Genomic DNA, 288358 nt, shown 5'->3' on the forward strand with positions numbered 1-288358 from the left:
ATCCCAAAAGGGGCGTGGCACAAATCAGGGTGGTGACCTAAAAGGGGGTGGAGCCCCAAATGGAGGCGGTGGCCCAAATCGGAGTGGTGACACAGAGGGAGGCGAAGTCCCAAAAGGGGATAGTGGCCCAAAAAGGGGAGGAGCATCCTGATGTAAAATGGGTGGTGCAGATGAATTGTTGCCAGCGGCAAATGTTCTATAGGTGTCCAGTCTGCCTGGTGAACTACCCACCCGGCAAGAGGCTATGGGGGTGTGCCATGCAGGTGAACGAGGAGGAAATGTGTGGACTGGTCAATTCTGGGACCCTGGTGACTCTAGTGCCCCAGGGATTTGTAATATCCAATAGGAAGGTCGGGGTCACTTGCGTTCATGGGAGCACTAGGGACTATCCAGTGGCCAGGGTGATCCTTGAGACGATCTGGGACAGTACCGGACAGGATGTCGCTATAGTCCCAAATTTATGTTGTCCGGTAGTCATAGGCCAGGACTCTGGGCTGTTCTCTAACTTGTGGGAGAGGGGAGCAGCTCTACAGCAGGAGGATGGAGGGCTCTTGGCTGTGGGGGCTGCGTACATAAAGGCAATAACATCTTCCAAACGTGACGGGTCAGACGTTGGTGTGACCAGAGGGAAGGACACCTTTGCACCACTTACGGACATGATGACACCTGACGGGTACCACAGTGTGAATGATAGTGACAGAGCTCCACAAGGTGAAGACAGGTTGACACTGGTAGGCAAACCAGAATGTGTGAACGTTGGTGGTGGGGAAACTCCGGGAGTGGGGTCCAACATCATTAGAAAGGGTGACTGCTGCGTACTCCTTGACCGATCAGGTGGTAGTGGCTCCCATTACAACGGTGATGACACTGACAAGGAGTGCAGTAAGACTGACTCAGGGCTAAGTGGCCAGACGTCCTCCCATTGCCGGAGGGGTAAAAGCCGGAAAGGGGCTGAAGCAACAGCATCCTCAGGGAAGTGGGAGCAAGAAGAGAAGATCTCCAATTTGACTGCCATCACCCCACGACTAGAGGGTCAATTTAACAAACTGACCCAGGAGATGGACACTTGGGAAGAGCGAGTTGACAGTTTTCGCCGGGTAGAGACGCACATACGAGACTTGGAGCAAGGGCGCAAGAGATGTGTCAACAGCTAGCGAAGGAATGTCTAAAGGTGGCGAGTATGGAAGTCGCAAACTCCGTGCAGTTGGTGTGGCTGCGGCACCTAGAGTCCGAGCTCTCGGCAGTCAAAGCCCTGAGACAAACGGCTGAGCACCGAGTGGAGGAGCTCGAGAAAGAAGTCTTCGAGCTCAGAGGTCACCTGTCAACGTGGCAAAGCATGAACAACACCCTAAGGGAAGATGTGGAAGTGCTCAGAAGAGCAGTAAGAGGTCTTCTGCAGGAGAAAAAGTTGGTGGTCAAAGACGTACAGCAGCCGTGTGCGAGTGATAACAAGGCAGAGCTGCAAATGCCCATCTTGGCAAGGTGTCCTGAAGAAGGTAAATCTCAGGAAGCGTGTGAGCTAAGTGCTGATCAAGACAGTCACCCTGTCGTGGCAGATGTCTTGAGGGAAGTGTCCGAGGTAAACCAGGAGCCGTCAACCCATGAAGAGAGTGAACCCTCGATCTTCAAATGCGTGACTGACGTACCCGAAGACGTGCAAAAAGCCTGTACCGGTGAGGGTGTGCATGAGGCTTTTAACCCACCCAGGGCAGTGGGTCTGAACGCCCAGGATAAAGCCTGCATGTGTCTGTGTGAAATAGGACCTCGATGAGGTCATAGCCATGTGATCCACCGGTGGGCGTGGCTACGGTCCATATAAGGTGACCAGGGTAGGTCACAGGGGGAGAATGCCTGGATCTGATTGGTCCATGTGGAAGGTCCCGGAAGGCCACGTGTGAGAGCAGCATCTGTGACAGACTGCGTTTGGGGAGCCACTGTCCGGCTGTGGTTCTGGAACTGTAATGCGGTCTAGTGAATAAGGGACTGTCCGGAACGGTGAGCCCAGTGCGGTCACTCCCCTGAGAGAAAGGACTAACAACAAGTCGGTATCTGGAGCAGGAGCTCCAAGAGGTAACCCGGACAGGGTGAATTAACTGAGAGACCATTGAGTCTGAGTGCTGGACAAAGCACAGTCTGTGTGAACACAGGGCTACGGGAGCGGAGCTCCACTATGAGCATTTGTTTGGTCTGCTGCCATGGTTTATGCCGTATACAATAAACCGTATGGACTGTGTTATGTGAAAAGTCTGTGCCGGACCTGGTTTATCTGCCGCCAAGTGAGTGTCCCCCAATACACTCAGTGAGCGCTACCTTACAGGATGCATCGTGCATGTATATATTTGTATAGTTGCCACATAGTGTATTTGTGCAACTGTACATTAATGTACAGTGCACTATTTTAATATTTTTTGTGGTACATATTGGGGGTTTGTGGACCTCTCCAGAGCTCAGCACCCTTATCCACTCATATAAGGTTTAAGTTGCGAGCTATATCTGGTCTCCTTTTCACTTCCCATTCAGATGAGGCCTGGTTTGGCACATAGAGAGATGTGACAATAGGCGCAGCTTAACATGGTTGGATGGCTTTTACACTCTTTGATTAAAAAAAAAACCGCTAAGTACCTTGCATTTTTAACGTTTACAGCAATTTTGGATTTCACGTATTCACTAATTGCAGTATGCTGACGCACTGTGTATGTATATCTTTGTATATACTAAAGGTGTGCAGGCCCTATTTTTTTCATTATTATCAATGTTTGGCTGTTGACTTGTTTTCACTGCTTCAAGAAGTTCTAGACGCAGGTGTGCTGTCAATGCTATTTACATTGGTGAGAGCAGGACTCTGACAGTTTTCCGGTGAAAACAGGTTGTAAGCCTGGCATACAATTGCAAGTTTTCTGATGTGTTCTCACCACCGCTACTCAGTTGCCCGGACCTGCTGTGACCGCTAAATGTGGTAACTTGCGGTGACAGAGGGGACATTTCAGCTCAGCGCATAATTCTGGCCTGAAATAAATTGGCGCATGTCTTCCCCCACAGCTGTGAATTGCGCTCGACAGGTAGGGTGCAAATTTTACAAATGATGCGGCCACAGAAGAGGACATAAGGTCAGTCAGTGTATGCCATATTTACTGTATATGTCGTGCTTTGACACTTAAATGCTAAATAATAAAAAATTTATAACAAATAGATTTTACTATAGTTAATTTAATGATCATCAATCAGATCCATTTCCAAAGGCAGTATAATTCTTGGGTTAGTCAAGATTAAATTATCGGCATTTAACCTCAAACGGTGGAGCTCACTTTAATCCCTTCATATCCTGCAGTCTAAAGGTACTGTCACACTTAGCGATGTACCAGCGATCCCGACCAGCGATATGACGCGGTCAGGATCGCTGGTACATCGCTAAGTGGTTGCTAGTGAGCTGCCACACAGGCAGATCTCACCAGCGACATCACAGGGGTCGCTACTTACCTGTCAGACGAGGCGATCCTGACGTCCTCCCGCCCGCGTCCACGCGTCGCTCGTCGTCACAGCAGGAAGCCCAGCAGGAAGCTGACGACGAGAAACGGTCCAGGACGTTCTCGCGCGATCAGCGATAACCAGCGGGGGAGCGGTCGGAGGTATCAGACATAGCGATATCACTAGCAATATCGCTATAATGTCACAAAAACCAGTGACGTGATAGCGATATTGCTAGCAATATCGCTTAGTGTGACAGGCCCTTTAAGGATCCTGAAAGCTGTCAGAACCCTGTTTGGTTCCTCTCCCCAAGGGAAACAATGAGGACCTACGAGTAAAACCATTAATCAGGACCTTCGCTTTCGGGGAATGATACAAGACTGCAATCTTTCTTCTGAAGCTTTGTCCAAAGCCAAATTGTTGAAGGACCTTCTCAAGGTAGGCCCTTTTTTTGACCAAATCAAATGCCTTAGCAGCAGCCAAAGTTGCCAAGGCCCAATCTTCCTGTCCTTTCCAACCCAACTGTGTAGTTACCTACACTAATCTTATTGGATGTAGAAAGTCCCAGAATAAATCGGCACTGGAAAGGGTAAGCATTTCCCTGATTTACTTTTTTAGTCTATTAGCTAGAATTTATCAAAATTTTATCATCTAAATTTAAAAAGGATATGGTCTATACAATCTTCGGGAGGTTTATTTTGTTTTAGTATTACCACAATTTTGGCATTTGGGAAAAAAGCCTTTATCTAGTGTGGAATTATATAGTTTAAGAAGATGAGGGGCCAGTTGGTCCAAATATCTTAGACTTACAGAGAGTCCATCTGGTCCTGGTGACTTACCTAGTGCCATACCAAAGGGCCCCTTACATTATCTCTTCTTCAGTAATGGGTGTCTCTAGGACCACAGCACTCTCCTCTCCAAGGATCTTGAGATTTATACCATCCAGATATTCCTGTAAAGTCTGCTCCGAGTATTCAGCGCGAGTAGAGTACAGATTCTGATAGATGTTAGAAAACAGACAGAATCTCACAAGAATCAGACACTAACCTTCCCCCACCAGGACCATTAACCCAAAGGCGTTATTATGATTAACTATATGTGCTAGCAGACCCGCCAGTGTGCTTGCCAAGTTCAAAAAAGAAAGAATGGTCTGGTAAAGAATAGATGGGGGCGAGTCCACAATGTCAGCTGGGTACTTAGGGGACAATATGGCACTGACAGGAGGAGGCCTCAATTGCATGGGCCACTGGATCTAAGCAGGCATTTCTACCAGACTCTGAGGTTGAGTAAAGAGGTCAGAAGGGATGAGTACCAGTCCCTACACAGTGGGAAGGAGTTTTAAAAGGGTTATAAGGCTATAGCTTGAAGTAAAGCAGGAGCTACTGTGAGTTGTTTCTGTCTCCCTTGGCCGGTAGGCCCCCGTGGTGCATACTACATTTTGATAACTTTTATTGCATTTTAGAGGTGTGACTATTCAAAAAAAAAAAATTGATAGTTTTGCCATTTTTTTCTCACACCATTTACTGTGTAGGTTAAACTATTTTATATTCTTATTGTTCTGCCTCTTTCCAGAAACAAAAATATTGAATATTCATATATTTATCATGTATTCTTTATCTGAGGAAAAGTGGGTGATTTAAATGTTTTTCTTTTTTCTTTTTTAAAAACTTTCATATTTTACATTACATTTTATTGTTTTTAGTCCCCATGAGGAATTTGAACCTGCGAGTCTTTTATTACTTGCTCTATATACAATACTATAGTATTGCAGTATAGTACAGATCACAGTCTCGCATGAAGCCCACCCTGTGGATTAATTTTTCAGGAGTAGCAGCTGCATTGGCACTCCAGTCACAATACCAGGTTGTGAAAAATGATGGTTACAGCACAGGGATGTTGGGGATTAAATGCTGCCATCAGTGATTGACAGTAACATGCAAGTGGTTAAACAGCAGCGATTGGAGCAAGAGTCAATTATTGATGGTGCTGACAGTAGAAGACAGTGTTAGGCGTCGGGTTCCGGGCACTGCACAGCGGGAATCCTGAGCCTTGCCATCGACAGTCTCCCATACCCCTCCGGCCGCAGTGGAGTCTGCTCAGCAGACTCCACGATCCCGGCTTTCTGCCCACACCAGCATTGTGGGTTCGGTTGCTGCTGCCACCTCTGGTCCAGTTATGGCAATGCAACCTGGCCAGCAGCAAAAGACTCCAGAGTCTAAATCCTTCCTTCGGTCCACTGAGCATGCTCATGAGACGATCTCTCATTGGGGATCGGGAGTCACATGTTCAGGTCCTTCTCCAGTTGATTGATCCTTCTGGAGAATCAGGAAGGTCCCAGAAGGGCACGGCTATAAAAGGTTCGCATGGCCGCCCCACCATGCGCTATGATAGACTCTGAGGCTGTAGTACTTAGTGTATGTGTGATGATGGATTAATGAGCCTGGTGACTAACGCATTATAATTACCCCTCCTTGGATATTACGCATGTGTTAGGATTAGGAATTTGAGTCAACACAGCAGCTGACACTGCATAGTGCCGCAGTGTTCCTCATTGTCTTCCTCTTGTGCTTGGGCGTCGGCCAGTACAGGCCTTCTGGACCACCACTACCGCAGTGTCCGCTTAAGTAACGCTGTGCGCCTCAGGAGCGCTTTCCAGCTGTTGATAGGCTAGTTAGTGGCGTCCGTCAGGGCGGACAGTGCACCCGTACTAAGCGGTGGTTCACACTACCATGACCTGTGACGCTAACAGGTTGCGGTTGTTCGCCAGCTGGCATGCGCCTCGTGAAATAACGGGTTAGTGTTTTCCCACCGGTGTCCGGCTCTCTCCTACAAGCCTTCTCTCCATTGTTTTAGCTGCAGTTGGTCACCTCTGCACGGTGGGCCCTGGGCTGCGAACGCACCTTATATATTATTTCATTTTTATTATTTGGTGCGTTCCGCCAGCCCGAAACAGACTCACCTCCTGAGTTCGATCCACACAACCCGCTTCAAGATGTTTACATTCATTATAGAGCATGAAGGGGTTAAGACCATTTACGATCGGTACACTGACTTGGGTAAGTGCTAGCCTGTACAAAAGATTGTGCGGCTGAAAGCTAAATACTCAGCTATCAATCTTGGCTTTTCCTCATTAAACAGCTACATACAGACAGCACATGGATGAAATCCGAATGCTATCCATTTTTTCTTTTTTACTACAGGCCTTTTATTTGGATTGGTGAGTTTGTGCTGGAACTTAGATCAAAGTATGACATGTAAAAGTAGGAATTAGTCCTACTGGTAATGGTATTTCCAGGAGTCCATCATGACAGCACCACCAGGAGGTTGTCCTTCTTATCCTTGATAGGGACAGGAACACAGAAGAGGTTAAATAGAAAATCACTGAAGGGGTTGGTGGGGAGGGTCTAAGTACCACACCAGGATGGATGCAACGCAATTTTATTGAACCTCCTACCACACATGTTACATCACATATTAGATAGGAAATTCAAGGGAGGGTATATAAGGGGTGCTGTCATGATTGACTCCTGGAAATACCATTACTGGTAGGACTAATTCCTACTTTCCAGGACGTCCCTCCTGACAGCACCACCAGGAGAATTACCAAATTACTCCAACGAGGGCGGGATTATAGCCTGGAGGACTTTCCTCCCAAAGGCTGTCTGAGCATTTGCCATAACATTTAATATATAATGTTTGCAAAAGGTATTAAATCTAGACCAGGTTGCAGCTTTGCATATTTGGTCCAAAGATGTTCCCGCACTCTCTGCCCATGAGGCAGAAACTGCTCTTAGAGAATGGGCTAAAAGGTTTTCTGGCAGAGTCTCTCCCGCTAACATATAAGCTGCACTGATCGTTGACTTCAACCATCTAGCCAGGGTAGCTTTCAATGCCTTCTTCCCTGTTTTTGCCTGCCATCTGGATGAAGAGGTTAGAGTCTACTCTCCAGTCTTTTGTAACATCTAAGTATTGGCGGACAGCTCTTTTAACGTCCAAGATGTGGAGAGCGCGTTCTCTCTCTCTCTGTTGTAATTCTGGCAGAAAGCTGGTAGTACAATTTCTTGACTCCTGTGGAAGTCTGTAACCACTTTGGGAAGAAAGGCTGGATTTACTTTTAAAACGATGCAGTCCTCCTGGATCTTCAAATATGGATGCTCTAGAGAGGGCCTGAATCTCCCCTATGCGTCTAGCAGTAGTTATTGCCACTCGAAATAGTGTTGTAAACGTCATTGATCTTAAGGGGGCCTGCTCTAGTGGCTAATATGGCTCTTTGCGTAGCTTGTTTAGGACCAAGCTAAGATCCCAAGGTGGTATCGAGCTACGAATTGTGGGTCTCATCTGCTGAGTGGCTTTTATGAACCTCACTACCCAGGGATGATTGGCTAGAGGGAAGTCGAAGTATGAGCCCAAGGCTGACACCTGTACTTTCAGCATACTTGGCATTAGTCCTTTGTCAAAGCCCACTTGTTGAAAATCGAGAATCTGCGGGATATCTGGACCCCGGATGACTGATACTGGCCCCTTACATTGAGAACAGAATGTTTTCCAGATCTTTTGGTATATAGATGAGGTTACCGGCTCTACTGTTCTGCATAGTAAATATTACTAAGTTAGAGAGTCCTTTTGATTTTAGGATCTCCACCTCAGAATCCAGGCCGATAGTTGTAGCATTTCCGGTTTCTGATGAACTAAGGGTCCCCGAGTTAACAGGTCGCGTCTCGCTACTAATAGTATTGGGTCTTCCCGTGCCATCCATCTTAGTAAGGAGAACCAGCTTCTTTTGGGCCAGTAAGGAATGATCAATATTACAGATCTGCTTTCCTGGATCTTTCTTATGACCCTTGATATAAGAGGGAGCGGTGGGAAAGCGTAAGCGAGTTCCATGTTCCATTCCTGAGCTAAAGCGTCTACTCCTGTTGGGTTGTCTGCTGGACAGAGCGAAAAGAATTCCTTTGTTTTTGAATTTCTTCTGGCGAATAAGTCGATCTCTGGTGTTCCCCAGTGTTGGGATAGCTGTGTGAAGACCTCCTCGCTTAGTGACCACTCTGAAGATTGGATCTTCTCTCTGCTCATGAAGTCGGCTACCTGATTTCTGGAACCTTTCAGGTGGACTGCCGTAACTGAGGTTATTGTCCGTTCTACCAAGGAAAAGATCTCGTGCAGTAGGTCCTGAAGGTGACGGTATCTGGGGCCTCCCTGATGTTGAAGGAAGGCAACTGTAGTCGAGTTGTCAAGATTCTGACCCTTCAGTTCTTCTTGGCATGTTTTTAGCGACTCCCAGACTGCCCTGAGCTCTCTGTAATTCGAAGACCGATTGCATACTGATGTGCCCCATGTCCCCTGGAGGTATCGACCTTCCATGTGAGCCCCCAGCCTCTGAGACTGGCATCGGTAGTGATGTTTGTGCATGGTAACAGTCTCCAGGGTCTTCCTTTTCTGAGGTTTTGTGTGTTTGTCCACCAGGAAAGGGACTGCTTCCCTTCCTCGGAGAGTCTTATGTTCTTGTCTAGCGATGTTTTTCTGCCATCCCAGGTCGCCAAAACTTCTCTTTGTAGGACTCTGAGTGGAACTGGCTCCATTGTACATTGGAGATGCATCAAGTCATGAGACCCAGGACTCTCATTGCTTTCCTTATGGAGATGTACTTGCGTCTCTAGACCCACTGGACCTCTTGTGTGATTGCCTGCTGTTTGTGCAGGGGAAGGAAGGAACATTCTTTCCCCGAGTTCAGTATGACCCTGAGAAACATCTCTCTTTCTGGTCTTAGGCTGGACTTCTTGCAATTTATTACCCATCCTAGGCTCTGTAGGACCGATATGGTGGAAGTAAGGTATTGCTCCATTTGTTGTGGAGAGTCCACCACTAGCAGCAGGTCGTCTAAGTACGGTATGATAAGAGTATTTCTTTCCTTTAGATGGGCCATGATCTCGGCTATGAGTTTTGTAAAGATCCGGGGCGCCGAGGCAAGTCCGATTGGCAAGCAACGGAACTGGTAATGTTGTATTTTCCCGTGATCTTTTATTGCGAACCTGAGAAATTTTTGGTGAGATAAGTGAATGGGCACATGATAATAGGCACTTTTTAGGTCTAGGGTGCACATGACTGAGTCCTTTATTATTAATGGTATGACTGCTTTTAGAGATTCCATCTTGAATCTTTTGTAGGTCACCCACTGATTTAACGGCTTTAGATGTATTATGGTCCGGTATTCTGAATAATGTCAAGTAGTGACCTTGAAATCTCTGAGCCTGGGGAACTTGGGTTATGGCTCCTATCTCAATCAGGTCCTGTATGTCCTTTAACAGTCTTTGGTGGGTCACCTGGGACTGGGTCACGCAGTATCTCCTGGGTGGTCGCTTGGTGAATTCGATTTTGTATCCTTCTGCGACTGTATTCCGAACCCATGGGTTCTGGGTAATTTCCTTCCAGGTGTTTTGGAAGTAACGGAGTCTCCCTCCTATCTTCCTGGCATCATTCCCTGGAAGGTCTTGCTTTGTTCTCCTGAGAACTTCTCCCCCTTCCTCCCTTCGGGTAGCTCCACCTACTGGACTTTTCCTTTCCCCTATAGTCCTGTCTGGGATGGGAGCGGGTCCTCCGAAAAAAGCGTTCGTTTAGGTTTTTCTTCCGGAAGGCCTTTTTTGTCGGAAGCTTTCTCAAGTAGCTCATCTAATACGGGCCCGAAGACGTGGAGTCAGGAGACGGGTATAGAGCATAGTTTGTTTTTCGACTGAGTGTCTCCCGTCCAGGATCTCAGCCACAGCGCCCGCCTTGCTGCATTAGATAAGGCATTATTTCTTGCGGCAAAATGGAATGATTCCGCCGAGGCGTCCGCCATGAAGTCGGTAGCCATTTTCAGGAGAGGTAGTGATTTTAGGATCTCCTCTCTGGGGGTTTTGTCTCTGATCTGATCCTCTAGCTCCCCCACCCATAGGCGCATTGATCTGGCTACCGAGGTGGCTGCTATGTTAGCCTTCATAATGGCTGCCGAAGCTTCCCAGGCTTTCTTGAGGAGGTCCTTTGATCTCTTATCTATCGGATCTTTAAGCCAGACGAATCCTCAAAGGGGATAGCTGTGGCTCTGGCTACCGGTATGTCGATCTTCGGAACGGTCTCCCATACTTTTGTCTCTTCTTGATCAAAAGGAAGACAGTACCTGAAGTCTTTTGGGACTATCAGTTTCTTCCAATATCATCACTGTTATGTGTTTATTAACAGGAAATACTGTATTTCTACGGGCTCTCAGCCATCTGAACATTTCGTCTTGGGTTGTTCGTGGTTCTGTAGAATCTTCTACCTTCATTGTATCCCGGACTGCCTGTAGGAGTATGTCTATCTTCCGCGGAAGAGAGGTATCTCTTCCTTTCTTCCGGACGTGCTGCAGAGGAACCTTAGCTGGAGTCAGGATCAGAGTAGTCTGACACCTCTCCTTCCTCCGAACTCTGTTCCAGCTACCATCTGGGCCTCTTAGGGCACGGGGATTGTGCCGGTACCAGTGCTGCCACTGTGGACTGCACCTCCTCTCGTATTATCGATCTCATATTGTCCAGGAGAGAGGACTGTTCCTGTCCTGATATACAGTCCTCACATAATTTTTTGGTATGTCCTGACCGGAGCTTGGCCGAGCATAGGGGGCATTTGCTAGGTTTTTTCCTGGTTGTCGAGGTGGATTGCTTATGTGCCTCTTTAGTCTGCAAAATATATGGGAAAGCGGGTCCTGTGTGTCTGTCTCTGGAGACTGTAAGGGACCCTACTACCCCCTTACTCACATGGTCCGGATCTGGCTCTAGGGACTGGATGTCTGGACGGCTACCACCTTCCATCTCTACTGAGTCAGTGTACCGTCCGTCAGTGTGTCTTAAGTAGTCACCTTATCCGGCTTCAAGACATCTGATTCGTCCTCCTTCCGAGCCCAGCTGCTGTTAATCATGTGGCTGCCTGCTGCGCAACTCTCGCTGCACGGATCTGTGCCCTTGCTGATGCCCCTCAATGTCCAGGGCATCAGGATCCATGCGACGCCGGCCCTGTTGGGTTCCTTCTGCCCAGGCCACGTCGCGCTGGGCGCCGCCATGTTTTCTGGCCCCGCCCCGGAAGTCACCGGCGCGCCCTCTGAAGATGCGGAAATCTGGGACCCGAGGCGCAGGCATCCTGCAGCCAGGGACAGCAGCTGCTGTGGCGCCGAGCCCTCTGAGGGGATGCACACCGACGGGGAGCAGCCAGCTCGACCCCAGCACTGAGGGACCTCCAGCGGTCTCAGCGCTGCTGCGGCGGGGATCGCCGCCTGAAATCTGTGAGGGTACCGCTCCCAGCAGCTCCTGCCACCGGGACTGATCTTCACAGGTACACGCACCACTGCGCTCCTCTGTGTCTTGTCCCTGATAGGGACAGGAAAAACACTGAAGGGGTTGGTGGGGAGGGGCTATTTAACCTCTTCTGTGTTCCTGTCCCTATCAAGGATAAGGACAACCTCCTGGTGGTGCTGTCAGGAGGGACGTCCTGGAAAAGCCACTTTGGAAGCCAATTGGAATTGGTCCGTGATATACAAGTAAAAATAACCAAACTGATGTGTGACAGAGTCCTAAGTGGGATTGTGGTGACTGTTTTAACAAATATGTGTGAGGGTTCTAAGAGGCACGCGAAAGTGGACCCTCTGGGTTGTGGCTCCAGAGCCCCCGAGTGCGAGCGGACCTGGTGATAACCACCCCCTATACAGGGAGTGTTGGGGGCAGGCCTAAGGGAGATGGGACCACGACAGCGGGAGCCAAAGGGACGACTTACGGCAGCACGGGAAAGCAGAGGAGGAAGGCCGCCGTGAAGCCGGAGTGTAGGTGTGTACCGACAGGTACCAAAAGCGGATGACCACGGGAGGCACAGGGCAGGCTGGGGGCTGATGCTGAAAAAGGACAAAAATGAGACAAGGGAGCACAGGAGTGACAGGTACTCGCAGAGACACGGGGCTGATGGACAGAGTCAGAGTACAGGAGCTGACAGGCAGGGTCAGAGTACAGGAGCCTGAGGACAAGGAGCGACGCGGAGCAGGAAGCCAGCGCCACCGCACAAGATGAACAGGCATCTTACCGGAGGAGACGCCGAGGAGAAATACCTGGTGGGTGCCATGATGGGGCGGAGCCACCGGGTCATGGCCTCCCAGGAGGCTCAGCGGCAAGGCGCGAGCTACTGCGCATGTGCGAACCCCCGACGTGCCGCTACCCTGAGAAGGCAGACGGGAAGTGGCGCGGGGCCATGTCGGGAGCGTGCCGGGATGAGAGAGCGGCCGGGCAAGAAGATGGGTGAGCTGCCCAAGTAGGGTTCCAACTAATAAAACATGCAAAAAGCTACTTAGTGTCAGGATCCTGTCAGCGCCGGCGTGCAGCCTCCGCTGAGTAGGGACTCACCCGCACTGTAGGGGGGCCCGGGGGCAGGTACAGCCAGAAAGTACAGATACACAGGACCTGTGGACGCTGAAGTTTAGCAAGCAGTCACAGGACCTACGGTCATATGACTGCAAGGGGACGGGGCTTAGAGTCCTGCTTTCAGAGATGGCAGGACACTATACAGAAATACTCAGTCAGGCAAAACGGAGGTCATACGCAGAGATAGCAGTGAAGTACCAGGGATGAGACAGAACGGATAGTCAAGGCCAAGCAGAAGTCAAAACCAAACAGACATAGAAGGTACCAAGCAGAATCCAAAGCAATATCCAGAGAACAGACAGTCGTACACAGAGAATCAAGCAACCAGAACACAGCACAAACACACTCAGGGGTCACCACACAATGCCAAGGGCGAAAGTATAACTGACGGGGATGGGAGCGTCCTGAGGCTATAAGAAGCCTCTCCCAGAACCAGGGAGAGGCCCCAATCATAGCCCCAGGTGTGCAGGTAAGCCTGCACTGGGATCACAATCTTTAACCCCAGAAATGCCAGTCATCAGCACTGGTTCCAGACATTAACCCCACGTGTGCGAGTCAAACCCGCACTGAGATCATGACACTTAGCACTCAAAAGGATTGCAGTGAACAACAAGGGTTTGTTTATTCGGTAATATTTATAATTGATGTTTCGGTCCTAACACTTGGACCTTCATCAGAACTGATTACCACCAGAGAGGGGAGGACACTGCTGCTGTATGCGACGCACATCACTTGGGAATGGCGCTCTCAGAAAGCGCAAAGTATGTTTTTTGCATATTTAACAAATAAGTCATTAAGTCAGTTTTGACCTTTATGCTAATTTTGTGCTTTTGGTATCTTTTATGTTCCATTTAAACCCTGTAAACTGCTCATCTTGTTATTTCTGGTGTGTTCATCTGAGGAAGAGGGACTGCTATTATTTTAGACTTAAAAAATGTTTTATTATATTTTATCAAGAAGAGCTAGTTCCTGTTTTATCTAGTTTTGGCATTTGCCTGCTCCTTCTTGTCTAAGTAGGACGGTCATGGGAACCTAGGTTACAATGGAACACAACACTACAATTATATCACCAAGTCAACAAGCACTAACACAAAGTTGTTTTATGTGATAAAATGCAGAGCTACAATTCACTCCCTCTGCCCCAAAAAGTAGGTTTTAAATAAACTAACAATGTACGGTAATATATTTTATTATAACAAAAGATAGTCCTAGAAATGCAACAAACGCTAATCAACTACATACAAATTATCTTATTACTTTTTCTCTTCCTTCTTTAATAACTAACAAGGGTAATCAAGTATATGTTCAATCCTATTCTTAGCCATCTGGGAATATGAATTTAAAGTTAGAAATAACTTCAGTTGTAGTGTATATGAAATTGTGACCATGTGCAACAAGCATGCAAAAGCAGATTTAACACCTCTATGGCTGTAGATTTTGACTGACTAGTTCCATGACATACATTAACAGGCAAATATCAATAATGTTTTTTTCAGTGTAAAAAGGAAGAAAACATCACATTTCACGCAGCCTAGTTAACGTGAGACGAAGGCTTGTTTAGTACTTGATACACACCTGTCCCAGGTATCCCGGGTCCACTTACTTCCCCCGGGGGTCGCTGCTCTTTGCTGTGCTCCGCATAAGGTTTTGCAAGTTGCATGGAGTAGATCAATTACATTATCTTCCTAGACCTATTTAAAGCCCATTTAGACACACACCTGTGTCTTAGGATTAAGACTCCAGTGTTCGATGCTTGGTTTGCGCCACTACCTGTGTTTTAAACTTGCATTCATCCCTGCTGGGTTCCACTGCATCCATCCTGCTGCTCCTGAAATTCCAGTGTGTGCCAAGTTCTCACTGCACACTTGCCTTCCTGCTTACTGCATTAAAGCCCGGGGTATGTGTAGCCACCCAGACCTAAGCCTTAAAGGATCCACTTCATCTGGCCAGTCTAACAACAGTAATATTCTTTAGCCCATGTTCACATACATAAGTAAATATAATGCATTTTGTTTCTTTATCCTCAATGACAGCAAGAAATCAAGACCAAGTATCCATGAAATAAAAGGGGTTTATTTAACTTACAAAGGTAGACTCTACAATGATTCTTTCCTTTCTATACATACTTTATACCTTTACATAATCTTCGAGGAAGGCAAAGTTATAAGAGAAAGGTGCATGAAATGCCAATATATTTTACAGTACAACACACACACAAAACTGCATTAAAAATAATAGGACAACTTGGAGGATGACACGTAGTACACAGACGGCAAGTAGTCCTGGGTAGCTTATTAACATTGTGTTTACAACAGATAAATTACATCAAGAAAAGACGACACTGCTTAGTATTATACAAGCCAACAATATTCAACTCTGCATAGTTATACATATGCTGTGGAATAAATTAGTTTATATCGCTTTCCACTATTCAATATCTGGCCACGGGAAGCCTGACATTCATTTTAAAATGTGTTGCAGTGATGTCTATCAGAGCAGTGCTCACAAGATCCTGTTCGGTCCAGCTCTCTGCCCGACAGATGGGCATCAGGCAGAGTGTAATCATGTGTGTGCACAAACCCTAAAAATGCATAAAAAATAATAATAAAAACTAAGCATGAACGCAGAGAACCATGATCACGTTCACTACAATCGACACGTAGGTTTCAATGAATGAACGACTTAAAGCCAAGCGTTTCGTACGGACAAGTGGTAATGTGCAAAGTAAAGTACACGGTAAAAACAGCAGTTAAATTATGTGCAAATTACAATGTTTAATACCCATAAAATAAATAAAGCAATACAAAATAATAAAAAGATACCCAACCAAGGATAAGAATGATTACCCGCTCTTCTTGCCCTAGACAGCTATGAATGAATTTTAGGCAAATTTCTTTACTAGTTGTCTTGGTTGTTGTATCTGAATGTGACGGTAAACACATACATTACCTTCATTTAGAATGGATATTTGAGGAGAACATACACATGCTTTCTGAAAAATACAAGTGTCTGGAAGGAAATGTCTGGGGAATGTGTAAACAGCTGAAAAAGTTAAGAAAATGAAACAATTTCTGAAATGTTACTTTCTACACGGACCTCAGGGACAAAGTCAAAGACCTACTTTTTTGGTGGCGTTTGCTCAGTCTACGGTCTGTGTATATGTTATTTGGCTCCGGTAACTCTCCTGCGGTGTAAAGTGGATTTATGCTTGCAGGCATTTATGACTAAAACCATGTAAACTCAAAAGACCACTGCATCCCCTTTTGGTCCTTTGTCTATCCCTCATGTAATCAATCTGCAACCCATAATGTTTACAGCAATTTATGGTGTGCTGATTTAACTCTAAAGTAAACTATAGCATCTCAACAAGGAGTGTGAACGATGCTAAAAAGTTCAGCAGTACTTGCACTCGTGCCCTAAGCTCACCAGAGAAATCCTCATGTCCTCGGTTTTGCAGATCTATATGGCAGGCATGCATATCCATGTTGTTCAGCAGCACAGAACCTGGCTCTTAATATGAATAACCTTGTATGTATCTTCCCTAAGCAGCTTCTAACTTCACAGTTTCTAAATCTTCCTACATGTTTTGCATCAGTGGATCAACATTTGGAGGAGCAGACAGGCTTAAATGTTAAAGTGGCTAGAGAATATCGAAAATGCCTGACTGGGTCTTCAATGCAGTAGGCAACATCCTCATTTTCAGAGTGCCATCCGCTCCACAGGAGAAGATTCGCTTTTTCTCTCCCACTTCAATCTGCATGACACCTGCCCCAATATTCCGAAATATTGACTGTTTCGCGTGCTCGTTCTTAAAAGAATGAAGTAGACCATGGCCTGTTAACTTCCATACCTGCATCAAACAGAGCAAAAATAACCATCACGAATTACACAACTAGATGGACATATGTGGGCACATCTCTGTACCTTACCTTCATGTTACCCTCAGCTGAGCCAGTGACAAAACATTCTTCAGAAATATCCAGAGAAAGAGCTTTCACCGCTGAGTCGTGGGCCTGGAAGGTGTGAAGGAGTTGTCTTTGCCTAATGTCAAAGATACAGATGTAGCCTTTCCTGCCACCGGTTATCAAGAGCTGCTGTTTTGGTGCATACTGAAGAACGGTAGCTCCGTTTTCATGACAGTTGAAAGCTAAAGAGATAAAAAAAATAAAATCTTAAAATAAAAATCAGACAAAATTACATATACCTTCTTTTTCACTGATACTATATGAACTTATGCAGTTTATTTTACAAAACAAAACTGCCTGGAAGATGGAGGACCAGTATTAACTAGAAGTCACGATGTAGCAAAGTTCTGGTTTGATAAAAGGGAGAGTTTCTAGTTTCAACAGGTTTCATAGTAATAAAAAAATAAATTATGGGAGTCAAAAGGGTTGTCCCATAAACACCAATGTATTCACAGCATAGGTGATATGATCACCGGTGGTCTGGCCTTCAGGAACCCCACTAATCACAACAACAAGGGTCTGAAAATCAATTGTGAGTTGAGTGGAGACGACCATGTGCCACCACAAATTGACATAAGTACTACTCTATTTATACAGGGGACTTTGGACACCTGCACTAAAGCTCAATGGGGGTCTCAGCAGCTGGACCCAAAGCAATATAATTATTGTCAATTATATGCATGTGATAAATGTTGTTTATGAAAAATACATTTAAAAGGAAGTGGTCATCAGATTTCTTATTAAATTATAGGCAACATGTTATAAGCCTCATAATTAGGATCCCATTGTTCAGTTCTATGTGCCCCTGCAGGCAGGTACACTGCGAAAACAATGATGTTATACACCGCTCTCCCGGTATGGTAATCAGTGCCGAGCGGTGTGACGTGCATGTACAGACAAAATTTAGCACCTGCTGTGAAGCTTGCCAACTCAGCCACTCTACATTTCATTGAAGGGACTAGGGTACAGAGCTTGCAGCAGGCACGGCGGTTGATCTGTACACACCGGATGACGCGGTGTACCAAGCAAGGTGTATAAAGATCATTTTTAGCAGTTTGTCAGGCTGCAGGGGAACATGGAATAGATCAATAGGATCCTAATTATAAGGCACATAACACACTTGCAGCGGATAAGCAAACATTATGACAGGTTCACTTTAAGCATTTCTGTAATTCTGAATGTTCACTGTGCAGATTGCAACAGAGATACAGCAGTAATAAGTTATGGCAAGACAAGGCTCTGTGCAAATAGCTAGTTCTTATTGTTTAGGCTGTGTGCACACACAGCGTTTTTTTTAGCGGATTTGCCAATAAATCCGCTATAAAAATGCTAACAATAAGCTTCCCATTCATTTCTATGCATTTTTCAATTTTTGTGCATATTGATGCGCTTTTTACCATGAAAAAAACGCTTTGCGGTAAAAAAAACGCAGCATGCTCATTAATTTTGCGGATTTTTCCTCATTTCTGGCTATTTCTATGGGTCTGGAACCGTGCGTAAAAAAAACGCATAAAAACCGCGCGTTTTTGTGCAGAAAAATACGCGCGGTTTCTGGGAAGGGAGTCCGGTTTTTAAGCAGAAATTTTCTGCTACGTGTGCACTTAGCCTTAGGGTCACCATCACACCAGGCTGCAATACCCATATGACGTAGCTCCAGCCAGTATGGCTGAGCCAGATGCATGATGATGACCATCAGGGAGCAATAATGACTCATGACAGTAAGGCCTGTTTCACATTTGCGCTTTATAGCGCTGCGACGGCCTGCGCACGGCCGCCGCTAAGCCCCGCCCCCTGCCCGCCCCATCTGGTCATCGCCGCCTACTAGCGCACATGGGCGCTTGCGATCTACGCACCCTATCCTTAGCATAGGGTGCGCAGATCGTGTGCTGGCCATGCGCTAGCAGGATTTTGCCGTGCGCTGCGCACTTCCGAAGGTGCGCCGTACGCGGCGAAATGCAACATGCTACGTTCGGCGCACACGGCGCACCTTCAAAAGTGCGCAGCGCACGGCAAAATCCTGCCAGCGCACGATCTGCGCACCCTATGCTAAAGATAGGGTGCACAGATCGCAAGCGCCCATGTGCGCTAGTAGGCAGCGATGACCAGATGGGGCGGGCAGGGAGCCGGCAGGGGGCGGGGCTTAGCGGCGGCCGTGCGCAGGCCGTCGCAGCGCTATAAAGCGCAAATATGAAACCGGCCTAAGACTGATGAATGAGTGGAACAGGCTGCCACAAGAGGTGGCGAGTTCGCCTCCAATGGAAGTCTTCAAACAGCGGCTGGACAGACATCTGTCTGAGATGGTTTAGTGAATCCTGCTTTGAGCAGGGGGTTGGACACGATGACCCTTGAGGTCCCTTCCAACTCTACCATTCTATGAACAGCCACAATAGCATTTACACCAATACAGTATCCTTATCCCAAGGGGTAGGAATAACGAAGTCTACTTTGAATTTCCAATTAAGTAACAGTATCCCAAATTTAAGAAGACAAATAGCAAAACGAATCAAGAAGTGCGGCACCCATACAGTGTAACCAGTAACAAGGTCATATCGGCTACTGTAAAGGTTCCTGGACAGCATTTAGGAACATAAAGCTGCACCGACATAAGATTGCTATGCACATGGCATTGCCCAGAAAAAAAGAACCAATTATACGTGCTGTTCCGTCTTACACAATGGTTATAAGGCATGGGGCTGAAGAAGGCTATCTTCCTCCTCCTTCCCTGTCTGCAAAAGGACACTAGGTTTTTATTTTATATCGGGTAAGTCTGCAATATATAGAACTGTTGTCATATACGAAAATAGAGAAGTAGTTATTTCTTACCATGAACCAGACTGTTACTTGATGATATTAATGTGTCCCACAAACAAACATTTCTGAGCAAAAAAAAAAAAGTTAAATATAAGTTGTCATGATAGAAGGAAAAAATAAACAGAGGAAAGAAATAAAATACAGGTAATGGGGATCAGTTTCAGAATGAAAGGTAGTTTTTATTGCATAATGTTTTATTTGTAAAGTTAGATCTGACTTACTGCTGGTAACACGGACCGTTATGGAGAATGGAAATGGTTACTTAGTTATCATTCCACTCATTTTCCACTTTAAGGCCACAGTGACAGAGCACAGCAGGATCTAGATGAGCATTGTATCTAGAGTCTGTGCCATTGTCCCAGTTACCAAGAGGGGAATTCTACAGGTTAGTGCCCTTCAAATTTACCCATGAACTCAATTTAAAGACATACTGATTAGGGATTTAGACTGTGAGCCCCATCGGGGACAGCGATGATAATGTGTGCAAACTGTAAAGCGCTGCGGAGTGTGATAAAGCTATACAAAAAAAATTATTATTACTACTAATTTAATATAGACATGAAACAATCTTACTTGTATAGCGTTACAAGCATGGGCTGAATACATTAGAGAAACAGATCATCACATTGCGAACATAATTATAGAGTGTAAAAGTATTTATCACAAACATCTTGCTACAAAATACAGAATTCTATATGTAATGTCGAGCAGAGAAATCCTCAGTAGTCATGAATATGAAACTGGGCTGTCAAATTATTTCCTTATTCAACTACTGGATTCAAATGTGCCATAGAAAAAAATACACCAAATACAATTCAGAAAGCAGGTAATACTACAAGAGTGTGTAGCTGGGGAGGAGACACAATGGAGAATAATACTCAATATCAAAATGGCTAGAAATAATTACTGGGTGAAATTGAGGACTAGTTATATAAATGTGAAGTTTTTTTTTTTTTTTTTACACGTGGCTGTTTTCCATCATGTGGCTATTTACCGTTTTTTTTGTGTACGAAAACCAATAGGTAAAGGAAAAATGTTCACACGTTTCACATGTTTAGCATTTGTCAAAAAGTATAAGCTTAATACTTGGAAGGGGTTCTCTAAAAATAAGAAAAAAATAAAAAAAGTGTAAAGGAAATGTAATTATAAATTTCTCAAACTCTGTTCATTATCAAATCACACTTGTTTTGTCGATGGACATGATCACCATAGAATTAAGATGGCTGCCAAGAAACCTGTCCTATGTTAATAAGATAGATGCCTGTGAGCATGTGCCGTAGGGAACGCCACCCCATCTTTTCATGTGTATGAAGATGTGCAGCAACACTGGAGATACCAGGACTGCTGAGGTAAGAAGAGGCTGCTCACACTGCTGCCCACCCTGTGTTTCTGATCTAATACTATATATATCAGAGTGCTGAGGTAAGAAGAGGCCACTCACTCTACAGTCCTCTGTTTCTGATCTTATACTGAAGATACCAGGACTGCTGAGGTATAGAAAGGCTGCTCACACTGTTCTTCATCCTCTCTTTCTGATCAAATACTGGATATACCAGGGTGCTGAGGGAAGAAGAGGCTGCTCATACTGTTGTCCACCCTGTATATCTGATCTAATGATGGCGATACCAAAGGTGTTGAGGTAAGCAGAGGATGATCACACAGGTGCTCACCCTATTTCTGATCTAAAACTGGAGATACCTGAACTGCTTAGGTAAGAAGCGTTCTCTCACACTGTTGTCCATTCTGTGTTTCTGACCTATTACTGGAGATTAAATACTACTCCTTACTCATGGTAAAGGAAGAAAATATGAAGAGATCCATAAAATAGTTTTTTTTATTTAATTATAGATTAAAGAACAACCATAATCATATTAAAAAAGCAGAACACATTTTAATACACAATGTAATGTTTATTATGTATGCACTATGATTATATTTATTAATAATTATGTTGTAATTTTGGGTTTTAGTCATGCACTGTTTAATTTATATGATGAATTATGTTCATTATGATTACTATTGCTTATTATATATTTATTTCATTATATATGCACACTTTACCTATGATGCAATTTTTGGTATGTATTGTGATTAACACTTGTCGTCAATTTGTCTTTTATGTGATGTAGTATATTATTTCATCTACATGTATATGGGGTATTTTCAAGTAATATTTATAATATACTTTAATATCGCTCACACGAGTTCCTCATACAAAGACACGTCCTGAGTATCATTTATTAGTTATCTGTGGCATTGTGCAGAGCGCATGCGCTGCCTGATGCGTCGGTGGTTCACATGACGACGGCGTCTCACTGTGTCCGACACGTCGGGCTCACCCGGCAGTGTTCGGTCACATGACGCCTGCAGCATTGTGTCTTCCAGGTCGCGCTGGCGGCGCATGCGCCGTCATGTCTCATGCCCGGAATTAACTTTACTATCAATAACTATTAGCTGAGCTATTAACTAACCCCCTGACGAAGGAGACCTATTCCAAAACGTGCATCGGGGCGTGTCATAACGGCACACCGCATCACACATTTGGCTTAACAGGTAATCCCGTCCTCTATTTTGCATTTGGCTTTTTTTTTTTTCAGCCTGAATTGTTCACATTGCACATTTACTTATAGTGATTATTATCCACAATTGCACATTATAGCACTATTGTACTTTAGTATCAAAGGTTTTTATATTTCAATATTAAGTTGATTTTTTGCAACATGGTCCCATATATGTATTGCGGTATTGTGCCTTCTTAGTTTATGCACTTGCATGTTGTGCCAATTCTTAATAAAGGCAACGTTTTACAATTTATGAATATTTGCATTTTTTATTTATTTTATTTCATTTTATATTTCGCACCCTGCCTGTTTCCACTTCCACCAATCTCTGAGTTTATAGTTTTATTTATTATCTATGGTTGTGTATACAGTATATATATATATATATATGTGTGTATATCATTATATCTCTCTATCTATCTAGGGGCTTATCTATTTAATATTAGTATTCGTTTTTTATACACTTTTATGCACTTATTAATAATTTAAGAATTAATGTGCGTGCCCTTTTTGGTATCTTTACTATATTTTATTATAAAATGCTCCATTATAGAAATCTGATGGGAGTGGGATGTATATAAGGTTCCATGTTTGGAAAGCAGATTAGATTCTGGACCGTGAAGAAGGCGGGTTCTACCGCTGAAACGCGTAGTCCTATCTGCACGACTTTCCTGCGTTATTGCTGTTTTGAACTGCTTGGACCATTGCATTTTAATGGATTTATGAATAAAAAGAAAAAATTTTTTAACAGCATCCTGGATTGCTCACGTTATTGTTGGACTTTGATTTGTCGTTGTGTGTATATATATATATATATATATATATATATATGCACTAATCACTATTAATATTTATCACTTGCACTTTATGGCACCATTTTTTATATGCCTCCATTTTTAATTTTTTTTAATTTTTATTATTCATTTTTTATCCATTTAGTATTATACCCATTTATATACATCCTGTGCTCATTAGAAAAGAATTCTATCCTGTATTTTGTTATAATATCGCAGTCAGTTCTTATTTAAGCATGCGCGGTGTTGTCTTATATTTATATTAATTTACATGATTAATTTCTTTCATTATTATTCATTTTTTCATGCCCTCGCTCATAGATATTTTTGCTTATCATAATAATATTTAGAAAAGGATTATAACTGTTTTTTATGTACAATTCAGTTATGTAGTCGGTCCCGCTGAATCGCTATATAATCTTTCAGCTATTTGATTGTTTGCTGCATAATTACTTGGGATACTGGATTTTTTCAGTCCTTAAATGGTTATCTACCCACATGAATTTATCTTAGGTTGGATTTATTGGATCCCCTTATATATAACCCTAATGAAGTTACCTATCCCCATATACTTACCATAGGTTGGATTTGTATTCACTAATAGAGGTATTTGGTTCCCCTATCCATATGATTATATATATTTACTAGTACTTACCTTAGGTTGGAATTATTTGATTCATTCCCTTTTATTAATAGTCATAATTCTTTATATCAATTAATCTCTGAATATTTATTGCACTGCACTTTATTATAGAGATTTGGTATATTTATGATTAATTATGTACCAACTATAATATTGGGAATATATCTATATCTTTATATTGTAATACCTATAAGGGGATATTGCTGTGATTGCTTACCGATCCTGTTTTTGAGGTGTTCTGCGTTTTTAATATGATTCTTTAAATAAAAATAATTATTTTATGGATCTCTTCATGTTTTCTTCCTTTACCATGAGTAAGGAGTAGTATTTAGTGTTGATGGGAAGTGCCATAGCTTAATATAGTTGAACTTTATATTGTTGGTCTATTACTGGAGATACCAGGACTCCTGAGGTAAGAAGAGGCTGCTCACACTGCTGTCCATCCTGTGTTTCTGATCGAATACTGGAGGTAAAAGGAGTGCCGAGATAAGATGAGGCCTCTCACACTGCCGTACATTTTGTGTCTGTGATCTAACACTGGAAATACCAGGACAGCTGTGATAAGAAGAGGCTGCTGACACTGGTGCTTGCCACGTGTGTTTCTGATCAAATGCTGGATATATCAGGACTGTTGAGGCAAGAAAAGACTGCTTACACTGCTGCCCACCCTCTCTTTCTGACCTAATACTGGATATACCAGGGGTGCTGAGGTAAGAAGAGGAGGCTGCTCACACTGCTGTCAACTCTGTGTATCTGATCTAATACTGGATATAACATGACTGATGAAGGAAGACGAGGCTGCTGACACTGGTGTCCACACTGTTTTTCTGATTTAATACTGTGATTTCAGGAAAACTGAGGTAAGAAGAGTCTGCTCACACTGCTGTCCCGACTTTCAGGATGCTGAGGGGTTTTTTACCTGTGTAGTTATCTGCAATCTGATAATTTTCTTACTGCACATGCTCATAGGCACTTGTACAATGAACATTGTATCAAAGGTTTCTATTGGTGTAACAAGACAGTGACCATATTAATCCTGAAGGCTATTTTTCCTGTATGAGTCATGAGCCACTGCTAAATTCTCTGGCGGTGGGAGGAGGGAGCAGCTGGGTCCGGAGTTAAAGAGGGGAATGATAAATACAGGGAACAGAGACTTCCTGTTTCTATATACAGCAGAAAAATATAAGAATTTACTGAATAGAAAGGCACATTAAGAGAAAACAAACTTTGATCGGAGTGCTTCCTAAAGAAATTCCATACATCATACCTGTTATCATTGGATTGTCCTGATGTAGCAACCAAGCTTGATGAGGTAATAAATGCAAAGTCACTTGTGGTTTTCGTATGACACTGCCAACTCTGAAAATAACAGATTAACGATACACAAGAAAGTGACTTCATTTAGGAGTATTGCATTTTTCATGATATAAGCTTAAATCCAACACATTCTAGGGATCATATAGCCCCCAAATAAAAAATAGAAGCAGAATTGTAGCTTTTTCTTTTTGCTCATTAATGCCTCCTTCCTTTGGTAGCAAAGAAAACTGTAAGGTGTCCTGAAAAAACAAGCCCTTAGAAAACCAGTTCAATAAATAAATATTGTGCAAATTTTTGTTCAAAATTAATAAAATAGTAAAACAAAAATTTTACATCCGTAGAATAAATCTCAGTTCAACTTCATAAAAAACAAACGTAACAATAACAAAAAAACCGAAACACTATTATTATGGGTATATATGTACACTAATGGTACCGGTTAAAAAATAAAAGTTGTAAAAAAACAAACAAACCAAGCACTCATACAACTATGTTGACAGAAGATTTAAAATATAATGGCTCTCAGAACGCATTAAAGAATTGTGCATTTAAGGCCCGAAATAGGTGTGCACTTAAAAAGTTCGCCCACTACTAAAGGCTCCGTCTCACATAACGAGATCGTTGGCGAGATCGCTGAAACGTCACAGATTTTGTGACGCAACAGCGACCTCGCCAGCGATCTCGCTACGTGTGACACACAGCGGCGACCGGCCCCCCCTGCTGGATATCGCTGATCGTGCTCGAATGACCTAGGCCATTTTAGGATTGTTGGCGTCCCGCTGGCCAGCATGCATCGCTGTGTTTGACGCCGACAAGCGACCTTGTTGGCGACGTAGAACTCAGGGACGCAGGCGGGAGTAGTCAGAATAGCTGCTGTGTGACAAGGTCCCAACGACCACGAGGTCGTTATAAGGATCGCCGGATTTTTGCTGCGTCGTTGAATAGCTCTGCCTGTTTGACAGCTAAGGCTAGTTTCACACTAGCGCTTTTGAGCCCCCTGCCGCGCCTCCGCCGGTAGCTCCGCCTACCGGCGCATGACGCTGCATGCGTCCTGTGTCCCCTATCTTTATCACTGGGCAGTATGCGTTTGGCGGCGCATGCGCCTTTTTGACGGTGCGCTGAGCGCAACCAAACTGCAGCAGGTTGCGTTTGGCGCAGGTCGGCGCACCGTCAAAAGGACGCATATGCCGCCAAACGCATACTGCGCACGGCCTGCGCCCCCAGTGATAAAGATAGGGGACGCAGGACGCATGCAGCGTCATGCGCCGGTAGGCGGAGCTACCGGCGGAGGCGCGGCAGGGGGCGGGGCTTAGCGGCCGTACTAGCCGTACTAGCGACCATGTAGTGACGTACCAGCGATCATTACCAGGTCGCACCATTTTCTAGATGTCCCATCCACTATGATGTAACATCTGGCCGCTGCGGGTTTGACTCTGCATAAATATGCGGCGCAAAACCCGCAGCAGTTCCTGATCGTGGAAACGTACCCTTAGCGGCTTTTTCCTGTGTTGGACAAGGCCTATTTATGCATCCCAACCTCAGGCGGGGGCATTATTTATTACGCATCATATCTATTTTTCTCACATTATCCATGCCACTTATCAGCCCACTTACCCCGTATGCCGTCCCCATTAGCGCACACCTATCACCAGGTGTCAAACTAAATTTACTTTGTTCTGCAATGACTATGTTTATTAAATTTTGCTTCGCTTTCCCTCTGTATGCTTCAGCTTCTGTTGCACATGTTACATTTTCTTAAACTTAATAAATCTTAGATAAAAAAAAATTGTATTTCACATTTTTTTTCTAAAGTTGTCCTAATAATACAATATTAAACAGAAGTCTCAGTTGATTATTATTTTTATCTATTTCCATAATCCTAGAATAAATTCTAATTTCTGCTTAGTAATTGGACTCCATTGTTATGCAGGGTAAAGCCGATCCCGGATGTTGGAGTGGGATACTGAGGGTATACCCCAGCCGACATGCTCAGTTATTGGGGTTGTTAGACTGCAATGGAAATCACATAGGTAGGATTAAAAAAGCTGTGCTAACATTCTATATATGCAACCCAAACCACATCATGAAAACGCAAGTTTCAGGATTCATTTCCATCCAGAAGTTTCTGAGCACCATCTGGTTAAATCAGCCCATTAACAAGACATAGCACTTTGCAATCAGGGAACTTTACAGAAAAAAACATCAAAAATGCCTGATTACTTTGAGTTTTAAAGAAAAGGTAACTTAATTCCACAAAATACACAACTGGATCTGCAAAAATAGCAACAGAGTAATTTGAAGGTTTGCTGGAAGCACATGATTATAATTGAATTCAACATCTTCAATGCGAATACATATTCCAACCGGTTATAATGAAAAGTTTAATCCGGTTATCATTCCGCCTGCAGCTGTACACAGAAAAATTACCTTCATGGAAGAAATATGCCGTTTCTGTCTATAGTTTAGCAATTATCAGATACGATACCATGGATGTAAACCACATCAGCTTGTGGATGCAGCCTTAGATAAAAGTTTACTCTGTTCACTTTGGTGCTGAAAGCCACGAATACAATAATAATAATAATAAAGAAGAAGAAAAAAAAAAACAGAATCTGATATTATTTGAAAAAAATAAAAATCGTCAGCAGTTTTGGCCAACTGCACTTTCATCGTCAAGTGTAACCTTGACATTGTTTTGATGGCAGTCAAAGTGATAAAACAGATGGAAATGAACATTACAAAGATACAAGTATGTGCCATCTGTAGACTACACATGCTCACTCTCATAAGTATATGGCAGGAAGGACTCAGCCATTTGAAACTTTAGATTTAAAAAAACCCCACACAAGTTAAGGGGATGCAAGACATAAGTAAAGACCACATGTTGACTATATGGCAATACATTGCTAATGGCCAGCTGTAAGAGGGAAAAACTCTGAAAAGTCAATTTTGATACCCAAGGCATAATCACACGGTGTTTAGCAGTGTTGCCTTGCATCGCTGGGGTCCTGGGCGTGTCGCACGGCCAAGCCGTGAATCAGGATAGTCAAGGAGTCCAAGGGCAGAAGCCAGGAGGGTATGTCATAAATGGAAGGAAGAGACAAAAGCGTAGTCAGGTAATGTTCTGAGGTCAGAGTCAGGGCTGTGGAGTCGGAGTCGTGGAGTTGGTGCTCATTTTGGTGGAGTCAGAGTCGGTATAAAATGGACCGACTCCTAAAATATATAATAAATTTGGTACAGTAGTTCAATGCAGAATATGCTGAATATTTTTTCATAGGAATTTGGGAAAGTTATGAAATGTCCTATAAATGGCTGTTCTATTCCTGATCTAAGGCTACATTCACACACAGCGTTTTTCCTCCATTTTTTGAGGATGCGTTTTTCAGCTGCAAAAGCAGATCAGCTTTTTAAAAAACCGCATCACCTGAAAGGTTTTTGAGCTCATAGATAATGTTTTGAATAGCAAAAGCAGATTAGAAAAACGCCACGCAAACTGACATGCTCATTCAGCCCAAAAATGGATCCTCACAAAACAATGTGTCTGAAAGTCATATCTTGAAGCCCATTGACTTTGCTGGGATGCCCAGAGTCACTGCATTTTACTTGTATGCTGCAGTGCTCCCATCCTGCACCGGCTCCAGACTGCAGGGGGCAATCTCCCCCCTCCTCTGTCCTGTCTTCTGCCATCTTCACCAGAGAGATGAGGGGGAGGGGTGCCTGCCCTGCACAGGATACGATTCCTGGGCCCAGAGCTGGAGAAAGTGAGAAAGTTGTGCATACGCTGCAGCTGGCAATAAGAGAGTCTGCAAGAGGGACATGCTGGAAATCTGATTGGAAAAGTGAGGAAATTGGTTATTGCCACCAGAACCCCTAAAATTGATTCCATCTTGAAGAGACGTGCTGGGAAAGGGGCAATTGTCGATCAAGCCACTCGATGGGGCAGCACTTATTTAATGATTGAGCGATTGCTTGAACTAAAACCGTTTCGTATAGATATGGCGAACCCTCAGGTCAATGGACACAGGTGGCTGAATTGAAGGAATTGCTTAATCACCCATTTACCGTGACTAAAAAATTACAAGCTGAGGATTTAACTCCTGGCATTTTCATAAGGGAGTGGAAGAACTTGCTATTTTGCCTGTCCCAAACAGGAGGTTTAATTGCAGATGGCATTTCTGCTTCAATGAAACGGAGAGAGACACAGCTATTGGAAAATAAAATTTTTCTTGCAGCTGTTTATGTGGACCCAAGTCATCGTATACTGCTTGATGATCAACAGCTTTCTAAAGGAAAAGAAGCTCTGACTGAGGTAGCAGTTAGGATGAGTGGCCTACAGGAGGACTCCCAGGCGCAAGAGGACTTGGGTCCTGACAGTGCTACTGCTGCCATATCTTCATCCTCATCAGACGAGGAGTTTGACTTTAACAAGTATTTGGAGACTTCCGGTTCCGGCGCCCGCATGTGAGGAGGAGATCTCCCAGCGCTCTCCAATCCCCTGCCAAAAGGCAGCAAAAATACCGAAACCAGACCCCCGACATACCTGAAACAGGTGGAGGAGAGTGCCCGGATTCAGCACACCGCCTCATGGACAGATACGTCCTCAGGAACGGCGGTAAGGAGACACCACAGAACCGGGGGAAGGAGACACACGTGTCTCTCAAAAAAAAAAATGGCGCCGACGTCGGCCTCAGCAGCGGCTGCAAAACAGCCAGTGAAGAAAGCGGGGCAAGGAGGAGAGAGAGGCGGAGGGGGAACACTGCATAGAGCGAGAGAAATGACTGCAGGGGACCCCACCGGGACCCATAGCACCCCCAAGACATACAATACCCCTGAGGTACAGAGCACCCCTGAAGCATTCAGTGACCTGGAGGCGCGCCATACTCCTGAGACACACAGCCCCCCTGAGACACAGGTGCCTAATATTGACTATAAAAAACTGGCTGAAGAAGTGGCGGGGCACTTGCTGCCAGAGATAGCACCCAGACTTAAAGAATATATTAGCTCTGCCCTACATGACATGCAGAAACAATTAAACGAAACAGCTGAACAAGTGACCGCAGCGGAGACACATATCTCAACACTGGAGGACGATGTATATGATGACCATGCAACAATATCCAGACTGTCGAAGGAAAATCTGATCTTGAGGGACAGAATCGATGATCTGGAAAACAGATCCAGACGGAGCAACATCAGGATCATAGGAATCTCTGAAAAATTCCCCATAAAAGACTTATGTGAAAACATGATCCCTGAGGCATTGGGGGTTGAAGCAGGCAGGAGAATCGAGCGAGTACACCGCATTGGTCCCCCTAAAACCCCGACCAAATAGGGCAACCAGACAAGAACCAGGCAGATCATCACAAAATATTTGGACTTTACAGATAAAAATGACATCATTTAGTCCTACAGGAGACTCAGACGTCCCCTTGAAATCAAGGGAGAAAAGGTGCTCTTATTCAAGGATTTTTCTGCTGAGGTGACCAGACAACGCAGAGCTTTTAGTGTAATATGCTCAGAAATGCACAAAAAAAATATTCGGTTCCAATTGAGATACCCAGCAACCCTCTACATTAGGCATCAAGACGGCTCTTCACACTCGTTTTTGAATCCCAAAGAGGCAGAGAAATACCTCAAAAACTTGAGAGGTGATCATACCGGGGAGCTGAGACCACAAAAAACTGCAAGCAATCCCAGGAACCAGCATAATGACTGACCGATGCAAGTGGAGGACAGGAGACCGAGACTAACCTCTGAATTACTGAGAGCTCTGGGACAATCTAAAATTCCGGGGAAAACCAGAGAATCCACCCGGCAGGATCATATCAGAAGATGAACCTAAAATGTTGTCCCTACGGTCAGGGACTGTGACATAAGGGGGAGGGGGAAAAGGAGGGGGAAAAGGGAAAAAAGGAAAAAAACAAACAAACAAGTATTTGGATGACATGGAGCAGGCAAAGCGTTGCCGCAAGGAAAAAGATTTCACTCCGTCTCCTATAGCAAGAAGATTGACCATATTTCAGCAAAATGTTTCACTTGATCTCAAAGAAATAGAAAAATTCAAGCGCTCATCAAACCTGACTGTGCATGAGGCAATTCCTTTATACCAGGAAATTGTTAGAGATGTTGCCCATGTGGTTACGGCTTTGCCTCCAACCCAAGTTAGTGCAGAGAGGTTGCTCTCTGAATTATTAGGTCAGATTTGAGGTCATCTATGAAGGAGGATCTGATGGAGGCAATTCTATTTCTTAGAACAAATTCATAGACTGCACAAATGCTATTTAGTATCTTTTTGTTGAAAACTGGTTTTTGCCACTTACATAGTTTATTACATATTATATATATATACACATATACAATATATAAATATATATATAAATATATATATATATAAATATATAAATATAAATATATATATATATATATATACACATATATATACATATACATATATATACATATACATATACACTCACTGGCCACTTTATTAGGTACACCTGTCCAACTGTGTGTTAAGACTTAATTTCTAATCAGCCAATCACATGGCGGCAACTCAGTGCATTTAGGCATGTAGACATGGTCAAGACAATCTCCTGCAGTTCAAACCGAGCATCAGTATGGGGAAGAAAGGTGATTTGAGTGCCTTTGAACCTGGCATGATTGTTGGTGCCAGAAGGGCTGGTCTGAGAATTTCAGAAACTGCTGATCTACTGGGATTTTCACGCACAACCATCTCTAGGGTTTACAGAGAATGGTCCGAAAAAGAAAAAAAATCCAGTGAGCGGCAGTTCTGTGGCCGGAAATGCCATGTTGATGCCAGAGGTCAGAGGAGAATGGGCAGACTGGTTCGAGCTGATAGAAAGGCAACAGTGACTCAAATTGCCACCCGTTACAACCAAGGTAGGCAGAAGAGCATCTCTGAACGCACAGTGCGTCGAACTTTGAGGCAGATGGGCTACAGCAGCAGAAGACCACACTGGGTACCACTCCTCTCAGCTAAGAACAGGAAACTGAGGCTACAATTTGCACAAGCTCATCGAAATTGGACAGTAGAAGATTGGAAAAACGTTGCCTGGTCTGATGAGTCTCGATTTCTGCTGCGACATTCGGATGGTAGGGTCAGAATTTGGCGTAAACAACATGAAAGCATGGATCCATCCTGCCTTGTATCAACGGTTCAGGCTGGTGGTGGTGGTGTCATGGTGTGGGGAATTTTTTCTGGGCACTCTTTGGGCCCCTTGGTACCAATTGAGCATCGTTGCAACGCCACAGCCTACCTGAGTATTGTTGCTGACCATGTCCATCCCTTTATGACCACAATGTACCCAACATCTGATGGCTACTTTCAGCAGGATAATGCGCCATGTCATAAAGCTCGAATCATCTCAGATTGGTTTCTTGAACATGACAATGAGTTCACTGTACTCAAATGGCCTCCTCAGTCACCAGATCTCAATCCAATAGAGCATCTTTGGGATGTGGTGGAACGGGAGATTCGCATCAGGGATGTGCAGCCGACAAATCTGCGCCAACTGTGTGATGCCATCATGTCAATATGGTCCAAAATCTCTGAGGAATGCTTCCAGCACCTTGTTGAATCTCTGCCACGAAGAATTGAGGCAGTTCTGAAGGCAAAAGGGGGTCCAACCCCTTACTAGCATGGTGTACCTAATAAAGTGGCCAGTGAGTGTATACACATACATATATACATACAATATATATTATATATATGGTTTTAGGAAGTTTTGCCCCAGCAGTTCGCCCCCAGGTACACTTCGCCCCCGAACATTTCGCCCCCAGGCTGTTTCGCCCCCGCACATTTCTCCCCCAGCAGTTTGCCCCCGGATGTTTCGTCACCAGCAGTTCGCCCCCGGATGTTTCGCCCCCAGCAGTTCGCCCCCGGATGTTTCACCCCCAGCAGTTCACCCCCGGATGTTTCGCCCCCAGCAGTTCGCCCCCGAACATTTCGCCCCCAGCATTTCGCCCCCAGGTTGTTTCGCCCCCACACATTTCACCCCCAGCAGTTCGCCCCCGGATGTTTTGCCCCCGGATGTTTCGCCCCCAGCAGTTCACCCCCGGATGTTTCGCCCCCAGCAGTTCGCCCCCGGATGTTTCGCCCCTAGCAGTTCGCCCCCAGATGTTTCGCCCCCAGCAGTTCGCCCCCTGCTTTTTGTCCCCAGATGTTTCGGCCCCAAATTAGGCAGGGAATTTCGGCCTTGTGTTTTAGCCCTAAGACCGCTTTCACAGTAGCCACTTTCCCAAGTACTAAGCACTGGAAAATCGCTAAGAAGATTGCCAATTTTGAATATACTAGATGGTGGCCCGATTCTAACGTATCGGGTATTCTAAAAGGCACAGCCACGTGGTATGTTGCACAGGTTATGTAGTATATTGGACAGTCCACGTAGTACATTGCACAGGCGATGTAGTATATAGGACAGCCGACGTAGTATTTTGGACAGCGCGCGTAGTAAATTGCACAGCGCACGTAGTAAATTGCACAGTTCACGTAGTAAATTGCACAGCGCACGTAGTATATTGGCCAGCCAACATAGTATTTTGCACTGGTCATGTAGTATATTGCACTGTCCACGTAGTCTAGGAATGTGGGCACTATATTCGTGTTTAAAAAAAAAAAAATAATAAAGATATACTCACCTCAGCCACGGGCCCTGAAGTCCTCGCGCCTCTCTGCAGTGCTGGCGGTGGCTTCCAGTCTGAGCGTAGGACCTGCGATGACGTCGCGGTCACATGACTGTGACATCATCGCAGGTCCTGGACGCATAGCATCGTTCGGACCGGAAGGCACGGCGTGCATCGGAGAGAGGCGCGGAGGACAGCACGAAGTTGGAGGGGGTGAGAATAACTTTTTTTTTTTTAATTATTATTTTTAACATTACATCTTTTCACCATTGATGCTGCATAGGCACCATCAATAGCGAAAAGTTGGTCACACAGGGTTAATAGCAGCGTTAACGGAGTGCGGTACACCGCGATCCGTTAACGCTGGCATTAACCCTGTGTGAGCGGTCAGAGGTGAGTGCAGGGCAGTGAAGCAGCGGTCATTTTTATGGCAGACTGTGACCGTCGCTGATTGGTCGTGGGCGTTTTGCCACAACCAATCAGCGACTTGGATTTACATGACAGACAGACGCCGTGACCAATGAATATACGAATAAAACGTTACAGACAGAAAGACGAAAGTGACCCTTAGACAATTATATAGTAGATAAGTCAATGGCTAGAAAAGCGAGGTGTTGTTTACAGCCAGCTCTTTTTATTTTATTACAGGAGCTATTTTTGAGCACTTAGCGTTCATCAATAGCCTGTATCTTATGGGTCATTACCGAGAGCGCTCACAAAAGCGCTCTGAAAAATGCCAGTAAAGCACGTGCTTTGGAGTTCTAAAACAGTGGCAGCATAAGGGTGCTTTCAAACTTCCGCTACATATGCACTACAGGCCGCCCGTTCGCTTCTGTAATGCCACATTCCGCTAACCTGCAGCGGAACGAAAAGAAGAAAATGCTCTTCTTTTTGTTCTGACACTGATAGCGGAATGCGGCATTACGAAAGCGAACGGACGGCTGCAGGTCGCGGAACCCAGCCGTTCACTTCTATGGGCAATGCAAGCGGAATGCCAGCATTGCCCCGGGGTCAGCTGGATGTCAGATCCAGAGCGGATCGACCTCTGGCGGCCACAAACACAAGTGTGAAACCACTCTAAATTTACAGTGTGCAAGAGGCCTAAAATCTAAACAATTTTGAACTTTTACCTGACCCAGCACTGACCTGCTTTGTTGCAAGTTTTGTTGCAGATGTAACAAGTAGCAGGTCCCATGTTACATTAGACTGCCACAAAAAATCAGCCAGCTTCCACAGCAATTCACTTTCTACAACTATGAATTCAGTTCTGTCCAAACGTGGAAGGAGGAAGTTGGTCCATGAGAATCACTTATTTTCCAAACGAACCGCAGATGATGTCCATTCCATCTGGGTATGTGAAAAACGGTCGACTTGCAAGGGTTGTGTTTGGACCAATGAAGAATCTGGCGAAGTTGTGAAAGTAGTCAATCTTCACAATCACGCAGCACAAGCTGCAAGACCTGAAGCAATCCGACTTGTTAATGAGGCTCTGACCAGGGCAAGGACAACACAGGAGACACCACAACAGATTCTCACAGATGTCGTTTCAGGAGCCCATTCTAATGTTGCAGCACTTCTCCCAAGGAAAGCATCACTGAAGAGGACAATACGATTAGCAACTTGGCAATATCCCAAGGTTACCTCAAACCCTTGATCAACTTGTTATCCCCCTGGAGTTCCAGGAGATCAGAGTTCCTTCTGCATGACTCTGGTAAGCTACTTAACCATTTAACATTGTATTAAAACAATTCCATTATGCATAATTATTGCAAAGTTTATTTTGCACAAATGTGAAAAATGCTACACAATAAGGTGCTGATATAAAATACTATGTGATTTTTGCCTTCAAGGGAAACTTTGAGGGTAATATAATGTAGTGAGGCCTACTGATTCCAACTAGTGTTGGCCGATCACTGGAAAGAATGGATCTGAATTAATTCCAATCTTTCGGTATGATCAGCCCGATCTGATCCTATCTCCAGAGCTAGATATATAGATAGATATATATATATATATATATATATATATATATATATATATATATATATATATATATATATATATATATATATATAGATATATATACACACACACACACACACACACACACACACACTGTACGACCGAACAGTGTGTGTGTATATATATGTATATATGTGGGTGGGTGATGGTGGTCTGGCACTTTTGGAACTTTGAAATGCAATAAAGGATTTGTATAGGACTTCAGGAGCGCGGAGGTCTTTCTTCATGGATGCATGTTAAGTACGGGCAGAAGCCAACCCCTGCTCTAGCAGCACACTGAGTCCTCAGCAACAATCTCAGTTGAGACACTCTTCTTCCAGCTTTCTTGCATATATATAATGGCCCCAAGCTGCGCTGTTAAAAAATAAACAAACCCAGTTATTCAACTCTCTCTCCGGTGTCCAGCGCTGTCTCCGGCGGTGCAGGGAATTCCGAAATCCCAACGCTATGCATTCTGGGTTGTGCATCACCACCTCTGCACATGTGCCGGGCTGTTCTGTGACGTGATGTGGTGCTTTCCCAGGACCGTCTAGTGAGCGTTCCTGGGATCACTCTCCACTGTAGTTATAGTACAGCAGGCACAGAGGCGGCGATGCGCCACCCGGATTTCGGGATTCCCTGCACTGCTGGGCTAGGAGCCGGAGCCAGTACTGGACCCTGGAGAAAGAGGTGAGTAACTGGGTTTGTTTGTTTTTTTTTAACAGGGCAGCCTGGAGCCATTTACTAAAGCTAAATATGCACACACGCTGTACACCCGTATAGTGTGTGTGTGTATATATATATATATATATATATATATATATATATATATATATATATATATATATATATATATATATATATATACACACACACACACACTGTTCGGGAGTGTATGCCCGGACAGTGTTTTCAGATTACGGAGGATTCCGATTTCTAATTCGGATCATCATCATGATCTGGCTACAAATCGGATCGTAATTTAAAATAACGATCAGCCTGAAAATCGTAATAAATTACGATCTTCAGTGATCGGACCGGCCAACACTAATTCCAAATATGCAGCATTGTACTGGCCATACCTATCCTGGATGCTGCCCCGGAGTTCAGCCTCGCCTGTCTGAGGCATGCACGGGCTGAACTGCCATCGCCGGCTGATTCCTCGGCTCTCGTAGTTCAGTCCTGCAGATCCGTGGACATGTCGGGCTAAACTCCGGAGCACAGGTGAGATACGCCAGGATTTGTTGCAGATGCGTTTTGCCTGCTGCTTCCAAGCACTTTTTAAGCACTTTGCAAGCGCTTTGGCAAAACGCTTCTGCAAATAGGGGACGTGGTCAAGCTCTGCTATGGGCGTGGCCATGCCCTGCTATGGCCTAAACCGAGCGTATTTGGCATGGTTTGCAGGGATTTTTTGGGAGGTTTCCTTCTTGCCCATTCCCATTCCTTCCGGGATCCGCCGGAAAATAGCTTTGAAGCTATTTTCCGGTGGGGCGTTTTCCGGCCCCGGCAGGAATCCGCCCGTAACCCACACCATAGACATGAAAGGGCGGGTTTCAGGCAGGAAACACAGCACAGAATACGCCTGTAAATCCAGCTTGTCTGGATAAAGCCCGAGGCTTCGTGCCCACTGACGGAAGGGGATTGCGGAGCGGCATCTCCGCAGAGGCTGTAATTGCGGTAGCAATTGCAGATCCCACAGGAATCTATTTGTGCCTGCAATTGTGGCCACTATTGTGGTACCCTAATTCTGTATCAAAATCTTCACTTAACTCTATGGATTTAGGTGCAGGTTTTAGTGCAGGATTTCAGCCCCTTGTCTGAATGGCTGGAATTTTGTTTGTATAATGGCAGCATACATTGACATGCTGCACTGCATGTTTTTTTTTTGTAAACAAAATTTTTTCATCAGCATGTGGATGGGATTTACACATTAATGCTGCATATGACTCCAGCCTAATGGACCATTCAGTTATGCCTTAGGCCAAAAGCACACTGGTGATTTTACTGGCGTTTTTTGCGTCCTGCACAATCCTCTCAATGAGACAGCATAGGCAGCGCGGACGTCACGAATGTCCGCGCTGCCCACCCGACGACTAGTGCGCCCATCCGCCTGAATGGAACGCCTCATTCAGGCGGGCGGGCGGCCCGCCCAGTCGTTCATTCAGACGTCCAGCCGCACGCCGCGTCTGGATGCGGCTGTCAACTAGATGGCCGTTCAGCATGGCGGCGATCGGCCGTGCTGAACGGCCGTCTAGTTGAAGGGTCTAAAGGTACCCTAAAAATGTAACCTATTTCAAGTTTGGAAGTCATTTTAATTTTTAACAAAAATATATAATTTTCCACTGGGACAATATATGTTGTAAAAAACTATTGGTTGGCCCCTTCACACTAGATTTTGCTTCAGTTTTTTTTATTATGAAATCAGAAAATCTGGAGAAAAATGTGAGTATTTAATGTGAGATATGAACAGAGGCTTCTGATTAGGATATTTTTTTTGTGAATTTATCCCAAAACTCTGTCTGATGCTTGTTACACTTTTTCTGTTATTTCCTCTACTAATACTTTCATTTTAAATTAGGAAATGGACACAGCCGTATGTTGATATTTGGAACCAGAGACAATCTCCATCTACTGGCACAAAGTAGAGTGGTTTGCTGATGGCATGTTTTTCACTACACCAGCCTTGTTTAAGCAACTTTACACAATCCATGTAGTCCACAGCGGCCTTGTTGTTCCTGTAGTGTACACCTTGCTGACAGACAAGAGCCGTTCTACATACCAGAGGTTGCTGCAAGAGCTGAAGAACTTGCAGCCTGGACTGCAGCCAGACAACCTGATGTTGGATTTTGAACTAGCTGCAATACAGGCATTTGAAAGTGAATTCCCCAACCTTCTGAAGACTGGTTGCTTTTTCCACCTATCACAGTCGGTTTGGCGTAAAGTTCAAAATGAAGGACTCAAGATGCAATACCAAGGTGACCATGAATTTGCCCGTTGGATACGCATGATACCTGCCCTGGCCTTTCTACCACCACAGAATGTTGTGCAATCATTTGAAGAATTGGTGGAAGATCCTGACTTTCCACAAGAAGCAATACCTATTGCCAACTATTGTGAAGACAGCTATATCGGTCGAATGAATCGCAGAGGACGTCAAGCACCTTTTGTTTCCAGTTCAATTCTGGAATGTGTATGAACGAACATTGAATGATCAACAGCGAACAAATAATGATGTCGAAGGATGGCACCGTAGCTTTCGAGAAACATGTGGTACTCTTTTCCAAAATATATACCGGTTCATTAACTGTCTGAAACATCAGCAAGAGCTCCATAGTTTTGAAATTATTCAGATAATAGCAGGAAATCCCATCACTGCAAGAAACAAAAAGTATGCTGCAATTTCAGCAAGGGTTAAACGTATCGTGCAAGATTTCAATAATAGACGCTTGATGGATTATCTGAGAGGAATTGCCTACAGCTTTGATTTTTAGTTCGTGGTCACATATTGTATGTTTTGAGAGCAGTGTTTTTAGCTGTAAAATAATTCAAGCATTATAACCTGTAATTTGTATTTTCTCTTTTTCTCTAATCCTTCCCCTCTATACCTTTTTATGTTTCTTGTTAAAACAGTTTTGATATATACGGTTAAAGCATAACTCTACAAAAAACATGTTATGTTATAGTACCTGTGCCCATGATATTCATTTCCAAAGGACACCTTCCAGCAGCTTCACTTCTGTGTGAAAAGTTTCATCCAAGTTAAAGCTCCATGTGCTGCAGGATTTCAGTGGTTGCTAAGGAGGTTGTTTCTCCTTAGTAGCAGTACTTGTGGATGGATTCTAGAGGGCGTGGCTGCACAGGAGCATGCAGCTAACAATATATTCCCTATGATGTATAAAGGGCTGCTGGTTTACAGCCCTCTGCAAAGCCCCCCCTATGTGTTCAGTCCTGTAACGGCTTTACACAGGCAGGGGGGAGCCCTCCTCTTGTCCAGGACATAGCACATGAGCGGAGGGTGAAGGGGAGCTTTGCAGAGGGCTGTGAACAAGCAGCCCTGAATGTATCATAGGGAGCCAGAATCCGTTCTGCTCCCAAGGGGGCACGACCTCCTTAGTAACCAATGAAATCCTACTATTTTCCTGTCTGTTTGTAAAATTACTCATCTAGAAAACAAAGTTTGAGAATAAAAAAAACTAATTTGATCAGAATTCTATATCTTAGACTCATATGGTGTATTATTAGTGATAAGCAAACCTGCCAATGTTCAGTTCAGGCAGGTCTTTCCCGGATGCGAAAGATCCAGGAGCAAATTGCTAGAGGCAAAACATCCAGGGATGAACTGCTGGGGGCGAAACATCTGGGGGCGAAACATCCAGGGGCGAAACATCCGGGGGCAAACTGCTGGGGGCGAAACATCCGGGGGCGAACTGCTGGGGGCGAAACATCCGGGGGCGAACTGCTGGGGGCGAAACATCCGGGGGCGAACTGCTGGGGGCGAAACATCCGGGGGCGAAACTGCTGGGGGCGAAACTGCTGGGGGCGAAACATCCGGGGGCGAACTGCTGGGGGCGAAACATCCGGGGGCGAACTGCTGGGGGCGAAACATCCGGGGGCGAAACATCCGGGGGCTAACTGCTGGGGGCTAACTGCTGGGGGTGAAATGTGCGGGGGCGAAACAACCTGGGGGCGAAATGTTCGGGGGCGAAGTGTACCTGGGGGCGAACTGCTGGGGGCGAAACTTCAACTCTATATATATATATATATATATATATATATATATATATATATATATATATATATATGTAATCGATATTACATAGTGTATTACATATTTACAATTTATTACTTTTGTGTTCTAAAGTTGTATTCCAATAAATATATATTATGTTCTATCTAAATATCTTGATTATTGTATCATAAAAATGATTAAATGTCTGATGTTCACATTGTACTACAATAAATTTTTCACTTAAATATAAGCAATATATGTGGAAGTCGGAGTTGGAGTCGGTATAAGGGAAATTGAGGAGTCGGAGTCACAGGTTTGGCTTACCGACTCCACAGCCCTGGTCAAAGTACCAGGAGGATAGTGGATCAGAGCAGAAGGAGTTAAGCAGACAGATGGTCAGAATGAGGTCCAAGGTCAGGTAACAAAAGATCAACATACAGAACAGTTGACATGAATCTGTGCTGCACTTTATGTACATGCTCAGTAGTGAACAGTGCTGCGGAGTCGTAGTTGAGATGAATCTGTGCTGAACTTTATGTACATGCTCAGTAGTGACCAGTGCTGTGGAGTTGGAGTCAAGGAAATTGAGGAGTCAGAGGTTTGGCTTACTGGCTCTACAGCCCTGGGTGACACGTGAGTTTAAAGCACCATTCCAACATTTTTTTTATTTTAGCACTGAAGTGGTGTTTTTAATCTAATTTCTTTGACCCTGGTACTATATTTACCAGTTGCCGTCTTCATCTTTTCTTGGTGCCGTTCCGGTCTCACGGCACCAACTTGTGACCTCAAGTTCTGGCTAACCAGAAGTCAGAGGTAACCGTCACAATCTCTCAGTGTAAGTCTCTGAGGGTCTCGTCCTGGCTGTCATGGACTTCCATTGAGTTGTGACTTCCAGATCGCTCAGTATTCACTGAAGAGATCTAGCAGGTCACAAACTGTTGGAGATCAACTGGAGTGGATAATTATATAAAGATAATGGCTGATAAGTATACAACTATGGACAGGGAACTTTAGAAGCACCACTCTATTGCTGCAGAAAAACAGATGGAGTGGTGCCTTAAAACTCACTCTATATGAGAGCTAGTGTCGGGCACATTTGTAGTGACAGATATCTAATGACAGAGATCAAACTGATATTTCTCTCCATGCATGCGTGAGGATTAGAAATCAGATTGGAGCTCAGCAACTCAGCAAATAATTCTATAAGAAGGTCACAGGCATGTCACTAATGCAGTATTCCAATAAAAGAGTTCCCTTCCATACAACCAATGTCTTCACCTACAAAAAAATAGTGCAGATGAATTCCCAGCAGAATCCAATCACAAGTTTCACTTGGTACTATGGTCACTCTCATTCGAATATATGGATGACCTCTTATAAGCTTGCTCTACTAATGGTGGCCATCGATATCAGTTTTGCACACTGTCTCACAGAAACGATACAATAGCAGACACTCAACGTTCAATAATATCATTTTCTTTATTAGCATAAATCCATAATAGCAGTAAAACCAGGTCAAGCGAATTTAGCAGGATATGCAGCAGCAAATGGCCATTTTGCATTTCTTGATGTTTCTACAGAAACTTCTAGAAACAATCAATGCCGATGCGTCTGGATAATTTCACTTTACAAGGTTTACTACTTTAATGGATTTTTAGAAATAATGAAGATGATATTATTGTATGTAGGGAGCGCTGCCTTTTCTATCCTTTGTGGGACTGAATTCCTACTAATGAAGCAAAAAATATTTTTTCTGAACACAGCTTTCTGTCTGCACCTAAACATCATAATATAACTGAAAATATCAAACCAATCAGACACTGATTTTATTGAAAACACCACAAAGCCTAGTAAATGACACAATGCTGGAATCAGTAGTTCATCATGCTACTTTCAGCTTACATAACAAAAATTTGTTGACCGGTAAAAGTGTATCCCTAGTACACAGTACACTTATCCCTTAAGGTGGAATGGCCTCACACTGGGATCTTGTTAGCACCTTTGAATTTTTGTGATATTCCTCCTTCTCGCACCTTCTCTCTTCGCAGCAAGCACTTTTAACACTGTGTGTGCGTGCGCTTACAGTATGTGCCAGGAAATATGCCAGTGCATACATTAAACAGACCCAAAGGCCCCATCACCACATTGAGGCCAAAAACTTGTCCCTCTGATGGTGCACATTGGCTAGGCGGATGGCAATATTATCGCTACAGCATGATGAACATGTGATATCACACCAGGCCAGCCAATCAAAAGAAGAGCCTGCTAGCAGGCAGGAGGAGAATCGGCGGACTCCCGTCCAATGGTCACCAGACACTAGGTTCTGTGATTTGACTTGCATCATCTCTAATCATTATGGAAACCTTGGATGCACACGAGGTTAAAACAGCCCATTTCGTCAATCTCATTAGATGAGCGTAAAAGAACAAAAAAAACAAAACATATAGTCTGAATATGGACAAAATACAGAGACGACTAATGTCCTAGTAGACACTGCATTCAGATCAAGCATCCAGTGGGCTAAACGTGATGCGATGTCTACATGATCATTGTGCGTTCTGTCCCCATTCAGACTATGCTTTTTTTGAGTTGCATTCATGCTCTTATTATTAGCTTATCCAGACCAAGGTTTTGTGCAGGTCTCTTAAGCTGGAGTCACACATAACAACTTACCAGCGATCCCGACAACGATATCAACGTGTCAGGATCGCTGGTAAGTTGCTCTGTGATCGCTGGCGAGCTGTCAAACAGACAGCTTCACCAGCGATCAGCACAGCGATGCCGAGCGCCCGGCATCGCTGTGTTCGTTAGCGCTGATGCCATATTCATGTCAAAAATAGAATTAAAATAAAAAATATTGTGATTCTCACCTTCTGGCGTCCCGCGCAGTCTTCCCGCCTCTCTCGACGCTCCGGTCCCGGTAATCCTTTGCGAGAATTACCGCGATGACGTCCGTTCTCGCGGGATCGCGAAGTCTCGCGGTCATTCTTGCAAAGGATTACTGGGACCGGGAGCGTGGAGAGAGGCGGGAAGACAGTGCGGGACGCCGGAAGGTGAGAATAACAATTTTTTTTTTTTTTTATTATTATTTTACAGCTGATCGCTGGTCTCCCGCCTGTCACACGCAGTGATGTGTGCTGGCCAGCGGGAGATCAGTGACGAAAAATATGTCCAGAGGTTTCCTGCAGCGATCAGCGATACCGGCAGGGGGGCCGGTCGCTGATCGCTGTCACACACAGCGATCTCGCTGGTGAGATCGCTGTTGTGTCACAAAAGTTGTGACTCAGCAGCGATCTCGCTAGCGAGATTGCTATGTGTGACGGGGCCCTTACTCTGAACTTGGCAGATGCATCAAGTAGTTTACACAAATTTTTTGGCAGAAAACTAATTATTATTATTATTTATTTATATAGCGCCATTAATTCCATGGTGCTGTACATGAGAAGGGGGTTACATACAAAGTTATAGCTATCATTAACAGTAAACAAATTTACGATGATAAGACTGGTACAGAGGGGAGAGGACCCTGTCCTTGAGGACTTACATTCTATGGGATAGTGGGGAAGACAGAAGGTCTAGTTGAAATGTTGCAAAATATTCGTGCAACTCATTGTTCATACAAAAAATGCGACGTTTAGCAGTTTAATGCCAACATCTAACTGGTCATCATCATGAATTTGGCACATTTTACTCCAGCAAACGCTTCAAGAATGGCATACAAAAAGCCAGTCCTGATGAATTGGGTTTGAACCTGCTCCACAAAGGCCAAGTCTTAAAGTGTTCCCTGCCAAGAATTTACCTAGCGATACATAGTCAGCAGTTATCCAGAACTATATTGAAACAAAATTCATGTTTCAATCCCATGCGAATTATAGCTTTGCAGGTGCACTGATTTCCATATTAGTGTACTTGCGGTCCTCAGCTCCCCTTCTAGTCGGCGCCAAACCGCTTCTTTATTGATACTGGAGAGCAGAGATGACATTGTGCAGGAGAGTCTCTGTCTCCACTACTACGTCCCCCAGTGCATCTACTAGGCTAATTTGCATGGGATTAAAATATGAATGTCGGAGCAACGTAGGCCCACAGAATGACTGAGTAAGTATTGTTGGAAAGGCATTTCCTTGCCCTACCTTGCAGTACCTCAGCTTCCTAAGTACAATCTTACACTACTCTAAGTATTATTATTTTATACCGCCATTTGTTCCATGGAGCTTTACAGGTGAGGAGGGGTATACATAATACATACAAGTACAGTAATCTTAAACAATACAAGTCACGACTGGTACAGGAGGCGAAAGGACCCTGCCAGCGAGGGCTCACAATCTACAAGAACAGTCTTTATGTGTATCATGCTTAATGTTACATGTTTTGCCCCTTGGAATTTTAGATTTGTTTTTTAGCATTATCCTGTAGCTCTAGTCTAAGTATTTATCTAGGTAATTCATTACTCTTTCAGACACCCTGTATCAATAATATTGATGAGCCACAGTCTAAAACTTGGGGCAACAGTGAGTTACTAAATCCAAAGCAATTAGCCCTTTTGCATCAACCACCTTATTAGAAAATTGGTTCACTATATCAGTAATATGTACTGGCATAGAGAAAATTACATTGCCTTCTCTTGTGGTAGATTGAGAACCAGAGGTTACAGGCTCGTTAAAACAAATGTAGGATGGGAAAAAGTCCATCAGCAGTGTGGCTGAACACATATACTGTTGGATAAACATAATAAACAGTATTGCGCCAAAGGGATTTCTTTATTCACTTTACATCAATGTTTAAGTGCATATGGACAAAATATTTTGTAGCTGAGGTCCAGGATTATACATGTAATTACCCAAATGACATAAAGGGATTATTTAATTCAAATAAAAAAAATAAATGAAAACTTATGAAGATAAAGTAGGAGTTTGAGTATTTTGGCCCTTAGTCCTCATTCAGACTTCCATGATTTTTTCATCAGTGATTTTCTTGCATGAAAAAATAAATTTTGTCACTGGGGGTGTGCACTACTTCACTCGAATGAGGTTAACCAACCATAAGCAGGCAGTTTAGGGGAGAAACACCAAGTTTACTTAACGGTAGCCGGTTTTTCCGGAGCCCATGATGGCACACATGAGAGAGGGGATCCGCCCAGCCAGGACAGGAACCCTACTGAAGATAAAAGGCGCGGTACCTCTCCCTCGCTTCAGTTGGTTTACAGAGCATGAGAGGCCCCCCGGGTTAGTACACATGGTAAAACTATCACCACATTATATCTAACTAAAAAAAACACCCAAACTATAGTGCACACCAAAGGAGTGATAAGGGGGGGAATATACAGGTGCCGTCATGGGCTCCGGAAAAACTAGCTACCGGTAAGTACCCTTGGTGTTTTCCCGTCTCCCATGACGGCACACATGAGAGAGACTTTTGTAGAATAAGACACCTTAGGGAGGGACCACCGCTTGCAGCACCCTTCTACCAAAGGTTAGGTCAGTAGAGGAAGACAGATCAAGTCGGTAGTGCTTAAAAAAGCTCGAAGGTGAGGACCAAGTAGCGGCTTTATAAATTTGTTCAATTGATACCTCAGCCTTCTCTGCCCAGGAGGTAGCCACGGCTCTGGTGGAGTGAGTCTTGATGCCTTCTGGAACTGGAGCGCCACTTGCAGAGTAGGATAACATAATGGCCTCCCTGATCCATCTGGCAATGGTACTCTTAGCTACCTCATGCCCTTTTCTACTACCCTGAAAGGCTACAAAAAGGGACTGATCTTTCCTCCACTGACTAGTTATTGATATATACTGTAATATGGCCCTCCTTACATCTAATGTATGGAACTTTTGCTCCCCAGGGTTTCTAGGATTATTACAGAAAGATGGCAAGGAGATTTCTTGAGTCCTATGAAACTTCTGGACTACCTTAGGGACGTAGGCCGGGTCTGGTCTTAGAACCAATCAATCATCCAAGATCTGCGTATATGGAGGGCATATATTGTAGATAGAGCTTGCAGGTCGCTCACTCTACGGGCCGATGTTAAGGCTACCAGTAACACAGTTTTAAGTGTGAGTAGTTTTGGCGACAGCTCTAATAATGGTTCAATGGGATCCTTGGTTAAAGCCTCTAAGACTAGGTTGAGGTCCCAGGGTGGCATCTTTGGGATAATGACCGGCCTAGACCTGCCACAAGATTTTATGAATAGGGACACCCACCTATTGGCTGCTAGGTTGCAGTTATATAGGGCCCCCAGAGCTGAGACTTGGACTTTGAGGGTGTTAGTGGCTAACCCAAGTTGCAGCCCCGACTGTAGGAATTCTAGAATAGGTCCCACTGGAGCTACCCCCAGGAAGTCTAGGAACTTTTTCCATGCTCTACCGTAGATTTGGGATGTTATAGGTTTCCTACTTTTCAACAGGGTGGAGACTAACCCTGGAGAGAATCCCTGGCGACTCAGTAGCGCCCTCTCAAATTTCAGGCTGCTAGATGGAAGCCCTTCACCTGAGAGTGGACCACTGGTCCCTGGGAAAGCAGGTCTGGAACCTCCGGTAGTATCCATGGATCTGTCACTGACATGAGTCTCAGAAGGGAGAACCAAAGCCTCCTCGGCCAAAATGGAGATATAAGAATTATTCTCGCTCGATCCTCCCTGATTTTCCAGACCACTAACGGGATCATTGTTATCGGGGGGCATACATAGGCCAGGATAAACTTCCAGGGTATTTGTAGGGCATCTACTGCGAAGGGGTTTTCTCTTGGATTTAGTGAGCAGAACTTCCTGACCTTTCTGTTGCGTGCGGTGGCGAACAGGTCTATTTCTGGTTTGCCCCAGGCTTGAACTATTTGTTGGAAGACATGGGGGTTTAGGGACCATTCCCCGTCTTAGGTGCCTGCGACTCAGGAAGTCTGCCTGTGTATTTTCTACCCCCTTTATATGCAGTGCTGTGATATTTCCATGAGGCCTCGAGATCTCGTTCCTCCCTGGTGGTTGATGTAGGCTACCACTGCCTGATTGTCTGTCATGACTCGAGTGTGGCGGCCCTGAAGCAAGGGGAGAAAATGCTTCACGGCTTTTACTTTTGAACCGTGATCTTTTTCTAGCGAGGACCAGGTTCCCTGTATTGAGTGGGATCTTAGGTGTGCTCCCCATCCCGTGGCACTCGCATCCGTTGTGATGATGTCGTCGACTGGTTTTTGCCATGGAACACCTCCTGTTAGATGCTTTTCTACAGTCCACCAGAGCAGGGAATCTCTTACAGCCACTGAGAGACATAGTTCGCCCTCTAAATGCCCTTTCAATTGTTTCTGTGCTAACAGAACCTCCCACTGTAGTTGTCTTAAGTGGTACTGTTTTGCCGCTAGACTTCCTCAACCCCTAGGTGATCAAACAGAAAAAATGGAACCCTGATACCATAAGGGTGACATTCACGTGGATCACTCACCACCGCTGTCACTCAGGGGTACCGATCTCGGAGGCTCCTCAGATGCGCTCGTGATGTTTCTTCTGGACGTCTCAGAGTCCTGCCGGTCGCGTTTACGACTGCCGCTCCCACTTGAGCGGCTGCTCCTGGTATGCTGGCGGCTCGGCCTGGCATCTGGCGAGAGCTCTTGCTGCCGCTGCTGCTCATCCTGCCCCACTTCCATTTTGAAGCTTTGGGCATAAGTGCGTCTTCTGTGGTCATCCCCCTTATAAGGGGGATCCACTGCACTCTCCGCCTCCTCCGGTTACCTCCACAGCCCCCCCCCGCCATGCCGTCGGGATCTTCCTTTACCGGCCGGCGTTTTCCTGATGGGCGCCGCCATCTTGGATTTCGGCGCTGCCTCCCGACATCACACGGGCACGCCCCTTCCTAGCGAGCCCTGCGTGCGACGTCAGAGGGGCGCAACCTGGAAGCGTCCGCTCCTGTATTCATGGCGGAGGGGGGAGGGCGGCGCGGCAGCCACGGCAGAGCCCCAGGACACCGGGCCGTGCTGCTCCTACGCCCGCTCAGACGCTGAGCCCCCGGGGGACCCGCGGACGGCGCTTCCCCCTCCCGACGCACAGCGCCCAGGACCCCGCCTGTTCTTCCACGCCGGCACGGGAGAAGGGCAGGTACGTGTGACCGCTGTCTTCAGCACATGGGTCCCTGTCAGGACAGGAAACCCAACTGAAGCGAGGGAGAGGTACCGCCCTTTTATCTTCAGTAGGGTTCCTGTCCTGGCTGGGCGGATCCCCTCTCTCATGTGTGCCATCATGGGAGACGGGAAAAAGAACATACCCTCCTCTCCTCAATGATCTTTGCAGCTACTCTGTAGAGATACAGCAGAGCTGAGCTACGTATCAATACAAATACTTCCAGATCCTGTCTCACAGCAGTCAGCTCTCACCCTTCCCTCACGCTGACTGCCATGAGATATGTATCCTTCCAGATCCTAACTCAGCTGTCTCTCTACACAGTAGCTGCAAAGATAAGGAAGGAAAGCAAGCAGAGTTCCTTGCTCCACTACAAGACACTGCCTGTGTATGATTGGTCAAGCTCATGCAGTAGAAGTAGTACACGCCCCCAGAGACAAATCTCTGGTAACACCTAGTTGAACTATAACAAATTATAGACTAAACTTTACAAGCTAATATCTCTGCATCAGGGAGGAGAAATTAAAAAATAAAAACAATGTTTTACTAAGCACTGTAGCCTCCTAGAGGCTAGTTTAACATACTCAAACTGGTGAAAGGTCCTTTAAAAAAAAAATACTGAAAAAAGCATATAGATCAAATTTGTAAAAATAATGTACATTCATAAATGGTCTGTGATATTTTGTAGATAAGTGAAATCCTTGGTATGACCATGAGAACATTTTACATTAGTCACTTAGTCAACCTTTGAGGTAATCAATTAGTCATATATGGCCTGCAATTTTATCTGCACAACTTTATTACTAGGACACAAAGAGCTTAAACCTAATCCTAAAAATACAATAATTGCAGAGAAATTAAGTTAAAATATTTTACTAAAATCCTCAATAATGTTTACTTAGATATTATTCACAGGAAAAAAAAGATACTTTCTCTCTCATAATAAACTGATACACTAAATTATTACTTCTCTTCTTAGAGACTTACCAAGTAAGGTTTGGGGTTGGAGACAGTCTGATTAACTTGCCAAATGCTCAAGAACCCTTCTCCATCAGCAACACCACACTGTAAATTACACAAATACATTACATGAAAATGGTACTGAGCTGACCTACTCATCGAAGGATTCACCAAATCAACTGCATCATTAACTGAGTATACCTTATTGCCTTGGGAATTAAAATACAATCTTGTAACCCGGGCATTTCCTGCTTGGCGGAAACAAATAAGCTGTTGGGGCCGATTCCACTCAAACATGCGAACACTGCCATCTTGAGCTCCAGTAAGATCTGACGTGAAGTAATTAAAAAAAAGGAGTAAAAATTGTGTAAAAATGTTTTTGGAACCAATAGAGTCTCAGTTTGCTACTTACAGTACTGGTGGACTGGGTGCGATGCCATTCGTTTCACATTATTTAGGTTCCTTTTTATCAGCTTTAAGAAAATTGAAAATAAGAAAAATATTTATCAATACATTATAAAAGGCCTATTAACTATACAATATGTAATATAAATTACCATTACTTTATGAGTCTATTACACTATGTATATCTGATTATTGTTTTCTCTGAAATTTACAATGGATTGGAGTGTATAATGGTATTTGGTAATTGTTCCGTCTGGTACATGTTTAATGGATTGCTACAAGCATACTAGGAAAAAAGTGTAATTAACCTTTTAATGTCTTTTTGCCTTAATTACCATCAATATTTTAGCACTGAATTATAAAATCTACAGTATATGATGTAGATCCAAAAGGGCTAGTTTTTTCAGAACTACACATCAATTTAATGGAGCAATTAACTTTTATTTTTGTGCTAAGTTTGTAGAGGAACAAGGTGAAATAAATGTAAAAAAATCCAATTTGTATAGCTTTTCTTTGCTGAATAATAAAAATAATGTATAGAAAAAACAAAAGCATTAAATTGTTACTAGAACTATATCCTCCATGTTGTGCCAACTGTCATACAACTATTTTGTTTCTGCTCTTTTTAATTAATCTATAAAAAAATAAGTTTTTAACAAAAAAAAGTCTGTTTTCTTCCGCGTATTAAACTTCAATAAACTGAAAAGTGTTGTCCACTACCCGGACAACCCCTACTCAATTACTCAATTTCTATGTACCCCTTTATAAAATATTAAAAGCTATACTTACCTCCATTGCGAACGCTGTTCCAGAAATGTCGGCACTCTCTTTCCCTGGGCTTGTGAGACATTTTGTTGTATCACACAAGCCCTGCAGCCAATCAGTGGCTGCTTCATTTTCCCCTCCTTCGGACAAATCAAACACTGCGTTCAGGCACCCGCTCATTGACCCCATCAGGGTTTGCAATCGAACCCTTGCAAAACAGGATTCAGTTGTGTGCGCCGACAGGGCCATTATCTACCATGGTGTTAGGTAAAGCGAACAGTCGCTCTGCAGTGCATTATTTTCAGGCATATACGCCTATTGGAGACGGACAGTAAGAGAGTCTACTACGTCTGGGTGTCATCTTCTAGTAGGCGTACATACCCGAAAATGATGCACGACAAGAGCACACGTTCGCTCTGCCGGCACCATTATAGCCTAAGGCCGTGTCGGTGCATATGCCCGAATCATGTTTTGCAGAGGGTTTGAACCCAAGCCCTGATGGGGTCAAACAAACGGGTGCCTGAACGCAATGTGAAAACACCCTAAAAGCTAATGCTGCTTTCTCACTTCCTCTGGATGTGTGAAGGAGAGGAGAGTGCGCCACTTACTGGCTGCAGGGCTCATGTGACATTTATTGGACATAAAAACAGAAAGCCGCACTAATGCTGAGGCAATGCGTTTCGAACTGAAGTAGTTCTTTTTCAAAGGTTTGAAAAAGAACTACTTCAGTTCAAAATGCATTGCCTCAGCACTGGTGCGGCTTGTCCGCTACTTTGCTTTTATGTCCAATAAATTTTTCTAAAAATTTGGAAGCTGAATTGAAAATTTTTTTATTGGACTTCTGTACGTGAAACTACACGGAATTCGTGCTTCCATGCACCACTAAGCCAAGGCAGGTGAGCTGGTTTATTCATTTTTTCTGCTCATGTGACATAATGCCAGGCAAGCCCCGGAAGAGCCAGTGATAACACCGCTGGAAAGGTGCTGGAACCGAAGGTTAGTACAGTTGTTATTTTATAAGGGGATACATGGAAGTCGAGTAGGAGTTGTCCGAGTAGTGGACAACACCTTTAATTTTATCTCTTCTCTATCGTACTTTGGTAATTGAAGTTGCAATTGTTTGACAACTATTAAAAAGATTTGAAAATGTATTGTCTGTCTGCCAAAAGCAGTTTTAAAAGTTGCTTTTTTTTTTTCTTCAACCAAAGCCGTATGCAGTCCTTCCTTCATCTTTTCCACTTGGAGTGAATCAACTCTTGGCTTTGGCTATACACTGCCAATAACTATATGAGAAATGGTCATGGCAGACCTGGAGTCCTTTGATATTACCAGTTGGCACGGAAACATATTTGAGTCCCGCAATCAACTTGAGAACTGCGTATAAACTAACCGAGGAGCCTCTGCTAAGCTTCTAAGATGCTGCCATTGTTGATTTTGACCACGGCATCAAAGTGATTTGAAGGGCAGGATCAGCTATTTGTTTAGTAGCCTGGCTGTCAATCATCTATGGACTCCTATTGTTGATTGGAAAGGCCCATCTTTTGAGTCCATGATCTTGATACTTTGTGATATAAACAATCCATAAAAAAATACCAATTGTATGCGCTTACCCTTTGCCTAATTAATATATGTATATTCTCAGACCCATATACAGTACTGTGCAAACATCTTATGCAGGTGTGGAGAAAATGATGCAAAGTAAGAATCCTTTCAAAACTAGAAGTGTTAATAGTTTATTTGTATAACTTAACAAAATTCAAAGTGAATGATCAAAAGAGAAATGTAAATCAAAACAGTATCAATTCTTCTAGTTACACTTGCACACAGTCAAGGATTTTCTAGGATTACAGGCAAATGTATGAGTAACCAAGTATATCCAACAGGTGATAATGATCATCATTGTCACATGTAGCTTGAAACAGTCATTAACTGAAACAGAAACCGTTGTGTAGGAGACTTAAAACTGGGCGTGGAATAGCCAAACTCTGCTATAAAAGTGAGGCTATAGGAGACAGTTTCATATCACAGGTCACACAGCCATTGCTAAAAGGTTTGTGACACAAATTTTTTTTTTTTACAAAGATTGTGGCTTCTGTGTTTTTAAATCTTTTATAGTTGCTGGAATCCAGTTATAAAAACGACATATTTCATGCTGGACTTGAAGAGGAGGCATGCTGGAGTCAGACGCTCCTGATTCATTAAGACGCGCACACCTCTTAATGAATCTGGCACATCTGAAAGAGTGACATGCATGGACTGGAATAAAATTTGTGGAGGAAGAAATGCAGACACTCATCATGAATTTAAATTGATGAGCGGGGTTGTCACGTCCTTGTGCCACCCCAGCAATACCCAATTTGCCTGAGCAGGGAAAAATGGTGCGACATCGTCAAAAGTCACTAAATTTAGAACAGCCTCGCACTGCGCCAAAAGATTGAGACTTTAAAAGTGTTTTGCCCCCAAAATTCTGTAGTGAAAGATGTGATGAATCAAGCTCCAATTTTTACAGTGACATTTATTTTTCAAAATCTCCACAATTAGCCCTGGCACACTGCATACTGGCTCCTGACTGATGGTAACTCATTGTTGGCTGATCAGTGCTTGGAATTTATCACAATTTCTGTGTTTTTGTTTATCCACTTTTTGAGGATTGACAACAGGTTCTCAATCAGATTGACATTCGGGGAGTTTTCTGGCCATGGATCCAAAATGTCAATATTTTGTTCACTGAGCCACTTAGTTACCACTTTTGCCTCGTGATACGGTGCTCCATCTCACTGGAAAAAAACAAACACTGTTCATCACCAGATTGTTCCTGGATGATTGGGAGAAGTTGCTTATGGAGGATGTTTATATAGAATCCTTTATTCATGGCAGTGTTCTTAGGCAAAATTGTGAATGAGCTCACGCCCTTGGATGAAACCCCCCCACCATGAATGATCTCAGGATGCTTTACTATTGGCATGGCACATGACTCATGATATTGCTCACCCGTTCATCTCAGGACAATCATTCTTCCAGATATTCCAAACAGTCTGAAGGCGGCTTCATCAGAGAAAATGGCTTTATCCCGGTCCCCTGCAGTTCAATCCCTTAATTTCTTGCAAAATTATTTAGTTGGGTTTTAAGAGGTACTGTTCTTTTAAAAGAAGCACCAAAAATGGACAACATTGAGTACCGTAAACACAGTGGTCGGCTGTGGAAACTTTGTACAGCAGAAAAGAGACAAATGATACCATATATACTCGTGTATAAGCCGAGATTTTCAGCACATTTTTTGTGCTGAAAATACCCCCTTGGCTTATACGCGAGTCATTGTGCAGAAACCAAAGGGGGAGGGGAGCGGCAGCAGGAGCCAGTGGCTGGGACATCATACTCACCCTCCTGTGCAATCGCTGAACGTCCCCTGCATCCTCCGTTTACCCAGAGCTGGCAGCTACTTCCTGTGTTGAGCAGTCACATAGTACCGCTCATTAAGGTCATGAATATGGACGCAACTCCACTCCCATAGGCGTGGTGTCCATATTCATGACCTTAATGAGCGGTACCACGTGACCGCTCAACACAGGAAGAAGCTGCCAGCCCTGGGTAAATGGAGGATGCAGGGGATGTTCAGCGATTGCACAGGAGGGCGAGTATGACAGAGGAGGACGGGAGGAGCACGGAGCAAAACGGGGGAGCACAGAGCAGGATGGGAGAGCACAGAGCAGGACGGGGGGGAGAACAGAGCAGGACGGGGGGGAGCACAGAGCAGGACGGGGGAGCACAGAGCAGGACGGGGGAGCACAGAGCAGGACGGGGGAGCACAGAGCAGGACGGGGGAGCACGGAGCACGATGGGGGAGCACAGAGCAGGACAGGGGGAGCACGGAGCACGATGGGGGAGCACGGAGCAGGACAGGGGGAGCACGGAGCAGGACGGGGGAGCACGGAGCAGGACGGGGGAGCACGGAGCAGGACGGGGGAGCACGGAGCAGGACGGGGGAGCACGGAGCACGATGGGGGAGCACAGAGCAGGACAGGGGGAGCACGGAGCACGATGGGGGAGCACGGAGCAGGACAGGGGGAGCACGGAGCACGATGGGGGAGCATGGAGCACGATGGGGGAGCATGGAGCAAGACAGGGGGAGCACAGAGCAGGAAGGGGGAGAACGGAGGAGGACGGGGGGAGCACAGAGCAGGATAAGGGAGCAGCACAGAGGAGAATGGAGCAGGACAGGGGGGGGAACACTGAGGAGGAAAGGGGTGCACTGAGGATCATGGAGGAGGATGGGGGAGCGGGGGAGGATGGGGAGCAGAACCATACATAGAAGGATGGGAAGGGGGAGTCGAGCCATGCATACTGAGGGGGGAGAGCCACACAGAGCAGGACAGGGATGAGGGAACAATGCATACCCGGCTAATACTAAAGTCAATAAGCTTACCCAGTTTTCCGTGGCAAAATTAGGGGCCTCGGCTTGCACTCGGGTCGGCTTATACTCGAGTATATACGGTAACTACTTTCCTTTGAAATCAGAGGATGTCCAGCAGGGCCATCAGCTTTGAAGTGGAAGAATCTAGCATGATCCAGTTACACCCATATACTGTTAGCAGAAATCTGGCCAAAAGTGGTCTTCATAGCCAAAAAGTCGAACCTTTGACATGTAAACGAGACCAAATGACTCAACTATGTACAAGAACATAGGAACTGGGGAGCAGAAAAATGGTAGCAGGAGACCTAGACTGAGGAATCAAAATGTAAAATATGTAAATAATAATAATGTCTGTAACCAACAGTGAAGCATGGTGGAGGGTTGTAAGTCTGGGGCTGCATTTCAGCAAACGGATGTGGAGATTTAGTCAGGATTAATGGTGTCCTCAATCCTGAGAAACAAGCAGATACCTATCCATCATGCAGTACAACCATGGAAAAGACTGATTGGCACAAATATGATCTGCAGCAGGACAAGCAGCTCTGATCTCATGTGAAATTGCATGACGTGATAGTTAGATTAGCACAAGCCAACATCCACAGAGGTTCTGTGGTTAGTAACCAAGATGTGCAAGTGTACCTAAAAGAATTGATACCATTTTCAAGGTAAAGGGTGGTTACACCAAATATTGCTTCATTTTGATTTCTCTTTCCTTCATCCATTTTAGTTTGTTGATTGATAAAAAAAAACCTAAACATTAATGCTTCTTTGAAAGTATTCTTGCTTACCTTCCTCACACTTTTGAACACTACTGTAAAAATAGAGCAACATCATATTTATTAAATATTTTACATTTATATATATGTAAACTGCAAAATGTCCCTACAATGCCAGCTCCAGTGCTCGTCTGTCCACTCCCGAGCCAAGGCATGGATGAAGACTGCATCTGTGCCAGGTGGAAAGGAGTCCCACCTGACTGGTGAATGGCTGTAGTAGACCCTCTGAAATCAAGGTCATCAGAACTATGGAGAGAAAAAAATAGTGCAATCGTTAGATTTTTATTTTTAAACTGTTTTCCTTTATGAACACATGTTGTTTGGATATCGCTATCACAATTTATAATGGATTCTCAGCAAGTACCAGTGAGGTAGACTTTTATGTAGCTCGCCAGGACTTGCTGTGAAACCCCAGACTAAATCAGTGAGTTATATAAACAATAAGAGAGTGTGAGAGCGTCTGACCTTTTAGATTCTCTGTCATATTCCTCTCCAATCCATATATAAGGCTGAGCAGCCAAAAGACTTGACACGTCCAGCTCTTGCACATCATGTGTAGAAGCCAGCACAATTTCATTGTTGTTGGCCTTAAAAAGAAAAAAAAAAAAATTACTGTATATACTCGTGTATAAGACGAGATTTTCAGACCATTTTTTTGGGCTGAAAGTCCCCCTCTCGTCTTATACACGAGTCATATACCTGGGGGTCGGCGAAGGAGGGGGAGCGGGGGTGTGAGATCATACTGACCCCCCGGCGCCGTCTCTGCAGCCCCCCAGCTTCTCCATTGTCTCCCTTCCCTGCCTTCAGCGGTCACGTGGTACCACTTATTAAACTAATGAATATGCGCATATTCATGAGTTTCATGAGCGGTATCACGTGACCACTGAAGGCAGGAAGGGAGACAGTGGAGAAGCGACGCTGCAGAGACCGCGCCAGGATGGGCGAGTACAGCGATATTCACCTGTCCCCCGGTCCATCTCTGCTCACGCTGTCTGCTGCTTCCTGTGTCCGTGACGTTTAGCCAGCAGGGGGCGTGGTGACGTGGTTAGTGCGCGCCGCGCCCTCTGCTGGCTGAACAGGCACTGACAGAGGACGCGCAGACAGTGGTGAGCAGTGATGGACCAGGGAAAAGGTGAATATCTCAGGTGCTGGGTCCTGAGCAGGAGAGGCGAGTATGGCATTTTTTTTGCAGCATATGGGGGCATAATATATGGGGGAATAGTCTATGGAGCAGCATATGGGGGGCATATTCTATGGAGCAGCATATGGGGGGCATAATCTATGGAGCAGCATATGGGGGGCATAATCTATGGAGCAGCATATGGGGGGCATAATCTATGGAGCAGCATATGGGGGGCATAATCTATGGAGCAGCATATGGGGGGCATATTCTATGGAGCAGCATATGGGGGGCATATTCTATGGAGCAGCATATGGGGGCATAGTCTATGGAGCAACATATGGGGGGAATAGTCTATAGAGCAGCATATGGGGGCATAATCTAAGGAGCAGCATATGGGGGCATATTCTATGGAGCAGCATATGAGGACATAATCTATGGGGCAGCATATGGGGGCATAATCTATGAGGCAGCATATGGAGGCATATTCTATGGGGCAGCATATGGGGGCATATTCTATGGGGCAGCATATGGGGGCATAATCTATGGGGCAGCATATGGGGGCATATTCTATGGGGCAGCATATGGGGGCATAATCTATGGAGCAGCATATGGGTGCATATTGTATGGGGCATATTCTATGGAGCAGCATATGGGGGCATAGTCTATGGAGCAGCATATGGGGGGGCAAAGTCTATGGAGCAGCATATGGGGGCATAGTCTATGGAGCAGCATATGGGGGCATATTCTATGGAGCAGCATATAGGGGCATATTCTATGGAGCAGCATATGGGGGCATATTCTATGGGGCAGCATATGGGGGCATAATCTATGGGGCAGCATATGGGTGCATATTCTATGGAGCAGCATATGGGGGCATATTCTATGGGGCAGCATATGGGGGCATATTCTATGGAGCAGCATATGGGGGCATATTCTATTGAGCATCATATGGGGCATAATCTATGGAGCATCATATGGGGCATAATCTATGGAGCATCATATGGGGCATAATCTATGGAGCATCTTATGGGGGAATAATCTATGGAGCATCTTATGGGGGAATAATCTATGGAGCATCTTATGGGGGAATAATCTATGGAGCACTATATGGGGCATATTATTCTATGGAGCATTTTATGGGGCCATTAATAACCTTTGTGCAGCATTATATGCGGTGTGTTTTGTATGGAGCATCTTATGGGGCCCATCATGAACTGTATGGAGCATTATATGGGGCTCCTGATTCAATATGGATATTCAAAAACATTTAACCTACTGATGTCTCAATTAATTTTACTTTTATTGGTATCTATTTTCATTTTTGAAATTTACCAGTAGCTGCTGAATTTTCCACCCTAGGCTTATACGAGAGTCAATAAGTTTTCCCAGTTTTTTGTGGCAAAATTAGGGGGGGGTCAGCTTATACACGAGTATATACAGTAAATCTTTATTCTTCGACTAGCATCCCAATACTTATGATAATAGCAACGTCAAAAATCGGTGCCCATAACCCATCATTTTATTGAACAGTCTGTGAAAACTGCAATATAACCCTTTCTATACCTCTAAATTTGCGTTCTCTACATATGATCACCTGTCCTATAGTCTTCTTTAATGTTATTTTTTTTCCACTTTCCACACATGTTCAAAGAGCAAACGTTAATGCCACAGAATCAGCGCCCCATATTTTCTTCTTATTTGATCTTCGGTAGTGTTTAAATGATGTTTATGTCAAGTTTTAATTGTTTTAAATAAAGTGAGCTACATTTTCTTGTGCAATAAAACTGTTCTTCGCAATATATAAAAGAGGAAATCTATCCGGTCATTTATATTCACTTACCTTATTAATCGCAAAAGCCATTATTATATCAGACTCCTTGTGAATGATTTTCGCTTTTCCACCTGGATAACCAAGATCAGCTTCAACCTACAAAATATATATATATATCTGTGCATCACCTCAGTGACTCTGGGAACAAACTTTCTTAACAGACATGTATACAAAAGATTATGTTAGTGCGGCTGAAGTTCACATGTGCCAGCATTTTAAGGTTAATAGAGTTTCATTAATATGTTACTTGTTAGCCCGACATACATGTATTCCCCCCAGGAATTAACATAGAAAGTTAAGAAAGGTCCTGATGTCCATCAATCAGGGGCGGTCAGGTTTTGCTGACGGTTGGCACATTGCTGTTCTTCGCATAATTCAGGAGTGAAAAATTGGAAGAACTTTTGAATGTAAAAATATTAGTGCAAATATCAAAGCACATGTTGATAAAAGCATGGCATAACATCAGCAATAATAAAGTAGGAGAACAAACATACATAAAATGCTGGTATAAGTGAACACAGAGGTGAGTACGAGAGGAGGACGAGTCTTTGTAGGACATACTACCTGGATTTTCAGAAGATCTGCTATGGAGGCTACTCTGATACGCTCCGCACTGTCTTCTACAGACTACATGACACCACAGAGTCACAAACACGAAAAACACATGCACAAAGAAACACACATAAAAAAAAGAAAATGTATGAGACATTCCAGGTCACTATTAAGGAACAATCATATTAGCATGACAAATAGCGGTGTGATGCCTTGCCGTGCACTGGAAATGCAGGTCTAGAGCATCAATACAAAAAAAAAAAACAAAACAGATAACACAAAATAACAAGTAGTAATAATACAAAATGGATTTAAAAATGGAGAAAATGAAAATATAAAAAAAAGAGGCAAAAATGGTAAATAACTGCAGGGTGGAAACACCATAGTTACACAGATGTTTCCGTAACTCTTAGTTTCGCTAGCAGAATTTAACATTTACATTATTGGCAATTCTGGTTTGGACACAAGGCAGGTCCAGTTTTTGGCAATGCTTTCTAGTAATATATGAAAAAAATGAATGAAGGGACTGTCCACTACCCGGAAAACCCTATTCTGAATCCCTGAGTTTCCACCCCCTCCAAAACAAACTTGAGGCTTATCTCCGATGCTGGTGCTGTTCCTGTGGTGTTGTGATGTGAACGAAGGAGGGATGAGTGAAGCCAGCGCTAATTGGCAGAAGGGGTCGCGTGGCAATGTCATGAGACCCTTGGGAAAGTCAGTGCCCAAACTGGTGGAACATTTTACTGGGAGGGTCATAGGAATTCAGAAGGGAATGTTTGAGTAGTGGACAACCCCTTTAAGGCCCTACAGGTGCCTGAAATCCATCAGAACGCTCTGTTATAATGGATTTTAATACAGTTATGTAGATGGTATTCGGATGCCGAAATCTGTTTCTCTGCATAGGGTACAAGTGCAGCTGCGCATGTCCGTGCATTCCTGGCGATGAAGGGTAAAACAATACAAAAGGGATGCTGGACATACAAGCCAAAACTACAGCACATGGAGTACGAATACCTCACTCTGTTTCCTCTTCTTGGTAAAAATGTATCGAATAAAGGTTTCCTGGAGAAGTTCTTGTTTGACTAGGTAATGCCAGAGCCGCCTAACTGGAAGCGCGCTATATTCTTTGGATCTGAATAAAAAAAAAAAAAGCGAAGTTAGAGATTATAAACAACAAAAATTCACAATAAATTCACACTAACATACCGAAAATAACTGCGCCTCTAACTTTTTAAACACTTTTATGTATAAAGAGAATTTACCACCAATCTGGGGCTGCCCTTTTTATTTAACATGAGAGGTCCCCAAAAGGGCGAGATCTCACTCTTTGTACCCTGTTTCCCCGTAAATAGGGCGGCCCCCCGAAAGTAAGGCATGCTAGGGGAAGCACTGTGCCTGCTAATATAAGGCACCCCCCCCCCCCCGAAAATAAGGCATACCTTGTTCTGTGCATGGGGCATGCAGTCATGTCTCGCTCCCGCTCTCCCCGCTCTCCGGTGCCCGCCACTGCAGCCGTGCTGTTCGCAGGAGTTAATCACAGCCTCGGAGCTGTGTGCCGATCTCCGCCCATGAGCCCTGCGCCAATAACAGCGCAGAAACTATGGGCCAGCTGACGTCATCCATAGCCTCTGATTGTTCCTGGGCTGTGATTGGCCCAGGGTTCCTGCGCTCTGATTGGCCCAGGGTTCCTGCACCACCCCAAAGCACTGAAAGCAGCACCGCGGAGGAAACCAGTAAGGCTAGTTTCACATTAGCGTTTTTTTGCGCAGCGCATCGGGCGTATAAAAAAACGCAAAGAAAAACGCAAAACAAACGCGCGTTTTTTTAACGTCATGCGCACGCTAATGCGTCAAAAAACGCAGCGTTGCTTGCGTTTTACATGCGTTTGCGTTTTTTATGCACATGCGTTTTTAGGTGTGACATTTTTTCCATTGTCTAGAGAACATTCTAGACTTGTTTAACTGAAAAACGCATGCGCAAAAAAACGCAACCGTGCGCAAGACCATGCGCACACATGCGTTCCCATAGACTTCAATGTGTTGTTTTTGCGCATTCCGTGCGCAAGCGTGCGCATGCGTTTTTTTGCCGAGACAGGGCGCACCAAAAAATGCAACATGTTGCGTCTGGCGCGAAAGACAAAAAAACGCATGTGCACGAAAACGCAAGTGTGCGCAAGACCATGCGCACGTCATGCTAAACATAGGTGCGCAGCGCGCATGCGCACGGGTGTGCACGATGCGCTGCGCACAAAAGCGCAAATGTGAAACCAGCCTAAGAAAGTGAAAGTGTGTGTATGGGGGTGTGTGTGTGTCTTTGTAAGGGTGTGTGTGTGTGTGTGTAAGGGTGTGTGTGTGTGTGTGTGTGTGTACGGTACACACATGGGAGGCTGCAGTGGGATACTGTGATAATTGGAGGCTGCAGTGGGATGATGTGAGGCTGCACTACTGTACTGTAGAATGATGGGGGCTGTAATAGAATGATGGGGGTGCTGTATTGGGGATGGTAAAGGGATGATGAGGGCTGCAATGGGATGATGGGAATAATTGGGGCTGCAAAATGATGATGGGGCTGCTACGGTAAAGGAACTGCTGTGGGTGATTAGCGGTACAGTCTCCAGAAAGTGTGTGGGTGCCATTTTAGAGCCCTTATGTTTTGTGGCCCTGTGTGGGAGTCAGGCAATTACAGTACTGTACCGTAGTGTGTTACTTTGATTTGTTGTCTGCTTTTCTGCTGAACGGTGTACCGTAAAGTACCGTACTGTAAAAGAAATACCATAAACAATGGTGATACGGTATATTTTTACCCCTAGACATGAGCGCTAAAAGAAAGAGCTATTCCGTCGAGTACAAAAAAGGAATCGTGGAAGAATCTTGGGGCAAAAATCTTACTGAATTCTGCAAAGAGAAAATGTTGAGCGTCCGATTGGTCCAAAAATGGCGAGCAGATTACGGTAACTTCAGTCAACAAGTGGACAGCGGAAATGCTAAAAAGCTCAAGGTTGGATCTGGTCGGCAACCATTATATTCCGAGCTGGAAGACCTGATCTGTGACTGGGTTGCTGACAGGAGAGCAAAGACATTGGTTGTGACTAGGGCTCAGATTCAAGAATTTGCCCTTGCAATGGCACCACAGTTTGAAATTGCCCCTGAAGAATTCAAGGCATCACAACACTAGCTGGATAACTTCCTTCAACGAAGTGAACTGTCTTTGAGAAGATCCACAACACTCTTTAGGCTGGAAGATGCTGAAATTATTAAACGCGCATTTGCACTCAAGACCTTTGTTGATGACGCTGACTTCCCTAAATACAATCTTTCCAACATGATTGCCATGGATGAAACTGCAGTGTTTATGGGCCAAGCATCTCAAACAACAATTGAATAACGAGGTGCCTCCTCAGTGTACGTTCCCTCCACTGCTTATGAAAGTGCACGTTACCTGTATTTTGGCGATGCGTCTGGATGGCACTAAAGTCCCACCTTTACTCATTTCAAAGGGCAAGACAGACAAGATTGAACATGTTTCAGGCATTTATATTCTTGAAAGTCTTAGTTACTCACCGGTTAACGGTATTTTTCGGAGTCCATGACAGCACCACCTGAGAGAGGGGATCCGCCCTTCTGGAACAGGAAACCTACAGATACAAAAGGGCGGCACCTCTCCCACGCATCAGTTTGATTACAGAGCACAAGAGGACCTCCAAGGTTAATGCATGATTTATGTACAGTTCTATTATCTAATTATTTATCACCAGTGGACATATAACAAGAGGATGAAGTGCGCACCCAAATTAAACTAAAGGGAGGGAATATACGGGTGCTGTCATGGACTCTGAAAAATACCGTTAACCGGTGAGTAACTAAGACTTTATTCGGTCGTCCATGACAGCACCACCAGAGAGAATTACAGAGAGTAATAACTACTTTTGGGAGGGACTACAGCCTGCAGTACCCTTAAACCAAAGGAGAGGTCTGCGGAAGCACCCAGGTCTAGCCTATAATGACTATAAAAGGTGCTCGGAGAGGACCAAGTAGCCGCCTTACATATCTGGTCAATGGAGACTTCCAATCTCTCAGCCCACGAGGTTGCCATGGCTCTGGTGGAATGCGCCCTCAGCTTCCCAGGTGCCGACCTGCCTTTTGAGGTGTATGCTATTGAAATCGCCTCTCTAATCCACCTGGCTAGTGTATTTTTTTGAAGCTCTAAAACCTTTCCTAGGGCCTTGATGGGAGACAAACAGGGCATCATCTTTCTTCCAGGGATCGGTAACTGCCAGATATTCTATGAGGCATCTCCTAACATCCAGGGTATGTAGTTTCTCTTCCTTCTCATTAGCTGGATTAGAGAGGAAGGATGGAAGGACTATTTCCTGTGTCCTATGAAAGCTAGAAACTACCTTAGGTAAGTACGCTGGATCAGGCCTAAGTATTACCCTATCGTCTTTAAACTGTATATAAGGAGAACGCCTAGATAATGCCTGGATGTCGCCTACTCTACGAGCTGACGTCAGAGCTACCAGGAAGGCTACTTTGAGGGACAGGTTTTTTATGGAAGCTGATGAGATAGGTTCAAATGGAGCTTCCGTCATAGCCGTGAGGACTAGGTTCAAGTCCCACGGCATGAATCTATCCTTCACTATTGGCCTGGATCTACCTGCCGCCTTAATGAAGCTACTGACCCAGTAATTACCCGCGATGTTGCAGCTAAAGAAGGCCCCCAAGGCTGATACTTGTACTTTAAGGGTACCGGTGGAAAGCCCCATGTCCAGACCTTTCTGTAGAAACTCATAGATTTGAATTATAGGCGCTGAACATGGATTTTTGTGAGTACTCACCGTAAAATCCTTTTCTCCGAGACGCTCATTGGGGGACACAGAGACTGTGGGTGTGTGCTTCTGCCGTCTGGAGGCCGACACTAAGTGTACAAAAAAAGAGTTAGCTCCTCCTCCGCCGCATACACCCTCGCCCCTAGGCCGGGCGTAACTCAGTTTAGTGCATAAGCAGTAGGAGAACGCGCCTTAAACTCAGGCAAGAAACTATATGTCTGAAAAAGGGGGCCACCCTAAACCTTGTACAAGGATTTGTAAAACTCAAAATAAGTAAGAGCCAACTGGCTGATAGGGTGGGTGCTGTGTCCCCCAATGAGCGTCTCGGAGAAAAGGATTTTACGGTGAGTACTCACAAAAATCCATGTTTCTCCTTCGTCTCATTGGGGGACACAGAGACTGTGGGACGTCCTAAAGCAGTCCTCTGGGCGGGATCTTAGCTCACCCAATCCCTGCTAATTTGCGCCCCTGATTAGAGGTGCGCAACTGCTGCCTGGAGAATCTTTCTTCCCAGGCTTGCATCCGAGGATGCCTGGGTATGTACGTTATAATGTTTGACAAACGTATGAAAACTGGACCAGGTAGCTGCTTTGCATACCTGCTCCGCTGAAGCCTGGTGTCGTAGTGCCCATGAGGCACCCACTGCCCGTGCCGAGTGAGCCTTGATCCCTGCCGGAACCGGCGTGCCACTGATTTGATAAGCTTCTTGGACCGTCAGGCGAACCCATCTGGCCAAAGTCGCTCTGGACGCAGCGAGCCCCTTCCTCCGACCCTCTGGAACCACGAATAGAGCGTCTGTCTGGCGGAATGGCGCCGTCCTCGTCACATACCTCCTAAGAGCTCTTACCAGATCCAGGGTGTGCAAAGCCTTCTCTACCCTGTGCACCGGTGCCGGACAAAACGAGGGTAAGACGATGTCTTCGTTGATATGAAATGCAGACACAACCTTCGGCAAGAAGGGGGGAGCTGGCCTTAAAACTACCTTATCCTTATAAAAGGTTAGGAACGGTGGTTTACAAGATAAGGCCGCCAATTCCGAAACCCGCCTAATAGACGTTATGGCTACTAGAAAAACGACCTTTCTGGACAGGTAAGGTAAGGAGACCTCTTGCAATGGTTCGAAAGGGGCCTCCTGAAGGACTCTGAGCACCAAATTCAGGTCCCATGATTCCGTCGGCGCTTTATAGGGGGGTACTAAATGTGCGACCCCCTGCATAAACGTCCTAACCTGCCAGACGGAAGCGACTTTTCGTTGGAAAAGTACCGACAGGGCCGAGATTTGCGTTCTGAGGGAACTCGGGGCCAACCCTGCGTCCAGCCCTGCCTGTAGAAAAGCCAGTACGTTGGGGATCGAAAAAACCAGAGGAGCCACTTCACGATCCCTACACCAACGGAAGAAAACTTCCCAAGTCCGATGATACACCCTCGCTGAGGAAGGCTTTCGGGCACTCACCATCGTGGCCGCCACATCGCGTCTGAATCCTGCCTGTGTTAACAGCCAAGATTCAATGGCCACGCCGTCAAACACAGGGCCCCTAAGTTCGGATGGCAGATCGGCCCTTGGGACAGTAAGTCCGGCCGATCTGGAAGACGCCAGGGTACGTCCACCACTAGTTGGACCAGATCTGCGTACCAGGCCCGCCGGGGCCATCTGGGGCCAGCAGAATTGCTGGAACCTTCTCTCTCCTTATTTTCCTGATAACTCTTGGAAGCAGCGGTAGCGGGGGGAACAAGTACGGGAGACGAAACTGGCTCCACGGGAGCACCAGCGCGTCTGCTGCGATTGCCTGCGGATCGAGGGATCGAGCGACAAACCTTAGCACTTTGGCATTCTCTCTGGATGCCATAAGGTCCACGTCTGGTGTCCCCCACCGTTGGCAGATCTGTTGAAAGATCTCGGGGTGCAGGGACCATTCCCCTGCCGCGACCCCCTGTCGGCTGAGAAAATCTGCCGCCCAGTTTTCGACTCCTGGAATGTGCACCGCTGAAATTACCACGCGGTTCTTCTCCGCCCAACGTAGTACCAGTCCGACCTCGCGCATGGCTGCCTGGCTGCGCGTGCCCCCTTGATGGTTGACATATGCTACTGCTGTCGCATTGTCCGTCTGGATGCGCACCGGCCGGTGTCTCAGGAAACACTGGAAATGTTGTAGGGCCAATCGTATTGCCCGTATCTCCAGAATGTTGATCGGGAGAACTATCTCCTGAACGGACCACCGCCCCTGGGCTATGTGACTCTGGAAAACTGCCCCCCAACCTTGCAGGCTTGCATCGGTCGTCACCACCAACCATTGTTCCGGGGGAAAGGGTTTCCCCTGGACCAGAGACGAGTCGCGAGTCCACCACCGGAGTGAACCCCGTATCAGCGGAGACAACTTGCACCGATGACTGAGAGACAGCAGCCTCCGGTCCCATGCTGTCAAGAGCGCATGCTGAAGCGGACGGAGATGGAACTGGGCAAACGGGATTGCTTCTATCGCCGCCACCATTCTGCCCAAAACACTCATGCCATACCGGATGGATCTGGAGCCCGGCTGTAGAAGGTTCCGTATCCCTTGCTTGATTTTTTGCGCCTTGTCCTGAGGGAGGATCACCAGCCCCCGGGAGGTGTCGAAAATCATGCCCAGGAACACGATTTTTTGGGCTGGAACTAAAGACGACTTGCTCCAATTGATCAGCCAGCCCAGACGGGCCAGGGTATCCAGAGTAATACTGACATTGTCCTGGCACTCCTGAAACGACGGCCCCTTTACCAAAAGGTCGTCCAGGTAAGGTAACACCGTTATGCCCCGTGCATGCAGGATGGCCATAACCACCGCCATTATCTTTGTAAAGACTCTGGGGGCAGTGGCCAGACCGAAGGGCAGAGCCACGAATTGGAAGTGACGTCCTCCGATCGCAAATCGCAGGAACCTCTGGTGTGGGGGGAATATCGGAATATGCAGATATGCATCCTGCACATCGATTGAGGCCAGGAATTCCCCTGGATCCATGGCTGCAATGACCGAGCGGAGGGATTCCATCCGGAATCGCCTGACCCTGATGAATCTGTTTAGGATCTTTAGATCCAGAACCGGCCTCACAGTCCCGTCTTTTTTGGGGACCGAAAAAAGATTGGAGTAAAACCCCTGCGACTCTTCGCCCTGCGGCACTGGGGCGATGACCCCTTTGTGCTGTAGCGATGTTACAGCCTGTAACAAACTCTCTGCCTGCGCATCTGTTTTGGAAAGTCGCGAACGGAAGAATCGCTGAGGTGGCCGTCCTACAAACTCTATCTTGTACCCGGACGATACAAGTTCTGCCACCCAAGTGTCGCGTGTCACTGCGACCCAAACGTGGCTGAACCTTAGTAGGCGTCCGCCCACTCTGTCGTCCGTAGGTACGGAGTGCCTCCAGTCATTTAGCTGGAGGCTTTTGGGGCTTGGCCCCCTTCGCTCTGGGTAAATGGCCTCGGCCTCTACCCAGCGGATTGGCCCTGTAAGAGACTTGTTTTTCCCTACTCTGGCCATCGTTTGCGGAGGAGTACGCCCTGGCCGAAGTCCCCCCCCAGGGGCTACGAAAGGGGCGAAAACGCCTCTGCGTTTGCCTGAATGCCGGGCAACTTCTCTGCTGCGGAAGGAAACTACTTTTACCCCCTGTGGCTTCTGAGATAAGCCTATCCAGCTTCTCACCGAACAGTCGATTGCCCTGAAAAGGCAATGAGGTTAAGGATTTTTTAGAGATAGAATCCGCTTTCCACAGTCTCAGCCATAATGCACGCCTAATGGCGATCGCATTCGCCGCCGCCACCGCCGAGCACTCGGCCGCGTCTAGTGAGGCGCTGACAAGATAATCACTTGCTCCTGACATCTGATTTGCCACTTCTAAGACCTCCGCGGGGAGATCCCTGTCCTGGAGGGCCTTATACAGAGCGTCCCCCCACGAAACCATGGCCTTAGCCACCCAAGTCGCCGCAAAGGAGGGGGCCAGAGCCGACCCTGCTGCTTCATATACCGAGCGGGCAAGCCCGTCCATGAGGCGATCAGTTGGGTCCTTTATAGAGGAAACACTGGGTATCGACAATAGCGATCTTGATGCTAAACGTGATACCGGAGGGTCCACTACTGGCGACTCTACCCAAGCCTTATGGAGCTCAGGGGGAAACGGATACTTTGCCTGCAGCGCTTTTTGCATTGCAAAACGCTTATCCGGGTGATCTCTATGTTTCTGGACTAGCTCCTCAAACTCCGGATGCGTGGCAAATCTTCTATGTGGTCGCCTGGATTTCTTAAAAGAGACCTTGTGACCTGAGACTGTGGGCACATCGTCCTCGATCTCTAATGTCTGGTTGACTGCCTCAATGAGACTGTCCACCGAATCCTGGAACCCCAGACTTTCTAGATTCCAGGCCTCTTCCTCCTCTCCTTCATCCTGATCGCTCCCAGAGCTCAGAGACGGGGAACGGGATGCCCTAATACCCGCCGCCGAAGCCCCGGAGGGTCCGGCCGACGGGGAACGAACCCTTTTGATATGAGCCTGCCTGGTACTGGAGCGACCTCTAATGGTTGGAGGGTCCTGAGACGAGGACGAGCTCTCTTCCGCTGGCAGACCCCCCTCCCTGTTCCTGCCCGGGCCCTGAAGGGATTCAATTGCCCTTGTAAGGGACAGCATAGACTGCGATAAGGACACCGCCCATTCCGGGGGGTCCTGACCCCTGGGTTCAGAAACAGTGGGGGGCTCCTGGGCGCGCTCCGACTCACAGGCTTCACAATATTTACCCGCCTGTGCCTTTGGCAGCCTGACCCCACAGGACACGCAAACCGCGTAAAGGAAAGAGTGAGCTTTCCCTTTGGCAGACATACTTGCACAGGCTGAAGGCAGAGTAGAAGGAGGAGGAGGGTAACCTCTTCCCTGACAAGCAGCGTGGTTCTCCGAACGGAGTAACACTCACCCACCGGCTTCTGTCTGCAGTACCCCTGCGTGGATGCGAGGTGTTAGGGCGGAAGTAGATAGAATCCGCTTTCCTTTTCCCCCCTGCTCTCCGGAACCTATATCGCGCCTTCTGCCGTCTGGAGGCCGCATTCGCCACCGCGTCCGCGGGCGGGACTTCCGGCTACCACCGGAAGCCAGCGGGCGGGACTTCCGGCTACCACCGGAAGTCGGCGCGCGGCCTCGCGCGATTGCAGCGGGGCCTCGGCCGCCGGCGGGCCACCGGCCGCGCTCCCGGGCCTACTACCGCTACTCACCAGCGCCAACCTGCGGTGCGCTCCAGGAGCGGATCCCCATATATTAAAAAGGTGAGCAGGACCATCCGCCGTGCGGCGGCGGCGGCGGGGGGGGGGGGTGGGTGCTCTGTCGGTTTTACTCGCGGCCTCTTCCCCCTGTACCGGATCCCCCGCTCCCGCTCTCACCTGCGCCTCCGATACAGCCCCCTGGACTCACAACCAAGGGGTGGACGGGGCCTCCATACACTGCTGTTGTAGGAGAGGAACAACGTGGAGGCTGACCACTGGTTCTGCTCACACGCGCCTGATGAAGATGTGGGGAAACCGAGTCCTCTAATCAGGACGCGTTGCCCCTCTTTCGTTAAAAAAATAGATGTCTGGAAAAAAGTCCCAGATGTGTCCCTCGGTGCGGGAGAGGACACGTGGAGGGTTACTCACACGTGGTCGCCCGTTGGTGATTTGGGGAGATCGGAACCTCTCTATAGGATCCGTCGCCCCTATCTTATCTTCATAGAAAAAAAGAGAGAAAAAAAAAAAAAAAAAAAAAATCTAGTCTGGAACTCCAGACTGCGTGTGCCTCCATCAGACACTAAGCAAAAACTGAGTTACGCCCGGCCTAGGGGCGAGGGTGTATGCGGCGGAGGAGGAGCTAACTCTTTTTTTGTACACTTAGTGTCGGCCTCCAGACGGCAGAAGCACACACCCACAGTCTCTGTGTCCCCCAATGAGACGAAGGAGAAATCCCCAGCGACTACTCCTAAGTTCTGAAGGAATTTTTTCCAAATTCTGACGTACATTTTGGTAGTAATGATTTTTCTACTTTTAAGTAGGGTGTTAATCAGATCTGGAGAGAAACCTTTATCTTTTAGCAGTGACCGTTCAAACTTCACGCCGTCAGATGTAGGCCAGCCACCTGAGGATGGAAAACTGGGCCCTGGGATAGAAGATCCCAAGGATCGGACACCGACATGGTCCTGAGGCATGAGAACCATGCCCTCCTGGGCCAAAATGGAGCAATAACTATAACCTTTGCTCTGTCTTTTCGGATTTTCCTCATCACCAGGGGTAGTAGAGATAGGGGAGGGAAGGCGTAGGCTAGCCTGAAGTCCCACTTTATCAGAAAGGCATCTACCGCCAGAGGATTCTCTCTGGGATTTAGGGAGCAGAATTGTCTTAATTTCCTGTTTTCTTTGGTGGCGAAGAGATCTACTTCTGTTTGTCCCCACTTTTGTACAATCAGGTTGAAGATAGAGGTTTTTAGGGACCATTCTCCTTGCTTTAGCAGATTGCGGCTTAAGAAATCTGCCGTGATGTTTTCTTTCCCTTTTATATGTAGACCTGTTAAAGATAGAAAATGCTGCTCTGCTAGATGGAACAAACGCTCTGCTACATTCATCAGGGGCTTGGAACGAGTCCTGCCTTGGTGGTTGATATAAGCAACGGTGACCTGATTGTCGGAGAACACTCGTACGTGATGGCCCTGTAGATACACAAGGAGCTTTTTAGCCGCCTGCTTCACTGCTGTCAGTTCTTTCAGGTTAGATGACATTTCTATCTGATGATGCTCCCATAGGCCCTGGACCAGAATCTCACCCATATGAGCCCCCAACCGGAATGGCTAGCATCCGTGGTGACTATGCGGGTTATGTTATACTCCCAGGGTACCCCTCTGGATAAATTATCCTTGTCTAGCCACCACTCTAGGGACTCCCTTGTGTTTCGGGACAAGGTTAGCTGGCCCTCCAAGTAACCCCCAAGGACTCTTTGATGTAATAAAACCTCGCCCTGTAGTTTCCTTGCATGAAACTGGGCCCACTGGACTGCCGGGATACAGGACGAGAGAGAACCTAGAAGGGACATGGCTTTCCTGAGGAACATGGTGGGGTTATTGGAAGCGTTCAGGACCTGGTAGTGTAGGCGAACAAGCTTCTCCGGAGGCAGACGGCATTCCTGTTTCTCAGAATCTAGGATTAGGCCTAAGAATTGCTGGACTCTCATCGGCTGTAACCGAGATTTTTGGATGTTCAGCAACCATCCTAACCGCTCTAGGGCACACATTGCCCTCTGTAGCTGTTCCAAACAATGATCCGCCGTTTTGCCTACAATAAGGAAGTCATCCAAGTAGGGGACTACTAGCATGTCTGATTCACGTAGATGGGCCATAACTTCCGCTACCACTTTAGTAAACACCCAGGGAGCGACTGCCACCCCAAGGGGGAGGGCCGCATATTGGAAATGTCGAACTGACCCATCTAACTGAACCGCCAACTCTAAGGAAACGCTGATGAGCTGCATGAATGGGTATATGGTAGTAGGCGTCTTTTAAATCTAACACCACCATAAAGCAGTTTTGAAACAGCAATTTTATTGTGGAATTGATTGTTTCCATTTTGAACGGACGTATGACCAGAAACTCGTTGGGGCCTTAAGATTTATTATAGTCCTAAAGGAGCTGTCTGGCTTGCGGACCAGGAACAGAGGGGAGTAGAAACCTTTCCCCTTTTCTCCCTCTGGAACCTCTGTTGGGACCTTCTTGCCACATAGATCACGAACCTCGGCCTCCAGGGCAGCTTGGTTTGATGTGGAAGACCTGAGTGGGGTGAACTTAAATCGATCTTGGGGAACCCAGGAGAATCCTAGTCGTAGTCCCCCAGCTATCACCCCCAGTATCCAGTTGCTACTAAAGATCAGCGACCAGGCTGGGTAGAAGGCAGCCAGTCTCCCTCCTACCGGGGCAACTAGTCATTGGGGCGGCTTTTTAGTGTCGCGAGCTGGACCTTCCTGGCGCCCCCCTCCTCCAAACATAAATCCTGTACCCTTTCTTCTTTTCTCATCCCATCTGCCCTGATCTCTGGACGGCCTTCTACGGAAATATCCTTTCCTGGTAAAGGGACGTCTATAAGAAGGGTTTGGCAGACTGGGGAATTTCTTTTTATCATCCCCAGCTTTTTCTAATAGTTCGTCCAGGACGGGGCCGAATAGATATTCCCCCTCACACGGAATGGAACAGAGTCGGGACCTGGCCTGAATATCTCCCGGCCAGCACTTTAACCAGAACGCTCGAGCTGCATTAGACAATCCTGCGGTCCTAGCCGCCATCCTTGCAGAGTCCGCCGAAGCATCGGCTAAAAAAGCAGCGGCATTCTGGATGATCGGCAGAGTTTTCCGAATGGATACTCTCGAGGCTCCGTCTTTCAGCTGGGAATCCAGTTGATCTAGCCAGACCATCATGGATCTGGCTGTACAAGTGGCAGCTATCGCTGGTCTTAGCACGCCCACTGACATCTCCCATGTTCCTTTTAGAAAAGAATCCGCTTTTTTATCCAGCGGATCTTTCAAGGAGGCCATGCCGTCAAAAGGTATGGAGGATTTTTTGGAGGCTTTGGCTACTGCCGCGTCCAGCTTAGGGGCCTTATCCCATCTGCTTACCACTGGGTCATCAAAAGGGTACCTCCGCTTGAAGGCTGGTGGCATGGTGCCCCTTTTTTCAGGCCTCTTCCATTCTCTATTTATCAGGCCCTGGACTTTATCATTTAATGGAAAAGCCCTGCGCTTCCTGGGATCTAGACCCCCGAACATCATGTCCTGTGCTGAGAGTTCCGGCTTTGTGTCTGCTACCCCCATGGTGGACCTTATTGCTTTGACTAGCCTATCCATTTGGTCTAAGGGGAAGCAGAACCGGCTAGAGTCTTCATCCAAAGACGAAGAGGAGGCCGGGGAGTCTGAGGAGTTATCGTCTTTCCTAGGGGCGACCGAGGACTCCGAGCCTGAAAAACTAGCCTCTCTTCTCCTAGAAGATTCCCCTTGAGATAGGACTTTCATCTCTGTCCTGATTATCTCCCTCAGGCTTGTAGTGAAGTCAGGCGTCTCTTCCGCTACCGTCTGTCGCACGCATGGCTGACATAACTATTTAGGGTGGCCATCTGGCAAGGGGCAACTACAGAGGGCACATTCCCTGTGCTTCTGTTTTCCCGTAGCTTTCCTCCCCTGCGAAAAAACATAAGGGAACACTGCATCAGGGTACATTCACGGAGATCTCTTACCCATGCAGATGAAGCAGGTACCGGATGACGGAGGGAGGCAGGGGGATCCTTTAGTCTGGAGGAACTTCTGCGGCTCTGTCCGCTCGTTCATCATTGCTTCTTTTGCTGGCCACTCGTATGAGGCTTCACTGTGGCCTGTTTCTGCGAGCGCTCCTGCGCCTCGTCCTGCTGGTCTATGGGGGCTTCCGTCGTATCCATTGCTGAGCCTTCGGAAGCACCCCAGCAGCGTCCCCGCCTGCCTTATAAGGCCTCCTTATGTCCGGGTCAGCAGGGTTCTGGCCGTGGCACCTCCCACCCGGGACCCTCCTGCGACCTCCCCGCCCAGGCCCCCCCACCCCACCCGCGCCCCAGGACAGGTGTGCATCCGCGGCGCACACCGGAAAGCCGTCCGGCACTCGACTTCCGGTTTCGGCGTTCCCGGCCCCGTCACTTCCGCCGCTCACCTGAGACCGCGGGAGCGCGCAGAAAGGAGCCGGCACGGCGCCCCCGGCCCGGGAATGCCTCCAGCCCCCACATGCGTCGCCCTGCGCCGGCCGACCGGGCGCCAACGCCGGCCCGGATGAGGAGAGGACCGGACCCCGGGGGGAACGCACCAGGAAGGGCCCGGGGCATACATACCTCCTGGTGCTGGCACTGAAACCAACTGATGCGTGGGAGAGGTGCCGCCCTTTTGTATCTGTAGGTTTCCTGTTCCTGAAGGGCGGATCCCCTTTCTCAGGTGGTGCTGTCATGGACGACCGAATAAACTGAAAAAGCCTGGACCACACAAGCAGTTATAAGGAAGTGGGTCGATTTAATGCTGCCGCTTGTTATGCGAGGGAGCCAAAGAGGAATGCTGATCTGGGATGCAGCCAGCACACACCGCGTCAAAGACATGAAGAACTTCCTTCATGAGAGAAAAATAGATCAAATAATGATTCCTGCAGGAATGACGGCTTATCTCCAGTCTCTTGATATCGCCATTAACAAGCCATTCAAGGACAATTTGCGTGTGGAAATCAATGACTACTTTGAAAATAGAATGGAGAGAAATCAACGTGGAAACTTTGTGAAACCTAAACTGCCAGAGATTGTGACTTCGGTGAAGAATTCATGGGAGAACATCACTGACACTTGCATTGCAAATGCACTACGAGCAGGCTACCTTGACAAGAAGTGCTCATTTAAGGACAGTGCTATTGCTAGACATGAGAGATATGGGCCTATGATTCTGAAAGAAATGGAGTCACAAGAAATTCCACAAGAACTTCAGAGTTTGGATTGTTAGGATGATGTTCCAGAAGATGATGACATGGTTGTCATTGAATAAATCTTGTTTTGTGTTATTAAATATTGAGATCAGTAAATGAACCATTGGTCGTTGTTTTACATGTTGTACATGGAAATACCATAATTATACGGTAGTAACAAGAAATTCTTGAAGTTGATACGATTCACAGTTTATTTGATTCTACTGTTTTGTGATGACTACTGTTCAGCATACGTTGGTATGTTAATAAATGTTAATTTTTTTGTTAAAAAAAAAAATTTGTCAATTCTTTTTCTTGAGAAAACACGCACCCCCCCCCTTCCCCCGAAAATAAGACATGGTGCAACTTTCGGATCAAAAATTAATATAAGATGGTGTCTTATTTTCAGGGAAACAGGGTATTAATCCAGCAATGCTGCGCACTTCACTAAGCTGGTGCCAAATGGTAACATTACAGCGGTTACCATCCCCTAACAGGTTAATTAACACACTTAGACGGCAGGGTGGGCAAGAAGTTTGACAATGAGCATTAAACAAAAATAAAATCCTTCTGTTCTTGAGGACAGAGATGATAGTTAATAAGTTGAAAATTGCAATGTTGCTTGTTTTTACAGGCACTTTGTAATTTTAGAAGACAAAATAAAAAGTAAGCCAGCTCACCAGCCACCTGCGCAGATCCTCGGAACCCTGTGCAGACAAACGTGGAAACGAACAAGGCAAAGGAATAATTGGTTCCAGCTGTGTGTAAAATCCTTTTCTTCTTTATTGGAAAAACACAATAAAATGCACAAATAGCTTATGCGCTCTCCACAGGTGCCATAACAGACAGAGGCTACGCGTTTCGACCTTGTCGGTCTTTAGGCTTGGTTAAATACCGACAAGGTCGAAACGCATAGCCTCTGTCTGTTATGGCACCTGTGGAGAGCGCATAAGCTATTTGTGAATTTTAATATGTGTTTCCAATAAAGAAGAAAAGGATTTTACACGCAGCTGAAACCAATTATTCCTTTACTTTGTAATTTTACCCATTACTGATGTTAAGACAACCCCTTTAATCTGTCGAGCATTACCGATTTATAATTAACAGTAACACGACATTAAGAAGAATATATGTATATATTTTTTAAATCGAATTAGTCTCATACTTGAATGGTGTATTTTCAGGATCCAGCATGGCCTTGTGACGTAGAATGGCGGGTCCAGTCCCTACAGTCAGTTCACTAGGAATGGTGTTAATGTAATTTGGTGGTGGACCTTCAAACTGGTCCATTGTTTCATAAAGAATTTGTTCCCAGTTTTCTAAGTTTTTGACAACTCCAATGCCAAGTGGAGACGTTACTGGAAGATCTAGTAAGAAGTTCAAAAGCGGCAGCGTTATTACGTTGTGGCAAGATTACTAAACATGCAACTGTTTTTCTGCAAATTAAATATAATATTGAAAAAAAAACTGGAAAAAACAAAAAACAAAATAACCATTATTTTTAACTATGGGAGGAAAAAAAATAATCTTAGCACACTTTCCTTATACCACTACAATCAATGTAGCCAGTCGGTAGGCTGGGCACTCTACCTTCATGGCCAGCCTACACTCAGTGCCAGTTAGTGTGTTTTCCACTGGTTGCGGATCCTTTGATTCTACTACATGAATGGATTTTCCTCACCAAGCCCAATGGATTAATCTTTTCTGGTCAGGGCTGCGCTTGCAGCTCATTCTGATCTAGGCACCAAGGATAAATTCACCCCTATTAAATGCATAATCCCAGTCGCCAATTAGGATACTGTACATTCAGATCTGTGTTTGGAACGTCTATATAATATTTCAAGACATTTGATGAGATAAATGGTACTGAATACAGCATGATTTAAAATAATGGACACCATGACGAAACCCAAAAGATCAGAGTGGGAACCACTGGACGCTACTGGTGTCAAGCTTTGCGACAGATCCAACACACCATTGGGATTTCAGCTGTTTACATAAACCACAATGTAGATGGGAATAGACTAAAGCTCGGTAGATAAATACTTTTAAAGGGGTACTATGGGGAGATAAAAAAAAATGTACTGTTCCTGCACTCAAACATTATAAAGAGGAGATGCTTTGTGCAGTTTTATGATCTTTATAACCCTTGTAATTACGTGTGACAGGAGCTGCTCCTCATGGCTTCCCCCTCTCGTGTGTGATGTAATGTCACAGACAGGAGAGGGGAGCAGTGAGGAGCAGCTGCTGTTACATGGAATTACAAGTGTTCAAGATCATAAAACTGCACTGGTTATCTTGTCTTTATAGGGCATGAGTGCAGGAACAGTAAAGAAGAAAAATTGTATTTCCTTGGAGTACGCCTTTAAGACTAGACTCATTAGGAGGTCCTGTTATAAGTTCCGTCATTTTTGCTGTCAAGGAAATAAGCAGCAGACAATACTTCTGTTTACATGATGGACTCTTGAACAGAAACCGAACAGCCCCCAGTATAAAGATTTGGTTCTGTTTGACCCAGTTTGCGTATGTCATAAAACAAATATGGTTTTTTTTCTGGGGGTTACACTCTCACATTCCTGTAAAAGAACAGCACAATGTTGAACCTAGTCTAAGGTGTATACAAAAAGTTACATGGAAATTACATAAGGTTGCAACAGCAAAGTGATGCAAGCTATAGCAGGCAAAATCAAGGTAGAGCTCAATAGGTCACTCATTTCTGAATATGTTTTTACACATACAAGGAAAGCTTTTAAGGTTTAGCACTGGTTCAGTTCTCAGCAGCTTCTAGCAGTCAGTCCTCTTTCTGATGAATTAGATAGACTTCCCACTTCTGCTGCTTGTCTTATTAATTAGGAGAGCCGATTTGGAGAGAACCTGTCACTCAAAACTAATGATAAACTTCTCCAATCAGCGCTCCCATTGAGTGCAGCAGCTTGACCAGTATCTGTCCTCACCTGTCCTGATTGATCCTAAAGCAGAAGACAGCTAGGTGGCCAACATTTATCCCATTTCCAATGTCTATGTCATCACCAGAACAGCCCATACCATCTGCCCTGTGCAATACTTCCCATAACTCTGGGTAGATGGTCAGGGTACCAGCTCCTAAGACTACATTTCTAGTTTGCCACCTGCTGCTCTGTCTGTGCCTGCACCCCTGCTCTACAATCACAAACTGAGGCTGCGCTCTGTGCTGGAAGCACTAGCATAGTTGTTGCAGCAATCAGCCATTACCTCTCCCCATTATTGCTGCTTGCACATCCACAGAAGAGAGAAGAGCATTCCGGGATTCACTATTAAACTCTGTTGTTCAGCCTGTGGACCCCTTATCCTAAAAGATGTGGGTTTCTTTGTAAGTCTAGTGAGAGGATGTAATACGAAAATATTTATGTGCAGTTATCATTGCAATAATCTGCTTCCAACTTAGTGGTGACTATGGGCCTGGATCTGGTACAGCGTGAAGGATATATAATTGCTGAAACTAGAATCACCTGAATATCTCCCGTTTTTCCTTTGGATACCACACTGAGACTTGGAGACCCTGGTTATGATATGCCAGGCTCCTGATTGAGTGGATATACTTCCGGGTGATAAAATTAGCCCCTTAGCCCACCCTACTCTAGCCAGTCCTAAATCATCTGCAGACTCTAGCATCCACTAATTGAGTGGAAAAAAAAAAACAAACAAATTAGGTCGGCATCCATATTCAAATTTCAGTAGGTCAATTAATAACCCAAAATATAAAAAGGTTTAGACTACAGTCTTCATAAATCCAAAACTGGCACAAACCTGTAAGTTCTAGTCCGGCAATCGGGAAGAAGTTCTTAAGATTTTGGACTGCAAATTTCACCATTGCCAAACGGATGAGTGTCCAGCTGAGAATAAAGAATATAGCGTAGATTTACACTGCAAATGGTTATCAATTCAGAAAACAAGCAAAATATAAAAATCCATAAATAACTGCACACCAGAATAATCTCTTAGGATATTGTGCACTCATTCAGTATTTGCAGCACAAAAATGCGGCAAATACAGGAGTGTTGGCAGGAAATACGCTGCATATGCTGTAAAAATATGCATGTTTTGCCGTGTTTTTTGGGTGCGTTTTTTTTCTCCATTGATTTGAATGGGTGCAAAAATGTTGCAAAAACGCCGAAAGAATTGACATGCTGCACGCATCAACTTGCTTCAAATCTGCAAGGAAAAAATGAGCAGTGTGTGCATCAGACTTTGATGGTAAAGGAAAACACTGACATTTTTCACAGCAAAATTCAACGTGTGACTTTGGTTGATGAGGTTATGAATAGGTAACGAGCCTGATCTGTATGGTCTATGTGAAGAGGCTGATCAGCACATCGAGTTGGTCCACTGCAGGATGAATGTTATGCAGCTTCCTCAATTTTCCAATACCGTATTTTTCGCTTTATAAGACGCACTTTTGTTCCCCCAAATTTTGGAGGAAAGTGGGGGGTGCGTCTTATAAAGCGAATCTGTGTGCTGCTGTGCTATAGAGTGGGGGGGGTGGCTCTGGCATGGAGTCAGGGGGCTGGGGTGGGCTGGATGGGGCTGCAGAGACAGTGGGAGGTCCTGTGCTCCCGCTCATTAGGCTCATGTAATATTCACTGCACCCGCTGTCCATCACCTTGGTGCTGAAACAGCGCCGAGTTGGTAGACAGGGGAGCGGTGCATATTACATGTGCCTGCACTCACCCCCAGTCACTATAGACACTTACCTACTGATGATCGCTCCTGCTCCCAGCTCCCCCGTGGCTTTCCTGTGTCTAGTCTGCTGTCATCCTCCTACTGCAGGGTGAGCAACAGCAGCAGCTCATTCAGAAAGCTCATCGCTTCAGGACTTTGCATGATGTGACCATAGGACCTGCGGTCACATAACTCCCAGTGTGCACTGTGAGTCACATGACCACAGCTGAGCAGCTCCTATTGGTCACATCATGGAAGGTCCTGTAGCTACAATGAGCTGCTTGAATGAGCAGCAGCTGCCTGTGCCCTGCAGGAGGAGGATGACTCAGCACAGACACAGGTAAGCCACAGGGAAGCTGGGAGCAGGAGCGATCATCAGTAGGTGAGTTAACTGTTTATTATTTTAGCATGTGCTTGCCAGCAGGGTGGAAATATAGGGACAGGGGCCATGTGTGACAGCAGGGGGAAATATAGGAATGGGGGGACAATGTGTGCCAGCAGGGGGGAATAAAGGGATGGGAGGGGGCAATATGTGCCAGCAGGGGGGAATATATGGAGGGGGGACAATGTGTGCCAGCAGTGGGGAATATATGGAGGGGGGACAATGTGTGCCAACAGGGGGGGATTATAGGACTGGGGGGACAATGTGTGCCAGCAGGGGGGATTATAGGCCCGGGGTGACAATGTGTGCCAGCAGGGGGGGATTATAGGACCGGGGGGACAATGTGTGCCAGCAGGGGGGATTATAGGACCGGGGTGACAATGTGTGCCAGCAGGGGGGATTATAGGACCGGGGTGACAATGTGTGCCAGCAGGGGGGATTATAGGACCGGGGTGACAATGTGTGCCAGCAGGGGGGATTATAGGACCGGGGTGACAATGTGTGCCAGCAGGGGGATTATAGGACCGGGGTGACAATGTGTGCCAGCAGGGGGGAACATAGGGACGGGGGGGGCTGTGTGAATGCCAGCAGGGGAGAATATAGGGACAGGGGGACAATGTGTGCCAGCAGGGGAAAAATAGGGACGGGGGGCCGTGTGCGTACCAGCAGGGAGGCATATAGAGGGGGGCCATGTGAGTGCCAGCAGAGGGGCATATAGTGACTGGGGGGGGTGTCATATCCAGGATAGGATGGGGGCCATGTGCCAGGATGGGGGTTATATAGATACCAGGATGAGGGACATATATATGATTTGTAAGACGGACACTGGCATTATAAGACACACCTCCATTTAACATAAAAAAACATTTTTTTCTCTTTTTCTTCACCAAATTTGGGGGTGCGTCTTATAAAGCGAAAAATACGGTAATTCTTTGCTGTGAATTGGAGCATTTTTGTAAGCTCAAACCTCAAAGACCCAACAGTCCCCATAATTCAGAGGTATTTCTTTTGTCTGTTTCTTATTAGATAAAACCCCAAATCATTCAGTACATATACTATTTATCAGGGCATTATGACTTGTGAACGGTTCACTGTGACAAGAGACTGGACTTCAGCCGAGCACAGAAAACAAGTACTTCTGATCACAATATACTGAAAGGCAGAATGAAATTCAAATGAGTGGGCACCATCCAACTATACCTAAAAAGTATACTAATGCAGGGATCACCACATGCAAGTAAACTAGATCAATAAACAAAAGAAGAAAAAAAGACTATGCATATGTGTGGGATCACCACGCATGAAACAATTATTAGAAAATATAAATTTTTATTTATTGCACAAAAGCAGCAGAAAACACCACACATTAAAAACAATTAAAGCAATCTAGTCAGCATGTAAACCGCTGGCTGCAGAATATACAGGCACTAATATAGATCAATCAAGCTATTAGTAAAGCTCCATATGATACAGACAATACAGTGGGAGCAATAGAAGGAGACAATCAAAAATGACTGGACACATTATTATAACTCTATAATGATAAATTGCACTGAATGCATAACAAACAGCAAGGAAAAATAATCAACAATCCCTGATAAGAACCCTGCAGTGTTTGGTAAATACCTGATGGAAAAAGGTAGAGAAAACCTGGGTAGCCAATGAAGCTCCTCATGGGGTAAAGTCACTAATCAAAAGAGCCACTAAAGCTCCAAGTGAAAAAGCTAATAATGTGCGATAATTCCACACCCCAAACTGGAGTGCAATACATCACTCAGGAGCAGAACAGTCAAAAAGTCCAGTCAGAGTCACCCCAGCGTCTGTATAAAGTGCCAGCAGTCATAGCGGGATACAGCTGCGGTGTCGGAACGAGTGGGTTACTGTATCCCGCTGTGACTGCTGGTACTTTATACAGACGCTGGGGTGACTCTGACTGGACTTTTTGACTGTTCTGCTCCTGAGTGATGTATTGCACTCCAGTTTGGGGTGTGGAATTATCGCACATTATTAGCTTTTTCACTTGGAGCTTTAGTGGCTCTTTTGATTAGTGACTTTACCCCATGAGGAGCTTCATTGGCTACCCAGGTTTTCTCTACCTTTTTCCATCAGGTATTTACCAAACACTGCAGGGTTCTTATCAGGGATTGTTGATTATTTTTCCTTGCTGTTTGTTATGCATTCAGTGCAATTTATCATTATAGAGTTATAATAATATGTCCAGTCATTTTTGATTGTCTCCTTCTAGTGCTCCCACTGTATTGTCTGTATCATATGGAGCTTTACTAATAGCTTGATTGATCTATATTAGTGCCTGTATATTCTGCAGCCAGCGGTTTACATGCTGACTAGATTGCTTTAATTGTTTTTAATGTGTGGTGTTTTCTGCTGCTTTTGTGCAATAAATAAAAATTTATATTTTCTAATAATTGTTTCATGCGTGGTGATCCCACACATATGCATAGTCTTTTTTCTTCTTTTGTTTATTAATATACTGAAAGGCTGTAAACAACAAGACATACAATATCGTCCTCCCAATTTTTACCTGTAAGAAGTAGAATTTATATGCTCCTGTATTTGCGTATCAGAAAGAAATGCATCATCATCATCCTCATCATCATCACTTGGAATACTTTCATCCGAGTCATAAATGACGCCGCTGTCGGATAGAGGAAGGAAGGGCTGCAACACAATGTAGAGCGATAATGCAGAAAGGTGTAAAAGACTTCACACAAAGCTTCCAAAAGCCCATTAATATCCCACAAACTCTACATTCTAATTGTACCCATTTATTGAATATTTTAACCAGTTCGGGACCGGGCTATTTTTCCCCCTTCCTGACCAGGCACATTTTCAGGTATCTTTTATCATACATTCAAATAATTTTTGCCTTTATTTTTTTTTTACAGTACATGGGGTTTAACTTTTGTCCTTTCTATATCCTACTTTATCTGTTTTGGGGCGATTGAGGGAAATGTAAAGAATGATAAAAAAAAAAAACCTATTAAAAAAATAGACAGTTATTTCCCAACAACCACAAAAGACCATGAAAAAAGTTGTGTTCCACTTTAGGTAAAAAATATTTTTAGAAATTGAACTTTTTTTTATGGGGATAGGACTAGATTTGGATTGGAACACAACACTGAGGCTGTGTGCACACGATGCAGATTTGCAGCGGATCCGCAGCGGATTTTACCACGCAGAAACGCTGCATATCCGCATTGTGATGTACAGTAGCCTTAAAATCAGTGAAAAAAAAAAAAAAACGCTGTGCAGACGCTGCGGATTTTTCCGCACGGTTTTCCTGCGGTACAAAATCCACAGCATGTTACTTCTTTTGTGCGGTTTTCCATCTCCCCTGTCACCAAATCCGCAGGGGGAAAACCGCACAAAAACTGCAATAAAACCGCAGGAAAAATTCAAGAAATCCGCAGGAAAAATGCAGGTCATTTGACTTGCGGATTTCTTCCATTCTGTGCGGAAAAATCCGCAGGGCTAAAAAGTCCGTCTGCACTCAGCCTAAAGATCAAGTCAAGTTCAAATGTCCACAGCAGAGGTAAGATATCAGCTGAGGTTCACAACCCGATAATAGCGGACAATGGACTTATGAGGGTTGGCAAGGAATCTTTTTTTTTTCAGTTTTGTCCACATATAATCCCTGTACAAATACTTGTATGAATACACTCTGACATCGGGGGCTTCCGTCAGAATTTCTTTTGCCAATAAAAAGTAAGCGCTCGCTGTGCTAGGATAAGAAAAGGGACAGCGGGAATACACTGTGTACACTACATAACAGCAGCCACCGGAGGCTGGAAAGCCTAAGAAAATACATTACTTTATTACATCTTCAGGAAAATTTACAGTAAAGCTTTCTGGGGCTAAAGTATGCAAAACAGCTCTTCTCTAGAAGGAAGGAGCAGACACCTATCTGTAGAGGTCTCGGTTCTACAGTACTGTGTAAGGCGCCATAAATTCTGTATATGAGCTTCCGAAGGTACTGATACTCATTATCAAATTCAGGCTAGCAATGAAATGCATGATAGACTCCGAAAAGGATGAAAATGGTTTCTTTAGTACCACCTTCAGCTTACTTGCATTACACGATAGCGAGATCTTCCTGCTTAAAGGGGACTTCCATGTTTACTCTATCTTTACATACAGGCCTGCTCTAGGTAAAAATTAGAAAAATCAGCATTACTCAACCTCCTTCCACTCCATTTCTGCCTCTTTGCCTAAGCTCCTGTCTTTTTTGACATGACTATAGCAGTTACATCATGACTAGACCACTTGAGCAATGCAGCCATTCTCTGTTTACATTATTATCACCGCTTTGCCAAGTGACTGTCTCCAGCAGCCATATGCGGTAGTCGTAACATCACCAATGATCTTGTGTCCTCAAAGACTAGAGGTGATAGCAGAAAGTAAGGTGGGGTAATTAAGGCCAATATGAATTTTTACATATACCATGCTAGCAGAATCTTGCATGGACACAAGCTAAAATAAATAAACCTGGAAAACAACTTTAACCAGATAGCCACCATTAAAAGGAAATCAATGAAATGTGGTCGTTTCTCGTGTATGGAGCAGGCTCAGGAGCTGAGCTCGCCTCGTACTAGGCAGAAGTTGGCTGTGTTATAAGCCAGCATCTGCCTGTAACCGAGAGGTCCACCCGCTGTCATTTGACTACTTGAATGATGCTGTTAATCCCTGGGTACTCAAAAATAAAGTGAAAAAAAGTATTTATTTTTCTTTAAATGTACACAAATGAAACATTTAAATAATCCCCATTTAAAAAACAAACAAACAGTAACTATAACTATACATTCATCAAAAAAAAAAAAAAAAAGTTGACCTGCATAAAAACCATTGCAGCTCGCTCAGTCCGCGTCACGCGACCCCGGCTGCAGACGCCTCTGAGAAACACTGATGACACGTCAACTTCCAGACTTCCTGGATTCACCCAGGTGTGGCCCAGTCGCGCGTACTCCCCCTGATTGACTGGGCTGCACTTCACTACACATCACAGCCCAGTATCCAGTGCGCACATTCCCTTTGTCCTCTGCTTTCATTGACCACAAGCACGCGCTGGATACTGGCTGTGACATGCGTTGAAACGCCGCCCACAGACAAGTTAATCTGAGGGGTGTGCGTGCGAATGGGTCACGCCTGGGTGAATCCAGGAAATCCGGAAGTAGACATGAAATCAGCTGCAGCCGGTGGTCATGTGATGTGGACTAAGCGAGCAGCAATAGTGAAGAGGACAAAGCAAGCAGCAATAGTAAAGAGGCCAAAGCGAGCAGCAATAACGCCGCTTACAGGGACGTATGGCAGAAGAAGCTATTTACAAAAATACTTATTTAAGAGATGTAAATCGATAAGGGAATTATACAATGTAGTGGACAAACTCTTAAAAAAACAAATCCAGAAAAACACATAGTACGATTTTTACATAATTACTTTGCATTTTATTGCATGCAAGAAGTATGTATTTGATACAATAGAAAAATAGACCTTAATATTTGGTACAGAAAACTTTGATTGCAATTACAGAGGTCAAATGTTTCCTGTAGTTCTTGACTAAGTTTGCACACACTGCTGCAGAGATTTTGGCTCACTCCTCTATATAGATCTTCTCCAGATCTTTCAGGTTTCGGGGCTGTCGCTGGGAAACATGGAGATTTAGCTCCCTTCAAAGATTTTCTATTGGGTTCAGGTCTAGAGTCTGGCTAGGCCACTCCAGGACCTTGAAATGCTTCTTACGGAGCCACTCCTTAGTTGCCCTGGCTGTGTGTTTCAGGTCAATGTCATGCTGAAGACCCAGCCACGACCCATCTTCAATGCTCTTAAAGAGGGAAGGAGGTTGTGGGCCAAAATCTCATGACACATGACCCCATTCATCCTCCCTTCAATACGGTACAGTCGTCCTTCCCCTTTGCAGAAAAACACCCCCAAAGTATGATTTTTCCCAACCATGCTTCACGGTTGGAACAGTGTTAGTGGGGTTGTACTCATCCTTCTTCCTCCAAACATGTCGAGTGGAGGTGATAACAAAAAGTTCTATTTTGATTTCATCTTACTGCATGACCTTCTCCCATGCCTCCTCTGGATCATACTGATGGTCACTGGCGAACTTCGAACCGGCCTGAACATTTGCTGGCGTGAGCAGGGAGACCTTGCATGCCCTGCAGTATTTTAATCCATTACGACGTAGTGTGTTACTAATGGTGTTTGAGACTGTGGTCTCAGCTCTCTTCAGGTCATTGACCAGGTCTTCCCATGTAGTTCTGGGCTGGATTCTGACCTTTCTCAGAATCACCCTTACCCCACGAGACAAGATCTTATATGGAGCCCCAGAGAGAGGAAGATTGACAGTCATCTTGTGTTTCTTCCATTTTCTAATAATTGTGCCAACAGTTGTTGCCTTCTCACCAAGCTGCTTCCCTATTGTCCTTTTAGGCCATCCCAGCCTTGTGCAGGTCTACAATTTTGTCCCTGGTGACCTTAGACAGCCCTTTGGTCTTGGCCATGGTGGAGAGAATGGAGTGTGATTTAATATTTGGATAGCTGTCTTTTATCCAGGTAACGAGTTGAAACAGGTACAATCAATACAGGTAATGAGTTGAGAGTAGAAGGGCTTCTTAAAGAAAAAACTAACAGGTCTGTGAGAGCCAGAATTATTGCTGTTTGATAGGTGATAAAGAGGGATTTTGGGTTCTTACCGTAAAATCTCTTTCTTGGAGCCTCCATTGGGGGACACAGATGACCATGGGTGTATGCTGCTGCTGCTAGGAGGCTGACACTATGCAAAACAAGAAAATTAGCTCCTCCCCGGCAGTATACACCCACCGACAGGCACCAAGCACCTCAGTTGGTGAAAAAGCAGTAGGAGAAGCAACCAAAAACCATGAACATACTGTATGTACCAACCCAACAAGGGACTCGAAGACCCAGCACGGTACAACTTAAACAGGGAGGGTGCTGTGTCCCCCAATGAAGGCTCCAAGAAAGAGATTTTACGGTAAGAACCCAAAATCCCTCTTTCTTTATCGCCTTATTGGGGGACACAGAATACCATGGGACGTTCCAAAGCAGTCCCGAGGGTGGGAACAGCAATAAAAGGAACGACAGAAGGAAGGGCTTAGGTCGGCCGGTGCGCGACCGCCGCCTGCAGAACCTTCCTACCAAGAGCTGCATCAGACGAGGCCTGGGTATGAACCCTGTAGAACCTCGCAAAGGTGTGCAAAGACGACCAGGTCGCGGCCCTGCAAAGTTGTGAGGCCGAAGCCTGGTGTCACACAGCCCAAGAAGCCCGAACAACCCGGGAGGAGTGGGCTTTCACTCCCGGAGGGGGCCGTTTCTCCTGAAGTCGATAGGCTTCCAGAATGGTAGACCGAATCCAGCGAGCAATTGTGGATTTGGAGGCCGGAAGACCTTTCCGGCGACCCTCAGAAATGAGAAGCAGGGAATCAGATTGGCGAAAAGAAGCGGTCCTGACAAGGTAAACACGCAAGGCTCTCACTACGTCCAGTTTGTGGAGCGACTTTTCCAGAGGATGAGCAGGCGCAGGACAAAACGATGGAAGGACGATATCTTCGTTAATGTGAAAGGGAGATACCACTTTTGGAAGGAAGGAACTGGCCTGAGAACAACCTTATCTTGGTGGAGGATAAGATACGGAGAACGACAGGATAAGGCCGCCAGCTCAGAAACTCTCCTGATGGAAGTAATGGCGATTAGAAAAGACACCTGCCATGAAAGAAAAGACAGAGGGATGTCCTGGATTGGTTCGAACGGCGCCTTCTGGAGGGCGCCAAGAACAAGATTGAGATCCCATGGATCTATCGGAGAATGATGAGGAGGAGCCACATGGGCGACTCCTTGGAGAAAAGTCTTCACTTGCGGTAAGGAAGCTAGATCCTTCTTGAAGAGGATTGCTAGGGCAGACACCTGGCCTTTCAGAGTACTGAGGGATGGGCCCGCATCCAAACCAGATTGGAGGAAACGAAGAAAGGATGGAATGGAGAATGACCGTGGAAGAACATCGTTATCATCGCTCCAACGGAAAAAGGCCTTCCAGTACCTATGGTAAATGCGGGAGGAAGCTGGCTTCCGAGCCTTGATCATGGTCTGAATGACCCGGCTGGAAAACCCTGAATCCTTCAGAATTTCGGCCTCAACGGCCATGCCGTTACACTCAGAGACTGAGAATTCTGGTGGTAAAGAGGGCCTAGCGAGAGAAGATCTGGACGGTCTGGAAGCCTCAGGGGATGTCCACGAGCATGTTCACCAACTCCGCGTACCAAGGGCGTCTCGGCCAGTCTGGAGCCACTAGGATGACTGAGATGCCCTCTGACTTTATCTTTTTGACCACTCTTGGAATGAGGGCAAGGGGAGGAAACAGGAAAGGCAGCTGGAACTGGGACCACAGAATTACTAGGGCGTCGCAACCGACGGCTAGAGGATCCCTGGACCTGGCTACAAAGTGAGGAACTTTGTTGTTCATTCGAGATGCCATGAGATCGACGTCCGGGGTGCCCCAACGCTGGCATATCTGACTGAAGGACTGTGAGATGAAGGGACCATTCGCCTGACGCTAGACCTTGGCGACTCAAGAAGTCGGCTGCCCAATTTTCCACCCCTGGAATGTGAACAGCGGAGATCGCCAGAACGTGACGCTCTGCCCAGCGCAGTATCCTTGCCACTTCTGACATTACCTGCCTGCTGTGAGTACCACCCTGGTGGTTTTTGTACGCCACAGCCGTGGCATTGTCTGACTGAATGCGGACTGGTTTGCCTACGAGGAGATGCTGCCAACGAAGGAGAGCAAGGAGGATTGCCCTGATCTCCAGAAGGTTGATGAGCAGAAGAGTCTCCTAGGCGCTCCAGCGCCCTTGGGCCGTTTTCTGATGGTAAACCGCCCCCCCATCCTAGGAGACTGGCATCGGTGGTGAAGACCTGCCACCGAGGCGGAAGAAAAGACCTCCCGCGGAGAACTGACGCCGGCAATGCCCACCAAGTCAGCGATTGTCTGACTCTGAGCGGAAGAAGAATGGGGCGATCCAGAGAAAACAAGGTCTTGTCCCAGACTGACAGGAGGAACAGTTGGAGAGGGCGAGAGTGGAATTGTGCTAAGGGCACTGCTTCCATGGAAGCTATCATCTTCCCCAGGACCCTCATGCAGGACCGAAGGGACTTGATCCTCGAGCGTTGTAGGGACTGGATCCCTTTGGAAAGGGTTGAAAACTTGTCCCTCGGTAGAAACACCCGGGCTAGATTCGTGTCGAACTCCATGCCCAAAAAGGTCAGACGTTGGGTAGGGCGCAGGATGGACTTCTCCTCGTTGACTATCCATCCGAGGCGGCTGAGGGCATCCAAGGTTATCTGAAGACTGTGAAGACAGTCTTGGAGGGACGAACCCTGGAGATCGTCAGGTAAGGAATGGTAAGAATCCCTCTGGATCGAAGGATGGCCCTGACTGTTGCCATCACCTTCGTAAAGACACGGGGAGCAGAGGCTAGTCCAAAGGGGAGGGCCGTGAACTGATAGTGATTGTCCTGAATCGCAAAGCGGAGGTATCTCTGATGCCGCAGAGAAATGGGGATGTGGAGGTAGCCATCCTGTATGTCCACAGAGCAGAGAAACTCTCCGGATCTTCACGTGGCGATTGAGCAAATTGAGGTCCAAAATTGGACGAAGAGAGCAGTCTTTCTTTTTTTTTTTTTTTGGGACTACGAAGAGATTTGAGTAGAACCCTAAAAACCGTTCATTTGCAGGAACGGGAACGATGACCCCTGCGGAAAGGAGGGAGGAGACGGCCTGAAGGAACCCTGGAATCTGTGATCGCTGTCGATAATCATGCGTCTTTGAAAGAGGAATGTCTGCCTCCCACCCTGGAAAGATTTCCAGGTGGGGGTGACCCGTCACTTAGATGAAAATCTGCCGGATCAGGAGCCTGAGGACCTGGAGTGCTGACCTCTGGATCTCCAGCGGGGAGCTGGCTTATAAGAAGGCTTTCTCCGGTCTCTGGAAGCAGGATGCCGGTACTGCTGGGATGAACCTTCTGCGGGAGAGGAGGGGCGAAAGGACCTAAATGGCCGAGAAGCCTTCCTGTTAAAGAACCTCTTAGGGCGGGACTGGGGAAAGGAAATGCTCTTTCCACCAGTGGCATCCGAGATTCGCATTCCACGACTTCAACCAAAGAATGCGGCGTATGGCTACTATGTTGCTGTTAGCTCTTGCTACGCACCCAGCCGCGTCCAAGGAGGCAGCCAAAAGGTATTTGCCCGCATGATTAAATTGGTCTGCTAAATCCGCCAGCTCGTCCTGAGGAGCTGCTGCTGAACTGCGTTTGCGCAGAATCTTTGCCCAAGCCGAAATGACCTTCGCGACCCAAGCGGAGGCGAAGATAGGATAGAGGGAAGCGACGGATGCCTCAAAAATTGACTTAGCCAACAACTCTATTTGCCTGTCTGTTGGATCTTTAAGAGAAGCTCCGTCCGGAAGGGAAAGAACCGTCTTGGAGGAAATCCGAGAAACTGGTGGATCTACCTCGGGAGCTCTGGTTCATTTCGTGACTAGATCTGCATCGAAGGGATATAGTACATCTAAGTACTTGCGGCCTGAAAAACGTTTCTCAGGATGTTGCCAGTGATTGGCTAAGGAAGTGTCGAACTCTTTGTGATTAGGAAAGGTTCGAGATGGAGGCCTCGCTTTCTTAAAGGAAACAGGGCATTCCTGAGGGGGTGCATTATCCTCCTTTATCTTGAGAGTTTGGAATATAGCCGATATGAGACTATCTACCATATCCCGAGTTCTAGCTATGTTGTCCGCTTCTGAGTCAAATCCAGATTGGGAATCATCGTCTGACATAGGATTGTCTGTTGAGGATGGAGACAAAGAGCGTAGCCTGGGAGAAGCGGAGGGAATCTGCGAACTGGAAGAAGAGCCAGACAGGACCCGCTTCCTAGAGCCCCTACCCGGCTTGTCCGTCTGAGGGTCGCGGTCAGGTGCTGGCGACTCACCGTGAGAGGCGGTCGGCACACAGGTGCCTGCAGATAGCTGGGGTAACCGCTCTAAGACCTGGACCAGAGATTGAGACACTTTCGTGAGATCAGAGACCGACTGAGACATCGCCACGGCCCACTCAGGGGGTGGGGTGCTCTCAACCCAGGGCTCGGAGTGCTCCTGAGGGGCAGACATGGAGGAAGGACTGCAGGACGGACAGAAGGGAGACGACTGAACTGATACCCACTTCTTTTTACAGCGTGCGCAGGCGTAGTGAATAGCGGTGGGTCCTAGAGCAGAGAGCCCCTGCAGAATTGGGCATATGTCAAAGGGGTAGAAAACACTGCCTGATGTGGAACTGCGGAGGGGAGCTAATTATAGTGTCAGCTGAAGTAGCGCCGAGCCTACCGAGGTTCAGGTGCAGAAAAAACCAGCGTTGTGTCCCCCAGGAAGAAATCTTGTGAAGAGAGAGGGAGGAAGAGACGCTAGCGGTGGGCGGGGCTTAATCGCCAAGCCCTGATTGGAAGAGGACCGAGGAGGGGGCGCGGTAAATGTCCCACTGACAGGGCTGAAGTGAAAGCAGCCCTGTGATATGCTGTAAAAGTGCGCGAAGAAAGCGAGCGCAGGGAGAGGGGAGAAGCTTCCTTAACTTTTTTTTTTTTCTTTTTAAAACGAAAGTGAAAGTGCTCCCTCTGCCCTCATGAGCGACGGCGCGCCCGAAGCAAAGAAACCACAGGGACAGGACCCACAGAGACCGGGAGGCCACAGGGATAGGAAAGTCACAGGGACAGGGCAGCCACCGGGTAGGATGCTGCCTGTGGAGGCCACCGCTGAACCCCCCGATGATAAGCGCGTCTAACAGCGCTTGGAGAAGGAAAACTGGCGGGAAATTCAAAAAGGGAGAAGGGTACTGATCCTGATAGCGTGGTGCAGGGCCGTATTTTAATACCGCGCAGTACTGGCTGTAACGCTGCAGGGCTGATGGGTCGGCTAGGGTCCATATTTGAGAGCGGGGCTGGAGGGGACATCTGGATCCGCTTACCTGGCGTCCTTGAGGAGGATGACCGCAGGGGCCCACGATAGCCAGCAGGCCGCTGGGAGAAACGATCCTCAGTACCCGCACTATGTCCATATGGTGCAGAAGACGGCTCATGGTAGGGGAAACGTCACCGCTGGCGACCTCCGTCTTCCTCTCAGCCCTGTCCCGGGAGAGGGGTGAGGAGGGTACTCGGCTAGGACCAGCCACCGTTATAAGCCCATAGCACCCGAGGGTGATAGGGGAAGGTCCTGCCTGCGGTCCTGAGAGTTGCGATGTGGGCAATACCACATTGCTCGCTCAGCCGCATTAATAGGAAAAGCAGGATGAACTCACATCCCGTTTCCTGATGCTGTATCTGGAAAAGAAAGGGGAAATCATTAAAAAAACACAACTAAAACCTGAAAAGAAAAGGAGTAAATGCGGATCTGGGGAGATCCCGGTCCGCCTCCTACAGACACTAAGCACAAACTGGGGTGCTTGGTGCCTGTCGGTGGGTGTATACTGCCGGGGAGGAGCTAATTTTCTTGTTTTGCACAGTGTCAGCCTCCTAGCAGCAGCAGCATACACCCATGGTATTCTGTGTCCCCCAATAAGGCGATAAAGAAAATACCGTATTTTTTGGATTATAAGACGCACTCCCCCCCCCCCCAAAAAAAAAAAAATAAAAAATAAAAATTTGGGAGAGAAAACGGGGGGGGGGGGGGGTGTCTTATAATGCTGATATACCTTACCGGCCATAGTAGAGCAGGGTCTCAGGGTCGCTGCTGGAGGAAGCAAGAGTGGCGCGTCGCTGTAGGCTGGGATGAGGGGGTGTTCCAATTTGCGCCGCTGCGGGTGAAAATGGCTGTGGTTCTCGGCATTTTGTTAAAGCTCTGAGACCCCAGCATATCCATTACTGCGATGAGGTGGCCTCCGGGAAAGTGGCCGCTGGAGGCAGCGCATGCTCAGATTGAGACGTCAGCAACGAGATCTTGTACCGAGATCTCAGGAGACGAGATCTTGGCACCCGAAATCTCGTTGCCGAGATCCAAATCTGAGCATGCACTGCCCATTTTCCCAGAGTACCCCCTCCCGCACATCCATTACTGCGATGCTGTGGCCTCCGGGAAAATGTCCACCGGGCGCGACGCATGCTCAGATCGAGAACTCTGTAACGAGATCTCGCTTGGCACCCGAGATCTCATTGCCGAGATCTTAATCTGAGCATGCACCGCCCCTGGCGGACATTTTGCCGGAGGCCACCGCATCGCAGTAATGGATGTACGGGGGGCTCCGGGCTTTCCCAAAATGCCGACTGAGCCCCCCACATCACAGAGCACAGCAGCCATTTTCACCTGCACATCGGAACACCCACTCATCCCAGCCTGCAGCAACGCGCCACTCCTGCCTCCTCCAGCAGCGACCATGGGACCCAGCTTCACTGCAGCCACCACCCCCGGTAAGCAATAAGACGCATGGATTATAAGAGACACCACCATTTCATTAAAAAAAATGTTTTTCCTATTTTTCGCCTCAAAATTTGGGGAGCGTCTTATAATCTGCAAAATACGGTATTTATTTCATGCAATAAAATGAAATTTATTTATAAATCATACAATGTGATTTTCTGGATTTTTTTCTTAGATTCTGCCTCTCGCAGCTGAAGTGTACTTACGATAAAAATTACAGATCTCTTCACTGTTCGTGGGTGGGAAAACTTCCAAACTTCCAAAATCAGCAAAATAGAGATAGATATATATATATATATATATATATATATATATATATATATATATCTCTATATCTCTATCTATCTCATAGGTATACCGTATGTTTTGCTTTGCAAGACGCACTTTTTTCCCTCAAATTTGGGGGGGAAATGGGGGTGCGTCTTACAAAGCGTACGTGCCTTATCATAGACCGTGATCAGGGTGTGTCCGGGTGCCCGGCGGTTGCTGGCCGGTGCTGCAGGTGTGTCCGGGTGCCCGGCGGTTGCTGGCCGGTGCTGCAGGTGTCTCCAGTGCCCGGTGGTGCTGCGTGTGTCCGTCGCTGCCCGGGGCTCTGCCGACATTTTGCGACAGGCCAGAGCCCTGGCACTTCCACGGTTCCCTGTGTGTGCGGTGGTTCCGGTAAGAAATGGCTGCCGTCGCATGCGCAGATGTGATCTTGGGACCAAGATCTCGAGAGATGAGATCTCAGCGCTGAAATCTCATCTCTCAAGATCTTGGTCCCGAGATCACATCTGTGAATGGGAACCGTAGAAATGCCGGGGCTCTGGCCTGTCTCAAAATGTCAGCCCAGCCCCGGGCAGCGCCGGACACACACGCAGCACCGCAGGGCACCGGAGACACCCGGAGAAACCTGGCAGCAGCACAAGACCCTGCAGCAGCGGCGCACATCGGAGCCCCCCCTCATCCCTGAATGCGGCCTGCAGCATCACCCCACTCCTGCCTCCTCCAGCAGCGACCCTGGGACCCCGCTACACCGCAGCCACCAACCCCCGTTAAGCAATAAGATGCAAGGATTATAAGAAGCACCACCATTTTATTAAAAAATATTTTTTTTTCTTATTTTTCTCCTCAAAATTTGTGGTGTGCCTTATAAAAAGCAAAAAATACGGTATATAATATATATATATATATATCTCAAAATAACAAATAGACCAGCTAACCTCCGAACTCTGGATGCTAAATACCTGTTTCCTCTGTGTTGCACGGGCCAAGACTGGGAACAAAAAATCCAGCGTTCAGTAACAAGATGCATTTTTAAATTTTTTAAATTTTCTGCAATAAAAATTCTTGGATTTTATTATACCACGTGAAGTTCCCGCTTGCTGGAATTTTCTGCCTTGATTTCTCTCTCTCTCTATATATATATATATATATATATATATATATATATATATATATAAATAACATTTATTTATTTTTTTCACAGGGTTGCATACAAATTAAGTGTCTTTCCATGGAAGCAAGTGCTTCGTAAATCTGATTCACACGTTTAGTAAGACGACTTCAATATTGTGTCTGCTGGATAAAAAATAAGGCAAAGGGAGCAATGTAGATTCATAACCTTCAAATATTTTGTCTGCTAAACAGGGAAGCGGATGATGCACATTGCAGCTACGTCATTAGATACAATTAGCCTCCATGTCTGCTCAATTACCGAATAGATTAAAAATGATGCTCAACTAACAAGACCTCTCGTGCCCTCATAACTTCATAACATAGCCATCCTGACAAACACTGGCTTCTACATCCAGTGGATAAACTAATCTCATTTTACCCACACAACTCTGTATTGCGTGCAAGCCACAATCAGGTGTAGATGTAGAGAATAGTGCAAAAGTTGGGATAGAAAATGACACTAAATGGGTGGTTCATTAACCCTACCTGTATTATGATTTAAGCAAGTGTGGAAAACACTGTAAAGTAAAAATGCTTTAACCCCTTTACCCCCAAGGGTGGTTTGCATGTTTATGACCGGGCCAATTTTTACAATTCTGACCACTGTCCCTTTAATAACTCTGGAACGCTTCCATGGGTCCCAGTGATTCTGACATTGTTTTCTCGTGACATATTGTACTTCATGACAGTGGTAAAATTTCTTTGATATAACTTGCGTTTATTTGTGAAAAAAAAAAAAGGAAATTAGATGAAAATTTCGCAATTTTCCAACTTTGAATGCTCATGCCCTTAAATCACAGAGAAATATGTCACACAAAATACATAATAAGTAACATTTCCCACATGTTTACTTTACATCAGCACAATATTAGAAATAAAATATTTTTTTGTTAGAAAGTTATAAGGGTTGACCAGCAATTTCTCATTTTTACAACACCATTTTTTTTTGAGGGACCACATCACATTTGAAGTCACTTTGAGGGGTCTATATGATAGAATATACCCCAAAGTGTCACCATTCTAAAAACTGCACCCCTTAAGGTGCTCAAAACCACATTCAAGAAGTTTATTAACCCTTCAGGTGTTTCACAGGAATCTTAGGAATGCTTAAGTGGAAACCACTCACAAGTGACACCATTTTGGAAACTAGACCCCCCAAGGAACTTATCTAGATGTGTGGTGAGCACTTTGAACCCCCAATTGCTTCACAGAAGTTTATAATGTAGGGCCGTGAAAATAAAAACAGGATTTTTGGGTTGCTTACCGTAAAATCTGTTTCTCGGAGCCTTCATTGGGGGACACAGAGACCATGGGTGTATGCTGCTGTCACTAGGAGGCTGACACTATGCACAAAAAAAGGTTAGCTCCTCCTCCGCAGTGTACACCCCACCGACAGGAAGATATCCAGTTAGTGAGAAAGCAGTAGGAGAAGCAACAGAATAGAGAACAAACAACTCAACTGTAAACCTAAAACACATAGCAAATAACAGGAGTTGTAAAACATGGGAGGGTGCCGTGTCCCCCAATGAAGGCTCCGAGAAACAGATTTTACGGTAAGCAACCCAAAAATCCTGTTTTCTCTATCGCCTCATTGGGGGACACAGAGACCATGGGACGTCCCAAAGCAGTCCCTGGGGAGGGAAATCAAACTTCCATCAGGCCAGCGGACTCACCACCGCTGCCTGCAGAATCCCTCTTCCTAGGCTGGCATCCGCCGAAGCGTAGGTGTGGACCCTGTAGAATTTCACAAACGTGTGAACAGATGACCAAGTTGCAGCTTTGCAAAGCTGCAGAGCAGAAGCTGTGTGGTGCACCGCCTAGGAGGCACTCACTGCCCGGGTAGAGTAAGCTCTAATTCCAGGAGGGACCACTCGATGCTTGACCCGGTAGGCTTCCAAAATTGCCGATCTGATCCAGCGAGCAATAGTAGCCTTGAAGGCCGGCTGACCTTTCCGCACATCATCTGTAATGATGAAGAGAGAGACTGTGTTCCGCAAGGGAGTCGTCCTGGCGAGGTAGACTTTCATCGCCCTGACCAGGTCTAGCTTGTTCAAGGAGCGTTCAAGAGGACGAGTTGGACCTGGACAAAAGGACGGGAGAACAATATCCTCATATAGATGGAAAGTGAACACCACTTTAGGAAGGAAAGAGGGCGGAGGCCGCAGGACCACCTTATCCTGGTGGGGTACCAAGAAAGGGGAGCGACAAGAAAGGGCCGTCAATGCCGACACGCGCCGGTTGGAGGTGATGGACACCAGGAAGGCAACTGTCCAGGAGAGAAGGGATAGGGAAACTTCCCTGAGAGATTGGAAGGGTTGGACCTTGCAGAACCTCGAGAACCAGCTTAAGATCCCATGGATCCACAGGCGTGTGGTACGGAGGTGCCGCATGAGCCACCCCTGAAGGAAGGTCTTGACCTGCGGATGGGAGGCCAACGTCTTCTGGAACAGAATGGAAAGGGCCGAAACTCGACCTTTTAAAGAGCTGAGGGCAAGGCCTGCATCAAGGCCTGTCTGGAGGAAGACCAGGACAGAAGGGAATGAAAAAGGACATGGGCGGAATGTTATTGGCCTCGCTCCAAGTGAAATAGGCCTTCCAAGTACGATAATAAATTTTGGAAGACAAAGGCTTCTAGCCCGGATCATGGAGTGAATAACCCGATCCGAAAAACCTGACCGTTTCAGAACCGCGGTCTCAACAGCCATGCCGTTAAATAGAGCAGCTGAGAATTAGGGTGGCAAATCGGACCCTGCGACAGCAGATCTGCTCTGTGGAAGCTTCCAGGGGGCGTCCGCGAGCAGGATGACGATGGCCGCGAACCAAAATCTTCTGGGCCAATCAGGAGCGATGATGACGACTGGAACCCCTACCGACTTGATTTTCTTCAACAATTTGGGAAGAGGAAGGGGAGGGAAAAGGTAGGGGAGCTCAAACTGAGACCAAGGAATGGTCAGAGCATCGGCGCCCCTGCGAGAGGATCTCGGGCCCTGGATACGAACTGTGGGACTTTGCTGTTTAGGCGAGACGCCAGCAGATCTACGTCTGGAGTCCCCCAACGACGTCAAAGTTGATGAGACATGTCCGGATGTAAGGACCACTCTCCCGCTGCGAGACCTCGCGGCTGAGAAAAACGGCGGTCCAGTTGTCCACGCCGGGAATGTGCACCGTGGAAAACGCTGGGACTGATACCTCTGCCCAGTGAAGAATCTTGGACACTTCCGCTAGAGCTGAGGATCTTCGTGACCCCTCCTTGGAGATTGACATATGCTACCGCTGTGGCATTTTCTGTCTAAATTCGGATTGCAGACCCCTGGGAAGCTTTCCCCAGTGAATGAGACAGATAAATCGCCCGTATCTTGAGGACGTTGATAGGCAGAGTTGTGTATTGAGTCGACCACCGACCCTGAACAGCGTGATTGCGAAACACTGCACCCCAGCCTAAAAGACTGGCATTTGTTGTCACAATCTGCTAGTGAATCGGAAGGAATTATCTGCCCAGAGAAAAGAGAGGTGACGCCAGCCACCAATTGAGGGATTTGTTTGACCCGGGGCAAAAGGTGAATTCGCCGATCCAGGGAAAGGACAGACCTGTTCCACCGAGACAGGATGGCTTGTTGAAGCGGTCTTGAGTGAAATTGGGCAAAGGGAACAGCTTCGGCTGTCGCCACCATCTTACCCAAGACTTTCATGGCTGACCGGAGAGATGGAAGTGGTGTGCTCTGCAGTGACCGTACATCTCGCCGCAGAGAGATCGTTTTCTCTAGTGGGAGAAAAACCCTTGATCGACGGGTGTCGAACAATAGGCCTAGAACCACAAGACGTTGTGTCGGAACAAGGCAGGACATCGTTTGTTGACGAGCCACCCTAAATTGGACAGGGTGTCGAGAATGATGGGAAGACTTTGGCGAGTCTGGTGAAAAAACGGAGCTTTGATTAGAATGTCGTCGAGGTACGGAAAGAGGGTGAGGCCTCTGATTCTCAACAAGGCGATCAACGCCGCCATGATCTTTGTAAATACTCTGGGTGCGGTGGCGAGACCGAACGGCAGTGCGACAAACTGGTACAGGACCTGGTGAAATGCGAAATGCAGGAATTTCTGATGGCCGGAAAGGATGGGCACATGCAGATAGGCATGTTGAATGTCTATTGAGCACATGAATTCCTGCGCTTCCATGGAAGCGATTACTGAACGAAGTGACTCCATCCTGAAATGTCGTAGGCGGACCCTCATGTTCCGTAACTTGAGGTCCAGGATGGGCTGGACCGCTCCGCTTTTTTTTTTTATATATACTACAAAAAGGTTTGAATAAAACCCTGTGAAACGTTCTGACTCGGAAACGGGCACAATCAGCCCGGAACTGAGGAGGGAAGCGATGGATGCAAAGAAACCTGGAACTAAGGCAGGGTCTTATGGAGGTCGGGACTCGAAGAAATGATCCCGGGGCCGAGAAGCGAGCTCTATCTTGTATCCTGAGGATACAACCTCCCCGACCCAAGAGTCTTCTACTGAGGCAAGCTAGACGTCTCTGAAGAAAAGGAGTCAACCGCCCAGTTGTGAAGGCGCCTCGGGGTTTCGTTTATAGTCATGCTGATGTGGACCGTCCAGTTCTAGACCTGGAGGATATGCCCTGGGAGGAGTGAGATAGACAGGAGGGAGTGGGCCTAAAGAAGACCTTCTTGCTATCCTGGAGTGCTTGCGGCCTTTGTTGGCTGGAAAAGGTTTCTGCCGTCGCGAAGCAGCGGAAGGACCGAAAGGGCAGAAACTGATGCCTTGGAGGAGGTCTACGAGGCTTGGACTGAGGGAGAAGAGAGCTTGTGCCTCCAGTGGCGTCCTTAATAATCTGGTCCAGCTGGGATCCGAAAAGACGCGCTCCCTGAAAAGGCAGATTGGTAAGGGACTTTTCTGAAGACAAATCCGCATGCCAAGCCTTGAGCCAAAATGTACGCCGGATTGCTACCACGTTGCTGGACGCTTGAGCTGTGCTAGATGCAGCAACCAAGGAGGCAGAGACCAGATAATCCCCTGCATGGGAGATTTAGTTGGCTAGCTCAGCCAAACGCTCTAGCTGGGCTTTATCTAAAATGCCCTGGCGGAGATCCACCGCCCAAGTAGCTATGGCTTTAGCTATCCAAGTTGAAGCGAAGGCAGGGCTCAGCTCCATCGCAGCCGCTTCGAACGCTGACTTTGCTAAGGATTCTACGATCCTATCGTTAGAATCCTTCAGAGACGCCACACTTGAAATCGGGATGACCGTGTTGTTAGATAGTCTGGACACGGGAGCGTCTATAGAGGGAGACGCCGACCAATTGTCGGTGAGCTCCTTTAGAAAATGGATACAGCACGCCGAGGCGCTTCCCTCTTTGAAAGCGCCTGGTCGGATTTTCTGTCTCCCTGGTAAAGAGCTTGCCAAACTCAGAGTGTGGGACGAAGACTCTGGAAAGGTGTTTCTGCCCGTCTGAACGAAACCTCCTGATCTGAGGGTTTCGCAGGGGAGTCCGTGATTTCAAAAGTGTGGTAAGTCGCAGCAATGAGGTTCTGTACTCTAACCTTCATGTCCGCGTCCTGGTCCGAATCCAGCTCTAACATCTCTTCGGATGGCGCAACAGAGTATGCCTCGCCTGATCCGTGCTATGAGGAGAGATGGGGCGAGGGGAGGATTCCGGCCGGAGATCCTGCCTGGGCCTTTGCGGCTCATGGTCGCTGGCTCGGATGGAACCTCTTGCGCCCTGCTGGATACTGTAGAAGTGTCCAGGGGCAGCTTATCAAGAATGGCAACTAGGGACTGAGACACCTTAGTAAGATCCGCCACCGATTGTGAGAGAAGAAGCCCAGCCAGGAATGGGGGGTTCACTCTCACGGGTAGCCATAGGGGGCTCCTGGGCGGCGGGTTGAATGGAATTGCAGCAGTCAAGGTCGATCAAGACATAATGAAGGGACAGTCACTGAAGGAGTACCGGAAGGTTGGGGGACAGGGAGGAGGGTGTCAGTCTGCAGAAGCAGAGCTACTCACGGTCCGTAGTCCTGTGGATAACCCCAGCAAGCGATGCTGCACAGCTTGTGGATTTGCAGGGTCGCGAGCAGAGTCCGGCTGACAGGTCAGAGAAAATGGCGGCCGCCAGAGGAGACTGAGGGAGAAGCGCGCTCTTTCAGCGAAGACGAAGGGCGGAGCTAACCGCCGCGCTGAGAAAGGTACTACCCGCTGGAAAAGGTGGGCTGAGCGCTGCGTTGTGCTTAAGTCAAGGCACTAGGAGCAGGAGGAGAGGCGGTGGGCGGGCCTAGGACGGGCAGGAGAGAAGCCCGCCTGAGAATGACGGTGGGGGGCGTGGCCACGACGCTGTAGTAGGCCCAAAGCGAAGCCGGGGCCTAAATTAATAGCAGCAGCCGCCTGTCAGCACGGGGCGGCGCGGAGGTGACGCAGCATGAGCGCTGCCGGGAGAATCCTGGCAGGGGTGAAGGGAGCGGGCTGTAGGGCAAATGTGGTAGCTGCCTGAAGGCGCGGGACGGCCACGGAAGCCCGCAGCGCTACCGCAGCCCCACTCCAAAGAAAACGCTGAAGCTGCGACCGTGCCGTCTGAGGCGAATGGGGCCCAATACTTACCCTGTCCCGGACCCAAATGATACCTGCTGAATAAAGGTACCTTGCTTGTCCTGGATTGAAGTATGTCTGCGCCTCATTCAACCGACAGGCTCTGGTAGGCGAGTGGGTGGGAGACGGACGACAAGGACCATCTGAATCGCTGACACGTCTTCGTGTTGGCGTCTGCCTGGAAGGCTGCTGGTCCTGCTGCGGAGAGCTGTGAGGATACGGGGTGGCAGTACACGCCGTACTCACAGTCTCTTTGTGGGACTACAGATGTGACTGTTCACTCTGTATCCCTCCGGAAAAAACCTGAAAGGAAACGACGCACATCGAGGTAGATATGGGTCTAATGAAAGACCCGTGTCCACCTCCTACTGACACTAAGCTAAACTGGATATCTTGCTTCCTGTCGGTGGGGTGTACACTGCGGAGGAGGAGCTAACCTTTTTTTGTGCATAGTGTCAGCCTCCTAGTGGCAGCAGCATACACCCATGGTCTCTGTGTCCCCCAATGAGGCGATAGAGAAAAATCATATTTTTTTACAAAAAACTGAGGTCCATTTTTTCCTGAGTGTGCCAATACCCTACATGTAATCAGGAGATATTTTTCAGGCACAGTGCAAAGCTCAGAAGGCACGATTTTACTGTTATTGCGCTGATCTCTCCTACAGTTTATTCTTACTACAAAAGGTAGTAATGGCACTTACTATAACAGCATTTAAAATAGGGCTGGATGATTTTCTCACAACAAATGGCATTGTGGGATATAAATCTAGTGATAAAGATTGTATAACTGGTGGAGAAAGGTTGGTGGACCTACACACGTGGTCAAAATTGTTGGTACCCCTCGTTTAATGACAGAAAAACCTACAATGGTCACAGAAATAACTTGAATCTGACAAAAGATGGATTTTTGGTTCTTACCGTAAAATCTCTTTCTTTGAGCCTTAATTGGGGGACACAGAATACCATGGGTGTATGCTGCTGCTGCTAGGAGGCTGACACTATGCAAAAACAAGAAAATTAGCTCCTCCCCGGCAGTATACACCCACCGACAGGCACCAAGCACCTCAGTTGGTGAAAAAGCAGTAGGAGAAGCAACGAGAAAAACTCGAACCATATGTACCAACCCAACAAGGGACTCTAAGACCCAACACGGTACAACTTAAACAGGGAGGGTGCTGTGTCCCCCAATGAAGGCTCCAAGAAAGAGATTTTACGGTAAGAACCAAAAATCCATCTTTCTTTATCGCCTTATTGGGGGACACAGAATACCATGGGACGTCCCAAAGCAGTCCCAAGGGTGGGAACAGCAAAAAAGGGACGAAAGTAACCGAAAGGCTCAGGTCGGCCGGTGAGCCACCGCCGCCTGCAGGACCTTCCTACCAACCACAGCATCAGACGAAGCCTGGGTATGAACCCTGTAGAACCTCGTGAAGGTGTGCAAAGATGACCAGGTTGCAGCCTTGCAAATTTGCATGGCCGAGGCCTGGTGACGAGCAGCCCACGAAGCCGCCACAGCCCGGGTGGAATGAGCTCTTACTCCCGGAGGGGGCCGCTTTTCCTGAAGACGATACGCTTCCAGAATGGTAGAACGAATCCAGCGAGCGATCGTGGATTTGGAAGCCGGAAGGCCCTTCTGGCGACCTTCAGAGATGACCAGCAAGGAATCGGACAGACGAAAGGAAGAGGTCCTGGCAAGATAGACACGCGGGGCTCTAACTACGTCCAGTTTGTGGAGAGACTTCTCAAGAGGATGAGATGGAGCCGGACAAAAGGAAGGAAGGACGATATCCTCATTGATATGGAAAGCGGAAACCACCTTTGGAAGAAAAGAAGGAACGGGCCTGAGAACAGCTTTGTCCTGATGGAGAATGAGGTAAGGGGAACGACATGACAAGGCCGCCAATTCAGAAACTCTTCTGATGGATGAAATGGCGATTAAAAAGGTGACCTTCCAAGAGAGAAGGGACAAAGGAATGTCCTGGAGAGGCTCGAACGGCGCCTTCTGGAGCGCGCTAAGGATGAGGTTGAGATCCCACAGGTCTATTGGCGAATGATGAGGAGGAGCCACGTGGGAAACCCCTTGTAGAAAGGTCTTGACCTGTGGTAGAGAAGCTAGCTCTCTTTGGAAGAGGATAGAGAGAGCGGAAACCTGGCCCTTAAGCGTACTGAGGGACAGACCCGCGTCTAACCCAGCCTGAAGAAACCCCAGGATAGACGGGATAGAAAAAGACATTGGGAAGACTCTGTTATCATCGCACCAACAGAAAAAAGCCTTCCAGTACCTATAGTAAATGCGGGAAGAGGCTGGTTTCCTGGCTCTGATCATAGTGTGAATAACCTGACTGGACAGACCTGATTCCTTCAGAATTGCGGTCTCAACGGCCATGCCGTCAAACTCAGAGACTGAGAATTCTCGTGGTAAAGGGGGCCTTGCGAGAGAAGATCTGGACGGTCCGGAAGCCTCCAGGGAACGTCCGCGAGCATGTTGACCAGTTCCGCGTACCAAGGCCGTCTTGGCCAATCTGGAGCGACTAGAATGACTGGTACGCCTTCCGATTTTATCTTTTTGACCACCCGAGGGATCAATGCCAGAGGCGGGTACAGATACGGAAGTTGAAACTGGGACCACGGAGTCACCAGTGCGTCGCATGCGACGGCTAGAGGGTCCCTGGACCTGGCTACGAACTGCGGCACCTTGTGGTTCATCTGAGATGCCATGAGATCGACATCCGGGGTGCCCCAACGGTCGCATATCTGAGAGAAAACCGCGGGGTGCAGGGACCTTTCGCCGGACGCTAGGCCCTGGCGACTCAGAAAGTCGGCTGCCCAATTTTCCACCCCTGGAATATGGACGGCGGAGATTGTCGGAACGTAACGTTCTGCCCAGCGTAATATCTTGGCCACTTCTGACATTACTTGTTTGCTGCGCGTGCCCCCCTGATGGTTGATGTACGCCACGGCCGTGGCGTTATCCGACTGAATACGGACCGGCTTGCCGGAGAGGAGGGGCTGCCAATGAAGAAGGGCCAGGAAAATAGCCCTGATCTCCAAAAGATTGATTGGGAGGAGAGACTCCTGTGGCTTCCAGCGGCCTTGGGCCGCTTTCTGATGGAACACGGCTCCCCATCCTAGAAGGCTCGCATCTGTGGTGATGATTTGCCACTGAGGCGGAAGGAAGGACCTCCCTTGGAGAACTGACGCTGGCCGTAGCCACCAAGTGAGAGACTGCCTCACTCTGAGAGGAAGCCGAATAGGACGGTCCAAGGACATCGTGGTCTTGTCCCAGGCTGAAAGCAGAGACAGCTGGAGGGGGCGAAGATGAAACTGCGCAAAGGGCACTGCTTCCATGGAGGCCACCATCTTCCCCAGGACCTTCATGCAGAACCGAATGGGAATGGGAGCAGGCCTCTTGAGAGTTCTGATGCCCTTGGACAGAGTTGTACATTTTTCCTTTGGAAGAAAAACACGGGCTAGCTCCGTGTCGAATTCCATACCCAGAAAGGTCAGACGCTGGGTGGGGATCAGAATGGACTTCTCCTTGTTGACCAGCCAACCTAGGCGGCTGAGAGTGTCCAGAGTTATCTGAAGGCTCCGGAGACAGTCCTGGCGAGACGAACCCTTGATCAAAAGATCGTCCAGATAAGGGATGATGAGGATCCTTTTGGAGCGAAGGATGGCCATGACGGTCGACATCACCTTCGTGAAAACCCGGGGCGCTGAAGCCAGGCCGAAAGGAAGAGCTGTGACTGAAAGTGGTCTCCCTGAAACGCAAATCGAAGATACTTCTGATGTTGCACACAAATTGGAATGTGCAGATAGGCATCCCGAATGTCCACCGAGCAGAGAAATTCCCCGGGCTCCATGGAAGCAATCACCGACCGAAGAGACTCCATCCTGAAATGAAGAATCTTCACGTGGCGATTGAGCAATTTGAGGTCCAGAATAGGACGAAGAGAGCCGTCTTTCTTCGGGACTACAAAGAGATTGGAGTAGAACCCGGAAAACCGTTCGTCTGAGGGAACGGGAACAATGACTCCGGCGGAAAGAAGGGAGGAAATGGCCTGCAGAAAACCCGGAATCTGGGCCCGCTGTCGCGGAGGCCGAGACCGGAAAAAACGTCTGTTCGGGAGTGAAGCAAATTCGATTTTGTAACCGGATGCGACGAGTTCTCTGACCCAAGCGTCGTCGACAACGGACAGCCAAGCATCCGCGAAAAAGGAAAGTCTGCCTCCCACCCTGGAAGAAATTCCAGGTGGGGGGTGACCCGTCACTTAGACGAAAATCTGCCGGAATTGGCTCCTGCAGATCTGGAATATTGACCTCTAGATCTCCAGCGAGGAGCGGGTTTGTAGGAAGGTTTCCTCTGATCCCGCTCCCTGGTGGCAGGCGGCCGATCCTGTTGAGTGGCTCTCTCCGTGGCAGAGAAGGGACGAAAGGGCCTGAACGGTCGAAACCCCCTTCTGTTGAAAGGACGTTTTGGTCGAGACTGGGGAAGCGAAGTACTTTTACCTCCAGTGGCATCGGAAATTATCTGATCCAGCTTTGCTCCAAAGAGCCTAGAGCCATGGAATGGCAGATTGGTAAGCGACTTTTTCGAAGTAGTGTCCGCATTCCATGACTTTAGCCAAAGGACTCGGCGTACAGCTACTATGTTGCTGTTAGCCCTTGCTACGCAGCCGGCCGCGTCCAAGGAGGCGGCCAAAAGGTATTTTCCCGCCTGGTTAATCTGATCTGCAAGATCTGCCAACTCGTCTTGAGGAGCTGACGCTAAGATGCCTCTGCGAAGAATTTTTGCCCAAGCGGAAATGACCTTCGCCACCCAGGCGGATGCGAAAATAGGGCAGAGAGAGGCGCCAGATGCCTCAAAGATAGACTTAGCCAGAGATTCAATCTGCCTGTCAGTAGGATCTTTCAGCGATGCCCCGTCTGGCAGAGAGAGCACCGTTTTTTAGGCTATCCGGGAGACTGGAGGATCTACCTCGGGAGCCTTGGACCACTTTGAGAGCAGTTCTGCGTCAAAGGGGTACAGAACGTCCAAGTACTTGCGGCCTGAGAAACGTTGCTCAGGGCGCTCCCAGTGTTTGGATAAGGTAGTGTCGAAATCGTTGTGATTGGGAAAGGTTCGAGACGGAGGTCTGGCTCGTCTAAGGAGAACAGAGCTTTCCTGAGTTGGAGCCTCATCCTGTTTAAGTTTTAGTGTTTGGAAGATAGCTGCAATAAGACTATCGACCATGTCCCGCGTTTTAGAAACGCTGTTCCCCTCTGAGCTAGCTTCCGAATGAGAATCCTCGCCTGACTGAAGGTTGTCATCCGAGGAAGGAGAAGGAGGCCTGGGAGCGGAAGGGCCCTGCGAGCTCGAAGACGAAGTGGACAGAGCCCGCTTCCTAGAAGTCCTTCCCTGTCTGTCACTCTGAAGGTCGCGGTCAGGTGCGGACGACTCACCCCGAGAGGTGGTCGGGGCAGAGGTGGCTGAGGATAGCTGAGGTAATCGTTCTAAGACCTGGACCAGCGACTGTGATACTTTTGTCAAGTCAGAAACAGACTGTGACATTGTAACGGCCCACTCCGGGGGGAGAGAGGAGGGAAGAGCGCCCTCCGCCCGGGACTCCGTGCGTTCCTGAGATGCTGACATATTTGAAGGACTGCAGGGGGGGCAGAATGGGGACGACTGACCCGATGCCCACTTCTTTTTACAGCGCGCACAGGCGTAATAGGTAGCGGTGGGCCTGAAGCAGAGATCCCCTGAAGGGTTGGGCATAAGTAAACTGCACTGATTGGCTGCAGATATTAGGGAATAACTGCCGAGGAGAGCTAATCCCTGCCCCAGAGCCGAGCCTACCGAGATTCTGTGCGAGCAGCAGAAGAAAACGCCGAAGTGTCCCCCAAGCAGCGCAGGAAGGAGTGGTTCAGGCATCAGGAAACGCTGTGCTGGGAGATGGGGGCGGAGCTTAGCGGCCGCGCCGTGATTGGTTAATAGCGACTGGGGAGGGCATGGCAGAAGAGGGGGCTGGCATCCAAGAGAGAAAGAAGCCCTGTGATGGGCTAGAAAGGGCGCGCTGAAAAGAGCGCGCTAAAGAAGGGAGGAGGGAGAGCAGAGGAATTCCCCGCGCTGAGGGGAAAGTGAAAGTGAAAGTGACTCCCACCCTGACGGCGCCGCAGCCCCATGCCCGACATACCGCGCTAAGGATGATCTGACCAGGTCCTGACGCTGCGGTGAGTGAGGGGATCCCCGTAGACTCCCTGGCTAGAGCAGGGAAAGTGAAGGAAGGCAAGCGGCTGAGCGCGCGACAGGCAGAAAAAGGCGGGAGATTCAAACTTGTGGAACTGCAAAACAAGGTCCCTTCTTCTCCCATGTCACTGGAGCTTATGCGGGGCCGGAGGGAACGTACAGGCACTTACCTGACGTCCCAGAAGAGGATGACCACAGGGGCCCACGGGGAAACGGCAGGCCGCTGGGAGGGGAAGGAGTCCTCTGTACCCGCATCCTGCAGAAGACGGCTTGACACACCTGCGATCGCCGTCTTCCTCTCAGCCCTGTCCCGAGAAAGGGGTGAGGAGGGGGATTCGGCAAGGACCAGCCACCTGTCCGTAACCCTTGTCACCAGAAGGTGATAGGGAAAAGTCCTGCCTGCGGTACTGAGAGTTGCGTTGTGGGTGACACCACACTGCTCGCTCAGCCGCATGATATGGGAAATCAGAGTGATAACTATACCCTGTTTCCCGATGGAAAAGAACCTAAAAGAGAAAAGAGGGAAAAATTAAAAAGTTCAAACTAAACCTGAAAGGAAAATTGGATTAAAACTGCGGATCTGGGGAGATCCCGGTCCGCCTCCTACAGACACTAAGCACAAACTGAGGTGCTTGGTGCCTGTCGGTGGGTGTATACTGCCGGGGAGGAGCTAATTTTCTTGTTTTTGCATAGTGTCAGCCTCCTAGCAGCAGCAGCATACACCCATGGTATTCTGTGTCCCCCAATAAGGCGATAAAGAAAGTAATAATAAATCAAAAATCTATGAGAATCATCAAATGAAAGTCAGACATTGCTTTTCAACCATGCTTCCACAGAATTAAACAAAAAATAAAACTCATGAAATAGGCTTGGACAGAAATGATGGTACCCCTGAAAATAACGTGACAAAAGGGACATGTTAAAGCAAGGTGTGACCACTAATTAGCGTCACAGGTGTCTACAATCTTGGACTCAGTGAGTGGCCTGTATAGAGGGCTACAGATACTCCCTGTGCTGTTTGGTGACATGATGTGTATCACACTCAACATGGACCAGAGGAAGCGAAGGAAAGAGTTGTCTCAGGAGATTAGAAAGAAAATTATAGACAAACATATTAAAGGTAAAAGCTATAAGACCATCTCCAAGCAGCTTGATGTTCCTGTGCCTACAGTTGCACATATTATTCAGAAACTGAAGCTCTACTGGACTGTAGCCAAACTCCCTGGACATGGCCGCAGGAGAAAAATTTAAGACAAATCAAAGAGACGGATAATACGAATGGTAACAAAAGAGCCCAGAAAAACCTCTAAATAGATTAAAGGTGAACTTGAAGATCAAGGAACATCAGTGTCAGATCGCACCATCTGTCGTTGTATGAGCCAAAGTGGACTTCATGAGAGACGACCAAGGAGGACACCATTGTTGAAAAAAATCATAAAAAAGCCAGACTGGACTTTGCCAAACTACATGTTGACAAGCCAAAAAGCTTCTGGGAGAATGTCCTATGGACAGATGAGAGAAAAATTGTGAACTTTTTGGCAAGGCACATCAGCTCTATGTTCACAGATGGAAAAATGAAACATATCAAGAAAAGAACACCGTCCCTACTGTGAAACATGGAGGAGGCTCTTATGTTCTGGGGCTGCTTTGCTGCATCTGGCACAGGGTGTCTAGAATCTGTCCAGGGTACAATGAAATGTCAAGATTTTCAAGATATTCTAGAGAGAAGTGTGCTGCCCAGTGTCAGAAAGCTTGGTCTCAGTCTCAGGTCATGGGTCTTGCAACAGGATAATGACCCAAAACACACAGCTAAAAACACCCAAGAATGGCTAAGAGGAAAACTTTGGACTATTCTGAAGTGGCCTTCTATGAGCCCTGACCTAAATCCTATTGAGTATCTTTGGAAAGAGCTGAAGCATGCCGTCTGGAAAAGGCAACCTTCAAACACGAGACAACTGGAGCAGTTTGCTCTTGAGGAGTGGGCGAAAATACCTGTCGAGAGGTGAAGTCTCTTTGACAGTTACAGGAATCGTTTGATTGCAGTGATTGCCTCAAAAGGTTGTGCAACAAAATATTAAGTTAAGGGTACCATCATTTCTGTCCAGGCCTATTTCATGAGTTTTATTTGAAAAGCAATGTCTAACCTTCATTTGTTTATTTTCATAGATGCTTGATTTATTATTACTTTTGTCAGATAAGTTATTTCTGTGACCATTGTGTGTGTTTCTGTCATTAAATGAGGGGTACCAACAATTTTGACCATGTGTGTAGGTCTTTTTTCAACCTATATATCTAGGTAACTATAACATAAGCCAGAAAGCTTATGATATAGTGTAAAGTAATAAGTGATATATGTAAAGTAATAAAGCGTGTACTGTACAGTGGTTATTTTGAAGAACAAAAGAGCAAATAATAGATTAACAAATCAATGTACCTTGGCCACAAAATAGTCCCACATGCTTAGTTCTGGGGGAATGAACTTCTCTTTGTAGGTTGGCCTCTCAGCAGGAACTGGAGGTGGGGTAGCAACATCCTTCACTGGTCTACCAGGCACCAGCATTCTCATATTGAAGCGTCTGCGATGCTTGTCTATTTCTTCAGACAGGGCAGGAATCGCTGGAAGAAAAGAAGACCTCAAACCTTTACTGAGGTGCAGTGCACGCATCCCTTTATTTTTTACTATGGAGCATGCAGAATAAGGCAACCAACTGAAGACTTGCAATAGTGAAGTACAATATAGATAGGAGCAGTGAGAATCTAACACAGACAGGTCACTTGGTCTGTTGCTACATGCAGTAACTACAAGGTGCTTTTACGTGGCAGTTGTAGAAGGAATTGCAAGCACGACAATTGTCACACTGGTTTCTCACCACACACTTGTAACTCCTGCCCTTTATCAATAACAGAAGCAATGTTTTTAGTGTTAAGTAAAGCACTTTCTGCAGCAGGTTGCTCCTCGTTTGCCAATAGCAGAGCACATTGGGGTATCTGCACATCAAAGCTCTTGGTTCCCCCTGGATGAGATACACCAGTTTTGGACAGATCAACAAATCTTCTAGTTATGAACACTCCACGTTTAAGTAACATATAGGAGAGTCATTTGGTACAATGGTGTTAACTAAAACTTATCAGTACTGTATAGGAAACAACAGTGGACACAGTACCTGGAATGCTCCCTGGTGGTTTTCGTGGTTTCACCACGAGTTTAACACCACCTCCAAAAACTGCTGCCCACATCCGGTTGTTCAGAGGATGAGCGGCGAGACGAAACAGTTCGGAGCTAGAGTCAGTGGCGAGGGCGTGGATCAGCAGGCTGACATAGACCGCTACCACCGCTTCACACAGCAACACGTTGAGCTTAGGCTGGTCCTCATCTTGGGCCGTGTTTAGTAGGTTTATTAGAGAGCTAACCCCTGAAAAAGAATAAATAAAAACAGACCAAAAAACCTCAGCATTATATTTGTATACAATCAAACAGACTAAGCACAAATGCAGTCACTAGTGCTTACAGAGGTGCCCACCTCTCTGTGACATGGCTGCAGCGGGGGAGCCTATATGTGCAATGTAGGGGTACGCCAGCATAAACTCTAGGCTCAGTGAGATAGGGAGGCACTCATTTACAGATTTAGTAACCAGGGTGTATTCATACACAGCAATGTTTCTTATTCTGCAAGAATAGGAGTACTATATTAAAAGAAGGGAAATCTCAAAAAATCCCTTTAACCCATTTAGAACTAGCTTAAGTTTTGTATATTTACCAGAAGAAAGCTAATATAATCCTAGCTTTTGTAACGTACAATTGATGGTAGGTGACTGGGTGGTTCAGCTTCCCTAAAGGCGAGGGTAACATTTGTATATCTCCAATTACAGGGGAACGCATGAGCCAATGCCCTGCTGTAGTCGGTTAACTAAGACTGGCTGTACAACAGAGTTTAGAAAGTCAAAATCACCAATTTGAACCATTTTGCCACATAGCTATAAATAAGTGTGAAGCAAAAAGGCAGTTTCTTGGCAAAGCTTATATTACCGTGTTGGATTCTTTTGTTGTCAGGTGCTGTAGTTAAAAAGTCGCTTGCACCAAATAACAGATCTGCATCTCCTTGACAAAAAATAACAGGCCAAACCTTATGGCAGAGCTCGATCAGTGACTTATGGCTTTATTGTCCTAAACAAAAACCTTCACTGACTAACATGTTTAGAAAATGGCCATCTGAAATCCTAAAATATGGCCAGCTGTATAGTCAAAAAGAGGACTGTAAATAGAAGGGAGGAGAAAAGGACCATTCCATGAAGAATATTTCTTTATGAATTCTTATTTAATAATCATTAATATTTCAGCTCCTTCAGAGCACTTAAAACAAATGTTGCAGTCCAATGGGCCAGTCATTAGCTGGAAGTGAGGTTTCCTAGAGTTAAGGCCCTGTCTCACATAGCGAGATCGCTAGCGCGTCAACGATTTTGTGACGCAACAGCGATCTCGCTACATGTGACACGCAGCAGCGACCGGCCCCCCCGCTGGATATCGCTGATCGTGCAGGAATGTCCTGGGCCATTTTTTCGTTGTCGGTGTCCCGCTGACCAGCATGCATCGCTGTGTTTGATCGCTGGATCGTTGCTGCGTCGCTGAAGAGATCTGCCTGTTTGGTAGCTTACTAGCGATCATTTAGCGACGCACCAGCGATCCCTACCAGGTCGTATCATTGTCTGGATCGCTGGCGCTTCGCTAAGTGAAACGGGACCCTTATATTGTATTCATCTAATTAATGTTCTTACCTGGCCACAAGGCAGGGGGTGTATTTGGAGTAGCGTGTTCTTCAATACTTTCTGTTCGAAGTCTCCTACGTTCACTTAGGAGGAGGCCTTGGTAAACCATTCCTGTGAACTGATTTGCATCTGTTTGACTGCTGCATAAAATGAATGAGAAAAGAACAGGACACATAAATAACAAGAAGCCGCCTGCTTCTCATGCCTGTTGATAGGTCTGACAGTGCATAAGACTGCAAAATGCTCTACCGACTTTCATTATTGGGGTATTTTTTATGTATCAAAGATAGAGATAGATAGATATATATATATATACATATATATATATACAGTCATGGCCAAAAGTATTGACACCCCTGCAATTCTGTCAGATAATACTCAGTTTCTTCCTGAAAATGATTGCAAACACAAATTCTTTGGTATTATTATCTTCATTTAATTTGTCTTAAATGAAAAAACACAAAAAGAATTGTCCTAAAGCCAAATTGGATATAATTCCACACCAAACATAACAAAGAGGGTGGACAAAAGTATTGGCACTGTTCGAAAAATCATGTGATGCTTCTCTAATTTGTGTAATTAACAGCACCTATAACTTACCTGTGGCACCTAACAGGTGTTGGCAATAACTAAATCACACTTGCAGCCAGTTGACATGGATTAAAGTTGACTCAACCTCTGTCTTGTGTCCTTGTGTGTACCACATTGAGCATGGAGAAAAGAAAGAAGACCAAAGAACTGTCTGAGGACTTGAGAAACCAAACTGTGAGGAAGCATGAGCAATCTCAAGGCTACAAGTCCATCTCCAAAGACCTGAATGTTCCTGTGTCTACCGTGCGCAGTGTCATCAAGAAGTTTAAAGCCCATGGCACTGTGGCTAACCTCCCTAGATGTGGCCGGAAAAGAAAAATTGACAAGAGATTTCAACGCAAGATTGTGCGGATGTTGGATAAAGAACCTCCACTAACATCCAAACAAGTTCAAGCTGCCCTGCAGTCCGAGGGTACAACGGTGTCAACCCGTACTATCCGTCGGCATCTGAATAAAAAGGGACTGTATGGTAGGAGACCCAGGAAGACTCCACTTCTTACCCCGAGACATAAAAAAGCCAGGCTGGAGTTTGCCAAAACTTACCTGAAAAAGCCTTAAAACATTTTGGAAGAATGTTCTTTGGTCAGATGAGACAAAAGTAGAGCTTTTAGGGCAAAAGCATCAACATAGAGTTTACAGGAGAAAAAAAGAGGCATTCAAAGAAAAGTACATGGTCCCTACAGTCAAACATGGCGGAGGTTCCCTGATGTTTTGGGGTTGCTTTGCTGCCTCTGGCACTGGACTGCTTGACTGTGTGCATGGCATTATGAAGTCAGAAGACTACCAACAAATTTTGCAGCTTAATTTAGGGCCCAGTGTGAGAAAGCTGGGTCTACCTCAGAAGTCATGGGTCTTCCAGCAGGACAATAACCCAAAACACACTTCAAAAAGCACTAGAAAATGGTTTGAGAGAAAGCACTGGAGACTTCTAAGGTGGCCAGCAATGAGTCTAGACCTGAATCCCATAGAACACCTGTGGAGAGATCTAAAAATGGCAGTTTGGAGAAGGCACCCTTCAAATATCAGGGACCTGGAGTAGTTTGCCAAAGAAGAATGGTCTAAAATTCCAGCAGAGCATTGTAAGAAACTCATTGATAGTTACCGGAAGCGGTTGGTCGCAGTTATTTTGGCTAAAGGTTGTGCAACCAAGTATTAGGCTGAGGGTGCCAATACTTTTGTCCGGCCCATTTTTGGAGTTTTGTGTGAAATGATCAATGATTTGCTTTTTGCTTCATTCTCTTTTGCGTTTTTTCATTTAAGACAAATTAAATGAAGATAATAATACCAAAGAATTTGTGTTTGCAATCATTTTCAGGAAGAAACTGAATATTATCTGACAGAATTGCAGGGGTGTCAATACTTTTGGCCATGACTGTATATATACACACACACATACACAGACACATTTACAAACACATATATTGTACGGATCCACTCTTAGGTAGGCATTGGCTAACGTTCACACAGGCACTAGGTTCTTGTATCCAAAAAATAGTGTGATGCTTATTTTTCACTGGTTGCACAGTACCAGAACAAAACCATAAACATAAATTGCTAGCATTGTCCAGGCCCTGGCTACTTCAGACAACGTTGAGCTAGTCCCAGTTCGGCCATACAAAACAGCTTTCATCCATAGCAACCACGGCTACTTGCACATTGGTGCCCACAGGCCTGTATAACCTTTTCTCAGACAGCGAGATGCTGGCTTGTCTCTCGCTTCAGATCCAACACAAATCCAGTCTGAACATCCAGCCTGGTTATATGCAGAGCTTAGCCAGGAGTACCTAATCACACCCTGTACAGTGGGTGATTGCACCGCCATGTACGCTGAGGGGTGCCAGGCCTTTTGGCTCCATGTTGCTTCACATTGGCTCAAGCTTTGCAAAGCCACCTGCTCTGCAGTTTGCAAACCAAGACTGACCCACTAAACCCTTTGCTGCAGGGTTTTTACAAGTAACCTGTGGCCATAGGCCACTTGTAAGACCTAACCAGGAGGAAGCGGACCGCCCCACTACGATCCTGTAGTCCGCTCCAAAAATAAAAGCACATGGCAGGTTTTCTTAGGCCTCTTTCACACTTCAGTTTTTTTACAATCAGTCACAATCTGCCAGGTTTTGAAAAAAACGGATCCGCAATTTTCTTTTGAGGATCCGTTTTTTTTCCCCATTGACTTCCATTATTGGAGGATTGTGACGGATTGGCGTTTGTTGCATCCGTTTTTTTTGCGGATCCGCCAGAAGTTGCTGTCCGTCACCATCCTCAATGATTTCAAAACGGAGCTTGCAACGGTTTTTTCTCTGGCGGATCCTCCAAGCACTGTTTTAACCTGAAATTCTTTCTGGGTGCTGGAGAGAAAAAAAAAAATCTCTCTCTCTCTCGGCTGCAATTCTTCATTTGTCGGATCCGTCAAAAACAACGGACGGGTGGCATCCGTTGTCATCAGTACTAAAACGGATCCGCCATCCGTCCTTTTGGCGGATTTTGACTGATGCAAAAAAACTGAAGTGTGAAAGAGGCCTTAAATCTGCCTTGGGCAAACAGCTTGCCCAAGACCAACACTTACTTTTATTTTGCACTGCAATCACAGCTATGCTAGGTAATGCTAGGTATACTGATGGATCATTCACATAGTTTTATTTTTGGTCCGTGTTTCAAGTCTATTTTTTGGGAGCACATGTTCCATGCATAACAATATGACCTTGTTAGGTAACCCTTTAAACAACTTTGCAAAAATGCCCACATAAAAGATGAAAGCCTGAGCTGAGAAACCTTTAATCAAGGTCAACCCTTCGCAGGCCTGAGAGTACTGTCCTTTTGCATTGTGCGCTTTGTAGTTGAATCTAATAGATGTGAGCTACATTTACTGTTCTTGCAATCATACTAGAAGATGTGGCCACGTCTCAATCAGCAGCTAATAAAGCACAAAGAGTGGTGAACTGTCATTTCTGTGAGCAGTACGGGAACACAGCACTAATGAACAGATGTTTGCTTCTTTTTCAGCTCAGCAGTACAGTGTAGAAATAAAGAAAATATTATGCTGATGACATGGAATTTTGTGTTCATACTCAACACAGAGGCTCATAAGATTAGGCTCCCACACAGTGCAGGTTTTTCAGATCTTCACTTGTAGATACAGCTGGATCTAACAAGATAATATTTTCACATGCGCTCATTTGCAAACAAGTGATATCAGGACCAGCACTGAAACCAAGTGTCTTCATACATATAAGACTCTGTTCACATTTATTTTTACTAATATATGTACCAAAAGTGTAACCTGAACATAATCAAAAGCATGCCATACAGTGGTATATCAGCTATACATTTGCATTCAGTACTGTGTTCCTGTATACAAAAACACCAAAAGAGCACTATTATAGGGAATTTGTCAGCAGGATTTCTCCCCCCGTCCCCCCCACACTTTTTATTTGCACATGTAGCTCTTTCAAAGACAAGTCTAGCAATACCTTTACATGGCCAGTCTGTTCCTCCATTACTGAGAAATCAGCCTTTGAATTGATATGCAAATGAGGATGTAGATATGAAGCCTCTGTCACTCCAGCTCTATTTCCCACTCAGCACTGCCCCCTCCTGCTTATGTTGTGTGTCATAAGGCAAAGGAGCTGTCAGTCGAGTAGGAGGAGGCGGCACAAAGTAGGAAATAGAGCTGGAGTGACAGAGGCTTCATATCTACAAAAGATCTTCAGCCTCATTTGCATATCAAACCAAACACTGATTTCTCTGTAATGGGGGAACAGACTGGCCGTGTAAAGGTATTACTGGACTTTGAAAGAACTACATGTGAAGATAAATTGTTTGGGTTCTGAAATCCTAGTGACATATTCCCTATAACATCGATTCATCCTGTAATATCTCTAGTCTGGCGTATAAGAAGGGTTAATGTATTGGAATCTATATAATAATTGTCTTATCATGTCTGTCTGTAACCGAAATCCTGTGTCGCTGATTGGTCACGGCAGTTAGGCCGTGACCAATCAGCGACAGCCGCTTAGTCGGCGCGGAAACACGGCCGCATCACTTATTGTACAGGCACATTACAGCCAGTAAAGGCATCACTGCTGCGTCGCTCATTACACAGGCACGGTCCTGTACATATACAATACATTAGGTAAGAGCAGAACAGTGACTGCAGCTCTGGGTGTAACAGGAGTACATTAGGTAACAGCACAACAGTGACTGCAGATCTGGGTGTAACTGGAGTACAATACATTAGGTAACAGTAGAACAGTGACTGCAGCTCTGGGTGTAACTTGCGTACAATACATTAGGTAAGAGCAGAAAAGTGACTGCAGCTCTGGGTGTAACTGGAGTACAATACATTAGGTAAGATCTGAACAGTGACTGGAGCTCTGGCTGTAACAGGAGTATAATACATTAAGTAAGAGCAGAGCGGTGACTGTAGCTCTGGGTGTAACTGGAGTACAGTACATTAGGTAACAGCAGAACAGTGACTGCAGATCTGGGTGTAACTGGAGTACACCACATTAGGTAACTGTAGAACAGTGACTGCAGCTCTGGGTGTAACAGGAGTACATTAGGTAACAGGAGAACAGTGACTGCAGATCTGGGTGTAACTGGAGTACAATATATTAGGTAACAACCGAACAGTGACTGCAGCTCTGGGTGTAACAGGAGTATAATACATTAGGTAAAAGCAGAACAGTGACTGCAGCTCTGGGAGTAACTGGAGTACAATACATTAGGTAACAGCAGAACGGTGACTGCAGCTCTGGCTGTAACTGGAGTACAATACATTAGGTAACAGCAGAACAGTGACAGCAGCTCCGGGTGTAACAGGAGTATAATACACTAGATGGTGGCCCGATTCTATCACATCGGGTATTTTAGAGTCTCTGTTAAAATAAAAAATAGTTATATACTCACCTTCCGACGGCCCCCGGACTCTTTCTCTCCTCTCACCACGCGCCCGGCATCTTCTGGTTCCAGTAATGCTTAGCGAGAAGGTCTGAAGATGACGTCACTCTCACGAGAGTGCAACGTCATCAGCGGTGTTTCGCGCAAAGCATTACTGGAACCGGAAGATTCCGGGAGCGTGGAGAGGAGAGAAAGAGTCCGGGGGCTGTCGGAAGGTGAGCATATAACTATTTTTTATTTTAACAGAGACTCTAGAATACCTGATGCGATAGAATCGGGCCACCATCTAGTCATATTATGAGAGGTTGCTTGCTACATACGAAGCAGAAAAGAGCAAAATTCCCACTGACTTAACTTTAATACAATAAGCTTCCTTTCATTTTGGCACCGCAGTAGGACAATATAATAGTATACATGGGCATCTGGGGAGAATAAAAAGCCTGTGTGCTTTTTAAAAAAATATTTTCTTTAAAGAAAATAAATCCAAATCAAGATTTTGCTTCCAGATGGTTTAACTTCCACCAATAACAAAATTAAAATGTAATGCACAGTGTATTCTAATGAAATCTATAAAACTCGGGAGATCTTAATTTACCTGTAGCTGTGACTGTCACAAAGCGCTTGGTATATCGACGCAGAAAGTGAAGCTGCCAACAGATGAAGTGTATGTACCTAATGGGGAAAAAAAGCAGAGAAATCTAGAGAACCACCATGAGCAGTACCTTATATCAACGCTCCTGGCCTGTTTTGTTACAGTAAATACACGTTTGCCATAAAACAATAATACTGGTGTGCGGAGTTAAGAGACAATAACGCTGGAGTGGGGGAATAGAGTAAACCACCAGAGGGACAATCAGGGCTGTGGAGTCGGAGTTGTGGAGTTGGATTCGGTATAAAATGGCCCAACTTTGACTCCTAAAATATATAATAAATTGGGAGCAGTATTTAAATGCAGGATGTGCTAAATATTTTTTCATAAGAATTTGGGAAAGTTTTGAAATGTCCTGTAAATGTCTGTTCTATTCCTTATCTAAGGATCTCGGTTTTTAGTTGAGATTAATCTGTGCTGTACTTTTATGTACATGATCAGTAGTAAAGCTCCACTTCTACAAATCAGAGCAAAAAGGCACTGATAAGGATTGCCTGCACCCCTGCACTCACCTCGAGAACTGTTAAGGCCCCTTTACATTTAGCGGTGCACAAGCGATCCGACCCGGTCAGGATCGCTGGTGCATTGCTAAATGATCGCTAGTGAGCTGTCACACAGGAAGATCTCACAGCGATGCAGCAGCGACGCAGCGCAGATACTTACCTTTCACACACAGCGATCCTGACGTCCTCCGCCCGCCTCCACGCGTCGCTCGTCGGCGCCAGCAGGAAGCCCAGCATGAAGCGGCCGACGAGAAATGGAGCCGGACATTCTCGCGCGATCAGCGATGGACAGCGGGAGAGCTGGTCGGAGGTAAGTATCACACATAGCGATATCGCTATAACGTCACAAAATCGGTGACGTTATAGCGATATCGCTATGTGTAAAACCCCCTTTAGGGTGAACTGGAAAACAGGATTAAGGCAAGTACTTCTTAAAGCATATCTAAACTTTCAATAAACTGTGCATAGACCAATAGTCCAGTGTATGTTTTCTCTGTACGCTTCATGTTTTAGTTTGCATTTCCTCTGAGCTCATGTTTGGAGAGGTTAATTCCTCTGATTCTCTTCATATTGGCTCTACTAGCAGTTTCAGTTTCTTTCTGGGGTATGATTCAGCACAAACTTACTCCCTCTCTCCTCCCCTCTTCATAGACTGTGAAGTATCATGATGTGAAACATTTACTGAGTTGTACCCTGAGAAATGCCTGAGATTGAAGGTTCAGAGTAAAGCTATTTAATAACATGTTTTACAAGCTTTTTACGCGTCATCATCTGTACTATTGATTTTAGCAAAATTTGTTTTACGGTAATTCTATCTAAAATTATACATGATTCCCTATTTTTGCAGGAATTACAATACACCTTATTTTTTCCAGAAAAAATTATTTAGAGAGCAAATTTATGATTACAAAATGCCTTAGGATCTTCCAATGAAGTCAGCTGTATTTGAGCATTTCACATTAACTCAAGATAAAAAATATTTTGTGTGTCCGAGTATCACAGATGAAAACAAATACTATGAGCTCAAAATGAATGCATACTCAGGCAGTGGTAAAAATGCTCCTACGAGAGCTTCCAATCTAAAAAAAAAAATAACAAAACATTTACAACGCTTACACCCAGAAGTTTTCAAACTTGTGACTGAGAAAGATCACAGCAACACGAAGAAACCAGTGTCCAGCACTTGCCGCCATGCAAAGGAGGAAAGAGCGTCTCAAACATCAGTTACAAGATATTTTTTAATTGACAAAAGTTACTGTAACAATGACAGCAGTTGTGTTTAAAAGACAGTTCATTGAGCTTGTTGTGAAAGACTGTATCATTATCATTATTTGCACGACCAGCCTTTACAGCTCTTAATGGAGAAATGGCCCGCAAACTTGGCATTTCTCTGTAAAGAGAAAGTATTAGAAAATTAGTTATTGAAAAAGCCCTTTACGAAAAGAAGGATCTTAAAAAGACTCCCAAGAGAAGATTTACCGTATTTTTCAGAAGGAAAAGAGAAAAAAATAATAATGTGTCAAATGGGGGTCCGTCTTAGGCCGGTTTCACATTAGCGCATTTTCAGCGCGCGCACGGCCGGGGGTAGCTCCGCCCCCGAGCCGGCTCTCTGCCCGGCGTGCCCGCCCCTTGCTTGTAGCGCCGCCTACTAGCGGACAGCGGCGCCTGCGATCGGCGCACCCTATCTTTAGCATAGGGTGCGCAGATCGTGCGCAGGCCGTGCGCTAGTTGCGCTTTGACCTGCGCTGCGCACTTTTGACGGTGCGCCGTGCGCGCCAAAATCCGAAAAGTTTGATTTTGGCGCGCACGGCGCACCGTCAAAAGTGCGCAGCGCAGGTCAAAGCGCAACTAGCGCACGGCCTGCGCACGATCTGCGCACCCTATGCTAAAGATAGGGTGCGCCGATCGCAGGCGCCGCTGTCCGCTAGTAGGCGGCGCTACAAGCAAGGGGCGGGCACGCCGGGCAGAGAGCCGGCTCGGGGGCGGAGCTACCCCCGGCCGTGCGCGCGCTGAAAATGCGCTAATGTGAAACCGGCCTTACAGTCCGAATTCAGCTTACCAGGGAAGGGATCCGGCACAGGTGGAGGAGTGGTCACAGGGCTCATTCAGTGGTCCAGGCTGGTGCGGTGGAGCGGCTCTGTGCTGGGGCAGGTGGGCTGTGCTGGGGCAGGTGGGCACTGTGGTGGTGTGGTGGTGGCGGCGGCGGGTTGTGCTCCGGTGCAGGGGCAGTGGCTCTGCCGGCATTTCTTCAAAGCCCGGAGGCCCCCGCACATCCGTTGCTGGCTGTCGCCATGTTGTGGTGGCCTCCGGGAACATGGACGCCGGTCCGGGGACGGCACATGCTTAGGTTCAGATCTCGTCCCGAAATCTCAGGACGAGATCTCGTTGCCGAGATTTGAATCTCATCTCCCAAGATCTCGGGACGAGATCTGAACCTGAGCATGTGCCGTCCCCGGACCGGCAGCCATCGCAACATGGCGGCAGACAGCAACGGATGTGCGGGGGCCTCCGGGCTTTGAGGAAACGCCGGAAGAGCCCCCCACGGAGCACAGAGAGCCGCTGCCCCTGCACCGGAGCACAGCCCGCCGCCACCACCACACCACAGAGCCCCGCGGCACCAGCCTACAGCCATGGTCGGAAGTGAGTATATTGCGACCATAAGATGCACCCCCCACTTTCCCCAAAAATGATGGGGAAAAAAGTGCGTCTTATGGTCCGAAAAATACGGTATATTTCTTAAACTTGATGCCTGCACAAGTCACAGAGTGAACTATTTTGCTAACAATGTTCGATATGTTTGGGACAAGAAATTGTTACCAAGACACTGGCAGTAAAAGATACTAAAGTTCATGACCCCAGCCAGTTTCTCCAGGCCTTAGTGCAAAAAGTTCTGCAAGATTATGAACTAAAAAATAACCGGTTCTTGTCACTGCAACTGACAATGCTTCAAACATGATAAGTACAATTAAACTGATGAATGAGAATAATGAAGGTGAAAACAGCTAGAAGAAAACTTCAAGTTTTGTATGTTTGAGATGGAAGGCCACAGTCCTGTAACTGAGGAACAGATATTACTACAGAAGAGCAAAATTATATTTTACAATTAGATGATCTTGTTGAAGCTGCTTCAATGCTTTCTCATATTCATCACATGCGCTGTGTTTTGCAGACTATGCAGTTGGTAATAAAGTCTACAAGAGGGACATGCTGGAACTCTGATTGGAAAAAGTGAGGAAATCGGTTGTTGCTGCCAGAATCCATGAAATTGATTCCATCTTGAAGAGATGTGCTGGAAAAGGGGCAATTGTGGAATAAGCCCCTTGGTGGGGCAGCACCTATTCAATGATTGCATGATTGCCTGCTCTAAAACCCTTTCTTGTAGACATGCCCAACCCCTCAGGTAACACTAAATAAAAGTGAATGGACACAGGTGGCTGAATTGAAGGATTTGCTTCATCACCCATTTACAATGATGGAAAAATTAGAAGCTGAGGATTTAACTCCTGACATTTTCAAAAAGTAGTAAGTAAGTGAGTAAAAAGCACGGGGGGACAATAACACTAAAGCGTGACGTCAATACTGTAGGGAGGACGATAAGGGGGACAATAACGCTATGTGGTGAGGAAAGGGTGATAACGCAGTGAGCAGGGACATAAACACTGGGAGAGTGGGACAATCATGCTGCGGAGGTGGACCAATAACACTGGGGGAGTGGGACAATAATGTTGCGGAGTGGTAGAATGAAACTATGGGTCAAGCCTGATCAATAAGGCGTTTCATTACATAGTCTAAAGGGGGTTTTACACATAGCGATATCGCTAGCAATATCGTTAAAGCATCACCGATTTTGTGACGCAGCAGCGATATTGCTAGCGATATCGCTATGTGTGATACTTACCACCGACTGGCTCCCCCGCTGTCGCTGATCGCGCGAGATCGTACAGCTCCATTTCTTGTCGGGTGCTTCCTGCTGGGCTTCCTGTTGGGGCCGACGAGCGACGCGTGGACGCGGGCGGGAGGACGTCAGGATCACCGCGTCTGAAAGGTAAGTAACGACCACTGCTGCGTCGCTATGTCGCTGTGAGATCTGCCTGTGTGGCAGCTCACTAGCAACCATTTAGCGATGCACCAGCGATCCTGACCGGGTCGTATCGTGGTCGGGATCGCTGGTGCATCGTTAAATGTAAAGGGGCCTTAACACCAACTGGACAAAGTTTAACTGTGAAGGGTCACACAGGCCAGTTATTTGCAGGCTTTCTTTACCTTTGGATCCTGGTTGTCTGGGTGTGGAGGATTCTTCATCTGTACAATGGTATACAGAATGTCATGAATATGATTATTAAGGTAAAGCACAGGATTAGCAATCACGGTCTTCGTTACAGCAATGCTTGCTGACAGTAACGGAAGTGTTGTAGGTAGAGGAAGTGGAGACTGAAGCTGCTTCACTGTTGTTTCCTAAATGTACAAGAAAAAAAATACTGAGCAACCGATGTGCAAACATCTTATTGTGAATAATTATCTGTATTGATAATGCTTGTTCTCATGAAAATCTAAGAGTATTGACAATGGTAATATGTATCTGCTGGAAGTTCCTCTCTGATGTGCAGTGTCTGAATCATTGCCTTGTTTTATTGTTTAGGTGTTGAGTATTTGAACTGTGTAATTATTGACGAAATAATTTGGGAATGATAATTGCTCACTGACTTTTAGTTTTTTTTCACATGGGTGCCACTGCTTTTGATTTTTTTACAGAATCTAAGACAGAAATGACCATAACGATCCATTTTACCCATTTTCGCACTAACCCTACAAAAGTGACAATAACCTGTTGGAAAAACCCAGAGTCTGAACAGTGGTTTAAAGGGAATTTGTCACCATATTAGCGACCCAAAGGATAATAACTATATTATATTCTATGTGAGAACAATTACATATTTTGTTTGTGTATCATCACCCAGGTGTCCTTGCAATTTACCTGTAAAAGGCATGAACAGGGCATGTCAATCATTATGTAAACATGCCCACTCCTCAGCCGCTCTCTGCCCTGCCTAATGAATATGCATAATCCAGATTTCCTGTTCCCCACTTTGTCTAGCCAAACATATGCAGGATTTCTAGCAGACTGGATTAGGATATGGGCAGCAGGACATACTAGTGAGTGAAGAAGGCTGGGTGGGAATAGCAGAGGGGCTTTTGGAAAACTAGGTGGCACAAGCAGAAAGTGGAGAATACTTATTGCCTCAGTACCTGCTCACTTAGCAGGATTACAGAGGGGTTAGAATGAAGAAAGAGGAAACAAAGAAAAAAAAGCTATTATTGAGAAGTATAGAGAAACAGAGAGAGAAAAAGAGTAGGAAAAAGAACAAAGGAAAAAGAAAAAAAAAAAAAAAAAGGTAAAACAAAAATGATAGAGGAAGGTAAGAAAAATGAAAACGAGAATGAAACAGGAGAAATGAAAAAGTTGAAGAAAAGAAAAGGGAGAGATAAAGAGAAAGAAAAGAAATGACATGGTGTAAGAGAAAAAAGAGAACATTACAAGAGAGAAAGAACGAGAAAGAAAAAAGATAAGAGAAGGGAAAGGTAAAAAGAAAGGAAAAGAAATTAGCAGACCGAAAGGTAAAGAGAAACAGCAAAAGGGAAGAAAAAAGTCTGAAACATGAAACAAAAGGGAGGGAAAAGCATTTTGCACAGTGGCTGTCTGCTCTGCTGAATGCCCTCCATATTCTGTACAAGTACATTTCAGTGTATTGGAAAATATTGTGTCATAATAACAAACATTTTAAAATTTATTGGAAAATAATCTGATAGGATCTGACTGAATGAAAATGTTCTGATCTTGCAATTGTGTAGTTGAAGGGGTACTCCGGGGAGATAAAAAAAATTTGTACTGTCCCTGGCTTCATGAACTATAAAGATGTGATGCCCAGTGCAGTTCTTATTATCTTTATAACACTTGTAATTCAGTGTGACAGGAGCTGCTCCTCATTGTTTCCCCCTCCTGTCTGGGACATTACATCACACCCCAGTGTGCAGCGCCCTGCTGTGAGTAACAGCCAGTCTGAGAAGAGGGGTGTGTGACCACACCCCTTGTTCTATGCAGAGATACAGCGATTATCAGAAGACTGGATGAAAGCACGGAGCTGCTCACTGCTTTAACATCCCAGAAGAAAGGGGTGAGCCGTGAAGTGCTGTCCGTCATGACAGGCCCGATAATGTCTCTGTCTGCAGTCTGAGGTTAGGGGGCGTGGCCTGCTCCATGCAAGCAGCCCTGTAGTGAAGGAGACATTATCAGGGGGCTTGCTACTACAAGAAGTGAGGGTGGGGAGGTTGAGGTCTACACTCCCACATCTCATGCTGCAGTGAAGGAGACATCAGGGTGTTGGCTCCTGTTACTAAAAGCCAGGAGCAGGTCACGCCCCCCCCTTCTCAGACTGGCAGGGAGCTGCACTCTGCTGTGTAATCTAAGGTCCCAGACGGGAGGAAGGGGGTGCAGTGAAGAGCAGCTCCTGTCACACTGAATTACAAATGTTCTAAAGATAACAGAACTGCACTGGGCAGCTTATCCTTAAAGGTTATGAGGGCAAGGACAGTGCACAAATGTTTTGATTTCCCCTCAGTGCTCCTTTAATGATTCCTCAAATATTGCAACACACACAAAGCATCATGCCACTACCTGCTGAGACTCTTGTAGTAAGAACTTCAGCTCCATCCTTACAGAGGCTAGGCCACCTCCTTGTGCCCCATGTAAGCTGCAGTAGCTCAAGAAAACTCGGAGAAGAGCTTGGTTCTTTTGTAACCACCATTTCCGTTTCTCAGAATGCTCCCGCTTAGCTTGTAATCTCCGGCGTTCGATTTGATGTCGCTCATAGGATCCTATATCGGATTTATCTTGAAATTCATGACAGTCCAACATATCTTCAGGTGGAGGAGTCTCAATTGTGAAGTCTTTGCTATCAGTTTCATGGTTGAATATTTTGTGCATTGCTGCTATCTCTTTTTCCAGCCAATTATACAGCTGGAACCTTAGTTTTCCTCCATCTACTTCATGTCCCGTAGCCAACGTCCTCAGTTCTGTCATAAGAATCTTCAAGCAAGCCCTAAACTTAAGCTGTTCTGCAATTACATCAACTTCATTCACGGTTGGTATGGAGTTGTCAATGGTTGGTGTCTCAGAACTAATATCTTTTGGGCTTTGATCCATTGGCTCCAAATTTAATCCTTTTAAAACCAAACCCTCATCGTCCTCTTTGTCGCTCTCCTTATCCTCTCCCCAATCCAGCTGAAGTGGCTCATCCTCAATCTTAATAAGTGGAGAGCCCCAGTCAAAATTGTTTACAGGTTCTTCAACATGTGGCTCTTTTGCCGATGCTGCGGCTGGGGTGAACCACCCCGAAGCACTCACCTCTTCCATGTGACTTTTTCCGATAAAATCCAAAGTGTCTATCCCAACAGATCCCACACTTAGGAGATCTTCATTAATCATTGATTTACTAAGTTTTGGAATCTTAGACAGAACTTCTAAAGCTAAAACTGGACATCCTACTTTGAAGTGAGCATTTGCAGTCGTAAAAAATAATTTCCTTTCAATAAGATTTATTTCATCCACATAGTTTTTGTCGGTTTTCATGCCAGACATAGCAAGAGTAGCCTCTGGAGTAGCGAAACGACGACGGATTAAAAGAGGGTGAGTACGAAGGTAGTTATAAAAGCTAAACACAACAGGATTGCATGATTTAACTAGAACTGAAAGAGAAAAGAAAAATATTACAGTGGATTCATATTGGAGCAGAGTACGAATACGCTACATTTTATTTCTGCAGAAAATACAATATATGCGCTTTTTGCAGGGTTTTTTTTTTTTTTGCATTTTTACCCATTTATTTGCATGGCTGAAAACGATGCAAAAATGCGGAAAGTATTACAAGACTGCGTCTTGGCAAAAAAGCAGCATAGCTGAAAATAACAAGGGCGGAAAAAAAACAAGCGTATGCCCGATTGTATTGTATTTTATGTACCGAATATGCTACATAAATCCCACCCAGTAAAAACATCACGTGTGAACATAACCCTAAACCTAAATTTAAAAAAATCATATTTGTAGCTTTTTTTTCCCCCACAAGGTTATCGTATATAAAACACACAGAAATATATAAATGCAGTTTAATGCGCTCTTGCCCTACCTTTCATTCAAGTGAACCTGTCACCATGAAAACGCAGACCTGTTTCAGGCAGCATGTTATAGAGCACAAGGAATGGAGTAAAGAGAATGGAAAAAAGATTCAGTATAATCTATTTTAATCACGCAACCCTCCTGCTCTTTCTGGGATTTTCGGCCCAGTGAGTGGTCCTATCAGTGACTGACAGCTATGAATGTACACTTGTACAGAGAAAGCTGTCAGTCACTGATGGAACCGCCCACTGGACTAAAAATCTCACAAAGAGTATAGGATTAAATCAGGGGTGGGGAACCTTTTTTCTGCCGCGGGCCATTTGGAATTTTATAATAGAGTTCGGGGGCCGTACAAAATTATTAATAATGATAAGCGAGTGTACTCGCTCGGGTTTTCCCGAGCATGCTCTGGTGTCTTCCGAGTATTTTGGCGTGCTCGAAGATTTAGTTTATGCCGACAGTGCAGCGGTCTCCCCAGTGCACCAGTTTCCCCAGTGCACCCGCTTCCCCAGTGTAGCCATCTCCTCAGTGCACCCGTTTCCCCAGGGCAGCCATCTCCTCAGTGCACCCGTTTCCCCAGGGCAGCCATCTCCTCAGTGCACCCGTTTCCCCAGTGCAGCCATCTCCTCAGCGCAGCCATCTCCTCAGTGCAGCCATCTCCTCAGTGCACCCGTTTTTCCCCAGCACAGCCATCTCCTCAGTGCACCCATCTCCTCAGTGCACCCATCTCCTCAGTGCACCCGCTTCCCAAGTGTAGCCATCTTCCCAGGGCACCCGTTTCCCCAGGGCAGCCATCTCCCCAGTGTAGCCGTCTCCTCAGTGCACCAGTTTCTCCAGTGCAGCCATCTCCTCAGTGTACCCGTTTCTCCTGTGCAGCCATCTCCCGAGTGCACCCGTTTCCCCAGTGCACCCGTCTCCTCAGTGCACCCGCTTCGCCAGTGCAGCCATCTCCTCAGGGCACCCGTTTCCCCAGGGCAGCCATCTCCCCAGTGCACCCGTTTTCCCTGTGCAGGCTCCGCTCATTCCCTCCCCTCCCCCCACGACGCTCATTCTACACCCCCCCAAGCGCCCATTGCCACCCCCCGCCACTCACTCCCCCCCGCCGTTCTTTCTTCTCCCCATGGCTCACCTGTGGTTTGGTCCGACTCCGGTCCGTTCCCTGCTGCTGCTTCTTCTTCCTGTTTGCGTGTGAGCGCGCGGTCGCGTGGTACCGCTCTTTAGGTTCATGAATATGGGTGCCACGACTATGAGAGGGGAGTGGCGTCCATATTCATGATCTTAATGAGCGGTACCACGTGACAGCGCACTAACACAGGAAGAGCAGGACCATCAGAGCTGCAGTGCAGGCACGGCTGAAGGAGGCGAGTATGATGGGGGAGGGGCAAATGGGGCCCTGCTAGGCACAATACCGCCGCACCTCTTAAAGGGCCCGCGGCCACAAAATGGGGAAAGTGGCTGCGGGCCGCACAGGATGATATGGCGGGCCGTATACGGCCCGCGGGCCAGACGTTCCCCACCACTGGATTAAATGATGAAAATACAGGCTATACTGAATATTATCTCACAAAACTATATATCAAACGGCTCAGTTCCCCATGCTCTATAACATGCTGCCTATTGATTGGACAGCATTTTTATAGTGACAGGGTTCCCTTTAACCCTTTCACCCCAAGCATGTTTTCACCTTCCTGACCAAGCCAATTTTTTCAATTCTGACCAACGTCACCTTAGGAGGTCATATCTCTGGAACGTTTCAACGGATCCCAGTGATTCTGAGGCTGGTTTTAGTGGTAACATTTCTTTGATATGACTTATGTTTATTTGTGAAGTAATTGGAAATTTGGAGAAAATTTAGAACATTTTGCAATTTTCAAACTTTTAATTTCTATGCCCTTAAATCAGTTATGTCACTTTAATGGATCCCAGGGATTCTGAGATTGTTTTTTCGTGACATATTGTACTTCATGTTAGTGGTAAATTTTGGTCTATGTGATTTGCGTATATCTATGAAAATATCAAAAATGTGACAAAAAAATTGGAAAATTTCGCAATTTTAAAACTTTAAATTTTTATGCTCTTAAACCAGAGCGTTACGTCACACAAAATAGTTAATAACATTTACCACATGTCTATATTTCCGTTAACAGATGACGGACCTGAGTCGGGACTTGCTTTTTTGTGGATTGAGTTAAAGGTTTTATTGGGAACATTTTACATTACATTTAGTATAAAATTTTCCGGTGCTCTACGCTGAGCACTTACTTTGGAGTTTCCAGCTAAACCTTATAGTGACGTGACAGTTGGAACCCCCCCGATGGTTCCATTCACTATAATGAGGCAGCAGTTACTCTGGACTCTGTCTGGCCTCTGTTTAGCAGTGTCCTTCTTTTCAGAAGTGTCCAAAACTGTGCTCAACTCCGCTTTTATGCAATCCTAAAAGAACGACACCGCTGAATCACAGGCATCCACAGTGCCTCCATCTGCCTCATTATAGGGAATCTCTGGGGTTCCGTCTGGATCATGTATTTCAGAGATTTACACAGAAACCCTGGTGCAAGCGCTCAACGCAGAGCGCAGGATAAATGAGAGCCGAGCCTTACTGTGATCTTTGGGAGGCACAATAAACAAATCAACAGCAGATGAAGAATGAGTTTTATTTATTTTTTACGCTGTTTCTCCTGCTGTGTAAATGACTAGACGACGTTATTCTTCGGGTCCGTACGATTACAGCGATGCCAGATGTATATCGGGTTTTTATATTTGGCTGCTGTCACACACTAAAAAACGCTTTTTATTGCAAATACTAGTTTCTCGTTCGCCTTATTGGGGGACACAGAGACAATGGGTGTATGCTGCTGCCACTAGGAGGCTGACACCATGCACAAAAAAGGTTAGCTCCTCCTCCGCCGTATACACCCCACCGACCGGCAGGAAATTCCTCAGTTTAGCTTAGTGTCAGTAGGAGGTGGACACGGGTCTTTTATTAGACCCATATCTACCTCAGTGTGCGTCGTTTCTTTGCAGGTTCCGGAGGGATACGGAGTGAACAGTCACATCCGTACTCCCACAAACAGACTATGAGTACGGCGTGTACTGCCACCCCGTATCCTCATAGGTCTCCGCAGCAGGACCAGGAGCCTCGCACAAGTAGGCGCCAGCCGCACGGACAGTCCTTGCCCCCCGCCTCCCACCCTCTCGCCTACCAGAGCCTGAAGGTTGGATGAGGCGCGGATTTCATAGAGACAGACAGCGTGGGATTTTCAGGTACCTTTATTGTAAGGCCCCCTGCCTGGGTGAGTATGTCAGTCTTCCCCCGGCGTTTTCTCTTGGAGCGGTCGCCAGGGGGACCACGTTAGGGTCCCTGCACGCCCCGCATCCCCCCACGGTCACCGCATCCATGCAGGCCCCGGGTCTTCACGGGCCTTGTTCTGCGCTTCCCCCCCTTTTTTCCATCTTGGCAGGGGTAGCGCTGGAGTCGGGCAGTTCTGGGCAGGGACGCGGCCCGGTGTTGCGACGCGTCTTCCGCGCCGACCCCCTGCTGACAGGTGGCCGCCGCAACTAATTTAGGCCCCGGCTTGTGTTCGGGCCTACCGCGGCGTCACGGCCACGCCCCCCGCCCCTTTCTACTAAGCGGGCTTCACTCCCGCTCTCCCCAGGCCCTCCCCCCGCCTTTCCCTCTCCTGCCCAGCATATTATGGCTAGAGGGCAGCAATTATTAACCCTGCGAGGAGCTCCGCCCTTCCCCTTCCCCGGGACCCGCGCTTTTCTACAGGCAGGCGCCATCTTCACAGCCTGCCAGCCAGACGCAGCTGGAGAGGCTCCCCAGCCCCTGAGCAGTTTCTGCAAGCAGCTTTTTGCCTCTTTGGGACAGCCAGCCGGACTTCTCCCTGATCTGCATCCCCGGACAGGTCGAGCAGCATCGCTTTTGGGGACACCGGACCGTGAGTAGCTCTGCACGGCAGACTGACCCTTCTCCGCCCTCTGTCCCCCAACCTTCCGGCACTACCTCAGGTTTTTCACAATGTCTATCCCTAAGGCTGATCGTACCCGCTCTTCGGCCCTCCCCTGCACCCTAGTCAAGTTCTTCGCATGTTCTTGGGGCAACCGCAAACTTCCCTCAGGTCAGTCCTCTCCCCTCTGCCTGGACTGTAGCAATCCAATCCAGCCCGACGCCGCTCAGGAGCCATCCATAGCCCCAGGGGTGAGTGACCCCCCCTTGCCGGGTTGGGCCTCCTCCCTATCACAGTCGGTGGCAGACCTCACCAAGGTGTCTCAGTCCCTAGTAGCCGTTCTGGATAAGTTGCCCTTGGGAGCTTCTGTGGGACCTAGCACGTCCCAGGACGTCCCATCTGAGCCAGCCAGTGTCAGTCGCAAGAGACCCAGGCAGGATCTCCAGGCGGAGTCCTCTCCTCGCCCTACCTCACCCCATACTCTCCAGCAGTCTCCCTCTCGGGCCTCCTCTCCCGAGTCAGGTGAAGCGCTTTCGGAATCTGAAGGGGTCTTAGAGCTGGATTCGGATCAGGATGCGAACATGAAGGTTACGGTGCAGAACCTCATTGCCGCGATTCACCATACCTTCGACATCACTGACGCCCCTGCGAAATCCTCAGATCAGGAGGTTTCGTTCAGACGGGCGGAAACACCTTCCAGGGTGTTTCCCTTTCATTCCGAGTTTGGGAAGATTTTTACCAAGGAAAGGGAAGATCCGACTAGACGCTTTCAAAGAGGAAAGCGTCTCGGCGTGCTGTATCCGTTCGCTAAAGAGCTCACGGACAACTGGGCCGCTTCTCCTTCAGTGGACCCTCCCGTATCCAGACTCTCTAATAATACTGTTCTTCCGCTGTCGGGTGTAGCGTCTCTAAAAGATTCTAATGACAGAATCATAGAATCCCTAGCAAAGTCTGCCTTCGAGGCGGCATCTGCGGCGGTATGTCCAGTCTTTGCTTCATCTTGGGCAGCAAAGGCTATATCCGCTTGGGCAGAGGACCTTCAGCAGGGCATTCTGGATAAGGCACAACCGGAGCATTTGGCCGATCTCGCCAATCAGATTTCCCATGCGGGGGATTATCTGCTTTCTGCTTCCTTGGATGCCGCATCTTGCGCGGTTCAGGCGTCAAGCAACATCGTGGCAATCCGACGTACAATTTGGCTCAAGGCCTGGCAGGCGGACTTGTCCTCTAAAAAGTCTCTGACTAATCTGCCTTTTCAAGGAGTGCGTCTCTTTGGGTCCCAATTGGACCAGATTATTAAGGACGCTACCGGAGGTACGAGTTCTCTTCTCCCCCAATCCAAGCCTCGCAGACCTCCTCCAAGGCGTCAGTTCCGTCCATTTCGGTCTTTCCGCCGTTTCAATGCGGCGGAAAACCCTTCCAACCAGCAAAGGCCACAAGCACGTCAGGAAAGAAAGAAGGTCTCCTTCAGGCCCACTCCGTCCTGGCGGTCCCACTCTTCCCAGGGAAGACCGCCCAGATCTGGATCTGGACGGTCTACGTCCGCATGACTATCATCGGTCTTCCGTGGGTCCCTTCCAATTGGGAGGTCGACTTCTTTTCTTCAGCGACGTCTGGTTCGCCTCAGTAGAGGACGCTTGGGTCAGAGAGGTTGTATCGACAGGATACAAAATAGAGTTCGTTTCTCTTCCACGGGATCGCTTCTTCCAATCCCGTCCGCCACGGGATCCTGCCTTGATCCCGGGGTTCGGTTCGGCCATCGCCTCTCTCCTCAGCTCCGGGGTGATTGTGCTCGTTCCCGAATCGGAACGATTCACAGGGTTTTAATTCAAACCGGTTTGTGGTGCCGAAAAAGGACGGGGCGGTTCGACCCATCTTGGATCTCAAGTTACTCAACAAGAGAGTTCGCCTCCGCCACTTCCGGATGGAGTCGGTTCGCTCGGTGATTGCCTCCATGGAGGAGCAGGAATTCATGTGTTCCATAGACATCCAAGATGCCTATCTACACGTGCCCATATTTCCCGGACATCCGAAGTTCCTGTGGTTTGCGATTCACCACGAACATTATCAGTTCGTCGCGCTCCCTTTTGGGCTCGCCACCGCTCCCAGGGTCTTCACGAAGATTATGGCGGCGTTGATGGCCTTGTTGAGGATCAGAGGTCTTGTTCTTTTTCCGTATCTCGACGATATTCTGATCAAGGCTCCCTCCTTTCATCAGGCCCGCCTAAGTGTGGCGATCGTTCTAGACACCCTGTCCAGTTTTGGGTGGATCGTCAACCGGAAAAAGTCCTGTCTGATCCCTACTCAACGCCTTGTGTTTCTGGGCCTTCTTTTCGACACTTGTCGGTCAAGGGTATTTCTCCCACAAGACAAGATTCTTTCCATGCAGCAGGGCGTCCGATCACTACAGATCGCACGGTTTTCATCTCTCAGGACAGCCATGAGGATTCTGGGGAAGATGGTGGCAGCAATAGAGGCAGTTCCCTTTGCCCAGTTTCACGCCAGGCCCCTCCAGCAGGCCATTTTGTCCAGGTGGAAAAGGTCGGCTCTGTCTCTGGATCGTCCGGTTCGTCTTTCATGCCGGATCAAGCGGTCTCTCAACTGGTGGTTGACGTCTCCCCTCATTCTCTCGGGGCGGTCCTTTCTTCCCAGATTGGCACAACGGACGCCAGCCTCATCGGCTGGGGTGCAGTGTTCCGCAATCACACTGTTCAGGGTCGATGGTCGACTCAGGAATCAGCTCTGCAGATCAATGTCCTAGAGATACGAGCGATCCTTCTGGCTCTCGTCCACTGGGAACGGCGCATCAAGGGCCTGCCTGTCAGGATTCAAAAAGACAATGCCACAGCGGTGGCGTATATCAACCGACAAGGGGGGACACGGAGTGTCTCAGCCCTGGCGGAAGTGTCCAGAATTCTTCAATGGGCAGAGACCTTTGTTCCAACAATTTCCGCGGGTCACATTCCCGGCGTGGACAACTGGGCCGCCGATTTTCTAAGCCGCGAGGGTCTCGCGGCAGGGGAATGGTCCCTACATCCGGAGGTGTTTCATCTGCTCTGCCGTCGGTGGGGAACCCCGGACGTAGACCTCATGGCGTCTCGCCTCAAAAGGAAGGTACCACAATTCGTGTCCAGGTCTCGGGACCCCCTGGCAGTGGGCGCCGACGCTCTGGCCGTTCCTTGGTCACAGTTCGAGCTCCCCTACCTGTTCCCTCCCCTGCCTCTTCTTCCCAAGCTGTTGAAGAAAATCAAGGCAGAAGGGATTCCAGTCGTCCTCATCGCCCCGAATTGCCCCAGAAGGTCTTGGTTCGCGGACATTGTCAACCTTCTAGCGGACGCCCCCTGGAAGCTTCCCGACAGGGCAGATCTGCTGTCGCAAGGCCCGTTTTGCCACCCCAATTCTCGGTCGCTCAATTTAACGGCGTGGCTGTTGAGACCGAGGTTTTTGAAACGGGCAGGATTCTCTGATCGAGTGATTCATACCATGATCCGCGCCAGAAAGCCTTCCTCTTCCAAAATCTATTACCGTACTTGGAAAGCCTATTTCTCCTGGTGTGAGGCCAATGACATCGCGGCCATGGTTTTTTCGCTTCCTTCTGTTCTGGCGTTTCTTCAGACAGGGCTGGATGCGGGGCTTGCTCTCAGTTCCTTGAAGGGTCAAGTTTCGGCACTGTCCATTTTATTTCAGAAGACGCTGGCCTCCCGGCCCCAGGTCAAAACCTTTCTTCAGGGAGTGGCTCACACGGTTCCTCCGTACCGAGCGCCCGTGGATCCTTGGGATCTTAATTTCGTTCTTGGGGTTCTGCAAGGTCCTCCTTTTGAACCTCTCAGGGATGTTTCCCTTGCCCTCCTTTCTTGGAAGGTGGCCTTTCTGGTGGCCATTACTTCCATCCGACGTGTGTCAGAATTAGCGGCCCTTTCTTGCCGCTCTCCCTTTTTGGTACTTCATCAGGACAAGGTAGTTCTGCGGCCTCCGCCCTCTTTCCTTCCGAAGGTGGTATCTTCGTTTCACCTCAATGAGGACATTGTTCTGCCATCCTTCTGCCCGAGCCCAGCTCATCCTCGGGAGCGATCCTTGAACAAGCTGGACCTGGTCAGGGCATTGAGAGTCTATCTAGCCAGGACATCTTCCTTGCGGAAGTCAGACTCTCTGTTTATCATTCCAGACGGTGCAAGGAAAGGTCACCCAGCCTCAAAGGCCACTATTGCTCGCTGGATCAGATCGGCAATTTTGGAGGCATACCGGGTCAAGCATCGTGCAGCTCCTTCAGGGATCAGAGCGCACTCTACCCGGGCGGTGGGTGCCTCCTGGGCGGTGCGCCACAGAGCTTCCGCGCTGCAGCTTTGCACAGCTGCAACGTGGTCTTCGGTTCACACTTTTGTGAAATTCTACAGGGTCCACACCTACGCTTCGGCGGACGCCAGCCTAGGTAGAAGGATTCTGCAGGCCGCGGTGGTGAGTCCACTGGCCTGATGGAAGTTTGTTTCCCACCCCAGGGACTGCTTTGGGACGTCCCATGGTCTCTGTGTCCCCCAATAAGGCGAACGAGAAAACAGGATTTTTTGGGTTGCTTACCGTAAAATCTGTTTCTCGGAGCCTTCATTGGGGGACACAGCACCCTCCTATGTTCTACAACTCCTGTTCTTATGTTTGTCGATTGAAAACAGAACGAACAACTCAACTGTAACCAATCTATTCCGTTACTTCTCCTACTGCTTTCTCACTAACTGAGGAATTTCCTGCCGGTCGGTGGGGTGTATACGGCGGAGGAGGAGCTAACCTTTTTTTGTGCATAGTGTCAGCAACCTAGTGGCAGCAGCATACACCCATGGGCTCTGTGTCCCCCAATGAAGGCTCCGAGAAACAGATTTTACGGTAAGCAACCCAAAAAATCCTGTTTTTTCCATCGCCATATTTAGACCGCTACAATTTTTCCATATTTCGTCCGACAGAGTCATGTGACAGATTCTTTTTTGAGGGACGAGTTGACGTTCTTATTCATACCATTTTCAGGCACAACATTTTTTAACTGCTTTCTATTACAATTTTTGGGAGGTAGAATTAACAAACACCAGCAATTTAGAAATAGTTTTTTTTTTTTTTTTAATGCTTTTCGGCTTGTGGTAAAATTGGTAAGGCAGATTGGTAAAGATTCTTCGGTCAGTGCGATTACAGTGATGCCACATTTAATTTTTTTATATTTTGGTGCTTTTACACAATAAAAACTATTTAATAGAAAAAGAAATGTTTTTGCATCGCTTTATTCTGAGCTATAACTTTTTTATTTTTCCGTTTACGGAGCTGTATGGCAGCTTGTTTTTGTGGGACAAGATGACGTTTTCAGTGATACCATTTTAATTTACATTCGTATTTTTGATCGCGTGTTTCGCTTTCTTTTTACTGTGTTCACTGAAGGGGTTAATTAGTGGATAGTTTTATTGGTTGGGTCGTTCCAGACATGCTGATACAAAATATATGTATATTTTTTGTTTACATATATAAATGTATTTATTGGATTCATATTTTTTTTTTCTTTATGTGGGAATTTTTAAAAAATATTTTGACAATTTTTAATAATTTTTTTTTTTTTTACACTCCTACTCTGAGCAGGTACTCTCTGGCCACCTTCCCTGGGTCACCATGAAGACCATAGGCACAACGTGATCGCATTGCGTCGTGCCAATGAGAGCAGATAGGAAGCTCACTCCCTCTGCGATGCTCCTCAATGTCACTGTCACTATTGACATCAGAGGGGTTAAACATCCACGATCGATGCTATGACCGATCGTGGGTGTTGCTGCATGGTGTCAGCTCTCACACTGAGTGCGGGTGTCAGCTGTATCGCGGCGGCGCTCAGCATGAGCCAGAGCGATCATAGCACCGTACCTATACGACGGTTTGCGGGAACGCAGCTCCCACGGCGCCTTAACTTTACGGCGCATGTCGGGATGGGGGTTAAAGGGGTTGTCCAGCCTTAGAGGCTTGTGAATCCTCACATTGTGGGCACTGCGCACTGAGAGTAATCTCTGATGTTGACTCTGAAAGCATGACCGCAAGTATGCGAGATCATATGAAGACTAGATGGGTGCAGCCTTGCACATTACAAGCGTTTTGAGTGAGGCTGAACACATCTAGCCAGAATATGGCGGGAAATATGCAAATCACATAACTGAACTCACATGATCGCCCACTCCCGGCACCACAGAATCCTCACAGTGAGTGTGGTGAGAATTCACAAGTCTGCAGTCACATAGTGTGACTGCGGACTTGCACCCAGAGGTTCGACAACCACTTTATGTGTATTTGCACTCACAGAAGGTCTTTACTTTATATTTTTGGACAATAACAACAATGTAAAAAGGGTTAGCTGAAAAATGTGTTAATAAATGTACAAAATGCTTGTTAAAAGGGAAATATACTTACTAGGGATCTCATCATCATCTTTGGGGGTTTGCTCCAATAAAGTATCCAGTGCCCGAGTATGGTCTTTCATTATCCAGTAGGCAATGCTTCGAAGGAAAGGGTCGGGATGCAGCTTTGAACAGCTAAATCCTGAGCCATCTTTCTGACAGCCCAGTACTCTTTCATAAAGGAGAGACTCATATGTAGATGATGTGTCAATTTCAGACTCATACAACCTAGCAATAACCAACGCCAGCTGAACATCTTCCATTTTTTCCAGACATACCTAAGAGCAAAAATAATACTTTACACTGGATTCAGCTCCTCAAATGCAACATCTGTATTAATATCACTTATAAAAAGACATCTATGACAATGGTAAACAATGGTACCCGCATACCTCAATTGCATCCTTTAGGGACCCAGCTAGTAAAAAGAAAGCTGCAGACTGCTCAAAGCGCTGCTTGCCAAGCAGGGAGAATGCATTCTTTAGGGCTGCTTTTCTCCATCGATCCTCTTTAAAATTATTGCTAAAAAATTGTGTCATTTTCTCCTCATGCTGTGACCTGCAAGAAAAGTTTTGGAACTGAATTTGGAGTTTGTGCTGCTAAGGTTGAAAAAAATGTCTATTAAAAGACATGGAAGACATAAGAGTGTTTTATATTTATGAAAACCTCATACTAACCATTATAGTGTTTAAAAGGCAATGGATGTCGGTCACTAAAAAATAATATTACACTGCTGATGGTTAACCCTTTGAAGATTAAGGAATTTTCATTTTTGCACCTTTATTTTTTCCTCCCTTCTTCAAAGAGCCACAACACTTTTTTTATGACAAAAGTAAAAGGGCTTGCTTTTTGCGATATGAATTGTACTTTTAAATTACATTTTTCTTGAAGACTTGGGTGCTTATTTCCCTTCTCCATACATTGATCTGCCATTTACAACCTCCCTATTATCTGTAATCCCGGAAGCCAGAAGCAGCGGTGCTGTCGGATTTATAGCAGAAGAAGCAGCAGCACAACAGCACAGCCACCTGGTGTCGCATCTGCAAGTGCCCGGGAGCAGTACTGAACACTCCTTGAACCCTCCTCTCTGCTCTTGGATGACAGTAAAAGTGATGACAAAATTGCAATCTGGGAGAGAAAGTAATCATACATGAAGATGTTGTAGCAGCTTCTTGTGCAATATGCAAATTGTCTCTTCAGAGAGGAAGAAGATGAACTCTATCTAGTGCCACCAATTGGAAGCAGCAATCCTACAAGTCCATAAAGACTGTTGTCTCTTGCTCTCTGAATACAATTTGCATATTTAACTTCCCGAAGGAGCAAGCGAGGTGTTTAAGTCACCTCATACTGGCATGCCATTTTCCACAAGGAGGAACCTTACACCTTTCTTGTGCAAAGCACATTAATTTGTTTTTCCACTTTTCTTTTTTAAATACACCAGTGTTTCCTCTTTATTAAGTGCCTAAAACACTGCATGCGTGACTTTAGGCTTGAGGCTACCATACACATTAGATAGCAGCTGACTCTCTCATAAACATGTATATTTTTTCTCAGTTGAACATTCATGTCTTTTCAAAGGGGAGAGTGGAGAGAGGCAGTGGCTTATATCCAGTAGAACTAAAGGGTTGGGTGTTAAAAGAGGGATTTTGGGTTCTTACCGTAAAATCTCTTTCTTGGAGCCTTCATTGGGGGACACAGATGACCATGGGTGTATGCTGCTGCTGCTGCTAGGAGGCTGACACTATGCAAAACAAGAAACTTAGCTCCTCCCCGGCAGTATACACCCACCGACAGGCACCAAGCACCTCAGTTGGTGAAAAAAAAGCAGCAGGAGAAGCAACCAAAAACCATAAACATATGTACCAACTCAACAAGGGACTCTCAGACCCAACACGGTACTACTTAAACAGGGAAGGTGCTGTGTCCCCCAATGAAGGCTCCAAGAAAGAGATTTTACGGTAATAACCCAAAATCCCTCTTTCTTTATCGCCTTATTGGGGGACACAGATGACCATGGGACGTTCCAAAGCAGTCCCGAGGGTGGGAACAGCAATAAAGGAACGAAATAAGGAAGGGCTTAGGTCGGTTGATGCGCCACCGCCGCCTGCAGAACCTTCCTACCAAGAGCTGCATCAGAGGAGGCCTTGGTATGAACCCTGTAGAACCTCACAAAGGTGTGCAAAGACGACCAGGTCGCAGCCCTGCAAAGTTGTAAGGCCGAAGCCTGGTGCCGCACAGCCCAAGAAGCCCCTACAGCCTGGGTGGAGTGGGCTTTCACCCCCGGAGGGGGCCGTTTTTCCTGAAGACGGCAGGCTTCCAGGATGGTAGACCGAATCCAACGAGCAATTGTGGATTTGGAAGCCGGAAGACCATTCCGGCGACCCTCAGAAATGACAAGCAAGGAATCAGATTGGCGAAAGGAAGCGGTCCTGGCAAGGTAAACACGCAAGGCTCTCACTATATCCAGGTTGTGGAGCGACTTTTCCAGAGGATGAGCAGGCGCAGGACAAGACGATGGAAGGACGATATCTTCGTTAATGTGAAAGGGGGATACCACTTACGGAAGGAAAGAAGGAACTGGCCTGAGAACAACCTTATCTTGGTGGAGGATAAGGTAAGGAGAACGACAGGATAAAGCCGCCAGCTCAGAAACTCTCCTGATGGATGTAATGGCGATTAGAAAAGCCACCTTCCATGAAAGAAAAGACAGAGGGATATCCTGAATCGGCTCGAACGGCGCCTTCTGGAGAGCGCCAAGAACAAGATTGAGATCCCATGGATCTATCGGAGAACGATGAGGAGGAGCCACATGGGCGACTCCTTGGAGAAAAGTCTTCACTTGCGGAAAGGAAGCTAGATCCGTCTGGAAGAGGATTGCTAGGGCAGATACCTGGCCTTTGAGAGTACTGAGGGATAGGCCCGCATCCAAGCCGGATTGGAGGAAACCAAGAATGGGAGGAATTGAGAATGATAGCGGAAAAACATCGTTTTCGTCACACCAACGAAAAAAGGCCTTCCAGTACCTATGGTAAATGCGGGAGGAAGCCGGCTTCCGAGCCTTAATCAAGGTCTGAATGACCCGGGTGGAAAACCCCGATTCCTTCAGAATCGCGGCCTCAACGGCCATGCCGTTAAACTCAGAGACTGAGAACTCTGGTGGTAAAGGGGGCCTTGCGAGAGAAGATCTGGACGGTCTGGAAGCCTCCAGGGGACGTCCGTGAGCATGTTCACCAGCTCCGCGTACCAAGGGCGTCTCGGCCAGTCTGGAGCCACTAAGATAACCGGGATGCCCTCTGACTTTATCTTTTTGACCACTCTTGGGATCAGGGCAAGAGGAGGAAACAGGTAAGGTAGGTGGAACTGGGACCACGGAATTACTAGGGCGTCGTAACCGACGGCTAATGGATCCCTGGACCTGGCTACAAATTGAGGAACCTTTTTGTTCATCCGAGAGGCCATGAGATCGACGTCCGGGGTGCCCCAGCGCTGGCATATCTGACTGAAGACTGTGGGATGAAGGGACCATTCGCCTGTCGCTAGACCTTGGCGACTCAAGAAGTCGGCTGCCCAGTTTTCCACCCCTGGAATGTGAACGGCGGAAATTGCCGGCACATGACGCTCTGCCCAGCTGAGAATCCTTGCCACTTCTGACATCACCTGCCTGCTGCGAGTCCCGCCCTGGTGGTTTATGTATGCCACGGCCGTGGCGTTGTCCGACTGAATGCGGACCGGTTTGCCTACGAGAAGATGCTGCCAACGAAGAAGCGCGAGGAAGATTGCCCTGATCTCCAGAAGGTTGATGGGCAGAAGAGTCTCCTGGGGGTTCCAACGCCCTCGGGCCGTTCTCTGATAGTAGACCGCCCCCCATCCTAGGAGACTGGCATCGGTGGTGATGACCTGCCACCGAGGCGGGAGAAAGGATCTTCCGCGGAGAACTGACGCTGACAACGTCCACCAAGACAGGGATTGTTTGACTCTGAGCGGAAGAAGAATGGGGCAATCCAGAGAAAACGAGGTCTTGTCCCAGACTGACAGGAGGAACAGTTGGAGAGGGCGAGAATGGAATTGTGCAAATGGCACTGCTTCCATAGAGGCTATCATCTTCCCCAGGACTCTCATGCAGGACCGAAGGGACATGATCCTCGAGCGCCGAAGGGACTGGATCCCCTTGCGAAGGGTTGAAAACTTGTCCCTCGGTAGGAACACTCGGGCTAGAGTCGTATCGAACTCCATGCCCAAAAAGGTCAGACGCTGGGTAGGGTGCAGAGTGGACTTGTCCTTGTTGACTATCCATCCCAGGCGTCTGAGGGCATCCAAAGTTATGTGAAGACTGTGAAGACAGTCTTGGCGGGACGAGCCCTTGATCAGGAGATCGTCCAGGTAAGGGATGATAAGAACCCCTCTGGATCGAAGGATGGCCATGACTGTTGCCATCACCTTCGTGAAGACACGAGGGGCGGAGGCTAGGCCGAAGGGAAGGGCCGTGAACTGATAATGATTGTCCTGAATCGCAAAGCGGAGGTATCTCTGATGCCGCCGAGAAATGGGGATGTGGAGGTAGGCATCCTGTATGTCCACCGAACAGAGAAACTCTCCGGGCTCCATCGAGGCTATTACCGAACGCAGAGACTCCATCCTGAAGTGACGGATCTTCACATGGCGATTGAGCAGCTTGAGGTCCAAAATCGGGTGAAGGGAGCCGTCCTTTTTCGGGACTACAAAGAGATTCGAGTAGAACCCTAAAAACCGCTCGTTTGTAGGAACGGGAACGATGACCCCGGCGGAAAGGAGAGAGGAGACGGCCTGAAGGAACCCTGGAACCTGTGATCGCTGTTTTGGGGTTCGAGACAGACAGAAACGACTGTTTGGGAGGGAAGAAAACTCGATTTTGTATCCGGATGTGATGATTTCCCTGACCCAAGCGTCGTCGACAACGGATAGCCACGCGTCCTTGAAAAAGGAAAGTCTGCCTCCCACCCTGGAAAACTTTCCAGGTGGGGGTGACCCGTCACTTAGATGAAAACCTTCCGGATCGAGAGCCTGAGGACCTGGAAGGCTGACCCCTGGATCTCCAGCGAGGGGCCGGCTTATACAATGGCTTTCTCCGGTCACTGGAAGCAGTGTTCCGGTCCTGCTGGGATGAACCGTCTGTGGGAGAGAAGGGACGAAAGGACCTAAACGGCCGAGAAACCTTCTTGTTAAAGAACCTCTTAGGGCGGGACTGGGGAAGGGAAGTGCTCTTTCCACCAGTGGCATCCGAGATTATCTGATCCAGCTTGGCGCCAAAGAGCCTAGTGCCGTGAAATGCCAGGTTGGTGAGTGACTTCTTTGAGGTGGTATCCGCGTTCCAAGACTTCAACCAAAGAATGCGGCGTACGGCCACAATGTTGTTGTTAGCTCTAGCTACGCACCCTGCCGCGTCCAAGGAGGCGGCCAGAAGGTACTTGCCTGCGTGATTAATTTGGTCTGCTAAATCTGCCAGCTCGTCCTGAGGAGCTGCCGCTGAAATGCCCCTGCGCAGAATTTTCATCCAAGCCGAAATGGCTTTCGCCACCCAAGCGGATGCGAAGATAGGGCAGAGGGATGCACCGGATGCCTCAAAGATAGACTTAGCCAACGACTCTATTTGCCTGTCTGATGGGTCCTTAAGAGAAGCTCCGTCCGGAAGGGAAAGAACCGTCTTAGATGAAATATGAGAAACTAGTGGATCTACCTCGGGAGCTTTGGTCCATTTTGTGACTAGATCCGCATCGAAGGGATAAAGTACATCTAAGTACTTGCGTCCTGAGAAACGTTTCTCAGGATGTTGCCAGTGATTGGCTAAGGAAGTGTCGAAATCCTTATTAGGAAAGGTTCGAGATGGAGGCCTCGCCTTCTTAAGGGAAACAGAGCATTCCTGAGGGGGGGCCTTGTCCTCCTTTATCTTGAGTGTTTGGTATATAGCCGATATGAGATTATCTACCATATCCCGAGTCCTAGCTATGTCGTCCGCATCTGAGTCTGATCCAGATTGTGAATCCTCGTCTGACCCAGGATCGTCTGCCGATGAGGGAGACAAGGAGCGTAGCCTGAGAGAGGCGGAGGGACCCTGCGAACCGGAAGAAGAGCCAGACAGGATCCGCTTCCTAGAGCCCCTACCCGGTCTGTCCGTCTGAGGGCCACGGTCCGGTGCTGTCGACTCACTATGCGAGGCGGTCGGTGCACAGGTGACTGCAGATAACTGAGGTAACCGCTCTAAGACCTGGACCAGCGAGTGAGACATCTTTGTCAGCTCAGAAACTGACTGAGACATCCCACGGCCCACTCAGGGGGTGGGGTGGTCTCCGCCAGGGGTTCGGAGTGCTCCTGACGGGCAGAGGGGAGACGACTGACCCGAAGCCCACTTCTTTTTACAGCGCGCGCAGGCGTAGTGAGTAGCGGTGGGTCTGGAGCAGAAGGCCCTTGCAGGGTTGGGCATAAGTCTCAGTGGTAGAAAAAACACTATCTGAGGAAAACTGCGGGGGGGAAGCTAAGTTAGGTGTCAGGGATAGTCAGCATCTTGCCTACCGAGGTTCAGAAGAAGCTAGCAATGTGTCCCCCAGGCAAGGTCCGGAGAGAAGGAGGAAGAAGCTCGGCAATTCAGGAAGGAACGCTGGCGGTGGGCGGAGCTAAGCCACCGCACCGCGCGATTGGCTGAGACCCGAGTAGGGGGGGGCGCGGTTAAAGACACTGACAGGGCTGAAATGAAAGCAGCCCTGAGATAGGCTGTAGAAGCGCGCGAAGAAAGCGCATGCAGGGAGAGGGAGGACCGCTTTTGAAAATGAAAGTGCTCCCTCAGCTTTCACTAGCGATGGCGCGCCCGGGCTCCTTGTGGACTGAATACTGAGGAAGGGAGCGCTGACAGAGGAAGCGCCGATAGGGGAAGTGCGCCCCCCCTCCCCCCTCCGCCGGACGCCCCGCGACAGGAGGGACGCGCGCCTGTCAGAGCGCTGGGTCAAAAGAGCGGGGAATTCAAACAGGAGAGGTGAGGTACTCTGTTGTACGTGATCTGCATGTGGTCCTTGATTGGTCTGTGAGCGCAGGGCTGCAGGGATCATTCAGACAAGCTTACCTGATGTCCCTGAAGAGACTGACCACAGGGGCCACGATAGAGCGCAGGCCGCTGGGAGAGGTGATCCTCAGTACCCGCACCCGCCGTATGGTGCAGAAGACGGCTCCAATCCCCGTGCCAGGGGAAACATCACCGCTGGCGACCGCCGTCTTCCTCTCAGCCCTGTCCTGGGAGAAGGATGAGGAGGGGAATCGGCAAGGACCGGACACCTATCCATGGACCCTAGCACCCGAAGGTGATAGGGAAAGGTCCTGCCTGCGGGCCTGAGAGTTGCGATGTGGGCAATACCACATTGCTCGCTCAGCCGCATTAATAGGAAAAGCAGGATGAACTCACATCCCGTTTCCTGATGCTGTATCTGGAAAAGAAAGGGGAAATCATTAAAAAACACAACTAAAACCTGAAAAGAAAAGGATTAAATGCGGATCTGGGGAGATCCCGGTCCGCCTCCTACAGACACTAAGCACAAACTGAGGTGCTTGATGCCTGTCGGTGGGTGTATACTGCCGGGAGGAGCTAAGTTTCTTGTTTTGCATAGTGTCAGCCTCCTAGCAGCAGCAGCAGCAGCAGCATACACCCATGGTCATCTGTGTCCCCCAATAAGGTGATAAAGAAATTCACTCTACTCCACCACCGCTGATACACAGATATTCAGCCACCAACATGCTTTACCAAAGCCTGCTCTGATGATGCAGTGTGCTGTGCACACCATGGATAGGACCCAGAGAGAAAACCTGCATTAGGGGCTACATCTGTTTCTTTGCTTATACAGGAACATCTACAGAATATGAAAGTCAAATTGGAACTGTTTTATGTACAATTTAATGGCAGACTACTTGCCTGAATAAACCCCAGAGAACAGCCTTCTTCTTCATTGCTAGGTAGAAAATTGCAGCATCTAATGGATCATTGTTTCTCTGAAACGATGCTTTAGCAACCTATGAAACAGGCACATGCAAAACAAATATACGAGACACCAAAATAATCAAAACATTTATAATTCCCATACATTAATACTTGGCATTCCTGGGCTGACAAAACATGTAAAAGTTGCATGGCTTATAAGCCTTCTTACACTGGAATGCGAGGCATGTCACTTTCCACAAGGAGAAACGTTACCCCTTAGATCCCAGTCAGAAGCCTCTCATGCAGTCAAATCAGATCTCACGCTTTCCACTGAGGAGGGGCCATATCCTGAAACGTGTCGGCAAATTGAGATTCTGGTTCGGTTTTTATCCTCAGTCATGTGGCAAGGCTAGTTAAAGGGTCGATATTCACTTTTAGGATCACTGCTTCAAATAGGTGGCAGTAGAGTTTTAGTCCTCTTCCTCTCTGGAGAGGTAATTTGTACACTGAATGCACTGGACACAGCTGGGGGCCAGTGTATTCCTAGGGAAAGATCGCCCCCCCCCCCACCATCCTCACAGTGATTGACAGGCTGTGTAGGCAGATGATAGATAGATAAATGTCTTCAATCGCTGGCAGGAGAGGCAGGGAGTGCTCCCATCATGAATACTTTGTACATATAGTGTAAGTCCAGTTAGTTTTATTAGGGAATCATAGAAGTGCAGAGTATTAGTGAATACATCTTATTATTTTATATTAAATGCATATTTTATTTATTAGGCTTTACCTTTTCTATGCATCTACGGAGAGTGTTGATATTCCTCACCCACCACCCAATTCCCATGGCTCGGAGTTCAGACCACTGTGGATCACCCTTCTGAATCGCTGGGATCATGTTGATTAATTCTTCCTCCGCCTCTGAGTGAAAGGCCCATGCAAAATGACAAGTGGATAACCCTGCAGAATAAGTGACAGACATCCAATAATCACATTAGCAATGCACAGGCCAACATGTAATAGACTGATAAAGAAAGCAGATACGATACCGTGAAGACAGGGGAAATAATTGCAGGAGAGCATGAAAGCTTTGGGTTTGTAGGATTTAAAAAACAAAAAAAAAAATGTTATTTCCTACACAGGTCATTACAAAATCTGATGCAGTGAACACTGGTAAGACCTTCTGTTTGTAGATGAAAATGAAAGTTTTCCATTCACTGTAATCTTATGGTTTTTACATATTAACAAGCCTTCAATAACTGGAGTGCAATGGAAATGAATGGTTCTACCCCAACAGACCAGCTTTTTTTGGATGTATAGATACATTGGTAAAAAAAAAAAAAAATTTCTGTTGCAATTTGGGGACGAATACCATCTACTTGTGAAATTGGGCTAAGTAAGTACCTTCTGAGTAAGGCCGGTGTCACACTAGCGAGGAATACGGACGAGTGATATGCGATAAAACATCGCCTAGCACTCGGACCACTGTTAATCTATGGAGCAGCTCCCATCACCGTTTTTTTTCTCGGCCGTATTATACGTGACTGAAATCACAGCATGCTGCGATTTGCAGTGTATATCGGCCGAGTCTCGCCAATGCAAGTCTATGGGTGTGAGAAACAAAAATCGCACAAGAATCGGACCGATTTTTAATATGGCAAGTGTGACGCCGGCCTAAGGAGAAAAGTCAGGTTACCTTGGTGGAGCAGCTGAAGGCGGTACAATGGAGGAAGGGACGTTAGCAGACACGTGTGCAGCCTCATCGCCAACAAGTACCTCAAGCCACATTCGTCAAGGTTGTCTCCGCCTACAAACGCAAAAATTCTAATCAGCATCATCATAATGGAGGTTGACCTGCCATTTTTATAGGAGGGCACTTACAGTATTTTTGGTCACAGGAACTTTCACTTCAGTGAAAGTCGGAGACAAATGAGAATACCAGCTACAAGGCTCTTCTCAGAGGAACATTACTGCCATGTTTTCGTACCTCAGTATTAACGGGGAGTGTGATAATCTCCATGTTCCCAGTGGTGAACGGTAATAAACCATAGAGATCCATACCGGGTTCTCTCATACAGTCTAATGAGATCTGTTCTACCAGGACTGATTGCGCACCTCTCTATGGCCAGAGTAGGCTATTTTCACAGCAGATTTCCAGTACAACTTATTCTCTTAAGGTTTGTTCACAAAAAAATACTTACTGCACTAATTTTTTTTACCATGCCTATCTTTATAGGAAAAAATGCCAACTCAGGCCAACCCTAATATGCCAAAAGGACCAACTGATGCCATGAACAGGGTGATATGTCGTGGAGTTATACTTGGAGCTTTTCCAGTGCACGTATATGAAATGTACATCAAATATGAAATGTGAACACACACATATAGGCATACCTGGGGAACATTTATGGCAAAAAGGCTTTTTGGAATATGCTTGACATTTACTGACATGACAGCTATGAAACCATTATTATTACCTTTTTTAATTATTGTGATCGCCTATATGTAGAAGAAATACAACATTGCTATGAGCACCGACCACAGGGTGGCGCTCATAGCAATCTGCCATCAACAACCATAGAGGTCTCTATGAAACCTCTGGTTGCTATGGCAACGCGTCGCTGACCCGGTATCACGTGATGGGAGTCGGCGATGCGCTCATTTCCGGCCGCGTACCTGAAGCGCTAGTTAAATGCCCACTGTCAGCGGGATTTAACTAGTTAATAGGCGTGGGCGGATTGTGATTCCGCTCGCGCCTATTGCGGGCACATGTCAGCTGTTTAAAACAGCTGACATGTCGCGGCTTTGAGGTGAGTTTACCTCCGGAGCCCAGCTCAAAGCAGGGGATACTGACCGCTGATGTACTATTGCGTCAGCGGTCAGTAAGGGGTTAACAAAAATATCAAATATTTTTAAGAAAGTATTTTCTGTCTCTTACTAAAATACATTTTGCTCCACGTTAGTATTACAATCATTTCTAATGCAGTCACCACTTATTACCTGTATAGCTGTTATCCCGGCTTTCCCCGAGCTCGGTGCTGGTGGTAGCCACTGTGTCCGCCAGAGCCACTAGAAACATCTGTTCTAACCGGGTCAGGCCAGGTAAACTGGAATGCATGAGGTGGCTTGAAAGGACACTGGCATGCTCCCGGCCAAAGTAAGTGGGCCCGTACTGTGACAGGTTAATAACTTTTGATTTGGTTTCCCTTTTTTCCATTTCAAAGCCTATAAAATCATCAGTGGTCACATTTTGTACCTGAAATAAATCAGAATATTGATCATCTGATTTTTTATCAAAACTACGTTTTGAGGTTTGTGATTTTTTGGTTGGTTCCTCAGGAGCAGAGTACGCTGCATCTTGATCAGCAGATAACAGTGCATACAGTGGAAGTGGAGGAATGGAGTCGATCTCCGTGTATTCCCGAGTCCCATCCTTCCCAGTGATAATCATGTCCTTGGCTGTGCTGCCGCTTACGCTGATCGTCCTTGAGAGGTGGCGTTTAGGAGCCGTGTCATCCCCAGCATCTAAATCTTTTACAATTGCAACCTCCCCTGCAATGCACTTAACTAAATGTGAAAGGATGGCTTTTGCCCGTCTAATTTTTCCCAGGTCCATGAGTTCAAGCAGCTGAGTTGGGTGGTATTGCGGAAGAGTAGGAGAAAGCACAAAGGCAGCCTCAAAAAGACCCCCATCCTGAATAACAGTTGGGCTGCCAAAGACATCATCGACTATAGCGGCTCCATCAATCACACTGGTTTTCTTAGAAATCGTATCATTTTGTTCTGATTTTGCTGTATTCCCTTCAGAGGCGGAGAAGTCAGCGTCCCCTATCTTCAAATTGTGTTTCCACTGAGCAAACACTTGCATTTCACAATCCATCCCAACTACCAGGATGCCATCTCTGACCCATGACAAAGATACTGGTAATGAAGGCGTGCCGTCCACTGAAGACACCAGATCAATGGATCTGAGCAGGACCCATTTAGATTTGATGCCCTGTTTTATACTACCACCTAGTGGTAAAGTGATAACAGAAATCCCATCCTTGCTATTGGTCTGATCAGTCACAATGCCTGACAATCGTCCATACATAAAAATATTGGATCCAACTCCAACAGTCAGTATATGTGAACCATCTTCTTTAGAGACCCAATCCAAGTGTACCAAATGCTTAGTGTTGGGCATGAGATGTTTGTCTCTGTTTAGAAACACATCAGATTTTGAGTATACAAATAAATTACTATCCACGCTCACATGAGCGTCAAGCATGGAGCCGACTTTTATCAAGTCATCAAGATGTATTGTTTGTTCTAAAGCCCATTCGGATCCGCCCGTGGATTCACATTCATAGAGACATACATGCATAGAAAATTCTTTGGAGACAAAACCATTGTGTTGAATGGGCTGCTTATACGCTACAGCAAGTCTTCCAGTGTAAGAACAACTGACTGCGACCGGCTTTCCCGCTACGTTCACCGAACTGCTGCTCTCATTGCGACCTTCATTCATTAAGGACCATTCCTTCCAGCAATAACTATGCTGGTCTTCACCTCCATTAAGCTCTTGCATGGTTTGCACACTGCATCTCCAAAATCGCACTTTGTTGTCGGAGCAGGTAGTAACCACTAGGTAAGGTGCAAGGCACACTGGGTAAATGGATGAAGAACTAAGATGGCCTGTTAGGAGAAAGCACAAGACCTTAGAGAAAATACTTGACTTATATAATTCAGGTTATTGATTTATACATAAAACTATTAGTTGGCCGGTGGTTGTATATCATATCACCGATCACACTGCTGTGGCGATTACTGGCACCAAAACGGAAATTTCACCCAGCCCCCACAAGCCACAGACCTACCTGCTGAAGGCGTTGCTCTTATTACTTCTACTCCATCTGGGATATCCAATGGATGGCTATATACGAGCTTGGAACTGAGAATCAATTTACTGGCGGTCTGAAGATTAGCAATCGATGCAGAGCGGGTCAGCGGGCTTGTGCCCGGAGAGGTTTCTGGAGAAGACTCAACAGCAACTTGCCCAGGAATCGTAAGAAAGTTTTCTGATGGCGCGGGGTCTGCAGGCTTTGCTTTAAGACAAGAAGAAAAAATGTCATACTAAATAAATGGAAAATATAGCCGTTCATAAATGGGTTGTCTCTACATTATTTTTTGAGTCTCGCACCGCTTTTGGCCTCTGGCTTCCTGCTTTGCAGGGGGGTAGTGCACACCCTTCCAGAGGTAGAAATTCAGGGACAGTGTGGCTAGTTGGATCTAGCGAACCGGCCTACATGAGTATATGTAATGTTATGCACAGAAAATTCTTTGTCTCTGACACACAACAGAAACCTCTTTGATAACGTAAGACCCTTACCAACACATGCTTGTACAGACTTCAGATGGAGATGCCACATATTTAGTATTGAACGGTTTTTGCCATCTTTTTCTATCACAACTAGGAAAAATTTTTCTGAAAAGGGAGGTGGTCGGTAACCTGTACAGAGAAACATACAGATCATCTACTACGTTATTAACAAATTAGGAAATTAACATGAAGTTCAGGCATCTTTCACATCACACTTCTGAATCTTTTACAGCTATGTGTGTTTACAGTGTAAACCCAAAACTTGGTTGTAGAGGTTTGATTAGTAGGGTAGATTTGACTGCCCTTCGGAGAAAAACAGATCAATGATAATGTTACAAAAAAAGAGGAGGTGCTTTGTAGAAAGGCAGATTATGCTATTTTGATCCTTCAAAAAATGAATCCAACAAGAAATATACACAAAATTATGTTCAACAGAGAAAAAAAGGCCTCCATCAGAATCAGTCCAAGTTAGAACTCTAGACTGTTTGGCCAGCCACAGATGAGCGTTTTTCACTCACCACCTTTGTATACACGCAAGGAGAAAAAGTGTAACAGCTCTATTGCAGTAGTTGTCCACTGGTACTTTTAGGCTATGTGCACACGTAGCAGAACTCTCGCGGAAGTTACTGCGAGAATTCCAGCGGAAAAACTAGCGACTTGCAAGCGTAATTAGCTTGCAGAATGCTAGCGTTCTCCATGCGATCTGTAGCATCGCTTGGAGAACTGATTAACAGGTTGGTCACAATCGTCAAACATTTGACTAGTGTGACCAACTTTTTACTATTGAGGCTGCCTATGCGGCATCAATAGTAAAAGATATAATGTTAAAAATAAAAAAAAATTAAAAAAAAATAAAAAATGGTGTTATATTCACCTTCTGGCGTCCCGCGCAGCCTTCCCAGGACTCAGCGATGCTTCCGTTCCCAGTAATGCCTTGCGAGACCTTTGATGACGTCGCGATCTCGTGATGATGTAGCAGTCTCGCGAGGAATAGGGACCGCTACATTATCGCGAGACCGTGACGTCATCAAAGGTCTCGCAAGGCATTACTGGGAACGGAAGCATCGCTGAGGCCCAGGAAGGCTGCACGGGACACCGGAAGGTGAATATAACACCATTTTTTATTTTTTATTCTATTTTTTACAGGGATATGGTACCCACAGCCGGAGGACAGTCTCCTCTCCTCCGGACCGTGGGTACCATCCGCAAATGTTCTGCTTACTTTTCGCATGGTGGGCACAGCCACATGCCTGAAGTAAGCGGAACAATGCAATCCTATGGGTGCGGGATCGCCGCGATTCCGCAAAAAAATGAGCATGCTGCGTATTTTTTCGCGATGCGATTCCGCCGCGGGAAAATTCGCAGCATTAGCACAGCATTGCGGAATCCCATAGGATTGCATGGGATGCTGTTTTTTGCGTTTTCGCTGCAAAATCGCGCGTTAAAAAACACTGCGAAAACGAAAAAAAAAGCGACATGTGAATGCAGCCTAAGGCTAGTTTCACACTAGCGTATGGCCGAGCTGCGGAGGGATGCAGACTTCCTCCATGAAGCTCCACCCACGGCCGCACCTCCTCCGGTCAGCTCCACCTACGTTGGCATGCGGCCTGCGTACCCTATCTTTAACATTAGTTACGCAGACCATGCCTATGCATGTGGATGTCTCTGCATGCGTCGTTTTGACGGTGCAGCGAACAGCGTCAAGTTGCATTTTGGTGCGGTCGCCGCACCGTCAAAACGACGCATGCGGAGGCATCCGCATACATCGGCGTGGCCTGCGTACCTAATGTTAAAGATAGGGTACGCAGGTCGCATGCCGACGTAGGTGGAGATGACCGGAGGAGGTGCGGCCATGGGTGGCGCTTCACGGAGGTAGCCCACATCCCTCTGCAGCTCGGCCATACGCTAGCGTGAACCTAGCCTTAGGGTATGTGCACACGTAAGCGTTCTTTTTTTTTAGTTTTTTTAAACGCTTTTACTGGCAAAAACGCTTAAAAAACGCTTACAAGAAGCATCCCATTTATTTTAATGAATTCTGCACGTTTTGTGCATATTGATGCGTTTTTTTCCACGAAAAAAACGCATCGCGGTAAAAAACGCAGCATGCTCATTAATTTCGCGGAAAAATCTGCATTTCTAACTATTTTCTATGAGACCGGGGACGCTCAGGAAAAAAAACGCGTAAAAAACGCGCAGAAAAAAACGTGCTTTTTCTGGGAAGGAGTCCGGTTTTCAGTCAGGAATTTTCTGCATACGTGTGCACATACCCTAAGTCTTCCAGAGCAGCTTACCAAAAAAAATATTAATTTACAACTTGATATTCTTTGGGATATAATTAAAGAGGACCATTCACCAATTTTTTTCACAATAAAGTAGACACATGATGTGATAGTGGATGCAGAGCAGAATACATTTTTTTTTTTTTTTTTTTTTTTATTTCCGCTGCAGAATTATTAGCAATTAAAGTATTTGCAGCCTAATGAATTAACTTTTGTTAAATCCAAGTGGGTGTTATCAAATACGGTATTTTACACTGGGGACGTGTATTTCTTCTCCTTGTAAGACGTTGCCCAATCATAAAGCAGCCAGCAACACAGAGGCAAAAAAAAAACACGCCCCCACCAAAAGCTTTTGTTACTCAGTTACGCATAATATATCCCTAGGTATAAAGAAGAAAACTGTTTTGGTTTTTTTTGGTAAGCTGCACTGACTGGAGAACTACAAGTACCAGTGGACATGTAAACAATAACAAAGTTTTTTTTAATTCAACATGCCCAGGACATCATAAAAATGTTGTGTTAAATTAACCTAACACTTTTATACTTTTGTTCTAAAACAGCATCTCAAAGCAGATAACAAACAAATACTGTTACAAAAAATAATTATGTAAACTGCCCAAAAACAAAAATGCCTCTCTCATCTTTTTAAGTGGGAGAACTTGCACAATTGGTGGCTGACTAAATACTTTTTTTCCCCACTGTAAATACACACAGAAAGGCAAACAAGGAAAATCAGAAAAAACAAGCCATAAAGAAATACATAAAAAAAAATAAATAAATACACATATGTGGTATCATTACGTCTGATCTATCAAAGTATAGCATTAATTAACCCAATTGGTAAATGACATGAGGAAAAAAAATTACAAACACCAGAAATAGTTTTTTTTCAGCCACTGCAACACAGCAACAAAAAATGAAATTAAAGACAATCAAAACATCCTATCTACCCCAAAATGGTAAGAATTAAAACGTCGCCTCAGGACGCAAAAACAGGCCCTATGGCTCAAAAATTTAAAACTTTGCAGGTCTTTAAAAAAATGATGGGGCGAGATTTTGTTTTTTGTTAAATAATTTTATGAATTTTTTTTGTATCTTAAATAAAAAAAAAAATATACATGTTTGGTATCTCTGCAATCGTACTGACCTGGAGAATCCTATTGCCAGGTCATTTTTACCATATAAAGAACATGGTAATTCTGCACTTGGAAATTTTTTCCTGCTTTCCAGTGCATCACATGCTAAAATGAATTGTGTCACACAAAAGTACAACTCATCTGGCAAAAAACAAGCCCTCATACGACTATGTCAATGGAAAAATAAAAAAGTTAAGGCTCTTGGAAGAAGAGAAGAAATGAAAACGCAAAATAGCCATGTCAAGAAGTGGTTAATAGACCCTTATTTAAAGCCCAACCTTGTGATGGCTGAAAGAAAACCTCGGGTTCCTTTGCTTTAACTTCATCTTTGTGTGGCTTGTATCCCAAAATAAAGTCTTCTTGAAACACGTGAAGCAGCTGAGTCCGTGATCCACACTGTAAATGTGATTAAATGGAGGAGAGCTCAATCAATATTAGAGGACTGAAAACGAGCAATCTTTACAGACAAGAAATCCTATGCAAGATTTAGCCTAGAGTACCAGCACTTTATAACACTTACTAGCTGCACACTAAAAAGCACCTGCCTGTAAACTGCAAGGAGGGCCTCTACGGTAAACTGCAAGGAAGGCCCCCCACTGTAAACTACAAGGAGGGGCTCTACTGTAAACTGCAAGGAGGGTTTCTACTGTAAACTGCAAGGAGTACCCCCACTGTAAACTGCAAGGAGGGCCCCCACTGTAAACTGCAAGAGGGCCCCCACTGTAAACTGCAAGCAGGGCCCCCACTGTAAACTGCAAGCAGGGCCCCCACTGTAAACTGCAAGCAGGGCCCCCACTGTAAACTGCAAGGAGTACCCCACTGTAAACTGCAAGGAGGGCCCCCACTGTAAACTGCAAGCAGGGCCCCCACTGTAAACTGCAAGGAGTACCCCACTGTAAACTGCAAGGAGAACCTCAATGTAAACAGTAAGGAGAACCTCAATGTAAACTGCAAGGAGGGTCCCACTGTAAACTGCAAGGAGGGCCCCCACTGTAAACTGCAAGGAGGGCCCCCACTGTAAACTGCAAGGAGTACCCCACTGTAAACTGCAAGGAGGGCCCCCACTGTAAACTGCAAGAGGGCCCCCACTGTAAACTGCAAGAGGGCCCCCACTGTAAACTGCAAGCAGGGCCCCCACTGTAAACTGCAAGCAGGGCCCCCACTGTAAACTGCAAGGAGTACCCCACTGTAAACTGCAAGGAGGGCCCCCACTGTAAACTGCAAGCAGGGCCCCCACTGTAAACTGCAAGGAGTACCCCACTGTAAACTGCAAGGAGAACCTCAATGTAAACAGTAAGGAGAACCTCAATGTAAACTGCAAGGAGGGTCCCACTGTAAACTGCAAGGAGGGCCCCCACTGTAAACTGCAAGGAGGGCCCCCACTGTAAACTGCAAGGAGTACCCCACTGTAAACTGCAAGGAGTACCCCCACTGTAAACTGCAAGGAGGGCCCCCACTGTAAACTGCAAGAGGGCCCCCACTGTAAACTGCAAGCAGGGCCCCCACTGTAAACTGCAAGCAGGGCCCCCACTGTAAACTGCAAGCAGGGCCCCCACTGTAAACTGCAAGGAGTACCCCACTGTAAACTGCAAGGAGGGCCCCCACTGTAAACTGCAAGCAGGGCCCCCACTGTAAACTGCAAGCAGGGCCCCCACTGTAAACTGCAAGGAGTACCCCACTGTAAACTGCAAGGAGAACCTCAATGTAAACTGCAAGGAGGGTCCCACTGTAAACTGCAAGGAGGGCCCCCACTGTAAACTGCAAGGAGGGCCCCCACTGTAAACTGCAAGGAGTACCCCACTGTAAACTGCAAGGAGTACCCCACTGTAAACTGCAAGGAGAACCTCAATGTAAACTGCAAGGAGGGCCCCCACTGTAAACTGCAAGGAGTACCCCACTGTAAACTGCAAGGAGTACCCCACTGTAAACTGCAAGGAGGGTCCCTATTGTAAACTGCAAGGAGGGCCCCTAATGTAAACTACACGGAGGACATCACTGTAAACAGTAAGGAGAACCTCAATGTAAACTGCAAGGAGGGTCCCTATTGTAAACTGCAAGGAGGGCCCCTAATGTAAACTGCAAGGAGGACCTCACTGTAAACAGTAAGGAGAACCTCAATGTAAACTGCAATGAGTACCTTAATGTAAACTGCAAGAAAGCAAGCCAAGCCTCCTTCTGTGTGGGGTAGTCGAAAGAAATGAAGAAATGGTGGTCGCCTGAATGATCATATCTAATGTGTATGGGGTACTTAGTGTCTCTTAGTGGAAGAACTCTCCTTAAAAACTGAAACTTCAGGGTGTGGATTTGGGTGAAGATCAGTAAGGTTCTCTCATTGTCACTTGTAAACAAGCACACCAAACTCAAGGAACTACTTACCTTACTAGTTATTGCATCAAGCTCAATGATGCAGCCTGGACGCGCTGTAGATTGCTGGCTGACGATGTTAAACACTTCACCAATTAGTTTCTTAAATAAAGTTAAAAAAAAAAAAAACATTAAACATCATGGTCACAAAAAACGCATACATTAGCGCCTCAAGTCCCACTAAGAAGCCACCTTCAAAATAAAAGGTATCAAGGCCAGACCCTATATTCAGCAATAAAAGTAAAAACCTCCACACTTCTTGTGTAGCTAATGACCAGACAGGCCTCCGGACCTCCGAGCAAGTGACGTCACATGCTAGCCCTCCGATCCGCAACATGTTGTTACCAGGATCCTGGTTAGAAGAAAACTCCACTCCTGAAATTTTGAGCAGCTTTATGGTAAGACAATTATAAGTTTCTTAATAACCGTATATGCAAATAAAGTCCGTGGAGCCTCATTTAAGAGTCTCAAACACGGGACTAGCCAGATCTTCCTCCAGGGAAGGACCCAGCCAAGGAGTGTCTCCTTTAGGAAACCACCATTACCACCATATTAAGTGGCCCTTTAAGTCAATATCCAGCTTTTTACGAGATTACAGATATGACAAGGGAAATACCAAGGCCAGGTATCCATCCACAGACAGGGGTTTCGGGGTGTTGCCCCTCATCAGTGTGGAGTAGGATTCTGGCTAGGTGGGAGCAATGCCTAGTAGACCAACATCATGAAACAATCACTGACCTCAGGGAGACCAGTCAAAGAAAACACTGCGGCAGCCGGCAAAGGCGCTCAATCAGTGAAATCCTAGGTGCATTGCTCCCTGGGAAATACGAATATGCAAAAAAAGTCCGTGGAGCCTCATTTAAGAGTCTCAAACACGTGACTAGCCAGATCTTCCTCCTGGGAAGGACCCAGCCAAGGAGTGTCACCTTTCGGAAACCACCATTACCACCATATTAAGTGGCCCTTTAAGTCAATATCCAGCTCTTTACAAGTTTACAGATATGACAAGGGAAAAACCAAGGCCAGGTATCCATCCACAGACAGCTGTTTCGGGGTGTTGCCCCTCATCAGTGTGGAGTAGGATTCTGGCTAGTCCCGTGTTTGAGACTCTTAAATGAGGCTCCATGGACTTTATTTGCATATTCGTATTTCCCAGGGAGCAATGCACCTAGGATTTCACTGATTGAGCGCCTTTGCCGGCTGCCGCAGTGTTTTCTTTGACTGGTCTCCCTGAGGTCAGTGATTGTTTCGTGATGTTAATAACCGCATAGTCACACTGCAATTCACAGCACCTGCAATGATGGCGATCGTTTGAGCTTTTTGATTGGTGTTCATCATTTAAGACAAGGGTCTCAAAAACGTGGCCACCTGAGGCTGCTTCATGAAACCACATTCACTGTAGACCCCTTGACGATCGTGGCTCATCGCCAAAACGCGCATCGGGCTGGTGCCGTTCCAGCAGGAGAGGACTGTTTGATGGGTTTGTGCCTTGTCACATTTACCTTTCTATTAGCTATATATGTGATGTCTTCTGCTGTGTTCCTTTTTTTTCAGGTGTGCCCATTTTCCGTTTTTTTTTTTTTTATCTATTTAACTAATAAAATTCTGATATACATCTCACACTTATGTGCTTGTGACCATTATTCTTCCTCCTTAGTCTTTGACTCTGCGCATATAGGCAGAGACCTGTCATTTCGAGGCAGCATTGTGAGTGCGGCGGAGTGAGGGGGGGAGAAAATCTGTCGGAGACCCGCCTATCCGACTAGTCTACAGCGCTGCTCAGTCCACAGCAGCTATCAAAGGATATTTTTCTTTGAAACGTTGCAGCGTTTCAGAGTCAAATATATCATACAGCCGGTGCCAGATACTTACTGCCCATAGATTGGGCAGCATAGATCAGCTGTCAGATTTACTTTAATTAAGAGGTAATGGGTTCTCTTTAAAGTCTATTACTAAACACCTAAAAAGGTGATAAAAAACCTCATGAGAAAATAAATCACTTGTGGTATTATTACCTTTATTATTGTTACACTTTTTTTTTTTTAAATCTAAGTGAAAGCATGAAATGGACAAGCTATCTGTATCGCTTACTAAATATTTCACATGCCGACAAAATAGCAATTGTAGATCACAGCACTTTACAACTCTGGATTGTGCCATTCCTTGACAGTTTCTCCTGGAAATGTAGAAATAAATTGACAATTTGCAGTGACGAGGAGAATGGTGGCTCCCCGTTGTTACAAAATTCATACCTTTCCAGGAGTAACAGAGGAACGACATTACTGAATTGTAGAAAAAGATGCTCCAAAATTATTGTAAGATGGAGAAGTAATTACTGTACTAGAGGTGTCAGGAGAGGTAGCAGATCTTCTTTAACACATAGTATTAAGGTAGCAATCCAAAATCCCTCACAACAGATTTTACACCATTTTTTCTTATCCACATAGCAGAAATTAGAGAGAAGCCATAGCACTATGACAGTTGATGGCAAAGATTCGCTAACTTCATAAAACATTGCAGTAATTCGCTTGATAATAACATTTAACAAAAAGCTTGGCTGTAATCACTGCTCTGAACACAGATTTCTTACGCAGAACGCACACTATAAAACTTACAGATGATTCAGGATCTGAGAGTTCATCCAATAACTTCCGAGCATCAACCACTGCTTGATACAGCCTCAAGTTTGTCCCATCAGAGGCCACGAAGCAGGCACTGGCCGAGTTACAATATGTGCCTGGAAAAGAAAGGGTATGGGATAGATATTTCATAGAGCAATGGTGGAAACTTGACAGTCTGTTCATACATGAATACTTCTAATAAGCTAAAGACGTAAACCTCTTCATGAATCAGGAGCGTCTGACTCCATCACATGTCCTCAAGACCGGCTTTAACAACACTAGTATTGATGAATCGGGCCCTTTGCCTATTATTGTTAGTCTTACTGCTCTGTAACCTGAAAAGGCTTATTTTTAGTGGCTAGAATATTTAAAGGGGTTGTCACGTGCTGGTGCCATTCCAGGGGTGTCAGCACTCGCGGTCCCGGCTCTTGTGCGGTTGTGATGACACGTGACTCTTGCACCCGATCAGCGCTGGCATCACGGTCAGCACATCTTTGGACAAAATAAACATGAAGAGGAAGCCAGGGCTGTGGCTGATCTCTGACTTCTTCTCCATGTTCAATTCTACAGAAGGTGGGGATAGTGATGCCAGCGCTGATTGGCCGCTGGGCTGTCCTAGTAGAGGACAAGCCCTTTAAGGAAAATAAGACTCCAGGTTTTTCTATTGCTTACCTGCGACCTGGTAGCGGACACTGTTATTAAACCTGTTTCTGCTGACAGTTTTATGGGCGAATTTTAGAGAACTATCTAAAGAGAAATTCCCTGAACAAGTAATGTAACAGTTTTCTTAATCTATTTCTGACAAAACAGACAGCAGCGAAAATTACTAAATGGATTATTTGGTGGGTTAATCCTCCTTTCCCTTACACATTAGTGTTACTCAACTCCAGTCCTCAAGACCAACCAACAGCTTGTTTTCAGGATTTCCTTATTATTGCATAGGTGACGGAATTAGGGTAGGTCTACACAGCCAGTAAACTCTGCGTGTTAGACGCTATGTACTTGCGCAGCGTTCATCCGCAGTACAGAAATCCCATGTCCACTATGTGTGCACAACACACCCACCGGCTTACCTGCTGAGATGGACATACCGCAGCATGTCTATTTATCTTGTGGAGACGTGAGCCTCTGCAAGATAAACGTCACCCGTACAATATATTGGACGTGGTGAATCCGCACAGTTCAATGAACACATACGGAGTCACCTGCGTTCAAAAGCCGGCAGCGCTTTGGACACAAAAGATATGTCCTGGGTCCAAAGCGCTGCCGATTACTGACCATGGGGATGCAGCCTTATTTATCACCTGGGCAATACTAAAGATATCCTGAAAACTTGACCTGTTGGTGGGTCTTGAGGACTGGAATTGAGAAACACTGCCTTAGATGATATTATAACTACTTTTGAAATGTCTGATTAACAGTAGCTAAAATTCATCTCTACATGGTGATACAGAATACCTTCAGGAATTAAAGGGAAATTATCCACAGAAAATGACCTAATGTTTAAATCGGGGTTTTGTGTTTTATATATATATATATATATATATATATATATATATATATATATATATATATATATATATATATATATACACACACATATATACACTACTACATGTATTACAAAACAAAATTAGCAATGTTGCAATTTTCACACTGAACACTGGGGCTGTTTTAGGTCTGTACTTCCTGTCTTTTCAGGAAGAATATTCAGCAGGCTCCTTATCATCAGAGGCAGGATCACAATGACAGGTAACTCCCCTATACACAGCTGATAACACAGGATCCACCAATCACGATAGGCGATCTCACAGCTGACCCTGCTCCCCGTCCGTTCACAGTGACCTTCCCATATGCTTCAATACAAATAATAGGGTCCAAAGCTGTGTATTCAGTTAATGAATGTGTGTTCTTTCTTGAGACAACAGGAAGTTAGAGTCTAAAAAAAAGCTTCAATAGCCAATATGAAAATTGCAAAATGGACTTGTATCCTGCATTTTTCCGTTTTTTCTCTCTGCATGTTCTTTCTCTTAAGGCCCCTTTACATTTAGCGATGCACCAGTGATCCCGATACGACCCGGTCAGGATCGCTGGTGCATCGCTAAATGGTCGCTAGTGAGCTGCCACACAGGCCGATCTCACAGCGACGCAGCAGCGATACAGCGGTCGTTACTTACCTTTCAGACGCGGCGATCCTGACGTCCTCCCGTCCCGCCTCCACACGTCGCTCGTCTGCGCCAGCAGGAAGCGCCCGACGAGAAATGGAGCTGCACGATCAGCGACAGACAGCGGGAGAGCCGGTCGGAAGTATCACACATAGCGATATCACTAGCAATATCACTACTGCGTCACAAAATCGGTGACGTTATAGCGATATCGCTATGTGTAAAACCCCCTTTAGTCTGCAATCCGCTGATAAAAAAAGACGACAGTTGTAAACTCTTGTTTGCACAGAACACAGAGAGGGATTCCTGCTCTGTTCTTTTTTTTTTTTTTCTTTTAGTACAAAGAGACCAGCAACAGCAACATGGAGAATATTATACAGCAGTACTGAGCTGTCGATGTAAATCAAGGAGTTGAGAGCTCAAAACTGTCTTTCTATGATTCCCTCTGCCCGTTTCCTCTCCATGCTCCTTATACCTCACTTTTCCTTTTTCCTCTATTGAGTACTTTATCACATAACACCACAGTGAGCTTGCAGAGCCTGCATTCTGAGGATGAGGAGTTCAGGAGACAGAGGAAGTGACTGATAAGTCAGCAAGGAAGCGTATTTCTCTGATCAGCTACCATATTTTGCAGATTATAAGACGCACGCCAAATTTTAAGAAAAATAGGAAAAAAAAACCCTTTTTAATAAAATGGTGGTGCTTCTTATAATCCATGCGCAAGAGCCCCCTTACTTACATGGTTTACTATGCGGTGAACTCTGAAAATGTCTGCGGCGGCATGCGGTAAGGTATATCCGCATTATAAGACGCACCCCCATTTTCCCCCAAAATTTTGGAGAAAAAGTGCGCCTTATAATCCGAAAAAAACAGTATATTCAATTTTCTTATTTTCACTGGCAGTTCTGATTTATGTAGTTTGTTGAAAGTACAGCTCCATTTTAAGGAGATTGAACATTAGACCTCCTATAGAGTTCCTGGACACCCTTTCCAATGTTATTAATGGCCTTGGATTCAACTAAAGAGCTCATTTTCTCAAAACTTAGGCTGGAGTCACATATAGCGACTCACCAGCGATCCTGACAACGATATCAATGTGTCAGGATCGCTGGTGAATCGCTATGTGATCACTGGTGAGCTGTCAGACAGCTTCACCAGCGATCAGCACAGCGACGCCCAGCGTCGCTGTGCACGTTAGTAACCAGCGCGCTGATGCAGGAAGCTGGTAACTAACGTACACATCGGGTATCCAAGGGACGTGCGTCCCTAGATACTCGATGTGAACGTTAGTTAACAGCTCCCTGCATCAGCGCGCTGGTAACTAACATACACATCGGGTATCTAAGGGACGCACGTCCCTTGGATAGCCGATGTGTACGTTAGTTACCAGCAGATCGCTGGTCTCCCGCCTGTCACACGCAGCGATGCGTGGTGGCCAGCGGGAGACCAGCGACCAAAAAAAAGTCCTGGCCTTTCCTGCAGCAATCAGCGATACCGGCAGGGGGGCCGGTCGCTGATTGCTGTCACACACAGCGATCTCGCTGGTGAGATCGCTGTTGTGTCACAAAAATTGTGACTCAGCAGCGATCTCGCTAGCGAGATCGCTATGTGTGACGGGGCCTTTAGCCTGGTAAAGATCCGCTGTTTTAACTCGCAGAAATTTAGGAACAAATTGACAACTGTGAGCTCCCATTCTTCCTGTCAAAAGAGTGTGTGCCTGTAAAGGTACTGTCACACTTAGCGATACATCAGCGATATGACGCAGTCAGGATCGCTGGTGCATCGCTAAGTGGTCGCTAGTGAGCTGCCACACAGGCAGATCTCACCAGCGACATCGCATGGGTCGGGGGTCGCTACTTACCTGTCAGACGAGGCGATCCTGACGTCCTCCCGCCCGCGTCCACAGCAGGAAGCTGACGACGAGAAACGGTCCAGGACGTTCTCGCGCGATCAGCGATAACCAGCGGGGGAGCGGTCGGAGGTAAGTATCACACATAGCGATATCGCTAGCGATATCGCTGCTACATCACAAAAACCAGTGACGTTATAGCGATATTGCTAGCGATATCGCTTAGTGTGACAGGCCCTTAAGGAATGCAGCACAAAAGAAATCACAAGAAAGATTTCATTTCATTCACTCACCTAAACAATAACTTGGTATAAGTGTTGGAAGCCATGCCACGTTACAAAAGGCAGATGTGCGAAGAGAGTTAATTCGGGCTAGTTCAGAAACTCCTCCACTGTATGATAAGGGTCCGATTGGATCAACTCGCCACAATATAAGTTCACTGTAAATTGCATTTGGGTCATGAAAAGTTTGTGTAGCTGCATTTCTGAAATGTTGCTTGGGGAAACCTTTCAAAGGATTAGGATCCACTACTTTACCGGCATGTTCTACTTCCCATGGATTCCCATCAGAGTCCGGAGTCGTCAGCACATTATGGTGAGATGAAGTCAGCAGCAAAGGAAGTACAGAGTGACATGCCAAATCATTCAAGTGGAATCTGTGGCCACAATATCGAAATTTATGTGACACTGTGAGCACTGATGAAAAGGCAGACTTATTTGCAAAGGTCACAGCCCATTGATTCAATGACCCATCAATATGCTTGGAAACCATCATGACCGCTGACGCCATACAGGCTCCACTTGGAAGAGTATTCAAAGGATTTACAGTTAGGTCACTTGCCATCAAGGTTTTCTGCAGAAGAGCAGAAGCAGCTTCCTTGGTAGAGGTAGTACACGCATACATCATTATGTTTTTGCTAAGCGAGCTAGCATCTCCTGACGGAAAAGCAACCGGTATCCGAGAAGAAAAGGAAACCTGAAAACAAAACGCAGAAATCATCATCTGGTAAAAAACATGTATCATAGACTTCATTTTCCTAAACATCACACTATTAATTTAACGAGGCCTGTCACCTCTTCTGACGTGTTTATTTTAGCCAATTTTCCTATACACCATGAAATAACAAGTCAGGAGCACTTTTTCTTAGAATTTTGCCTTATTTAGTTCCTCTGCTATTACGTCCACAAGGACTAAACTGACAAGTGGACGTTCCTATTCCCAAAGTGGTTTTACCTTCACAGATTGGTGCTGAAGCACTGATTGGACAGTGTCAGAGTGTGTGGCGACACGCCCCCAATTGGTGACATCCAGATGCCAATTTCTCCATACATTTCTAGTACGTATTACAGCAGATGGCACAATGCAGTGTTCCTCTATACTGAAAACTGCTGCAGGATTGTTATATTGCGGAAATACAATCATTTACTACTATAGACCAAAACATGTCAGACGAGCCGACAGCAAAGCACAAGTCAGGAGTGGTGAGTTATAGGGTGCTAATAGGCTATAGAATAGAATATATATTTCTATCTATCTTTCTACCTGTCTATATCTATCTACATGTATCTATCTACAATATATTTCTATCTATATGTATCTATCTATATATTTCAATCTATCAATCTTTTTTTTTTTTTACAGCTTTTCACCCAACTACATTTCCTTTGGCTTTGATTTATCTATTACTTTATAAATCGTACAAGATTTTGAAAGTACTTTCCCAGTTTATTCCCCCTTTCTGTGAGGGTTTTTAAGTGGTTTTATGAAAACAATAAATTAATAAAGATAATTTTTTTTAGTCTTGCTGGCAATTTATGAATGTTTGATAATGAGGATTCATAAAGGTACTTGCGGTTAAAATGCTGCTCCTGATTGGTCACATGTAGTCCTGTGACTTGAATTGCTGATACAGTCCATTCCAAAGCACAGAGTAGAGATTTTGTGTCTGTGCTTTGAACAGAACAAAGCCTGTAAGTAAAGCACAGCCCTGCATGGAGGAAGGGTTCAGCTAGCAGTCTTAAGCCACGGTCACACACAGCGATCTCCCTAGCGAGATCGCTGCTGAGTCACAAGTTTTGTGACACAACAGCGAGATCGCTGTGTGTGACACTTATCAGCGACCGGCCCCCCTGCCGGGTATTGCTGATCGTGCTCGAATGGCCTGGACATTATTTTGATCATTGGTCTCCCGCTGGCCAGCACGCATCGCTGCATGTGACAGGCGGGAGACCAGCGATCAGCGAGCTGGAGCCTGGTAACCAAGGTAAACATCGAGTTTCTAAGCGCCTTGCGGCGCTTAGAAACCCGATGTGTACGTTAGATACCAACGCGCTGGTGCAGGGAGCTGGTAATCAAGGTAAACATGGGGTTTCTAAGCGCCGCGCGGCGCTTAGAAACCCGATATTTACCTTGGTTACCAGTTCCCTGCACCAGCGCGCTGGTATGTTAACGTACACTGCGGGTAACTAAGCGATGTGCGTTGCTTGTTACCCGCGTGTCACTGTCCTGATGGCTGCTGAGATCTGCCTGTTTGGCAGCTCACCAGCGATCCTGACAATTTCATATCGTTGTCGGGATCGCTGGTGAGTCGCTATGTGTGACGGGGCCCTTACAGCAGTGTGCTTTGAACGGTGATCATGGAGTTGTGGCCAGAGATGCACAGCAAGTTGTGAGTAACTGGGGATGTGAAAACAGAGGGGGAAGACATTGAGCCAGAGCAGGCTCCACATAGAAGGATAGTAAGCTTACAGCTTATCGACAAGTGACTTAGGCCAGAAGGGAGGGCACCGGGTGTTCCGGAGTGTAAGATTACATTAGAATTAATTCATTATATGACTAATTTCCCCTACAGTACTGTGTGGGGTCAGTGTCAGCACCTGTAACAATTATTGAATGCAGGGGAGTCTCAGGACAATGCATACTGCAAGAGCTAATCAAGAGAAAAACTGTAGCCAGCAATTTATCCATCTTGAGACTATAGAAGTATCAGGATGGTGCTTTTTACATGGTGTGGGTAGCCACCGAGGATGGGAGTAAAGGAGCTGCGAGACAGAGCTCTGACAGAGAAGCTTGAGTACATTGCTTCTTGGTAAATGAAATGTAGCTGCACAGAGGGTGAGCTGTGTATATAATACAACCACTGGAGTGATTGCAGGGGAGCTGAAAAAGGAAATAAAGGAAAAAGGTCTTGGGGACTTATAGCTGGGGGTGGTGTAGGGAGAGGTGGTAGGGGTTGAGTGTCAGCAAGAATATTGTATCTTTTAATACTGGCATCCTGATCTAATGGTCAATAGCATAAACAAGTAAATGTTAAGATAATATTGTGATTTGCCTTTAGCATGTTACCCTTGAAGTATGAAAGTACCAGGGGCCTAGAGTAAATCAAGATTTTCTTTCTTCTACCTAAGTTATGGAACATCTCAGAAACCGCTAGCCTTGGAAAATGATAGCATTAGTTAATACTCCCAGCAGTGAGAGATGAATGTTTGGTCCCGGGGCTATGCGTGTTTTGTTTTGTAAAGTAGGAGATACATAATGAAATATAAAGCGGCACATTATTTACGAAGAGATAAGCCTCAGGATAAAAGAACAAAAGAACTGCAGGCAAACAATGTGTTCAGTTATTAAATGGAAAGTCAGAAAGATATCTGCTGGTGCACGACGAACCTACCGTGTAACTAACCAAAATAACTAAAGTATGCCAAAATGTGACCCTTTCTCATTATTACACATAATTTAATTTATAGAAATCTATAGTTTGATTTCTTTTCCCTGTGTGGATTGGACGGGTTGTTATGAACATCTGGTGAGAATTTCATGTAAATAACACCTTTAGATTTTTGTATTTGGGTAATGAGGGAGGCTGTGACTCAAGGGTCAACACTCTTTATCAAGATGTGCAGAATTATTAGGCAGCTTGTTTTTCCTCATGCAAAATAGGCAAAAATTAGATTTACCTGACTCTGAAAAGTCAAAAATTGTTACAAGTCTTACAAAGGTATGCAGCACTCATCAAATTACTAAGATTTGGGGGCATGATCACAGAGCTATAAAAGGTTTTTTGTTGCAAAAAGTCAACGGGGTTGCAAAAAACTTGTTGCTAAAAAATGATGCACATTATCCGACAAAGATTTAAAAAGAATCAAAAGTGAAGTGGCCAGGAAGCACTATCCTTCAGTGCGATCATATTCCAGAACTGCAACATCCCTGGACTGTCCAGAATGACAAGGTGTGCAGTGCTCAGAGACATGGCCGAGGTAAGGAAAGTTGAAACCAGACCATCTCTGAACAAGACACAGAAGTAGAAACATCAAGACTAGGGAGGTCTCTTCTTGGTTTCTCTGGCTTAGAGCAGGAAGATAAGACTCTGCCTACAGTCCTGCCCCAGAAAACAAGCATCTCATTAACTGAAAACTTCTAACAATGATCACACAAGAACCACAAGACAGATTTCTTCACCACAAGTAAGATTTTAACCAGCATAACGGCGCCAATGTGACAGTGTCTGTAGTTTAGTGTATTTCACCACTGTTCTATAACCTTGGGCGATCGATTTAGAAATGAGACAATGCTTTTCCCATGTTATACAGTCAGGGCCTATCCACATAACAGATGTAACAAGGGAGGGGCTCTACTATTGCTTGTTTTTAACCCCTTCCTGACATCAGACGTACTATCCCGTCCATGGGACCCGGGACCCTATGCCCATGGACGGGATAGTACGTCTACCGCGATCAGCGGCGCCCACGTGGTGAGCGCCGCTGATCGCGGCCGGGTGTCAGCTGATTATCACAGCTGACACCCGGCACAATGTGTCAGGGGCGGTCACGGACCGCCCCCGACACGTTAACCCCTTGCACACCGCGATCAAACATGATCGCGGTGTACCGGGGGTTAAAGGGAAGCATCGGCAGGGAGGGGGCTCCCTCCGTGCTTCCCTGAGCCCCCCACGGCAGCGTAATGTGCAGCGCTGCTGCGGGGGCTCCTTTCCTGCAGGCCCCCGAATCCAAGATGGCGACGGGGGCCTGCAGGAAGCTGGCTTCCTCAGTGCCTGCAAAGCGCAGGCATGAGGAAGCCTTCTGCACTGCCTGTGACAGATTGCAGATCTGTCACAGTGATCTGTGATGTGACAGATCAGCGATCTGTCACAGGACAGTGAAGTCCCACCTGGGACTATTTAATAAAGTAAAAAAAAAATAAAAAAAAAAGTGCTAAAATAATAAAAAAAAAAAAATTGCCAAATAAATTAGAAAAAAAAAAAAAATATTCCCCCAAATAAATCCATTTATTGGAAATAAAAAAAAACAAAAAAACAATAAAAGTACACATATTAGGTATCGCCGCGTCCATAACGACCCGCCCTATAAAACTGTCCCATTAGTTAACCACCTTTAGCCTACCCCTTAAAATATAAAAATAAAAAACGAAGCAAAAAATAATGATTTATTATCAAACCGCCAAACAAAAAGTGTAATAACGCGCAATCAAAAAGACGCATATAAATATCCATGGTACCGCTGAAAACGTCATCTTGTCCCGCAAAAAACGAGCTGCCACGCAGCATCATCAGCGAAAAAATAAAGTTATAGCTCGCAGAATAAAGCGATGCAAAAATAATTTTTTATATAAAATAGTTTTCATTGCATAAAACCGACAAAACATAAAAAAACGACCTAAATGAGGTATCGCTGTAACCGTACTGACCCAAAGAATAAAACCGCTTTATCAATTTTACTGCACGCGGAACGGTGTAAACGCACCCCCCAAAAAGAAATTCATGAAACGCTGGTTTTTGTTCATTCTGCGTCCCAAAAATCGGAATAAAAAGCGATCAAAAAATGTCACGTGCCCGAAAATGGTACCAATAAAAACATCAACTCGTCCCGCAAAAAATAAGACCTCACATGACTCGGTGGGTCAAAATACGGAAAAATTATAGCTCTCAATATGTGGTGATGCAAAAACTATTTTTACAATAAAAAGCGTCTTTTAGCGTGTGACAGCTGCCAAACATAAAAACCCGCCATAAATAGTAAATCAATCCCCTCGTTATCACCCCCTTAGTTAGGGAAAAATAATAAAATTAAAAAAATGTATTTCCATTTTTCCATTAGGGTTAGGGCTAGGGTAGGGTTAGGGCTAGGGCTGAGATTAGGGTTAGGGGTGTGTTGGGGTTCGGGTTGGAGTTAGAATTGGGGGTTTCCACTGTTTGGGCACATCAGGGGCTCTCCAAATGCAACATGGCGTCTGATCTCAATTGCAGCCAATTCTGAGCTGAAAAAGTCAAATGGTGCTCCTTCCCTTCCAAGCTCTGCCATGCGCCCAAACAGTGTTTTACCCCCACATGTAGGGTATCAGCCTACTCAGGACCAATTGCAAAACAATTTTTGGGGTCCAATTTCTCCTGTTACCCTTAGGAAAATAAAAAATTGGGGGCAAAAATATCATTTTTGTGGAAAAAAATGATTTTTTTATTTTCACGTCCGAGCGTTATAAACTTCTGTGAAGCACTTGGGGGTTCAAAGTGCTCACGACACATCTAGATAAGTTCCGTGGGGGGTCTAGTGTCCAAAATGGGGTCATTTGTGGGGGGTTTCCACTGTTTAGGTACATTAGGGACTCTCCAAAGGCAACATGACACCCGCAGACCATTCCATCAAAGTCTGCATTCCAAAACGTCACTACTTCCCTTCCGAGCCCCGACGTGTGTCCATACAGTAGTTTTCTCCCACATATGGGGTGTCAGCGTACTCATGACACATTGGACAACAACTTTTGGGGTCCAATTTCTCCTGGTACCCTTGGGAAAATAAAAAAATGGTGACTAAAATATCATGTTTGTGGAAAAAATACGAATTTTTTATTTTGACACCCGGGCGTTATAAACTTCTGTGAAGCACTGGGGGGTTCAAAGTGCTCACCACACATCTAGATAAGTTCCTTGGGGGGTCTAGTTTACAAAATGGTGTCATTTGTGGGGGGTTTCCACTGTTTAGGTACATCAGGGGTTTTCCAATCGCGACATGGTGTCCGATCTCAATTCCAGCCAAAAACGTCAAATGGCGCTGCTTCCCTTCCGAGCTCTGCCATGCGCCCAAATAGTGGTTTACCCCCACATGTGGGGTATCAGCGTACTCAGGACAAATTGCACAATAACTTTTAGGGTCCTGTTACCCTTGGAAAAATAAGAATTGAGGGTGAAAAGATCATTTTTGGGGAAAAAATATGTTTTTTTAATTGTACGGCTTTATGTTATAAACTTCTGTGAAGCCCTTGGGGGTTCAAAGTTCTCACCACACATCTAGATAAGTTCCTTAGGGGGTCTAGTTTCCAAAATGGTGTCATTTGTGAGGGGTTTCCACTGTTGTGGTACATCAGGGGTTTTCCAATCGCGACATGATGTCCGATCTCAATTCCAGCCAAAAACGTCAAATGGCGCTGCTTCCCTTCCGAGCTCTGCCATGCGCCCAAATAGTGGTTTACCCCCACATGTGGGGTATCAGCGTACTCAGGACAAATTGCACAATAACTTTTAGGGTCCTGTTACCCTTGGGAAAATAAAAATTGGGGTGAAAAGATCATTTTTGTGGAAAAAATATGATTTTTTAATTGTACCGCTGTACGTTCTAAACTTCTGTAAAGCCCTTGTGAGTTCTAAGTTCTCACCACATATCTAGATAAGTTCCTTGGGGGGGTCTAGTTTCCAAAATGAGGTCACTTGTAGGGGGTTTCCACTGTTTAGGTACATCAGGGACTCTCCAAATGTGACATGGCGTCCGATCTGAATTCCAGCCAATTTTGCATTGAAAAAGTCAAACGGCGCTCCTTCCATTCTGAGCTCTGCCATGCGCCAAAACAGTCGTTCCCCCCACCATATCAGGTATCAGCGAACTCAGGACAAATTGCACAATAACTTTTGCAGTCCAATTTCTCCTGTTACCCTTGGTAAAATAAAAAAAATTGAACCTGAAGTATTTTTTTTGTGAAAAAAAGTTAGATGTTCATTTTTTTTTAAATATTCAAAAAATTCCTGTGGCGCACCTAAAGGGTTAATAAACTTCTTGAATGTGGTTTTGAGCACCTTAAGGGGTGCAGTTTTTAGAATGGTGTCACTTTTGGGTATTTTCTATCATATAGTCCCCTCAAAGTGGCTTCAAATGTGATGTGGTCCTAAAAATAAAATGGTGTTGTAAAAATGAGAAATCGCTGGTCAACTTTTAACCCTTATAACTTCCTAACAAAAAAAAATTGGGGTTCCAAAATTGTGCTGATGTAAAGTAAACATGTTGGAAATGTTAGTTATCAAGTTTTTTGTGTGCCGTATCTCTGTGATTTAAGGGCATAAAAATTCAAAGTTGGAAAATTGCAAAAATTTTCAAAATTTTCGCCAAATTTCCGTTTTTCTCACAAATAAACGCAAGTTATTTGAATTAAATTTTACCACTAACATGAAGTGATTAAACAGAGTCAGCATGGGTTTGTAACTAATAAGTCATGTCAGACTAACTTAATTTCCTTCTATGACGGTATCACTGATTGGGTGGATCAGTGAAATGCTGTAGATATAGTATATCTTGACTTCAGCAAAGCATTTGACAAAGTCTCTCATACAATCCTTATTGAAAAAATGATTAAGTATGGAATGGACAAGGCAACTGTTAGGTGGATTCATAACTGGCTTAGTGATCGGACCCAAAGAGTGGTCGTAAATGGCTGCACATCCAGTTGGAAGAATGTCTCAAGTGGGGTACCACAGGGCTCTGTCCTGGGCCCTGTATTGTTCAACATCTTTATCAACGATTTAGATGAAGGAATTGAGGGTAAACTGATTAAATTTGCTGATGACACAAAGCTAGGAGGGATAGCTAATACTAGAGAAGAGAGAGAGAGGATTCAAAAAGATTTAAATAAACTGGAGAAGTGGGCAGCAACTAACAGAATGGTTTTTAACAGGGAGAAATGCAAAGTACTACATCTGGGCAATAAAAATGGAAAAAGCATATATAGAATGGGAGGAATAGGGCTAAGTGACAGCACATGTGAAAAAGACTTGGGTATACTAATAGATCACAGACTGAATATGAGTCAACAGTGTGATGCAGCAGCAAAAAAGGCAAATGCAATTCTAGGATGTATTAACAGAAGCATACAGTCTAGATCACGTGAAGTCATTATTTCCCTCTACTCCTCTTTGGTCAGACCTCATCTGGAATATTGTGTCCAGTTTTGGGCACCACATTTTAAAAAAGACATCAACAAACTGGAGCAAGTTCAGAAAAGAGCGACCAGAATGGTGACCGGTCTGCAAACCCTGTCTTATGAGGAAAGGTTGCAGGATTTGGGAATGTTTAGTTTGCAAAAGAGAAGACTGAGAGGAGACTTAATAGCTGTCTACAAATATCTAAAGGGCTGTCACATTGTAGAAGGATCAACTTTATTCTCATTTGCACAAGGAAAGACTAGAAGCAATGGGATGAAACTGAATGGGAGGAGACACAGATTAGATATTAGAAAAAACTTTTTGACAGTTAGAGTGATCAATGAGTGGAACAGGCTGCCACGAGAAGTGGTGAGTTCTCCTTCAATGGAAGTCTTCAAACAGAGGCTGGACAGACATCTGACTGGGATGATTTAGCGAATCCTGCTTTGAGCAGGGGGTTGGACCAGATGGCCCAGGAGGTCCCTTCCAACTCTACGATTCTATGAAGTACAATATGTCACGAGAAAACAATGTCAGAATCACCGGGATCCATGGAAGCGTTCCAGAGTTATGACCTCATAAAGGTACAGTGGTCAGAATTGTAAAAATTGGCCCGGTCATGAACGTGCAAACCACCCTTGGGGGTGAAGGGGTTAAACATATGGAGCGCATCTCCTGATAAATTGGGGACCAGAAGTGGGAATTTTTATGTTCTGTATATATTTTATTTTGTATTTATTTATTTTACTCAGAAACCGCTATGAATGTCACAGCAGACATTATCGGCACTGTCCCTACTGGGGTTCACAATCTAGATTCCCCATCAGTATGTTTTAAGGGTGGGGATGGAAACCAGAGAACCCAGAGGAAATCCCACAAGCATGGGGAGAACATATAAATGACTAAAATGGAAAAATCCCTATAATACATTCGAGAAGAATACCTGAACTTGTCTGAAGATACCAGGATTGTATTCATCCAAATAGTTAATGTGCCACAGTAGAAAAGTCCCATCCACAGGGTGAATGGTGAAGAGCATGTCTGCACTCTTGTTCCACTCTGTAAGGAGAGACTCGATTTTCCGGTCTAGTAACACAGTGGGTAGAGGAAGGGTAACATCAGGTGAAGATGCTTTTGTACTCAAATCTTTTTCGGCTTCTTCATGCTCAGGAGATCCAGTCAAAGACCTTTCACCCTCCGCTTCCCCTAGAAAAAAAACGATTGAGAAAAGTCTGTAGGTTCTTAGTGGTGAAGAATTCCTTATTTGGGTCTCTAAAACTGAACCCATCTCTAGATTATGGAAGAATTTCTTTCACGACACAACTCTGCCATGCTATGTAAAATGGCTTTTTCTGTCTTTTCCCTAAGGCAAAGTTACACTAACCATTATCGAGTTTCATTAATAAACCGTCCTCCTCCTCCTCCTCTTCAGCGGGGTCCGACTGCTGCTCCACAATGGTCTTCAGATGCTGTATAAATATTTCAATGGACGATGTAAAGTGCAATTCCTTATTGTTAAGCCAATGGACTACGAAACCTCCAGAACCTTCATCCAGATTAAAAGCTGGCCCAGCCAAAACTGAAGGAATGTCTGGAAAAACGAGAAATATTAGTGATTTTCAACCCTGAAGATCCGGGTGATTTTTCATTTTATTCTCACTTTCATCCAAGAACCATAATCTTATTTTTCCGCCCACTTAGCCACATGAGGGCTTGTTTTTTGCAGGAGGAGTTGTACTTAAAAATGACACCATTCATGTTAGCTTATCATTTACTAGAAAACAGGGATAAAAATTCCAAATGAGGTGAAATGGCAAAAGAAAACGTAATTCCACATTTGTTTTCATGGCATTTATTGTTCAGTAAAAGTTACCTGGACACATGATTTGCTGGGTCAGTGCAGTTACAGCGATCCCAAACTTGCAATTTTTTTTTATTAAAGTAGTGAAAACAAATCCAGAAACTCTTTAAAAAAAAAATGTGCTTGTGTCGCCATTTCCAGGTTTTGGTCGATGATTTTGTTTCTTCTGGGTTTAACCTGTGTTAATTTGTAAACATCTGGGACAGATATGGCGCTTTGATCACTGCTGATTGCATCTTTTTGCTTAGTTGTTGCAAACCAAAAATATGCAATTGTGGAGTTCTAATTTTTTGGAACTTTTTTTGGACATTGTGGTAACATGTGTGTACTTTTTTAGAGGGTATTTTTTAATGCAAGAAAAAGCAGTGCAATTTAAATGTTAAGGTTTTTTTCTTTAAGACTTTAAAAAAAAATATTGCATTTTCACTTGTTAGTGTATTTGTTAGTCCCCATACGGGACTTGAACCTGAGATTGTCTTGATTGATTGTACTATATAAAGCGATAATACAATATTACTGTATATAACAAATATCACTGTCCCCTATGGACAGCATAAGTGCACGGTCATCAAGGACACATGGGTCTTCACTGGGTCCACAGCTGTGATAGCAACCCATTGGAGCTTTGCAGGAGGGGGTTGGTGAAGGGCGGTAAGACAGCGCACTGGAAATACCACTGTCATAGGATAATCTGAAGCAGCTGTCACTCCAGCTCTATCCCGGCTCAACGCTTACTCCTGCTAGACTGACAACTACATTGCCCAAATTCACCATTTGAGGCATTTTTCCCCACAACTGCCAATATGGTAGCACATGATTTTATACATACACACATATACGTATACACACTGTAGCAAAGCCAAGTAGGCTAGGGTTAAATCCTAGCACTTTAGGTCTTGGTGAGTTGCACCTGGCTAGCTCTCTATATAACCAGGTTAGGTGTTCACCTGAGCCAGTCAGCTGGGGGATGCTGAGCAGAGTGGATTGTTTTTGAGCTAAAGAGAGACAAGCAAGAGTTTCTCTTTGAGAAGAGACGGCACAGGTCGTGTAAACCAAACTGAAAACATCAGGGGTTACTATGAATGAGAGCCGTTTTATGGGACTAGCTCAACGGTGTCTGAAGTAGCCGGGGTCTATTTTGTTTAGTTAGCGCCTGGCACATTGCACGCTGCCCCCTTTTGTACGCGTGGTGATTCCGCAGTTCTTCATTGAGCACATGCGGAATCACCGCATCCTATACAGAGAATAGTGCTATTTATCTTGCGGAGACTGTGCGTCTCCGCAAAATAAATAGACATCCTGCAGTCTCCAAAGACGCACTACATATGCGTATACGCGGGTGTGCCCCCTGCGTGTTTGAACGCATAGTGGAGCTGGGATTTCATAAAATCCCCCCCCCATGCTGTAACATCTGGATGCTTTGGATTCAACGCTATGGCTGTACACATCGTCGAATCCGCAGAGTTTACTGACCGTGGAAACATGCCCTAATAAATTGGCACACTGCAGTCGCTGCATTGGTCTTATATTACAATGTAGCAACCACACACAGAAAATTACAGAAAGGTAAATAAACTACGTAAGCTTCTACCAGTGTTTGGATTTATGCTTGCTGCTATGTGAAAATGACACAAAGAATTAGCGTGATGCGAGATGTGCCTGTGGGCTTCCTGCTGGCTTGGTTGACTTGGTAGCAATTCCGTGTGAGCAGCCAGAACAGAAGATCGTCTTCTGCCCCTTCTCAAGTGTTTCAAGTGATGAATTGTCTGAATAACATAAAAAAAGAAAACATTTAAAAATCTGATAAACATTAAAGATACCTGGCATAGAAAATACACAGAAGAATGCATGACCTGACCATCCGTCATGCAAGTCGTGCTACAATCTGGATTGACCATGGTTCAAAACAAATTAATACTAAAATTAAGTTTATAGCCCAATTTTCTCGCTGGTCTTTATGAGATAGATGCTCCAAATTAATGAAGAAGTGCACCTCTTTTAATTAGTCAAAAGCATCTGGTGAGTGGAATGCTCCTCTGTGGAGTGAGGTTTCTGGTATATGGAACTAGGGAATTATGAATTAGATGAGCTGTGGCGTCACTCCCCAGCTCCACCCGTTTTGGCAAATCTGGGAAAAACTAGAGTGAAAACGGCAATAGACGCAACATTTTTGCACACGTCGTAGTTGTGCCAGCATTTTGCAACTTTTCAAAGCAATTTACACCAGAATTCTACATGTTGTGTAAATAGACCTTTATAGGTTCCACACGCTATAGATAATGTCTAAGAATAATTGTTTAACTGGTCCATCAAGAATTGCTATCTATGCTAAACTATGCAAAGCCAGTGAGCTTTTCTTGGAGTCTGCACAAAGGCTGAAGTTGAGGAACTACAAGTCAAACTTTCCATACCATGAGAATCAAAGGTTTGCCGTACCAAAGGGAATATGGACTAATGTAAGTAATGTAAATTATCCCATCGGAGGGAGGTCACCTTGCTGTGGTTGTGGGGAATATATGAATTGTCAAATTTGTGCGCTAAGAACTAAAATATATATATATATATATATATATATATTTTGAAGGTTCTTAGCGCACAAATTGGCCAGTTCATTTATTCCCCACAACCACGGCAAGGTGACCTCCCTCCGATGGGTCCCTACTCTATAGTGTAAGCCACCTATGGGCCACCAGTATACAACTTTGGACAAACAAGTCACTACCGGGCTAAGCCTACAATTTATGGGCAGGCAGAGCTGATTCAGTCACCTGCAAGGCCAATGGGAAGAGATCAGACAGGAGGCAGCCAGCATCCAGTAATTAACGTATATACTTGTGTATAAGCAGAGTTTTTCAGCCCCCTCGGCTTATACACGAATCACGGTCCCTGCCATTAAAAAAAAAAAATGACATACTCACCTCTCATCGCTGAAGGCCAGGTGCCGGTGTCCTGAGCAGGCAGGGACACCGGCGCGCTATGGGGGTCAGGTGCTGATGTCGCCGCTTGCTCAGGCCCCCGGCACCGTCTATATTCACCTGTCCGCGTTCCACAGCTGTGTGCCGCTCTGTCTTCCGGGTCCTCTGGCTGTGACGTTCAGGTCAGAGGGCGCGATGACATGGTTAGTGTGCGCCCTCTGCCTGAACAGTCACTGACAGAGAACCCGGAAGACAGAGCGGCGTGCAGCGGTGGAACGCGGACAGGTGAATGTCGTAAGTGCCAGGTGCATGGGAAAGCGGAGACACCGGCATCTTGTTCCCACAGTGCGCTAGTGTCCCCGTCTGCTCAGGACACCGGTACCTGGCCCCCAGCGACGAGGTGAGAATGTCATTTCTTTTTTCTAATCGCAGCAACAGCATTATTACATGGGGCATATTTTTCTATGGAGCATCTTATGTGGCCAACATTATCCTTTGTGCAGCATTATATGGGGCATATTGTATTATGGAGCACGTTATGGGGCCACAATTAACCTTTGTGCAGCATTATATGGGGCATATTGTATTATGGAGCACATTATGAGGCCACAATTAACCTTTGTGCAGCATTATATGGGGCATATTTTAATATACAGCATCTTATGGGGCCATCAACAACCTTTATGGAGCATTATATGTATAGAGAATCTTATGGGGCCCATCATGAACTGTATGGAGGGCTTCTGATTCAATACGTATATTCAAAAACATTAAATCTACTGATGTCTCAATTACCGTATATACTCGTGTATAAGCCGAGATTTTCAGCCCCCTCTCTGCTTATACACAAGTCATATACCTGGGGTCGGCGGGGGAGCGGGGGTGTCAGAGATCATACTGACCCCCCTGAGGCGTCTCTGCAGCCCCCCCTGCTTCTCCCACGGTCTCCCTTGCTTCCTTCAGCGGTCACGTGGTACTGCTCATTAAACTCATGAATATGCGCATATTCATGAGTTTAATCAGCGGTACCACGTGACCGCTGAAGGAAGCAAGGGAGACCGTGGGAGAAGCAGGGCTGCAGAGACGCGTCAGGAGGGGGTAAGTATATCCAATATGCACCTGTCCCTGGTCCATCGCTGCTCGCTGCTGCATCCTGTGTCAGTGATGTTTAGGCAGCAGAGGGCGCAGTGACATGATTAGTACGCGCCGCGTCCTCTGCTGCCTAAACAGTCACTGACAGATAACGCAGCAGAGAGGGGTGAGCAGCGATGGACCCGGGACAGGTCAATATCTCAAGTGCCGGGTCCTGAGCGAGTGGCGACACCGGCACCTGTCCTATGGAGCAGCACATGGGGGCATAGCCTATGGGGCAGCACATGGGGGCATAATCGATGGAGCAGCATATGGGGGCATAATCTATGGAGCAGCATATGGGGGCATAATCTATTTTTATTTTTTAAATTTACCAGTAGCTGCTGCATTTCCCACCTTTAGCTTATACTCGAGTCGATACGTTTTCCCAGTTTTCTGTGGCAAAATTAGGGGCCTCGGCTTATACTCAGGTCGGCTTATACGGTAAATAAGCAAAAAAAAAAAAAACGATCAGCACTTTCTAATGTGAACACGTGCAAGCTGCCAAAACTGCAAAATATAGACAAAAAAAGAACACAGCAACACATGTGCATGCATCTGGGACATGTGAAAACACAGAAAAACATTAAAAACATTCAATTTAGATTATACTTCTCAAAATTTTTCCTCCTCCCATTGGCCTTGCAGGTGCTGCAATCTGCTCAACCTGCCCATAAATTGTAGGCTTAGCCCGGTAGTGACATGTTTGTCCAAAGTTGTAGGCTGGTGGCTCAGTAGTGGCTTATACTGTAGAGTAGGGACCCATCAGAGGGAGGTCACCTTGCCAAGGTTGATGGGCATACATGTATTGGCCAATTTGTGCGCCAAGAACCATCATTTTCATCTATTACTGTAAGTAAAAAAAAAAATTTTTGGAAGAAAATTTAGAGAAGTATAATCTAAATTGAATGTTTTTCTGTGTTTTCACATGGCCTAGATTCATGTACTGTACATGTGCCGCGGTGTTCTTTTTTGTCTATATTTTATTATGCAGTTTTCGCAGCTTGCACGTGTTCACATTAGGAAGTGCTGATCGTGTTGTGTGTGTATATATATATATATATATATATATATATATATATATATATATATATATATATATATATACATACACACACACACAAATACAGTACAGACCAAAAGTTTGGACACACCTTCTCATTCAAAGAGTTTTCTTTATTTTCATGACTATGAAAATTGTAGATTCACTCTGAAGGCATCAAAACTATGAATTAACACATGTAGAATTATATAATTAACAAAAAAGTGTGAAACAACTGAAAATATGTCTTATATTCTAGGTTCTTCAAAGTAGCCACCTTTTGCTTTGATTACTGCTTTGCACACTCTTGGCATTCTCTTGATGAGCTTCAAGAGGTAGTCACCGGAAATGGTTTTCACTTCACAGGTGAAGGATTATTTTTTTTTTGGGGGGGGACTATCCAACCAGTAATAATCAAAGATGAATTGTATATAGAAACCTTACCTCAAGAGCATGCTCAATCTTATCTTTTTGCTTCCCTGCGATTGACAAACTGCTGATGGAGTTGCCATGATCAACTATTTGGCCTCCAAGAAGGCTATCCTCAGGCAAAAGTGTCTCAGCCCATAGGCGACAAACGCCATCTTGACAGGATGTCAGTAGCACATTGCACACAGATCCCCTGAAACAGAAATGAAGGATGTAAAAGTGATGGAAGATAGTCAAATCAACTATAACCAGGTCCCGGGAAAAGCACATTATTTTCTGGAGATATTGACTGAATAAGAAATATAAGTGATATGAGCTCAGAGTCACTGACATATAAAGTAAAATGGGTCTTTAACCCAATCATATCGGTACATAACACATTGGGACACACGACTACACAATCCACCTATATTAGTGCACTGTTAAAAGGGAATCTGTCAGCAGGTTTTTGCTATGTAATCTGAAGAAAGCAGGAAATAGTGAATGAAACACAGAATTCAGGGATATTTCACTTGTCAAAGTGTGTGCTGTTTACTAACCGTGATGGATTTATCACTACAAAAATTAACATTGCCATCCAGACCAGCAACACCCCCTTCTGAAATAAGAAGTTCACTGTCTATGGACTTTATACACAAAGTCTGGTGTGGGCGGGGTTAGCTTTCTCAGCTCTGCTGCATTCTAAATCTAAAAGCTCTGATTGGGTCAGAACTGCTGCACCTAGTAAACTAAGTAATACATTGTTATAGTCAGCTTCTCTTTGCCCACATTATGCTGCTCTCACATGAGGTAGTGAAAACCTGCTGACAGATTCCCTTTAAGAGGTGCCAAAAGGTTCCCAACATAATGTAATATAGCTGGCATCTGCCGTGTGGAGGAAGCTCAGTTCCTGAGCCGCAAGTAGTGCCAGCAAATGAGACAATGTACTTGCAGTCAGAGAGGTAGGAAGAAAACAAAGAGATCGGTATCCTTAACGCTAGGACTGTGTGGTGACGTACTGCGGACACTGAAATCACAGTGACACTTTGTAACATTGAAATATCACATAGTACTCAGATACCTGGTCTCATGCCAACTCTCCACCGCTACTCCAGTGTCTGTGTAATGGCTGCAACAATGACTTCAAAACTATAGGGCGCATCACCACTGCAGCCAATTACCAAGCTCAACAGCTTTGCCAATGAAGACGGCACAAGCTGCTGAACCAAAGCAGTGGTAGACAGCCAGGACTTTACCCAGGATGGCGAGTACTATATGGTAGAAGTCTTTTAGCTGCTACATAAAAAAGACATCTTTACTTCTATCCTGGCAGAGAAAAAGGAAATGAACACAGCCACCACTACAGACAACCACCATCTTCTCAGCCAGGTCTACTGAGAGACAAGCTGGGCCTTATTGGTGTGGACCTCCAACTCTCCACCTGGATCCTTAACTACCTCACGAACCGACCTCAGTTTGTAAAGGTTCGGGACAGTGTGTCAGACACAGTGATCTGCAATACAGGGGCACCTCAAGGTACAGTTCTTGCCCCTTTTCTCTTCACACTGTACAGTGCTGATTTTAGGTGCAACTCATCTAGCTGCTACTTGCAGAAGTATTCTGATGACTCTGCAATAGTAGGCCTCATCACAGGAGGAGATGAAAGAGAGTACAGAGATACTAACCAAGCTTTTGTGGAGTGGTGTCAGAGGAACCACCTTAGGATTAATTCCGGGAAGACCAAGGAATTGGTGGTGGACTTTCGCAAGGGCAAAAATCCACCAGTAGTGGTGAACATTCAGGGAAATGACATTGAGATAGTCGACACCTATAAGTACCTTGGTGTGATCCTCAATAATAAGCTTGACTGGGCCCATCACTTGGATGCAGTGTACAGGAAGGGCCAAAGCAGGCTTTATCTGCTCAGAAGGCTGAGAGCCTTCGGAATTAGAGGGGCACTCCTTGCATCCTTCTTCAACTCTGTTGTGGCATCAGTCATCTTCTTTGGTGTGGCGTGCTGGGGTAGTGGCATATCAACCAGGGACAGGAATAGGCTGGACAAACTGATTAGAAGGGCCAGCTCTGTCCTGGGATGCCCCCTTGACCCAGTTCAGGAAGTAGGCGACAGGAGGATACTGGCCAAGGTGAGCTACATGGTGCAGAATGATTCCCATCCCATGCATGAGACTGTGACAAAGATGTGCAGTACTGTCAGTGACCGGCTACTTCATCCTAAATGTGAGAGGGAGCGCTATCGAAAGTCCTTCCTTCCTGCTGCAGTTAGGCTGTATAACCAGCACTGTCCAAAACGGAGAACGACCCAAACAGAGAACTGATAGATCCAAAGTTGTGACAGTCCGGTTACATTTTTTTCGTATATGTACCTACCTACTGTCAATGTAATGCCTTTATGCATCTGTATCTGTACTTGTTCCTGCCTTGCTGCTGTAAAGGTACTGTCACACTAAGCGATATCGCTAGCAATATCGCTATAACTTGTGACGTTATAGCGATATTGCTAGCGATATCGCTGTGTCTGATACTTACCTCCGACTGGCTCCCCCGCTGGTTATCGCTGATCGCACGAGAAGCTGCTGGACCATTCCTTGTCATCAGCTTCCTGCGGCGCTTCCTGCTGTGACGACGAGAGACGCGTGGACGCGGGCGGGAGGACGCAGGATCGCCGTGTCTGACAGGTAAGTAGCGATCCCCGTCCCCAGCGATGTCGCTGGTGAGATCTGCCTGTGTGGCAGCTCACTAGCGACCACTTAAGGGCATGTCACACTAAGAGATATCGCTAGCAATATCGCTATAACTAGTGACGTTATAGCGATATTGCTAGCGATATCTCTGTGTCTGATACTTACCAGCGACCGGCTCCCCCGCTGCTTATCGCTGATCGCGCGAGAACGTTCAGGACTGTTTCTCGTCGTCAGCTTCCTGTGGCGCTTCCTGCTGTGAGGACGAGCGACGCGTGGAGCCGGGCGGGAGGACGCAGGATCGCCTGGTGTGACAGGTAAGTAGCGATCCCCGTCCCCAGCGATGTCGCTAGTGAGATCTGCCTATGTGGCAGCTCACTAGCGACCACTTAGCGATGTACCAGCGATCCTGACCGCGTCATATCGCTGGTCGTGATCGCTGGTACATCGCTAAGTGTGACAGTACCTTTAGCGATGCACCAGAGATCCTGACCCTGTCATATCGCTGGTCGGGATCGCTGGTGCATCGCTAAGTGTGACAGTACCTTTATGCTCTGAATTTCCCCATGGTGGGACGATTAAAGGATTATCTTATCTTATCTTAAAACATTATACCTTGGCATAAACCTGCTTGTATTCCTCCACGAAAAGCCAATCACTGCTCGAGGGTGGGCTAGGTACACAAAGGAAAAGTTGACATCAACCTGGCTTCCCTTTTTCTCTAGGGCTTCAAGAGGTAAAAAAGAGGTTTTCCATCCAGTTAAAGGGTACCAGACCTTCATCAGACAGTCGTCCTGTTGAGAGATTTGCATTTAGCATTCAGCCATGTATTTTACACTCAACCTTCAGATCATTTAGTGTCTCTTTACGCCTCAGCAGTTTCCCGTCTGTTTTTGAGATCATTACATTTTTTTTTTTTTTTTTTTTATTTAAAGTGTCTCAATGAATCACAGTTGCCTTTGGTAACATTTCCTTTTCCAATAAATTGGGAGAAAATACTAAGTGCTTCATTAAAAGCTAAGAATGCTCGGCTGTTTCATATCGGCTAGCAAAGGACGGCCGCATACATGCTGAAAAAGGATCGTTGGCCAGTTTCATCATGTCAAATTGACCAAATCATAGCATCATGACTGCAGAGCTGGATAAAATATGGTTTTTATCTTTTAATTTCTAATCTATATTGCAGTGGAATAACATTTTACTTCAAGGGGTTATTTCCATCTCCAAGATCCTATCCCAATATGTAGTAGGTGTAATAATAAGAATATTAGCAAAGAGACTTTCCTTATGTGCAGGCATTACAGGACCTTAGGTATCCACGGTTACAACCACTAGCTAGCTGTCACTTTATCAGTGGATGTAACCACTAAGGTCCTGCAGGGTCTGCACATGAGGAAACAGACACAGCGAATCAAAAAATGATAAATTTCTAATTGGAGACTACTACTACTGCCACCACTTATAGGGATAGTATCTTGGAGATGGAAATTCCCTTTTAAGAGAATTTCTAATCTAAACCTTACAAATTAGCGTTACCAGAGATTGAACAATATAAGAAACAGGTGTCATGCAGGAGAAAAAAAAGAATACACCCACCCAAAACAGCAAACAATGGGCTTTCTCCTTTGTGAGACATGTAATGACAGACAGTCTGCTCTCCAACTGGTGTTACTGCAGAGCTGTGTGTGATTACAAAGTGCTAGGAGTAGAGCTGATACAAGTGTGATTACTAACAGACTTCAGAATTAATTTCATGCAGTCAGTGTAAGGAAAGAAGCAGTAAATCAGAGTGGACAACATTGTAAAAGGAGAGCTGCTAGAGACAAACCTTAGCTTTGCTGCCCCGTTCCCACCCCCCACAATGGTTGACCCAAGATGAAAGCTGAAAGAAGTGTTAGTTAACACACTTTTCCCTGCTCTATTCCCAGGACTATGTAATCACACACAACTCTGCAGGGCGATCAGTCAGGAGACCAGACTGTCATTACATGTGGGACACATGAGAAAGCCTGTTCTAAGATATTGTGGGGGCGTGTTCTTTTTTCCCCTGTGCGTTGTTGCTTGCCTATGATTAGCTAATCTCAAGAAGGTGAAGGAGTACCTGCTACCAAACTAGTGAAAGATTCTCTTTAACCACTATGTTTTGCTAAAACCTTCATTTAATATCCAGATATCACTCCAGAATAAATACTATTAGTAGAAATGCTTATGTATACTGCTATCAGTTTATGATCCTCTATATAACCCTTGACCCTTACTTTACAGCAGCAAATAACTCTAAAACCTTTTCTCTTCAGAAAATATAACATCTTCTGTTTATTCTGTGAAGATTTTAATGTTCCTGAACTGAACTCTGGTCTCTGACAAGCCAATAACAAGAAAATGTGGAGACATGAAAAACTGTTGTGTGCTGACCTTTTATAAATCTACACTATGATGGAAAGGCAGGAAAAGCAATTTCCTAATATAGAATTATCAGTCATTCACCTGGTAAAACAGGAAAACCTCAATACCCTACCGCTCACTTGCCTGTCTGACATTTCCATCTCCTTTTGTATGACCTTGAGCTAGCCGAAATCTGACCAATCAGGAACATAACTAAAGTGGGTACAGTGGTTGAAGTTGTACCTGGGTACTAGAGCATAGGAAGGCCCAAATAGTCCAATTGGCCCATTTGAGAAGACCAATACTATTAATGACCGGTGATAGTCAGGGGTCCTGTTGGAGATTTTGCATTGATTCTCATTGGAAATAACCTTCAGCTACACAATTTTCCTTTACAATTACTAGAGATCCCTATGAGTAGACATTGGGATATGAAATAACTGCATATATAGTTTTGTATATACACTCCTCAACATTGAAATTGCAAGACCAGGAAAAGTTGTGGAATTATGGAAATCATAAGATCGATAGACATGTTAATATGCAAGTGATGAAAACATGGTAACAAAATGTTTAAAACATCTCGATTTATTCAGTATCGAGTATGAGCATGACGTGCAGAAATACATGATCTTAGATGCCTTGGCAGGCTATCAATGTGGTTATTAACCCCTTCACGACATTTGACGTACCTATACGTCATGGTAAGGTAGAGGTTCCCGACCAATTACATATAGTTTCATCATGGCTATCGTCTCGCCTTACATGATCGCAGAGCCCTAATTGTCACAGCCAGAAACAGTGGCCGCAGCGGGAGTTGCATCTCCTGTTCGATTAGCACTCCCGCAACGTAATCGTGAGGGCATAATCGCTGTCATGATGACCTCTGGGTCTACCAGCTATGGTGCCCAGTTTATACCAAGTGAGAAGAATGGTCTATAAGTAAGAGGTTTCTGTCAGTTTAACACTGACAGGTACAATGTATTGCAATGCATTATACCAGCGATCAGAGTGATAAAAGTTAAAGTCCATTAGTGGGACAAAGTAAAAAAAAGGTTTTTTAAAATATTGTAAAAATATTTAAGAAAAAAAAAAAAAAACACAAAATGAAAAAAGTATACTAATAAGTATATTTATGTAAAAACAAAAAATACACATTTGATATCACCAGATCTATAAAACTGTCGTACTAGTTAACACCTTCTGTGAACATCGTAATAAAAATTAAATAAAAAAACATGGCAAAAAAATATGCTTTTTCATCACATCGACAAAAAAGTGGAATAAAATGCAATTAAAAAGTCAAATTTAAATAAAAATGTAATCACAGAAAAAAATCATCTTGGCCCCCAAAAAGACACCTAATCACTTATACCACACCAGAAATAAATAAAACCAATTCTTTCCCTGCTGATTTGTTCATTCTGCCTCCCAAACATGACAGCAAATCTCAGCACACCGTTATCCTGCGCTCTGCGCTGAGCGCTTACACCAGGGTTTCTATATACAGTGGGGAAAAAAAGTATTTAGTCAGTCAGCAATAGTGCAAGTTCCACCACTTAAAAAGATGAGAGGCGTCTGTAATTTACATCATAGGTAGACCTCAACTATGGGAGACAAACTGAGAAAAAAAAATCCAGAAAATCACATTGTCTGTTTTTTTTTTTCATTTTATTTGCATATTATGGTGGAAAATAAGTATTTGGTCAGAAACAAGCAATCAAGATTTCTGGCTCTCACAGACCTGTAACTTCTTCTTTAAGAGTCTCCTCTTTCCTCCACTCATTACCTGTAGTAATGGCACCTGTTTAAACTTGTTATCAGTATAAAAAGACACCTGTGCACACCCTCAAACAGGCTGACTTCAAACTCCACTATGGTGAAGACCAAAGAGCTGTCAAAGGACACCAGAAACAAAATTGTAGCCCTGCACCAGGCTGGGAAGACTGAATCTTCAATAGCCAACCAGCTTGGAGTGAAGAAATCAACTGTGGGAGCAATAATTAGAAAATGGAAGACATACAAGACCACTGATAATCTCCCTCGATCTGGTGCTCCACGCAAAATCCCACCCCGTGGGGTCAGAATGATCACAAGAACGGTGAGCAAAAATCCCAGAACCACGCGGGGGGACCTAGTGAATGAACTGCAGAGAGCTGGGACCAATGTAACAAGGCCTACCATAAGTAGCACACTACGCCACCATGGACTCAGATCCTGCAGTGCCAGACGTGTCCCACTGCTTAAGCCTGTACATGTCCGGGCCCGTCTGAAGTTTGCTAGAGAGCATTTGGATGATCCAGAGGAGTTTTGGGAGAATGTCCTATGGTCTGATGAAACCAAACTGGAACTGTTTGGTAGAAACACAACTTGTCGTGTTTGGAGGAAAAAGAATACTGAGTTGCATCCATCAAACACCATACCTACTGTAAAGCATGGTGGTGGAAACATCATGCTTTGGGGCTGTTTCTCTGCAAAGGGGCCAGGACGACTGATCCGGGTACATGAAAGAATGAATGGGGCCATGTATCGTGAGATTTTGAGTGCAAACCTCCTTCCATCAGCAAGGGCATTGAAGATGAAACGTGGCTGGGTCTTTCAACATGACAATGATCCAAAGCACACCGCCAGGGCAACGAAGGAGTGGCTTCGTAAGAAGCATTTCAAGGTCCTGGAGTGGCCTAGCCAGTCTCCAGATCTCAACCCTATAGAAAACCTTTGGAGGGAGTTGAAAGTCCGTGTTGCCAAGCGAAAAGCCAAAAACATCACTGCTCTAGAGGAGATCTGCATGGAGGAATGGGCCAACATACCAACAACAGTGTGTGGCAACCTTGTGAAGACTTACAGAAAACGTTTGACCTCTGTCATTGCCAACAAAGGATATATCACAAAGTATTGAGATGAAATTTTGTTTCTGACCAAATACTTATTTTCCACCATAATATGCAAATAAAATGAAAAAAAAACAGACAATGTGATTTTCTGGATTTTTTTTTCTCAGTTTGTCTCCCATAGTTGAGGTCTACCTATGATGTAAATTACAGACGCCTCTCATCTTTTTAAGTGGTGGAACTTGCACTATTGCTGACTGACTAAATACTTTTTTTCCCCACTGTAAATCACTGACATACATGATTCAGATGTAACCCCCCGGCAGAAGATTCCCAGATGGAGTCACTCTGGACACTGTCCTATGATTCGGCGGTGACCATCTTTTCAGGCATGCATAAAAGCATGGTCTGCCACAGTTTTGTGCACCTCTAAACAGAAAAGGCTGAGAAGAGGTCAAAGTCCAGAGTAACTCTGCTGCCTCATTATAGTGAATGGATCCCCTCAGGAGTTTCATCGGAATCAAATCATTTGGAGATTTAGGTGGAAACCCCGATGTTCAGCGTAAGTGCTCAGCATAGAGTGCTGGAAAAATGTGATCCCAAATGTTATGTGAAATGTTCCCAATAAAAGCTTCAACTCAATCCACACAAAAAAGCAAGTCACCACTCTGGTCAATCATCTGTTCATGAAAATATAGTGGGCTTCCACGTTACTGGTAGCACAAAGGCTCCAGAAAAGCGAAATTGGACCCCCAAAAGAAATCGAGGGAATTCTGTGCTCCCTAATCCAAATGACCACCTTCCTCCTCTGAGTCCCACTGTGTACCTACACCATATTTAGTGTTCACAAGTTTGGCATTTCTGTAGCAATGAGAGCTTGCTTAATTTACGAGTACATATCTCTAGAAGCATGAGCTGGGCACAATGTATGTGCAGTACAATTCACTGGGCACTTCAACGGCAGATTTGCAATTTTCACTTAGCAATATCCATTGGAAAACATTATTACACCTGTAGATAAATGACTAGAGGGGTGCAATTTCCAAAATGGGGTCACCTGAGGGGGGTATTCTGCCCTTCTAGCACTTAGGGGCTCTGTATATCTGTATATATAGTAGGCAAACTATTCCAGGAAAATATGTGCTCAAAGAGTCAAATAGCACTCAGTTTACCATTAGTGGTAAACATGTAACTATTTTTTCTTCACTGCCCAATGGTATAAAATTCTGTGAGGCACATGTGGTGTCAATATGCTCACTGCACCCCTAGTTGAATTAATTGGGAGGTGTAGTTTGCAAAATGGGATCATTTGTGGGGTTCTGCATTTCTGCCACCTCAAGCTCTGCAAATGTGGTCTGATATTATGGTCTTTCCAGATGAAGAAGTCTGTTGTACTTTGAAATGCGTAGAAAAAAACACTTTCGTTTGACAATCTGAGATATGAGTCTCATCATTGATCAGCAAGAGCGGAAACCATCCACAAACCTCTCCTTTATTTTCGGAATGTTACTACTGGTCAGAAGATGTGCTTGAAGCTGGATATGACAGTGTGGTGGGAGTGCTTGATGGGAGAATACTGAAGGGGGGGATTGTGGGAACCCTTGGATCTTGGTATACTGCTTCTGTGGAAAAGCTTTGGCTGTCATTATGCCCATAATAGGGGCTTTAGTTGCCACCAATGTGAGGGAGTGTGGGAGCCAGATGTGGCTCGCGACCCTCTCTCAGAGCTGGATGTGGCTCGCGACCCTCTCTCAGAGCTGGATGTGGCTCGCGACCCTCTCTCAGAGCTGGATGTGGCTCGCGACCCTCTCTCAGAGCTGGATGTGGCTCGCGACCCTCTCTCAGAGCTGGATGTGGCTCGCGACCCTCTCTCAGAGCTGGATGTGGCTCGCGACCCTCTCTCAGAGCTGGATGTGGCTCGCGACCCTCTCTCAGAGCTGGATGTGGCTCGCGACCCTCTCTCAGAGCTGGATGTGGCTCGCGACCCTCTCTCAGAGCTGGATGTGGCTCGCGACCCTCTCTCAGAGCTGGATGTGGCTCGCGACCCTCTCTCAGAGCTGGATGTGGCTCGCGACCCTCTCTCAGAGCTGGATGTGGCTCGCGACCCTCTCTCAGAGCTGGATGTGGCTCGCGACCCTCTCTCAGAGCTGGATGTGGCTCGCGACCCTCTCTCAGAGCTGGATGTGGCTCGCGACCCTCTCTCAGAGCTGGATGTGGCTCGCGACCCTCTCTCAGAGCTGGATGTGGCTCGCGACCATCTCTCAGAGCTGGATGTGGCTTTCAAGATCAGAAAGGTTGGGGACCACTGCTATAATGTGTAGACAGAAAGCTGCAGTGTGTGTGGGTTATACACAGATATGCATTTAGAGCTCTGCTAGATATGCTGAAGAAAAAAAGTAAATTAAGTGACAATGCTCTGTCTCTGTCCCTACATCATGCTGCTACCAGATTATATAGAAAAAAAATTGCTGGCAGATTCACTTTAATCATTGTCTGAGGAACGTTCTGCTACACAGAGTGCACCTGGGCACAGAAACCATCTTAATCAGCTGCGGGCAGCTCCCTTTGTAACTGCTAACCAATAATGACCCATATGTGCTCAATGGAAGACAAGTCCAGAGATGCTGCAGGCCATGGCAGCACTTTTAGGCTAAGCTGGACACTAAAAGTAGGATGCACAACTTGTGGCCTGGCCTAGTTATGTTGAAAAATGACTCTTGGGACACTGAAGAAATGGCCTGTACCACTAGTTCCACAAATGACTCATTGTGTACTGGAAGTGAAATTGGACATCACACATCAATCCTAAGGCATCACACAGTGTCTGCATAATCATCAGAAGGTGTTTGCATGTCACTGGGCTATGTATAAGACACCCAGGTACAGGAGCCCCAATGACCCCCAAACTTCCACTCTCAAAGGCTGTCATGATGAAGAGCAAGACGGCAAGTGAGGCAGCAATGGAGGTCAATCTTCTTCAGTGTTCAGTCGAGGTTTTCTCTTTTATGCAAGGATAGCTAGAGATTGATCTAGAGAGCACATAAGCAATGTCACAACAAGGTATTCATAAGGGAATGTCTTACTAGTCTTGCTCCTGCAATTATGTTGTGGGGTGGCGTAATTTACAGTAGTCGGCCTCGTCTAACCTTTACTTCAGGTACACTAACAGCTTGATAGTACATTGATCTGGTGGTGGAATCAGTGGTATGCCTATTTCTCTAACGTGTCCCAAGAGCCATTTTTCAACACGCCAATAGCAGTTGCATATTGTTTGTGCTATTATGAGCAGTCCTGCCTGGCCTAAACGTGCTACCATAGCCTGCAGCGTCTCTAGACTTGTCTCCCATCAAGCACATCTGGGACGTCAATGGTCAGCAATTGCAAAGGGAGCTGCCAGCAGATCTTGATGATTTACATGCCCAAGTGCATTCAGCAGGGTAGAACAATCCTCAAACAACCATTAATATCCTCACTGATGGCATGCCAAGGCATGTAAAAGAGCGTTTATTTCTGCACCTGGAACTCATACTCAAAGCTAACTTTGGCTAGGTTCATATTAGCGCTGGTGTGCGCAGTGTTTTGTCTGCAGGCGCAAATGCATGTCATTACGCATACTAACGCGTGTTTACACTGCGTTTTTTTATCCGCATCAGCTTACGCATGACGGGAAAAAAGCTGTGTTTTGCATGCGTTTGCGTTTTTTCAGCGCATACGTTCTAATAATAATAAATTTTATTTTTATAGCGCCGACATATTCCGCAGCACTTTACATTTCAGAGGGGATTTGTACAGACAATAGACATTACAGCATAACAATAATCACATACAGTAGATTATAACAAATACCAAGAGGAGTGAGGGCCCTGCTCGCAAGCTTACAGTCTATGAGGAAAGAGGTAGACACGAAAGGTGGGTGGTAACAGTTGCCCTGATTGTATGGACCAGCCATAATGTTAAGTGTGTAACAGTACAGACACAGAGGGCTAATGGATGCATAAAGCATGTGGGAACATGATGCTGGGAACCTGGTTATGGTAAAATTTTTGGCTCTGCCACACAGGGATAGGTTAGGTTAATGTGTTGAGGCGATAGGCCAGTCTGAATAAACGTCTGAAATAAATAAAGTCTGAAATAATACGTTCGGAAAATTTCCTTGACACAAGCCACACCCAATGGGCGTGACTCATTTTCCAGACACGATTATGTGAAAAAGCATGTGTTTCCATAGACGGCAATGCGTTTATTTGACACACTCATCCGCATGAGCATGAATGCGCATATTTGACAGATTTTTGCAGCTTCCAAAAATCAAACATGATGTGTTCACCGGACCCCGCCGCACAACGAAAATCAATGCATGAGTACGCCAACGCATGCAAACTGATGCAAATGCATGCCCCTGGGTACACCATGTTAAAGATAGGAAAACATGACGCGTACGGATTGCTGTGGATGAAGCGCTGCGCAAACAAGACGCAAATTTGAAACCAGCCTTAATCAAGGTATTTTGAATACTGTTTTCATTTTTTCACCATATGCATATCATTAACATATCTATTAATTCTTTTATTAATATGACTTCTTTTTGATGTTGCAATTTCAATGCTAAGGAGTTTAGATAACAAAATAGAGTTTCCTATAACCCAAAGGTCTATCTCCAGTCAGTAAACCCAGGACTAATTGTTATGGGCTAAAGAACTTTAGAAGTGTTAATCAGGATGGACCTACCAAGGTTTATGATCATTTACACTACAAAGGCTAACACTAGAGGTGAGATCACAAGGCCAGCTGGTCTACATTCTGTGGCTATAAATGCAATGTTCTAAAGCCCCAGTCACACACAGCAATCTCACTAGCGAGATCGCTGCTGAGTCACAAGTTTTGTGACGCAACAGCGATCTCACCAGCGAGATCGCTGTGTGTGACACCTATCAGCGACCGGCCCCCCTGCCGGGTATCGCTGATTGTGCTTGAATGCCCTGGACTTTTTTTGGATCGTTGGTCTCCCGTTGACCAGCACGCATCGCTGCGTGTGGCAGGCGGGAGAGCAGCGATCAGTGAGCTCCCAGCTTGTATCCAAGGAAAACAGTGGGTTTCTAAGCGCCGTGCAGCGCTTAGAAACCCGATGTTTACCTTGGTTACCAGCTCCCTGCACCAGCGCGCTGGTATCTAAGGTACACAGCGACACGAGCGCTCGTCGTCGCTGGTGCTGATTGCTGGCGAAGCTGCCTGTTTGGCAGCTCACCAGCGATCATGTATCGACACACCAGCGTTCTTGACAAGTTCATATCGTTGTCGGGATCGCTGGTGAGTCGCTATGTGTGACGGGGCCCTAACAAAGGGCCTCTTCCTGTTCTACCATGTACACCACATATGTGGGAGTCCTTGTTGGTTAACTTTGTTGAAGTGCCTTCCTTATTTTGGATTCTGATTAAATCTTTAAGAAGGGGCCAGACCAAGGAAAGGACACTCCAAACAGATAAAAGGCCTCTCCAAAGGAGGTATAACAAGAAGGTACCAAGCATGATACCGGGGAGAAACTGACTGGAGATACAGACCTGGGTGTGGGAAGAATCCCTCTCTGATAATTATGACTTTTTTTTAAATGGCTGTAAAATGTAGGAATCGTAGTCTCTTTTGTTAAGTAACAATGGTGTACATGATACAATGTACGAGGTGCCCTGGAAGTATCTATATTGGGGAAACCATGCAAAAACTACAAACAAGGATGGATCTACACAGACACACAATCAGGAATGAAATGGACACGCCTGTGGGAAAACATTTCTCTGGACCTGGACACTGTATGACAGACTTAAAAGTCTTAATACTAAAAGGTCATTTTAAGGATGACAGAGAAAGAAAAATTTGGGAATTCAAAATGATAAAGATGTTCAATTCTTTGATACTAGAACTCAATTTAACATCTGGATACCATTCACACCTCCACCAGAAGGACTCCAGATAACCAAGAACATCATTCCCACTGCCTCTTCATTTGTAAGAAAATGCATAATTGGATTTCCTTGGCTTATCTTTAGGAGGCATCACACCTCCCACCTCATGAACAAATGTGCTACTGCAGTATCCCTTAAATGTTGGGCTTTTTTCTTATTAAACTATTTGCAATCTTGCCTGAAGAATGAGCCTCTGTGCTCTGAAAGCTTGCAAACATACTATTTTCTGGTTAGCCAATAAAGGTGTCACTCCTAGAATACTTTTGTCATCATTGGGCAGAAAAGTACAGTATTCACATCGATTTTTCTGGCTAACATGGTACCACAATATTATTTGTTAATATACATCAATTTAAAACTGTGATTTTGTTGTATAATGTTTATTTGATTTTGGGTAGAAACCATGCACTTTTTCTACACTTTTGTGGTTATGCTTTTTTGCAGACAGTCCCTTAGAATCTACAATGGGTACGTCAAGTATTCAGACCCCTTTAAATTTCTCTCTGTTTCATTGCAGCCATTTGGTTAATTCAAAAAAGTTCTTTTTTCTCACTAATTCACCTCCTGCTCCCCATCTTGACTGAAAAAAAACAGAAATGTAGAAATTCTTGAAAATTTATTAAAAAAGAAACTGAAATATCACATGGTCATAAGTATTCAGACCCTTTGCTCAGACACTCATATTTAAAAGGAACCTGTAAGCCTATATAAGATATGGCCACTGCCTTTCAGGGCTATCTACAGCATTCTATAATGCTGTATACAAGCCCCCGGTCCGACCTGAAAGCTAATAAAAGTAAGCTTTATTATACTCACCCAGGGAGGCGGTCCGGTCCGATGGGTGTTGCAGGTCCGGGTCCGGGTCCGGCGCCTTCCATCTTCTTGCAATGCCGCCCTCCTGTTGCTTCATCGCCCCCCTGCATCGCGCTCCTGCGCATGCGCACGTACTGCAGTGCGCAGAAGCTGGGAAAGGCCAGAGACCCAGCACCTGCGCACAGGGCAGAGAAATACTCCTGCGCAGGAGAGCGAAGTCAGGGAGCGACAAAACAAGTAAGAGGTCAGCATCACAAGAAGATGAGAGGCACGGGACCCGGACCTGCGGCACCCATCAGACTGGGGGCTTATTTACAGCAATATAGAATGCTGTAGATAATCCCTGATAGGCGGTGGCCATTTCTTGTATCAGCCAAAACTGCTGACAGGTTTCCTTTAAGTCCCATGCTGTCCATTTCCTTCCTTCTTGAGATGGTTCTACTCTTTCACTGGAGTCCAGTTGTGTTTAATTAAACTGATAGGACTTGATTTGTAAAGGCACACACCTGTCTATATAAGACCTCACAGCTCACAGTGCATGTCAGACCAAATGAGAATCATGAGGTCAAAGGAACTGGCCAAGGAGCTCAGAGACAGAATTGTGGCAAGGCACACATCAGGCCAAGGTTACAAAATAATTTCTGCAGTACTAAGAGTTCCTAAGAGCACAGTGGCCTCCATAATCTGAAGAAGTTTGGGACCACCAGAAGTCTTCCTAGACCTGGCTGTCCAGCCAAACTGAGCAATCGTGGAAGAAGAGCCTTGATGATTGAGGTAAAGAAGAACCCCAAGATCACTGTGGCTGAGCTCCACAGATGTAGTAGGGAGATGGGAGAAAGTTCCACAAAGTCAACTATCACTGCAGCCTTCCACCAGTTGGGCCTTTATGGCAGAGTGGCCCGACGGAAGCCTCTCCTCAGTGCAAGACATATGAAAGCCTGCATAGAGTTTGTTAAAAAACACATGAAGGACTCCCAGACTATGACAAATAAGATTCTTTGGTCTGATGAGACGAAGATAGAACTTTCTGGTGATAATTCTAAGCAGTATGCCTGGAGAAAACCAGGCACTGCTCATCACCTGCCCAATACAATCCCAACAGTGAAACATGGTGGTGGCAGAATCATGCTATGGGGGTGTTTTTCAGCTGCAGGGACAGGAAGACTGTTTGCAATTGAAAGAAACAGGAATGCGGCCAAGTACAGAGATATCCTGGATGAAAACCTCTTCCAGAGTGCTCTGGACCTCAGACTTGGCCGAAGGTTCACCTACCAACAAGACAATGACCCTAAGCATACAGCTAAACTAACAAAGGAGTGGCTTAAGAACAACTCTGTGACCATTCTTGACTGGCCCAGCCAGAGCCCTGACCTAAACCCAATTGAGCATTCCTGGAGAGACCTGAAAATGGCTGCCCACCAACTGCCCAGAACTGGAGAGGATCTGCAAGGAAGAATGGCAGAGGATCCCCAAATCCAGGTGTGAAAAACTTGTTGCATCATTCCCAAAAAGACTCATGGCTGTACTAGCTCAAAAGGGTGCTCCTACTCAATACTGAGCAAAGGGTCTGAATACTCATGACCATGTGATATTTTAGTTTTTCTTTTTTTAAAAATTTGAAAAAAAAAAATCTACATTTCTGTTTTTTTTTCCAGTCAAGAAGGGGTGTAGAATGTACATTAATGAGAAAAAAAATGAACTTTTTTGAATTTACCAAATGGCTGCAATGAAACAAAGTGAAAAATTTAAAGGGGTCTGTATACTTTCCGTACGCACCGTACATAAGGATGATCTTTTCCAGCATTCTTATGTCAGATTAGTGTTGTCAATTTCTTGATATTATTGTTGAAAAGTATACTTGTCATTTCATATTTTTACTGTCTAAAGTAACAGTACTTCTTAGGTCGGGTGCACACGATCTGGAAGTAGCAGCGCTTTGGACGCAGCCCATGTTCGTTGCGTCCAAAGCGCTGCTGTCTATGGAAAGCAGGTGAATCCACGAGTTCACTGAACCGTGAGCATTTACCGCGGCCACTACATTGTACACGAGAAATTTTTCCTGTGGAGACTAGTGTCTTGGCAAGAGAATATTACATGCTGCGGTCGGGAGAGACGCACTGCATGTCGGTCTCAGTGGGTGATCCGCGGGCGTCAGTGCACGCATAGTGGACACGGGATTACTAGAAATCTCTTATGCTGTAAACTCTGGCCACCACGGGTTTGACACTGCATAAGTACACAACGTCAAAGTCACAGCAACTCTGGATCGTGTGTACATACCCTCACACCAGCAATACGGATAAGAGTGTATGAAACCTCATTCTCAGATTGCAAAGAAAATGTAAAACTGAAAGGAATTTGTGCCGCAGTGTTCACCCTTTAAAACACAAAAGATAAATCTGTCTTAAACCTGCAGCATATCCACAACACAATACAGTGTGGGTCAGTCCGCCACCCATTTCCAATTACGAGCACGGCTCGGGGTTACGATACAGACCTGTAGCCCAAGAATTTAGGAGCCTTCTATGCTAATTATTTAAAGTATTATAGATAGAGGAAATTGGTGTTAGAGCATGGACTTTTTTAATGTTCACTGTTTGGCAAAACCAATGATAAGTTCTAAATTTCCTTTGTATATGATTCATCTAGTGGGTGACAGCAACAGGGTGATCCCCTAGGTCAGGATATTTAAAGGGAGCAAGATGAGCACAGATGAGTCACACCCATGATGGAAAAGGAAAGTGAACGGCCATCTGAAGCGGAGGCAGTAAACGCCTTCTAGCTGGAAGTCTAACGATGCCATCTGTCACAGAATCATATGCCTGGATAATCATGGATGCTGCAGCCTGACTTTAGAGGATAGAGGGAAAACAACCAAATCTGACATTGCTAAGCTGCTAAGCTATGCAGGTTACCACTATGCTGTTTTATTTATCTTCATTTTACCACCGTTTTCCCAGAAAAAGAAAAGGCAAGTCTATGAGAATTACATTCAAAGAAGGACAATTACAGTATCACTAAGATATAGGCGAGCAAATTACTCAGACGAAAAGCATACAATATCTGAGCTGCAAAAAAAAATTGGAGAAGCGCTAAAAAGGACTGAAAATAGAATTTTTTTTTTATTTTGTTTGTAATTATAACAACGTTATAGAGACATCTCACACATTTCTTCGTCTACTTTCTGAACAGTGACCATTAATGAACGACACGCCAGCGATCTCTTACCTTCCCTGCAGTTGCAAAGTATTCGCCATCTGGGGACCATTTCATCAGAAGCACGGGCACGGCAGTCCTGTGAGCAGAGACATTAAACATTCATGGGCACGGCCTGCCGTTATGCAACATATGTAAATTAGATCAATAAATAAACAGAACTTGCTTGTTATAGCGGGTGATTAATCATTTATGCTACAACCTAAATGATGGATGGGAAATTATTTTAGCGTGGTGCAGTATGAGGTCAAGTATAAAGTGGATTAGGAACACTGCTCTGACAATACATTGGCCCCAGTTTTTGCCCATGCAAAACATTCATCGGAAATGTCACGGCTGGGGTACTTTGGCCAGAATTCCTTTCTTCCAATACACTCCTCATGTGATGCAAGGACATTGCAGTTTCTATGGAGCGCATACATGGTTTACATTCACCCCATCTAGATTCCTGACCTCTGTCTGGTCAAAAGTCAGGGATCAACTATCCTAAATCCTCTAAGTCACCAATGATAAACCCTTCATGTAATCACAAGGACATCTCAATATAGATTCCAGGCTTCACTGCAGCCATGCCCAAGGCTTTAGTGTAAAGGCCCTTTTACATTTAGCGATGCACCAGCGATCCGACCAGCGATACGACCCGGTCAGGATCGCTGGTGCATCGCTAAATGATCGCTAGTGAGCTTTCACACAGAAAGATCTCACAGCGATGCAGCAGCGACGCAGCGCACGATACTCACCTTTCACACACAGCGATCCTGGCGTCCTCCCGTCCGCGTCCAGCGTCGCTCGTCGTCACAGCAGGAAGCCCAGCAGGAAGCTGATGACGAGAAATGGAGCCGGACATTCTCGCGCGATCAGCGATAACCAGCGGGGGGAGCCGGTCGGAGGTAAGTATCACACATAGCGATGTTGCTAGCGATATCGCTATAACGTCACAAAATCGGTGACGTTATAGCGATATCGCTAGCGATATCGCCATGTGTAAAACCCCCTTAAGGCTGTGTTCACACATTGTGTTTGTGCTGCGGGGTTTTCTTATGCACATTAAAAGCGGCTTTTTACAGTACCAACAAAAGCTATGAGACTTCTGAAATCTCATATACTTGCAGATTGTGAGCCCTCGCAGGCAGGGTCCGCTCTCATCCTGTACCAGTAGTGACTTGTATTGTTTAAGATTACTGTACTTGTATGTATTATGTATACCCCTCCTCACATGTAAAGCGCCATGGAACAAATGGCGCTATTATAATAAATAATTATAATATACACACATTGTTCTTTTTTCCTAACCGAATTGGAAAACTGCTGCAAGCCACTTCTTTTCAGAGGTTTTGCAGAGTTTTTTCACCCACAGAAAGCAATGAGTAAGTGCAAAAAAAGCAGCAAAAACACAGCAAAGAAAATATTGGCATCCGTTTTTGCTGCATTTTTAGTGAAAAAAGCGGATACAAGATGGGAAACCCATTTATTTTGCGATTTTCTCAAGTGTAAACCATAATGTCTTGGTCTCCTCACCTGAGATGGCAGTTAGGATTAGCGTACAGTTTAGTTAAAATTAGTGATATGCAAAGTAAACTAAAGGCCCCGTTACACATAACGATGTCCCAGCGATCCCACCAACGATCCGACATGGATGGGATCGCTGGGACATCGCTAGACAGCCCCTCCAGCGATCAGGACCAGCGAGCAAGCTGGTTTCTAATGTAAACATAGAGTATCCAGGAGCCGCAGTTCTTGGATACCTGCTGTTTACCTTGGAAACCGGCGTACACGCTGGTTTCCAAGGTAAACATCGGGCATCTAAGAGCCGCGCGGCTCCTGGATACTCGCTGTTTACCTTGGAAACCAGCGTGTACGCTGGTTTCCAAGGTAAACAGCGAGTATCCAAGAGCTGCGGCTCCTGGATACCCGATGTTTACATTAGAAACCAGCGTCGCTGATCGCTGGTCTCTCGCTGCCACACGCAGTGATGCGCGCTGGCCAGCAGGAGACCAGCGATCAAAAAATGGCCCAGGCCGATTGAGCACAATCAGTGATACCTGGCAGGGGGGCCGGTCGCTGATCCCCGTCACACACAGCGATATCGCTGGTGAGATCGCTGTAGCATCACAAAATAAGCGATCGCTGTGTGTGACGGGGCCTTAAGCCCGACCAACGTGTGAAAATGAACAATACCTGACCAACTCAAGGGCTGACAAATGTGTAAAAGTAAACAGCACCCAGCCTACAAAATGCTCTGCTAAGGTCTTAGGTAAACTACTCCAGACCAATATGTTTTTACACTTGCAATTGTGTATTTTTTCATAACTCATGAACATCTTTGTTCAGAAAAGTCACTATTAGTGTTTTTTCCAACATAAAAATCTTTTTCCTCTAAATAATTTGATCAAATTACATTTTTTTTCCAAAAATGTTTTTTGTTTTCACATGTCTTCCATTGGTGCCCTAACACCTTGCATTTTTCATCATTGTATGGTGGAAGCAAAGCTGAACTTTGAGATCCTGAAAAACGCAGCAAAAACGCAGCAAGAAAAGCAGCAAAAAATAATTTCTTGGCAGTAAAAAAGGTGCACACAAAAAGCAGGTTTTGCTGGCTTTTTTTGCTGCACCTTTTTTACTGCCAAGAAGTCAGGTTTTGGCTGCAGAAAAAAAAAAAAAAAAAAAACAACAGATTTTTAGGTCAGGTGCACACGATCTGGAAGTGTCTAAAGTATATAAAGCGCTACCATCTATTGAAGGCAGGTGAATCCGCATGTGATCACTGAGCCGTGCGGATTTACCGCGTCCAATACATTGCACAGGTGAAATTTTTCTTGTGGAGACTAGTGTCTCTGCAAGAGAAAATTACATGCCGCGGTCTGGAGAGACGCACCGCATGTCCGTCTCAACGGGTGATCCGCGGGCGCCGGTGCACGCATAGTGGACATGGGATTTCTAGAAATCTCATCCATTATGCTGTAAGCGTCAACATAGGCTAGGAGTAAAAATGCAAAATTCCAAGGCTTTGTTCAAAGATTGCAGCTTTTTTTTCAGCACCAAGAACTAGATTAGTGGCATCAAACACACTGAGTATAATACGCACTTTTTTTGCAACCTTTTTACTTGTGTTTTTCACTCATTTATTAAAATGGGTGAAAAGCACTGCAAAAATTTGGAAAGAATTGACATAATATGCCTTTAGCAGAAACGCAGCAGGGCGCAAAAAAAAATCTGTGTGAATGAGATTTCAGAAATCTCATTGAATATGCTAGAACTTAAAAACTGCATTTTATGCACCAAATAACTTGTGTAGAAAACACAGCAAAAACATGTGAACATGCCCTAACAGTCAGTAAAAGATTCCTTAGAACAAACAATATTAGTAGTAGGCTTTATTTTTTTTTATCAATGCTGCAAAAAATATAGTTAGTTCAATCTTACAGCTTCTTCTGCAGACATCCACAGTATGAGGACACGTGAACATGGAGGGATCTCCAAAGTATGAGGACACATGAACATGAAAGGATCTCCAAAGAATAATAATAATAATAATAATAATTTTATTTCTATAGCACCGACATATTCCTCAGCACTTTACACTGTTGCTCCACTACTTTATGCTGGTGACTTGTCTCACGGTGGAGGTCCAACCCCGGAAACGGAGAACAATCAGATGTTCTCAGTGCCAATAGTCAGCAGTTGCAAAGCTGCACAGCACAGCTCTGTCAACAGTGTATAGTGGCCACTAGCAATCCTCTCCCATTAACCTGAACAGGGGTGGATCTGCCGTAACCTGGCAGCGTCCACTACACCACTACACAGCTGATGGAGCCATGCTGTTCAGCGACTGCAACTACCATCATCCAGTCGCTGCCGGCACCAAGAACTAATCGCTGTGTTTGCTGGGTGTCAGACCCCCCCACCCCCCAACAGTCTGATACTGATGACCCAACTCTAGCATAGGGCATCAATGTAAAAATAATGGAGCAGCTTATTAATATGGTGCCGTTCCGTGAAGGCACAAGAGTTTGGGTTTCATCATTGAAGGGGGTTCATTACATGACTGTTTCTCCACTCAACCTTACAGGTGGCACTACATGTATATGTGACAAGTAATCTGGCATCCCTGGTCTGACATACTAAAAAGTAATTCAGCACTCCGGATTATGCGTTTCCATTGTATCAAACACCAAAATTGATGTGATTATAGAGCCTACGATTTAGCGGCGACAACCTTTTAGTTCAGTCACTTTAAAATATGACAAAGGACTGGGTTGGCTTCAAACAAACAAAAACTTGAAACGATAATAAAAAAATGGAGCAGGCTGAAATGGCCAGCTTCACTTATTATGAAAGTTTTGGGCATGATTCCTTCTGAACCTGTAGCAGCATACACTCCATCCCACCTACCCGGATTGCATAATATACGGGATCACCCAGGCACACATGCATATACCGCACCTTAGTCATGGATGATAGACCAGGGACACATTATATCACATAAGAAATGACATCTGTAACTGTAGAACATGTGCAGGACCGCCGCTGCATGACCAAAGCCTCTTCTCAACTTACTTGCATTGCCAGATACAGTTCCAGTCATTCAGGGCAGGGTGAACTTTATCCTCTATGACGTCTCTGTCAAGATCATCCTCATCCTCTTCTAGAATATCACTGGAAGGTGGTGCCCATAATTGCAAGTAATCAGTGGCTGTCAGCAGTCTGTTACCTGCAGATTATCCATCATTATAGAGATAGCAAGAAAGCTCTTTACGCTCCAGGCCGAGCAAAATGACATTTATTTTATTGTACATCATGAAATGCCTTAAAGTGAACTTGTCAGCTGACTCATGCTGTGCGACCCAGGAGCAGCATGAATCAGAGACCGGCTCCTGCGTTATAATAATCTCTAATCACTGCAGTGTTTCAGAGAAAACATGGCTGAAAACACGGCTGGAGACGAGGCGACTAGTCCAAGAGGCAGGGCCCCACCAGCTTATCCCCACACAGCTAAATTGGCAGGTTTCTGGCCACACAATAAGAAACGTGGCAGTCTAGATGAGCAGGCAAGGACATGCCTCTTGGAGTCCATACATCACTGGATGAAATTTGAACTATGTATGTCTCTGTAAACGCTGGAACATTTCATGGTAGCACAGAGATGTTTGTAATGAAGGAGTCGGATTCATGCTCCCCGTGGTTTGAGCAGCATGAATCAAATGACCATGTAGCTTTAAATTTTCCCTTTGTTATGTCTTCCACAATTGACATGTAGTAACTGACCATAGCATCTGCAAAACTACCGCTATCTGTGCCTGTACATTACGTACCTAGCGGGATCCACGCATCCCAGCAGTATCACTAATAAAGGGCCGTACAAGAGGAGCTTCACTTTCTGGGCCATTTGACTAAATTAAAGGGGTTGTGCACTACTAAGACAACTCCTTCTCATATCCCACGCTTGGCCCCGATAAAATAAAAAAAAGTTTATACTCACCTCCGATGCTGGCGCCGTTCTTGTGGTTTCGGCACTCACTCTCCCTAGAGCTCTCATACGGTTATGACACATGACCCTGGAGCCAATCAGAGCTGGCGTCATTGTCCCCGACTTCCAACAAATGGCACAAAAAGAGGAAGTCAGGTCTGAGGCTGCTCTCCGACTTCCTCTTCCTGTTCACTTCGTCCGAAGGCGGGGACAAGTCTCTTATGCTCAAGTGGTCTGAAGTTGTCATAAGAACCGCATGGGAGCCCTGGGGAGAGCGAGTGCCAACATAACTGGAGCAGCATCAAGCACAGGAGGGGAGTATAAGCTTTTTAATTTTATCGGGGCCAAGTGTGGGGTATGAGAAGGGGTTGCCCAAGTAGTCCAGTCCTTTTTGATAACAATCCAAGTTAATGAGCTATTTTTTTTCCCCCATGTTTTATTATTACCATTTTGGGGCACATAGAAGTTATGGATTAGTGAGATTGAGAGAGAGAGAGAGAGAGAGAGAGAGTGAATGAGTAGAAAAAACAAGAATTTCACTATTGATAGTCGCAGTCTTTCTTACATTATTTTCCGTGCAGTAAAATCGTCAAGCTAACAATCATCCTATGATTCCGTATGAATGCAGCAAATCTTAAGGGCTCATTCACACATCTGATTGTCATGTACGAGTGCTATCCTTGTTTTTCAGGAATAGCACCCATACCTGTGATAGCCAAAGGGAAAATTCACGTGTCAATGATTTATCCAGGACCAAGCGATTAGCGAAAAATCGTGGAGACAAGTCCGATTTTGATTGGCGGGTTGGACCAAAATCATCAATGCAAATCAATGGGTCTACGAAAAAAATCTTTTCATGGACTGTCAGAAAAGAAATAGTGGAGAAACTTATTTTTGTTAGATTTCTCCAAGTAGGAGACAAACAGATGACACTCTAATCAAACTGTGATCAGAGTCATCACAATAATCGGTCTTTTCCTTGTACGTGATGAAATCAGTTGTCCGACTGAGCCCCAACATGTACAGACTTGATTACTGAAAATCTTTGAGTCCCCTCCTCCGGGTAAACAAGAGGGGTAGGAAAAAGTACTAACCATGTAGATTGCTATCAACACTAGGTCAAGTAATAGCAATAAATCCAACTCAGCCAGCAAACATGGAGCCTTACTTACCTTGAGGGTCCCAAGCCAAATTAAAGGTCACAGAATTGAGGAAAAACTGTCCCATCCTAATCCACTGATATTTAAGTTGCTACAAGATAAAACGATATATTTTATGTTAATATTTATATGTAATTTTTCAAGTTTATTTGACGCTAACAGGATTTCTGACTTTTTGTACAGTTCACAACAAAAACTGGCAGAAACTGCTTATAAATGAGGGGCAACGTTCAAATGCTGTAAAAACAGAGATATGGAATAACGGCCGAGCCCTGCTGCAAACTAACCACGAGTACGCAAAAGAAATTACGACTGAGAAATATAGATGACACAAATGGTAGGATAGCCACCCACAACACTAAGACCATCCGTTGCGTTACAGGAGGAAATAAAGCAGCAAATATTCCTAAAGCCAAAAATCAAGTAAATGGTGGACAATGGTGGACCCTTAGAAATAAAGAGGGGACTGCCCATAGGAGGCACCCAAAAAGAAAGAGTTAAAAGGAGGGCACCAGGTATTTAACTGTACGTTGGAGTATAACTACCCTTTTCGTTCAAGTTTTTAAATATTAGAGGTGCTGCATAGTTCTGATTGGCGCTATCCAGGTCCTGAGATGCCATCAGTTAAAACTCTGCTGCTCCTTTGTTATCTGCGTGCGCAGATCGGTGTATGAGCTTAATAGCAAGTCTATGGGTCCCGTCCACCTTTGTGCGAGAGTGAATGTACGGACTCATAGACCTACAATGGAGCCTGTACACCCATCTGCAGGTAAGAGATTAAAGGAAATCTATAAAAAGAATTTTGTATTACATGCCTTTTTTTTTTCATAAAATTGCAATTTGTTTGGTTTCATATTACAATCTTCATTAAAAAAAGAAATAAGTCACTGGGGATATGTTGGACTTGTACTTCCTGTGATTTCAAGTCTCCATAATCTCAAAGGCAATATTACAATGAAACAGCCGACACCACTAACCATAAAAGTTGATGACACTGCGGCGCCTGCTCCCCCTCCCTTCATAATCTTTTTACATGCTCATGAGGCACTTCAATACAAAAAATAGAGTTGTGGCTATGTACATATGTTGTTTCTTGAAACAGCAGGAAGTTAGAAAAGCCCCAGTGGCCAATGTGAAAACTGCAAGATTTCTGTGGGGGGTAGATGTTCTGTTTAACCCCTTCACGCCCTTTTCGGTTTTCGTTTTTTGCTTCCCTTCTTCGCTGTTGAGGACAGATCAAAGTACTGCAGTGCGCATGCGCCAAGAAAGATCGGAGCGACCCAGAGCCTGCCTCAACAGGGCAGAGAAGTACACCTGCGCAGGAGCGCAATTCCGGGGAGCGACGATGTAAGCAGGAGGGCGGCGTTGCAAGAGGATGGGAGGCACCGGACCCGGACCTGCGACACCCATCGGACTGCTCCCCGGGTAAGTATAATAAAACTTATTTTTCTTAGCTTTCAGGTCGGACCGGGGGCTTATCTACAGCATTATAGAATGCTGTAGATAAGACCTGAAAGGCAGTGGCCGCAGCTTATAGCTGCCAAAAGAGGCGACAGGTTCCCTTTAAAAGTATGAATGAAAGTGCCTTGGATCCGGACACTTATGCCTCTAGTACCAGCACCAATATCAGGGGTATTTTACTGTGACCATGCCTGGCTCTTTTGTTAACAAAACAATATTTTATGCACCAATACTTTATGATCACAAGAATAAAAAGGAGAATTCTACCCATATTGCAAAAAGAACATTTTCACAATTTATTGCTACTTACACTGTTCCTTTTGTACGAGTTCGTTGTAGCAAACGGTTCAAATATACAAACAGTGTTGCCATAAGAAGCAGCAATCTGCAAGAGAAAATCAGATTTCTCACAAGTAAAAAGTCTGAATCGTATCTTATTATACTTATACCTTACTTCTGCCCATGGGGTAATGAAGGTGAATTTTTCCATGTCTTATTCCTACCAAGGATACGCAGCTGTCTAATGTTTCAGGTGCCTCTTACTGCCTTTGCTTTACTGAAATGGCACACTTTTTTTTTTTTTTTTTTTTTTACCAAACTGACCATGCTTATTAAAGAGAAATATTGGGCATGTTACAGATTTGGGAATAGTCAGTGCCTCAAAAAGTTTGCCAAATTGTAAAGAAAATACCAACAATAGTGTTTAGTTTCCAACTTTTAGATGGATTTAATAGCGAACAATAGAGAGAAAATGGCACCAATTTTTTCACAAATCTATGCCTTGTTATAGGAGGTGAAGATTTATTTTTTTTTAATTAATTTACAAGAGTCCAAAATGTGCCAAAAGAATTAAAGCAAATCTGTTACTGGATTTCACAATAGAAACTACATACATGATATTGATTTGTTAAACCTGATGAGACGAATGTACTTACCTTGAAAACCACGTCAGAATGGCTGTACAATCCTTATATCAAGATGCACATTAGTCCAGCTATAGAATGAAAACTCCCGAGTTAAAATGGCTTCAGTCTTTGCCCATCGAGCCTGTTTAATAGTTGTATCTGGTACCGAGCAGTGCGAGATCCCAGCAGCAGTAGGGACATTACGGAGCTGTCAGACAGACTATGTGGGCGGAGATTGCGTATAAACGGATTATACAGTCATTCTGATGGGGATAGTCAATGTAAATAGACCAGCCTCATCAGGTGTAAGAATCTATTTAGCAATGTATACAGTTAGTATTCTGAAATATGGAGATAGACAAGAATATATTTTCCAAAATTACTCAAACCTATTTATTTGGCATATTACGCACAAATTACCACATTGTGTATTATAGACTTTACAGTTGTAATACAATATGATGTAGATTCAGGGTAAGATCACACCTAGAGGCAGCCAAACTACCACCATGATGTAACTTCAGCAAGAACATTGCAGCGTCTGATCACAAGAATGTGAGTGTGAATGGATTCCTTACATCATTTTTTTGCAGATCTGTGCAGTCATTACCAACTGCTATGACAACCTGTGACCTGAGGTTTGTAGATTGATTCCAGTTACATGAAACGGTGCCCCCAATTCGTCACAATGCAGTAATCCTGCCAGCGGAGCCAGGGAATCACTACACTTCACCCTCTACAGTCAGCCATAAATCCACGGATTACATAACACTCGGCACTGGAGCTTACCCGGCCTTGCTGTTGGGAACACTCCACGCAGCTCACTTGGATATTTCCATGTTTAGCACCAGGAATAATCTGAACACACTCAAAGTCATGTGCGAGTACGACAATATCGCAGCCGGATCCGTAGGCCTGTACACAAAAATATAAAAAAAGTCGGTAAGCACAAAAATATGGGAAATGAACGCACAAGAAAAACTCCAAAGACAAAGAATAGAAAATGAAATGTCTGAGAACAGATTATATGATTTCTTATAGACGGTAACATGAGAATCATAGAATGGTAGAGTTGGAAGGGACCTCCTGGGCCATCTGGTCCCACCCCTGCTCAAAGCAGGATTCACTTAACCATCCCAGACAGATGTCTGTCCAGCCTCTGTTTGAAGACTTCCATTGAAGGAGAACTCACCACCTCTCGTGGCAGCCTGTTCCACTCATTGATCACTAACTGTCAAAAAGTTTTTTCTAATATCAAATCTGTGTCTCCTCCCATTCAGTTTCATCCCATTGCTTCTAGTCTTTCCTGGTGCAAATGAGAATAATGATGATCCTTCTACAATGTGACAGCCCTTGAGATATTTGTAGACAGCTATTAAGTCTCCTCTCAGTCTTCTCTTCTGCAAGCTAAACATTCCCAAATCCTGTTCCTCATAAGACAGGGTTTGCAGACCGGTCACCATTCTGGTCGCTCTTCTCTGAACTTGCTCCAGTTTGTTGATGTCTTTGTAAGACATTATATCCACATTATATTCAGATCTGAATGGTTCTGTGCCCAGTATGACAATAATTACCAGATAGCACTTGCCAATATAAAGAGAGAAGATAAAAGTAATATAGAAATTACCAGGAGGGAGGGAGACACTGCCAGGCGTATCTCAGCAGTGATTATTGGGAGACGCCAATCACTGTAGTCACAGCCCGTGCACACATCGCAGATTTTTGCATTATTTTTCTGCACAGATCAGTCACTAAGACCATGTTCACACATACAGTATTTGGTGAGTTTTTTACCTCAGTATCTGTAAGCCAAAACCAGGAGTGGGTGATAATACAGAAGTGGTGACGTGTTCCTATTATACTTTTCCTCTGATTGTTCCTCTCCTGGTTTTGACTCACAAATACTGAGGTAAAATACTGACCAAATACTGAACGTGTGACTGTAGCCTAACCTGAAGGATTTCTTGATGCCAAAGTGAATGACAATCCTAAAGTCTCATGCACATGTTGCTTATTTGTGACTTGCAGATTTGGTGCAGATTTCACCCATACTACTGAGCAAGGAACAATCTGTACCAAAAATGTAAAAAGAAAAGCAGAAAAAACGCCTATTTTAAGTTGGAGTACGTAATGTGTGCGCTCTATAGGAAGAACCCTGCTAAACTCTCTCTATGGCTCCCCTCCTGTGACATGCAATTTTAGGAGAAACAGAGACCTGCTGCGAGAGATGCCTTTACTGTAAAAAGAAATAAAATTAAAAAACAAAAGCTAATCACCTTTAAAAAAAATAAAATTAAAAAAAAAAAAAATACCACACCCACTATTAACCATAATACATGCTTTGAGTAACTGTTACAAAGCCTCATTAACAATGAAATTGCAACAGCAAGAAAAAGCTGTGAAATTATGGGAATGACGGGATGAATAGACATGTTACTGATATGCAAAGATGGAAAAATAAAAAAAAAATTTCAACACCTCTCGATTTATGGCCGGCGCCATTTTGAGACATAATTTTTTTTTTCAGAATAAATGCATATCACTAAACAAAATAATTTAATGCATATTATAGATGTAATCATGCTGCAGTGCTGAATGCGATACAACTCATTACCCCAAGAACATCAGCCCCACAGTGAAATAAGGTGGTGGAAGCATCACGCTGTGGGGATGTTTTTCAGCAGCAGGGACATGGTAAATGGTCTGAGTCGAGGGGAAGATGGATGTTGCGAAATATAGGCATAATCTTGAGCAAGACAATGACCCAAAGCATACTGCTAAAGCAACACTCGAATGGTTTCAGAGGAAACGTGGAAATGTTTTAGAGTGGCCTAGTCAAAGCCCAGACCTTAATCCAATTGAGAATCTGTTGTCAGACTTGAAAATTGCTGTTCACTAGAGGAAACCATGTGGCTTGAAGGAGCTGAAGCAGTTTTGCCTTGCGAAATGGCAAAAATCCCAGTGGCAAGATGTGAATAGCTCATAGAGACTTAGCCTAAGTGACTTCCAGCTGTAATTGCAGCAAAGGAGGCTCTACAAATTACTGACTTTAGGGGTGAATAGTTTTATGCCCACTGAAGTTTTCAGTTGTTGTTTTCTATTTGATGTTTGCTTTATAATAAAAAGGAAACCAAATGTTCACAGTTGTAGGTGTCACGGCACTGTTGCAGAATATCCTATGTTTGACGAGTGTGACCAACCTGTCAATCAGTTGTCCAAGCGATGCTACAGATCGCATGGAAAACGCTAGCAATTCTGCAAGCTAATTACGCTTGCAAAATGCTTATTTTTCCGCGGGAAAATCGCGAGAATTTAAAAAGCGATTTTCCCACAGAATGGAATTCGGAATTCTCATGGTAATTTCCGCGAGAGTTCCGCTACGTGTGAACGTAGCCTTATTGCCAGAGGAGAGTATATATAACAGAGGGGAGTAGCCAACACTGAACAGGTGAGAGCAGTAAAGCCCCAGGAGATCCAGACTTAACAGATTAATTCCAGCACTGCTAGCAGAAACCTGCTTTTAATTAGTGTAGGAGTACGTGAAATCAGACACAGTCTTCTGGCCCCTCTCTGTTAAGGTAAACCCATGATAATAGGCATGTTTTTAACAGGAACTGATGGAAACGCTTAAAAAAGCAGTGAAATACCAAACTGTGATATAGCAAAACACAAATAATGCCAAGGGGTTGAATACTTTCGCAAACCACTGTACATATATAATTTTACAGCACACACATGTACACACTCTGTAGCACACACATACCTACAATACTGCTGCATGCAAAACACATGCATATTCAGATCTACTACATATATACACACCTCTGCTATATCAACACACACCACTGGTACATAAATACACACTATGTAAGCCCTACAACACTGAAGTTCTTTCCAGGCATGTGACTGATCTCATTATCTCAAAGGTCCTTCATACAGTAAAGACCTACAAAATCTGTACAATTTTAGTGATGTGCAGGTCCTGTTAGCTTTAGCTTCTGCCCTGCACCGATCAGACTGATCAGTGTTGTGGGAAGAGCGAACTGTGCTGCTGCATAGTGATCTCAGTAATTGGAAAGGTCTCAATGTTCTCTTCAATGATAGAAAACTGCTTAGGCCTGTTTCACACATCAGTTTTTTTCATCAGTTAAAATCCGCTAAAATGGCGGAGAACGGAGCCGTTCCTGTACTGACCACAACGTTTGGCACCGGACCGTAGTTTTAACGGATCCGGCGAAGGAAGAATTTTAAAGGAAGGGAGAGAGAGCAAGAAAGAGAGAGCAAGAAAGAGAGAGCAAGAAAGAGAGAGCAAGAAAGAGCGCGCGAAAGAGAGCGCGCGAAAGAGAGCGCGCGAAAGAGCGCGCGCGAAAGAGCGCGCGAAAGAGAGCGCGCGAAAGAGAGCGCGCGAAAGAGAGCGCGCGAAAGAGAGCGCGCGAAAGAGAGCGCGCGAAAGAGAGCGCGCGAAAGAGAGCGCGAAAGAGAGAGCGAAAGAGAGAGCGAAAGAGAGAGCGAAAGAGAGAAAGAGAGAAAGAAAGAAAGAAAGAAAGAGAAAGAGAGAGAAAGAAAGAGAAAGAGAGAAAGAAAGAGAAAGAGAGAAAGAAAGAGAGAAAGAAAGAGAAAGAAAGAGAGAAAGAAAGAGAAAGAAAAAGAGAGAGAAAGAGAGAGAGAAAGAGAGAGAAAGAAAGAGAAAGAAAGAGAGAGAAAGAGAGAAAGAAAGAGAGAAAGAGAGAGAAAGAGAGAAAGAAAGAAAAAGAAAAGAGCGAGAGAGAGAGAGAAAGAGAGAAAGAAAGAGAGGAAAGAAAGAAAGAAAGAAAGAAAGAAAGAAAAGAAAGAAAGAAAGATCTTTTTCAGACGCCAGAACTGCGTTTAGGATTAAATTTCCGACACAGGCATTTCTCCCGCCGGGGAAAATAACGTTTCATTGTCCATCCTGTCCCCTCAGCGGACGGCAAAATCTTAGCGCATCTGTAAAAAAAACGGATCGAACGGATGACCATCCGTCAAGATCCACCGTTAACCCCTTCACCCCCAAGGGTGGTTTGCACGTTCATGACCGGGCCAATTTTTACAATTCTGACCACTGTACCTTTATGAGGTCATAACTCTTGAACGTTTCCATGGATCCCGGTGATTCTGACAATGTTTTCTCGTGACATATTGTACTTCATGTTAGTGGTAAAATTTCATTCAAATAACTTGCATTTATTTGTGAAAAAAACGGAAATTTGGCAAAAATTTTGAAAATTTCGCAATTTTCCAACTTTGAATTTTTATGCCCTTAAATCACAGAGATACGGCACACAAAAAACTTGATAACTAACATTTCCCACATGTTTACTTTACATCAGCACAATTTTGGAACCAAAATTTTTTTTTGTTAGGAAGTTATAAGGGTTAAAAGTTTACCAGCTATTTCTCATTTTTACAACACCATTTTATTTTTAGGACCACATCACATTTGAAGCCACTTTGAGGGGTCTATATGATAGAAAATACCCAAAAGTGACACCATTCTAAAAACTGCACCCCTTAAGGTGCTCAAAACCACATTCAAGAAGTTTATTAACCCTTTAGGTGCGTCACAGGAATTTTTTTGAATATTTAAAAAAAAATGAACATCTAACTTTTTTTCACAAAAAAAATACTTCAGGTTCAATTTTTTTTATTTTACCAAGGGTAACAGGAGAAATTGGACTGCAAAAGTTATTGTGCAATTTGTCCTGAGTACGCTGATACCTGATTTGTGGGGGGGAACGACTGTTTCGGCGCATGGCAGAGCTCAGAATGGAAGGAGCGCCGTTTGACTTTTTCAATGCAAAATTGGCTGGAATTCAGATCGGACACCATGTCACGTTTGGAGAGTCCCTGATGTACCTAAACAGTGGAAACCCCCTACAAGTGACCCCATTTTGGAAACTAGACCCCCCAAGGAACTTATCTAGATATGTGGTGAGAACTTTGAACCCATAAGGGCTTTACAGAAGTTTATAACGTACAGCGGTACAATTAAAAAATCATATTTTTTCCACAAAAATGATCTTTTCACCCCAATTTTTATTTTCCCAAGGGTAACAGGACCCTAAAAGTTATTGTGCAATTTGTCCTGAGTATGCTGATACCCCACATGTGGGGGTAAACCACTATTTGGGCGCATGGCAGAGCTCGGAAGGGAAGCAGCGCCATTTGACGTTTTTGGCTGAATTGAGATCGGACATCATGTCGCGATTGGAAAACCCCTGATGTACCAAAACAGTGGAAACCCCCCACAAATGACACCATTTTGGAAACTAGACCCCCTAAGGAACTTATCTAGATGTGTGGTGAGAACTTTGAACCCCCAAGGGCTTCACAGAAGTTTATAACATAAAGCTGTACAATTAAAAAATCATATTTTTTCCATAAAAATGATCTTTTCACCCTCAATTCTTATTTTTCCAAGGGTAACAGCACCCTAAAAGTTATTGTGCAATTTGTCCTGAGTACGCCGATACCCCACATGTGGGGGTAAACCACTATTTGGGCGCATGGCAGAGCTCGGAAGGGAAGCAGCGCCATTTGACGTTTTTGGCTGGAATTGAGATCGGACACCATGTCGCGATTGGAAAACCCCTGATGTACCTAAACAGTGGAAACCCCCCACAAATGACACCATTTTGTAAACTAGACCCCCCAAGGAACTTATCTAGATGTGTGGTGAGCACTTTGAACCCCCCAGTGCTTCACAGAAGTTTATAACGCCCGGGCGTGAAAATAAAAAGTTTGTATTTTTTCCACAAACATGATCTTTTAGTCACCATTTTTTTTATTTTCCTAAGGGTAACAGGAGAAATTGGACCCCAAAAGTTGTTGTCCAGTTTGTCCTGAGTATGCTGATACCCCATATGTGGGAGAAAACTACTGTATGGACACACGTTGGGGCTCCGAAGGGAAGCAGTGCCATTTTGGAATGCAGACATTGATGGAATGGTCTGCGGGTGTCATGTTGCCTTTGGAGAGCCCCTAATGTACCTAAACAGTGGAAACCCCCCACAAATGACCCCATTTTGAAAACTAAACCCCCTAAGGAACTTATCTAGATGTGAGGTGAGCACTTTGAACCCCCAAGGGCTTCACAGAAGTTTATAATGCCAGGGCATGAAAATAAAAAAATCGTATTTTTTCCACAAACATGATCAATTAGTCCCCAATTTTTTTATTTTCCCAAGGGTAACAGGAGAAATTGAACCCCAAAAGTTGTTGTCCAATTTGTCCTGAGTATGCTGATACCCCATATGTGGGAGAAAACTACTGTATGGACACACGTCGGGGCTCCGAAGGGAAGCAGTGCCATTTTGGAATGCAGACTTTGATGGAATGGTCTGCGGGTGTCATGTGCGTTTGGAGAGCCCCTGATGTACCTAAACTATTGAAACTCCCCACAAGTGACCCCATTTTGGACACTAGACCCCCCCACGGAACATATCTAGATGTGTGGTGAGCACTTTGAACCCCCAAGTGCTTCACAGAAGTTTATAACGCTCGGACGTGAAAATAAAAAAATCATTTTTTCCACAAAAATATTTTTGCCCCCAATTTTTTATTTTCCAAAGGGTAACAGGAGAAATTGGACCCCAAAAATTGTTTTCAATTTGTCCTGAGTAGGCGGACACCCTACATGTGGGGGTAAAACACTGTTTGGGCGCATGGCAGAGCTTGGAAGGGAAGGAGCACCATATGACTTTTTCAACTCAGAATTGGCTGGAATTGAGATCAGACGCAATGTTGCATTTGGAGAGCCCCTGATGTGCCCAAACAGTGGAAACCCCCAATTCTAACGCCAACCCGAACCCCAACACACCCCTAACCCTAATCTCAGCCCTAACCCTAGCCCCTAACCCAAGCCCTAGCGGAAAAATGGAAATAAATACATTTTTTTAATTTTATTATTTTTCCCTAACTAAGGGGGTGATAACGGGGGGTTTGATTTACTATTTATGGCGGTTTTTATTTTTGGCAGCTGTCGCACGCTAAAAGACGCTTTTTATTGTAAAAATAGTTTTTGCATCGCCACATATTGAGAGCTCATGTGAGGTCTTATTTTTTGCGGGACGAGTTGACGTTTTTATTGGTACCCTTTTCGGGCACGTGACATTTTTTGATCGCTTTTTATTCCGATTTTTGGGACGCAGAATGAACAAAAACCAGCGTTTCATGAATTTCTTTTGGGGGAGTGCGTTTACACCGTTCCGCGTGCGGTAAAATTGATAAAGCGGTTTTATTCTTCGGGTCAGTACGGTTACAGCGATACCTCATTTAGGTCTTTTTTTTATGTTTTGTCGGTTTTATGCAATGAAAACTATTTTATATAAAAAATAATTATTTTTGCATCGCTTTATTCTGCGAGCTATAACTTTTTTATTTTTTCGCTGATGATGCTGTGTGGCGGCTCGTTTTTTGCGGGACAAGATGACGTTTTCAGCGGTACCATGGATATTTATATGCGTCTTTTTGATCGCGCGTTATTACACTTTTTGTTTGGCGGTATGATAATAAATCATTATTTTTTGCTTCGTTTTTATTTTTTAAGGGGTTCGCTAAAGGGGTTATCTAATGGGACAGTTTTATAGGGCGGGTCGTTACGGACGCGGTGATACCTAATATGTGTACTTTTATTGTTTTGGGTTTTTTTTATTTTCAAAAAATGAATTTATTGGGGAATATTTTTTTTTTTTTACTAATTTATTTGGCGATTTTTTAAAAATTATTTTTACACTTTTTTTTTTACTTTATTACATAGTCCCAGGTGGGACATCACTGTCCTGTGACAGATCGCTGATCTGTCACATCACAGATCACTGTGACAGATCAGCAATCTGTCACAGGCATTGAAGACGACTTCCTCTTGCGTGCGCTTTGCAGGCACTGAGGAAGCCAGCTTCCTGCAGGCCCCCGAAGGCCCCCGTCGCCATCTTGGATTCGGGGGCCTGGAGGAAAGGAGCCCCCCGCAGCAGCGCTGCACATTGCGCTGCCGTGGGGGGCTCAGGGAAGCAAGGAGGGAGCCCCCTCCCTGCCAATGCTTCCCTTTAATTCCCGGTACACCGCGATCGTGTTTGATCGCGGTGTGCAAGGGGTTAACGTGTCGGGGGCGGTCCGTGACCGCCCCTGACACATTGTGCCGGGTGTCAGCTGTGATAATCAGCTGACACCCGGCCGCGATCAGCGGCGCTCACCACGTGGGCGCCGCTGATCGCGGTAGACGTACTATCCCGTCCATGGGCATAGGGGCCCGGGTCCCATGGACGGGATAGTACGTCGGATGTCAGGAAGGGGTTAATACAAGTCAATGGGGAAAAAAACGGATCCGCCAAGAAAAATGGCGGATCCGGTTTTTCTTTGCAAAACAGCGGATTTTGACTGATGGGAAAAACGGATGTGTGAAACAGGCCTTATGGACGTAAAAACGCACATTTTTTATTAAGAGTTTTTTTCCTTGCTAAAAAGTGTGTCTTACACTGGTAATGATATGGTACTTTATTGTGTTTTATACAAACTATAAGATGGGAAATTCTTTGGGTACAGGCCCACGATCAGGAATAGCAGCGTTTTGGAATTGATGGAAATCCCATGCCCACTGTGCTTCTATTTGACGCTGCGTAGACTCACCCGCAGTGCAGGTATACGAGCCGCAGCATGTCAATTTCTGGTGCCGAGATCCTAGTCTCCGCAACAGAAATTTCCACAATAGATACCGTATGTATTGAATGTGGTCAATAATAATAATCTTTATTTTTATATAGCACTAACATATTCCGCAGCGTGTTACAGTTTGCACACATTATCATCGCTGTCCCCGATGGGGCTCACAATCTAAATTCCCTATCAGTATGTCATTAGAATGTGGGAGGAAACTGGAGAACCCGAAGGAAATCCACGCAAACACGGGGAGAACATACAAACTGCTTGCAGATGTCGTCCTTGCAATGCTATCCACTGAGCCACCGTGCTGCTGCCCAATCCGTGTGATCGTAGCCTTATTTGTCAGGTTACAAGCTGTTGAAAAGACTAATTCAAAAGTTTGGCTCAAGTAGTTCTTTACTTAGGGCTGAATGGAATCAGAAACTTAAACAGGAGTATAGCAAGGAATTTGAATATACATTGGTCCCTCCTACAGAAAGACATCCCTTTATTGGTTCATTTATGTCCCAGCCCTTTCTCTCCTATAAATGTGATAAAAAACAAAATAAAAAACAAGGGATAAACTGGTTAAATCTGATTTGGAACCTAAAAAAAAAAATCTGTACAGACAACCGTGGGCACCTTCAGATTGGGTAATTTCCCATATCTAGGTTGTGCATGTTTTAGTAATATAATCAAAGGCGACATGTTTCCACATCCTCTAGTTTTGTGATTTATATCCTCCCTTTTCCATGTGGGTTATTGTACATTGATGCGACCACTATGGAGATAAGGGACTGCTTCAATAAACACTATTAGAAAAGGTTGCACTGAGCGGTCAGTCCTCATACACTTCATTGACAATGGACACTCCATTAATAAACTTAGGTTTAGGGTCACAGATAAAGTGCCTGTACAAAGAAGAGGGGGCAACATACTGAAAATACCAAAAAAAAGGGAACTAAAATGGATCCATGAATTGGAAAGTTTACAACCTAGGAGTCTAAGGCTGAGTGCAGACGTACTTTTTGGCCCTGCGGATTTTCCCGCGCAGAATGGAAGAAATCCGCAGGTCAAATGACCTGCATTTTTCCTGCGGATTTCTTCCATTTTTCATGCGGTTTTCCCCCTGCGGATTTGGTGACAGGGGAGATGGAAAACCGCACAAAAGAAGTAACATGCTGCGGATTTTGTACCGTGGAAAAATCCACAGCATCTGCACAGCGTTTTTTTTTTTTTTACATTGATTTTAAGGCTACTGTACATCACAATGCGGATATGCAACGTTTCTGCGTGGTAAAATCCGCTGCGGAACCGCTGCAAATCTGCATCGTGTGCACACAGCCTAAATATTAAATCCAACCTACATGGCTGGTCATGCTAAATTACAGCATATGGATATTCTAATGTCAGGGTAATACATACGGAAATAGGGTCTATGCTGCTTTCTTGAATAAGATTTGATGAAGGCTACTGAGAAGCAGAGACGGATATACAGTAGACGGCAGCAGTATACCAATTTTTTTTTTTTTTAGTGGAATTAGTTCCTTTAAAATATTTTATGAAATCGTTTTTTAAGAGTTATATTCATTGCAATGCCTTCTATTTCTGCTCTCTTGTTCTGTATTCCTCCTCCATGTTTGGTCTTTTTTTTCTTTATGGGGAATGTCCCCAACACCTATTTTTATTTATTTATTTTTTTTAAATGACTACGTTAACGGCCTTTACCAATGAGCCTGGTTTTAATGGTGACGTGACCGTGGGGGCCATGATATAGTAAAATATATCGGCAGAATGTTGCACAGACACAATCAGGTGACCACTGTTAGCCTTGATTGGCCAGCATTTGCTTACGCGAGCAGCTGACAAGCTCCATTGTTGATTGGTTGCTGGGTTACATTGAGCTTGGCCTTGATAGGTGGAATCACGTGCTCGCACGGTTCGTCCTATGGAACACCGGCGCATGCGCAGCTGAATATTTATCCACTGCGATCTTTTATACCTTAAAGCTTTCTTCTTCTGCTTTGTCTAATGAATATATAGGTGGTAATGGATTAACTATGTGATTACTTATTGCAGATTGTACATATTTCTGCATTTCTGTGAAGCATGTAAAATATACAAAACACAAGGCGAGATTTCCTTTATGACTGGTGGGATCCGTAGTGCCAAGCCATTTAAACTTGGTGTGCTGTCTAAATATATGCTTGACGAAGACCAGTAATAAGTCGAGACGTGGCAATTTTAGTATTTGGTAGAATAATCTACATTTTGACAAGCGATCACCCGTTTTGGACCTTGTCCTTCATTTCTACATTTGAATTTTTACCAAGTGGATTCCTCAGTTTTTGAACTCTGTGTCCTTCTGAAGGGCCACATGTTTCATATGCTGACTTAAATGGAGTCCGTCAGCCCAAAAAAGTGAATTTAGCTGCTTAAAGAAGCACTCCTCCTCCCATCAAAGTTTTTATCCTCCTAATATATTGCCTAAATCATATTATATTGCACTGTGTACTTATAATTGCTCATTTTGCTACCCAGCTAATTCTTCTCTATGTAGAAACAGGAAGTCACTTGCATGAATTATTCCCCTCTTCACCTCCTGACCCAGCTGGTCCCTCCTCCCCCAACCAGAGATTTGCAGTGACTAATGAGTTACCAGGGAAAATTGACCTCCTGTTTGTACATCGAGCTTAGAAAGATTCAGCTGGTCAGTGTTTAATCATGTGAGACCATAGACCTAATGAGAAAGAGCAGAATTAGAAGAGTAGAAGGGCAAAAAGAGCAATTGTAAGTACATAGTGCTCTATAATATGATGATTGCAATATATTAAGAGGCTAACAATTCTGGTGGGAGTGTACCTTTAAACATTTAAGTAGAGCACTTAGCCCCTATAGAAATCAAACCAGTAACATACATTATAGTGATGTAGGTGCAAAAAATTCAGCTTTAATTCTCTGATTTTCTGCTACTCTTCCAGGTGGCAGCAGCTCAAGATCAGAGCGTACCCATGTAAGGACAGCTGACCGTGAGAAAGAAAGCCAGTGCAGTAAGTCAAGATGAGAATCAGTACTGGACATGCAAAATGGGGGGCATAAGTGTGCACCAAAGCGCCCTCACTGGCATATGGATGAAAAGTGAATTTATCTGAAACTACAACAATTATATATTACAAGTATGATTTTTTTTTATAGTTGCTAAATCCTGTAGATAAATATTTAAAGTAGCTAAATTTATATTTTAGGGGTGACAGACTATTTAATATATATGGTACTATTGTGCCTCATTTTAGCAGACATGCAGAATAACGAGTATACAGTCTGTATTTAAAAAAGTAACAAGATGTACATTTTATCTGTACACTTAAAGGGGTTGTCTGGGCTTTTCACGTAATCTCAGTGCATATCTGGGCTGCAGAATGCTGACAATAAGTAATTTACCTTCTGTGGCCAGTTTGCAGCGTTTGCTAGATATCAGCTCTTGCTTGTAAGAAAATCGTCCAAGGGGGGTGTGTTCTGGCATTGAAATGAGAACTGGTCGTTTCCTCCTACTCTACTAAAAACATGCCCTCTATAGCAACAACCCCACCCTCCATAGCAACAGGCCCTCACCGACCACATGAACAAGCCTATCCCTCCTCACACAGTAACAAATCCTCCCCCTCTAGCAGCCTCAGTGCAGAGAGCAGCTGCTCCTCCCCCAGACACACAATGAACAGTGATCTATGGAAAGTGAAACTAGTGAGGAGGAAACGACCAGTTCTCATTTCAATGCCAGAACACACACCCCCTGGACGTTTTTCTTACAAGCAAGAGCTGATATCTAGCAAACCCTGCAAACTGGCCACAGAAGGTAAATTACTTATTGTCAGCATTCTCCAGCCCAGAGATATGCACTGAGATTATGTGAAAAGCCCAGACAACCCCTTTAAGTGATTAAAAAAGTACATCTGACATAGGGCAAACACATGGCGGGATTAGGGCAGATTCGATCTTTACAGAGAAATATGGCAGTTTAGCTTACTAATGAAATCAAAATGAGACTTAAAGGGGTATTCTATGAATTGAATTTTATGGCATATCCATCAGACTGCTCGCAGATGTCAAGACTGAAGAAGGGAGGCGCCTCTCCCAAGATGATAAAGTAAGGAGCTGATTGTTTTTTTTTCTCAGGAACTTTGACCCTCTGTATATGTCATAGACTGGAGGAAGCATGTATAGAATTCGTTCGCGGTAAGGCTGTGTGCACACGTCCGGAATTCCAGCGGATTTTATGCGGTTTTGCCGCTTTTTTTCACCACAAAAATGCGGCAAAAAGTAATAAAATAAGCAACCCATTGAGTTCAATGGCATTCCGCACATGATGTGCTAATACTGCATAATTTTCCGCGGCGGAATCGCATTGCAGAAAAATACGCAGCATGCTCATTCTTTGTGCGGAATCGCGGGAATTCCGCACACATAGGCATGCATTGTTCCGATTACTTTCTGCATGTGGCTATGGCCACCATGCGCAAAGTAAGGCCTGTTTCACACATCCGTTTGTCACCATCAGTCAAAATCCGCCGATTTGCAAAAAAACGGACCCGTTATTTATCTTGGCGGATCCGTTTTTTCCCCATTGACTTTCATTATCGGCAGATTTTGACTGAGGATCGTCCGTTGCATCCGTATTTCTGCGGATCCGCCAAAATGTTGGCGTCCGCTGAGATCACTGAACGAACAATGCAACGTTTTTTTGTTGTCCGGATCCGTATTTTCCTCTTTTGCTACATGTTTAACCCTAAATCCAATCTGGCTGCTGGATAAAAAATCTCTCTCTCTCCCTTATCGCCCGAGATCTCGCCTCCACTCACCGCGACATCGCCCGAGATCTCGCCTCCTCTGCCCGCTACCGCTACATCGCCGGTAGTCATTTTTTCTTTTCAGCCGCGGTTCCTTTAAAATTCAGAAATCGGCGGATCCTGGCGCACCAACGGTCTGGTGGCTCCCGTTGGTGTTTCATCGCCCACGGATCTGTTATCCGCCATTATAGCGGCTGCCAACGCACAGGAAAAACGTAAGTGTGAAACAGGCCTAAGCGGAAAATGTGCGGATTGTACCTGGGAACCATAATCCTGTAAAAAAATAGAATTAAAATAAAATCAGGATATTCTCACCTTCCGGCATCCCCCGCAGCGTTCCCAGGACTCAGCGATGCTCCCGCCAACTCACGTTCCCAGTGATGCCTTGCGACAATGACTTGTGATGACCGCTACGTCATCTGGGGTCATTGTCGCAAGGCATCACTGGGAATGGGACTCGTTGGGAGCATCGTGAGGCCTGGTAACGCTGCGGCGGACGCCGGAAGGTGAGAATAAGACAATTTATTTTTATTATTTTTAACATTATATCTTTTACTACTGATGCCGCATAGGCAGCATCAATAGTAAAAACTATGTTTGACGAGTGTGACCAACCTGTTAATCAGTTTTCCAAGGAATGCTACAGATCGCTTGGAAAATTATAGCATTTTGCAAGCTAATTACGCTTGCAAAACGCTGGTTTTTCGCGGGAATTACACATGCGGATTTCTCACCTATTTCCCGTGGCAGGGAGTTGTGGAATTGCTGCGGAAAATTTCGCGAAAAATCCGTACGTGTGCACATAGCCTAAAACCACTTTACAGACGGCCTCAGGAGACTTGTGGTCAATTTATTGTATTAATGGTCCAGTGTTGAGAGTTACAGAAGAATTCAATCAAGGGCTTGTAAGGTCAGCAAGTCATTTAATTCCTGAAAAGCACCTGAAGGGTTAATAAACTATGTTCAAGCAATTTTGAATACATTTAAGGGTACAGTTTTTAAAATGGTATCACATTTAGAGGTTTCCATTATATACAGTGGGTACAGAAAGTATTTAGACCCCTTTACATTTTTTACTCTTTCATTGCAGCCATTTGGTAAATTCAAAAAAGTTCATTTTTTCTCATTAATGTACACTCTGCACCCCATCTTGACTGACAAAAAACAGAAATGTAGAAATTTTGGCAAATTTATTAAAAAAGAAAAACTGAAATATCACATGGTCATAAGTATTCAGGCCCTTTGTTCAGACACTCATATTTAAGTCACATGCTATCCATTTCCTTGTGATCCTCCTAGAGATGGTTCTACGCCTTCATTGGAGTCCAGCTATGTTTAATTAAACTGATAGGACTTGATTTATAAAGGCACACACCTGTCTATATAAGACCTCACAGCGCATGTCAGACCAAATGAGAACCATGAGGACAAAGGAACTGGCCAAGGAGCTCAGAGACAGAATTGTGACAAGGCACACATATGGCCAAGGCTACAAAATAATTTCTGCAGTACTCAAGGTTCCTAAGAGCACAGTGGCCTCCATAATCCTTAAATGGAAGAAGTTTGGGACCACCAGAAGTCTTCCTGGACCTGGCCGTCCAGCTAAACTGAGTAATCGTGGAAGAAGAGCCTTGGTGAGAGAGGTACAGAAGAACCCCAAGATCACTGTGGCTGAGCCACAGATGCAGTAGGGAGATGGGAGAAGGTTCCACAAAGTCAACTATCACTGCAGCCCTCCACCAGTCGGGCCTTTATGGCAGAGTGGCCCGAAGGAAGCCTCTCCTCAGTGCAAGAGATATGAAAGCCCGCATAGAGTTTGCTAAAAACACAAGAAGGACTCCCAGACTATGGGAAATAAGAGTCTCTGGTCTGATAAGACAAAGATAGAACTTTTTGGTGATAATTCTAAGCGATATGTGTGGAGAAAACCAGGCACTGCTCATCACCTGCCCAATAAAATCCAAACAGTGAAACATAGTGGTGGCAGCATCATGCTATGGGGGTGTTTTTCAGCTGCAGGGACAGGACGACTGCTTGCAATTGAAGGAAACATGAATGCGGCCAAGTACAGATATCCTGGATGAAAACTTCTTTCAGAATGCTCTGTACCTCAGACTTGGCCGAAGGTTCACCTTCCAACAAGACAATGACCCTAAGTACATAGCTAAAATAACAAAGGAGTGGCTTCAGAACAACTCTGTGACCATTCTTGACTGGCCCAGCCAGAGCCCTGACCTAAACCCAATTGAGCATCTCTGGAGAGACCTGAAAATGGCTGTCCACCAACGTTCACCATCCAACCTGATGGAATTGGTGAGGATCTGCAAGGAAGAATGGCAGAGGATCCCCAAAACCAGGTGTGAAAAACTTGTTGCATCATTCCCAAGAAGACTTATGGCTGTACTAGCTCAAAAGGGTGCTTCTATTCAATACTGGGCAAAGGGTTTGAATACTTATGATCATGTGATATTTCAGTTTCTTTTTTAATAAATTTGCAAAAATGTCTACAGAGTGTACAATAAAGTGAAAAAAAATGAACTTTTTTGAATTTACCAAATAGCTGCAATGAAACAAAGAGTGAAAAATTTAAAGGGGTCTGAATACTTTTCATACCCACTGTAGAACCTCCAAACTCACTTTAAAACTGAACAGGTCCCTTAAAAAATAAGTTTTATAATGAAAAATCACTGCTACATTATTAAACCTTCTAAAATTCTAATAAAATAAAACATTTAAAAAATTGTGCTGATGTCAAACAGACATGAGGGAAAGGTTATTTATTAATATTTTTGTGTGATGCGACTGTCTGGATTAAAGGGATAATCATTCAAAGTTTGAAAATTGCACTTTTTTTTAATCTTTTGCCAAATTTTTGTTATTTTTATTACAAAACGTAACTTAAATTTAAGATCACCATAAAGTAAAATGTATCACGAAAAAACTCTCAAAATCAATTGGATATGATGTTAGAGCATTCCAGAGTTTTTACTACATAAAGTGACAGATGTCAGATTTTGGCCTAGTAACTAAGGGGTTAAAGCACTTGTTGGCTTCTCTGCCTTCTGAGATGCAACTCATCCCAAAACATGTCCATAGGGCTGAGGTTGGGTGACTGGAGAGGTCATGTCACTTGACACAGCACTCTATATCCCTCTCTTCCTTGGTTACATAGCCACTACCCCCTATACAGCCTGGAGGTGTTTTGTGTCATTGTCCTGTTGTAACACAAATAATGGTCCCACAGAGCACAAATCAGATGGAATGGCATGTCATTGCAAAATGCCATGGAAGCCATGCAGGGTATGTGTGTCTTGAATTTGGAATAAATCACTAATATTGTCACCAGTAAAGTGCCTCCACACCATCACACCTCCCCCTCCAAGCTTCACAGTGGTCATTACACACATAGAAACCATCCGCTCACCCTGTCTCCCACAAAGACTTGTTGGTTAGAGGTGCTTTCAATTTGTGCTTTATGAAGCTAATAAATCTGATGAACTTATCCTCTGCAGCAGAGGTAATTCTCGCTATTCCTTTCGTTTCATGAAGGCACGTTTCATCGTAATAATTAATGGTTTTTATGCGTGCACTTGAGGAAACTATATAAAGGCCCAAGCAGTTTTCTATACTGAATGACATGTCTTAAAGCAACAATGGACTGTCGATTCTCTTCTCTTAGTTCAGTGGTTCTTGCTATATTTTGGCTTAGAACATTGTGGAATACGGTTCAGCACTGTATGAATCAGTATACTAACACTGCCTCTCTAAAGCACACCTGATAGGCGCAAACACTTTAAAAATCAGCTGACTCCATAAATTTATTTGTGACAAGGGAATGCTCATTGGAAGCCTTTCCAGTTGACTACTCGATGAAGCTGCTTAAGAGAATGCCAAACGTGTGTAAACCGGTCAAGCGTAAAAGGGGGGGGTCATTTGAGAATCTAGTGTTTTAACACAATGTCGTTTCACACTTGTCTCTTTACTTTTTGTTTGCATGTGTTATTTACATATGTTTTTCTTTTTGGTTTCTATAACTTCAGACTAATTCTACAATGTGCACAAGCCAGCCAGTAAGAACAAGAAAAACTCTTGGATGAACAGGTGTCGAAACTTGTGACGGATACAGTATAGCTTAGTATTGTCATGCAGATCTGCATCTACAGTTCTACTGGCTGATAATTAAAATAATCAACAAGACATTATATATAGATATTACTAAGTCTGTGCATAATCCCATAATGCAGTGAGACAGTGACTGCAACTACTTTGTCTCACTGCATCATACACCAGTCTAATGAGCAATGTGCATCATGATAACATGTACATCAGTTAGTGTCATGCTGCAGCACTGCAGGTAGCTGCAGAGTAGTGAAAAATCCACTAAATGGCAGCAGAGTGGAGAATGAACAGAAGTCCTGGACAGAGTAGAACTACAGAACTGCAGCAAGGCTACCACCAGGTGGGCGGCAGAATAGTCAGCAAGTCGGGTCGATACCAGAGAGTAGTACAAAGGGGAATTACAAAGTGTCAGAGGAGTGCAAATAGGTCAGTACCGGTCAGTAGAAGAGATATCTGAAGGAAGATACAGAATCAGGTCAGAGCCAAAGCCGAGTTGAGTACCGGGGAATCCAAACGCACAGGGACACACAGAGATGGGACGGGCAGGGGCGGAGTACACAGACACAAGCAAAGTCAACTAAACGCAGCAGGACAAACCAGGGGTTCTCCAGAGCCAGCTACACACGCCGTAGGCAGGAAATATAACTGACATAGCCTTCAGGATGCCTTGCAGAGATATAGTCGACCTCACACAGGAATGAGTCAGAGAAAGTTACCCCTGATATGACCAAATCGGGAAAGGAGAGACCAAAACCCGATCTGGATCATGACAGTTAGGATGTGCATACACAGAGCGGGCTCAGGACCTGGGCCTGATCCACACGAGGCAGATGCCAGCTGTAATGCATAGCCAGCATGTCTGTAACTTCAGTTACGAAAAATTTTGGTAACTAATCAGAGAGTTGCATAATGTAGAGACAGGGAGCCCGATTCCAGAAATGTGTCACTTACTGGGCTTTACCCCGTAGTTTTCAGAAAATCACTTTTATCAGATTATCACTAGAGGGGCACTCAAACCTGCTGCCATGTATTTCTCCACACTCATGAGCTCTGTATAACCCCTGACCACTATGCTGATTTTCAGCTTTCTGGCTATGCACAGTGTACACAGAAAGCTGCCAACCAGTGATGTGGGCGGTTTATACAGAGCTCAGCATTGAGAGAACTGGAAGATCGGCAGCAGATAAAACAGTGATTTTATCAAAACTACAGCAAGCAGCACAGTATGTGATACAACAATGGAAACAAAGTTTCTGCCCCTACATCATGGTGCTCTCAAATGTGAAAGCAAAAACATGGTGACAGATTTCCTTCTACTACTTAAATGTCGCTCAGTCTCTGACAGCAGCATTTAAATAGCATGATTGCCATAGTGCACACTCACCGGCACCTGGCGATGCGATCCTCCTGAAGGTCCCAATGTGGCCATGTTGGGTCTCCTATGAAGCTCAGCTATAGGCCAAAGACACACTAGCATATCACTTCTGATGGAAGAGCAATGACACTCTGCTGCGAGCATGAGCTGAGTGTCAGAGCTCTATACTCCAAACCTCTCGAATGAGAGAATCACCACACAGGTGCGGAGGAGACATCTCCTGCTGCCGCCGGGAATCGCACTGCACTCATGAAAACTTATATGGGTACGTGCGATCTGAATGTAGCATGCAAGCGCAACACGCTTCACTTTTTTTCCTGTCCATTCGGAGCACAAAAACAAAAACACAGAAGCATAGGATTAAACTGGTATGAATGCAATCTAGTTTTTAATTGGACTTCATTCCTCTGATTTAATCGCAAGTGGGAGCGGGTCCCTAGGAAGAGTTTCAAAGGAGACCATGATTTGTACTATATACTGCAATGATCGCAGGACTAAAAAAGTAAATGTTTAAAAAAAAATTAAACATTTAACCTCTTTCCGACATAAGGCGAAAATGTACGCCGATGTCGGACTCCCTCCACATGAAGCCCCCCCACAGGCCGCCTCGGAGCACAAGCATATCATTAATTCAAAACTGAAAATATAGATTAAAAAACCAAAAGATGGATTTCATCACCAGATATCACTGTAATCAGTATAACGGTGCTGATCTGACACAGTCTGTAGGTTAGGGTCTCGTTACATTTAGCGATGCACCAGCGATCCCAACAACGATACGAACCGGTCAGGATCGCTGGTGCATTGCTAAATGGTCGCTAGTGAGCTGCCAAACAGGCAGATCTCACCAGCGACGCAGCAGCGATAAGCGATCCATCGGCCGGTCGCTCTTACCTGTCACACCGCAGCGATGATGACGACTTCCGCCTGCGTCCATGTGTTGCTAGTCGGCGCCAGCGGGATGCCAACAAGAAAAAAATGGCCCAAAGCATTCGAGCGCGATCAGCGATATCCAGCGGGGGGGCCGGTTGCAGGTACGTGTCACATGTAGCGAGATCGCCGGTGATATTGCTATTGCGTCATAAAATCGGTGACGCTTTAGCGATATCGCTAGCGATCTCGCTATGTGAGAAGGGGGCTTTACTGTGCACAATCCTGCTGACAGGTTCCCTTTAAAAAGGAGCATAACTCTAAATACATTTGTTGCATTAGGGACCATCTAATAGCCAAAAATAAAATTACCAGTAAATTCCCCTTAGTGACCATGTCCTTTTGAAATTTCGCAGTTTATGCAAAAATCTGGTGAAAACGGTGAAGTAAATGCGAGTCAATGGCCTTCATTCACCGGAATACTGCTCAATAACTCGGTGGAATCAAACATCACTGGATCCAAAGATCAGATAATAAAGCCATCTAACAGTAATCTGATTCTTCATACACATCTACTATCCCAGTGTCATACACCGGCCGCAGACAGAACCAGGATTTCAGGCTGCATCAAAGGAAACGTTTCTCACTCCAGCTGTAATTAAGGATATGAGCGGCAAATCCATGTAACACTCCTGAGCACTTTCCAGCTAAAAATATCTCTCTGGCAAGAAACCCAAACTGTCAGCTCAAAGCATAGAAGTCCCGCACTCATTTGGGCAGGATGCTTTGATTTGGCAGCATTCTTAATTCCTCATTTATGTTAATAGAGAGAGACCACCCATGCACGGCCTGTCCTTCCCACCAACAGAACTCAAGCCCCCATATACAACAGTCTGTATCGGCCTGAGCATAGTCAATATTGGAGAAGGCGTTGTCTGAACCTGCTGATTTGGGCAGTACTGGCCAGGTTGTATGGGACTTATTTGTATGTTTGCAATTGGGTTTTGTTACAAATGTTGCAGGATCTGTTTCTCTGCACATGGCTGACTGAAGAATGAGTTAACAGAGAATAAGTCAGTGAGCTGTCCTGACAGGAGACCTTGAAAATCTTTTATTTCTTTGCTCATCTGCTGATTTATGACATCTAAATTCAGGTTAGCTTTCATGTGGTCTCTGGTCATAAACCAGCTGAGACGATTAAGACCCATTCAGATTGGGCAACAACATGTGAATAAACATTCCGGATTATCGGAAGGTGTCGCCGATCATCTAACAGACGAGCAAAACACTCATTTCTTGGTTGACCAGATTACTTAAGTGACACAACAATCATGATTCTGTAAGGGGGACTGAATGATCATATAGTCTTTCCCCCATACGGGCTTTCTCAGCCTGTGTGAATGGTCCCATAACCGAGCACTGATCGACTTGTATTTAATTGAATGGAGCTCAATGATGGCCCATCTAAGGCTGGTTTCACACTTGTGTTGCACAGACCTGCGTCGGTCTGCGCACGGCCGCCGCTAAGCTCCGCACCTTGGTGCAACGTGTCGCATTTTTGTGCGCTCGGCGCACCATCAAAATGACGCATGCGCCAGCAAACGCATACCTGCGCACGGCCTGCATACCCAATGCTAAAGATAGGGTACGCAGGTTGCATGGAGAGTCATGTGCCCGTAGGCGGAGCTAACAGGAGGAGGCGCAGCAGGGGCGGAGCTTAGCAGCGGCCGTGCGCAGACCAACTCAGGGCTGTGCAACGCAAGTGTGAAACCAGCCTAAATGTGTCAAAATGTTGTTGTAATTTTTGTACAAAATGCTGCAATATAAAGGGAACCTAACATCTGAAATGTGCTGCCGGTCAGCAGAAGCAGGATTCCAGCCATACATGTTCAGTTTGGAAATGGTGCGGCATTTCAGAGAAAAACATAGATTAAAAGCTGTCAGGGACAGCGCCGTGCAGGAGTCTGGTTTCTCCCGATACATGCAGCAGGGAGGGACCCGTCATTCGCTGGCAGTAGGATGGGACTAGTCACCTGTGCTGCTTGGTCCCCAGCGGCTATTAAACTAGGCTTTTCTCTGCAACGCCGCAACGTTTCAGTGTTAAACATATGTGGCTGAAATCCTGCAGCCACTGTCAGATCCATGGGCAGCATGCCTCAGCTGTCAAGTTTCCATTAAGACTCCTCTAGGCAATGCTCGTGGGGTTTTTTTCCTTCTTCTAGAAACATTTCAAAATAATATAGTGAAAAGCGAATATATACAATATATAATGGACAGCACCTACACCGGTTTATTAGAGTAAATGGAATCAGAATTTGGGTGAATTTAGCTTATTAAACCGTCTACTAAATATTCTGATTAATTCAAAGTGACATGAATGATTGTCAATTAAGTTTCACCCTATGCTGCGATTCCAAATCGATCCAGTAGATAGGAAAGGCCATCATACCACACAGTTCTGCAGTATTCCAATACCTCCGATGGTCAGAAGTATCAATGCATTCACTGCGTAACCTCTACAATGGGCATCCAGAAGGGATTGCCATCTTTAGCATCTGTTACTAAATGACCACGCAGTGGGGATCTGGTAGCTCCCCAGTCTCCCATCTCCATCTGGACCAGGCCTGTGACAATTGTCCAGATGGAGATCTGATGACCAGGACAACCATCCAAGTTATGACTGAGCGCTGCCATCTTCCATTCATAAAACAACAGGTATTACATCATTCTTTGTAATGTATAAGTTAAATAACATCCAAGAATACAGCACAAATGTGAACAAATGTCACAGTGTGTCTACCCAGCCCTAAGGTAACATCCAGGCTAAGCTCAGAGAACATATACTATTACCCAGATACCATGATGTGATCCGATCCGCACACATATAGACACAAGGACATGCTGTGCCGTTCACCTCCCACCCATTTCACAACACAAAATGTTCACGTTGTGTCTGCGGTCAGCAGGTCATTCCCCAATTCACAGAACAACTTTTAATATCTTTTCCCCATAATTGATATGCTGTAACAGGATGAGCATAGATTACATTACCCTCAAATCTATAGGACATGCTACATGGAGAGATAATCATCATGACCAATGCAACATTACCGCACAGCAGGCTGGGGATGTACGGAAATCACTGATTTCTGTTACTGCATTTTCCTCTATAGCTCATATACCTTGTATGGTGCCTGCAGAGCATCAGATGGGCAGAGCTGGAAAATGTGCACCTTAAAGTAGCAGTCCAATGGGTTTTTTAATCAATTCTCTTACTATTCTATCACTTTAAGTTAGTTGTTCCTTTATATTTGACAATGCAGTGATCCCTTCTCGATCAGGTTATGTGGTCTCATGGTGATCCCCTTTGGAATTACATGGACATATGCTCTCTGAAGGGGGTCACCATCTCACAGACGTTCTCCACAAAGAGAGACAGAAACTCCTATCACAGTTCCTTATGATGACTAGACAGTTCCTGTGATACGGTTATGATGAAAATCACTGTTCAGCCTCCCTTACTGTAAGGTGATAATCTCTTTTAGGCTATGCACCCACGTATTCAGAAAATTCCTGACTAAAATCCAGACTCCTTCCCAGGAAACGCGAGTTTTTTCCACGCGTTTTTTGCGCGATTTTTATGCGTTTTTTCCAGAGCATCCTCCTGCTCTTAGAATATAGTTAGAAATGCAGATTTTTCTGCAAAATTAATGAGCATGCTGCGTTTTTTTACCGCAATGCTTTTTTTTCACTGAAAAAAACGCATCAATATGCACAGAAAGTGCGGAATTCATTAAAATGAGTGGGATGCTTCTTGCAAGCATTTTTGCCGGTAAAAAAAGCTTAAAAAACGTGAAAAAAAATGCTTACGTGGATACACAACCTTAGAGGAACATACTGTAAAGTGAAAGATGTTCACGGTGTTACCCCAGCAGGCAAAGACGGTAATGGCTTTAGCTATCCACATGATACACCAAGGAGTTCATGTAAGAGCACAGAGTAAAAAAAAAATGCAGGGTGAAATTTGCATATCTGAATCTAAATTAAGTCTTAAGAGAAGATGAGGCTGTGCTATATGGAAGTACAGTCATGGCCAAAAGTTTAGAGAATGACACAAATATTATATTTTCACATGATCTGCTGCCCTCTGGTTTTTATGTGTGTTTGTCAGATGTTTTTATCACATACAGAAATATAATTGCAATCATATTATGAGTAACAAAAGGTTATATTGACAGTTAGAATGAGTTAATGCAGCAAGTCAATATTTGCAGTGTTGACCCTTCTTCTTCAGGACCTCAGCAATTCTCCCTGGCTTGCTCTCAATCAACTTCTGGATCAAATCCTGATTGATAGCAGTCCATTCTTGCAAAATCAATGCTTTTATTTTGTCTGAATTTGAAGGTTTTTGTTTGTCCACCCGTCTCTTGATAATTGACCACAAGTTCTCAATGGGATTAAGATCTAGGGAGTTTCCAGGCCATGGTACCAAAATCTCTATGTTTTGTTCCCTGAGCCATTTAGTTATCACCTTTGCTTTATGGCAAGGTGCTCCATCATGTTGAAAAAGGCATTGTTGATCGCCAAACTGCTTTTGGACGGTTGGGAGAAGTTGCTCTTGGAGGACATTCTGGTACCATTCTTTATTCATGGCTGTGTTTTTAGGCAAGACTGAGAGAGAGCCCATTCCCTTGGCCGAGAAGCAACCCCACACATGAATGGTTTCAGGATGCTTGACAGTTGGCATGAGACAAGACTGGTGGTAGCGCTCACCTGGTCTTCTCCGAATAAGCCGTTTTCCAGATGTCCCAAACAATCGAAAAGGAGATTCATCAGAGAAAATGACTTTACCCTAGTCCTCAGCAGTCCACTCCCTGTACCTCTCTTGCAGAATATCAGTCTGTCCATGATGTTTTTCCTGGAGAGAAGTGGCTTCTTTGCTGCCCTCCTTGAGACCAGGCCTTGCTCCAAGAGTCTCCGCCTCACAGTGCGTGCAGATGCACTCACACCTGCCTGCTGCCATTCCTGAGCAAGCTCTGCACTGCTGGTAGCCCGATCCCGCAGCTGAAACACTTAAGAGACGGTCCTGGCGCTTGCTGGTCTTTCTTGGGCGCCCTGGAGCCTTTTTGGCAACAAGGGAACCTCTCTCCTTTAAGTTCTTGATGATGCGATAGATTGTTGACTGAGGTGCAATCTTTCTAGCTGCGATACTCTTCCCTGTTAGGCCATTTTTGTGCAGTGCAATGACGACTGCACGTGTTTCTTTAGAGATAACCATGGTTAACAGAAGAGAAACAATGATGCCAAGCACCAGCCTCCTTTTAAAGTGTCCAGTGGTGTCATTCTTACTTAATCATGACAGATTGATCTCCAGCCCTGTCCTCATCAACACCCACACCTGTGTTAATGGAGCAATCACTGAAACGATGTTAGCTGGTCCTTTTAAGGCAGGGCTGCAATGATGTTGAAATGTGTTTTGGGGGATAAAGTTCATTTTCTAGGCAAATACTGACTTTGCAAGTAATTGCTGTTAAGCTGATCACTCTTTATAACATTCTGGAGTATATGCAAATTGTCATTAGAAAAAATGAAGCAGTAGACTTTGTAAAAATTAATATATTTGTGTCATTCTCAAAACTTTTGGCCATGACTGTGTACACCATATAAAAAGGGGCAGCGAGAAAGGGGGGGGGGGGGGGGGGAGGATCAGGTTAGGGATAGAAGAAAAAAAACATTTCACTGGATTGTCTCTTAAGGTATGTGCCCACAGTCAGCAAACGCTGCGGTTTGGACGCTCCGTACATCCGCAGCGTCAAACCCGTAGCGGCCAGATGTTACAGCATAGTGGATGGGATTTTGAGAAATCCCAACTCCACTTTGTGTTCAGAGATGCCTCCGGCTTCCCTGCTGAGACGCACGTGTGATGCGTCTTTCCAGACCCCAACTTGTCAATTTATGTAGCGGAAACGTTCCATCTCCCCTGCGTGAATTACCCATTCACTATCAATAGATGCGGTAAAACCACATTATCTTTCTAGTCACATGCATACTAAGTGCAGGAAAGCAGCTTACTACGCATGTGTACTAATTTAAATAAAGGTGTACCTAGTTTCAGCAGGAAGTTCACCTACACTGCAGTTCTCGCGATGAGTTGAGCTGATCGCGAGAACTGCAGTGCACGTGACAGCTGGGGACATCTCCGGTCACTAGCTAAGTTCTCACGATCAGCTGACCGCAAAAACTGCAGTGCACACGACCTTCGGGGACCAAGCTATCTCCGGTGATCCTCTTCAAGCTCAGCTGTGTCTGGATGTCAGGCTGAATAGTGGCATAATGCCATCGTTCAGCCAAAGGCATCCAGATGTAGCAGAGCTGGACTCGTCATGGGACAGTATGTATATCTTCTCAGAGGACAGATAAGGATATTGTTGCTTTTTTATTTAATTCTTTTACAGGAGAACGAGGGTGTCGGTGGAATTAGGAGTCTGTGTCATTATTTCTAATTAAAAGACTTTATTCTGGCTGTGTCTTTATTTACCTTGTAACTATAGGATTAGTAATAGATAAGTTTCTTATAGACGCCTCTCCATTACTAATCTTTGGGCTTGATGTCACCTGACAATACAAAGGTGACATCAACCCCACAAATATTACCCCACTTGCTACCGATACAGGACAAGTGGGAAGAGCTGGGTAAAGTGTCACAATTGGTGCATCGTTGGATTTGCCAATTGTGGGGTGGCTGCAGGTTGCTATTTTTAGGCTGGTGAGGGCCAAAATCCACAGGCCTCGCCAGCCTGAGAATGCCAGGCCGCAGCTGTCTGGTTTTCCTTGGCTGGTTAACAAAAATAGGGGGACCCCACGCTATTTTCTTGGAGGGAATCCCACTATTTTTGCTAGCCATCCAAGGTAAGCAGACTGCTGCGACCTGGTATCAGGCTGGCAAGGTTCATGGATATTGAATCCTTACCAGCCTGAAATACCAGTCCCTGTAGTCTGCTTCACTCTGGCTGGTTAACAAATATAGAGGACCCCACTCCATTTTTTAAAAAAATTTTTTATTAAAAAGGAGGGGACCTCTCTTAGTGCTTTCCTCCACGTCCTGAGTCATGTACTTCTTGGCTGTGCCACAAGATTCACCATTATGTAAATTAGTACACATGCATAGTAAGCTGCGTTCCCGCACTTAATACGTATGTGAATAGGAAGATAATGCGGTGTTACTGCATCTAATGAAAGTGAGTGGGTAATTTACACAGCGGAGACTGAGCGTCTCTGCTACATAAATAGACATGCTGTGGTCTGGAAAGATGCGCCGCATGTCCATCTACGCGGGTGAGCTGTGGGCATCAGTGTACACATAGTGGGCATGGGATTACTTGAAATCCCATCCACTATGCTGTAACAGCTGGCCGCTGCGGGCTTGATGCTGCAGATGTACGCAGCATCCAACCCACAGCGTTTACTGACTGTGGGAACAAACCCCAATATATCTGCAAACAGGAAATCACTTTTTTTTCCTTCCCAGAAGCCAACTTTCAATTACGGTAGATTTATTTCAAGTGACAAAAAAAAAAAACGCATACAATGAAAAAACGCATCAAAACCGCATGCGGAAAAAAACGCATCAAAAACGCACGTGACCTGCCAGTGACCTCAGATGCAGATTTCACAGGCATCAAATCCTGAGCAAAAACTGAGCCAATCCTGATCGTGTGCACATACCCTTAAAAGTAGCTATACTTGAGACAAATCCAGGCATTCTTAAGTATATGGGGCCACGTGAATCTATCCTGATGGGAAATGTTAAGAGTTTTCAGCATTCCCAATCCTTTGGTCTCATGGGAGCTAAGAGTCTATCAGAGATGACTCACAGCAGGTTGTTTTTTCCACTTTCTGCATGCCAGTATCTCAACATGGACGATGGACATTCAGACAACTTTGGTAGAGCAGTGAACCCTTCGGAGGTGAGAGGGGGATAGGAGCACTTAGCACTTTTGAAACTAACTTATATTTAATAAGATAACCAATTTGGGGCTGCCCAGACTGGTGATGGGTGCTCTTTTAAGACCTGTAAACGGACACCAAGGGGCAGATGTGAACAGACTTTACAGTAAAATAAAAAAAACACACAAAATGTTCACGTTACATACCTTGTGTGTTGAGTAAATGTTACTCATTTATGGCAACCGAATCACCATAGCAGCCTGAAACTTATGGAAATTATTTTTGTAAATACAAGAAGTGGTCACATACGTCTCAATGTCCAAAATAAATATGCAAATTGCCTCTTCAGAAAGAAAGAGGACTTTTTCTTTCTGAAGTCCTCTTTCTTTCTGAAGAGGCAATTTGCATATTATTTTCCCAGAGGAGCATTGCACGGCGAATAAGTCTCCTTACCTTGACAAGCCACAGCTGGCATGTCACTCTCCGCAAGGAGAAACCTTACTTCTTAGACCAAAATAAATATGGGAACTAGTTAGTTTTCCAGGGAATATATTCTTAGCTAAAGGGATAGTCCCAAAATATGAAGTTATCCCCCTGCCCACAGGATAGGAAATAACTCATCGTCGGGAGTTTGATCAATGAGAAACTACTGTGATCCCGAGAATGGTGCACTTGAACCAGGGAAGCCGGCACAACAGAGCCTTAATTTGGAGTGGAGGTGCCAATGCTTGCTCCATGCATTGACTATGGGGCTGCCGGAAAAGAACCAACCGCAGTGCTCCGTTATTTCCAGCAGCCCCATAGACAATAAATGGCACTAAAGGTCAAACATGGGCACCTGATCCACATTCAGGACTGGCTCTGAACTGCCCCGTTCTCAGGATCACTGGGGTTCCTTGTGGCTGGACTCCCAACAATCATTACTGATCTCTTATCCTATGGGTAGAGTATAACGTCGTATTTTACCCATCTCAGACTGCTTAAAGAGGACTTTTCACAAACTGTGACCTCATAAACGGTCTATTCTTACACACAGTAGCAGAAATGTCGGTAAAATGGGTTTTTTCCTCCACTACAATGTGGAGATACAGGGCACCAAAATTACTAGCACCAATTCTGCTAATTTTCTCTTCATTTCACTCAGCTCTGTGGGTGTGGACTTCCACTCCACAATGTGAGACACACAGTCTTGTGCTGGCACTGTTCTCTCCTGCTCTATGGGTGGTTCATCTCGGTCAGAGCTGGGGGCGTCTCCTTTTTTCCCTCCCTATGCTGATGCCTCTTTATGATTGGACAGCGTCATAGAGGGATGGAAGGCCACACCCACTGAGCGGAAACAAGCGGCACTCCCAGGTGAACGCTAGGAAAATTAACGGATTTGGAGCCAGTGATTTCAATTCCCCGTATTTCCATAATGGAGAGGAAATAAAAAACGTTTGTATCTACGCCCCTGCTACTATAACATCACAGTTTCATAGTCCTGCTGGTCCATACTTTTGGGTGCCGTCTCAAGACACCAAAACTGACCAGTTATGGAGGCAGATCACAAGTGAGCATCTTGCCAATTATAGGCATTTTCCCATCTCATAAAGTGAGGGCACGTCTGTAGGACACAGTATGTTAGCACTTCATGGCCGGTAGGGGTCTCCTCTGGGATTCCTGATCTGACAAAGAAGAGGCAACAGAGCTGGTGTAGGGAAGGTGACCTGACGGACGGACGGACTAGTCTGAAGAAGGAAAGGGATGCACAGTGTAGGTAGGTGTCAGTTATTACAGTGGGGAAACAGCTAGGAAAGTGTAGTGGACGTGCAGTACCTTGGGTGGACATTAGATGGCAGGGAGGAGTGTGAGCAAAGGACTTGACAGCAGCTTAGGGCTTTAGAAACCGTTGGTCATGGGGGGCGTGGTGACAGTTGGAGTGACAGTTTCAAGGAACCGGGTGAGCTATAAATTCTGAGGGAGGGTTCCAGAAAGTTCCAGTCCCCAGGGGGAGCTCAGGTGACAGGATGACTGCGCCAGTCTGTGCGCTCTGAGGAGAATCCGACCAAGGGGACTGAGGAGAAAGAATGTCAGGGGGGTGGTCCTGACAGTAAGGTACCGCAGAAGAGACGTGGCACTGGGTGTGAGACACCGTATTTAACACGACGACTGGCTAGTGAAGCGCTGTTGGTTTACGGGCCTAGGGCGGCCACAGTGACGGACCTGTCAGGAACGTCAAACACTGAAGGAGGGACGGTACGTACAAATACGTCCCTGGTGAAAAGTACAGTGTGAAAACGGCTCTGAAAACGAAGGGCCGACAAGTGAAGAGAAGTGCGGTGTGTTGCGGAGGCCGTTAAATGGATGGCAAGTAAAGAAATAAACTTGGACCTGTTGTACCCAGTACCTGCCTCCATCTTGTCTCTGTGTCATCTCTGCGTGGTATAACGAGGGATCACCCCCCCAGCTCGCCCGACCCACCACCGACCCTACACTGGTATAAGCAATGTCTCCCCTTCTAATATTTTGCCTGCACATTAGTGCCTTACTGCCACCTGGCTATAAAAGGAACTGCAACTTGCCATATAATAGAATGAGCCCTTGCTGCAGTTCCTTGCACCACAGGATGGCTGGGAGCCACCATGAAGTAAAAAAAACAAACAGTACAACGAACATAGTAATACACCGGATTAATTTCCAGGGTCTCCACCATCAATAATGGCGGCATGTATTAGTGATAAGTCGCCCCATTATAGATGACCCTGTATAGAAAACTAAGGTGGGACTTCTCTAAGTCGTTGTGGTCAGCTGTTATTGCCAGGGGGAGATAGGGGCAGCCATAGATGGGTTCTCCAATCCAATATTCGGAGGCAGCGCGGCCATTAGATTTACAGCCCAGGCCCATGTCTGATACTTTAGGATGAGGAGGGGTGGTCTAAGGCTGGTTTCACATTAGCGCTTTTGTGCGCATCGCACCTATGTTTAACATGACTTGCGTTTTCGTGCGCATGCTTTTTTTTGTCTTTCGCGCCAGGCGCAACATGTTGCATTTTTTGGTCCGCCCTGTCTCGTCAAAAAAACGCATGCGCACGCTTGCGGTTTTTTTGCACATGCGTTTTTGAGGTAAACAAGTCTGGAATGTGGTCTAGACAGTAGAAAAAATGTCACACCTAAAAACGCATGCGCATAAAAAACGCAAACGCATGTAAAACGCAAGCAACTCTGCGTTTTTTTGAAGCATCAGCGTACACATGACGCTAAAAAAAGCGCGTTTTGCGTTTTTCTTTGCGTTTTTCTTTGCACGATGCGCTGCGCAAAAAAACGCTAATGTGAAACTAGCCTTACCCTGGCCCCATATCTATGGTCATGGGCAGCAATTCCTGGATGCCAGGTGAGGTGCCCACCACAGAGACCACCCTGCACCTGGTACAGAAGGGTGCACATCGCCTCCACAATGTACTGGAGTGACGGTGTGTGTGCTCCAGCCCAGTGCTGTCCCTGTCCCCACTGCAGATCCGATCAGTCTGCCCTCCCCCCTCTCCTCATGACTGAGCACATCCAGACCCCGGGCCGCAGCCGCCCCCATTCATTGCAGCGGATTATCAGGTGAGCCCGGCGCCGGGGAATCCCAGGCGGGGGCGGGCAGGCTCCGAGCAGCAGTCAGCTCCGGAATCCCTTACCGTGAAGGGGACGTCACTGACACTGCCCACAGAGTAGCAGTTATCCCCGGGGTTCACGGCTCCGGTGAGCACCTGGTGCAGATGCATGGCGGGGTGCGGGCAGCTGATCCCTCAGTGATGGACGTGGGCTCCTAGTCCTCCTCCGCTCCGGGCTCTCCCTCCATGTAACGCAGAGGCCCCGCTCTGCTCCCGGCCTCAGCTGCGTCTATTCAGGCTGCTGCAGACAGCCGCTCATTCTCAGGTGTTTGGTCAGCGCCCCCCCTGCTCCATGACCCGGAGGTGTGCGGTGTCCTCGGTCTGCACGGCTGCTCCTCACCGGATGCTGCAACCGTGTATGGGCCAGCTCACTGAGGAGGAGAGCGGGTATGCACTATGCCGGCAGATGGGCAGGGAGAAAGCGCGTCCTCTGAAGGCGGGTTCACGACTAAAGACGCGGGACTGCGCAGTCGTGGCCGCCGCTCTCCTGTATCGCTGCCACTTCCTCCGGCTACCCCAGTGGCACAACTGCTGAGACCCTGCGCTGCCTGCATCCCACCCCTGTGTATTCTGTGTCCCCTCCCCTCACAGTGTCCTGCCTGTATCCTTTCTCTCCCTGTGTATTATGTGTCCCCCCCTCCCTCCCTGTGTATTGTGTCCCCCCCCTCCCTCCCTGTGTATTGTGTCCCCCCCCTCCCTCCCTGTGTATTGTGTCCCCCCCCTCCCTCCCTGTGTATTGTGTCCCCCCCCTCCCTCCCTGTGTATTGTGTCCCCTCCCTCCCTGTGTATTGTGTGTCCCCCCCCTCCCTCCCTGTGTATTGTGTCCCCCCCCCCCTCCCTGTGTATTGTGTGTCCCCCCCCCTCCCTCCCTGTGTATTGTGTGTCCCCCCCCCTCCCTCCCTGTGTATTGTGTGTCCCTCCCCCTCCCTCCCTGTGTATTGTGTGTCCCTCCCCCTCCCTCCCTGTGTATTGTGTGTCCCTCCCCTCCCTGTGTATTGTGTGTCCCCCTCCCCTCCTCTCCCCGTGTATTGTGTGTCCCTCCCCTCCCCTCCCCGTGTATTGTGTGTCCCCCTCCCCTCACTGTGTATTATGTGTCCCTCCCCTCACTGTGTATTATGTGTCCCCCCCTCACTGTGTATTATGTGTCCCTCCCCTCACTGTGTATTATGTGTCCCTCCCCTCACTGTGTATTATGTGTCCCTCCCCTCACTGTGTATTATGTGTCCCCTCCCCTCACTGTGTATTATGTGTCCCCTCCCCTCACTGTGTATTATGTGTCCCCTCCCCTCACTGTGTATTATGTGTCCCCTCCCCTCACTGTGTATTATGTGTCCCCTCCCCTCACTGTGTATTATGTGTCCCCTCCCCTCACTGTGTATTATGTGTCCCCTCCCCTCACTGTGTATTATGTGTCCCCTCCCCTCACTGTGTATTATGTGTCCCCTCCCCTCACTGTGTATTATGTGTCCCCTCCCCTCACTGTGTATTATGTGTCCCCTCCCCTCACTGTGTATTATGTGTCCCAACCCCTCACTGTGTATTATGTGTCCCCTCCCCTCACTGTGTATTATGTGTCCCCTCCCCTCACTGTGTATTATGTGTCCCCTCCCCTCACTGTGTATTGTGGCCACTTCCCCTCACTGTGTATTGTGTCCCCTCCCCTCACTGTATTGTGTGTCCCCCTCACTGTGTATTATGTGTCCCCTCCCCTCACTGTGTATTATGTGTCCCCTCCCCTCACTGTGTATTGTGTGTCCCCTCCCCTCACTGTGTATTATGTTTCCCGCTCCACTCACTGTGTATTATGTGTCCCCCTCCCCTCACTGTGTATTATGTGTCCCCCTCCCCTCACTGTATATTATGTTTCCCCTCCCCTCACTGTGTATTGTGTATCCCCATCCCCTCACTGTGTATTGTGTGTCCCCATCCCCTCACTGTGTATTGTGTATCCCCATCCCCTCACTGTGTATTGTGTATCCCCATCCCCTCGCTGTGTATTGTGTCCCCATCCCCTCACTGTGTATTGTGTATCCCATCCCCTCACTGTGTATTGTGTGTCCCCATCCCCTCACTGTGTATTATGTATCCCCTCCCCTCACTGTGTATTGTGTGTCCCCTCCCCTCACTGTATATTATATGTCCCCTCACTGTGTATTATGTGTCCCCTCCCCTCACTGTATATTATATGTCCCCTCACTGTGTATTATGTGTCCCCTCCCCTCACTGTGTATTATGTGTCCCCTCCCCTCACTGTGTATTATGTGTCCCCTCCCCTGACTGTGTATTATGTGTCCCCTCCCCTCACTGTGTATTATGTGTCCCCTCCCCTCACTGTGTATTATGTGTCCCCTCCCCTCACTGTGTATTATGTGTCCCCCTCCCCTCACTGTGTATTATGTGTCCCCCTCCCCTCACTGTGTATTATGTGTCCCCTCCCCTCACTGTGTATTATGTGTCCCTCCCCTCACTGTGTATTATGTGTCCCCTCCCCTCACTGTGTATTGTGTCCCCTCCCCTCACTGTGTATTGTGTCCCCTCCCCTCACTGTGTATTGTGGCCACTTCCCCTCACTGTGTATTGTGTCCCCTCCCCTCACTGTATTGTGTGTCCCCCTCACTGTGTATTATGTGTCCCCTCCCCTCACTGTGTATTAATGTGTCCCCCTCGCCTCACTGTGTATTGTGTGTCCCCTCCCCTCACTGTGTATTATGTTTCCCGCTCCCCTCACTGTGTATTATGTATCCCCTCACTGTGTATTATGTGTCCCCTACCATCACTGTGTATTTTGTATCCCCCTCTGTTATGAATGGATCACCGAGGAGAAAAAAAACAAAACAAGCTAAGCCACAGAAAACCAGAGAAGTTGGTAACTAGGCAGATTGCAGATCCCTGATCTTACCACACAACTAGCAGTAGCCGTGGAGCGTGCCTACGATGTTCCTAGACGCCTCATCATGGCCGGAGGACTACATAAGCCTAAAGCAAGAAAAGGGAAAACTAACTGCCCCAGAGCAGACCCCAAAGGAATAGATAGCCCCCACACATGTATTGACGGTGAAACAAGATGAAGGCACAAACACAGGCAGGAAAATAGGCTGAGCAAACGATGGGGCCCAAACTAACTAGAAAGGAAAGGAAATGAAAGACACTGTCTGCAACCTGCAAAAAACCCTACAAAAATAATGTCCAACACTTCTGATAGCAAAATTAACCCTGAAGTCACTAGACTTCTCCCACTATATCAGCACTCTGAAATATTCTGAGACAGCAAAAAGAGACCGAACTAGTAAGGGACAAAAAGCCAATTGGCAAAATACTGATAAATAAGAGTGGAAATTCAGCTCAGCCCCCAGCTGGGGCTGGCAGACCACACAAAAAACTGAATAGACCAACAAAATCAAGTGTGAACATTAGCAGAAAAACTTAGCTTTAGATGACTGGAACAGAGCTGAAAACCAAGAGCTGACAAGCCAGAAGGAATCACCAGCAACTGAATAGGGCGTCGGCTGTCTTAAATCCAATCTGAGAATCCTGAGATCCAATCGTCATTCTCAGGTGGCAGATCTCCACCAATCAAACCAGCCACACCACCTCCCGAACCAGAGAATGAACTCACAACAGTACCCCCTCCTTGAGGAGGGGTCACCGAACCCTCATCCACGCCACCAGGCCAATCAGGATGGGCCCGGTGAAAAGCACGAACCAATCTATTGGCATGAATATCAGAGGCAGAGACCCAAGAATTATCCTCCTGACCATAACCCTTCCATTTGACCAAATACTGGAGTCTCCGTCTAACCAAGCGAGAATCCAATATTTTCTCTACCTCATATTCCACATTGCCTTTGACTAACACAGGGTCAGGAGGTGCTGCCATAGGAACCACTGGCTCAACAAACCTCTTCAACAGAGATTTGTGAAATACGTTATGGATCTTGAACGTAACTGGAAGAGCCAATCGAAATGAAACAGGATTAAGAATTTCCAAAATCTTATAAGGACCAATAAATCTTGGCTTAAATTTAGGAGATGCAACCTTCATAGGAATATTCTTAGACGACAACCAAACCATATGACCCACTTTAAACCGGGGACCAATGGTCCTATGCAGGTTGGAAAATCGCTGGGCCTTTTCCTGAGAGAGTGACAACTTATCCACCACTTGGTCCCATATCTGCTGCATTCTCTTAACCACAGTATCCACACCTGGGCAGGACGAAGATTCCACTTGCCCTGAAGAGAATCGAGGATGAAACCCAAAATTACAGAAAAAGGGTGACATCAAAGTGGCAGAACTAGCTCTATTGTTCAGTGTGAATTCGTCCAAGGGCAAAAATGAGACCCAATCATCCTAATCAGCAGATATAAAACATCTCAAATAAGACTCCAAGGTCTGGTTTGTTCTCTCAGTCTGTACATTGGTCTGGGGATGAAACGCGGAGGAGAAGGATAACTGAATTCCCAGATTGGAACAAAAGGCTTTCCAGAATCTGGAAACAAACTGGACTCCTCTGTCGGACACAATGTTCTCAGGAATTCCATGTAACCGAACCACCTGTTGTAAAAACAAGGGCACCAACTCAGTGGAAGATGGCAACTTTGGGAGTGGTACAAGATGGACCATCTTCGAAAATCTATCACAAATCACCCAGATGACAGTCATTCTCTGAGAGACGGGAAGATCAGAAATAAAATCCATTGAGATATGGGTCCATGGCCTCTTGGGCACCGGCAAGGGCATCAGAAACCCACTAGAACGAGAACAGGGTTTAGACCGAGAACAAGTCCCACAGGACTGTACAAAATTCCTGACGTCACGAGATAAGGCAGGCCACCAAAAGGACCGACTCACCAAATCTCTGGTACCAAAAATACCTGGATGACCAGCCAATGCGGAGCAATGAATTTCAGACATCACTCGCTTTCTCCACTGGTCAGGAACATACAATTTTCCCATAGGGCAACGCTCAGGTTTATCCTCCTGAAATTCCTCCAGGGCGCGTCTCAAATCGGGCGAAATGGCAGAAAGAACTACCCCCTCATCTAGGATGGTAGTAGGCTCGGTCACACTAAGAGAATCGGCAAAGAAACTCCTAGAAAGGGCATCTGCCTTAACATTCTTAGTGCCCGGAAGAAAAGAGACCACAAAATTAAAACGCGTGAAAAACAAGGCCCATGTAGCCTGTCTAGGATTCAAGCGTTTGGCCGACTCCAGATAAATCAAATTCTTGTGATCGGTGAGGACAACAATTTGATGTCTAGCTCCCTCCAACCAATGTCTCCACTCCTCAAATTCCCACTTCATGGCCAACAATTCCCGATTCCCCACGTCATAGTTGCGTTCAGATGGGGAGAACTTTCGAGAAAAGAAGGCACAGGGATTCATCTTAGAAGTCACAGGGTCTTTTTGGGACAAAACCGCTCCTGCACCAATCTCAGAAGCATCTACCTCCACCTGAAATGGAAGTGAAACATCAGGTTGCCGTAAAACTGGAGCTGAAGTAAATCTCTGCTTAAGCTCCTGAAATGCTGAGATAGCCTCAGGAGACCAATTCAGCACATCAGCGCCCTTTTTAGTCAGATCAGTCAGTGGTTTGACAATACCAGAAAAATTACCCATAAATTTACTATAGAAATTAGCAAAACCCAAAAACTTCTGGAAGGCCTTCAAAGAAGTAGGCTGAACCCAATCATAAGTGGCCTGTACCTTGGCCGGGTCCATTTCAGTAGTCGATGGCGCTAAGATAAATCCCAAAAATGAAATCCTCTGTACACCAAAGAGGCATTTCGATCCCTTAACAAACAGGGAATTCTCCCTCAAAATCCGGAACACAGTCCGGACGTGTTCCACATGAGAATCCCAATCACTAAAAAAGATCAAAATATCATCCAGATAGATGATCAAAAACTTATCCACAAAGTCACGGAAAATATCGTTCATAAAGGACTGGAAGACAGAAGGGGCATTAGTGATCCCAAAAGGCATCACCAGGTACTCAATGTCCCTCCGGAGTATTAAACGCCATCTTCCATTCATCCCCGTGCTTGATGCGAATAAGATTATACACCCCCCTGAGTTCAAGCTTAGTAAACCAGCAGGCACTCTTAACTCTGGAGAATAAATCAGACATCAGAGGTAACGGGTACTGATATTTAACCGTCATCTTGTTAAGGGAACGATAATCAATACACGGTCTTAATGAACCCTCTTTTTTGGCCACAAAAAAAAAACCAGCTCCTAAAGGTGACGAGGATGGTCTAATATGACCCTTCTCCAATGACTCCTTAATATAGGATTGCATAGCATCATGTTCGGGTACTGATAAGTTGAAAAGCCGACCCTTGGGAAATTTACACCCAGGCATCAACTCAATTGCACAGTCATAACTCCTATGAGGAGGCAAAGACGCAGACTTGCTTTCGCTAAATACATCCGAAAAATCGGCTAGATAATCAGGAATATCATGAGACTGAGGAGAGGTGGAGAAAACAGGAGCGTCCCTAAGAACACACTGACAACCCCAACTCACCACAGACCCAGATTTCCAATCCAAAACTGGATTATGAGTTTGCAACCAGGGAAAACCCAGAACAATAGTATCATGCAATTTTCTTGGTGGTCTGGGGCAACCCGCATCGTCACCTGGGTCCAAAACTGAGGTTTATTCTCCGCCAAAGGAGTAGCATCAATACCCCTCAAAGGAATAGGCATCCGCAGAGGCGTCATGGAAAAACCACAATGTTTAGCAAAGTCCAAATCCATCAGATTCAACGCTGCTCCTGAATCCACAAAAGCCTTAGTGGAAAACATGGATAAGGAGCAGATCAGAGTAATTGCCAAAAGGAACTTGGGTTGTACACTGCCCACAGCAAATGTTTGTGCAAAACATTTCTCTCGTTTAGGGCAGACAGAAATAGTATGAGAGGTGTCTCCACAGAAAAAACAGCTGATTACGCCTTCTAAACTCCTGACGTTGCGCCCTAGATAAAACCCCATCACATTGCATAGGTTCAGACGTTTGTTCAAAAGGTGGCAGCGCCTCCCGTGTAGTTTTACGTTCACGTAAACGCTGATCAACTTGAATGGCTAAAGACATAGAATCATCCTGACCAGAGGGAACAGGAAATCCCACATCTTTTACGGTCTCTGATAAACCCTTCCGAAAGAGAGCTGCCAAGGCACCATCATTCCATGTAGTACGGACCGCCCACTTTCGGAATTTTTGACAGTATAACTCTGCAGAATCCTGACCCTGGTTTAATGCCAACAGGGTTCTCTCAGCTTGATCAATAGCATTAGGTTCATCATACAACAACCCCAAGGCTTGAAAAAATGCTTCCACATTAGTCAGAATAGGATTTTCAGGTGTCAGAGAAAAAGCCCAATCCTGGGGATCGCCGCGCAGCAAGGAGATGACCATTTTAACCTGCTGCGCAGAGCTCCCCGATGAGTTAGGCTTCAAGGCAAGAAATAATTTACAATTATTCTTAAAATTCAGAAATTTAGACCGATCCCCAGAAAACACATCAGGAGTAGGGATCTTAGGTTCAGCAGCATGTAACTGAATGGGGTAGGTGGAAATTCCCTGCACTTCAGCAGCAAGTTGCTCCACACGATCAGACAGTTGCTTAATCTCCATTAGGGAGATTACGGCCCCAGAGAAAAAGAGGAAAAAATTGTTTTTTTTTTTACAACTTTTTCCTGCTTTTGAGTACCCTAGAATCTGCGGTATGGCTGGTGATTCTGTTATGAATGGGTCACCGAGGAGGAAAAAACCTAAACAAGCTAAGCCCCAGAAAAACCAGAAAGGTTGGTAACTATGCAGATTGCAGATCCCTAATCCTAACCACGCAACTAGCAGCAGCCGTGGAGCGTACCTACGATGAACCTAGATGCCTCGTCATGGCTGGAGGACTAAGCCTAAAGCAAGAAAAGGGGAAACTAACTGCCCCGGAGCAGACCCCAAAGGAATAGACAGCCCCCACACATGTATTGACGGTGAAACAAGATGAAAACACAAACACAGGCAGGAAAATAGGCTGAGCAAACGATGGGGCCCAAACTAACTAGAAAGGAAAGGAAAGACACTGCAATCTGCCCCAAACCCTACAAAATAATGTCCAACACTTCTGATAACAAAATTAACCCTGAAGTCACTAGACTTCTCCCACTCTATATCAGCACTCTGAAATATTCTGAGACAGAGCAAAAAGAGGCCAATCTAATAAGGGACAAAAAGCAAATTTGCAAATATAGATAAATAAGAGTGGAAATTCAGCACAGCCCCAGCCGGGGCTGGCTGACCACACAAAAAACTGAATAGAACAACAAAATCAAGTGTGAACATTAGCAGAAAAACTTAGCTTGAGCTGACTGGAGCAGAGCTGAGAACCAAGACCTGACAAGCAGAAGGAATCACAAGCACCAGAGTGTCATGGTTAGGACATGGTTAATGTCCTGTTCTCACAGGGTTAACTTTTGCCGGCCTCTCTTTGGATCTGGGAGGGGTATTTATACTCACTCCAAACTAGCATTCTCTGTCAGTTATACTGCTGTTTTGGTGTGTCTGACCCCTGGTGTGCGTGTACTCTGCGTTGTTTGTTTTGCTTCCCGTGTATGACCCGGCTTGTTCCTTCACTCTGTATTCCGTCTCTCATTTTTGTACTAGTGTCTTTTCTGGTTCTGACCTCCTGGCTTGGCTATCGTTACTCCGTTACAGTTTACCCCTATTGTACCGTCTAATGCCCATTCTGGTTTTCTGATCTATTGCTACGTCCTGACTATCCATTCTGTCTAATCCTTTGGTACTGTATTGCTATCTCGTGCTTTGACCTCGGCTTGATCTGGTTTCTGTCTCTGTCTATGCCCATTGGTAACATTGTCCTGTAGTTACCTTTCTAGGAGTTTCCCTGCAGCTCCTAGCTCTGTGGAGCTTAGGCCATGCCCCCAGCAGTCACGTGCTTCAGGTCCTGGAGCATGCATTGTCACCACTGCTGCCCGCTCCGCAGGTATCTTTGTGCACAGTCTTTGTACTCAGGACACGTGCACTGGCTCAGTGAGCAAGTGCAGTGCGGTGTTCCTGACATTATAACTGACCGTTTCAGTTTTTTTTTCCTCTGAAGAGAAAAAAAAAAGGTGTGTGTTATCCTCATGGATCCCATACAAGCTTTGGCTGATCAGGTCAAGCACCTTACCCAAATATTCCATAAACTCAATGTGGAACAGCGCACGATGGCCCATACCCAGCAACAGTTGGTTACTGTGCATGGGACTGTCGATGCAGGGGCTTCTAGTTCTGGGGGTAGAGATGTGTCATTAGCATCCCCTGAATCTCCGGTCAAATTGCCCGACCCTTTCTCAGGAGTTCAGGTCTTTCAGAGAAGGATGCAAGCTTTTTTTTTCTCTAAGGCCCCGCTCCTCCGGGAATGAGTTCGAGGGTGGGGGTCATTATTTCCCTACTTCTGGGGGCTCCGCAAGCATGGGCTTTCTCTCTGTCTTCCTCTGCTCCTGAACGTATGCCAGTGAACTTGTTCTTTGAGGCTCTGGGGCACATCTATGACGAGCCTGATAGAGTGCATCTGGCTGAGGATATGGTGATGAGTGTGACACAGGGGAGACACTCTGCTGAATGGTTCTGCTCAGAGTTTAGACGTTGGACCACCGAGGTATCCTGGAATGACACCGCCCTGAGGGGGTTGTTTCGCAGGGGCCTTTCTGACCGTCTGCAGGACGCTTTGGCATTACATCCGCCTCCTGATACCCTGGAGGACGCCATGATGCAGGCGGTCCGTATGGACCGGAGACTCCGTGCTAGAGGAATGATGCAACAAGAGTCTCCCTTGTACCCCAAATTGTGTGACTCTGCACCTGTATCTGAGCCCATGAAGGTTGGGTCAGTCTCGGTTAAGGAGAAAGAGAGAAGGCACCATAGAGACAATCTACTATGCTTTTACTGTGGAGCCTCTGGACATTGGAAAAGGATTTGCCCCTCCTGCCCTTCTTCAGAGAAACCATCAGAGAAACGACTGAGTCTGGGTAACAATCGAGGAGGTTGTCCAGACTCCCAGGTACATTTTTTCTCACGTACAAAAATGGTGCTCCAGGTGGAATTGGAAATTGCTGGCGGTCCTGTTATGACCACCGCCTTTGTTGACTGTGGTTCCTCCATTAATCTGATGCCCAAGTTGTGACTCTTAATAAGATAGGGACAGTTAGGTTAAAAGACCCTGTTAAAATTGTGGCTGTGGATTCATCCCCTCTTACCCGGGATGGAATTTGTCTTACGTCTGAAGTTTTTTCTATGAAAGTGGGTTCCACTCATGTGGAAAATTTAAGTTGTTTCATTATGAATAATCTGCCTGCAGGACTGGTATTGGGAATGCCCTGGTTGCAACGTCACAATCCTCTTATTGATTGGGTGAAGGGGGAGATCACCCGATGGGGATGTAATGATACTGGTCTGTGTTGTAACCCGGTTCCTTTTGTCAATCCGATAAAATCCGTATCTGTCGGTCTGGAGGGTATTCCGGAGTACCTGAGAGACTTTAAAGATGTGTTTTCCGAAAGCAAGGCTGAGGCGCTCCCACCACATAGACTGTTATGATTGAGTCACCGTAGGAGGCAAAAACAGAAATGCTAGCTAAGTCCAGAAAACCAGAGAAGTTGGCAGCTATCGGATTGCAGACCCCTGAACCTATCAACACAACTAGCAGTAGCCGTGGGGGGTTCCTACGATGCCCTAGACCCCTCGATCACAGCCGGAGAATTAAATAGGCCTAAAGAAAGAAAGGGGAAATCTAAACTGCCCCAGAGCAGACCCCAAAGCAATAGGCAGCCCCCAACATATAATGACGGTGAAGCAAGATGAAAATACTAACACAGACAGAAAGATAGACTGAGCAAAGACAAGGACAGGAAGGCTGCTGTCTGCAATCCGTGAAAAACCCTATGAAAATAAGAGCCAACAGACTGACAGTGAAAAAGGCCCTGAAGACGCTAGGCTTCAAAAAAGCTATGTCAGTACTCAGGAATATTCTGAAGACAGAGCTACAGGCAAAAGGAGATTCAGCTCACCCCAGCAGGGAATGGCAGAATACAGAAAAGCAAGGAAAACAAAAAACAAAACAAAAATGCTAACAGGCAAAACAGAAAACTTAGCTTTAGAGGAGCAGGAATCAGACGGGTGTCCTAGAAGTCCACAGAGAACTTACCCGCAGGGCAGAAGGGCGTCGGCAGCCTTATATCCAGTCCGTGACTCCACTCAGCCAGTCATCCTCATTAGGCTCAGGTGCCTGATAATCAGGCTCATTACCTTCCTTTACCAGAATAGGGAGTTCACATGACCTCAGTGACGAAGGGGAAAATGAACTCACAACAATAGACCATATGATTGTGCTATCGATTTAGTACCTGGAGCAAAATTACCCAAGGCTTGTTTGTTTAATTTGTCCTGGCCTGAGCACCAAGCTATGAAAGAGTACATTAAAGAAAGCCTTCGCAAGGGGCATATTCGGCCCTCGGTCTCACCCGTGGCAGCGGGGTTTTTCTTTGTAAAGAAGAAAGATGGTGGGTTGCGACCGTGCCTCGACTTTTGAGAACTGAACAAAATTACTGTTAAGAACACGTACCCTCTCCCGTTGATTCCTGATCTATGCAATCAACTCACGGGGGCCAAATGGTTTTCTAAGCTTGATCTACGAGGGGCTTATAACCTTATAAGGATTCGGGAGGGGGACGAATGGAAAACAGCCTTCCTGACAACTGAGGGGCTGTTTGAAAACCTGGTTATGCCCTTTGGCCTCACTAACGCTCCTGCGGTTTTTCAGAATTTTATTAATGTTGTTTTTTCTGACTTGATTGGATGTTACGTAGTCATTTACCTGGATGACATTTTGATTTACTCTGAGGACAGTCAGTCACACTTGCATCATCTGCGTACGGTGCTTATGAGACTCCAGGAGAACAATTTGTATGCTAAGCTGGAGAAGTGCTCATTTCTTATGCAAGAACTGTCTTTTCTGGGTGTAATTGTATCCGGGGAGGGATTCCGCATGGATCGCGGGAAGGTTCAGGCCATTACATATTGGGTGCAGCCTCATGACCTGAAGGGGTTGCAGCGATTTCTGGGCTTCGCTAATTATTATAGGAAGTTCATTAAAGGGTTCTCGCAGGTGGTAAAACCCTTGACGGACCTCACTCTTAAAGGGGCAGATGTAAAAAATTTGTCCGTGGCCGCAAAAAATTCCTTCCTGGCATTAAAGAAATGTTTTACTACAGCCCCTGTGTTGGTACAACCCGATTCGTCAAGACCTTTTATCGTCGAGGTCGACGCTTCGGAGGTGGGGGCAGTATTGTCACAGGGCCCCTCTACCCTGACTAACTTCAAACCCTGTGCCTTTTTCTCTAAGAAGTTCTCTTCGGCCGAGAGAAACTATGATGTCGGTAACAGGGAATTGATAGCAGTTAAATTGGACTTCGAAGAATGGAGGCATTTTTTGGAGGGGGCCGCTCATCTCATTACGGTCATCACTGATCATAAAAACCTGGCCTATATCGAGTCTGCTAAGAGATTGACCCCCAGACAGGCTCGGTGGCCACTTTTTTTTTTTTTCTCGATTTCATTCTACCATAACGTTCCGACCAGGGTTTAAAAATATAAAGGCTGATGCCTTTTCCCGAAGTTTTGATTCTGTGTCCCCTCCAGAACCTCCTTCCTCCATTCTTCAACCGGGAGTGGTTATAGCCGAAATCTCCTCTGAGTTACAGAGAGAGTGTCATGATCTGACAGTTTTAAATTGGACAAAGTGAATTTTTTTTACTTTGTCAAGTGCAATGTGTGACGTGATTGCCCCCGGTGGCCATTGGAATTATCACACGTGGTGTCTTTCATTCTAAGTTGCCCGGTGGTGGTTAGTGGTATCGCACTTTAGGTTTAATGCGCACATAATTATAATTCAGGTGTGAGGCTCTATAAATTAGTCTCAGGGTATTCAATCATTGTTGGTGATAGTTGTTCATTTGCAACCAACCTTGGTGGTGGAAGGAGCTGGAGAGATTGCTCAGCTCAATCTGTGTTCTGATGTGGAAGGAGTCACCGAAGGGAGTTCTTTGCAGCGCTTACTGAACTTGGTGGCAGCTATTCAGGAGGAAGGCTGCAGTCGGTTGCTGGACTCTGTGCTGGAGCATTTGCACAGAGAGAGCTAAGTTTTCTATTTCCCCTGTTTGTGACTTTCCTTATGTGTGATCTAGTGCAGTGGTGGGATTAGTTTCCGCACCGGCCAATGCCCTAGCGAGGGACTAGGTTCAGGGCGAGTCAGGGCATAAGGTTCGCGTGCGGCGACAGGTGCGGAGCCTGTTTAGGGAACGTAAGGAGTGCAGGGACGCTTCCTCAGGGGAGCTTAGGAGGTCTCCACTTCCCTATTTCCTATTACAGGGCCCACCACTGTAATTGTTCCTGTGTTTCCCCTTATTATTTAAATTCGCCAGCTGGAGGCGGGGTATCCAGTTTTACGTGTACTTTTTAAATTCGCCAGCTGGAGGCGGTGTATCCGGCTGCACGTTCCGGTATTATTTAAATTCGCCCCGCTGGAGGCGCTGTATCCAGGGTCACGTGTGTCATAAATTCGCCCTGCTGGAGGCGCTGTGTCCAGTCACACGTTGATCATTACAGAGAGATTCTGGAAGCACAAGCACAAGCTCCCAGGAATAAACCCCCAAGTAAATTGTTTGTACCTGAACAATTCTGTCCCACACTCCTTCAAGAATTTCATGACTCTGTGTTAAGTGCACACCCTGGTATTGCAGCTACCCGGGGGGCAGTAGCTAGGGGTTTTTGGTGGCCCTCTATGGGTACTGATATAAAAAGGTTTGTGAATACTTGTGGGGTGTGCGCGCGCTCTAAAAGCTCTCAGGTCCGGCCGGCCGGGGAATTGGTGCCTTTGCCAATTCCGGATAAACCATGGACACACCAGTCCATGTACTTTATCACTACCCTTCCACCTTCCATGGGCAACTCAGTGGTATGGGTAGTGGTTGATAGATTTTCTAAGCAAGCCCACTTTGTGCCATTACCTGCATTACCATCCGCTGAAACCTTGGCCCGCTTGTTTATACAGCACATTGCTCGACTGCATTGAGTGCCTGCGAATGTGGTGTCGGACAGGGGTGTGCAATTTGTGGCCAGGTTTTGGAGAGCGTTTTGTATGAAGTTGGGGGTCACGTTGTCATTCTCCTCTGCCTATCACCCGGAATCCAACGGACAAACGGAACGCACCAACCAGTCAATAGAGCAGATTCTGAGATGCCTGGCCTCCTCCAGACAGGAAGACTGGTGTGAGGTATTACCCATGGCAGAATTTGCATTCAACTGTCGGCTTAATCAGTCTACCGGAAAGTCTCCCTTTCTGGTCAATTATGGGTTTGTTCCCCAGTTTGGGAAATTTTCTCGTATGGATTCGGATTGCCCTGGTGCCGAGGGGATGGTACAACAATTAAAAACCCTCTGGAAGGAGGTACAGGGGAGCATCTCCAAAGCCCAGAAGAAGTTCAAACATTTTGCAGACAGGAGGAGGGGGATGGTTCCGGCGTTGACAGTGGGGGAAAAAGTCTGGTTGTCCACCCGTAACATCAAACTTAAAATACCCTCTATGAAGTTGGGCCCAAAATTTATTGGCCCATACAAGATTGTAGGAGGTGATCAACCCGGTGGCATACAGATTACAGTTGCCCACCTCCTTCAAAATATCTATCGTCTTCCACAGGTCCCTATTAAAACCTGTGGGGACAGTTAGAGAAGATCCCTCATCTGTGGCTCCACCAGTGTTGGGTGGAGGGTCAACTGGAGTACGGGGTAGGGCGCATCGTTGATTCACGGTGGGTGCGCCGGAGACTTCAGTACCTTATCCATTGGAAGGGATATTCCGTTGAGGATCGGTCGTGGGTTCCAGCCAGTTAGGTGCACGCTGATCGACTGGTGCGGGCTTTTCATGCCAGGTACCCTGAGAAACCTGGGGGTCCACTGGCCCCCATTAAGAGGGGGACTGTCATGGTTAGGACATGGTTAATGTCCTGTTCTCACAGGGTTATCTTTTGCCGGCCTCTCTTTGGATCTGGGAGGGGTATTTATACTCACTCCAAACTAGCATTCTCTGTCAGTTATACTGCTGTTTTGGTGTGTCTGACCCCTGGTGTGCGTGTACTCTGCATTGTTTGTTTTGCTTCCCATGTATGACCCGGCTTGTTCCTTCACTCTGTACTCCGTCTCTCGTTTTTGTACTATTGTCTTTTCTGGTTCTGACCTCCTGGCTTGGCTATCGTTACTCCATTACAGTTTACCCCTATTGTACCGTCTAATGCACATTCTGGTTTTCTGATCTATTGCTACGTCCTGACTAGCCATTCTGTCTAATCCTTTGGTACTGTATTGCTATCTCGTGCTTTGACCTCGGCTTGATCTGGTTTCTGTCTCTGTCTATGCCCATTGGTAACATTGTCCTGTAGTTACCTTTCTAGGAGTTTCCCTGCAGCTCCTAGCTCTGTGGAGCTTAGGCCATGCCCCCAGCAGTCACGTGCTTCAGGTCCTGGAGCATGCATTGTCACCACTGCTGCCCGCTCAGCAGGTATCTTTGTGCACAGTCTTTGTACTCAGGACACGTGCACTGGCTCAGTGAGCAAGTGCAGTGCAGTGTTCCTGACACAGAGAAGGGCATCGGCTGTCTTAAATCCAATTTGAGATTCCTGAGGTCCAATCGTCATCCTCATTATCAGGTGGCAGATCTCTACTGATTAAGTCAGCCTCACTACCTCCTGTTACCACCAGAGGGAGCCTGGAAGGAGAACTCACAACTGGTAGACCAGAAAATGAACTCACAACAGTGTCCCTTCCCCTCACTGTGTATTGTGTGTCCCCTCTTCTCACTGTGTATCATGTATCCCCTCCCCTCACTGTGTGTTATGTATCCCCTCACTGTATTCACTGGTCAACGCAATTTTTCCGGCAAAAGGTTTTAACCCCTTAATCCCATGTGACATACTATCCCGTCCATGTGCCATGGGACTTAATTCCCAGGGACGAGATGGTACGTCACAGCGATCAGCGGCGCCCACGTGCTGAGCGCCGCTGATTGCGGCCGGGTATCAAATAATTATCACAGCTGACACCCGGCACAATGTGTCAGGGGGGGTCACGGACCGCCCCCGACACGTTAACCCCTTGCACACCTCGATCAAACACGATCGCGGTGTACCGGGGGTTAAAGGGAAGCATCGGCAGGTAGGGGGCTCCCTCCGTGCATCCCTGAGCCCCCCACAGCAGCGCTGCTGCGGTGGTCTCTTTCCCTACAGGTCCCCGGAGCCAAGATGGCGGAGGCCTGTAAGGAGCTGACTTCCTCAGTGCCTGCAAAGCGCAGGCATGAGAAAGTCTGCGTCTATGCCTGTGACAGATCGCTGATCTGTCACAGTGATCTGTGATGTGACAGATCAGCGATCTGTCACAGGACAGTGATGTCCCCCCTGGGACAACCTAATAAAGTTTAAAAAAAAAAAAAAAGTGTAAAAATAATTTTTAAAAATCGCTAAATAAATTAGAAAAAAAAAATATTCCCCAATAAATTCATTTTTTGGAAATAAAGAAAAGAAAAAACAATACATATTTGGTATCACCGCGTCCGTAACGACCTGCCCTATAAAACTGTCCCATTATTTAACCCCTTTAGCAAACCCCTTAAAAAATAAAAAACGAAGCAAAAAATGATTTATCATACCGCCGAACAAAAAGTGCAATAACGCGTGATCAAAAAGACGCATATAAATATCCATGGTACCGCTGAAAACGTCATCTTGTCCCGCAAAAAATGAGCCGCCATACAGCGTCATCAGTGAAAAATTAAAAAAGTTATAGCTCGCAGAATAAAGCGATGCAAAAATAATCATTTTTTATATAAAATAGTTTTCATTGCATAAAAACGCCAAAGCATAAAAAAGACCTAAATGAGGTATCGCTGTAACCGTACTGACTCGAAGAATAAAAGCGCTTTATCAATTTTACCGCACGCGGAACGGTGTAAACGCACCCCCCCAAAAGAAATTCATTAAACGCTGGTTTTTGTTCATTCTGCGTCCCAAAAATCGGAATAAAAGCGATCAAAAAAGTCACGTGCCCGAAAATCATACCAATAAAAACGTCAGCTCGTCCCGCAAAAAATATGACCTCTCATGTCTCGATGGGTCAAAATATGGAAAAATTATAGCTCTCAATATGTGGTGATGCAAAAACTATTTTTACAATAAAAAGCGTCTTTTAGCGTGTGACAGCTGCCAAACATAAAAACCGCCATAAATAGTAAATCAAACCCCCCGTTATCACCCCCTTAGTTAGGGAAAAATATTAAAATAAAATAAAATGTATTTATTTCCATTTTCCCATTAGGGTTAGGGCTGAGATTATGGTTAGGGGTGTGTTGGGGTTAGGGATGGAGTTAGAATTGGGGGTTTCCACTGTTTGGGCACATCAGGTGCTCTCCAAATGCAACATGGCGTCGGATCTTAATTCCAGCCAATTCTGAGTTGAAAAAGTCAAATGGTGCTCCTTCCCTTCCAAGCTCTGCCATGCGCCCAAACAGTGTTTTACCCCCACATATAGGGTATCAGCCTACTCAGTACAATTTGCAAAACAACTTTTGGGGTCCAATTTCTCCTGTTACTCTTGGGAAAATAAAAAATTGGGGGCAAAAATATCATTTTTGTGGGAAAAAAATGATTTTTTTTATTTTCATGCCCGGGCGTTATAAACTTCTGTGAATCACTTGGGGGTTCAAAGTGCTCACCACACATCTAGATAAGTTCCGTGGGGGGTCTAGTTTCCAAAATGGGGTCACTTGTGGGGAGTTTCAATAGTTTAGGTACATCAGGGGCTCTCCAAACGCACATGACACCCGCAGACCATTCCATCAAAGTCTGCATTCCAAAACGTCACTACTTCCCTTCCGAGCCCCGACGTGTGCCCATACAGTAGTTTTCTCCCACATATGGGGTGTCAGTGTACTCGGGACAAATTGGACAACAACTTTTGGGTCTAATTTCTCCTGTTACCCTTGGGAAAATAAAAAAATTGGGGACTAATTGATCATGTTTGTGGAAAAATTACGATTTTTTTATTTTCATGCCCGGGCGTTATAAACTTCTGTGAAGCCCTTGGGGGTTCAAAGTGCTTACCACATATCTAGATAAGTTCCTTAGGGGGTCTAGTTTCCAAAATGGGGTCACTTGTGGGGGGTTTCCACTGTTTAGGTACACCAGGGGCTCTCCAAAAGCAACATGACACCCGCAGACCATTCCATCAAAGTCTGCATTCCAGAACTTCACTACTTCCATTCCGAGCCCCGACATGTGCCCATACAGTAGTTTTCTCCCACATATGAGGAATCAGCGTACTCAGGACAAATTGGACAACTTTTGGGGTCCAATTTCTCCTGGTACCATTGGGAAAATAAAAAAATTGGTGACTAAAAGATCATGTTTGTGGAAAAAATACGATTTTTTTTATTTTCACGCCCAGGCATTATAAACTTCTGAGAAGCACTGGGGGGTTCAAAGTTCTCACCACACATCTAGATAAGTTCCTTGGGGGGTCTAGTTTCCAAAATGGTGTCATTTGTGGGGAGTTTCTACTGTTTTGGTACATCAGGGGTTTTCCAATCGCGACATGGTGTCCGATCTCAATTCCAGCCAAAAACGTCAAATGGCGCTGCTTCCCTTCCGAGCTCTGCCATGCGCCCAAATAGTGGTTTACCCCCACATGTGGGGTATCAGCGTACTCAGGACAAATTACACAATAATTTTTAGGGTCCTGTTACCCTTAGGAAGCTAAAAATTGGGGGTGAAACGATCATTTTTGTGGAAAAAATATGATTTTTTTAATTGTACCGCTGTACGTTATAAACTTCTGTGAAGCCCTTGTGGGTTCAAAGTTCTCACCACATATCTAGATAAGTTCCTTGGGGGGGTCTAGTTTCCAAAATGTGGTCACTTGGGGGTTTCCACTGTTTAGGTATATCAGGGGCTCTCCAAACGCGACATGGCGTCCGATCTGAATTCCAGCCAATTTTGCATTGAAAAAGTCAAACGGCGCTCCTTCCCTTCTGAGCTCTGCCATGTGCCGAAACAGTGGTTCCCCTCCACATATCAGGTATCAGCGTACTCGGGACAAATTGCACAATAACTTTTACAGTCCAATTTCTCCTGTTACCCTTGGTAAAATAAAAAAAATTTAACCTTAAGTATCTTTTTTGTGAAAAAAAGTTAAATGTTCATTTTTTTTAAAATATTCAAAAAATTCCTGTGACACACCTAAAGGATTAATAAACTTCTTGAATGTGGTTTTGAGCACCTTAAGGGGTGCAGTTTTTAGAATGGTGTCACTTTTGGATATTTTCTATCATATAGACCCCGCAAAGTGGCTTCAAATGTGATGTGGTCCGTAAAAATAAAATGGTGTAAAAATGAGAAATTGCTGGTCAATTTTTAACCCTTATAACTTCCTAACAAAAAAAAATTTTGGCTCCAAAATTGTGCTGATGTAACGTAAACATGTGGGAAATGTTACTTATCAAGTTTTTTGTGTGCCGTATCTCTGTGATTTAAGGGCATAAAAATTCAAAGTTGGAAAATTGCGAAATTTTCAAAATGTTCGCCAAAATTCCGTTTTTTAACAAATAAATGCAAGTTACTTGAATGAAATTTTACCACTACCATGAAGTACAATATGTCATGAGAAAACAATGTCAGAATCACCGAGATTCATGGAAGCGTTTCAGAGTTATTACCTCATAAAGGGACAGTGGTCAGAATTGTAAAAATTGGCCCAGTCATGAACGTGCAAACTACCCTTGGGGCTTAAGGGGTTAAAACATATTTTAAGTCAATTTTGGCTGCTGATTACGAATATGAACTCCGTTTTTGGCTATCACATCAGGATTTCGAGAGATTTTCAATTTTTGATGAAAATTACTCCTATCGAATGTTTTCTGGAAGCTCAGTAAATTTTGGAACAGGTATATCTTCACTATGAGTAACTGGTCGAATAGCTGAAGGGATACTCGGGTATTGCAAATATTGCTTGTTTTTCTTATTGAAACCTTTTACATCGACAAGGCAGAAATAGCAGTCTTCTAAATGATTACTTGGTTCTCTCGAAACCATAGGAACTCCAAACTGAAGTTTAGCATTCTTTCCTTGAGACCATGATCTCAAGTTCTCAGTACAGGTTTTGCACATTTTGTGAGGAGCCCAATGCTTGTCTTGGTCTCCAAGTTTTACTTTGAAGTGCACAAAATACACCCTCTTAACAAAGTCAGTAATGTTGCGCCTCTGAGTCTTCACAGTAAAGTTTCCACAGATGTAACAAAAAATATTTGGATCATTTGCGCACTGTCTTCTGCGAGATGCAGAGGCCATTGTTAGATCAGCAAAACATCCTGCAGAGAAATACAAGATAAAAGTTGTTAGCTACCTGAGTTGTTCATAGAATTTCTGTCCCCCCCCCACACACCTTAGGTATTGATTCACAAACAAAAAACAGAAAAACAGCAGGATAAAAACAATAAATATCAAAATTCATTGAAAATTTCAATAAACAAAACAGTACCTGCACACGACTGTTGTGGACGTTGAAAACTGTTTGTTTACTTTCTTATAACAAATAGGAATTATGCATGTTAAAAGAAAACAAAAGATATTCTCACATTTATTGGGAGACTAAATGAAAACTAAACTTACCTTAGTGAACCGTATAAACCGGCACTTTTCATACACTGCTTATATTTTTCATGGAATTCATGAAAATGGGCTACATACCTATAGCGTAAAAATGTGATGTGATAGAGAAATTATAAGACCAGATTTGAATTCAGCACCCTCAAATTAGTCTAAAACTGTTCTTAAAGTCCATGCCAGAAATTTTTTTTTTTTTTTAGACCATTGTTATGTATCCCCTCCCCTCACTGTGTATTATGTATCCCCCTCCACTCACTGTGTATTATGTACCCCCTCCCCTCACTGTGTATTATATACGTATCCCCTCCCCTCACTGTATATTATGTTTCCCCTCCCCTCACTGTGTATTATGTTTCCCGCTCCCCTCACTGTGTATTATGTTTCCCCTCCCCTCACTGTGTATTATGTATCCCCCTCCCCTCACTGTGTATTATGTATCCACTCCCCTCACTGTGTATTATGTATCCCCCTCCCCTCACTGTGTATTATGTATCCCCCTCCCCTCACTGTGTATTATGTTTCCCCTCCCCTCACTGTGTATTATGTTTCCCGCTCCCCTCACTGTGTATTATGTTTCCCCTCCCCTCACTGTGTATTATGTATCCCCTCCACTCACTGTGTATTATTTGCATATAGAAGGAGAGAAAGGAGCGATCAAAAAAGTCCAATGCAATAATATAAGAAAATACAAAATCAATTTTATTCAAATATATCAGGAAATGAAGTAAATGGTGGGATAAAAGTCAAATGACCACAAAAAGTACATGAGCAAAATGGGGTACACACAGGGTAGCAGGACCAAAGGAATGGGGATTAGTTTTAGCATAGCATAGTAGCATCTTACAACAATATATTGCACAATATAACCACCAGATATGAAGTACAAAAATTGTGGAAAGGACAAGGGATAAATAGACTAGATATTTATATTACCTTTCCTGGTATATGGATAGAGTCCACCCTGGCGTGCCCCTCCCCATTGCACGTTTCGGCTATATGGCCTTTATCAAGGGGTAGGAGGAAGTAGGAAACAATGGGTATTTAAAATAGAGAGTCCACCAATTGGAATGTAAGGCTTGCACACGTGATCACACACACCAATAGTGTCATGTAACTAATGACCTCCCATAGGATGGCGCTTGTCACCATGGAAACAAAAATATATAACACATAACATCCCATCGCTTTAATGTGTGCCAAATGCAGCGGTTAGCCTTCATAGAGCAGAACGGGGGAGGGAAGAGTTAAGTACAATGCAGCCCGGCGCCGCTACATACAGAAAGACATAATGAAGCCAGGAGCATAGTAAAATATGAAACCCCTCCCACCATGTGTCATATGCGGCGTCGCTTCCGCCTCTGATGACGCGCATGTAGCCGTGGCGACCAAGACAGCAGACAGCGTCGGCATCATGTGTCCGGTGACGTCACAGTCACCAGGCAATGGTTGATGCCGAGAGCCACCCGATGTGAAGGAGGCGGCGGCGGCACATACGCGTACTGGGAGGATGCAAACAGCCCGAGACACTGCTGTAATGGCTTATATGGAGAGCTGCCGCTGTAGTGTTATAACAGAGTATCATGGCATTGAAAATAGATACATACAAATAAGAATAGACTAGTGGGCGCATGGAGAAAAAAATCCATAGGTATCACAAGACAGCATACAATACTGAAGAATGTAAAAACAAAAAAAAACTACATAGATGACACATAATGTTGGGAGCTATGATACACAATAGCAAGGTGAGAAACAGCTCATGATTGGGAGACAAATCATCTTGTGATTATAGACTATGACACATACAAAATTAGATATGCAAAGGATGGTATAGAAAAAGATCAATATATGTAAACATGCATATATAAGTAATTTTATAATTAATCATGGAACACCCATATGATCATGATAAATATGCATACACATAAATAAAATATATCTAAGCCACATACAAACATAAACATGTTTCATCATGACAAGTATAATGTATATAAAATCTTCGTATGCTGAAATTCCAGGAGATTGTTGTCGTGTTTCTATTTAAATATATCCAGGAGGCATCCGGTATACTTGGAAATTGAGCACGGTGACAACGGTGGAACAAACCTAATTAAAAACAAGAATGTTAAAATCAAATGATAAACACATGGAAAAAAGTGGTCAAAAAAGATGGTAAAGGCCGCAAAAGATGTTCATAGAAATGGAGCAAAACTGATAGCCTCATTAAGTCCTTTTGGATGTACAGTGTCAAGAGACCAAATCCAGCGGGTTTCTCATTGTGATAATTTTTGGGTCAAATTTCCACCTCGAACCCCAGGATTAATTATGTCAATGCCCCTGACACGAAGCAGCGAACTGTCACAACCATGTTCAAGTTTAAAATGTCGTGGCAACGTCCTAAGCGTGGCTGGATCATCATGACCGACTGCTGCCTGTATCCCCAACACGTGCTCGCGAACACGCACCTTCAATTGCCGTGTAGTCATCCCAATGTATATGAGATTACTTGGGCATAATGCAAAGTATACCACATATCGTGACGTACAGGAAATACGATTTCTAATGTCTTATGTCCTGGTTCTTGATGAATTTAAAAAATTGTTCATGCATTCAATGTTGGGGCAGGCGACACATCGGCCACAAGGAGCACAGCCACACCTAGGACAGCCGGCATTGAGAAAACTAGATCCTGGTTCTGGCTGGTAGTGGCTATGGACAAGGTGGTCCCTGAGATTTTTCGAATGTCGGATGGTTATACTAGGCACCGACGGAAGAAGCTGATTTAGAATTGGATCAGTTTGGAGGATAGGCCACGCCCTTGAAGACATCCTTTCATCCGGGCAAATTGTGCATGATAATTAGTGATAAATCTTATCAGCGGATTTCGCCTCCATTTTCTTGCATAACAAGGACTGGTGTGTGGACCATTTGGCACGATTATACGCTCTTTTTATGGTGCGTCCGCTATAGTCTCTCTCTCGAAACCTAGCAGCAAGATCCTGTGCCTGTAGCTCGAAATCTTGTTCAGTAGAACAAATCCTGCAAAGACGTGTATTCTGTGACCCCTCCCCTCACTGTGTATTGTGTGACCCCCTCCCCTCACTTTGTATTGTGTGTCCCCTTCCCTCACTGTGTATTGTGTGTCCCCCTCCCCTCACTGTGTATTATGTGTCTCTTTCCAGGACGTCCCTCCTGACAGCACCAGGGAGGACGTCCTTCGCCGCCTTGCAGGGACAGGAAGAGCACACAAGAGGTTAAAAACTTTCTTCACCCACATTCCCTCAGTGTTTCTTCCTGTCCCTGCACAGAGGGATGCACAAGAGGAATCGTCTTATCGGAAGTGTCCAGGGGGATCCAGCAGCCCAGTCAAACCTTCCTCTTGTCAAGCGGCCCCGGTGCTGAAATCCTCCTGGGTAGGGGTCCCTCAGCCACAGAGACCAGGGGAGGACAAGCCTCCTGGGTAGAGCTGCTTCCACCCGCAGTGGAGGCTCCGCTCTGACACCGGCCGCAGTGCTGGGACCAGAAGTTGCGTGGAGGGAGACCGCGGCGCACTTCTGGTGATGTCAGAGCGCCAGAAATACAGGCCGCCGGCGGGCGCTCTCAAGGAACAGAGCGCAGCAACAGTGAGGCAGGCAGCTGCAGCCTTGACCTCACAGAGGCTCACAGCGCAAGATGGAGGACCAGGGCAGAGTCGAACTGGATGGGGTAAGTGCGTTCAGCGCAACTGACCGACCGAGCCCCTGACTGCCCAGACCAGAGCCTGACTGTCACTCTCTTGCACTATGCAGGAAAAGGCACAACCAACAGCGCCCATTCTCCCAACCAAGCAGACGGGGACAGTTTCAGGGAAATCCAATAGGTGTCCTGTATGCAATGTTAAGCTCACGAGTAAGTACAAAAAGATGTGCGACACCTGTACGGCCAGAGTAATGAAGGGCGAACAGCCGTCTCTCCTATCAGAGATGAGATCACCGATTCGAGAGGAGGTCCAGGCTTCCATGGCCATCTATTCCCAGTCACAACCAGCCAGTCCAGGTCCCAGTGCCAAATGGACCAGACAGGAGATGAAGCTTAGCTCAGAGGAAGATTCCTATTCCTCGGATTTGGAACAGGAAGTAGGCGAGGTGTGCGCAAATGAACCAGAGTATGGGAGAAGATACCTCTTTTCCTCGGATGATACAGACAACCTGATACAGGCGGTCAGAGACAAAATGCATATAGAGGAGGTCCAGAAACCTCAGTCCAAACAGGACATGATGTTTGGGGGCCTTAGGGCGCAGCAGAAATTGGTATTCTCAGTGAACGACCATGTGCGAGCCATGGTCCGGGAGGAATGGGAGGAGGCAGAAAAGCATCTAGTGATGTCCCTGAACTTTAAGAGATGTCTCCCCTTCGACCCCGAGGACATTATGGTGTGGGATGAAGTTCCCAAAGTTGATGTCCCTGTGGCAAAAGTTTCCAAGAAAACAGCTATCCCCTTCGAGGACACCTCTAGCCTGAAGGACCCCATGGATAGGAAGGCAGATAACCTACTAAGGCAGGCCTGGGAGACATCAGCAACCTTACTTAAAACAAACGTAGCAGCTACTCCGGTAGCGAGATCTATGTTTTTGTGGTTGGGGCAGTTAGACGATCACTTGACTAATAAAACCCCAAGGGAGGAAATTATAGGTTCCCTCCCGATTATGGTCAGCCACGGCCTTCCTAGCCAATGCATCAGCGGAATCCATGAGATTTTCTGCCCGAAATGGCTCTTTGTCAAATTCAGCTTGCAGAGCTATCTGGTTAAAGACTTGGTCAGGTGACGGAGCCTCTAAAATCAAGCTCTATGCCCTTCCCTTCTCTGGGTTAAAGATCTTTGGCCCAGCATTAGACGACATATTGGAAAAAGCATCCAATATAAAAAAGGGGTTCCCAGAGGAAAGAAGCCTAAGGACCAGCCCTTTCGTAGACCTGGTGGATATAGAACACAGCAGTACTATAGATACCAGGGGAGTTCCCAGAGGGGTTCCTATGGTAGGCCCCACTCTAGAGCTGGAAAATCAAGAGCTCCCCCTTCTGAATCACGTAATAGATCCAGAAGGCATGATTATACCAACATAGGGGGTCGGCTCAGAGAATTCAGTTGCTAATGGTCTCGGATCACAAAAATTCACTGGGAACTGAGAACAATAGCAGAGGGTTACCAAATAGAATTTTTGTCCCCTCCCCTGAAAGATCCATTTCTCCCCTCAGGGTAAAAAACGACTCCCAGATGTGGGCCGACGTAACAGACCTGGCAAACTCCGGCGTGATAATTCCGGTTCTCCGGGCAGAAATAGGTTCGGGCCACCATTCGTCTCTATTCTCCATCACGAAACCATCCGGAGAATCCCGCTCCATTATAGACTTAAAGATTTTGGATGAAGTCAATCAGATCCACAGTCCATCTGATAGACAAGAATGCCCTGATGTGTACCCTGGACCTGAAAAGTGCCTACAATCAGGTACCAATTCACCCAACATCACAGAGATTCCTGAGGTTTGCAGTAAAACTTCAGAATCGGACCTGCCACTTTCAATTCCAGTGTCTTCCGTTTGGCCTGGCCTCGGCGCCTCGAGTCTTTACGAAGCTAATCGCGGACGTGGTAGCATTCCTAAGAAATCAGGGAATAATCATCATTCCATAGCTGGACGACTTCCTCCTGGTGGCAAAATCAATAGAGGAACTGCAGCGGCACAAGGAGAAGACAATGGAAGTTCTAAAGTAACGGGGCTGGATCATAAACAAAGAAAAATCGGACTTGGTGCCAGAAAAAAAGGTTTTTTTGTGAGTACTACTGGACTCCAGAAGCAGAACTTCCTTCTTGCCACCAGAGAAACAGAGAAAAATACGAGACAGCATGAAGGAGCTTCAAAAAGGTTACGTTTCCATCAGAGCAGCGGTCTGGGCCTCATGACATCCTGCATCTCTTGTGTCCGATGGGCTCACTTCCATTCAAGAACCCTTCAAAAAGAAGTACTTGCCACCTGTGATCATCGCCAGGCCTCCCTAGGCAGGAAAATATCCTTGTCTTCTTCAGGAAAAAGATCCCTAGAGTGGTAGATGCAGCAGAGAAACCTGAGGAAGGGTGTCCCCTGGATCACCTCCCCATGTGTCGTAATCACCACAGACGCCAGCAAATGGGGCTGGGGAGCACATCTAGAAGGCAGAATTCTTCAAGGGGAATGGCCGGCAAACATGAGGTCCACTTCCTCCAACTACAAAGAACTTTACGCCACATGGGAGGCCCTAAGAAGAAATCAAGCCCGTCTGAAACAGACAATGTGATGGTGGTGTCCTTTCTGCGACATCAAGGGGGGACCAGACATTGTAGACTCGAGGACCTTTCAAAGAAGATTTTTTTTCCTGGGCCGAGAAAACAGTTCTATCATTAGCAGCCGTCCATCTCGAAGGATCTCAAAACATAGTGGCAGACTATTTAAGCAGGTAGAAAATCTGTCCTACGGAGTGGGAGCTGAATACAGAAATCTTCCAGAACCTATGCCAGCGCTGGGGAAGACCGCACATAGACCTCTTCACAACCAGGAAAAATACCAAGACGGACAGGTTCTGTTCTCTGAATCCATTGGACAACCCAGAAGGTGTAGACGCTCTAAGCCAGAAGTGGGGCGATCTCTCTCCTAGGCATTTCCTCCGATATCTCTCATTACAGCCATCCTCAGAAAGATACAGAAGGATCAGGCAAGAGTGCTACTGATAGCACCTTATTAGCCAAAAAGGAGCTGGTTTCCACTCCTGGGGATTATAGCAGACGATCAACCAGTCCGGCTTCCACAGAGGGAAGACATCATTCACCAAGGGCCGGTCTTTCACCAAGACCCAGGAAGGCTTCACCTATCAGCCTGGATCCTGAACGGCAGATCTTGAAGGCTCGAGGCTTGTCAGACCAGGTCATATCTACTATTCAGGGCAGCAGAAAGCCTATAACTTCTGCAATATACCAAACGATCTGGAAAAGATTCTGTCTGGATTGTGGCAGACCCGACTCAGCGGAAGGAAAACCAGACATCCCAAAGATACTAGATTTCCTTCGATTAGGCTTTAATAAAGGACTTAGGCCTAGCACGCTGAAGGTCCAGATCTCGGTGTTAAGTTCCTTTCTCGATTACCCCATAGCCTCCCACCCCTGGGTAATAAGATTTATCAGGGCAACTCAGCGGTTACGCCCCATAATCAGGAGGTCAGTCCTCCCATGGGATCTTAGTCTTGTCCTTCGGTCTCTTTGCTCAGATCCCTTTATCCAGAACCAGGAGATGCTCATTTCACATTGAACCATAAAGGTAGCACCACAGCTAAACGTATAAGTGAGATACAGGCTCTATCCATCCGAGATCCATATCTCCGAATCTGGGAGGATCGAATAATCATGAGACAAGATCCCTCCTTTTTGCCCAAGAGAGCATCGGTTCAAAACCTAAACCAGGAGATAGTCTTGCACTCGTTTTGCGAGAACCCCTCAAACGATAAAGAAAGGGCCCTGCACGAATTAGACGTACCCCAGGCAGTTATTGATTACATCAAGGCCACGCAGGGTGGGAGACAGGACCAAAACCTATTTATAATTTTTTGGGGAAAAAATAGAGGGAAGACCTCAAAATCCTCCATCGCGAGATGGATAACGTCACTAATCAGTTTGGCCTATGTCTCTCAGGGGGTTCCTCCCCCAGAAGGCTTAAAAGCTCACTCAACACGAGCATCATCAGTTTCCTGGGCAGAAAGGGCAGGGGCTTCGGTAAACCCAATCTGTAAGGCTGCAACCTGGTCTAGGTTGGACACATTCTGTAAACATTACAAATTGGATGTGATGTCTAACCAGCAGACTGCTTTTGGGAGAATGGTTCTCCAGGCAGTCATCCCACCCTAAGGGGATACTTTGGTATTCTCCCTGGTGCTGTCAGGAGGGACATCCTGGAAAATAGGCATTAGACCTACCGGTAATTATGTTTTCAGGAGTCCATCCTGACAGCACCAGGGAGGACATTCTTCGCCTCCTTGCAGGGACAGGAAGAGCACACAAGAGGTTAAAAACATTCTCCACCCACATTCCCTCAAAGTTTTTCCAAGTACCACACCGGATGATGCAACTGAACACTTTTATTTACAGAATCATATTGCGACATATGACATAATTAAATCGGGAAGGGAACTATCCGTGCTGTCAGGATGGACTTTCTGGATGAAAATGATTTTTTGTTATACACTCATGTAAACTTCATCACATAAGCAACTGCTTTTTATAAAGTGATGAAATTAATATTATGCAGGACAGGACAGGTGCGAGTGACAAGCAGGCTGAGACACAGGGCAGGCGGGCACGGCTTGAGACACAGGGCAGGTAGGTGTGGTGTACGAAGGAACAGGTAGGGTCCTGTTCACACAGCAGGAGCGGGTACTGGCTGGAAGGAATGGAATATGGAGGAACAGGTAGGGTCATGTTCAAATAGGAGGTGCAGGTACGGATAGGAGAGAGTGAAATATGACAAAAGCAGGAGTGCGAAATAGGCGGAGTTGCAGGAGTGCGGAGTAGGCGGAGCCTGCAAGAGTGCGGAGTAGGCGGAGCCTGCAAGAGTGCGGAGTAGGCGGAGCCTGCAAGAGTGCGGAGCCTGCGAGAGTGCGGAGTAGGCGGAGCCTGCGAGAGTGCAGAGTAGGCGGAGCTTGCGAGAGTGCAAGGTAGGCAGAGCTTGCAAGAGTGCAAGGGACAGACAGGGAGGACACAGAGAAAGGAACCACAGACAAAGAGACTGACAGACAGCGGTAAGACAGAGTTCAGACAGAGACACAGTACAAGACAAGGTACAGGGACCGAAGGATACCGGGACCAGGATATTCTGCCTCCTGGAGGGCGAGCAAAGAAGTATCAGGAAAGTACTCAGACAAAGCTAGGACAAGACTGGGACCAGGGTATAAGCCTCCTAGCGGGCACTCAGTGTACTAGAAATTCTAGGAGTAAAGCCTTTCAAGGAAGGCAAGACAAAGGACAGGGCCTGGCTACGTCAGTAGCTAGGCGCTAACTGAGTATAGACATTGCACAGGCAAAGGTTAGTGGCGAACCTATATAGTAAAGGGCTCCAGGTGATTGGTCGGGGACAGATTAGACCGCTGCACCCTGACTGCATAAGAAGCAGAGAGTTCAGGCGCCGCCCCCCTATACACACAGTCAGGAAACATGGAGAGCAATCAGGAAAACAAGAGGCATAGCGCATGGAGCTGGCAGCAGACAGAAATCACCGCATGACCTGGAGCAGTGAGTAAGTTGGTGTGCGGGGATGGGAGGCCATGCAGTGATGCCAGCAGGGTTGTTACAGTGGGGTAGAGGATGCGGTCACTGCCACAGCTGCTTTCCCCACCATGAAAAGAAGCGTCATCTGTTTCGAAGACTGGACTGGTCCCTGCCGGCTCATCTTTTCTCCTTAGAGCCAGTTAAGGGAGCTCACTGTCACCGTGCATTCAAAGGAATGTAGCACGGAAAACTCATACTGAGTATGCATCAGAATTTACTTACGACGCATTATAAGGTGAGCAGGACTAACCAAGCCTCCAAAACAGACATCACTGATGGCGCCTAATTTCAGAGAGGGAGCAGAGGCTGTGGCAGTGTCCGCAGCATCTGCCCCCTGATGACGGCTCATTCGAGTATCCCAACATGCAATGGAGAATCTCAAACAAAATGTCATGGGACGTTAAAAAAAAAAAAAGACGGGAAGTCAGAATGTAGAAGGTACGTTAGGGAATTTTTCATTGAAGTATATTAGAAAACAAGGTTAGATTATTACACAGGAAAGATGTATATCTTTGTACCGTGTTAGCCAGTAGATGGAAAAATATTCAGAATTGAGAGTCCTCAGTGGTTGAAACCTTTTAATGGCTAACTGAAAAGATGGTAAGACATTGCAAGCTTTCGAAACTACTCAGGTCTCTTCATCAGGCATTGACTAATGCAAAATCTGAAGAGTCACATATTTATGCACAACACAGCACAGAAAAAATGTAATAGATAAGACAAGTGACGTGAAGCAGAACTATCATTATGGGAGAGGGAAAAACATAAATATTGGACCAGTTCATAGATAAGGAGTCTGGATGTTTTATTGTCCTCTGATTGGGGTCTCCTAATGTGTTGTGATGTCCCCACAAGGTCTTAGGAGCAAATTCCTTAATTGATGTAAAAAGACATAAATCCATGCTACACATTCATTCCAGCATTGAGAGTGTCAAAGGTCATCATGAGCTTGTACTCACAGACTCTTCTGTCTCTCTGAGATGTGAAGTTACTTTTCAATACCAGTAATTTCATATCCATGGTGTTGTGATCAGGCATACAAAAATGTTTTGCCACAGGTAGATCCATTCTTTTTTCTCGTATTGTGAGGCGATGAGAATTCATCCTTGTTCTCAGTTTTTGCCCAGTCTCCCCCACATACAGACCCCCAGTTGGACATTTAGTACAAATAATTAAGTACACCACGTTAGATGTGATCCAGCTGAAAGTACCTGGGATCTTGTAGTCCTGATGTGAATTGGGGATATTTATCTTGTCCGTGGTCATTATAAATGGACAGGTTTTACATTTTTTCTGGTTGCAAGGAAAGGTTCCTGCAGCTGTTGTAGAGGACAGGGAGCTTCTGACAATGATGCTTCTTAGATTTGGGGCCTGCCTAAAGCACAGCAGTGGGGTGTCTGGAAAAATGGATTGTAATCGGGCATCTTTTTGTAGTAAAGGTTGTAATTTCCGTGCAGCTCCCCTTAGCACTTCCAAATTTGGGTTGTAGGTGACTACTAGAGGCACCCAGTTATTCTCTTCTTTAGCTTTGTAATGTAGCAGGTGATTCCTTGACATTCTGGTGGCTCTTGTAATTTGGTTTTCAATTGTTCTTGGATAGTAGCCCTGATTCAAAAAAGTTTTTCTGAGGCGACCAAGGTGTTCATCTCTATCCAATGGGGTTGGAACATATACGATTGTATCTGATGGCTTTGCTGTAGATAATAGAGTTCTTTATGTGTTTTGGATGGAAACAAGTATGGACTTGATTAGTGCATTATTGTTGCACTGTTCTTTCTTCTCTCCTCTCATTGTAGGTTTCATGACTTCGAGGGACAGTCGTCTCCTTATCTCACACAAGGACTTATGAAATCTGACGATTTCAGACGGGGATTGTTGTGTCCCACGAATGGGAACAACCTGTTATATATATGTATGTGTATATATATATATATTCTCTGTGTTGAGTTTTTCCTCCAATCAGCAAATTCCCTGTTGTTGCTAGGTAGAATTAGACTGTGTGAAGATTGTCCCTATGTCCCTTCTGTAGTTGAGCTCTGTATTAGGTTGCTCCTCCCTTCTTCTTCAGTTTAGCCTACAGCAGCCATTACTCAAGATGCATGTGTACTCCCCTGTACAGATTACTCCTTTTTACCTACTGTTCATTGTAAACTAATACAAGATTTTGGAAGAAAACAGCATTGTTTCTCCTGGTCTTTCTACAGTTGCATTGCCGGTGGAGTTAAAGCTATCTGCGGATGCCTGGTGGTGTGAGTACAAGTTACACAATTATCCAAGAAGGGATTTACAGCCATCAGGAAGAGTCAGAATACTCTCCATGTTACAGTACTCAGCATCAATGATTACATTTCAACAGTTTTGTTAGAATTTTCCTTTTAGAAACATTTACTGTGGGATACCATGCAACAAAATACTCCCACAATTGTGGGTCATTAATTGTACACCCAAAAAAGTACTTTTACTAACAAATTCTTTCAAGACCATGTTTCAAAAAGTAATGCACTCCGATAAAAGTTTTAGGAGCAAAGTTCAATTTTGAGCCATGTCAACTTGATGGATGTTCAGTGTGTAGAAAGATCAATCTTGTGCAAGCCTATATATGTCCACTGGTATCTTGATAGTATCAAGCCATTGGGTTGCTGGTCTTTGTCTTTTCCTTGTTTCTTCTACTCTTCCAACTGCAATGTCCTTCTCCAGTATTTGCTGGCTTCTAATTAACCAGAATTCATCCATAGGTAAGCCTAACTATTTCTTAAAGGAAACCTGTCATCCCCCCAGGTTTTATGTAAAAGAGCCACCTTCAGCAGCCCAAGGCTGCATTCTGTGAGTGTGGCTCTTCTGTTTCTGGTCCCTAGTAACCCCGAAATATTGACTTTTATAAATTGCTCCCCATACCTGTATTGAGTCCCATAGGTATGGTGTGTCCCACTTTACGAATAGCACTAGTATATCCACTCCTCTTAATTATTTTCACAGCCAATGGATAGGTATAATTCTAAAATATAACTTTTATTTAACCAATATTAAAATCTAAAAATGTGAGGTGCTCAAGTGAATAGACAAACAAACAATTAGAGAAAAGAAGGGAAAGCTGGTGGCTCCAGCATTGATCGTCAATTATATTACATCCTAAACATATAGCTATTAATTGGATGTTTTATGTTGATCCTATGAATATTACAACTTGCCCATATAGCTTATGGAGTTGTTCTCTTAATGAGAATGAATAACCAACCGTCTTTTAAATATCGCTAGTTCATATGCAGACTTAGCGTATATACCTTCATCTCATCATCCAGTGTATACCATGCTTATAATAGGGCAGATTACAACCAAAATACTGCCACAAGACAATTACCAAAACCAGCATTTCCACATAACTTCAGTTCCTGTGTCTCATGCAGGTTCTAGTCATCATGGAATGCACCAATAGTTATGATAGTCCTTTTTTGTATGTGCCACTTATGAGGTATTCAATTCCGCATATCTAAATGTGTTCCCCCAATCTGGGTCTTAATTTCACACATATGCATATATCCTCATTCCATTAAATGCTTCCTATTTCTGTTGAAGGCATTATTCTGACACAGGACTAGTGACATATGTATAACAGAGCAGTCTCACCAAATTCGCAGGGTCACACTCTGGCATATTATCATCCCCAGAACTGGTGAACGCGATACCCCTTTCTTCCCATGCGTTTCGTTAGATCTCATCAGGGGAGTCGACTGGGGTCATATTTGTTGTGTATCACAAATGGCCGTTTCATGTCCAGACTGACATCATATGTGCATGTAATCACACATTACCTCCTTTTGTATGTTCGCGCCATGGCGTCCTGGAAAGCCGACACTTCCGGTCCCTCGCTTGCCTCACATCCTGCGGCTGAGCCGCACACGTCATCAGCGCGTTCGCTCTGTGGAGCGCATCACGCGCTGGGAGCGCGCCAAGCAGCCACCGGGCATGCGCTCCAAAGCGCTGCCCTGATTGGAAGGAAAATTGACGCTATACACGTCATTACTGCGCTGTTTACTAAGGACATATCATACATCTAAAAACCAGCAATATCCTCACAAATACGAGCGCTTACTCTTGCCATTCACATAGCAGGAATATCCATCCCTGCTTGTTTCAAAATCCTGCTTTACTCCTTCCCATATTAATTGCTGGAGAAAACCAGGTTACCTAATGGATTTCCCCCTTTCTTTTACTCGGACCATATGCAGATACCTAGACACAGGAAACTTGTTAAGGTTTCACTTAGGGAATTCCAATATATGCGTTCTTCAAGAATTAACACACTCCCTCCAAAATGCTTAAAGTATACACCAAATTTATAGAGGATTCACAGCAAAAAAGAGAAGGACAGTCATTATGAACCGTAATGTGCTATGACAATACCGACCTCTTTGGTTAGGACAGGCCTTACAACCACCGAAAACCACTTTTGCATTTTTGAAGAAGAGCAGGTTGAAAAGGTTTCAGTGTCAAACAGAGACATAGCTGGGGATTCAGCTCAGTGCAAGCAAAACATCTGAGTGGGCTCCAAAGCACTAAAGGTTACAATGGGTACACACATTATAATGCATTCCACACGGACTGGAAACACAGACTTGTAAAGGAGGGCTGATAAGAGTTATTTATATATATTTTTGGTTGGTAAAAAAAAATTATTAGTGTCAGTCGGGTTCTGGTCGGGCGTATGCAGTCATTCACATAGTGACTGCAAAATTATCTATTTAGACTGGACCACCCCTTTAAAGATATTGCAGTAATTTAATCACAGCAGATCAAAAGGACTATCAAACCATAAAAAAAAACAACAAATCTGTGAAAAACTTCATATACCTAACATACATTTGCGTCCCTTTTTTATAAATAAACCAAGACTGTAGGGCACAGGTTTAGCAACTACGCTCTGAGCATCTCAATATGATTTTTGTACAAAAGTAGAATGTTATCTACACAGAAATGAGCCTCACCAGACACAAGAAGATAATAAATCAAGACACACATAACACATCATACTGTACATACACCCAGACACACACAGATGATACACATAGCCAGGCACACATACATCATACACACATCCGGGCAGACATACATGATATCTGCATGAACACCTACAATACACCTCACAGACATACAGTTGTGCTCAAAAGTTTACATACCCAGGCATAATTTTTGCTTTCTTGGCCTTTTTTTTAGAGAATATGAATGATAACACCAAAACTTTTTCTCCACTCATGGTTAGTGGTTGGGTGAACTAATTAATGTCAAACCACTGTGTTTTCTCTTTTTAAATCATACATAATAACAACCCAATACTGTGTATTGCCGCCTTTAACATCAATGACAATTTTGAAGTCTTTTGTGGTAGTTGTGGATGAGGTTCTTTATTTTCTCAGATGGTAAAGCTGCCCAGTCTTGGCAAAAAGCCTCCAGTTCCTGTAAATTCCTGGGCTGACTAGCATGAACTGCGCGCTTGACATCTCCCGAGAGTGGTGCAATGATATTGAGGTCAGGAGACTGAGATGGATTGCCACTCTAGACCACTTTGTTGTGCTGTAGCCAATGACAGGTTCAACTTGCGTTTTGGATCGTTGTCATGTTGGAAAGTCCAAGTACTTCCCATGCGCAGCTTCCTGGCTGATGATTGCAATTTTGCCTCCAGAATTTGCTGATAACGTGCTGCACTCATCTTTCCTTCAGCTTTGACCAAGTTTCCTGTGCCTTTGTAGCTCACACATCCCCAAAACATCAGCGATCCACCTCAGTGCTTTACATTAGGAATATTGTTCCTCTCATCATAGGCCTTGTTGACCTCTCTCCAAATGTAACAATTATGGTTGTGGCCAGAAAGTTCAATTTTGGTCTCACCACTCCAAATTACCTTGTTCCAGAAGTTTTGAGGCTTGTCTCTGTTCTGTTTTGCGTATTGGAAGCAAGATATTTTCTGGCATTCACGCAGTAATGGCTTTCTTCTGTGTCCGATAATGGTACGAACCTGGTGGTGGCCCTACGGCGAGGCAAGCTCACACACGTGCCTTGCATAGCTAACGTCCTCAACGTGGTGGTACAGCATTTTCTCAGCCACTATCCTGGCCTGGGTGACCTGCTCCAGAAAGCACTTAAGCTGTATGCTCATTTCCGCCATTCGCACTCCTCTGCTCATCGACTTACATCGATACAGAGGTATTTGTCCATGCCAGTTAACAGGCTGATATGCGATATGCTGACACGGTGGAATTCCACATGCTGCAGTGGCTGCAGAAGAAGAGGATAATCCTCCCCTCTCTGTTCGTGGTTGGTGGGAGGGGACAAAGGAAACGAGCCCCATTGTTACTAGCCACCAACACAGCATGGGCTCGGTCTTCAGGGTAGAGCCCGACATATGAGTGCCTTCTTGCTGCACTATCTGCAAAATGATCCCCATATAGTTATGATTAGGAATAGTGCTGACTACTGGGTTGCCACTTTATTAGATCCACGTTATAAAACCAAATTTTGCCAGATGATTCCCGCCCTAGAAAGTGTCCCACATATGCTGGAGTATCGAAACGTGCTTTTAAACAACATTAAGAGAGCTTTTCCCCAAGACACCAGTGAAGCACACAGTTCACATCGCAGCTGTAGATTTCCAACCTACCGCCCGTCAATTCGTCAGTGCCAAAACATTAGCAGCAACAGCAGTGGTGGAAGTGGAAGAAGCAATTTCTGTGAGTCCTTTGACACCTTTTTTAGACCAACTCGTGCACCAGTACAACAGATTGCAAGTCTTACACATGGTGAATGAATGGACAGGATGGTGTAGGAGTATCTAGAACAAAATATCAATACCATCAGAGAGGGTTTGGACCCTTTCACAATTTGGTTTTCCAAAATGAAGGCGTGGTCAGAGCTCGCCTCACATGCCTTGGAGGTTTTATCGTGCCCAGCAGCCAGCGTTCTCTCAGATTGTATCTTCAGCGCTGCTGGTGGTGTCCTGACGAATAAGCCCATACGGCTGTCCCCTGAAAGTGTTGACCACCTAACTTTCATTAAGATAAACGAGTCATGGATCTCCAAGGACTTTTGCACCCCAATCACAGACTGTACAGACTAGGTGATATTGCATTTTTTAGTGTGACGCATTAATGTCACGTAACTGCACTCTGTGATATCTTTAGTATCGCTTCTGTGGCTGCTGCTGATGTTAACACAAATTTGTGGAAATGTGAACAGTCATGGTTGGTCTACATCTACTGTGTTAGCTGTAGTGGAAGACATGTCAGTCCAAATTATACTATTTTTATTCTCATGACAGTTATTTCACTTCAGGCCCTCATTTTTTAAAATGTGAACACTCCTGGTTGGGTGTCCATCTGCTGGATTGGGTATAGTGGAAGAACTTTCGGTCCCTATTATACTATTTCTACTGTGGTGAAATTGATTCCACTTTGGTGGTGTCTGCCAATAATTTTTGGAAATGTGAACACTCCTGGTTAGGTCTCCTTCATGCTTGTTGCCTGTAGCAGTAGACCTCGGAGATCGTCAGACCTCCACTTCCTTTTATTCAACTAGCCTTAAATTTTCCTGTCAATGGTAGTCTTTAAAACTGATATTTGTGCCACCTGGGTGTGGCCAAGCATGAAAGCAGGTAGAAGTGTTGCATGTGGTATCAGGGACCCCAGGAAACGGGCCCTACAGCCATCCCTCACCCACCTCGTCTTACTGTGAAGTTCATTGTAAAGCTGTAAATGCTGTCCCAGACCCCAATACCTCATGCCTGGCAGATTGCTGCAGTTCAATGCTGCAATTTGTACTGTGGGTGAATTGAGGCCACTTTCCTGGTGTCTATCCCTCATTTGATGCATTTTGGCAGCATTTGGGGCTGTTCTAAGGTGTTGTGCTTGCGTTTGTTTTTGCCTCCCATTGAGGTAAATGGCGTTCAGTTACGTTCGGCGAATATTTGACAAATTAATCAGCGAATATTGCACATTCGGCGAACGTAATCCAACCCAAACATTGAAATATTCACTCCTCTCTACTCATTATGATTTAAAAAAGAAAACACAGTAGTTTGACAATAAATGGCTTCTCCCAACCATTAACCATGAGTGGAGATAAAGTTTTGGTGTTATCATTCATATTCTCTGGAAAAAGGCCAAGAAAGCAAAAATTCTGCCGGGGTATGTAAACTTTTGAGCACAACTGTATGATATATACAGTTTATGCTAACCCTCTTCTTATGTAGTGTTTGTATGTGGGGGGAGCTGAAGTTGCAAATCAGCAGCTAGAGGATCTATGTGCAATGCACTGCTCCTGCCAAACCTCCTCCCCCCCCTTTGTCCCGACTGCGGAGCTGCTAGTGAAATTACAGGAGGGAGGGAGCTCTTGTGTGTGAACAAAAGCCACAGCTGCACTTGCCTCCCCTCTTCTCAGGGCCGGCAGCCATGTTGTCTCCACTTATTTCCTCTACTGATTAAAGCCCTCTCTCCCTTCAAGGTAATTACCCAGCCGCACCACTCAGGTGTGTGTGTGTGCACAGGTAATTAATTTTAGTCAATAAAAAAAAGCGAATTTGAGATTTGGGACAGCACTCATAATCCTGGTCCAGGGTTTTGAATCAAAGTGCCTAGCGATGCCCCAACTACCGCAGAGCTTAAAGTAAACCTGTCAGCAGTTTGGGCCGATATAAGATATGGTCATCACCTTTCAGGGCTTATATATGGCTTTCTATAATGCTATATATAAGCCTCCAACCCGACCTGGAAGAACTGAAAAATAAGTTTTATTATACTCACCTGCGGGGTGGTACGGTCTGATGGGTGTCACTGGTCTTGGTTCAGCGCTTCCCATATTCATATGATCACCGCCCTCCTGCTTGCTTCTTGTGTATGACGCAACCCTGCATCATCCACACAGTCTGGCATTGCGTTCATGCACAGGCATACTTATCTGTCCTGTTGAGGGCAGAGCAAAGTACTGCAGTGCGCAGGTGCTTGAAAAGGTCAAAGAATTTCGGAAATTGTTTTTGTGGTCAGTGAGACATTGACTACTTTTCAAAGTGGGTGTACTCGTTTATGCTGAGCACTTTTCCTTATCACACTATATCACCTTTTCTCATTTAGTATACTCTGTATATTCTCCATATATCCTTAACCTCACTGTATACAGTGGAGAAAAAGTGTATTTAGTCAGCCATCAACTGTGCAATTTCTTCCACTTAAAAAGATGAGAGAGGTCTGTGATTGACATCATAGGTAGACCACAACTATGAGAGTTAAAATGAGAAAACAAATCCAGAAAATCACCTTGTCTGATTTGGCATATACCGTATATACTCGTGTATAAGCCGAGATTTTCAGCCCATTTTTTGGTCTGAAAGTCCCCCTCTCGGCTTATACACGAGTCATATACCGGGGGGATCGGCAGGGGAGGGGGAGCGGGGGTGTCAGATCATACTCACCCTTCTCTGCAGCTCCCCTGCTTGTTCCATGTTGTCGGCGCTGCTCTCTTCCTGCTTCAGCTGTCAAATGGTACCCGCTCATTAAATATGCACATATTTAATGAGCGGGTACCACGTGACCGCTGAACCAGGAAGAGAGCAGCGCGGACAACATGGAACAACAAGCAGGGGAGCTGCAGAGACAAGCGCCAGGACCCGGTGAGTATGAAGGGGGGTGGGGGGTGGGGGGCGGGGGGGAGGCATAGTCACCTGTCCCTGCGCTCTGCTGTCTTGCGTCCTCTGCAGTGACATTCAGGTCAGAGGGCACCATCGCGCTCTCTGCCTGCACTGTCACTGCAGAGCGCAACGCTGATGAGCAGGGGGCAGCGACTGAGGTGAGCATACAGGTTTTTGTTTTTTTTTTTGTAAGGGAGGCAGCGGCAGCAGCAACATGATGGGGCCACTCACTGTGCAGAAAAGCTGGGGCCACTCACTGTGCAGATAACTGGGGCTACTCACTGTGCAGCAAAGCTGGGGCCTCTCACTGTGCATCATAACTGGGGCCACTCACTGTGCATCATAACTGGGGCCACTCACTGTGCATCATAACTGGGGCCACTCACTGTGCAGCAAAGCTGGGGCCACTCACTGAGCATAACTGGGGCCACTCACTGTGCAGATAACTGGGACCACTCACTGTGCAGATAACTGGGGCCACTCACTGTGCATCATAACTGGGGCCACTCACTGTGCATCATAACTGGGGCCACTCACTGTGCATCATAGCTGGGGCCACTCACTGTGCAGCAAAGCTGGGGCCACTCACTGTGCAGCAAAGCTGGGGCCACTCACTGTGCAGCAAAGCTGGGACTACTCACTGTGCATCATAACTGGGGCCACTCACTGTGCATCATAACTGGGGCCACTCACTGTGCAGATAGCTGGGGCCACTCACTGTGCAGATAGCTGGGGCCACTCACTGTGCAGATAGCTGGGGCCACTCACTGTGCACCCTCGGCTTATACACGAGTCAATATGTTTTCCCAGTTTTTTGTGGCAAAATTAGGGGGGTCGGCTTATACTCGAGTATATACGGTACTTTATGTAGTGTAAAAACTTCTTGTATCCCCTCATTGTATTTCTTAGTTGTTTTACTTGTTATTCATCTTTATAAATCTCCCCCGCACATATAATATATTGTGTCTATATAGAGCCCTATAGACCTGATGAATGCCAGTCTTACTTTGTCTCTTCTTCTGGGCAGGAGTATAACGGTATATACCATTTTTTTCAATTATAAAAGAATACTTTAGCCTCATTTTATTACTTTCTTTAAGCCCCTTGTCTTTTTCCGTATTCGTTCCTGTTTTCTTGCACCTAATTATTCAAAATGGTACATGCAGTTCATGAATTCCAGGAAAAGTCAAACTTATTTTCTGTCTTTAAAGACCCACATTTTGCTGGAATTGCTGGCATACACAAAATCACTCCTGGAGGAATTGCAGTACATTTGTGTAAAAAAAAAAAAAAAAATTCAGACCTTTGAAAAGTTGCAAATGATGAATTAGGTGAAATATCTGAAAAGTCTAAATCCCACCCACAAATGGCAAATTAAAAAAACAAAAAAAAAATACTTTTAAAAAGGAGCAAATGAAAAGATGAACATGGCACAAATGAAAAACAGGCAAAAAATATACAAAAGACAGGTTCAAAAGCAAAGGAAAGTTAGCCCATAAGTAGCTTGATGTTCTGTTTTCTTTTGCTGTGATATGTTCCTCATTGCATTTATAAGAGACCATCCCCTTCACACTGGGTTAGAGTAATTAAGCCCTTAAAGAGGTTGTCCACTACTTTTACATTGATGCTCTATCCTCAAGATAGGGCATCAATGTCTGATTAGTCTTCGTACTGCACTTGGCACCCCCCCGATGATCAGCTATTATGGGTGCCAGCCGGATGTACTGTACTTACTTGCGGAACTTGACTGTCTACTTGTAGTGGCTAGGGCTTGTTACCGCACAATCACCTCCTATTGAATTGGAAGTGGATGTGTAGTACCCTGCGGTGGCCACTACAAGTAGATGGTCAACTTCCACAAATAAGAACATCCGGCCAGCACCACCAATAACAGCTGATCAGCGGCGGTGCTGAGTGCCGGACCCCAGCCGATCACACATTGGCACCCTATCCTAAAGATATGGCATCAGTGTAAAAGTAGTGGACAACCTCTTTTACCCCTTCACAACATGGATTGTACTAAGAAGCGCATGTTGTGTCTCCCCCTGTGATGTGGACTCTGGCACATGTCAGCTGTTTTGAACAGCTCACATGTGCCCGGGACAACCGTGGGTGGAATTGCGATCCACCTGCGGCTGTTAACCCATTAAATGCTGCTGTGAAAGTCTGACCCTGGCATTTAACATGTGCTTTGTCACGACTAGTGACCGCGTTCGCGGCCGAGCCGGCGCCTCCACGTCGACTGACCACGCCGACATGGGGCGAGCGTCCCAGGTGGGGACGGAGTGTGGACCCACTGGACCACAGGGGGGACCCGGGCCTACCCAGACTAGGGAAGAGTAGTGACCGGGGTCTGTGGCAGCTGAGCATGTGGACGAGGAGGCAGAACAACACTGCACAACTTCAGGTATAGACAAAGTTTACTTGAACAAGACATGGTACAGAAACGAAACAGTTATGCAAGGCTCCTGGTTCTGCACATCAGGGAAGGGTACACATCTCAGGATAACAGACGAAGGCAGGAGGACTTGGGTTGATGCAGTCCAGGGTTGTCTGGCACGGGCATACTAGGGTGGCCTCTTCCACAGGCATCGCACAGGCTCAGCAGGAGAGCATCAGACACTGACCTCAGATGATGGCAGGGGTTATCACGGGTTGATGCAGTCCAGGGTCGCCTGGCATGGGCATATCCGGACGGCCTCTCTCTCAGGCATAGCACTGGCTCAGCAGGAGAACATCAGACACATACCCAGGACAGATGTCAGACGATGGCAGGAGTCATCACGGGTTGATGCAGTCCAGGATCCTCTGGCACAGGCATACTAGGACGGCCTCGCAGGCCTCAGGCGTAGCACAGGCTCAGCAGGAGAACATCAAACACCGATCCCAGAAGGACATCACTGGGTGGACCTCAGGGAATTGGCGGAACATCGGCAGGACACCAGGAACACGGACTGGACAACAGGACACAGGCAGGGCATCAGGACTCGGATCTCAGAGCATCAGCACACTGGCATCGGACTCCGGACGTCTGGCAGCGATCGACAAAGATCCGGACATCAGGCTGCAGACATCAGGCTCCGGACCACCGGCAGCGATCGGCAGGCTCCGGACATCGGGAAGGGAAGCATAGGATCCGGACATCTGGCAGAGGACATCAGGCACAGCACATCTGGAAGAGGTCATCTGGTAGCGACCTAGAAAGGAACCCCAGCGGTCTGGTGCAAACCCTGCCAGGTTGGACTGGAACCGGCAGGGAATTGCACCCAATCCCCACCAACTCCTACTTCCATGATGAACCCAAGTTAAATCACAGCAAGTCAGGTAGCAAAGAGTCACAGTCACTGGGCACAGGGTTCAAGACACGGAGGGACCAAAGGAACATCCCACAGAGGACACAGTTCAGAAAGGGTCAGGTAGAGGAGCAGGTCCAGAATTTAGGGAAAGAGACACAACATAGACAGGCCTGGATATGCAGCCTCCAGGAAGGGCAATCTGGGTATTACTGCCCCCAGAGCAGGTGAAGAAACAAGACAATTCAGACAGGGTCAGGTGCAGGAACAAATCCAGGAAACAAGATACAGGTGCAAGGCAAGACTCCACACAAACACAGGGACCAGGATATTCTGCCTCCTGGCAGGGCGGACAGGGGCCAGGATATTCTGCCTCCTGGCAGGGCAGACAGGAAGGAGGGCCAGGATATTCTGCCTCCTGGAAAGGCAGACAGGGAGGAGGGACCAGGATATTCTGCCTCCTGGCATGTGGCAAAACACAGTTCACACGGGGACAAAGAGCAACAGCTCCCCCAGAACTGATCACAATCAGAGCAGGCGCTGAATACACATACATCACTAGGTTCAGGAACTCAGTGCAAATCTCTGGCAATGCCCCAAAGGGGGAGGGAACTTTATATAGCAGCTGCCTCACAGCGATAGGCTGGAGAAGCAATTGTAGCACACACCCATTCCTCATAAAAGCAGGGGAGGTGTGGCCGCGCGCACCCTAAGCAAGGCCAAACAGAAATCAGCATTGCAGGGGACACCTGGCGAGAGCTGCAAGCCTGAACACAAGTGGTAAGCCATACATAATGCAGAGGACCTATACCCACGGATAGCTTTCCACAGCAGCAGCCAGGGACCGTATCAGCGGGTGGTCTTGCAAAGCAGAGGAGCCACACACGCATATATGGCTACGCAGCAGGGCAGGGAACTGAGCAGCATCCATAACGGTAACAGGCAACAGTATCCCTGCTAGTTAGGAGGAGAGGAGCAATGGGTTAATGCAGACATGCAGAGTAACGCCGGGGAAGCAAAGTACAAACACACCGGCGTTACATGCTTCTGGCAATGGCGCCAGAAATCTGCCCATCGGTGATCGCGGGTCACCGATGGGTCAACATGACAACCAGAGGTTTCCTGCAGACCTCTATGGTTGTCAATGCCGGATTGCTATGAGCACCGCCCAGTGGTCAGTGCTCATAACAACAATTCTACTACATACAGGCGATCTGATCATCGCCTGTATGTAGCAAAGCCCATCAGGTTATCGCAGCTTCTAGAGACTATTGAAGCATGCCAAAAGTAAAAAAAACTTTTTAAAAATATTAAAAAATGAAAGTTCAAATCATCCCCCTTTAGCCCCATTCAAAATAAAACAATCAAAAAATCAAACATTCACATATTTGGTATCGCCGCGTTCATAATCACCCGATCTATCAATATAAAAAAAGAATTAACCCAAACACTAAACATAATGAGAAAAAAAGTCAAAATGCCAGAATTACGTTTTTTTGGTCGCCACAACATTGCATTAAAATGCAATAACAGGCAATCAAAAGATCAGATCTGCACCAAAATAGTATCATTAAAAATGTCAGCTTGGCACATAAAAAATAAACCCTCGCCCAACCCGAGATCACGAAAAATGGAAATGCTACGAGTCTCTGAAAATGATTTAATTTTTTTTTTTTAACAAACTTTGGATTTTTTTTCACCACTTAAAAAAGAACCTAGACATATTTGATGTCTATGAACTCGTAATGACATGGAGAATCATAATGGCAGATTAGTTTTAGCATTTGGTGAACATGGTAAAAAAAAAATATAAAAACGAATTGGAGAATTGCACTTTTTTTTTGCAATTTCACAGCGCTTGGAATTTTTTTCCCGTTTTTGAGTACATGATATGGTAAATCCAATGGTGTTGTTCAAAAGTACAACTCATCCCGCAAAAAACAAGCCCCACATGGCCATAGTGACGGAAAAATAAAAAAGCTATGGCTCTGGGAAGAAGGGAAGCGAAAATCAGAAACGCAAAAGCGAAAGTGTTGCGGTGCGAAGGGGTTAAGGTTCCATTACTGTGCTTAGTTGTTCTTCTGTTCTGTCTATTATTCTACTGATCCCTATCCTTCTGGGGGCTAGTGGTTTTTGGGATTACTGCTGTATGGAGCTCAAAGAGTGAAATCTAGGTATTCAGTTAAGACTCCACTTCTTACAAGGTAGTCTTCTGCCACGCCCAGCTCTGCTGTGCTGCTAGGCTCTGCTACAACACTCCATACTGGTCCATTTTTACCTGGAGTTTACTAGACAACTCAGCTCGTCTACATTGACAAGGCTTCTCAACTATGTCATCTTTTTTCCTATGCTAATTCTACGGCCTCTGTTCCTTCATCTGCTATCCAGCCTCTACAACCACTGTGGCTCCGACCTTGCAGCATGAACAGTATGGCTGGAGTCACACACAACAAATAAAAAATCGGTCCGATTTTTACGATACGAAATCGCACAAAGGTTTCTTGACCAGTGATCCGTCAGTCCTCAGAATTTCCTGTGATGATGTGATTTTAATCGCATCTAAGGCCTGTTTCACACTTCCGTTTTTGACCATCAGTCAAAATCCGCCGTTTTTGCAAAAAAACTGATCCGCCATTTTTCTTGGCGGATCCGTTTTTTTTCCCCTTGATTTGCATTACCGGTGGATCTTGATGGATGGCCATCTGTTGGATCCATTTTTAAGGGGATAATTCGTTGTTAAAAATTGCCGGGACTCCCGCTGACGTCACTGAGGCTGCAGGGAGTCCCCACAATTTTTAACAACGAATTAACCACTTAAATTAACACCTACAACTCCTAAATTTTACAGACAAACCCTCATCTAATGACTAGTGATAGACATATTAAAAAAAACATGAAATGAAATTTTTAACTGTATGTAAACCATGTGTCATTTCATGTCGGGTTGGGGAATGATTTTACAAAAGCCGGCAAATGTTTCAGCGGCTATTCTGCTATGAAGAACTGTATGAATTATAAATATATATATATTTATATTCTATGTGTCTATCTATTCTTTCGATTCTTTATTTAACCTCTCAGTGTGATTTTACTGTATTGCTAAATGAATTGCCGGCTTTTTGTAAAGGACACCGGTTGCGATTTTATCGCAAGTCACACATGTGGTCCGTTTGTCATCCGATTTTTTATCGCACCCATAGACTTGCATTGGGGAATCAGATCCGAAAATCGGTGACAATCGCACGCTGCATGCTGCGATTGTCTCGGTCCGAGGAAACATTCCGATAAAAAATCGGATGATGGAAGCTGCACCATAGAATAACATTGGGACGAATGCAATGCGATTTTTTATCGCATTGCATTCGTCCGATTTATTCGCTAGTGTGACTCCGGCCTATTATTCTGCACAGCTTTCCATCTGCTCATCTGGTCAAAGGGCTTTGAGGGTCCATGTCACCAGGTGAGACATAACAGACGTAAACATCATTCGTATTGTTAGACCTGCCACCTTGATCTGCAAACAGATCCAAAGATTATCATAGGCTTTAGGAATTATCTTGTTAATAATCATTAATAGGGTTACCTATAGGTTTCTTTGTTACTTGAGTAATTAACATTTCCTTATTTTACTGAGGACAACTGAAAACATACTGAACGATTATAGTGGTCTTCCAACATTTTACATTTGTGGCCTATCTTTGGGGACTACTCTGATAAGCAGAATGAAGTGACAATAGCATAAGCATCCCTAACACAGCGAATTATGCGTAAATGCTGCTATTTCTTCTGGTGCTACAGTTTTACCCTGTACTTGAATGGACTAAGCCGTAGCACTAGATACAGTGGGGAAAATAAGTATTTGTTACACTGCTGATTTTGCAAGTTTTCCCACCTACAAAGAATGAAGAGGTGTGTAATTGTTATCGTAAGTACCCTTCAACTGTGAAAGACAGAATCTAAAAAAAAATCACATATTATGATTAATTTGCATTTTATTGCATGAAATAAGTATTTGATACAAAAGAAAAACAGAACTTAATATTTGGTACAGAAAGATTTGTTTGCAATTACAGAGATCAGACGTTTACTATAGAGTTTGCACACACTGCAGCAGGGATTTTACCCTACTCCTCCATACAGAGGTTTCAGATTATGGGGTTGTCACTGGGCAACATTGAGTTTCTGCTCTCTTCAAAGATTTTCCATTGAGTTCAGGGCTGGAGAGTAGTTAGGCCATTCCAGGACCTTACTAAACCTACAATAGACAAAATGAGAAAAACCCTGCTGTAATTAAATAAATAAAAAGCAAAAGTGCATTTAAGTAATACAGAGTTCTTAGTAATACTGTATTTGATCAAACATAGCATAAAAGCCGTCCCACCATCGACAACGTGACTCTGTGGTCGGGGCCGTCCTACACTGTCTAATATTAAAAACCTTTTCATGTGTCAAAGATGACATCAGTGTGTGAATAAGGGCAGACAAAAGTACCAACCAGTGGACACCAGTCAGGGGAAGCCTTTAAATACAGTTTCCGGCCAGTTTTACATGTCAGTATCTCCGGTACATGTAGTGACTGTTTTCTCACGTACCGGAGACACTGACACACATGGACACATTCTAATGAATGTGTGTATGCAGATGTCAGCGTGTTTTCACGGACCGTGTGTCCGTGTGCAAAATACGCTGACATGTCCATTTTTGTGCAACAGCACGGATCACACGGACCCATACAAGTCAATGGGTCCATGTAAACACGTACCGCACACGGATGGCGTCCATGTGCCATCCGTGTGCCGTCCGTGTGCGTTTTTAGGAGTCATAGGGTTAACATTGAAACCAATTTTTTCACGACACGGACATGGACACACGGACAGCATTCGTATCAAACAAGGATGGTACACACGGACATACGGATAGCACACGGATCACACACGGATGGCCTATGTATCCACACGGACACGGATAGCTCCGGTACCGGTTTTTCTGGTACCGGAATTATCTGGAAGTGTGAAACCGCCCTCCAGCTCATGAGAGGGAGGCCACACCCCAGCTTGCAAAGAATGCAAAAATACTAAGAAAAAAACACAAAATTGAGCTTGGTTTGAGTTGGTATACATGCAGCATATAAACATGTTCACATTGGCCATAAAGTATACAAAACCTACAAAAGACAAAATGAGAAAAACCCTGCTGTAATTAAATAAATAAATAAATAAAAAGCAAAAGTACATTTAGGTAACACAGAGTTCTTCGTAATACTGTATTTGATCAAATCTAATATATAAAGCTCAATGTGGGTGTGTATGTATGTATGTATGTATGTCCGGGTTTGGCATCCGCACCATTGCAGCTACAGCCACAAAATTTGGCACAGTCACATGTCTGGACCCCGAGAGCGTCATAGGCTATGTTGTGAGGCAAAATTTTAACCCCACGCGTTCCAATTCACCAAACGATTTTGCCCCTATCTACATAATGGGGAAAAAGTGTATGTATTGGCATCTGCACTGTCGTAGCTACAGCCACAAAATTTTGCACAGTCACACGTCTGGACCCCGAGAGCTTCATAAGCTATGTTGTGAGGCAAAATTTTATCCCCGTGTGTTCCAATTCACCAAACAATTTTGCCCCTTACTACATAATGGGGAAAAAGTGTATGTATTGGCAACTGCATCGTCGTAGCTACAGCCACAAAATTTTGTACAGTCACACGTCTGGACTCCGAGAGCGTCATAGGCTATGTTATGAGGCGAAATTTTATCCTCGCGTGTTCCAATTCACCAAACAATTTTGCCCCTATCTACATAATGGGGAAAAAGTGAAAGGAAAAGTGTTGGAGGCAAAATGACAGCTGCCAGATGTGAACAATGGGGACTTAAAGAATGAGAGCGATAGCGCCAAAGAGTATATACCGTACAGTTGCTAAGGTGGGGCCCTGACATGGGATACTCACCACACACGGGGATATCAACACACACAAAATGCTCCACACACTACCACGTGCTTCAAAACATATACCACCCTCAGCACACATTTCACCACACATACACCAACTTCGCCACATAAAAGTCAAAACACAAAAGTCGCCACTCAAAACTCGCCACGCTGTCCCAGAGCTGTTTAAAAGATGAAAAATGAGCTGTGATTGGTTGCTATCAGCAACAGTTTTCTTTGTAGACAGTTGTGGTAACTGAGGCCTATTATTCTTATCATTTCTATGGTGTTATCGTCCTTCTGTAAAGCTGGAAATAACACAATTTATTACTGTGCCAACACAGACCACCCTCTAACACAGACTGCAGGGGGAGCCCAGTATCACACAGGATAGGATTAGATACACGGCTCAGCAGTCAGTATCACACAGGATAGGATTAGATACACAGCTCAGCAC

At 45.5% G+C, this 288358-nt stretch overlaps 1 protein-coding gene across 2 annotated transcripts; it reads right to left on the minus strand.

Annotated features, from left to right (window-relative positions):
• Positions 1 to 14928: 14928 nt before the first annotated feature.
• Positions 14929 to 239435, minus strand: DMXL2 (Dmx like 2). Of its 2 annotated transcripts, XM_073568442.1 has the most exons (44): positions 238933 to 239435; positions 207254 to 207379; positions 205870 to 205944; positions 204111 to 204189; positions 202029 to 202182; positions 197484 to 197550; positions 182885 to 183063; positions 179607 to 179784; positions 175666 to 175840; positions 173598 to 173804; positions 173157 to 173419; positions 163308 to 163989; positions 158995 to 159116; positions 156392 to 156481; positions 154294 to 154411; positions 150610 to 150729; positions 150098 to 150325; positions 148239 to 149915; positions 146935 to 147045; positions 146029 to 146198; positions 145236 to 145333; positions 137698 to 137863; positions 137319 to 137583; positions 125449 to 126518; positions 123039 to 123230; positions 118219 to 118295; positions 112146 to 112276; positions 110537 to 110785; positions 109807 to 109988; positions 82175 to 82311; positions 78339 to 78424; positions 75718 to 75919; positions 60266 to 60383; positions 59264 to 59326; positions 58709 to 58795; positions 56211 to 56332; positions 55856 to 55991; positions 49801 to 49861; positions 49590 to 49717; positions 49416 to 49493; positions 24917 to 25008; positions 19664 to 19716; positions 16805 to 17022; positions 14929 to 16725 (listed from the first exon to the last, which is right to left on the minus strand). In XM_073568442.1, the coding sequence occupies exons 1-44, from the start codon at positions 239017 to 239019 to the stop codon at positions 16516 to 16518; spliced, it is 9129 nt and encodes a 3042-aa protein (XP_073424543.1). In that variant the 5' UTR covers positions 239020 to 239435; the 3' UTR covers positions 14929 to 16515. The 2 variants fall into 2 exon arrangements, with proteins under 2 accessions (XP_073424543.1, XP_073424544.1); XM_073568443.1 differs by lacking the exon at positions 59264 to 59326.
• Between the last annotated feature and the right edge of the window lie 48923 nt (positions 239436 to 288358).

Source organism: Dendrobates tinctorius, unplaced genomic scaffold, assembly GCF_039654945.1.
Source record: "Dendrobates tinctorius isolate UK_male_01 unplaced genomic scaffold, ASM3965494v1 ptg000022l, whole genome shotgun sequence".
NCBI classification, from domain to species: domain Eukaryota; kingdom Metazoa; phylum Chordata; class Amphibia; order Anura; family Dendrobatidae; genus Dendrobates; species Dendrobates tinctorius.

Coding starts and splice junctions, on each gene's coding strand:
- DMXL2 (XM_073568442.1), bottom strand. CDS start 239,019: ATGCATCTGCACCAGGTGCTCACCGGAGCCGTGAACCCCGGGGATAAC. Junction 159,117..163,307: donor TATACCAAGTTATTGTTTAG/GTGAGTGAATGA, acceptor TTTCTTTTCCAG/GCACATATTGTAACTCGGCC. Junction 17,023..19,663: donor AAGTAACAGTCTGGTTCATG/GTAAGAAATAAC, acceptor TTATCTCTTTAG/CTTTCAACTGTCATGAAAAC.